Raw genomic sequence first — 243,793 nt, 5'->3', positions numbered from 1 at the left:
GCAAACTATGTACTACAGTACACAGGAAGACAAAACAATTATTGTCCTGTCCCTTAACAATATGATCAGATTTAAAAGTTTTGCCTAACCCTGTGCATCAAAGGTGTATAATATGATAAAGAGCACGAATATCCTGACTGTGTAAAATGTTTGCTGCTTCAGGGAAAAGGCATCAATTTTTCCTCTCCCACCTCAAGTCCTAAAAAGTTGTATGTTAAAGGGAGAAATATATGCAACTTCCTAGCTTATTTTGGACAACAGGGGTACAGCACAGATATGGTGCCACAAACACAATCTCCTTAACATTAGAAGACCACATTTAAATCAGACAAGACTAAGCAGACCAGCCTTCCTCAGCCTCACACCTGGTCTCTTGTATTGACATTGGCTCATAACTCTGAATCTTCTATCCTTTCTCATATTTCCTGCTTGAATTAAGGTTATCAGAACTATGGTGATTTTTTTCAAGGTTTATACCAACAGAATATGCAGCAGGAATATGTCATCTCTGCTTTAGCCAGAGTTCCCACTTTGTGACCTGTGGATTGGGTGAATAATTTTGGCCATAGTGTTTCATGGGATGCTGCTTCCCCTGCAAAGGAGGGAACACCCCATCAAGGAGGGAGTTGTGGCCTGCAGTTTTCAGGCCAAAGGCAAAGATTTACCTCTAACTACTTTTAGTGCACACAGCCACTCTATCAATTGGTTTGTCTTGGAGCCCTGCTCTTGTTACAATTTGCCATTCTCAAATGGATGTGTCATCTGTGGATTTAATATCCAAACAGTTTGAATTTTTTTCCAGTTTATAGGTAAAAATACTAAAAAGCCTACTGTCAAGAACCAACCCTGTGCGATGACATTAAAAATACAGCTAATTAATGATGAGTCTCCATTGACAATTGTATTTGTGGAGCCATTGCTGAAGTGGTTGAAAGGACTGAACTCCAGCCAGGTTGGTTGCAGTGGCTGTTACTGCTGCAGCTGCACCATTGCTCTTTGCTTCTCGCTGGTGTGAAGAGCTTCCTGCTTGCTCCCAGCTGTGTTACCAAACTGTTTCTTCTTGGAATAAGGGCTTCGGCTCTAGCCCTCATTCAAACAGCAGGATGAGAAGGAGGACCCACTCTCTGTGAGGCTGACCCATCTCTACAGCCTCTCAACTGGGCTAAGGCCAAGGGAGCCAGTCTAGTGCATGTGCTGTGCCTGCCTTGGCCCCGTGAGGCACAGCCTGCTTGGTGCTTGGTGCTTGGGACAGCTTGCATTGGTTCTTTGCTGATTCCTGAGCACCGGCAAGGGACTGCTGTGGTCCTTTGGCTCGGGCTCTTCTCAGGGTCCTTAACAGGCCTGTGAAGTGTTTTCCCCCAGCCAGGTGACTCAGCCTGTGTTGTCAGTGTGTATTAGCACACTGCTGAAGAGCCTCCTCGATGTCAGGAAAGAGCTGTGGACTGATGATTGCACAGCAATGTGTGTCTGCTTGTTGATCGCCTTTAATGCACAAGAGACTTCAAGAGAATAAATGCTGGGTTCCTCCAGAGAGGTCTGTGCCCAAAATGCAGCTCTAGGTTGTGTAACTGAGGGGACTTATTCTGGACAATTCACTGACTTCCATAGAGAAGAGCAGCATCAGGTGCAGGGTCAAGGCTGGAATGCCCTAGAGATCCCAGCCATTAGGGGCCTGTGGTATCACCAGACTGAATTATTGCTCTCCTGCAGCCTATGATAAACTATTTAATTCCTCTATACTGTGTTTTGCCCTTGTGTTTCTATATGCTATAGAGCTGAAAGTAGATAGAAAAAATGATGGAATAATGTCATACCTAAAAAATGGACATATTAATTTCTCTGTTAGCCATTTATTGTAGTCGGTACTCTTTGGAGTTGAGGTTTTAACCTCATTCCTGCTGTACTATAATGAACAAGATGCCTAGAAGACAGGAAACTGAGCTAGAATGGATACTGGGGCTGAAGGCTGAGCTGCACATTTACATACATGCCATAGTCCTCAGATCTGTGGCTGTAACTATTTTTATATACTGTTATATGTAGTCCTGCCACATCTCTAAAACTTCTTAAGCAACTGCTGACCCGAGCCAAGGCCATTTTGCTATTGAAGCCATGTGAAGCTGAGAGTCTGAGTGGTGGCTGCTGCCTGACAAGGTGACAGCATTGTTGCTGTAGTGACTGCACATTAGTAAAGAAACAGAAATGTTTTTGGTGTAATTTTTGTCTGCAAAGCCCAGACAGCGCAGCACAGTTCAGTGACTGGCTTGGGATGTGCAGACCCCCTTGCTTGTCTTGGTTTTTTGGTGGTGGGGTTTTTTTCCAGCGATGCAGATTTCACTTTACATTGATGAAAACATGGGTTGCATTTGCTAACAGCAATTGAATAAAATGTAGCATGAAGTATGATGATAACTGATAAGCAGACAAATATTGTTGGTCCTTCTCTCTACTAAACATGCCTCATGAGAACAGAAATGTAACCTGCAACAGGCTTCATTCATTCAAAAGTGAGTGAAATCCCTAAAGTCCATTAGCTATAACATGGGAAATATGTAAGCCTAATACACCTGTTCTTTAATCTACAAAAATACCATTCTAATAATACTGCCTTGAAGACATAAAACTACCCCTTATGATGGTCCAATTTTTAGATATAATTTCACTAAGGGAATCAGTAGCTCATAACTGTGGACACGTCACAGTTCCTCTATATGTTGCTCAGGAAATAGTGTTTGTTTTGGTAGAACCCTTTGTAGTAACCTTGAGTTTGAAGATTTTTTCACTTGTTTTAATATATCGTAGTTTTTTCTGGTTTGCATTCCTTCTGATGCTGCCCTGGCTACCTTTATAAACATCTGAACAGTTACTCTGTTTTCAGATACAAAGAACAATAGCACCTCAAGTGCAGTGAAAATACCAAATATCGATCTGTCCCTTGAATGCCAGAAAAGCTCAGCAGGAGGCATACAAAATATTTCTGAAAAATGATAGCTTATCACCTGCAGACCTGGAGATTGCTGTCTATTATTACAAAGACTTGCTGGGGGGCTCCAGTGACCTCCAGCTTTCAGCTATTTGTGTCTCTTTCAAGGCAAAGAGAAAAAATCTCAACCCTCTCCACAATGTTTGCATTCACCTCATTTCCCATGTCTTTCACCTAAGTTATGGAGGTGCCCTGAAACACATCAGCCACAGTGATGCAGCAGCATCAAAATTTCACAACAGCGGTGGGAGCTGATGCATGAGCTGCTTTCAGAGTAAAGATTTGGCTGCCTTGTTTACACCCTTGCAATATCCCTATCACTTAATCAAGTGGGGTGGTTTTTGGAGATGTGACTCTTGCTACATACATGTTTAAAATCAAGCTGCACCTTAATGCTAATAGCACTCTGTGCTCTGATGTGGTAATTATTTCCCTGTTAAAAACATGCTTGTGTTAACCTGGGGATACCAGAAATGTTAATGCTGCTTTTCCAGTCAAATTTGGCCCTGTGGGGGCAGGGAGGGTTTCTGTTTGCTCTTCCTTCCTTGTTGGGTGGCTTGTTGGGTGGTAGTGGAAAAACACTGCTGCTGAGGGGCACTCACCAGCCGCCACAGGTTGCTCAGGGAGCTGGAAGAGTCACTGCAATCTCCAGAGTTATCCTTTTTGGAGAAACAGAGACTGTTTCTAGTTTGGCCTCCACTTTCTCTTTTGGACAGGTCTTGTGTGGTCCCAGCAGCCCATTTCCCCAGTTCTTGGTGTTCCCCTGGTATTTCCCAGAGGGACAGTGGGTTCTGGGCTACTGGTGTCAGACAATGGAAAGTGTGGTGTTTGAGCTAACAACTGAGGAGAATTTGAGCCCTGAGCTTGTGGTGGAAAGTGGAAGAAAAGATGATCTGTGAGCAGTGAACCTGCCACAAGATGAAGCATGCTTGAAAATACCCACGCCACACAGCCCCTTAGGATCGTGCTGCAGGACTCCAGTGTGAAGTGCAGTGTCCCTATGTGTTCTGGAAATGGATGGTACAGCATGGAGGTGGCAGTGCCACTCTTTGGTGTCACACAGCTTTTCTGCCTGCCTTCATTTTTCTTTTATTGTGGTCATGAGGTAGTAGTGAGATATTATCCCCCTTTTAGTGTCATAACTCTGGGTGATAACTGTTATAACAATTCCACAGACATTAAATTCAGCTGGAAGAGCTGACCTGAAGGTTTGTATGGATAGATGGTGGTATGCAGTTGGTGTCTGTGCTGGGTTGGAGAATGCAGTGAAAAAAACCCAAACCTTCAGTTTACAGCTGTAAATGGAAGTGTGCCTGTCCCTGCTTCCACTCATAGGAAAGGTGCTGATACTCTTAGGTCTTCCTTATTTTCTGGAGAGAAAATGGGTGGAAGGCAGTATTTGGGATGGGATAGGTTCAGCTCTCAGCTTGGTAGGGAAGCCTGCCTGACGAGCAGAGGGAGAAACAAGAGCCGAGCACAGTTGAATTGGGTTTCCTTATGTGCTTGTGAAGCTTAAAGAAATCAACACAGAAGGTAGGTTTGCCTGAGTAAAATGAATAATCTCCATGTATGGCATAAATCCACTTAAAATTACTACTTTTTAAAAATTCACAGTTAAAAATATCATATCAATGTATGTTATGTAGTAAATCTCCTGCAACCCAGTTGATTTTTTAATGCTCTACGGCCAGGTATGCTCCAACTACTTTCACAGTCAAGGTGGTATCTCTTTTTGCTTGTCTTAAACACAAAATTAAGTACCTTGTGGTCCCTTTCAAAATGTCACATCAGTTACTGTCACAGCTGGGCCTTCTTCATGTCCTTTTGGTTTAGCTTACTCAGTCATTTCAGTACACTCATTGTGTATACCTGTAGTGTTCTCAGGACTTTGCTAACATTTCACTCAAATTGTTGGTCTGAATTAGCCATCCGTGTCAAACACAGGGTCATATGCACCCCTACTGTGATCCACAAATAATGAATGGAACACTAAAGCTGAGTTTATCCCAGTATGGTCAGAGTCTGCCACTGAAAAAAGTTTTTTTGAAAACTGTGGAAATAAAACCCAAACAAAGCAATACTGAGAGCTTCAAATCTCTTTCTCTCTCTTCTCTTTTCATGACACAAAACCTACATATTCTCCTATGGTTACTAACACCTGAGATAATTTAATTTTTTATATCTTCTAACTTGTTTTCCTCTCCTGTATAAAAATGGTCAATCCTTGTAGAAATTGCTGTGAGAACTAAAATTTAGGTTTTTTCCCTCTGGTTTTCAACAGAGGGAGCTCTAAAGAAGCTTATCTTTCCATTGAAAGAGTAAACTGACTGCATCTTCAAAAGTGCTTGAGGAAACAGCAACTCCAACGTGCATGCCTTGCATGATCATGTTTCTAAGTGAATTCAGGCCAGCCTTGAATTCTCTAACAAAGAAAGAGTTTTCGTTGATTGCTGTATTGAGGCTGGTCTGTAGCTTTTCCTTGCTTGGTGAGAGTCACTCTGGAAAACTTATCTTACAGACCTTCTTCCCTGGGAACACCTATGGGCTCTGTTGCTGCTGCCCCAGGCAGCAAGGTGATCTTTGTTAAAGAGATTTACAGAGAGCAGGGATGTCAGGGTGGGTGTTTTCCTATGGGTGAGTGCTGGACTCGCAGCTCTAATGGAAAGGTTAATTCACATGGACTGGTTAGAAATCACACCCTGTGAGGCTGGCAGGGCCCAGGGGACCTGTCCTAGTGACCTTGGTGATGGTGATGCTCAGGTGTTCTGTGTGCAAGAGCAGAGCCATGGGGTGGTTATGGAGCCAGCTGGAATGTGGGGTCACAGCCAATGAGGTTTTGGATGCCTCATGCAGCCATGTGCTCCCCTGTGTACAAAATGCACACCAAAGGGCCTTCAGACTTTAAAGACAAATATGTATTAGGAGCCAGGCTGGTACTGAGTGAGGAAGTGTGTGTGCAGGGACTGGGGCTGCTTTTATCAAAACCATCTGTTGACAATATATACTTAATATCTGGCAGGGACCTATGGAGTTCTTAAACTGTATTTGTATATACAGCACCTGGAAACACAAGGCCAAGTTCTTCCAAAAATCATTTTGATTTACACTTTTGGGAGGAAAAATGCATACCATTGTAAAAAACAAGGTTTTTACTGTTACAATGCAAATATACACTTGGTTATGTTATTAATGCTTTTCCAAAGGGTTCCTTTTACCAAACATACAGGAAAATAGATCTGAGAAAAATGACAAATGCCATCCAGCCTTGCTGCAGCTTCAGCATTTAGCAGCAGGATGTGGTTTATGGACTTGGTATACCTTTGTTCTTGTAAGATCATCTTTGCTCTAGTCCTTGAACCAAAGCTTTTTTTTAACAATCACATATTCATTGTCTTTCAGAGACTGTTGTACTAAAATGAGATTACTCTTTCAAAAAAATAAAAACCTAAAACCCTCCTGGTCCTTCTCCAAATACTCTTTAAAGTATAACAAGGTGCAGCATCTGTGGATCCTGCTGACATACTAGAAATTATGTTCATACTAGAAATCTTTCTCAGTAGTAAAATGGCAAAGACTAAATACTAAATTTTTGTTTGTGTAAGTCTTCACCTCTGGGTTAGTGTGATGCTTATTTTCTGGTTTTCTGTAGTCAGCCAGCTCCTGACATGGCTAACAGTGATGGTAGATGTTTGTCAGCTGGGAGGTGTCCATACATCAACATAAAGGATTTCAGATGTGACCAATTTAGCTTTCTGGTTTTGCTCGTTACAATTCTGTAGCATTTTAAAATACAGTCTGCTTTGTATATTGAATCATATGATTAAGGAATGCAAACTCCTATACTATTCCACTGAATTGGAGTTCTGCCCCCCACAATGGTGACTGTAGAAGGCTTTTATTGTTTTCTTCAAGTCAGGCCCTATGCAAGCAAAGGTCAGGCTGCAGACATAACTGTATGAACAAAAACACTTGCTAGTAGAGGTTGTTTTGCTTGTAAACTGATACAAGGTAGGTTGGTTTAAAAGCAAACAAACAGTATTTTTTTACTCAGGATGGACTGCATGTATTCTTAGATGTTTTGTTCACTGTACATGCAAACTGCAGGAATGAGGCTTGTTTCGGAAAAAGGTATTTCATGAGTGCCTGCCTGGAAGTTTCAGGAGTGTGTGTACTTGTGCAGCAGCAGCTCCGGAGCTGTGCTGAACCTGACACCTCACCGGGCGGAAACAGCAGGAAGGCTCTCTGTGATCCTTATCTGGCTGGCTGTAATTATGAAAGCTTAGTGTGAGAGAAAACTTTTATCACCGCTGTTGGAACTCTGTGGAAATTGTCTTAAGTAATTCAATACATTTTGTCCTTAAAATCTTGGTGGGCTCTTTAGTTCTCATGCACAATCAAAAACCCCCAAACTGTTACTGGAAGAGAGGCTCTAGTTAAACAACATAAAATGTGCAGTGCAAGTGGAGCAACGTCTGCGAACAGCATGAACAGTTCAGAAAAAAGCAAGTCCTGGCCCAGGAACCCCCATCCAGGCAGGAGGAGGAAATGTCAATGAAAGAAGTGGGTTCAGGGCAGAAGGGGCATCACAGTCTCTCGTGCCACTCTCATCCTCTGTACTGCTTGCAGGAAAGCTCTGACTGCAAGATGTACTGAGGGGGGAACTTAAACTCAGTTTATCGTGAGGAAAGGCTTAGCCAGGAGAGGTTTTTTGACTGCCAGCTAATAAGTTGTTGACTGTGACACATGACATCCACTGCATATTTTTAATTCACTCCTTTATTGTGCTCAACTGAATTTCAGTTTAACAATACAGAGCTGTTAAGAAAAGAACAGCAGTACAAAACCTTTGAAGAGGGAATAATATGAAATAGATCTAGAGACGTCAGTCTGACTGTGAAAACTGGTCACTGTCGTGGAGCAGTGTACTCCCTATACAGTCATTTGTATAATTTATAGTAACTATTCAGTTCTCATAGCCACAAGAATATCAGCATTCTTTGAGGCAATATTTTTGAAAACACATAATAATAAATCCCAGCTGGCCAGAAATCTCTTCTTTTAACTTTTAAAAGTATTCCTTTTCAAGACCACAACAATGTAGAGCCTTACAGAAATGTCAGGTTTGAACAAAGTCTGTGTTCTTTGAACAAAAAAACTCCTTCAATACTAGAAAATAGGAGTAGGCAGAAATATCTTCCAAGAAGCGTGTTTCAAATTTCAATTTGCTGCCAAGGCCAAATGGAGATATGAGGCTGGTGCCTGTGCCCTGGTTTTGGCTGGTTTGCATAACCTGAGAGCTGCCTTGCTCTCTCACAGCTGTGCTCAGACAGTGCCAACCTGGAGGAGACACCTCCCTCTGCCAAGTTAGCATGACCCAAGAATAAATCCTGGCTTGTTCTCCACATTGCTTTTCTTCTAGAAGGTGTTTGAGAGTATGGTTGTGCTATTTGTAAAAGTCAAGCATGTAACCACCAGCTTTTTCAGATACTGCCATGTATTTGTGGAGCACAGGCCCTTGCAAATGGCAATTACACGGGAGAATTCAACTGAATTTTGTATATATGAACTAGTTTTGGGGTTGGGTTTTTTCTGTTGTTTGTTTCTTTTTTTAACTGAGGCTGATATTTAGAATATGTCTTTCATATTTAAACATTAATGCTGTCTTTATTTTTTTTTTAAATGTTAGTAGCTAATCCTATTTATATTTACCCATGATACCCATGAATGTCAGTGGGCCAAATTCTTTCACATTCATATTTGTTGCACCAGTCACATTGTTTTCAAAAAATCAGCCAGTTGGTATGCAATACAAATGCAAAAGCTATCCTGCTTAAAAATTTGAGAAGCAGAGTTCATTTGGGAGAACAGTTGAGGTGATGATGGGAACAAGAGAGAAGGATGAGAGGGCTGTGGGACTCTGGGCTCCAGGAGGTGCATTTCAGGTGTTGAGTGTTGGAGGGTCAGCAGCCTCTTCCCCATCCCCCAGCTGGGATCAAGGCCAGCTCTGATATAGGGCAGCTGTGTTACTGTGGGTCAGGCTGGTGTTAAAAAAAGCTGTGAGAAAGCTTCTTGGGGCCTTTCTCTCTTTAGGAGTCCCACTTAAACTCAGTTCCTGGCTGGAGTTCCACTCTGTGTGTGTCTGTACCTGGCTGTGTGCCTGGATGACCCTGACTGTGGCTTGGCTTCCTGGTCTGAGCTTGGCCCTGCCTCATCGCTGCAGACTTGTCTGGTGAGTGCAGGACTGTGGCTGATCCCAGGTAGTGCCACGGGACCTGCTCAGAAGCTGTGGGACTGTGTTGCTTGTTTGGGAGGTCCCTGCCTGCCTTGCTTTGCCCCTGGCCTCCCACTTATCTCTGCCTCTGCCTCCCCTGGGCAGAGGTCTTGCTGCTCCCAGGTATGTGTTGGGGACTTTTCCCCTCAGTTTGTCAAGAAAAAATTGCTGTCTAGTTGGTCTGAGTGTCTGTGAGAATGAGTGTGTTTGCTTGGGAAGATGGACTTGTGGAAACATGCGAGCGGAATTATTCTGATGTGGTATTTATTTGATCATTAAATTTGGAAATTAATTGTACTGATCTGTGTTCACAAATGGTGCTTTTTGTCAAAAGAGTAAGTAGTGTATGTTTTGGTGATGTTAAAAATTAAAAAGGCATGTAATTATTGGTTACACTGTAAATTCTACAGACAAACAGTTTTATCTGTCTTATGATGTAAGAGAAGGAAACTAAATCAGATTTAGTATTTTTTGTTGATTTAGTGAATTGAAAATCAGAGCTGATAAAGGGACACGGTAAATATTTTTGCTGTGGGTTTCCTAGCTGAGACATTTTACTCTTCTTAGATTGTTTTCTGTGATGCCCAGAGCAAGTCATCCTCAGCTGTGCGAGTCAATGAGCTAATGTTGCCTGTGCCCATGGGAGGCCTTAACCAGGTTCACGTGTGTGAAGCATCCAATTTTAAGAAGAATAAAAAAATATTAAGATGGCAATCAGAATTTTGTGTAAGTCCAAAAATAATTCGTTAAATCATGAGGAATAACATAATGCTTACTGTCCCCTAAAATAAAGCTCATGGCTGCATAGCAGGTAACTAGTTCTTTCATAAGACAGAATTCTGAAATAAAAAGGGTACTTTGAGGGTAAAAACCCTCACACCTTGGGACAAAGCTCTTTCTCTGGCTTGCTGCTTGTGGTAGCTTTGTTGGCAGAGTAGGGTAGAGGAAGAACAAATTCCCTGCTGTGTGCCAGGCTGAAGCCTGGCAGAGCTGCTCTGTGCTGCCCTGCCTGGAGGGCTGCCTGCTGCCGAGGGGGATGGGGCAGTGTTCTCCTCACCCACAGTCCCGGGTGGAGGGTCCCAGGTCCCACCTCATTTACCAGCTGACCCTTTCTTGAAGCAAATGCTGCTCCTGCTCTGTGCTTGGCATTCCCCCTTCCCGGCTGGCCCAGAGCCACTCTTGCCCACCCCCACCTACCCTCCCCTGTTGGAGACCTTTTCTCCAGGACTGCTCTGGTGCTCTCTGATGACTCCTCTGCTCTCTCCCTGCAGCTCTGAGGGTTTGGGTCTGGGACTAAACCGGTGGAGGACTTTGAGAACCTCTGAGGTGCTGCTGTGACACACCACTGGTTGTGGCCATGGGGCCAGCCTGGGTGCAGCCTCTCCCGGCAGTGGCTGGGCCTTTCCTGAGGAAACCCTCTTCCTCTGCAGTTGGGAAGCAGCCAGCATGGAGGGACAACTACAGGAACTAAGGAAATAGCTGCAGTATGCATAGCAATTAATAATAATTGATCTACTGTATTGGTTGTTGCTCTTAATTTTCAGCTTTGACAGGTTGTTATTAAAGGACCAGACATGTTTTAGAAATGGTGAGTGTAAACATTACTTCATCTCTTTGCTATGAGTACCTGGTAGAGTTCTGCTCCCTCTTCTTTTTATTTTTTCTTCTTCCGTAAGAAAAGAGGAATGTTTTCCCTTTGTGAATAGGTGTAAAGTACTAGCTTGTGCCAAGATGCCTGGTATTTGGCGTCCTCACATGCTTGCAGGACATGGACTGCATGTAAAGCAGGAGAAGTGTAGAGGGTTGGAACAATAGATATTGGGGAGTAATTGAAAGATTAGAAAGAAATCTCAGACGTAGCAGGGAGACAAAAATTATAATGAAACTAAAGGGAAGGAATAAGGGCAAAACTTTGCAGGGCAAAAGAAGCATTCCTTTTTTTTTGAGGGACAAACACAGTCATTCAGCTTTTCTTTTTTTCTTGACATTTATGTACTTTTAGTATAACAGGAGCATTGCAGTGCAGTTTTTTGGTAAGAACCTAGGTTAAAATAAAAATCTGTAGTGCTACTGTCCCCTTGTTCAATTCTGCACAGGCAGAGTGACGGAGAGAAAAAGATAATGACACCCAAAATGTTTTCCATTCTTCTGTATGAATCTCCTCTCTTCTGTACAAATTATTATTTGAAACCCAGTGAACTCTTTTCTAAAAAGCTCAGACTTAAGACCAGTTCAAAACTTCACATTAAGCAGCAAAAGTGACCAAAATCTCCTCTTTCTTGCAGCTTAGTTGAGTAAATAGGGGTTCCAGTTTGCCTGTTGCCCTGTGATGTGCTGGGTTCCTTGAGCAGGCTGCACAACTGCTGCCTGGCAGGTTGTCAGATTAGCTGGAGCTCAGGCGTTCCACCCTCCTGGGGCAGGAATGGGAGGCAGGAGAAGGTCAGTGCCCTCACTGAGGATCAGAGTAGTTCAAGCCTTGCTCTGGAGTAGCTTGAATCCACCCCCCCTGATTCGTTTGGTGGAAGGGTGCCTGCTTGCCTAAGGAGTCAGAAACAACTGAGCTGATGCTGGCCCCACTGGTTCTTCCTTTCCTGCAGAATATGGTGTGGGTTTGGTTGCATCACTGCTCACAGCCCTGTGGGCCGGGGCTGGACCTTTGTCTCCAAGGCAGAACAGCATGGCCCATTCTGTGCTCGGGGGCTGTCACAGAGGATGAGTGCAGTGCCTGGAGCTCCTGGGGGCTCTCGCTACAGGCTGGGGAAGGCCAACCCAGTGGCTTAAATGGTTAAAATACTCAGAACCTGAAAAAGATTGGAGGTAGGGAATTCATCAATCCACAGAGGAAGCGCTGATGTTAAGGGACCTTTGTCTGCCTCTGACACTACAAAGGTACTTTGAAATAAATTTAGGTGAATTACCATTTCCTAAAGAGAAAAAATTTTCAGAATTCTTAAATTCTGTAATAATTTCTTAATAGGATTTTCCCCCCATAAATGAGCATTAGTAAAACTTCTCAGGAGAATAAATGATCTTCCGAAGTCTATAACTTTAGAAACACAAATTATTGTTTGGAATACCGCAATCTAAAAGATCTCTTTCTATTGTTGAACACTCTATTTCTTCTTAGAAGGAATGTGTAAAAATATGTCATATCAGATTCTGTCATAATGAATAGACTTCACAACTATTTTATTTAAAAATTAGTTCTAATATGAACAAATAAATATACTCCCAATTATGTTTGAACAAGACTTAATGTTTATACTTTATTTTGCATAACAATTCTGGGGCTTCTAAAACCTCAGGAATTTTTTCCAGAGTAACTGTATGTCTAACCTTGGAACCTAAAAGAAATAATTTTTGAACTACTGTAATGTAACACATGTTGTGCTATACCACTGGCACTTAGTGCTGCATTAGGTTTTTCCTGTAACACAGAAATCCCAAATTTTCACCCAAAACATTTGTAGGAACTTCGAAAATAATTTTTATTTCCTACTGAAAACAACCATCAAGATTTTATTTACAAAATAGAAACTCAGGTTTTATGTAGCTACATTAACAAGTTCAACAAAAATGTTTTAAAAGGAAATTTCTGCCTTGTATGTGGGCTTAAAGAAGACCCCAGGAAGATCTTATTGTGTCCTTGCACTACTTGAAGGGGACTTATAAGAAAGATGGGAACAGACATTTTAGAGGATCTGTAGTGAGTGGACAAGGAATAATTGTTTTAAACTAAAACTTCAGCCTAGATGCAAGGCAGAAATTTTTCATGAGGAAGGTGGTGAAACAGCAGAACAGGTTGCCTGGGGAGGGGGTGGATGCCCCATCCCTGGAACCATTCAAGGTCAAGTTGGACAGGGCTCTGAGAAGCCTGAACTCGTTGAAGATGTTCCTGCCTCTTGAAGGACAGTTGGACTCGATGACCTTTAAAGGTGCCTTCCAAACCATCCTGTGATTCTAAGAATTACTTTTGGAAATTGGGATGAGTTTCCCAAAAGATCTTATTTTGTTTATCATATATGAATATTTGGTTGACCAAGGAATCAGCCTTTTGGGGACAGAAAATGAGGACTGGCTGGTCTCCAGGCGTCACTGAGATTTTTTATTTCTTGTTCAAAATCAGTCACTAATGGGATGCAGACCAGGACACACATTCACGCTAATGAAGGTTTATGAGGCTGCTGCTGTTCTCTCATTTCATTAACCCTGCTGGGGGCCAGTCACATGCTCTGAGTCAGGTGAGGCAGGGGCTGAGCACTTGGGCAAAATCCACCCCTCCCAAGGGCAGCAAGGTGGATGAGGAGGGGAACAAAGCATTTTCAGGAAGTGTTTCACCAGCATGGTCCTATTCAGAGCAGCTGCCTGCAGCCTCATGTGCACTGACACACTGCCTGCCCTCCCTGTGCAGGGACGCACCACCAGATTGACATCTGCTGGTGGGAATGTCCTAGCAATAGTTTTTTTGGAGGTCTGCTAATTTGACAGAGATCTCTCATTTTTCAGATGACTCAAAAAAGCCCAGCTTGGTTATGGAGGGCTGATACGGTGTCAGGATGTGGAGGTCACGGCTTGCTGCTTGGATGGAATTCTTTGAAGATATTGCTGCTCAGGAGATGTGACGGACAAACTATAAAGACACAACCTGATGCTTGCCAAAGTGTGTCTGAAAATGGTGTTGTGCTTGATCTGTGTGTCAAGCCTCTGCCCTTTGTAAATGCCTCTTTTAAAGCTATATGTGTAACCCTGCATTTACAAAGTACTGCCACAGCCGGTGCTGCGAGCATCATTGATGAGATCTCATAACAATTACTTAAATGGTGTGCCAAGAGCCAGTTTTTTCAGATTAACAGTGACAAATACAGCCAGAAAATTTGGCCTGATAGCAGACTACGAAGCTGCAACAGTAAATAGTCATTTGAAAACTTCACACAGTAGAAATAATTTTAATTCCTTTTCATATTTATATCAACAGTAAAGGAATTCAAGGACAAGAATGAGAGATTAAAATGCTGTTTGGAAGAATGAATGGCCCACTGCATGTTTGAGTAAACAGATCAGCTTCAGGTTGTTTTCAGGAAGACTTGTAACTGGAGAAGCTGTAACCTTCCTCCTCTGTGGAGTCTGTCAGCGACTGCTGCATGGGGCTTCACATTCTGCAAATGCAAAGGGGATCAGGCCCCAGGGGCAGCACCAGCCATGTGTGCTGTCCTTGTTGGAGTCACGCAGACTTGACTGATTTTACCTGGGAGGTTGAGGTGATTCTTTTTGCATATGAAGTTCCACCCTTACTGTCACTGAATGCTGAAGGGCAGCCCATTGAGTCCAGGAGGAGGAGGCAACGTCCCGCCTCTGCTTCCCAGAAGACTTGTTTCTAATTTCTCAGCTTCTCACATCTAGAGAAACTGCACCAAGTTTCAGTGCCTGGTGCATAGTAGGTCCTTTGCTCCTTACCAGGAAAAGGGGAAATGTGACCCCCAGTAGCCCTTTGTGCCAGTTTTGGCACTTTGTGAATATAATATTTACTATTAAGATTGTGCTGTTTTAGTCACATGGCAGATTTGGGGAATACCAGCATGCAGAACAGCTTGTGATCTTAAGATGTCATTGTGTCTGTGATGGAATGAGCTATGGGAAGCCTCCTGTGGGTTCAGGACCTCAAGAGCTCTAGAGGTAGCTATGAAGACTGCTTGGCAGATGGACCCATCAAAATGTGTGTTTTCTCCAGAAAAAAATGTGCAAACCTCTAGGACATAATAATAGGAGAGAGGAAAGAGTTAAATTAACGAAACTGCCTCATCATCACATGTCAGAAGAGAGAAAAAAATGGTGGAGGAAATGAGGATAGGGATTTAAATTTCAGGTTTTCACCTGCCAATTCCATTCATATAGACTAGACACCCCTTTTACAGCTGTGGGTTTGATAAGGTCTAACACAGGTGTTCTGTTGGGTTTTTTTCCATGGCATTAATAAGGTTTTTCCTAAGGAAATCATGCCAGAGACAGGATTTTTGACATTGCTTTATCAATCCCTGTATAACTTCTGAATTTTGGGCCAACTTCTAACCAAATTTGGTTGCTCTTAAAAGTGATGTGAAAATAGCTGGAGAGAAAGAGGAAAGAACTTTAACTTTTACTGAGGGAAAAACTATATTCATTAGAGAATCCTCTGAGGATTTCAATCTTGGGACATAAAATCTATGAGAAATAGTATTTTATTTTGCTGCTCAAAGAACTATTTGTCTTAACATCTTAACAAGATCTTTTAAAAGTTACATTTAAAGAGAACTCTCTCTCTAATTTTGAGGCTATTAATCCCTTGTGCTACAAATGTTTATGTGCAAGACTAGTCTTGGCAGATCATTAGGCTTTAGAGCTATTCCCCATTAAGCCCGTGTATAAATACTTGCAATATCAGGTCTTTGCTGAAACTAAATAAATGCTAGCAAGAGCTTTTGACTGTGGCTGGAATTAGTTGTCTTCAGTGATGGTGTATCATGCCCTCCAAGTCCTTAATGAAAGGAAAAATGGCAACGTTCAGCTTGCTCACCATACAGAGATCTGAAGTGATATCCTTTGTAAGGAGACTTACTGACCCTCTGCTCCAGCACAGTATAGCTGGGAAAAACAAACTGGGTAAATTAGATAAAGAAATTTGATTTTATGAATTATGGTGGTAGGAAAATGCCTGCAAAGTGCAATTCTGTTTATATAGTTAAAAAATTGATTAATGTTCTATGGCTATTTACACAAGGGAATGGAAGCTGAATCAAATGTTTAAAAAAACCCCAAAAAACAACAGAGTTTCTCTTGATTATTTAGAAAACACGAAAAAATACCACACTGATGTCAGACTGGCACTGTTTTTCAAGATTTAAAATTAGCATTGAACAGTCTGTTCTGGGAGCCCATGGTTTTGGTACATTTTTTTTCCACCGCAGTCAGCCTGGATTGACTTGCACTGCTCTCCTTGCTTCACGTACAGTGGCTGCTCAGTCAGGAATGCAAAACTACAACGAACAACAGGGAGGAGGAATTATTAGGATTGTTTACAAATTTTGATTTGCATGAGGGAGCAGAGATGTTGACAGTTATACTTTGAGAATCAAACTACCACAGCTGGATAAACATGTGCTGGATATCTCAAGGCCTTGCTTTCTCCCACTCCCATGGCAGAGAATGAACCAAATGCAAGTCCAACCTAATCTGAAAAATAATAGAACAGCTTTCAACAAAACCTATTTATCTGTGAGGTCAAAAAGCCTCAGCCTAGTTACACTCCTAGACAGGCTCTTCTTGACAACATGGTCATACTATCTCAGGGGCTGGGAGCTGTAGTGTTACAGACCACCCAGAATTATTGCTCCCACAAGGCAATGATAATGGTGCTGTGATTTCACTGCCTACAGACCTGAACTAACATTTAATAGCTTGGGTAGCCATGGGAAACCTACTGAATTGTTGTGTTTTATGGATCACTTTTCCTGGGTACTTTTTAGGCACTGATAAAACTATGTAGCTTGGAAAAGTAAAGAAGAGTTGTAAGAAAAGAAATGAATAAACAAATTGGTACTGGCTTGCAGGGCTTAAGCAAAGGTAGCTGTGATTAATGTTATTAATGGACAGGTTTCATCTTCTTGGGCTTTGGTGTGTTTGACACACCAGAATTCTGTCAAACTCCTTAGAAGTAGAATACCTGATGGTTTTTAAGGTAAAAATAAAACAGGGTATTCTCTGGAATGAAAATGTGAATGAATCCCAAATGCAAAGGGCTCTCAGTTTTCTCAATCTGTAGACAAACCTTCTGGGGCTTTTGGGTGCACCAGCAATGTAAGTATGAGTGCAGGCTACAGGAAATAAGCGCTTGTCAAAGCTGTGCTAACCTTGTGTTGAGAGAAGTTTGTAGAAATAAATTTCTGTAAATCTATTCCTATTGGTGAATGATCTTCAAGTTGATGGACCATTCCCTATGTAGGTCTGTTTGAAAGAAAACAGCAAAAACAAAATAAACACAAACACAAACCCCAAACAAACTTAAGAATGTTTTTGTAGAGGTTGGGTTCCTCTGAAGTCAAAAGAAATTCTGCCATAGGTTTAAATGGGAGCAGATTTGACTTAAGAAAGGAGCAGTTTTCATGGGAAAATATTTGTACACATGGAGATCTGTTTGGGTAAGAGCTGATTTATATGTTCAAGTGTCTGTTTGCATAAAGAAGTTTATTTGGGCCCAGCTGTTCATAAATACTGCAAGGTGCATGTAAGACTCCTTTTCTCTATTACTGTTTGAAAAAGTCTGTTACCATCCAGCTGGAGCTGCAAAGTAATATGATCTCTTTTGTCTTTTTCTTCTTGCCCTCCAAGCTCCTTCACATCCCAAATCCAATGAGATACCTATGAATTATGGGAGCTATCATGTTGATTTCCAGGTAAATCTTTCATATCTACAAATAGCTTTTTGTTACAGTCATGCAGGCATGAGTTATGTTACCTAGTAGGTTGAGATGAATCTTTTTATATCATGTTCCATTCTGGGTAATTAATAGCACATACTTCAATCAACATTCTTTCTCTTTTTGTGGGTTGTTATGTTGGGTTTTGGGTATTTAGATGGTTATGGTTGATGTTTGGGATTTTTTTTTTTTAGTGCATTAGGACATAGTGACTCATATCTGTATGTTTGTGGTGGGTTTTGAGTGAGTGTTTTGTTTGTTTCATTGGACACATTTTCAATTCTGAATACTGAAGTCACGTCTAGCACCAAACGGGAATGGTGCCATCATTGTCTTCCCAAGAAGCTCCCAGATTTTTGACTGCAATTCTACTCTCTGAATTGCAGTTTAATATAAGCACAAACACTGCCATAAATATCAGATAGAACTGAATTCCCAGTGGGTCCTCCATGGCCACACCTGGTGTTATGATCCCCAGTGTGTGAGTACTTCCTTTAAAATCTGCTTTCCAGTGATGATTAGCTCTGGTGTCGGGGAAAGCACACATGGAGGAGGAAGAGGAGGCAGGAAGTGCTCTGATGTTTCCCTCCCAGCTCCTTCAAGTGACTTTGATCCCAAACAGTCTCAGAATTCAAAGCCTTTCATAATCCTCAGTGGTTGTAAAGATGAGTATTGGACATCATAGTTTGTTTTTAGTTTTTAGTTTGTTTTTAGTTTTGTTTTTAGTTTGAACTAATCTCTTAGAAAAAGAGAATGTTAGCTGCAGATTGTCAATAATGCTTCTATATGGCTAGAAATGTTTAATTTTCGTTGCAGTCTGTGATCTACTTTGAATGCTGCAGCTCTTGTTTACTATTTTCTTATGTATAAACCTTGTCATGGATACAGAGATTTCTGTGTGATTTTCTCTTTTGAATATATCTTATTAGTCATAGATTTCTTTGGGGTTGGGGTTTTTTCCCTCCTTGTTTTGTAAACCACAGAGAAATATCCCACTCCTTGTGTTGTTGTTAAGTTCTTGAGCAGCATGCCAGAAGAATGTGGTGTCATAGAAACATCTCTTCCCATCGGAGCAGATAGATTCCACAGCCAGAAGTGTGTGGGTTTGGTGTGCTGTTCTCGGCAGCCTGACTCATGTAGCCCAGGAACAGGGCTCCTCTGCAGCATTGATCTGGCAGTGTGTGGCCCTCCTAATATCTATACAAATTGGAATAAACTTTGGTGTTCTTCCAAAGATGGATGGTTTGGGCTGTGATGCACTCCTTGGTCTGATCTTCAGAGAGAACTGTAAAGTCTTTCCCTGTTTCTTTTTCTGGATGAAGAAGTCTTGCTGTTGAAAGACCCAGATACTTGGTCTTGTTTGAAAATTGGCCCAAGTGCTTTCATTTGAGACAGTGCAGGATGGGATATGTGGCATCGGCCCCCCACTGATGTGATCCCCCGGTATCAGACAGGGCATTGTCTCCAGTTCCTGTTCTTTGTCACCTTCCTCATCTCAGCCAAGTCCTGGGTGAAGTGTCCTGCTCTGCTCTCCTGGGCACAGCCACTGGCTGGAGGCACTCGAAACATCCCCTGTTTCCTCTGAACCCTTTAGGTCTAACCTCACCACAGCTGAGTCTCCCTGTGCAATTTGGGAATGCCCAGTACAGCTGAATCCAGCAAACCACCTGTGAATTATTCTCTGTGTGTTGTATTATCTCTTTTGATGGGTTGCTTGGAAAGCCTTAAGAAGAAGCTTGTATGTTTTCCAGCTATCTGGTATTGCCCTGGATGTGGGTATTCTCTTCTAAGGGGAGAGACTGATCTTCCCATGCTCCAAAAGACCAAGAAAATGTTCCTGTCTGAGATCTCCTAGTAATCTGAGCGCAGCTTTTGCTCAGAGAGTGGAGTATTAAAAATACTCCAAGATGTGAGAGGAATTAAATCATTACTGTGAAAAGAATCCCTTTTTGTTTGCTCTGGATAAGCCTAGGTTTTATTACCTTTCCCCCCTGATTTTGGAATGGGGCAAAACTGGTAGAAAAGTCAGTTGTTCCATGGGAAATACCCATTTTGAACTTGCAAAAAGATGTTCATTTGTGATCCTAGGAAAGTCTTTGATAAATTCAGTCGATTTTTAAAAAGATTACTGTATTCTTATTGCACTGACTGACAGCTATATTTGATGTTTTCAAAGACACTCTATTGCTTTGTTGAAAGCTCAAAGTCTGTTTTTCACTTGGGAGTTACTCATGGGTAAAGTTCTCTACTGAGAGAAGAATCATGTGTGTGCCTTGAACATCATCAAGGAATCAGCTGCATCTTTCCCCCTTGCACATGAAGGTTTCCCACCCCTGGAAGAGCAGCTTATATGCCTCACATCCCGAAGCTGTACAAACACAATGTGTTCAAGTTTGGGGTTTGTTTATTTGTTTGGTTGGTTTTTTTCCAATGGGGATGATAGAGCCCTTCATTACAATTATCTGCTCCTGTTGATTTCCCACTTGTCAAAGCAGTCCCTGGCTCTTACCTTGGAGATGAATCTCAGCCCTGTGGCAGCAGAAACTAAAGAGTTTGAAGGGGCAGAGGGAATCTCTGTGCAATCATTGCAAACAATGTAATGCTGGGCAAGAAACACTGATGTGTGACAGCACATGGCAATGCAGCAGACACGTGTGCTGTCCTCTGCTTTTTGAGAAGCATCAGTTTGTGTCCAAGGAAGAGAATATACTGCCCTGCTCAGGTATTCAAGTATTCAAGGATAACAAAGTCCTAACCATAGGTCCACAGGGGATATTGTACTTCTACCAGACATCCAAACATGGACATTGGCCTTTTTTAATGTTCTAGAAGTTGAGTTTTGATTTAAATAATATATTGGATATTAAATTAAGCCACAGTGTAACTGTAATTTACATGAAGGACTTACTTAAAGAAAAGGAATAGATGCATCTAATCCTCTGAATAATTTTAGTGTTTTTCCCTCTGAAAACCAGGTTTGGCCTTGGGAAGGAGATCTATTTTTATCTTCAGAAATCTGCTATTTATCTTGTAACCATAAGAGATGCAAGCATGGATCTCAGTCGACTTTCAAGTCACATGAAAGTGTCCAAAATATTTGCAGTGAAATGTTCTGCTAGGAAACAGCTTTCAAAATTTCATCTAATGATGGAAAACAATCTGTCTTGCCAAAAGTTTCCCTACATGTCTAACAAGATTTTAGTTTAAAAAGTCTATTTCCTACACAATAGCAGAACAGCTGCATTTGGAATGCAAGGTGTTTTCAGATTTTGCCGTGTGGGAAACCTGTATTCAAACACTCCTGCAGTTAATGTAACTGTTTGTTATGCTTCTCTGTTTGCCAAATGTAATATTTTTTCTCTACTAGTATTCATCTGTTGGTGGTTTCATTGTTTCTTCTCAGTTATATCAATACCTGAGAAATGGCCACATACACATGAAATTTGAAATTTAGTTTTGATGCAAGATAGTAACATCATCTTCAGAATATTTTTGAAAGCATGGAGGGGTGGGGGTGCATGTGTGTTTATCAGCTTTTTAAACACAATGTGATTTTTTTCTCCTGAATAAAAGTATAAATTGTACTAAATACATGGTGGGTCTGTGTCAGGCACTGTCTCTCAAGTGCAAGGAATACACTTGCCAGGAATTCACTGATCCAAAGGTTACTGCTAGTTAATTTTAATAAACATGGTAAAAGGCTCTTCCTGACTTTAATATTTTTGCCCCAGTTTTTCTTGTACATGTGGATTTTATCCAGTGATTCTTCATGACCAGCAACACAGAAATTTGCTGGTCTCCTAAGTATTACAAATATTCTATCTGTGCTTTTGTATCCAAGACAATAACTTTTCACACAGCACAATTCAAAGTGATGCGACCACAGGGAATAAGGAGAGGAGATAAATGCTAAGATTAGAGATCGTCAGACTATTTGGGGCTGAAAAAAATGTAATTGAAATGCATCACTTTACTGGAGCATCTCTGGGACCAGGAGATGGAGGAGGAAACATTGGGAGAAGAAAGATTGCTTACACTTGGGACATGGGAAAACAAATGCCTGCTGTGTTTGAGATAAAGCAGATTTTCAGTCCAGGTCTCTGGAATATGGCAAGAGAAATCTTGAATACGGGGATCCCACATCCCAGTGAAGTCCCCAGCATGTTCTCTTGTGGTTTTGATGGCCATTTCTGTTCATTGAGAGGAATTGTGCCAAAATATCCATGTTTCTTTTCCTATGCAGTGTGGTACCATGGAAAAAGTAAAAAAGAGTGCATGATACAGATCTTTCTGGTTACCACAGAAGATTCCCCTTGTCCTTGATCTATCTGTTCCAGTGAGGATTGAGTCAAGCTACTCATTAGGTCTGGAGCTGGCTTGTTCTTTGAGTGTGATTTCTGTGGGAGATAACAGTGCTCAGCTGCTCTTTGGGACCTTCTGGCTGGAGTCACCTTGGTCATCCCTCTCTGTACCAGTGCATTTCTCTCCCGCAAGCCTTGTGTTCCTCACAGGCTCCACCACTGGAAATGTTAAAAAAGAGATTTTGTTCTGCTCTGCTGTCATTTTTGGGAAATGAGTGACATTAGAACTACTGACTGGACTGGCTTCCAAAAGAGTGAATCTGAAGCTATGAAAGGAGCTAGAATTGAGGCAAGAAAAGCAGTAAGGAAAATAGATGTGAAATAATAGCACCAAATTTTGTACCTCAGAAAATTTTGTGATATTTGTCAAACGTGTCTTTCCAAAAGGTGTTAGCTGTCCTTAACTGAGCTAAAAAGTGGTGTGGGATGATAAAAGGAGTGTACTGGTAACTAATCATAACTAAAACCTGCTGCGTCTGAGCTCAGAAGTGCTTGCCCCCAGGCACTCTTCTTCTTTCTTTTTTTTTTTTTTTTGGTTCACTGAAATGAATGGCTCGTGATGCTCTTAAATTGTGCCTCCCTTGGAACTTAGAGTAAATACACGTCACCCAGCCAGTTTCAAGCCTTGATTAAGGTTTTAAGTGGGACAACATTATTTTTTTCTGGTGTTGAAGAGCCAGCTTGCAGGTTACTGTGGTGTCATTTGACTTCAGCAAGACACCACTCTGAATACTACCATTTGGGCATGGAGCAGCAGGGATGTGCTGGTGTCCAAGGCCAGCAGCCCTGTGGAAGCTCCGATCAAGGCTTTGTCAGATACAGAAACTTCATGTCAGTCTCACTTCTAACATTTGCTGATAATATCATACTTTATTGATTTATAACAGAAATCCTTCATCCTTAAGTACCAGCAGCATGATTCTCACACATGGTTTGTGAGGGTCTTTGCTTGGTTAATCTTCACACAAAGTTTGCTTGCTGAAGTGCAGTCCTTATGTCCACTTGAATGGTTCCCTTTTAACCTCATCACTGTTCTTAAGAGGGGAATAAATGTGCAGTGAAAAATATCCTCTCCCTTATCTCACAAGCATTGGTGAGGATACTGCCATGGGAAGCATAGTCCTTGGTTGGGATTCTGTCAGGAAAAGCCACAGAGATCTTGTGTTGTAGTTCAATTCATTCAGAAACCCTCATTCTGATACCTTTATTAAGAAGTTCTATGTTAGACAGAGTTGGATTTACATAAGTAGTAAATATTATATGTTTGCCCATCTAGAGTTGTATTTTCTCTCTCTCTACAGACATGTGTTTCTAAATCTTACCTGGTGTCTATCACCACAGAGTCAATCAGCATACTGACAGCAACAAATTATTTCTTGTGATAGCACTGGGAAGTAGATATTGCTGCTTCAGCTCCATGGACGGGTTACTGGGACTTAAGCAAATTGCTCGAAGACAGACAGTGAGAGAAGGCAGGAGCAGATGTGCTAAGTATTGTCCCTGTACCCACTCCTCAGGCAGTGCTGCATGAGGGAGCTGCTCTCTGTTCAGCTGACAGGAGCCCACACTGCCTCCCTTCAAAACTTTATGATAGCAGACTTGGAAGCAAATGTCTCTTTGTGCTTTGAGCCCTATTCCTTTTGGAAATCTCAGCTTTGGAAATTTGTTCTGTGCAGGATTGGAGGGAAGCTCAAGTGTCAGAATGCAGTTCTCATCATTGTTATCATTTTGTTGACTCTTCAGCACTGAGGTTTGGTGTTGGCTTGCTTGTAGCCATAAAAAGACTGCAGAGAATTCTTTTCAGTATGTGTGTAGGCCTGGGCAAAATGTCCTGCAAGATTATGAGAGGCTTTAACTGTGAGAAAGAGTTCTTGCTGCTCGTCATATAAAACTTATTAGCAGTTCTTAGGAATGAAGCTATTTCATCTATTTAATTCCTTTCAGAATATCCACTTGATGTGTTTATTTGTGGAGCTGCAGTGCTTTCTTGGTCCTGTGTATAAATACTGTCCACTCATTCTCTTTCCCAGTGTAACTATGTGATCATGGTTGTAAGCTGTTGTTCAGCTACTTAGGATGAATGCCAGTGTAACTACAAATGATGCACTTCTGTGCTGATAACAGCCCTGTTACCTGTGTTTTGCTTTGCTTGTGAGAGGTACCTGTTTAGTGTTACCTGGTTAAGTCCCAAACCAACGGCTTTACTGCTGCCTGGATTCCATCAAGTCTCTGTTTTCACAGTGGGAAATCAGGAGGACTAGATCCTGCAAGAATCTATTCATTTAGTTGAAATTAGCAGTCAGGATTCTGCTCAGAAATTATTTACCCACTGTCAAATACTTGCCAAGGGATGCTTTGATCCATGAACGGGATATCCTTGTGACCTTTGTGAAACTCCTTTCTATAAAAACAATTTTTTTTAACTTCATAAAAGCATATGAACTAGTTTCAATTTCTAGAGTGAGACTTCAGAAGGTAGAGCATGCAGAAACAAATAAAAACCAGTATGGGAGGGGTATGTGTGTATTTGGAAATTACTGATTGTACCCTTCCATTTTGTCTCCAGGATTTTTTACTCAGTCACAGGGATTTATCTTGTGATGGGGCACACCAGTGATTCCTGCACAGGAAGCCACGATATGTACATATGGTCTGTGCCTGCACTCTTAGAGAAAACCAGAAGATGTGGGAGGCTTTTTCTTAGAGTGCTCTGCCAGATTGCCAGAAATGTCCCATCTCCAAAAAGTCACAGTAGATAATACAAGCTTTTGCTGTTTTGGCAATATTATCATAGTGCTGTGCCACAGGCAAAGCAAGAAAGCACAGATGCATGGTTCAGGTCAGTGAAGGTTTGTGTATGGACAGAGAAACTCTTCTGGATGGAAACAAGGTTCAGCATTGCTGACCTTGCTGGTGAGGCCAGCTGTGGTGCTCCCTGGTTGCCCACAGGAGGGACAATATGCAAAGATCTGAAAGGAAGGGAAGAGAAGGACTGGGACTGGGGTGGGCCCCTGTAAATGAGCCATGATGACAGTTGTCAGCCGGGAACTCAGGCAAAGCCAGGCGTGCACACAGCAGAGCTGCCAGCCCATCTGGCTGTCAGGGCTTGGCACCCCTGGCGTGCTAACTGCCACAGGCATGCTCCCAGGGCTGAGCTCCTCCTGCAGAAAGGCAGATGTGCTGGGAGAGGTGCAACAAGCTTCCTTCACAGCAGACATGTGTCAGGTCATCTTGGTCCCTTTCTCCTGCAGAAAGGTACCTGTGTTAGTGCAAGGCTGTTTGGTTCGGCTGGAGTGTGCATGGCAAAGTGATAACAAACAAAGTACCTGGAAAATAAAGGAGGCAGGTACCTGAGCACAAATCCTTGAAGCTCTTAAAACCTCACCTGGAATGTGATTTAGCAACTGAAATCTTTTTACATGCAACTGACTTCTTGGGCCTGCAGTCAGTATAGTCACGGGCTATGCTTTCAGGTATTTAAGCTGTAGCCATATAAGCTTCTATATATCTTAATTCCTTTTCCCATCCTTGTATCATTTCAGAGCTTGTGGCTATAGCAAGAAATGAATGTGGAAGAGGGAGTGTTCCTTAGGTTCTATTTATTTATTTATTTATTTACTACTCCTCATGAGCCCTATGAAACATTCACAACTATGGAAAGACTGTCGGTAATTGGTGGGGGAGAGGGAGGGATGGAAAAGAGGCTTTCTGATCTATTTTAGTCCTCCAAGATAGCAAAAAATACCCTAAAAACTGCAAGAGTAATCCGGGAGTAGGACATTTACTATTTCCCCATTGTATGCCGCCACTGCTGCTCTGGAGATTTTAAAAGCCCCCAGTGGCTTGAAAGGTAGATGTGACATTGAGCAGGGAGTTCTGATGGGAGACTCTCCCAGGCCCGTGGAAGTAAGTAAACGTTCTGGGGCAGCTGTTCTGTGTCACTGCTGTCATGCTGTTGTTTAACTGGAGGCAGGAGCACCGGGAGGGATGGTGCTGCACAGAGCTGCTCCCTGCCAGTCCTGTGGGGAGCCTCACCTTCCTCTGGTGGATAAGGAGAGTTTGACAAATACAAAGGGAATCCTTAATAAGGCATTAATTCAGGACTCTGCTTGTTTCACACCACAGTGCTCCGCTGTGGGAGTGTTTTAGATGGAGTGAGTTATAAACGGCAAACTCCAAACCTCCTGATGGTCTACTGAACACCATCACCCCTGTGAGCTCTCTGCTGCTCAGGAGATACTGTCAGGACTTGGTGTTGGAAATGGTGATTGTTCTGCTTGCTTATGGCATGATTCATAGGCTTAAAGTTAAGCTGATACTTTAGGACTCTACTCAGTATCCTTTTTTGGAGAAAGAGGGTTTTGGGGGAAACCCAAAATATTCTGCTGTCTTGAGTTGATTGTCACTGTCTTTCAGCAGTAAGGTGCAATTTAAGACATCTTTGATAACTTAATTCTCTGTTTCATAGATATACACAAGCAAAGAGCAAGAAAACATACAGGCTTTCTCATTAGTAAATTTGCCTGAAGTTTAACAGGTTTGTTGGAAAAGCAGGGCATAAAAGGGGGGTTGCTGCTGTCATGACAAACGGCTTTACTGGAATGACATCTATAAATGAAGATTTGAGATGAATTTTACTCTTTGTGTTAGAGTTGCTGTTTCTTATTTTTCAGTTCATTGTAGACTTAATCATGAAACAGAATAACTAATAGACTGTCTGACTCTTAATTACAAGTGAAGAGCAGAGATGAAGGAACTTTTGTGGGTTTGGCTGAAAGGAACATTTGCCTTTAATGTTCAGCATTAAAAATGACACTTCAGGGAATTTTTTCATTTTTGCTGGTTTGAGAAACAAGACAAGCTGAGAAAAAGTCTCCAGCAAGTCAACAAAAAATAAAGTGACCAGGGATTAAATTAATATTTTTATATGGTACAGGAAAACTAACCTTCCAAAAGCCATTTTTTAAAACATCTCTCCTATTCAAGGCAGAGCTGTATTCGTTGTGGTTATACTTTATTATACAATGTTATCTAGGAAATTGAGATTTGGGGGGATTTGAGAATGGGTTCCCATTGAAATAAGTGTTCCACATACATTAGAAAACACCACGGTTGCTCTGGAAGAGCACTTGCAGGTGTCTCTCCCTGCTAACCAGCTGGAGCAAGAGCACTGGTGCCGACACTTTCATTTAAACACCCTAAGATTTTATTTTCCCTTGATGTCCTTCTGATCCTTTCTCTTGAGGAACTGAATGAAGTGAAACCATTACTGTAAACATAGAAGATATTCAGTGATGTTCCTAAGAGCACATTTTTGGCAGCAGTAAGCTTTTCCGGATAGCTGCCGAAGAATTTACAAATCTGTCACATCTGAATCCATTTTGTGAACCTTTCTTGAGGCTGCACCTGCCTCCCAGGGACAGGGAAAAGGGAGAGGCTCTAGATATGTTATCCATTTGCTGATGCTCCATTAGAGCTGAAAGGGAACAGCCACGTGTTATGGTCTGATTACAACACCTTGGGTGGCAAAACATCGTGCTGCTTGTGAGGGAGCACTCAGTGAGTCAGTTCTGCTTTCTGCTGTGTTTTCCCCAACCCGGACTACAGGGATGGGGTTTTTTTTTCTGAGTGAAGTGTAACTTTCTCCAAGTTATTCTTGCTGAGAAGAGAGAACAAATAGTCAAGTAGTGAAGATTGAGTCACCGAATGGGAGAAAGATTCTGGCACTGCTGTATTTATCCTGCACTGGAGCTGCTACTGGAATAAAGAGGGCAGCAGCGAGTCACGATCGTGCGGCATCGCAAGGGGTGGGAGTGGGCATGCAGGTAACCCAGCAGAGACTTTGGAAAGCCTGGAATGTGAATTGTGCTAATTCATGTTCATGAAGTGCATATTTGCTGGTCAATTGTGGGTCATAGTAACTCTTAACTGCAAAATTTTCCAAGTGTTTGTCTATAAAATGTGGAAGTTTTTTTATTATTAGGATTTGATAGATTGTCTGTTGTCCTGTTAGATTCAGGTATAGAAAATTAATTTAAAGCTTTCAAAGTGAATTGATCATTGCTCCAGCTCAGCAGCTCTGGAAATGAATGGAAGTTCTTTTAAGAACAACACAGACTTCTTGGTTTGTTCCTGTCTGCTGGACAGTTTTGCCCCGCAGCACTCCTGACACTCGCTGGATGATGTGACTGTCACAGGAAGACTGCAGCTCACTTGGTTTTAATGTTTCTCCAGTCCCAGGTACAACCAGTTTGATGTGAGCAGCCACTTACTGGTGGAACTGAATGCTCTGAAATGGCAGAGGGGATCATTTCTTGGTAACAGCTTTTGGTCAGCCAGAAAAACAAAACCAGACTGGTGGAGTCTGGATTTAGATTTTTAGATGCAGATGCTTTATAGCCCCTTTGGCTTCAGTCAGACCTACCAGAGAGGTATAGATCTGTGAGGAATCAACTACCCATGTTCTTCTCTTTTCCACAGTTTTGGGAGGGATCTCCTAACCCACTGTGTCCCTAGGGACTTTATTAAAAAAACACATGGACATAGGTATTTACATACATACAAACACAAATGTATTCTCTAAAGCATAAATGCTTTCTAATTCTTTTTGAAGGCCTCATTTCAAGGCTGGCAGTGACTTGAAGACAGAGCAACTACTATTTTTTACTAATTGTAATATCTGTTTTTAAACACCTGTTTCTAGTGGGAATGGAATAGAGAAAGCCCAGAAAGACTTTAAGGTAAGTCCTGAACAGTTCCAAATGTAATTCATGATGTAGCCTCATAGAGGCTAATGTGGCTTTACAGATACAGAAGGCATCTGTACAAATGCAAGGCATTTCTTTACTAACAAAGTAGTTATTTGCAAGTAACTGTTGGGTTTTATTAGCTCTTCCCCCTTTTTCATGGCATGAACATTTCGCTAAAATAGTTTGAAGCAGCCTAAAGCTTTACCCACAAGTAGTGGTGACACTCTGCAGTGCAATCTATCTTCACAGTAATGCGTAACAATACATTTTGTTCCTTCTCCTGCTTGTTCCTGCTCATTCCTGTGCAAATCTCCTGATAAAAGCCTGTGTTTATCTAGGAAGGTAGCAATATATATCTCTCTCACACCTAGCTAAATAATTTTTCACATGGCAGCTTTAAAAGCCTCTGGGCTTATCAGTGGAAAAAATGCTTGGAAACAGAGATTTAGTACTTAAATTAGTTCTATCAGCACTCCTTTTTTTTTTTTGTTGGCTGGGACTTGTTCTCACAGAACTTCAAGCTGGATTATTTGTGTTAAACTTCCTGACTGAATTCCGAACAAGTCATCTCTCCCCACAACGCTGACCTTTAGTACGAGGCCAGTATAATTTTAATTTGTTTCAAGTTTCCCTTGTAAGCAAGAGAACAAGAAATCATATCCCTCTAAGACCTGGTTAGCTAGCTGCATGGCAGAATATTTTCAAATTCTAAGGGGAAAAAACCCCAATAAAGTTGGATATTCCAAACTGGCATTCAAATGGCATGCATCCTGAGTGGAGTTAGCTCTACCATCTTCCAGGGAACTAGTCTACAAGCTATGGAAAAACACAGGCTTTAAAGAAAGGTTTAAGTAACTAAAATGACTTTAATCAGGGTTATGCCTTAGTGGAGGCATCACAGGGCATATTCCAGACTTCTGCTGGCTGTTTCTGGCCGTGATGGGGGCAGAGATGATGACTGGGGCTGTAGTTTGCCAAACACATCAGGTGCCGGTGCTGCCCCAGTCTCCTGCTGGCACGAGCATCTGTTCCCCCATGTGGTGAACAGGACCCAGGTAACAGATCTGGCTGGATGAAAACTTTTTTTCCTGTCTTTCTTTGTTCCTTTGCTGGAAGAGTTTTAACCCAGATTGGTTCCCTGATCTGCTCCACTGCACAGCTGCATGACTGCCTGTGCCACCCCATGGGAGGAGGTGAACATAGGAGCAAGTAACTTGGAAGGAGCATATTGTGCTTTCATTTTTTAGCCATCATTAAATATGAGGACAGGAAGTCTTGGCCATATCATGGCAAGGAATTTCTGTGAAATTAGATGGGTTTGACCAAAGCAAATCTTGGTAGTTCCCTGTTAGGAAGAGAAGAGATCAACATGTTTGGTGAGACAGAGCTGGGAGGGCCAGCAGTGGGGTGGGCAGCTTAGGTACCCTTGAAAATAAGCAGATCTGCCTGCTACTCAGCCTAACCCAGAGTACTGAGGAGATGTGCTGCAGATAACAGCCACTGGAGAAGCCACAGTCATGTTGTCTGTGGGATGTCTTTCCTTGTCTTTATCGGGATAAAAGCATGCTTCCTGTGTGCAGTTCATCGGCCGTTTCGTTCTCAGACTTGCTGCTGCCCATAACTGGAAGTGCAGTCATGACTTTTGCAGAGACTTGGCTTTTGTTCCTCCTTGCTGGACACTTGGTCTCAACTGCACTTGTGGGACTGCAGAGGACAGTCCCAGATGTGGAGAAGTGATTTTTTTCCAGCACTAGGTGGCTGTATGACATTCTGCAGTGTCCTGTACACAAGTACTTTAAAAGTTGGGAAGTTGGCCATTCTCAACTGGAAAGGCTTCTCTGTTTTCACACCTCTTCTTCAGTATCATCTTTTTGAAAGTTAAGAAATCAAGAAACGAAGGCATTTTAATTGTATAAGCTTGTCACTGGCTGCAGACACTTTTATCTGTGGAGCTGAGGTAGGCATGCAGCTCACCACACAAGTGTTGCTGGTGACTGGGCTGTGATTGCTACAGTTGTGTGGCATTGCTGCTTTTTGTTTAGAGGCCCAGATATGAACATTAAAGGGAGAGTCTGCATGTGTAATACCTGGTCCAGATCTCTCCAAATGCTCCTGCTATTTGGAGGCCACACGGTGCTCCTCATGGGACACGAGGACAGTCAGGAGGGGGGTGTCCACTCTACCAGGAGACATTGGGCGGTGGGTCTGCCCCTGACTTCTTGGGATCCTCAGGCGTCCTGAGAGGTGGGGAGCTGCACCAAGCTTTACTCTTGGACCAAGCTTTGGGAGGATGAAGTTGTTCCAAGACCTGTGCCCCCAGGCTGAGTAGCTTTGCCAAGGCCAACACATTCCCCCAGGAGCCATGCTCAGCGGCTGTTTTTCATGAAGCCCAGCCCAGAGAAAAAATTTGTCTCCGAATGGAAGGCAGGCAGTTGTTTTCCTTGCAGCACTGTCTTCTCTCCTTGCTCTTTTCTCTGCCATGCTCTAGTCTCTGTACATTTCCCTGCCCATGCCCTTCCCCTCTCATTAGCAAAGAACAAGAACTAGGTTTTGGCTTAAACATGAGTATAAAATCCCAGTGTAGTGGTTTGTGGAATCCTACATGCATAAAGGCTGATGCAGCAGGGGTTTGATGAGGCTCAGTGGTGCCTCTGGTTATTTCTTCACAGTGAACAGCAGTGAAAAACCTTTCACAACTGGAATCCTTTATGTGTTTGAGCTTCACCTTCTGAATATTTTGCAGTGATTGAAGCTACTGTAATTTTCTTATTTTCCAGAGCTCTCTGGGATGAAATTTGTGCAACTCCACACCAAAAAAATGTGATGATACAGAACATTTCTTTTGCATTTCCTTGGTGGCACTTCCAGTGTGATGATACATATTTTTGAGGGAAGAGGCCTAGATGAGGATTAAAGGTCTTGGGATGTTCAAAGCTGATGTAAATGCATAAGGTGAGACACCTACTGAATTAGCAGGTCTGCTGAAATTTTTTATTAAGCCACTAAGTCTAGGGCCACAATAATACACTAGGTCTCCATTGTGCTGGGTGCTATATGTGGGTAGCAAAAGGTTGGTTTAGGCCCCCAGATGTTTTTTGTAACTCTGCTGAAATTCTTAAATGATGTCACTTCACAGCCTTGTTTCATGCTTGTTTTCTCTGAATGGTTTTGAATGAAGATCCCCAGGACATAAGAGTAATGTGCAGGAGTATTTGTCCCCAGGATTTTGCACAGTTGATCAGACGTGAAAAGGAGACGCTGCAGTGACTCATCTGACCTTGTAGACCCAAGACTCAGAGTGCCGACAGTGGTCTCTGCTAAGGTCCCCATCACAAGAATGCAAAGCATTCCAGAAGCTTTCGTCAACAATTCTAGATAGCACCAGCAGTTTTCTCACCAATGTTACATAAAATGGACAGGGAAAACAAAAGACTAATTGAGTAAATTATTGCAAACTGCTTATGGAATCTCTTTAATTTATACGTAGCAACATAAACCCACTGCGGGAATGGTACTGCTAAGGTTGGCTGTGATAGATTATTTTTTCATTTTATTTTTTGTTTTTGATAAGGCCAGCTTTCAGTGCTAGATATACAAATTCTTCCTATAGAAGAATTGCTATTACATTAGGCCAAAATTTTGGCAATACTGAAAGATTTGCTGGCGTTTACATGTAAACTTGTAGCATTTCAAGACTGTCTTTCTTGTAATTAAAAACAGTTTTTTTCCCTCAGAAACTTACTGTCCAAATTTGGGCAGGATAGATAGATACAGGTCATAGCCATAGCACGTTACCATCTCTAATTGGCAAAATTCATTTAACCATAACAGCAGATGAAGGTATTAGGGAGGGATTTAAAGGAGGATAATGAGGTAAATAACTGCAGTTCCTTCTAAATGCCAATCCTCTATAATCAGGAAGGGCCTTTTAGGGGCAAGCCAGTAAGCACAAGCAGGCAGTGGGAGAGGGCACCCTGGAAGCTGAGAGCTGGGCTGAGCTGGGTCACCACTGCTCACAGAGGGCTGGGAGCTCCCGGCTCTGGCTAGGGAACACCAGCCAGCACTGAGAGCGGAGCAGAGCGAGGAGAGAACCTCTGTGCTGCCTTATCCAGCCCAAGCACTCATATACATCTAAATTACTGTCCTGGAATATCCTCAATGGAGAAGTAGCTGGGCTAGAGCTCGGGGCTTTTTTTAGGGGGAGGAAAAAAGTCAGTTTGTTTCAGTGTCTAATTTTATACTGGAAGTAAACTCTCTTGTTTGCCCTCTGAAGGCAGCAGCTGAGCCTGATGTGTCTCTGGGGGGGCAGCAGTGCCGGCCGGAAGTGGCCTGCCAGGGCTGCTCTGGGATTTGTTTTCTTTTGATTATGGGAAAAATAACCCGAGATATTTCTGTGCATACAGAGCATTCTTAATGACTGACAAATCTGTTGTCAAGCAGGCGCAATGGGGAAGGGCCATCCTGAAAGATGACACAAATCTGAATCAGGCTTAAAAACCCAAACAAACTTATTTTTAGTGACTTCCAGAAGCTTCTATTATCAAAAAATGAAAAAACCAGAGAGTTAGCTGAACAGTTAAACCTGGCCTTGCTGCAGTGGGACTCAGTGGAGTTCACTGCAGTTTACAGTAGCAGGCACGGCAGGAGGGTCTCCTCCACGGTGTCCCAGATAACCATTGCTGATCTCTTCCAGGCAGGAACACAGAAGAGTTGTTAGGACTCTGGGGGTTCCTTACACAGCATGGGGGGCTTGATGAGTTCTTCTGCTGGTCCTCAGCTTCCAGCAGCCACTTTGCCAGAGGAGGAGAGGAACTGGAGGTGCTGTTCTAGTGCTTGCCTTTCTAGGGCTCACTTGTTAGCTGGCTCTGCTGGGCACACCAGGAAGCACTGGGGAGGACAGAGGATGCTCCTCAAGAGTATCTGCTTTGAAATAACTTTGGTATTTCTGCTGGAAAAGGTCCTCTGGTGACATTCCCATGTCCTTTAAAGTTGGTGCACTTGGCACCATGCAGGAGGCTGACCAACAACCAACTGCTCTTCAAACCAGCCCCTGGCTGGGTCACCTCTGGCTCTCCCAGCCTTTGTTCACCTTTACTTTAGTTCTACATGCTGCAGCTTTTTTCTTCCACCTGGGACTCAAACACAGCAAACCCCAGGAAGGTTCATCTTGCTGTGCTCGCAGGCCTGCGCTTTGTTGGGGGAGGCTGTGTGTCGCTGTTGTCCGCAGGGACGGCGCGAAGAACAACACGAATTCAGGTCAGAGAAGACAGTTGAGGCCGACCCTTTAATGCCAAAAACCTGTCCTTTTATAGCATGATTCGCAATAGAGAAATGACATGATTGGCCTATTGATTAACCTCCCACCAAAATGGTTGGTTGAGAGAAATAGTTCTCATTCTCAAAATATTATTCTCACAACACCCAGCACCTGCAAATAGTTTACAAAATAGCAAACCATCTCTCAGCTAGTTTGCACGAGAACGGAGACTTTCACAGGAGACTGCAAAAGGTGGGAAATTTCTCTGCTAGCCTCTTCAGCATCTACAGCTGTGGGGCAGCATCAAGACACAACCCCCAAAGCAGGACCGCAGCCTGGTCCCCATCTTTGGCCACAGCCTGGCTGCAGGCCATGCCCTGCCACGGGCACAGTGACCATTGCTTCTGCTGCCTGTCCTTGGGTGTGGATCTGCAACTCAGGGAGAATTTCCTCCCAGTAAAACAGGACATTTGATACGCTTCAGCTGGAGAGGGAGTGAGGAGTAACTACTGTCACATAATGAGAGGAAATGTGCTTGTGTACATGTAAGTGGTGTTACCTCCTGCCTCTAATGAGTAATATTGGGAAACGTAAAATACTCTGTAACACTTCGTCAGTGAATCTGATGTGACCTGCTTCCCTCTAAAAGGAGAACTTTGCACACAACAGCCCTTCAGCCCACTTACACCTCTACATGTGGATTTTTTAGTGGTATATATTGAGTACAGTATTTACAGTGAGTTCATATATATGAGATTGGGGCTTTTTTGAGGTGGGAGGTGCTGTAAGGACAAACAAAACCTTTGCCCTCTTCATGAGCAGATACAAAGGACAACATGCAGTGATAGTAAACTGCCGAGATTTTGGATAAAGCACGCAGAGACTGCTCATGCACCTCAGCAGGAGAGCTTTGCTGTTCCTCACAAACAGGGGGGCAGCTGGCACATTACCCACAGCTGGGCTCACCTCGTCCCCCCTGTGTCACATGGGAGCACTGCTGAGTCTCTGCAGCAACCTCTCTACAAAGAGTGCTGCTCTCTTTGGGGCTGCACATTCAGACACCAGGCTGCAATTGAAGATCCAGCTCAAGGGAAACAACAGCCTTTGGTACCTCCTCCTTTGTCCTCCCTAACTGTGCCTGCTATGCCTCCAAGCAAATTCCTGCTGCAGGAGATCCTTGGACCTGGGTGCCAATAATGCAATAAAACTTTTGGGAAAGGTGATATGGAAATTACTGACTGCAGTGCAGTAGGTGCCTAACTTCACACTATCTTTTGGCTCATCAGCAAACCAAAATATTTCACCTTTGAAGATATAGCGATATATGCAAAAAAAAAAAAAAAAAATTAGTTAAATGATACCCTGAAATCCATCATGCTTTATCAAAGCACTGTCTGGTAGCTGCCAGAGCCATTGGTTTAGCAGGCAGAATAAAATGAGAGTCAGAGAATGTATGGGGTTGGAATAGACCCTAAAGGTCATCAAGTCCCAAACCCCCTGCCCTATGCAGGGACACCTCCTACTACATCAGGTTGCTCAAGGCCTTATCCAAGAAACATCAAAACTTTGTCTTGCTCCACCTTCCTTCTTTTCTGATTGTTTGAATGGCACATTCTTTAAGGACTTCTGCTCCATTTCAGAGGCATTCATGGACTCTTCCATACAGACATTCTTGTTAATTTTTCCCCATTCTGATGGGGCTTCTGGAAAATGACTGGCCAGTTATGTATTAACTGGCAGTACATGTATTAATTTTAAAAATAGGATTTCTGGCTTTAAAAAATAAGTTTTGATCTAGAGATTTGAAAATATGCTGTGGGTAGGAGAGCAGCTAGCAGCTGATTGCAAGGAGAGTAAGTAATTTTGAAAAAAAATGGTTACAAATATTTTCTTTTAAAGAGAGAATGAAATAACATTTATAGCAAAGTAAAGGCAAATCTAAATACAGCTGCATGGTCTGTCACTTTCACCATTAACTGCAGTATATTGGGGTGATAAAAGAACAATGAGCCAAGTAAACTGCAGCCATAGCTTTTATGGGTGAGCAATGTAGGTAGCAAATGAACTATTCCAAAAGATGAGATGTCACTAGAAGCAGCAGAATGTGTCTAAAGTGACCATATTGTTTGTTGGACCAAGACTTGCCATTTTTACAAAAGGATTCACATGTGACAGTGACACCGTGCTGAGAGCCCCACCTTTGTGCCCAGCCAGCTTCCTCTTCTCCCTTGCTGGGAAATGCCCAGATAAGGAATGGAAAATAAGTGGTGTAGAAAGCTGTGGTGCTTGCTTTCTTTTCTATTCTTTTTCTGATACAGGAAGAAGTGAGAAAAAGGATGAACTCCCAGGTGAGCCCAGGTACAGGCATGTGTGGACAAGCATCAGCACCATCCTTTTGGAAGACAGGCAGCAATGCCTGATGCAGGACACCGGTCCCTTTTTTTGCCTCATCAAAGAAGCTCTGTGGAAAAAATTTTAGGGAGCCATCTCCACTGGCACAGGTAAGTGCAGTTAAACATGTAGCTTGCAGGCACTGCAGATAAGTATTGTTATTCTCTCCTTGGCACTGCACTCTGCCACACAGGCTGCTTTAATTTTCTGCCCTACTCCATTGTGTATCCATCCAGTGTGTGAGCTTTGAAACTTCAGGTCAAGACACTGAGGTGAGACCAGAGCCCCACAATACCCGACCCTCACACAGCAGAATTTATCACTGCTCTATTTCCCTTGTTGCATTTGACTCACAAAGCTTTCAGCCGCAGGACTGAGATGGTAAAAGTCACTGGCTGACACCGTGATTTTCTCTCCTGTCCCAGTGCCCTTAGAGCACGAGCCAGCACAGTGCCAGGGTCAGCAGTGCCAGGCCCACGGGCACCGTTTGGGAACCGTGTGTGTCACTGTTCCCTTCCTGTGCTGGAAGCACTGAGGGTGTCTGGCTTTCATTTGCCTTGTCAGAGCAGCCAGTAATTAACTGATCAGTTGGCAATAGTTTAAATGTGCCAAATTTTTAATGAACATGTTGTTTTTGGATAGTCCACTTAACCACTTGAATTACTGTGACTAACCAAAGCAGACCTTGTTCTTCGAGGCAATGACTTCCCAGACATGTACATACAAATGAGGGGGTTTGAGGATTTCTTTTTTCAGCTGTGATGCAAACCTTTAAGAATTTGTTCTTAAATGTGTTGCTGGATACTTCATCACTTCTGGCAAACCAGATCTCCTCATGGTTTCTTACTTTTTGTACAGTTTTCAGTCTATACTTCTCCTATGCTCTTTGTGTGAGCACAGTGATTTATGCTTTCTAATGTTGTGTATTGTCTTCAGATGGGACAGAAACTGACAGCACAGGGACAGTGCAGGTACTGCAGACATGAGCTAGTTGTTAATATGTGTTCTTAAACAACATGGGAACTTAGGTTTGTTGTCTCAAAGTGTTAAGAGATGGTGGGAATTGTATCGAGCACTTGGATAGGATCTCAAATGAATTTTGAACAGGAAGAAAATATTTTTTGTCTTCTGGAGTTTTATTAGAAGTTATGGTGAACTCCATAGCTTTTAAAATACATAAATCAGCTGCTGATGAGCCCAGTGGTGGTGACCAAGGAGTGACCTGCAATTTATTCCAGAAACCAATGCCCTCTGTTTAGAGGGTGACATTTTCATGGCCAGCTTAGACACCCAGTGAAGACTGATGTCTCCTACTCCATGTCCAGTAGCTCTTGCTCACTATTTTCAGACCTCGCTTAGTAGGTCCTCCTTCAAATTTCCTTATCTGCAAGTTGCCCCAAGCATGAGGCCTGTTGCACCAACTGGGATCATAGTTTTAGCAAATTCAGCTAAATTCAACGATGACATCAAGTTGGGTGGGAGTGTTGATCTACTGGAGAGTAGAACACTCTGCGGAGGGCTCAAGACAGCGTGGATGGATGGGCTGAGGTCATCGGTGTGAGGGTCAACAAGGTAAAATGCTGGGTCCTGTCCTTGGGTCACAACCACCCCTGCAGTGCAACAGGGGGAGCAGAGGGGCTGGAAATCTGCACACAGGGAAAGGCCTGGGGATGCTGGTGACTGTGGCTGAACATGAGCCCAGGTGGGCATCAGGGCCAGGGAAGTGATTGTCACCCTATACTTGGCACTGGTGAGGCCACACGCTGAGTGCTGTGCCCAGTTGTGGGCCCCTCACTACAGGAAAGACATGGAGGGGCTGGAGGGTGTCCAGGGAAGGGAATGGAGCTGGGGAAGGGGCTGGAGCACCAGTAGTGGCTGAGGGAGCTGGGAAAGGGGCTCAGCCTGGAGCAAAGGAGGCTCAGGGGGGACCTTGTGGCTCTGCACAACTCCCTGACAGGAGGGGGCAGCTGGGGGGTGTTGGGCTCTGCTCCCAGGGAACAGGGACAGGACAAGAGGAAACGGCCTCAAGTTGTGCCAAGCGAGGTTTAGGCAGGATATTACGGAAAATGTCTTCACAGAACAGGTAGTCAAGCATTGGCATAGCTCTCCCTGGGCGGATATAAAGGATGTGTGGATGTGGCATTCGGGGACATGGGTCAGTGGTGGCCTTGGCTGTGTTAATGGTTGGACTCAAATGATCTTAGAGTTCTTTGCCAACCTAAACAATTCTATGACTTATGTACACACACATATTTGCTTTGAGCATGTGTGTGTTGATGGTGAGGTGTTGCATCAAACAATATCTTGTCCAGCCTCATTTATTCTGAGTCTATGAACTGTGGGGAACTAAAAGCTGAATAAAGAGTTTGAGCTGAAGACAGCCTCACCAGCCTAGTTCACACATTCCTAATAGTTACCATAACTATCCAAATGTCTCTGGCTCAGTCCTGGGATGACCTGGCAGAATCCTGGTTCTGTGCAGTAGCTGCAAGCACTGGGGACGTCTGGTAAGGTGGAAGGGCAGGGCTTGCAAAGCCCCAAAACATCTGCATGCCAGGTTTAGCAGCCATGGGATTCAACAGTGTTAGAACACACAGGCCGTGGCTTGGCTGCCATGCCAGGGACCCAGCACAGTGCCAGGGACCCCAGCACAGTGCAGCCTTTGGTGGTGCTCCCCTGGGAGCCAGGGCCCAACTCACACCCATCCTGCCATGAATGAATGTTCATTTGTCCAGTACGTGCTTTCTGCTCGGAGACCCACATGGAACAGTTAAGATTTTTAAGTACTCTGTTCTTTTCAGTCAGGCTGATTATGAGATGGTGTAAATTCTTGCTGCATTAAGATGTCCTAGATTTTTATTAAGTACATTTGTGTCACCCATGTAGTAAGGCCCTGTTAAAATGCTTTGAGTTGGCCAGTCTTTGTGCCTATTTTTTTCTTCAAGGAGGGCATGAATTGCTCATTTTGAATGAATTTTTAAAAATAATGAGTGAGAAAACAGCATGTATGTGGAGGCCCTACAGGAGTATGGTACATCTGTTTCAAAGCACCAAAGTGCAGACTATGTCCCTAAAACAATTGTGGCATTTGTAACTCTTTCCATTCTGACTGTGCAGAAGAAAAATTTGCCAAAACAGCCATTGTGGGAAAACCTCCAGGAAGTTTCTCTTCCAGCTGTGAAGTCATTTGGGCTTTGCCAGGCCAGGGTGGCAGAGCTGCAGAGGCCCCTCCAACGGGAGGGTGGCCGCACACCCAAATAGCAGCTTGTGAGTGCTTGATGCCTGCCAGTCACTGGAGGGAAGAACATTCACCAGGAGAGCAGATGACCAGCCTAATGGAAAGCAAGGCCACTGAATGTGAGGAAACAAGGAAGAAACTGGCTGTTGTCCTCTCTCCCTATGCCAGCTGGAGACAAGACACCAGTGCACATTCTGCCCAGCAGACACAGCTGCTCTTGAGGGACCACGGGGTGAGGAAGGTAAATGTGACCAAGCTCCCATCTGTGCCATGAAACTGGAGACAGGAAAGTGGCAAAAAGCTTCAAGAAAGGCAAAATAGATAAACATGCATCCCTTTGATCCTATCAGAGCTCTGGCCACAGTTTCTGGATTACTGTGACTTAGCAAGAATACAGAGAAAATTCCCCAATCCAAGGTCCAAGTGCTTCAAGCTGTCTAAGTTCATAGCCCAGGCAAATACTTCTGTTGTGGAACACTCCAAAAAATAATGGGAGTTTTGAAAAGGAAGTGTTCCTCAATACTGACTGTCCGACATGTGAGCTAGCCAGACTGGTTAAAGCTTAATTAAAAAGTGCCAGAGTGACTAAATTCTTTTCTAAGTGCAGCTGCAGAACGTTAGCTGTGGGCATATTTTAGACCTTAATTAGTAACACTTGCACTAGAGGACCAAAATCTTTCATGAATGCAGCTGTAATCAATTAATATCAGTTAGGCATTTCTGTAGGCAATACAAGAGTTCCTGAAAATTGCTTTAGTGCCCACCTAGTTTAAAAAAAATAAAATACTTATGTGCAACAAACTACAAAACCAAAGGTAACTACAAAATGTCTTTATTGAAAAAAGCAGATTATAGCATCTAAGGTTAAATGAAACTTCTGACTTTAATATTAAATAACTTAAGATGATAGCAAGTAGCTTCTTCTTTAGATAAATAAATCTACATTTCCCAATTTTTTTCTTCAACAATCAAGGGAATCAAACACTGAAACACAAAACCACAAGTAATTCTAAAGACTAAAAGACAGAAGCACATTGAAAGGTTTTACAAGGATATATATACACAAAAATAGTTAACTAATGTATATTTTCAGCATGTAAACTAGTTACATGATATACAAACTGGGAATTCATATATTTCCTACAAAATAAAAATCAACGTTGGTCCAAGTTCTTGGAAGAAAACTATATTCTTTTAAAGAAAATGAAAATATATCTCAAATGAAAACTTAATTTAAGTCAAATTATATACTCTAGTTACGGCATTAGTTACAGGATGAATCACAAACTTTTAAACTTTTCTTGAAACACAAGAAAGCAGCTTTTGTCTCCTTTAGAGCTTTGGTTTACTTTACTACTCTGGAATTTCTGGTCTTAAAGAGCTCCTCTAACCATGTTTTCCTTTTGAAGCTCCACCTTACAAAATATATACACGCACGTGCACACATGTGAAAGGAAAAGGAAAGAAACCCAAACAAACCCTCTCTGTAAGCTCAATTCTCTGAGTGCATTCTTTTGTTTTCAAATGATTATTTTGGTCCTTTCTTTGGAACACATCCTCCCGTGGGTGAGGGATCCTGCACCGCCCACAGCAGCTTGTGCTGGAGGGGCTTGGGAAGATTCCCTGCCTGCACAGCAAGGTGTAGGCCTGATGCAAATGAGAACTGATGTAACTTGATGGAAATATTCTGAAAGTACAGTAAAGGCTTCGGAAGAACAATTGCACTGTAAGATGAACTTAGGAAGTTTTCATCGGTGTTGAACTGATTTAACATAAGAATATTCCAGAAGAAAATAATTAAAACAAGATTTCTCATTTACATAATTGCCCAGGCAGGAGGTAAAATGCACAGAAACTGTCACTAGCACTAAAGAGTACAGCACATAATTATTTTGATTTTATTTTTCTCTTTGATTTGAAAAAAAACCCAACCCAGCCTGGCAAATTTCACTCAAGCCCCAGTTTTTATAGTAAATGCTGGAAAAGCAAAGCTGTACTTCATAATACAGTAATGGAATGCATCTGTCTATAGAAAATACTAGAACAACAACTGCTGCTTTCTGGTTTTAAACAAATTGCTTATTCTATATTGACATACTACCTTTCAGAATTTTTGCCATGATGACACTTAATAGATCAGAACTGCACAGAACTACAAGAGACTGAAAAATCAGCATGTGAAATGAAATTAAATATTATTCTGTTCTACAGGATGATCATTTTCAAAAAAAAGAAGAAAAGGTTTGGTATGTACGTTTGAAAGTGTGCTGTCCCTTGGAAGTATGTTGGAAACTTAAACCTGCCCCTGATAGAGGCAAAGTGTTCAGGAAGGTGCTAGCAGAGGACTGGGCTGAATGCCAGAGTAAGTCACCTCCAGCTCTGTCCACTGTCAGTGTCAAGGTTTTGCTTCTCCACTGGTAGAGCAAAGCATTTTTCCAGTTCAGCAAGTAACTGTTATTTGTTCCCAGGAACAGACCCAAACCTTCTCTGTGTATTTTAATGATCTTTTCTTAATTTGGGGCCCTCAACATATATTGTAAATACACGCAAGTGAAAATGCCTCAAACCAAAATGTGTTCCAAAGCACCCTCCTGCAATGGAAAAAGCATTCCATTGCAGCTGATGCTAGAAGTTTATCCTGAAGCTCTGGCACCTTCCATGTTTGTAATAACCTAAAGGAATCGACCTAGTCATACAAGCCAGTTTAAGACGTTTTTTTCCCCTTTCTCCAAGATTTGCTGGCACATGTAGTTCCACTTCCTCCTGAGGCTGGACTGCTGACTATGGACACAGAGGGAGAGTCTGCAAATGCAGAAGTGCATGTGCACTCCCAGCCTCTTATTTGCAGGCCAGGCCTCCTGGACCACAGTGTAGAAATGGGGCACTGATTGCACTGTAGTTCCTTCAAATCCTGGTATTCACACTAAAAATGTTAATTATAACCTGATATATATTAACTACAAAATTACTTTGCCCAGGAGCATTCAGTACGACAGGTTAATCTAGGCCAATGGAAGTCTGGCAGAAGCTCAGGAAGCGTCCCTTTTGTTCCTTACTAACAGAAAAAAATAGTTCTCAGGAATTTTTCCTGTTCTCCCACCCCCCCACCTTTCCCCATAATGAAATTCCAGACTATCAAAAAGTTCTGTTAAGGGAGTTAATTATTCCACTTACGAATTAGTGGCCATTGGATGCTCTTTGTGCTTTTCAAGAGCACCACAAATGGCTTTCAAAAAGTCAATGGAGCATAAGAAACTAAACTGCAATGGTGTTGCCAAATAAGTCATTCCATCAGTCTGCATGCTGAATTTAACACGGGATCATTTCCGAATGGATCGGGCAGATTCTCAAGTGCTGAGAACTGGCATGGAAATGTCCCAGTTTACACATGCCAAGAAGTTGGTCTGGTATTTCTACTTTCTCTGGAGCTGAAGAATTTTATTTTATTGTAACTTTGAATACAGTTAAAGACAGCAATGATAAATTGCAGCTTCAGGAAGGCTGGGTCAATTCTCATGAGAGTGCAAGGAATTTTTTTGACATACAGATGTGTGATTTGCATGTAAAACATCAGCACATGGTAGAAAACAAACCATAAAAAGATTCATCTAACTTCCTATATGGAAGACATATATTTCTCCCCAGAGGTCTGAGGGTACTGTAAAAGCTTATGCAAAACATGAAAGCATGTACATTCTATGTACAGCCAATACTTGTAAATACTGATGTTTCAATGGTCTGACTCTCTAAATTACTGTTCCTGCTAAACTGCACTTTGTTTTCCAATGAAGACAACCACCATAATCAGTTCAAAAGTAACCTCGAAAAGAACACAAAGCTGAAAAGGTAATACCAAACCACTGTGCCTCTCTTTAATAATGTCTCAACATACAATCATAAAGCAGTTGGTAACAAATGAAGTCTTGGATACAACAAGCAGTATAAAGACAAGTGTACCTTTGCATAGACCCCTATTAAACAAAAAACAGGTTTGAAAGACGAATTCTTTAGTAAGTGCCAAATGGTCCAGTTGATAGGAATGCATTTTGAAGCCATGGCTACACACCCAGCAGTTACAGAGGGCTGCAACTGCTGACCCTGCACGTGCCAATCTCTTGGATACAATCTTCTGTACCGTGGGTTTTACATCAAACGCTTGCCATATTTCTTGAACAAGCTAAATAATTAGTCTTTGGATGACTGTGGGATCCTGTAGGAGGGAGAGCTGGCCTGACGCTTCTTCACAGAACACCCTTCTTTTTAAGCTCGCTGAAAACTGCCTTGGCTAAAACACCTGCTTGCTGCCTATTCCCTACTTCTGGAATCTAAGTATTCTCTAAGACCAGAATTCAACAAAACTAGCTAAAATGCTAGCATTTATCTTATCATGCTTGTTGCAATATGATAAGGTGCTAACTTTTGGAAAGTAATTCTACACTCCTTACTTGGGTGAAATCTCCACTAAAGGAAGTGAGTAGGGAGTGCAGAACAGCCCTTTGTACCATTGTTTTTAGAAATGCTGCCATTTACAGTTACAGTTTAGTGGTGAATTATTTGTTCAAGTAGATGGTGTCTCAGTGAAAATGTCTAGATAAAAGAATGCATATGTACAAGATCAGAAAAGGACCCCTCACCTCTGATTCAAAAAATAAATAGGTGGTTTAGATGGTTGTTACTGGAACCTCATCTTTAAAGGAACATGGAAGTAATTTTTAGATTTTTGTGTTCTCTTTCAAACTACTTATTGATCATGAAAATGTCTTTCAGAGTTCTGTGACATGCATGGGGTAGCTTGGAGGTGGATGTGATGGCAGTTTGATATTAAGGCGCCTGATATGACAGCTGTGGCAGAGCAAGTGGCCCTCTAGGGGGTAACAACGATGGCCTTCTTCATCATTGAGCTGCAAGCCACAGTCCTGGAAGAAAGAGAGACATCCCAGGTCAGTGAGTGGCCCAGGCAGGCCTCTCACAGCGCTGCTGGTCTATCCTGCACAACCCCAAGAGCTCCCTCCCCGCCGCCAAAGCCAGCAGCCGCCACAGCTCCTGGGAGGTGCACCCTGACCATCTCATGCTGCCATTACTGAAGTCAAACAGCACAGTCTACAGTAGTGCCCAGCCTTTTTTTCACCTCTGTTTCCCATTCTGGTCTCTTCTTCATCTAATAAATGCTGATGCAAATCAGCCAAAAAGCAGGCCAGGGGCTGACCCTGGCAAATACAACCTGGAAGAGGCTCGAACAGAGAAGGAGCTAATTCTGCAGCAATGCAGTGAGCAAGATGTGGGGGAGCATAAGTAGAGAATAAGAGGAGAGGGAAAAAGGGGGGAGAGGTGACATATCTTCCTTCTGGAGCAGGGCTACACTGTCTTTAATTTGGGATTAGCTGAATTTAAAGACTTCAAGGCCCAGTGGTCCATCTTTAGTGGAAATGCTGGTACCTCTGGGACTGACACATAACTAGAGAGACAAACAGAAAAGCAGCTAACAGCAATCCTGCTTGCTGACCGTTATGTATACTGCAATACAGAGCATCCTGATTTCCAGCTGCCATCACTGTAATTCTGAGGGCATTTGGAAATCATTGAAGTTTGGTGCTCAGATTTAATGTTTCAAGTATGTTAAATACTTAGAAATTATTACTGTGATCAGTTCTGAGAAACCAGAGATTCTAAATATGTATCTGTGCACATAATAGAAAGAAAAAAAAACCTGATCAAACTGGGCATTTAGGTTATTTTAGTACTAAAAACAAATGCAAAGCTTTTAACTGAACACAGAGTATAATTTTTCAGCTTTCACAGCTCAAGTGTAAATCCTTGAATTTTACAATACTGAAATAAGACTGAAAATGGGTTTTAAAGTAAGCTTTAAAACTGGAGTGTTAGTTTAGAGAGGTCTTGATCAAAGTATCTGCCAAGGCAATTTTCTGTGTGTTGTTACATATTATATAATGATTTTATAGCAATTTATACAAGATTTAAAATAAGAATTTACCAATTTCAGATGCCCTACAGATGTGCCAAGTGTTTGTATCTTTTTCCATCTCCAAACCTGAATTCCCTTTCTGCAAGGAGAAAGCCTGCCTTGTCAGTGGATTCCAGTTTCAGAATGGGGCTCCAGTGATCTGTAAAAGGGCTTGAACTCTTCCACAGAAGTCAAATGGTTGTACATGAAAGAGATGACACAGAAAAGCAGCAAAGTTTCCAACCTGACCACTGACTGTGTATGGCCAGCAGGTGAGGTGACATCAACAGCAGATGAGAAGTGGCTGCCTAAGTCATGGCAGCCTTTGCTAAGGTCTGCATGCACCTCAAAACACTGGCACTCACTTTTGAGCAGCATTTGGGGACAGCAGTGTACACAGAGAGCCTGATCTGAGACCATCAGGCAGTAACCCAGCCCTGCTGACACATGGCTAACTCCTGATTTCTGTACGTAAATGCCCTCTGCCTTTCTGGGCAGATGTGGAGGCAGCTTGATTTGCCTCAAATGGGAAGGGGAATGGGGAAATGAATAATGAAACAGAACGGAAAATAAACCCCCAGTGGGACATTCCAGAATAAAGTCAATAGCCTGAGAGAGCAGGGGAGGGAGCTGTCATCTTACGTGAAGCCTGCACAAAGCAATAGTTGGGGGGAGGAGGAGGGAAGTTCAGCTCTCCAAAATATTGCGGTTTCCTGTGCCAATTTCTCTTGAAAAATTAATAGAAATGGATGGAGTATCAGGTGTCTCTGTTGAAAGGAGATAGCTGAGGGGATGGGACCTTCCTTACATTTAGGTACATAGCATTTCAAGATGCCCTGAATTTTGTTACTTTCTCTCTTAGTCAGAAGATTCTTTGTAAAACCTTTGTGCAACAGTGCATGAAGGCAGCACTGCTGCATTATTGCCCCTGGTGCTAACAGGTAAGATCTGTTTGGATATTTGTGTGCTATGTCAGAGTGCCAAATCTATGGCAAAAGGGAAGTTTTTGGTTGATCCCAACTTAGTGAGTTTGTTTCCCTTCTCATGTTCCTGGATGCAGGACTAAGGATGAACTCAGGTCTCCTCTCTGAAGCAAGAGCATTAATTCCACAACTTGATCTGTGGCAATAAATGTTTAAATGTTCTGCACAATAAGAAACTACTCCCAAAAGAGCAACAGAAAGTCTGCGGTATCCTTGTCTATTTCCTAGTAAAGAATCAATATTCATCCAGCATGGAAAATCCAGATCCCCTAGAAAAGCCTTCCAGTGAGACTCCTTCCCTGCACAGCCTATGCAAATTCAAGTCTCCTCAGATCAGAGCCCTACAGACTGTACCTAGAGATGAGGAAAAAGAGAACTGGCACCTACTCTTTGCTCTCTGCCCATCCAGAAGTATTGAGAAAATTCAACCCAACAAACCTAGCCCAGCTTTGAAGTTAATATACTGGGGAAAAAACCCTCCTAAAGTAATTTAGTACTGGTAATGGCAGCACCACTTCCAGCCCGGGCAGCATTCACCCTTTTGCCTTCCTCCAAAAGCTGTGGGGCACAGCCCTACCTGCCCAGGTGTGCAAGAGCCAGCGAGTGCAGACCATGGGGTGAGTCAGGGTCCCCCCAGAGGCAGAGCCTACCGAGGGCGGGCGGGCAGAGCCCGGGGCTCACCTCGCAGTGGTAGCACTCCACGTGGTAGTCCTTGTCCATCGACACCACCCGGATGGTCTCCTCGGAGCCCTGGGGGGGAGCAAAGAGAAAACAAGAGTGGTGTCTAAGCAGCATTTTTTCAGTCTTCACTCAGTGCCCAGCCTGTTGCTTTGGAGAGCTGTTTCCCTGGGGGATCCCTCTTCCCTGACACAGCAGAGCTCTGTGACCGCTCAGGGTCTTGGCCCAGGGACACAGCACTGCACCACTCCTTGACTGTGTAGCAGCAGTGTGAGTGTCTGGCACATCTAAAGCTGCACGGGTCATTTGGGAAGTGTAGCCAAAACCTCATCCTCAAGAAACAAATCAGTCTTGAAATCAAATAATCTTCAATCTTCCAAGGGCACCCAGGATCTGAACAAATTACCAGTCAAAAACCTGCTCATTGGATAACTTTTCCTTGTATACATCCTGCTCTGTTTTCCAGGGCTTGTATTCCCCTCAGACCATCTGCTGCACAGCTCTTTTGCACATGCACATGTCGCTGTGTCCCCACAGGGACTGACATACCAGTCTGGCAGGTAATTATGTGCACAGGCCAAACCTCAGCGTGAGGGTGGGTGCAGAGGAGTTGTGCAATTCCTGGCTGAGCCCCAGGCCCTGCAGAGCAGGCCATACCCTTCTAGTAACCTCAGAGGCTCTTTTCCTGATCCACTCTGAAGACAGAGCTCATTAAATTGGTTGCCTTGCATTGTTTCCAGTTCCAGGTGTGGTTAGAGCACCAGATATGACGTGGATGATGTCTGAGAGAAGCTGTGGGCAAGTTAGTACCTGCATTGCTAGACTTGAACTAACCTAAGAAATCTCCCTGGGAAAGAATATGGAGTCTGTCCTGCTAGTCATCATGTGAGTCAGCACTATGACTACCTTTTATTTCTTTGTCTTTCTTTCTTAAAAGGAAAAAAGAATTAATTTTAAGACCCAAATTCGGTGAAATTTACATAGAGGTTTTCTCCTCACAACCCATCACCAGGACAAGCAGTTCTGGTTCAGTCTTTATGGGTTTTTTTTTTATGTATGACTTGGCCAATTAACAGAAATACTAATGACAAATGAGAGTAATGTGCAGAGTGATGGAGGTGGGCCTGTGAGAGGCTCTAGCCTCAGCCTTTACTGGGGAACAGCAGCTTACAGGAGGGAGCTCTGGCTCTATAAACATGACCGGAGGAAAAGCAGGGAGATGCTGAGGCCCTTGTTTACAAATGAGCTGGTCAGTGACCTCAGCAAAGGGAACCCGGAGGGTCCTGCACGCACCAGAGCATGAGGGAGCCCCACTCTGCAGCTAATTGTGCCAACAGTACTGTCAGCACAGGCTGAGCTTGCAAGCAGGTTTCACCTGGTTCCATTTTTGTTGTTGCCTTTTCAACCCCTTTAAGAACTCTCATTCCATTGCCACCTCAGGACAACAGACTGTGTGGCCTTCTCACAGGGTCAGGGTAACCATCAGATGTCTTTTCAAAGCTTTACTCTCTGGGTTGTTTTTGGAGCCCCAGCCAGTATTTTCAATTAAATAAAGTTTCTAACAGATTAATGAAGACCTGGAAAGCACCCTAAAGATATAAAGTACTATGCTGTAGAAGTAGTATGACTATTACAGCCTCTGGGAATGTTTGGGAGTGCCTTTAACTGCTGAATTGCGTTTAATTTAGTATCTCACATAGTATAGGTTCTGAGAGAGGAAGGAAAAGCATTTAGTGTGTTTTCAGGAAGTGCCCATATGCCAACAGCTGTTTTCCCTAAGAGTCAGTGCATATTAACACCTACCTGTGCTGGGAGGATCGGCTGGTTACAGGAAGCACATTTTGGTGCAAAAACCCTAGGGTGCAAAAAGAAAGTGTTCCAATCACATTTAAAGCTTCTTCAAAAACTAGAACCAAGAGAGTCATTCTAATCATGCCTTGTTTTTAGAAAAATGGAGATCCACAGGATTTGAAACACCTCTAATTGTTAGATGATATTCAATGAAAAGGAGATTTGGGAAAGGCTGATCTACCCCAGCTTTATTGTTTAGGTCTTCCCAACCTTGAGGCATAGTGAATCCACCCCTCTTCCTGCATACGCCCTTTTTCTTTCCTTCCTTTATTTATAAAACCATTCAAATTATTCCAGAGCCTTGATGCTTGACTGCAAAGCAGCTCCTTATTTAAGATGATTGACTGCAAAGCAGCTTCCTGACTGTCACTCTCTGACATCAGGAAGACATAACCATGCTGAACAGGAGAGGGGCTGATTGTGGCCAGGATCTACAGCTAAATACACAACTGGGCTTATGGTCCACAGCTGCATTTAATGAAAATCACTGGGCCAACACTCACTGTGTCCTTGTAACACGGTCAGATTGGCACCAACAGGGTTGAATTCAGGGTGATTTACTCTTGCTGCATAACTGAGTTATTGGTTTATTTGAGCTAAGAGCAGGATCCCGTTGCCTTTGAGCAGTCTCTTAAACCTCTGCCTTTTGCCAGGTAAGGCTAAAATTGTTTTAACGCTAACTGTTAATTACACATCTTCTGTCAGTTAACAAAACTTACACCCATGTCTAGCACTGCCAGAACCTCCACTCATGGAAACAGCCAGCAGAGCCTACCAACACTTGCAGAAGTGGCCTGGTATAATTGGTATTGATAGTCCTGAAAGAAGTAGAGGAACAGCCCCCAAGAAACACACCCTCTGACACATTTTGATTTTCAGCCTCGCTTGGCCCACTGTATGCCATACTGGGCCCATGAAGTACTAGTTAATACTTAATAAACCTTAAAGTACTCTACAAATGCAACACATGAAAGAAGCAGCTGAGGGACATCTGAGCAAGTAGGAGTGACCTTTTTATCTATTAGAAGGCTGTAACTACATCAATGATTTAACTACTGTAATTTTTCTGAGCATGCAGTGGATTTGTGTACTCACGTATGGTAGTCTTTGACACAGTAAATATTGTTCTCCACATCTACAGTGAAGGGGACTCCATCCAAACACTCGTTACAGACCACACAGCGGAAGCAGCCAGGATGGTAGGACTTTCCAAGGGCCTGTAAGATCTTATGAGGCAAACAACAAAATAAGTGGATGCATGATTACATGAGATATTCTCTCCCCATAAACTACTGTGTCTCCCTCATTCTTAATAATGACAGTGAGAAAAGCACTTCAGGATGAAATTAACACTCCGCAGATCTGTCAGCAAGGGGCCTCTTGAAACAATCAACCATATTTTTAGTGGGTTTCAATATGCTCCCAATGAAGATCAAGAACTGAAAATCAGGCTAAACCCATCAGTTTTAGCTCTACAGGGCCAGTACTGCCAATGGGAATTAAAAATGGCTTCACAGACCACTTCCAGGGAAATCCCAAATAAAAGTTACTGGGATACAGAGTTACTTTATAAAACTTAACAGGCTGTGACAGACAGAATCCAAACTGGTCATTACTCAAGGAGTTAAATAACAAAACAAACAAATAAAGAGGTGCTTCTTTATTAACTAAGGATCCTAATCCCCCAGAGGTACTGACTCAGTCACAGGGGCCCATCGGTTTCTGATAAAATTCCATCACTATCCATGTGTTTGGATACTGATCCATGCACCTGCACAGGCTTTTCCCATGCTGACCTTCCCTACCGCATTTTAAAGGTTTCAAGGAAAGGTCTGATGCAGCCTTGGCTGCACTATGACAGAACAGATCCCCTCCCTCCTGACATCCTTGTATGTAACACTCAGTGTGGCACTGGGACATCGAGGAGGATGCCGCAAGCCCATGAACAAGCCCCTGGGAAGAGCGAGACACAGCGTCATCTTCAGGCAGCTCTCAACAGGTTAGAAGACCAATGCCATACGTTTTGGGTGTAAGAAGTAACTTTGGAAGGTAATTTCAAAAAGCAGCTGCTAGCACAGTGCTCAGCTTGGAGCTGCTGGGAAGCTTGAGATGAAAAATCTCCCCCAGACCAAGCTCCCATGGCCCTATAGTGATTCTGTGAATAAAGATCAAACCAACAGGAAAAAAGTATAGGAAAAAAAGGCAAATTTAATTTAACCTTTTTTTTCCCTCTCTGATGAAGCCCTGTAGTTCAGTGAGTGGTATCGGACTCTGTTTGACTGGCAAGGCCGTTCCCAGCCAGAGCCAACGGGTCCCTGTGCTGGGGTTGGTACTGCGGCAGGAGTGCGTTGTGGTGCCAGCCTGGCACAGCTGTGCAGCCACAGGCACTGAGCACAGGGCAGCTCCTCACCCAGCCCTGCACAGCCCCAGCCCTGCCCCAGGCCAGCACACGGCACAGCCGGGCCGTGCTCCCAGGCAGGAACCCACTGGAATTAGCCAAACAGGAGTGCTGAATTCCTGGAGCTCCCAGAGCTGTTTCCTTTTGTCAGAGCACACTTGCTGATGGGAGAGAGGCAGACAAGCACCTGCCAAGCTTCCAGCTACTGAGCTCCACCAGCGAGATATTATGGACACTTGCCTGGGATTCTGCAATTAAGGGCCAGCTCAAAGCATTCAAGTCAGGATACCCCTCCCCCTCCCAGCATGACACAACTCTAGAAATTTGCTCTTGGGCTAAAACGAACAATATCCTTGTCCAACCAGTGGTGCCAGGATATGAGCCAGAATCCTCATTAGTGAAGTCTCCCTTCCAGCTCCAACTGAACCTCTGTGTGTGCAACACAACAGCTACTTCTCTTAGGCACACTGAGGTTCATGCACACTTAAAAGCAAGAGGAAAATAGATAAACTACAGATGTACAGATGAAGGGATCTGCCCTTCTTCGTTGTGCAAACCACTTCATTTTGTTTGAGAATTTCTGCTTAGGAAGAGCACACAAAACTTTTCCTACTTTCACCCACTGAAATGATGCCAGTAGTATCTGGCCAACCCAAAGCCCTTCGATTTTTATTACAAAAGTTACTCTGACTACTGGCTCCCTACAAATCCCAGTGGCAATAATGCATTTGAAATTACATGGAGCAAGCAACAGAGGGTAAATAAAGCAAGTCACAGAGCGGGTGACAAACCTGAGGACTACTGATAGTGTCCCTCTCAGCTCTAGCCGAGATTCCACCCACTTGACTGAGCTCTTGTTATCCACTGTCTCACAGAGCACACCTGCCATGTTCCTTTACCATGTTCTCATACGAAGTTGTGCTGTACTTTCCCCCTCTAGTACTAAAATTCTATTTTATTTTAACTCACAAATGGCAGAATAACAGCCTCCCACATTCTTAGGTAGCAAAGAAGCCCAGCTTTCTGTACTTAATAGAAGTAATAGAGCATGAAGGTATTTTTATTTTCTGCCTCGGGTTCAAAAACTACATTGACAGCAGTGAAGACACAATGCCAGCCTGGGTAGGGAAAAGCACATCTCACAGTGCACTTCCCAAAGTAGAGGGAAGCCAAGTTACCCGTCATTAGGAGTTTAGGTCTCTTACCATTTCCATTATGAGGTGTCCACAAACAAAGCACTTGTCTGCTGTTTGCTGAAAACCTGAATACTGTTAAAATGACAGAAAAGAAAGGATCATTAGTAGACACTCCTCTAGCCATAGAAATACCTTTTAGGTGAAAGCTGTGCTGTTTTCCAGCCTGTGCTGTATATGACACAGGTTTGGGAGACAGTGACTCAGAAGTCTTTGCTCGGCTCTTGCAGCATGTTTAGATACCAGTTTGGCCTTCTGATCCACTGCAATATTTCCACTGAGATTCCCAGTGTAGCAGTATTACTGTAAGTTTGATTTTTTATTTTTAAAGTCTATTTGGAAAGTTTGTGTTTGATGTTTGGAAATTAGCTTGAATTGACTCTTTTGGTGGTTGTTTTAAATAACATAGGACTCACCTCCCAAACCCTCAAATTAGCAACCTCAGACTTTGGACCTACATTTCACTCAGTGCTATTTGCAAGCTAGAAAAATGAAGACAGGCCCAAGAAGGATTTAGCTGCCCTGTTGATACCAAGCTTTCCAGCCAGGAGAGAATCCAGCAGTGCACTCACAGGAGCTTGGGCTCGCTGCACAATGTGGGCAGCAGTAAGGTACCTCAGCAAGATGGTCCAAACCCCAGCTGCCAGCCCACGCTGCAGTGCCAAGGGCACAGCTGTGGGGAGATGCTTTGCCTGCTTGGGACCAAAGCTCTGTGTTCCCTGCCTGAGTGGTCCTGACCTTAACTTTGTGCTCCTGTCCCCAAAGCAGATCCTGTTTCAGATGCCAAGGTCTGCTTTTAGTCCTCTGTTTAGAGGTATAGAAAAACCATCCAGGTTATCAGACTGACCTACCAAACCACCCCCTACAAACAAGAGACATCTTTGTGAGCAACTCCAGCCATGTACATTTGAAACTTGGTGTTTGCAGTGGCTTGAACTCTCCCTCACCCTCTGCAGCCCCATCTCAGCTGAGAGCTGTGTGTGCACCGTCCTGCCAGAAGGAAGGGGTGCTCACCTTTCTGGGGGTGTTGCACAGTGATGCTCTTTTAGCAGAGCTCACCTGAAATGTGCTTTAGTTGCACAAGATAAAAGATGAGGAGGGGAGGATGAATGTAAACCAGACTCTTCTCCTAGAACACAGGTTAATTGGCTCAGGCACCTAATGCATCCTCTAAGCCCCAACAGAGCTTATATCTTGCTCCATTCCCCCCTGGTTTAGTGGGGATTAACTGTCCCCTCACATCAAAAGCCTGTGGTTCCCAGCCTGGAGCTGCCATATGTTTTCCTTTTCACTGGAGTGAGGGGATTACACGTTATGTTGGATCAATAGGTTGGAGACAAAATTATTGTTGCTATGCAACAAAGTGACTATGAAGAAAAAGGTCTTGTAGACACTTTGATGGGCCCAGAAGTCAGTAAACGATGGAATAGCAACTGACACAGGCCAAAACTTACTGTGCCCTAAGAAACACAGCTCATGCGGTCTCAAGAAACTTTGAAACTTTCCTAGAAGAGATGAGGGTGTTGAGGAACAAATACAGATGCAGGCAGTGTTAGCTGGCTGTTTCTGTAAGATACTGCTTTCATTTGCTTTTTTGTTCTTCTTACTAATGCAGAAAAAGGTCTCATTGCTAGGGATGTTTCTTGGCTGCACTGTGGCTGAGCAACCCTCTGGCTAGACTGCTTCCTAGGGCTGGGAACTCCAGGCTTACTGGAAACAGGTGGGCAGGTCCTAGTGACACAGACAGCAGAGGATTAACAACAGCACAAACCCACCTAATTCTAAAATCCTGCTGGAATGAATTTACCAGCACCATCTGGCTGTCATTTGATAAGGAATGCAAAGGAGCATTCACCCAGCTATTGATTAAGAGGGGACATTATTCCCCAGGAACAGAATGGGACAGTGGTCAGATTAATGGCATTTATTGCTAACTAGATTGTCATAAATTATAGTGTTTGTCAGAAAGAAAGGCTTTGCTGACACAAAATCACTCTTTATATAACTAACCCTATTAAATTAAAACCATGATTTGTTTTTAACAAGAGAATTGTTATTAGTCAAACACATCCAGAACTAGATTACCCAATTAAGAAGACTTTGCTAAATGGCAGTAAGTCTAACAGCAGTGACAAAATATTTCATGGGCTCAGGGAGCTGTCCTTTACCACTACACTCTTCTCTCTCCTGGTCACAGGGTCAGTCCCAAACACACTGAAGGCCTGGTTCAGTGAGATCAGGGTTTTGGATTCAGGTCTGCTTGTGTTTTAAACCTATTTGGACTGAAAAAGAAAACAGCCTCAGAGCCCAGCAGCACTGTTTTCTACAGGATGGCAGTACTGTGGACACTGCTGCTAAAAACAATAAATTACTTTCTCAACATTTCTGGAGCTTACTGTAAACTGCTTCTTTGCACTGTTTGATCTTAATTTGGAGTGTTCAAACAGGGCTACTGTACTAAGCTTTGAATTTTAGAAGCAGAGCTTGAAAGTCTTAAAATACTAATTAAAATTGTCAATGTCTGTCTTTGAAGCACTCGATTATTAACAACGTTCACAGATCTTGTGTGTGCAATGGGAGAGGAGTTGTGACTTGCTCCAGACTGCAGACAAAGCAGAACAGCCTCTTTATTGTCTCTCAGCACACCAAGAGCCTCCCAGGGTGGGCTCCCAGCATGGCTGGCTGGGAGAAGCACTGGTCCCCCAGAGCTTGTGAACAGGTAACTGCAGGAGAGGAAAAGGTTTCACTACACAGACTTAGAGCCTTTTTTATTCCTGACAGAGTTGGAGGGGTAAAAAGAGCTTTTGAGCACACCAGCCCCCATTCACAGAAAGGCATGAAAAAGAGATGGAGGTAAAGCAGTGAAGTGACACAGGCTGATAGGCAAGACCCTCATGGAGAAGCCCAATCTCGGCTCTGGTTCTTGTTCCCATGGTATTCATAGGTACAATTTCATTCAGGATCTAAGCACTGTGGGGCTCAATTCTAGCCTTACTCTATAAGGGTTCCCTCTGTGCCAGGTTCTTGAAGTATTTTGTTGGCAGAGCAGTAAAGTTATGTAAATACAGACCAATCTCAGTGTGGACGGGAACAGTCCGAAGTCTATGGACACTCTGTATCCACAACAAATGGGAAGCGTAGTTTTGAACTCTCCCTAATATTCATTACAGATACTCCTTAAGCATATATAAAAACAATGAAAGAAGTTGTTATTAAAAGACCAGCTCTGAAATTCTAAGCTGAAAATGAAGTGTTACCCTTTACTCTCCCTTCTGTGACTCAGGAGTACAGTACTGGATACAACAGGATGCAAAGAAAACAAAGTGCAAGTTGAAGAGCTGGCATATTATTTTTCCTGATTTCTTAGTCTGGTCTCAACTGTTTTCTCATTTCCTTCCTTATTTACCTTGTCCTTGTCTTCTCTAGCAGGATAATAAAATCTCATTTTATATGCACAAATCAAGACTTTGTAATTCAGCTCCCCAATGATACTTATATAAAATAAGATTCTGGGAAACTAAATAAACCTTGAGAAATATGTTAATTATATTAGAATAGAGGAGTAAAAATAAAGTAGAAGACTTGGCTGACTGAACTTTTCTTTTGTTTGCTGTCCAATATACTTTGATTATCAAACAGACAAAAAAAAGAGAAATCTCTAATGATCCTGTCCAAGAGTCTTTGTTTCAATGTAAGAGGAAAACAAGTCCCCTTCTGTCCTGAATATTTAGGCCGGTTAGTATCCTCCTGTGATAATCTTGGGGTTTATAACTCTTCTGTCTAATATGCAATATATCTAAAAGAAATTAACAATGAATTTGGAGCATATAATGAACAATTATGCATGGAGGATAATCCCACCAAGTACTATGTGAAACAATCTCTCCTGCCTGCTCTCAGTCCTGTAGCAAATCTTGGTTGTCTACCAGGGTCTTTCAAAGTTTGATGTTCCCATCATGATTTTCAAAAGAAAAACATTCAGAAAATAGTTTGCCTGAAAAAGGCTTCAGGACCCAAACTTTCTACCTTGGGCAATGTCAGGCCTCTGAAAAGACATGTCACTGCTCCTCCCTCACATGCCTAACCGTGCCCAAGGAGGGGCTGGTGCTCTTCCCTGCTGTTATGCACTCAACAAAACAAAACCTTCCTCCTGGAAACAGACCCTGGAATCTCATTCAGGCCCATTTGCCTCTTTGATGAGGATGTTCAAAACCTGCTGAAGGTTTGTGCAAGCAGAGCGAGTGGGTTACATTTCAGTGGGTGTGGCAGCTGCTGCCCCGGTAATGGTATGAAGCTGTAAAATCTCCATTTCACTGCTGCAGCACTGCAAAGTCACCGAACGTGGCTGCTCAGCCTAGGCTTGAGATTCCTACTCTTTTATGCTTTAAGAGCTTTTGAGCGGGATGATAAGGAGTTTTTGCCAAAATGCTTCAGGCATTTAATTTCTGAATTGGGTGCTATGCTAATAACGTATTCCTACCCCAGGCTGCCTGTAATCCCTCACAGACTCTCTGCTCCTTGGTTTCCCATTAGCAGAGCATCTGTCTTCTCACTGCTGTATTGTTTGCTCTCTGCATGGGACCCTTACTACATGGGACACAACAATGTAAGAAATTCATGGGATCACATTAAGAGAGGGAGCAAATATGAAATTTGGATTCATGAAGATGGGGTTTTGTTGTTTTTTACACACATATTTAAATACAGTGCTTAAAATGAACTGGACAAAATGGGGCCTTCTCAGGCTCAAAGATAAAGGAGCCTCGTGGCAGGTGACAGATTAACTGAAGGAAAACAGTCCACAACTTTACTCTTCATCCTGCTGAAACCCTTTCATAAATCCTATTGCTTCACTCTGTCTTGCTGTCCATGAGGAAACACTACACAGCAGTTTGCCTTCTTGCTTCTGTCTTTCCACTTTGTTATGTTTGAAGGACAAGGACAGGGCAAGGAGGGACTCCACACTCTGCACAGAGGTAGGAGGTAGTCTGGCCATGCACAAAACTCTGCCAAGACCCAGGAATTCAGCTGGTCCTGAACTCTGCCTCTGGCAGTCAGGCATTTTATAGCCCTGAGAAGGGACCAGCCATTTACATCCTACAGCACCTGCAGGGACCCTGGGTGAGCACTCATCAAGGCTACTTTGCTGTGTGATTAATTAAGAGCCACTAATGATTTTCTTACCTAGATCTTCCTTAAACAAACTCCTGTGGGAGATTCACAGTGACAATGATCAAGAAAAAAGGCTGAACAAACAGCTTTAGCTCTGCATCATATTACAGAGCCCAACATTTATTGACTTGATTCACACTGTAAAGCACTTCACACTGCACAGAGCTATACTCTTGCTTCAGGTTATTTACCATCACAGCTACCATCTACTGCATACACGGAAAGAAACTGTTTACACAAGCACCTATCTTCCTGGAAAAAAAATTATCTGGATTTTATTCAAAACAGTTGTTGAGAGATTTCAATTCAGAACATAACAGCATCTAATACTGACGTTTATTACCAAAGTGGAAACATGCCACTTTCTCACATGGGTCTTTTTTTAACTCTCCCATAGGAAAAAATTAATGCTGTCTGCTTACAAGTGTGTGGCAGGAGTTAGGACATAATTAGAAAGAGCTCTAGGTCTTTTAAGTGTGCTTCAGTTATTGTAATTTACTTTTCAGTGTAATATTAAGAAAAATGGATAGTCTGACTATTTGGATCACCATCTCAAGAGGAAATAGGGGAGTGATTATGTGGCGTGAAACCAACTGGCCTTCGTAACACACTTCCAAACATTCCACCAGCAACTGTACCATACAGGATAGCTAAAAATGGTAGTCAATAGTGATACATCTCAGAAAAAACCTGTCTTGGCCTTTCCTTGTCTCTTTTGCCATGTCCCAGAAGGTGATTCCTGCGACTCATTTAACAATCTGCAAGCCAGTTCAGGAAATGCTGAGCGCCCTTTTAGTGAACGCAGATCTTACTCACACATGGAAATTTCATCGCATTATGTTTATCTACATTATCACCTGGGCCTAGGTACCACCTGTGTACTGCTCTTTTATAAAACCAAGATGTCTCAGGACTCCAGCTGGTTTCCTCTTGTGGCCCCCAGTGTTGCCCAGTGAGGCCTGCGGTGTGTCCTGCACGCTGTGCTCACAAGCCTTCACCCTCAGCTTCTCTCATTGTTTATGGGCCCCAGCTTTAAAACTTTGTCCTCTGGGATGAATCCTTGGGACAAAACCCAGACACCCCTCTGAAGACAACGGGAGTTCTGCCACCAGTTTCAGTGGACTTGTAACTTCTTGATCCAGGATACAGCACTCTGGAATTGTGTTGCAATGAGAGGTGAACCCAAACTGCCAGCTCTACACACTCTTCATGCTGATTCACATCCAAGTCCAAAGTGCAGAGGCAGACCAATATTTGACTATCCCTAGATAATTATGAAACTTGAATTTTAAGCTCATCTGTAGGTTTGACCCAATGCTTCAATTCAGAATACCCCAATTAATCATCATTACTGTCAAATTCATTTATAAAATAAATCTGGGACCACTGGCACACCACAAACCTTAGGGAAAACTAAGGAAGGAAAGTATTCAAATTTTTTTGGCAGGCAGGGGCTGGAGCAAGACACACACAAGCAGCAACATGACTGCACTCCCTCGTGCCCCGATTAGGAACAAACACGCTATTAACTGTTTGCCTTTGTTTTCAGTGACAGCATCTGGGAGCACAGCAACACTTAGGATTCATGATGCCTCTGGAACCTGAAAGCACCTCCTGTCCCAACCTAGAGCCATCAGCACCTTGAAAACCCTCACAGACTTCCTTATGCTTGTGTATATCAGGAGTATTGCAGCAAATCCCTTTCCATGCTTTGATTCCATCATTCTTTGAACATATCAATAAACACCCGTGTCTGTCTGCTCTCTGACTGGAGTATGGCTCCTAATAGCAAGTCTCCTAAATACAACATCCTCCCAGTTATCTAGAACTCCATTTGCTCTGTGATTCCCATTAGATACGAAATGGACACAAGCTGCAACTTCAATCATTCACCTTTTCAACTAAGTCTATTTTTTTCTAAAAGAGTCTCAGCAGAAATGGGCTCTCTGACTAATGCACCAGTCCCAGGGCTCCCTCCCAAGGGGGACTTCCAAACATTTATAGTCGCTGAGATGGAAAATCAAACCTCTGACTCCAGCTGACACCAGCCTCCACTACACTAAATAAAAACTATCTTCTGAGGGCCCCAGCAAGTGGGACAGGCCATTTCCCACACTGCCAGGCTTGGAAAACAGCATGTGCACAAACTGAGAAGAAAAGCCTCATTAGTATTAATATTTACACTGCAGCCATGCTCAGGGGCCCTGGTTGGGGTAAGGGTCTTGCTGTGTTTGGTGCTACAGGAGATGAAGGTGCAAGCCCTGCTCTGATGAGCTGCCCATCACTCAGCTACTCCTCAGTTGATATCCTGTCCCTTCCACCATGAAAGGCTGAGCATTTCCATTTCCCACCTGCCTACTAGTTTTGCACACCCTGATACTTTTGCATTTCTGAAATCATTGTCAATTTTACGGTTGTGGGTGTAAGACAAAGCCCCGTATGTCCTCTGTAGCCAACTTCCATTGCAGTGACCAGCCAAGAGAAGTGTCCTGGCTGGGAACCTGTGGCTGGTGTAGGGGAGAAGGGATCCAGAATCCCACCAGACTGGATGGAGAGGAGAAAGAAGGCTGGAGAGAGACAGAGAGGCTGCAGGGCTGCAAGGGGCTCTGCTGGGGCCGTGGGCTGCTTGCCCTCCTCCTGCCACAGCCCTCACAGGGGCTGGGCACTCTCCTGGGAAGGGCAGGAAGGGGACTCCTAAAGGCTCCTGCAGGTTTGCAATGCACAGAGTCTCTTTATGGTCACCATTTGCAAAACCAAGTTTTTAGAGCCTTTCTCTTTGAGGATTTATGGGCAGAGTTCCTCCAGTTTTACTCAATGAAATGCATGAACAGCTCTAGATGAAACTTCCAACAACTAATGACAGCAAAGTTAGCCAGAGGCAAAAACCTAGCATGAAGAAGTTCAGCCTAAATGATTAAATTTGGCAAAGTTTTAAGACAGTGGAAGAGAAAATCTTAAAAGGGGAAGTTTTGGATGACCTTAATGCTATGCACTGCAGCCTGTGGTGTCTGTAATAGGTTATTTCCAGAGCATCTGAGCGTCTTCCAGTAGTGCATTAAGCAATGTAACTAACATCTGTCACGAGGTTCATTTTCCCTCTCATCTCCTCCCTCGAGGGAAATTCTCTCATTTCTTAACCTCAGCTGGACCCCCACTCAATAATGTTCATTACCTCAAGAGAAAAAGGAAAAGCCTATCAAAAAGAGGGGAAAAAAAAAAAGAGAGAGATAATAGATCTAAGATTCAGGCTGCTTTGGTGACATTTTTAAAGTGTTTTTTGCCAAGCAAAACAGTATTTTTTAAAGAATTTCTTAACATGATATTTAAGCATTGAAAAGGAAAGACAAATTAAAATTATTGAGCTATTTTTCCTTTACCTATGATTATGCAGCAATTTATCAACAAAATGAAACAAGAACATCTGACTGGGATTATTTATTATACAGTAAGGCATTTATTTTTTGTTCACTTCACCAGGAACAGTGTCTCTGTTATGGCTAGTTAGCCATCTGTGTCCGAAGAGCTTTCAGGAAAGGATTAAACTGTCATTTGTTTTATTTCCTTTCATGAAATAACTCTCCTAACAGGGCTGGGGCAAGACTTGGCTATTGCTGGACTTATTACCTTAAGGTGGCATTTAAAGGAGTAACTGGATCTTCCCCTGAGCTAAAGCAAAGCAATGTAAAGTTTGGGGGGCTGTTTTCGTTCTTTCTGCTCCTCACACATGTGGTATCCTACTGGAGATGGCACAGATCAGGCAATGTCTGTGCCATGCTTAGGCAGAAGTAGAATTATCTGTGGATTTATTTTTTTAATCTGATTCATTCTCTACATTCAGCCAATATGGCTTGGGTTTAAGCACTGAGGGAATGTGCAGCTAATCAGGGCTGGAAGCAGGAGGCTGACAAAAATAACCCCAGAAGGCAGAGGTATTCCATTTCCTCCAGGTGCAGGGTATTCCCAGCCCCAGCCATCCATTCCCAGCCCCACAGAAGGCAGCACTGTGGCATCCCTATCCCATCCACAGCTCCACAGTGGGGCTAAACACTTCTAACACTTCTTCCCTGCAAAGAATGAGCAAAATAAGCTAAAAATAACCTGGTACTGAGACTGTGCCCTCAGTAAGAGCAAACATGGGAGAACTATTTGCCAGAAGGATGTACCTTGTGGCTTTTGCAGGGGCAGTGTGGGGTGTCCTGGGGCAGCCTCACAGTGCTCACCAGGAGCACCAGCAACAGCTCACTCATGACCTGTGTCTCCAAATCAAAAGCACTTTTGCAAGAAAGGGGCAGATTTGGGAAGTTTGATGCCAGCAGCTCCTCATGCCACACTTTTACCGACTGATTTTTTGGAAGCAGTTGGTAGCCAAAGCTCTCGGTGCTCGCTATGCTTGAAGTGACAACTGCGCTCTGTTCAAATGTGACCTGCACAGGAGCTCACAGCCAGAGTGCAAACGGAAGACACCCCCTGGAGCAGCTGGCCCCGGCACTGGCTGAACCTCCTGGAGGACACTTTAGCCAAGGAGGGCTCTTACAAGAGTCAAACATTTGAAAGGACTGGAAAATGGGTCTTCTCAAGGTCTTGGCTTCAGGGACCATACATGACACTGCAGTGAATTCCATGTACCACCTTTGATTGAGAGGAAGAGCTGATTTGTCGTGAGTGAGTGGTAGTTAAAGAACCAAGTATCCCATGTGAGCCATTAACTGCAGCTCTGGAGAGAGCTCCAGCAGGAGCTGGTCTGGCACAGCAAACTGCAGTATTGCAGGAGGAATAAAATAGTGACATCTATAGGATGTTAAATATTTCTAGCAGCTACAGTAGGAAGAAACCCATAAACAATATCCGTTCTTCACTAAAATTTTCTGCATTCATTCATATCAAAAGCCAGTTCACCTTTTCTGCCCATCATTGCTCATGTGCTACTTGTTGCAGCCCCAAAGTCGCTGTGTCCTGCCCGGACTGGCCTGCAGGACATACCCAGTGAGACTCCAGGGATAGGGAAGAAGCACCTGCAACAAATGAATGGGATAAAGAGATGCAGCAGTCGGGACTGCCAGAGCTCTGCAGGAATGACAGCCCTCCCAGGGAAGTGGACGGGCTCTCCTCCAGGTACCAGGGAGGCTCCTCTGTCCCCCATTGACAGCACAGCAGCTTCCCCTCGGGATGCCTCTTGCTGGGAAGCACACGAGGGGCTCATTCAGGCCACTGCTGCCTCGGTGGGACTGTGAGCAAGGAAACACCAACCTCTCAGTCTGTCCCTGGGAAGCCGTGGTACGATCATGTGGCTGGTGCAAACCCAGCCAGGTACACACGGCCCGTTCTCACCTGGGTGTCACCAGTGCCCCCAGTGGGACAGCACTGCACCTCCTGCCCACATTTTCTGAAGCTGCTGTGCTTTCTAATCCCTGCTGGTTGAAATAACTTGGTCACAAGCGGGGTTGCAAATCCACAGAGCTGTGACCCCGCCCCCAAACCTAGAGGAGCATCTGATTCTCCTGATCAATTCCCAGGCAAAAAAAAGCCAAGAAAGAGGAAGGATACCCATGGCAGGCAGCATTTTCGTAGCAGCCATACAATTATAATGCAGTTAGACTGTATCTGTTTACATTCCCAAACTGAAATAATCTTTTTCTTATCCCCCTGCCTTAACTTCCCTAACATTCCACTTCCACAGTGTCAGCAGGGAATCCTGCTGCACTGTAATGAAGCTGCACTAAAGAACTGGACTCACAGTAGAGACTGAAATTCTCAGTTATACAGAAAAAGCATTGGGTTTTCTGCTTTGGACTGAAAATGCCTCTTAGAGAGGATTGGGGTTTCGAAGTGTTCAGGAGGAAGACCTGGGAAGATGAAGCAGTTAAAATAATTTCCTTTTTAATGGTGACTTTGCAGCCTCTTTCCTTTCAACTTTGAGAAAAGCTTTGAGCTTTCCCTGTTCACAGAACTCTAAAATAGGCAAGGTTGTTTGATTTCGTTAGTGAAACAATACAATTCCTAGGATTCTTGCTATGACATTTGCTCAGGGGAGCTGAGAGAAGATGCTATTACTTCCTGAGAAGCAGCAAGATTACCACAAGCAGGGACAATGTCAGAATTTGGTTTCTTGCTGACTTACACAGCGTCCCTTGGTCTGCTTCTCCCCCATTCCTCTGTGCTCCTGGGAATCTGCTAAAACACACCTGTGGGAAGTTTGGGCTTTTAAATCTGTGCCTTAAATGTCCCAACAGTTCCCTAACTTGCAGAAAGTTTATTCCTATCAAGTCCTTAATCTCAGTTTTCCTTGGAAAATCTCTGCAAGTATCTTCCTTCAGAAACCCACTACAGAACATGCCTGAGATAAAGAGCTTTCCCCCCCACCCCATGAAAACTGAATGTTCTCCAAAAGATTACGATTTTTAGATTTAAAATTCTTGTGTATAGGCTGAAATGACAAGCTAATAACAACAATCATGTCATTAAGTCTGGATGAAAGGTTTTGATCATGGGGAAAGTACATTCCAACACAGTTCAAACGAAAAATCTCAAGGGTTTGAGCCCCTCCCTCTCACACTCCACCTCTTCCCCTCCTCGCTGTGCTTCTGCAGAAACACAGGAAAGAAAGCTGAAAAAAGCAAGGAAGAGAAAAAAAAAAATTCTCTCCAGAATGCAAGCAAAACAGTAACAAGTTTCGATTATAACAAGATACTTATTTTCTGCACAAAACACATTTTGGGTTTTTTTTCCAACAGGCTCCAGCTCACAGCAAAGGTGTAACACATGAAGGCAAAGATGGCTTATATTTTAGGAATTTCCATGATTTTTATGGATTGTATTGATGAGAAATGCATTTGAACTGCCAGTAACAATTTTGTTGGGAGATATAGTTTGAATAATTCCTTTGCAAAAAGCATGATTATATTTCCATTAGAAATGAAAAGTTGTTCTGGAAGATCCAAGCTTCTAAATTAATGGTTTTTCAGTAAATAAGGTGGCATAAATTCAGCTTCCTCTAAGCCAAAATATATCACTGCTCTCTAATTGCAATTCCCAGCTATGCCATCCTCTTCTTCTTAATTCTAAATGGTCTGTACTTATCGAATCATTTGCTGTGCACTGCACAATCCTCACCCTTAATTGCACAAATATTTTATTTTTGGAACAACGCAGCTCAGCAACAGGCTTCATTTGTTTTTTCCTGAGTCTCTATTAAAGTAAAGCACTTACAAAATCTGTGAGCAGGGAGAGAACTTGACTTGCCCCTCCATGGCCAACAGTTCCCAGCTAATCACAACTCAGCCCCACAGCCTGGTGAGCAGAGCAGTGATTAAACTGTGCCTCAACAAAGCAACTTTGTGCACAGCCCTGACGTGCTCCCGGCACAAACGTCTCCCTCCTGTTATGATTGGTATTCCCCAGATGTTTGACTTCGAGCTCAGGCTTGGCAGGCAAGGCTCTGTGGCTGCTATTCAAGTCCCAAGCTTGAGCAGCTCCAGTGTTTATTCTCATAATTTACACTTTGTGATGGCTTATGGACAGTTATGTACTTGGTTTTACAGCCACCACTTCAAACCAAGGGGCTGATCGTGCTCTTGTGGAGTCAGTGGTAAATGATTCCCAATTCCACCCCTGGCAGGAGGCCCTGCATCATCAAACTGTCTCTCAGAGCAAACAAGCCAATATAAAACAACAATTTGCTTTAGAAATAAGAAAAAAAAAGCCTGAAATCTTACTTACTAGGAAGTCTTCTTCACAGTACACCTTGCCATTGACATTGTAGAATGCTTTTCCTCGTAGTCTTCTCCCTGTTAAAACACAGGACCATCAGAATTTTGTTCTCTATCCCCAAACCCAGTCGTTCAGGATGCAAAGTGAAAAGCACACCCCCTGTACCTGTCTGTGGGGTCTGTTCCTGGCCCCTCTCTTCCCTGGAGGGCCCATCCAGAGCCAGGGCTGAGGGTCAGGCTCTTTGCTCTATCTGGCCTTACCCAATCAGATACCAAACCTTGCCTTAGGTACCAACTAAATGTTATCTTTAAGTGCAGGTTATGGAACCCAGTTGATACCGGTTCCTGAAAAACTTGCAATCTCAACTCAAAAATTATTTGGGGGAAAAGGCTCCTTTGCAAATTGAGACAATTTTCTTGGCAGATAAAATCCCAGCAGGCTCACATCCACTGCAATCAACAGCAGCAGCATTTGTCTCCAAAGGACTACCCAAGGGATACTGCATACGGATGCCCCTGCCACGCTCAAGAATATTAATAATCAATGTCACAGCAGCTCCCTGCAGTACAAGGCACACATGATGGAGGGAAGGGCAGGAAAATCACACAGAAAACAAGAAATTTTGCATTCAAGCTTTGACATTTGCCATTTCATTAGCCCATGCAGAACTTGAGTGACAAAGCCTGTGATAGTCATTAACTGATGGCTCCCTTTACAGTGAAGAAATGCACAGCAGACTCCAGAGAGTCCCAACAGAAAGGATGCAAACCAGGAATTCAAGAACCACCAACCCCGGTCAGTTTGTAGATCCAGCAGATCAGAGCTCTGCAGAAAGCAGTGCCATTTCACCAGTGTAAAACCAGAGAGGGAAAAGGGAAACCACACTGATCCCAACTCACCTCATTCCCACTCTGCCAGGTCCCACTGGCCAAGCCTCCCAGGCATGTGGGAGCTCTCAGCAGCCCTCGGCAGCCCCAGATGGACAAGGGCTGCCTCGGGCTGTGCCAGCAGCGGCACAGGGAAAGGGAGAGGGGGCAAGAGGAACTCGGGTCAACAGATCCCAGGTCACTACCGGAGCTTCGCTCCATGGAATCAGCCCGGCTGTCTCCTCCAACTCCAGCAGAAACACCACCGATCTCCGTGGAGGGCTTGACACCGAGGGCTGGCGAGCTGAGCAGCACAGAGGGGCAGGAGTACTCTCCATGGTTTCCATAAACAATGTTGAGGAAAATATGATTAATTTTGAGTGCTTGAAAGCGCCTTTTACACGTTGCCACTGTGATCTGATCCTGGGAAACTGTGTGGCACAAAGAGTTGGGATCTGGGCTGATGCTTTTGGGAAATCACATGCTGCATGCGGTTGTCTGGTGGTTTTACTGTCGTGGCTGAGGGAAATGCTTCTTTTGTGTGCACATTCTTGGGCCGTCGATCTCACGGGCTGCTGTCTCCATACTGCTGGTAGGTGGAGTCAGCTCTTGTTTGTCTTTCCAGCTGCCCGGTGGCTCTGGTGGGGACCAGGACCCTGGTGACGTGAGCAATGTGCTCATCCCTCTGAGAGTCTTAGGTAAAACTGGGCCATCCCCTGAACAAGGCACAGGGCTGGGACAGCAATCAGGGGACCATGGGGCCTCTCTCAACTCATGCAAGAGCAACCAAATCTAGATCTTCCCTCCTGCTTATCAAAGATGTTTTTTAACCTCTCCAGTGAAAGATAAAGTACACAGAAAGAAAGGAAGAAAGGAAAGAGGCCAGAATGGCTTTGTAAAGGACAGGTTGTCTCTGCAGGTCCAGCCTACAACTGGATCTGACATACAACTTGTCTTTAGCTGGTGGACATGAAGTGGCTGCACCCAGAACAGGGACCTGCCTTGGATATGCTGATGCAGCACTTCCCCTGTGCTTACCCACAGAGCCGGGCGTGTGTTTCAGGAGAAGGAGCGCTGGCCACCACCTCAGCCCACAGCCGCTGTGGTGAGAAGCAGCAGAGGTGATTAGGGACAAATCCCAGAGCCGGTTGCTGGAAGGATCTCTGCAGGAGAGCAACGCGCCAGGGCGGGGAGGTGCCAGCATCTCGGAGGCACTGCAGGAGGTGCAGGAGGACCCTGACATCCCACTCTGTACCCCAGCCTGCCAGTGCTGAGCTTGATGGGAACGGCACAAATTCTGCTCTGGTTCTTTCCTTAGCACAGCATCACCAGTGGGATCAGCGCTCTCCTGGACCGGGATGGAGTGGGAAGCCTCTGACCCAAAGCCAGTGTTCTGGAGTGGCTCTCACACACAGCAGGTCTCAAATGCATTTGGCAGCTGGCTGCCCTGTGCCCAGCCCCACTGTGAGTCTCCACATCAGCCCTGCACTGGTGGGATCCCTGCTCCCAGCCTGCCCCACGAGCCCCCACCTGCCCAGCATTGAGAGCTGTTCTCCCTGCCCTACACCTGCCACCTCTACGCTGCACTCCCAGAACAACACCTTTCAAAACTCAGGGAAAATACCATTTCTCTCATTTTCCAGCTGAAAGAAACAAGACGCCTGTTAGGGAACTGACTTGCCTAAACTCATAAAGCAGGCAAGCAGCTTGCTCACATGATAATGACTATTATTAACAATGATTAATAAGATTGACAGGCCTTTTACCTTAGAAGAATTTCATTCAGGGACCATACAATAGTTACCTCGCAAACAAGAAACAGCAAGTTATCACTCAAACAACCATGGATGCCTATATTGGCTTCTACATCCTGCATTTTAGAAATAAAGGCAAAAGTGTACATTCCACTGCCCTCCAGAAGGGTTTACTAAATGACAGCACTGAACATGGTCAAACACCACCCTCTGAGTGTCTGGGCATCATGTGCAAACTACAGTCAAGAGGGAAGTGCAGGCAGTTGCAGCCAGGGAGACAGGAATCCTGAGGAGAGGCAGTGGCGGTGGCCCCAGCCCCAGGGCAGCGGTGCAGCAGGGTGGGTGCAACACCTTGATGTTGGGATGCCTGCCCTGAGCTCCTGGTACTGGACAAAGTGGCTTCATCTTTCAAGGTCCTGGAGCAGCTTGGGAACCTGCACAGCACCAGCCTGTTCTGTGTAGCTGTAACCTGTTACTGTCAATTAGGCAGAAATTCAAGTTAAAAACCCCCTGATGTTCCTTTAGCCAGCTGAGCTGAGCACCTGGCCAGCCAGAGAAGGTAATATCACCCTGCCCACTGGCACACAGGCCCTGCTGCTTGGCTTTCCTTTGAATGACTGAGTCTAGCCAAGCCTGGTTACTATTTGCTTTCATAATATTGAAACAAAAAAAGTCAAGAGTTTCTGACAAAACTTGATGCAACTTGCTGATGGCTCATTACAATAATAATGAGCAGCCTAGCAGAGTTCTCGAATGTGGGGTTTCACAAACACTGCACTTGGTTCCTCCTCCTGCTGGATACCCACCTTGGCATGCCTGCCCTGTCAGACCAGTTTGCAGCAGCAGCGAGGAAGAGGCTCCGTTTCACACCCGACAGAGCAGCAGGAACAGGGACTGTGCAGGGGGACCGGGCCCGGGGCGGGAGCCACCCGCCTGTGCACAGGCTCCTGACACCAGCAGCAGCTTTTAGGGGGAAGCCTCTTCTCCCCCGAGTGCTCTTCAGCCTTGTTTTCCCATAGAAAACAAAGCTTATGCACTCCCAGAGACAAACAAGTAACTCCCATTTCCTGACTGACACCCCAGGCCAAGGGAGTTCCGCCACCTCGGGTGGGAGACACAGACCTCAGGAACACTCCAGCAAACAGTGCAAACACTCATGAGATAATCTAGCAGATAATAAAATGAAAGCTAGAAATGACTCTATCCCAAGGACTGATAGCAACTGGTGATAGCAACCAACATGACAAACATCCAAAAGAATGCAGGTTTGTGGAACTCTTAAAAAAAATTAAAAGCAGAATCATCTCTAGGTTTTTAACACTGGTTTGGACGTTTAACCAGTTTATAAGTCTCTGTTATTTAAATGTGTCTATCAATTACTTCCTGCACAACTTTTATCTCCTACATGTTGCAAACCAAAAGGAATGGGAGAGCTGTTGCTTTATCAAAGGATTCAACTCAAAGACAGCTTGCAAAAGGAAAAATGACCCCCAGTTGACATAGGCTGTCCACAAGTATTCTCCCCAGTCTCCAGAACACTTTGCTGGGTGGTGAAAACACACCAGCCAGGAAGCCAAGATGGAGTAAAACTTTTTTCCCATGCTGTTTCAAATGCTGTTCCAGGCCCCCATGGAACGAAATGTGAATCAGCCCAAGTTTTACAGTGTGGAGGACATGGCCCGAAAGTTCACTGCAGGTGTCCTGCCCCCTTCCCTCTAGACTGGAAAGCATATTCCAAGCCCTCCCTGCTGCTGCTGGCCGTGAGTATTTGCCTGTGGGGAGGTAAGTTTATCAATCACAGCCTTCAGTGGAAGATCTCCTGTCTCACACAGGATGGATGCAACCGGATCAGGGGCTGACATCCCCCTCACCGCTGTAAGACAGGAGATAGGAATGTCTCACTGTCACAGCAGGGTTATTAGACCTAATTACTGTTTGCAGCATGCTTTGAAGTTGAAAAGTGCCAAGCATTATTATAATATTTTAAGTACTTTGATGATTAAAAACACACAACCCTTTGGAAATCATGATTTAGTAGTACGGTAGAGTAAGCAAGTTCATGTGAGAAGCCTGCATTGTCTCCATGCCTGACGCTACTCAAACACAAACAGCTCCCCTCTGACATCATGGGAATGCTGCAGCCCCAGCCCTGCCTCCCAGATAACGCCTGGCGCATCCCAGAGACTACCAGCGTGCTGAAAAACCCACAGCAGAGCACCTCCTCACCATCAGGATCCCTCTCGAGGTATTCTCAACAGATGTGCCTCTTCTACCTCCATGTGTGAAAGTTTCAGTGTTAGCGGGGACAAAGAGTGAAATGACTAATAATGTCCTCTTATTTCTAATGTCACAGCTGTGTGGAACAAGTATCCTATTTTAGCCACAAAATGTAATTAAACCCTCCCAAATGGAGTGCAATCCAAGAGTTCAGTTGTAGGTATCACTGCTAAAGATGAGAAATTCGTTAAAGCAGAGCTAATTAACAGTCTGAACAGCCCAAGTTAATGCCACAGAGTATCACTCCAGTGGCTGCCATTCCTGTTGGCTGGGGACATGGCTGTGCAGCACAGAGAAGGTGCAGGCAGTGGCCAAGGCACAGGCAGCTGCAGGACCAGGCAGGGTGGCTGTCCCTGCCCTGCACAGCACCACAGCCTTGCCTGAGCCCCCAGAGCAGCCATGCCCTGCTCCTGCTGGCCAAGTGGCACCCAGGAGCTCCTGACTTGTCTCACAGCAGCAAGACAGATCCACAGCATCCTCCTTTAACAGCTCTTTCTGGAGGGAAAAAAAAAATCTCACATTGCTTCTCTCCTTGGGATTCTTCCCCCTTCTTATTTAATGAACTGTCAGTGCTAAGGGTGATCGGGACACTCAGTGAGAATCTCCGTGCTCTGGAAGCTCTGGTCCATGACTTGTTCAGCTTCCTGAGTGTGGCAGCCTGAGCTTTTCATGCCTGGCTGACCAAAGAATTGTGCCTGTTTTAGTTAGCAATATCAAACATGGACCTAATTGCTTGTTAACTGCTTCAGATGCCATCTCTGCAGTGACTGATGTGACACCAGCACCAGTACTCGTCTCATCCCAGCACCTTACGTGACAGTCTCCCAAAGCCATCAGACTGCAGTGATGAGTAAACACACACAGAGAGGATTAATACACAACAACATTTGCTCAAATATTTCCCAGCTACCATAACAGTGAAGGAAAATTCCCACATATTGCCCCAAAGCCCTGTGCAAGTGCAATGAGATACAAGGTAGCTTGAGCTGAGCAGACACTTCTGCCTGCCCACCTCTGCCACACTCTCCATCACTCAATGCAATGTAAACTTTTACCAGGCCAAACCTGGTCATTTTGTTTTGCAAAATGCCCTGGCTCTTGGTCTGGGGCTGCTCTGATTCTGAGCTGGTTGTTGGTGCACCCATGGGCTGCCCACACTCCCAAAGGCACTTTTCCAGCCCAGGGTCCTCCTGAAGGTCCCGCCCACAGCAGCAGCACAATGGGCATGACTGCCCACCAACCTCTGGCACATGCTGCAGCTTCTCTTGGCATGCAAGGACTGACTGTCCCTCTCACCTGTGCGACACCACCTGATGATTGAGGAACTGGGACACACAGAACTCAAAAGCTGAAGGGCAAGTGAAACCTCCAGAACCCAAACCAGTTCTCCACAACCCCCCAGGTCTGACAGCTACTATTTCTGAACAGTGGAAGCTAAATTTTAAGTTACCAGATGAGTCCAGGAGCTGAAACTTCAAGAGGAATACCAAATTTTACAAACACAAATAATAATTGAAAACATTAAGTAATAACAAGCCACTGCTGCTACCTCCTCTGCCCCGTCACCTCTGGCTAAAATGGGTGCAGAATTTCACCCAGGAGAGCTGTTTCCTTTCAAGCAGTAGAGGAGGTTTGCCTGCCCAGGAACTGAAAATGTGCCAAAAGAAAACAAAAGCTTCCAATACTTTTTCTTTATTTGTTACCATTCCTCCTTTACTCACATGTGAGTTTGGGCCGGCAGTTCCCCATCCCTCCCTCTGGCTTACACTGCCTCTCTGCACAGAGGTTTTCTTTCCACAGGGTTTCTGCCACTCCACCCATTGCGAGCCGGGGTGAACCAAGGCTGCTTTAACCTCTCAATAAGTGCTAATTAAATTTTTCTCCTTGGTCTCCTACAGTGGACTCACACAAAGCCACCAAGCACAAGCTCTCGGTGCCGGGGTCCTGCGATGAAGCTGCCACCACAGTCAGGGTGCCAGGAGGGGACTGAGCTCCAGCCCAGCCCCTGGCTTGGAGAAACTTCCATCCCCCAACCGCCACGGCCCCCTCCCCTCCTCATAATGCTCAGCCTTTGTGAAAGAAGAGGTGAATTTCCAGGGCTTTCAGGGGGTTTAAGATAGGGGAAGAAAAAAAAAATCAATGCCAAATTCCTTTGAATAGAAGATACTGCATGTTGGCAGAAGCCACTTTTCACAGACCCCAGCCGTTTGAAATCTGAAACACTAAAAAGTGGCTACTGTGGATGTGCTGTATTCTTCTTTTCAAAACAATCTGGCACACAATTTTGCTCCCCTGTTCCAGGACCCAATCCTGCATTCCTTTCACGCTCAGACTCCCATTGACTTTAAGGAATGCAGGATTGGATCCTAAATGTGTGCTTTACTCACACAATAGCTCCTCATGGTTACGATCTATTGAGAAAGGCACACTTTAAAAACCATTTGGAATTGCAGGCTCATCCACCAGCCCAGAATGCCTGTAAAGATCTCCCATTATTTCAGGAAAAATGCTCAGTGTCTGAATTGCACACACACACACTCACATGTTTTCCTGGTTTCAAGCTGCAGGCACAGCTTAGCTTGAGATGCATCAAAATATTTTGAGCACTGACCTGATAGCTCCTAAAGAAACCACGTGTAATTTTAGGTTTTGAAAAAAAAAAACCAAACTCTGGGGAAAGGAAAAAAAAAAAGCCACCAAAGCAAACATATAAGCAGCTGAATCCTAAGGTCGGTTTTTCAGAGAACTTTTGTAAAAGCCTCTAAAAGACCTGCACCGGCTAAGACAAAACAGAGCCTTGCACTGCTATTTTTGAGGATGCTGTATACTGAGTTACGAGGCTATTACGATGCAAATCTCAAATGTACAAGCTTTTTACTCGGCCATAAACACAAAACAGTATACATTGTCCTTTCAGAAGAAAAGGTTTGCTGCTAAAATAGCAGAAGCCCTACGTAAATAACCAACATTCTTTCTGCCTGAGGTCACTGACTTGGCCTATTCAATTCCGGGCTAGTCTGGGATTTGACAATCTAAGCAGGGGAGAGGCCCTTTCCTTTTTTTCAAAAGAATGCTGGGATTTTATTTGAAATTTAAACTCTTGCAAACAAAAGGTGGCATCGTATGTTGGAGGCCTACTAAGGTGGAGTACAGGATGTGTATTGTTTTCTCCCTTTACATAGGTTCTTTCAGGAAAGAGTATTCAGAGTCTGTGAACAAATTCTAATAAAATATTATCATCAGGTATCATCAGACATAGCAAGATATGAACAAACACTTTAAAGAAATTAGAAGATTCAATTTCAAGAAATACTTATGTGGGAAAAGTGTAAAAATGGTTTAAAACCATTTAATTTAAATTAGAATTTTCAAGTTAATTATTTTCAAATTAATAATTGGAAATCATTCTCTAGTTTAAGTTCCTATACTAATTCATATTTGTACACCAAACCCGAGCTTTTCAGTGCAAATTAACCGTGGCTACAAAGTCAGCATTCATTCTCACTCTCCATCTCGTCGCTCTGCCCTGGGGAGGCAGATGGTAGTTAACTATTTTTCCTCCCAATTACCATCGCCCAGCTCTCACTCGGACTCTGACAAAAGCACACTCTTGTCTGACACAATTATCACCTCCCTTCTGGGCTGTTGTCCAGGCTCGGCACCGCCCCGTGCCACCTCTCGGGCGGGAGCAGCCGCTGCCCCGCCCGCGGCTCCCGCGGCAGCTGCCGGCACCGAGCGGCCCCGGGCCGGCTGCGGAGCTGCCAGGGCGACAGAAGCACGGCTCTCTCTGCTGTGCGCTCACCAACGTGCGCTAAAACCCACATGAAAACACAGCACTTTATCATTCTGACATGTTTGTAGCCTTAGGTAAACTCTAGACTTTCCTCTGCAGTTTACCTTAACCTGCCATGATGTCAAAGTGAAAAACTTCATTACCTTCCCTGGGATTTTGCCCCGTGCCAGCCATGGCACCGAAGGGAACACGTCTGTGCTCAGTAGGTGCTCCTTTGCTGCATCCAACCCCCCTGCATCCCGCATCCCGCATCCCTGCACCACAGACCTCCGCAGGACTCCACCACAGCCCCGAGCGGGTGCTGAGGACACGGAGGGCACATTTCTGAGGTGTGGAGGGCACATTTCTGCCCCAGCCTCCCTGCATGACTCCAGCTGTCAGCCTCCAGCAGGATTATGTAGATAGATAGCTAATATCTTTTGTTACCTTGCTGGAAAACCCCACCTTTCTTGGCAGGGTATCCATAATCTCTGTGCCATGTTTACTCTAGTGTGGAATTCTCTCTTCCTTTCTGTCTCCTCCTACTCTTCAGTCAGGTTATTTGACAAAAAGGTTGCTTAAAGCTGCAGGGACAAGAAGCTCTCTGACCTCTGGCACTCTGGCAAGGCGTTCCTGTGCAGACTGTATTATAAACCTAGCAGATACTTTCAAGCTTCCATATAATTTGCCAAAGTTTAAATTGGCAGATGTTTCCTTTCTCTCCTACTTATGTATTTATTCTATCCCATACCACCCATCAATTTCAGGGTTAACACATAAATTATTTCCATGGAGCTCTAACAGAAAAACTTATGCTGAAAAAGGGTTTGCAAAAACATAAACCAAGTATATATTTTAAAACAGAAATACAACTGCCTGCATTGATCTAATAGCTACTTTGGGTCTATATATTAACGCACATCTTAAAAGTATATTACTTAACAAGCCAGCAAGTGGCAACACTAAGAAAACGTAAAATAAAGCTCCAAGTGTACTTCAATTTAACTTTTCCCCCCCAGGGCTGGGTTTACAAATGCAAAAAAAACCCCACCAAACCACGAGAGGCCTCCCCCACCACTTGACAAGCTGGGAGGGCAGGGGGTATAGCTCTTCCCCCAAGGTAGTTTCCACTGTGGGAAGCTTTCACCATTCCATCACAGGCTCTTGTTCGTTATCAGCAAAGAATTCCAATTTTCCAGCTGCTGCCTGCAAGCCAGGACTTAAAAGAGTACTTGTCTTATCACACTGTCCCAGGGTCCAAGTGCCAGCCCATTCTATGGCAGAATAAATCCATCACCAAAGTGCAGCCCAACCCTTCCTGGTGCTCCAGGCAGGACACAGCCTCCCCAGCTGCCCTGCTGGCCCCTACCCTTGTGTTGTGGTGGGTGACCCTCATTCAGCCTCCAGTAAGAACCACCACAATGTCAGCAACAAGGATCCATCTACCCTGGCATCCTGTCTCCAGATCTGGTCAAGACTGGAAGTTCCCTGGGAAAGAGCACTACAGGCTCACACAGGCTGCAGTGTTCCCAAGAATAACCTCTCAGCTTCCAGCAGCCAGCACTTAAGGCCTTCCTGCACCACAGGTTGCATCATAACTATTATGTTTAATAGCCTCACTGGACCAATCCTTCTCTAATTTGTCTAATTTCTCTATGAGATCATTTATATTTTTGGCCTCCATGCTGTCGCTATGGCAGAGTCCCAGTTTCACTGTGCATTGTATGAAACATTCTCTTTTGTTTGTTTTGAACCTCTGCTGATCTCAAGCTTCTGCTGCATCCTAGAGAACAAGGTGGCCTCTGCAGTCATCACCACCAGATTAAAGAGCTCTGTAAGTCTGAAACTTCAGCTGCACCTGGATGTGACTGGGATGCACACTTCTAGCACACACAACTGGTCTATCTAGCAGCATTCTGAGAATCTGCCCAGGTCTTCTTTGTACAACACAAGCACGGACACACACATGTGGAACAGAGCCCCTGGCTCAAAGTTCACACAGCCTGTGTGAGATCCCTGAGGGAGACAGGACCAACCTCCCGAGTTCTGCACTGCCCCAAGTTCCTGAGCAGCCTTTGTGAGGGGTGAGCTGCTGAGAAACACAACGGGAGGCAATTCCTATGGGAATACATCCAAAAGAAGATGCTACTGTATTCCAGTAAGACTAAAGGAAGAAAAGAAGGAAGAAGGAAAAAAGATGTTTGGTCCTCAGTGTCCAGATGTTCAGAGCAGAACCCACTGGAGGCTCCAGCTGACAACCAGCAAACGTTGGGTGAGGCTGTTGGACCTCTCCTAACATACAAAAAGGTTGAACAAAAGGAGTGGACACAGCGCAGTCCTGTGGCAACACGCAAGAGAGCCTCAAGGGAGATGAGCAATTTCCCTAAACTCTCTCCCCGTTGTCTCAGAGAAACAAGAATGGATTTGCAGAGTTCCCTGTCCCTCGCAGTAGCACTGTGTGAGTCAGCACCCCAGCGTGAGCAGCATCAAAGGGCGCTGCCGCTGAACCTCCACACGCTGCTTGGTTTGAGTCACATCCACAAAGCGCTCACAGCCAGCACCAACAGCACCCCATGTTGGTACAACCAAGCTCACAGTGCACAATCTCCTTCCCCTGAGATAAATCTTTGCAATAAAGTGAGATTGTTAGGATCCACAGTGCTAGAAATGGCATCTTGAGCAACAGCTCTAACTCTTTTCTTCAAGGGATAATGGAAGAATGTGTCAGGGAGTGGTCCTTGGGTCCAGGGGCACGAAGAAAACTTAGAAAGGATAGTACACAGTGTAAAAAAGTATTTTCAGAATGACAAAGTATTAAAGCGTCTGCTAGTTTTGAAGGACATTCTTTAGGTTTAGATTACTCAGCTGTAAATTTGAAAGACCAGCACAGAGAACAACTCTCCTGTTGCCCACACTGGTGAACAATCCCACTGATGTTAATAACATTACTTCAGATTTATCCTGGGTAACTTGGGACAAAACCTCGCTAGTACCTTAGATATGTGTTTTTGACAATATTCCTGTATACTCTGCTGTAAACAAAACAAAACTGAAAATTATAGTTGTTCTCAATTACTGAAAAGAACTGGGGCTCACTCAGCCAATTTGAAATCTAGTCAAAGATCAGCCCTCCTTGGGCTGCCCTTGATATTTTGTGGTGGGCTGACCACAGCTTCCTGCAACAGGTCACATTAGTACTAAACCCACAAGCAGCTCCCAAGCCAGAGGGCTGAATAGGTACAGCTCCTGACAGTACACTCACTTCCTTTGGCACTCAGGTACAATAAGGATATTGTTCCTTTAATGCTTAGCTTTCCTTTTAAGAACTATGTGAGATTTCAGCCAATTCTCCACAACGATTAGTTCAGGATGAATGTACTTAACTCAGGATTCAGCTGGAAAGAGCCCAAGTAGATGCAATCAATTTTCTGCTAAATCTACTTCCTTCCTCTCTTCTCTACCCAGCATGAGACATCAGCTCTCCACTACAGCCAGGGGTGACCAAGACCCTGCAAACCTCTGCCTTTAGCCATGCTCCTATCAAGACTGGTTACTCCTTCTGATTTCCCCTGGTTTTTGGGTTTTGCATATCCTGTTCACTTGCCCAACATTTGGGCTAGGGGGAAAAGGTTCTAGAAGCAAATATGAAAAAGCAGCTATACAGCAAACCACAAACATCAAATGCATTGGCTCCCATGACCCCCGAAGCTGATCACTCCCAACTGCACAGGATCAGAACTTCACTGATAAAGGAAGACTTTCCCCTTTGCACGAACTTTGAAACCTCCTCGAGGTTTCAATGTGCAGGTACCATATGATCTGCCAGCTTCTGTGCTGCCATCTCTGTGTGTGAACCAAATTATCTTCAGCATCATCATCTGAACCCCACAGGATTTCAGAGAGAGCAGCCACCGGCCCCTTTCCATGAACCAGCCTCTTGCAGCAGGGCCTGAAATAGCACATTGTAACAACAGGGATGATTTGCTATTTGAATCTAAACAGGGTAATAAAAAAACCCATCCCTTCAAAAACAAGGCTTAGAAAACATCTCTGGCTCTCACCTACACACTTTCTTAAGAGATTAAGTAGATGATTTCCAGCCTTATTTTCCCAAGTGCACCCATTCTGCTTTGTTAAATAATTCATGGAATCAGCAGAACAATTCCTGGTGTCTGTGTGTTCTTTAGGCTTTCTTTCTCTAGTCCAAACTTTTGATCGTGCTCCCCTACCAGTAAAAAATGTTTGCACATGCATCCCAATACACGTATGTTTATATATTTATGAATTAGATATATCCACTAGTGAAGTATTTTCTTCCTGTGCCCTAAAGGACCATCTTGAACACTGTCTGGGGTGCCTGCACCCCACTTCGGAGACTGCTGCTCTAGAGACCACTGCAGTGTTAATACTGATTCAGCAAATTGTTTCCATGGGTCTGAATTTACACTGCTGTGGTTCCTAAGGTCAGTAATCCACTGACTCACTCAATAAAGTTATTTGCATTACTTCCAGGAAAAATTTTGCAGGCAGTGCAGTTGGAAGAGTGACAGTGCAGAGTACCCAGGCAGCCAGAGGAGTTGTGTGACTGAGGTTCTGTGACTATAGCTAATTTAATATCAGGACATAGCATGCTTGTGTTTCAGAACACACTGACTGACATCTCCTGAGATATAACAGTGAGTGATCAAAAACGACTGCTAAATTCATTCCTGCTTTTAAATATGCAGAAAATCAGACGCCTTTCACTCTGCACAGGCAGGTACAGCTAAAAGAGATGGCAGGTATAGGTGGCCGTGTTCTGCACGTGTGCTGGCAGAGTCACCACACCAGCACAGCCAGCCCTGCTGGCTGGAGCCAGAGCCCCTGCTGGTATTCTTCTTACAGCAGATACCTCAAAAGTGTCTCTCCTCCAGTTCCCTGCCTGTTTCTTGCCTGGCTCATCGTTCATTTTTATTACCACTACTCCAAACACAGTGCAAGTTCGCAGGAGTCTGGCAAACAAATAGTTAATTCTGGAAGGTTTTAGGCAAGAAGAAATCAGGTTGGGGGCAGGCAGAGAGGAGAAAGCACCAAGCCTAAGGGGGCAGGCAGAGCAGGGAGCACTGCTGGAAGCCCTTCCCCAGCCCCGGTGGGCTGCAGGAGGCAGACACGGGGAGCGGGCAGGGCATTGCAGTGCCAGGGCCAGAGCTGAGCCACAGCAGAGCAGCAGTAACAGCGGATAAGGAGGGGCAGGGGGCCCTGAACAGGAAGGAACACAGGGTTCTGTGCATCCATAAAGGGAGCCTGTGCAGACAACAAGAGCAGGACAGTGCACAAAGCAGCGAAGGACCCCGTCACCAAGCAGCAAAAGCGGCTGTGCCACCGGCACTCCATGGGATGAACGGGCAGAGGAAAGGGAGGGTCTCCATGGGACCTGAAAACTGCTTCTCCAGCCCTGCCCCTAACACCAAAAGGCAGAAAAGCACTCTTGGGGGATTTTGGGAATGGTTTTACAGGGCCCCAGTAACCTCAAAAACAATGGCGTTTACCTTGGGGTTTAAACCCCACGACTGTTAACAGCCTCCCTGGCACCCTCCTGCCCGAAAGTGCACCAGGTGACCAGAGCACCCGAAAAACCACTGAGCAGAAGACACTTTGAGAGGATGAGCAACACTTACTGCCCTACAGGCTGCCAGGCCTCTCCAGTCAATGTCACACACAAACACAAAAACACACTGAGCTACATCTTCACCTGTCACTTGGCTTTGTGGCACATGGCACAGAGACTGAAATGCTCTTTGCCACTTCAGCTCCAAGGGTGGGCTGTTCCTTGCCCAGAAGCAGCCATTTTGTGGGTGAAATGCTGAAGCCCCTGAGCATCCACTACCACAAAACAATGGTAGGAGGTTACTCTGGCCCATGACCCCAAGACACAGGACCTGTTCTGAAGTACTCAGTGTCCATGAGAAACGGAGTGAGAGGCCCAAGTGTCCAGCAAACACTCAACACCATTCCCTCCTCACTCCTTGAATGCCCTGAGCCTGCAGGGATGTTTGGGGCAGGTGAGGAACACAGAACTACACCTGAAGTTATTACATTCCTCCTCTCTCCACTACTTGAAGAAAACAATCCTCACTAACTTGAAGCCAGGAGAGCAGGTAAGCCCTTGCAAGAGGGTGGATCAGCAAGAGGGCATTGTTTAGGGGACAGCCCAGCACTGATTTCCAGCCCAGCACCAAGAGCACAGCACACAATCTCCACTTCATCAGACACCAGTCCTGCGAATTGCCAGAAGCAGCCACTGATCCTATAAAAGGAGGAGTACTGGATATGGATGGACTGGACGCTGGCCACCAGGGAGGCCACAGCGGGGTTTGCTTCAGGTTTCCTTTCAGAAAGCATTTATGTACCTAATTCAAGACTGTGGGATCAAGTCTGCAAGCATGATGGTTGCCTATTTTTACCTGTGTCAGTTCAGTGCAGGGCACACACATGTAGGGTTCATGCTGGTAAGATAATAGGAATTTCACAACAAAACCATAAAATAATTCCTTACTGTTTCTGGCATGGTGTTCATAATCAAAGACATATTGCAAAATCACCTGGTTTTTATACAGCTACAGGGAAGAGGCTCACCTGGCGCAAACCACAGCATTAATGTCGGTGTGAGGGGGGCAAGCTCCTGCTGCCCCGCTCGGAGCTCACACTGCCCTCCATGAACTCAAGGGTACCCCGACACTAACTGAAACTGGATTTGGCCATGAGTGATGATAAATCTAGAAAGTCCCAAAAGTTTTGGTCAAAGTCAGGATTTTCAGGAAATGAGATATTTATTGGAAGCAAGGGAAAAAAACAGCTTTCTGGCCAAGACTGAATTTACTGAGTTTCTTCCTGTTCTGTGTTCTAAGGGAGTGAGGCAGAGAGGGGTGGTTGGAAACAAGAGCTCTTCATTACCTGGGTTAAAAGCAAGCTAAAATTTCCTGAGAAGTCCAAGGAGAGGAGAAAACATCCACAAATAACTCTGACCTGTAGAAGTGAATTTACCAGAACCAAGCTGGTCAGTCTATAACAGTAAGTTTATAAGCAGGCAAAACATTCAGGTCATGTCAAATACCAGGGGTTACCAAAGCACTTTCCTTGGTGCCCAAGGCCAGCCCACTGCAGCTATAATCGGCCAATCCTCCCGAGTCCTCTCATTTAAATGAGAAAAATTTATGGTTGTTTGTGTAGGCTTCACGCCAAGCCTGTTTCTCTGATAAGCTTCTCTGGTGTATTTGTGTCTCACATCCGATTTAGAGTCCTCTGAATACTGGAGACAGCATTCCTGGGATACTGAAAATAAATTAAAAACACAACGCTGGGCTTGGACAGAGGAATGGGAACGCTTTTGACGTGGCCCAGGCACTAAGGGCTCTTGGGAGCAGTGCTGGGAAAGCAGGCTTTTTAAAATCTTGCATTAGTCCATTTATTTAATGATATATAATCCTCAAACTGGTCCCCCATAAACTGTAAATACGCATTATTTGAGCAAGTAATTAGTTTCAGTAGCACGCGGTAGCAGCTGTATGGTTTGGCTGCCAGACACTGCAAGTGTTTCCTCCAGCAAGTGCATCTCTTTGTGATATAACATTAATTACCAAAAGATTTACAAAACCTCTCACTTCTCCGGTACTTTGACCTCAAGATCTCCACATAATTTCAAAATACTGAAAGCAGCACAATATCACCCAGGTGAGGGAGGTGAGAAGGATTATGTCCACATGGGCCAAGCCAGACAGGTGAAGTGATCTGCCCAAGAGGACAAGGAAGCCTTAGCAAGTGGAGCAAAACCCTGTCCTCTGCCTCACGGGGCTGATGCACCCCTTGGTGACCACCAACCTACCAATCCTCTCAGCTAAGAATTTTTCCTCTGTTGCTCGCCAGTACTCTCTGCCAGAAGAAAGCCTCAAAGACAGACTGCTGAGGTTTGCTGCAACTGCATGTTTTATAAGCATGAAGACAAACTTTAACAAAAAAAAATCCTTTTTTTTTTGTACATGGCAAGATTCTTATGGGAAAGAGCTTTTCTAGACCCACAAGAAATCAAAGCATCCTTAAGATGAAGAGTGGCAGTGGAAACCCTTGATCTGTAAAATGAATTTGCAAGGTAAACCCAGGCTGCTTTCTGGTGAGAACTTTATTGTGTTTTCAGGCCATACAGACGACTCTCCCTGGAAACAAGCAGTTAACAAGAATTTGGGATGAGATTGTCACCCAGCCTGGACAAGGGGGCATGGGTGAGGAGCAAAGCCAGAGCTCTCCTGTCAGACAGCATGGGAGGTGAAGGTCACAGAAGCAGCAAAACCAGATTTCCTCTTCATGCCATGTCCTCTGCTAAGAGCTCCAGTCCTCGTTAGGCTGGGCTTGCAGAGCGGGACTGAGAGCTGGCCTGGCAGGAGGGGAGAGGTCCTGTCCCTGCACTGGCCCCAGGGAACCAACAGCAACAAGTCCAAGACTGGAAACAGCAGGAACACAGGTAACAGGAATAAGAATAGAAAACTATTTTGAAGTTTGGAGGAGGAGCTTTGCTGGTGAGGCAGGACAGACTGAAGTTTCCATGGCTGGAAAGTGGTATAATCCTGCCTCCTTGATATGGGGATGATGAGCTGCCAGCAGTCCTTAGATGCTGGGAATTCCAGGAAAAGACTAAGATATGCATAACAAATCAAAATGGGAAATTACCAGGGTACAGTAAGACTTCAAACAGTGCCAAAGGCAAGAGGAGCTAACCATTTTCTGGAGAAAAAGGTACTGACATGCAGTTAAGATCTTGACTAAAGTCATCCATTGTGCCTGTTTGAGATGGAAAACAAAAGATGCCCACACAGAAATAATAAGAAAGTTTGAATTCTTCAGTAGCAGAGCAGACACATCAGAGCAAATGCAGGCAGAAAGAAGGAGAAAGACAACAACGTAGGGGATGGAAAACTTCCCACAAGATGCATCAGAGACAAAAACTGAAGTTCAATCCTTCCAACACACCAGGAGAACAATCAGGTAATGGTGGCCCATAGACCCTACTTTGGTCAGTCCAGAGCAGCAACAATGAGATCAGCTCCAGGGCAAAGGAAAGGTGCAGAGTCCCCCAGTGACAGAGAGGATCCAGGTGATACGGGGCTTTAGGGTAGGCTAAACACAGAGAGCCTGAACGTGTTTGTGTGCATGGGTAAGTTTTGTATGAGGACAAAGTATACTGAGACAGGCTCCAGGAAAGAAACCATCAGTCGGCTGTGGGCAGGACAACAGATTCCCTGAGTGCTGAAGGACAAAACTGATTAACTGCAGGTGTGGACACAGAACTGACTTATTGTTGAAGAAGGGATGATGACCTATCTTACATAAGAAATTATTTCAGAGTTTAGTTTGCAGGTTTAGTTTTCAGTTGAGCAAAGATCCAGGACATCACTAAAGCATTTTCCGCACTAGGGAACATACACAGGGACAACATACAGGAGAAACAGATCAATAGAGTTACAGGAAACCAGCCCTGTGTTTCTCCCTTAATTCATTCTCTTCTTCACTTTTTCCTTCCACCTGTTTTTTGGTAACACTTAAAAATTACAGAACCTGGAAATGGGAAACAGAAACATCTGTTGACAACGTCAGTGACTTGCCTGTGCTCTGTTCTGGATTATCTGGATTTCTTCCGTCTGAGAGATGAACTCAACAGCAGCCCAAGGGAGTCTCCTCTTGTGTAGGAACTGAGGTCTGTTCCAAGAAAACATTTTAAATGGGCAGAGGGGAAAGTAAAAAAGGAAAAAAAAAAAGAGAAGAAGGAAAGACTGAACACCCAGAAGATGTAGGTTTCAGAGAAGACAATCAAGACCTGCAGATAAAAGATGCCAATAAGGAAACAGGGAAATTTGTTACTCTAGACAAAGGTGACATTTCAGACCCACAAAACTATGTGAAGAAGTGATTAGGTTCTCTGGAGTTTCTACAGAAATAAAAAACAGAGACAGAAACCTTGTTAATTACAGCGTATTTTTTGTACTTTATGTGTTTTCCAACCCCTGAAACGATCACAGGTGCAATCAGGGATTGGTTCCACATTATGAACACAAAAATATTGTGGAAAGAATGCATCTCTGGTCAGTCAATCAAGTTTCCATCATGAGTTGCCAGGCAACCCCCACCAATTAAAATAACCATCAAAAGCCATCTATTTCATGCTGGAATCATTAATAGCAGAATGCACTGACAACCTTTCAAGCAAACAAGGAGACAGAGACAAACCACCAGCCAACTATTGATCCCATACCCTCTGATCATCAGAAGCAGGGAGTGCAAGCATTTCCCAGTTCCCTGTCAGCCAATACTGATCCCCACCACCTTTCCCTGGCACTGAGCCTCCAGCTCTACCAAGGCTGCCAAAGCAGCTCTCAGAGTGACACTGTACCAAGACATACACTCCCCCAACCAAAACAAGCTTTAAGCACATGCATCTTCAAGTGTCTGGGATGTCCCCATGGCACTAAGGCAATCAGATGAGACACCCCTAAAAAACCAGGTTCTCTCGTAGAGCTGAACTAAGTTTAAATTAGTCACAGAATTGAAAACATCTCATGACATAACATTTACAGCATAGTCTGTAGCAGGGACCCAGCAATGGACTGCTTTATTTCAAGCCCAGCACACAGATCAGTGCCCTGCTGGGCCAGAGTTACCTGGGACAACAGATAGCAAGGCAGAGAAATACAAAATGCCTCCTAAAATGTAAAACCCAACTACATAAATTTTAAATAAAGGACAGTTTCCTGTGTCTACCCCATCTCAAACATTTCTGATGACCCTTTTCCATCCCATTATTTTTGTTCTTCTGGGATATTACCAGACTAACCACAGATCAAGATAAAACATTTTTCTAGCACTCGGTACCCAAAGGTACTTGGGCTGTTACATGGGCTGGTATCCAAGTTTTACTTTTAATTAAATTTATTATTACATTCCTTTGCTGAGACTCAGTCATGGCTCAGAGTCTCGCACAGGGGAGCCCAAACCATGTGAAGCCAGCTGTCATCTCTGCCATCCACTGCCTCTTTCTACAGTGAGCACCTCCCTTTCCTGAGTCCTGCACTGGGGGTTGGCTGGGACTGCTACTACAGACAGACTTGAAATAGCTTTATCTGCCTGTCCTGATAGGTTTTAAATGGGAAATGTGGGGCTGAGCACAGGCTGTAACTCATCCCAGAGATGCAGACTGACTCAGGCAGAAGTCTGCCCTCCTGCAGCAGCAGCAGGAGTCATCTCAGTGACACATCTACACCAGCCACAGTCAGCAGCACAGACACCAAATCCTTCCTCATAGCCAACCTCACGCCTCCGCACAGCGCTCGGCTTTTCCTGGGAATCACATCTCCAGGTATCTGCCCCACACGCATCAGGACCTGCTGCCAGCTCCAGTTATGGCTTGGAAACCACCAAACACCCAGGTGGCCACAGACTCAATCCAACCACGGGCCGGAGTCGTGGATGAGCAACAATGGCAGGGTGTGAGCTGAGAGGGTCGGCAGGGAGGCACCCACAGCACAGCACTGAGTCACTGCTCAGCTACAGACCAAAAACCCCAACATTTCAGTCTGCTCCAGTCCAACAGCATGTGGTTAGAAAACTGAAGGGAAAAGTGCACAAGGACATGAGCTACCCAGCAGCCTGTCACTGCGTGGCCCCTCCAGCAATGCCCATGAGCCCCTCTTCCTTCAGGGCTCTTGCTGGGTTTCCTTGGTGCCCAGAGGAGTTGCACAAAGTGGCTGCAGAAAGATGAACAGATACTGAACCTGCAGCTAAGTCAGGGAACAGTCGGTCACGAGGGACCAAGGGTTAACCACTGACACTAACACATGCATTTGTACCACTGTGATTACCAACTCTAACACTGGTGGACACACACTGCAGAGCTCATAGATTTGACACTGAATTTTGTTTTATTTTATGTGAAAGTCACATTCACAGACAATTTAATTTGCAGCTACAAAGCACGTACTGGCAGCATGCAATTTCGATGAGGTGACTCATGCCAAACTTATAAATACACTGTGGGGACAGAAAAAATGTGAATTGAAAATGAACCTTCCACTGGGAATTTGGGTGTTTTAAAAACTCACCAACTGCTGTAAATATACACTGAAGGGACAGCTTCCTTAAAATGTTCTGTGCCCTACTACCACCAAGAGCAAACAAAGGTTCAACTTGGGGCAGCAAATACGCAAAAGACCATTTCCAGTGTCACAAGGAATTCTCCGGGACATGAGCAACCTCCTATTAATAGACATCTACATCTAGTAGTACTGAGTGGCCTCAGACAGAAGTGAAAAGGCAGGTTGTGACTGTGACCATGAACTGACTCCCTTTTCCCATCAGCTGGGGGCATGGGCTGGTGCAGAAGTGCCCTTCATAGCCTCGGGGTAGTAATAACAATACTCCCACTGTGGTTGTTCCACTTGGGCCTTTGAAACCAGCAGCTGTGTCAGCCCTCCCTGGCATCCCCCCCAGAGACCTCGATGAGCTTGTGAAGGCTGGACAAAGGCAGCAGCACTGCCCATCATCACCTAAACTGTGACACCCTTATGAGCTGTCCCTCAAAATTCAAAGTGCTGTCTGACCCCTGTGAGTGTTCCAGGTTGGCCAACAGCCACCAGGTGAGAGCTGCATCCCTTCAGATGCCACAGTTTGCTTTAAGCTTCTGGTTGATCTTGCCATGATTTCCCGTGCCTTAAAACCGCAGCAAAAGCTCCAATTAAAGATGAATGGCATGCTCAAGGATTTGCCTTCACACAGGAGAGCAGAACATGGTCCTGGTTTTTATGGTGAAATACATCTCAACTTTGAGAGTAGAGGCTTCAAACCCTTAGCTCTGCAAAGCTCATTCCCTGACCATCTCTTATACCCCATGAGTAACAAACAGAGAACTGACAGTCCTCACTGTAAAGATTTATCACTGCAGTTTCTGCCATCATTGCCACTGGATTAAAATTTTCAGCCTGAAAAGACGCTGTGAACAGCATTATGATCTGCAAACTGAAGGTGCCTGCCTGTTAAGTTATCTTCTTTAATGAGTATCAAACAGAATCCACTAATTCCTGCAACTGTTCACCTGCACTTAGATCACACAAGCTATCTGGCATTATAGCAATTACCCTTCAAGAAATCCTGTCATGCTCTGAAACACTATCAAGAGGAATTAGATGATGAGCTTTTCAGGCAGATATTTTTCAGCTCTTGTCTTCCATTAGCAAAATCTGCAACTGAACTCCTGCCAAAGCCAAGGTTTTATACTTAACAGAAGGCACAGAGTATGTTGTTGCCTGAATTCATGTCTGTTATTTAAGATTCAGCAAAACAATTTTACATACGAGTAATAGAACATATCTAAACACATTGAAGTGCTTTGCTGAATCAAGGCCTAAAAGAGATTCTGTTGGTGTCAGGGCTGAGAGAGAATTTGCATTTAAAAACCATCCTAACAAGCTTCAGTTGTTTCCTCTAAGAGATTGTGAATAAAGATCAACATTGAAATACCTGATCTCAGGAAATCAGATCACTTTGGCTTCTACCTTACCTGAAGAGAGTTATTTGACCTCTGGGAAAAAAAGCTATCTGAGGAGCATGGCTTTAGGCAGAAGGCTGTAGGGGTTTACAGAGATGTGGCAAAAGTCTACTGACAGAGGCAGGATGTGAGATGCTGAACTTGCTCAGTCATGGGAGCAAGGCTCAGCCATCCAGAGCCCACTGAACACAGGCAGAAAAGCAGCACATAAAACATGCCCAGCATGTCATCTACTCTTCCTTTGCATTTTAATTCTAATCTCACTTACTGGTGAAATCTCCTTTTTCTGAGGAGATCCTGTACACTCTGAATCAATACATTACTGAGTTGTCTTCCCAAAGTTGCCAGAACTAGGAAGACAATGAAGACATTTACCATCTGAGCATTTTACCAAAATGTCTAGAGGGGACAGAAGTCTCCTGTTTATTTACTGTGTACCTGAAATACTTCCTCTTCTTTTCTGCAGTCGTGTCCTCAAAGAGGGAACCACCATCACTGCAGGAGACCCCAATAACCCCCCTTCCATCCTTATACCCCTACAATGGCAAGCCTGGAGCCCTCCCAGAGGTGCCCATGGCTGAGAGTCTATTTTTGGGTCTCCACTTAATTACAAGCAACATAAACCCCCCAGCAACCATGTGATAAACAATGGTGGGAGTGGGAAAGGACAGCACTGGGAGCTCCTGGGAAGGCACAGGATGGCCTGGCTTGGCACACGCTGCCCACTTCAACCAGGACACCCTTACAGATGGCACCTGGCACAGAAACCGAAGGCAAACTCAAAGAAGTGCCTAAGAAAGGGCTCTGACTCAGGCAGAATTTCTACTTCTCTGCACAAGTGCACTTGTCTTTGCTGAGTTGAAAACACTCACTGCCAAGTGATGAAATGAGGCCTTGGAGGCTCCATCATTCATTATCACATTTCAGCCTGAGTGGTCTCCAAACCACAACTTTTCCCAAGGGTTTGAAATATTATTTTATTTATTTTTTAATTGTAGCTGGTTAAGTATTGAGCCCTTATCTAAATCAGATGTCTTCAGGTGCAGAATTATTGTTCTTTGGTCATTGCCTTTTATTTTCTACAGCCATTAGATTGAAAGTAAAACTGAAAACTGCTGGAGGTGAGCTCAGATCATTCTTGTTATTTGGGGGAAAAAAGACAGACTGAAAAAGGAAGGCAGTCTCGTACTCTTACTCTCACATTTCTGAGATGCATTCTGATGGCATGGCCAGGTTTTGGTGGTGGGGTGGCTTCTGTGAGAAGCTGCCAGAAGCTTCCCCTGTGCCCAGCAGAGCCAATTCCAGCCGGCTCCAGGACAGACCCACCCCTGGCCAAGGCTGGGCCAGCAGTGACAGTGGCAGCAGCTCTGGGGAACATCTGGGAAGGGGGAGGAAATCCCCGAGGAATTGCAGCTGGGTGACAGCAGTGGGAATTTGTGAGAGGAGCAGCTCTGCAAACCCCCAGGGCAGGGCAGGAGGGCCAGGAGCTGCTCCAGGAGCTGCAGCTGAGGTTCCCCTGAGCCCGGGTGCAGCCCAGGGAGAGGCAGCTGTGCCCCCGCAGCCCGTGGGGTCCAGGATGGATCAGAGATCCCCCTGCAGCCCCTGCAGGGCCCCACACGGCAGCAGGGGCTGCCTGAAGGAGGCTGTGACCCCGGGAACTCCACGCTGCAGCAGCTCCTGGCAGCACCTGTGGCCCTGTGGAGAGAGGAGCCCAAGCTGGAACAGGTTTGCTGGCACAGGGGACCCAGGCTGGAGCAGCTCCTGAAGGACTGACTGCACCCATGGCAAGGGACCAGGCTGGAGCAGCTCCTGAAGGACTGACTGCACCCATGGCAAGGGACCAGGCTGGAGCAGCTCCTGAAGGACTGACTGCACCCATGGCAAGGGACCAGGCTGGAGCAGCTCCTGAAGGACTGACTGCACCCATGGCAAGGGACCAGGCTGGAGCAGCTCATGGAGTTCGCTGTCTCCTGTGGGAAGGACCCCACACTGGAGCATGGGAAGAGTGTGAGGAGCCCTTCCCCTGAGGGGGAAGGAGCAGCAGAGACAACCTGGGATGAGCTGAGCACAGCCCCCATTTCCCATCCCCCTGCACCACTCAGGGGAGGAGATGGACAAAGCTGGGAGTAAAGTTACGCCCAGGAAGCAAGGAGGGGTGAGGAGAAGGTGTTTTAAGCTTTAGCTTTTATTTCTCGTTATCCAACTCTGATTTGGTTGTTAACAGATTTTTTTGTTTTGCTGTGTCAGTAACTGGTGAGGGATCTCTCCCTGCCCTTATCCTGACCCATGAGCCTTTCCTTACATTTCCTCTCCCCATCCAGCTGAGGAGGGCAGGGATGGAGTGGCTTTGGTGGGCACCTGGTGTCCAGCCAGGGTCAACCACTACATAAACATGCACAGGAACTACAGCATAGACACCAGTTTAGGCAGAGAGAACCAATGGACTTCTCTACTCTCCCATCAAAGACTCAGAACAAGCACCAGTGTTGTGATCCTCAGCCTAACAAAGATCGTTAATGACCACCCAATTACCTAAAGCTTGGCTCAACTTAAAACATTCTCCAAAGGGACATTTGGTCTTAATCTGAAAACAAAGAAGAATAGAGAATCTGCCACTTCTCTTGCTATTTTGTTCCAGGAGTTAATCATCTTCATTGTAGAAAAACTGTCTTTGATTTCCTATTTGAGTTGTGTAATTTCAGGCTCCAGGAAAGATCTCTCTCGTGTTTGTCTCTAGTACATATGAGACCACTTTCTAATGCTGTTTCATGGTCCAAGTCCTTACAACCTCCAGTCACATGTCCCTCCCATAACTTCAGATACCCAAGATACACTGGGCTCTTGTGATTACGTTTTCTCCTGCCTTTAATCATTTACTGAAGTTCTTCTGGGCCCTCTCTAGTTATTCTCATCCATCTAAAGGTGGGCACCAAACCTACAGCTCAGGATTCTCACATGGGTCCCAGCAACATCCCAAAATGAACTCCCAGTTCATAGAGTACAGTAGTGTAAGAAGTTCCCATTTGGTTGCTTGTCCAAGAGCTCCTGTAAAGCCTTTCCAGCATCATTCTCAAGGGTGCAGTTCCCACAGACAGGACTTGCATGCCTTGGTCCCAAGCTCTGGATCTACTGGCACTGGACTGAACCACTCTGGGTTTCCCATGGGTTGCACAGCCCAAAATATAGCGAGACACAAAAAGAGTTAATGCAACACCCTCTTCCCAGCTATGCTCACATTGATCCTATTTCAGAGCTGAGCTGAGAGGAAAAGCTCTGCTTTGGACTCACCCTTGAACACAGCTGAACCGAAGCTTTGATCAGGTGTTTGACCTGCCCCAGGCACTGCAGCCACAGCAGCAGCACAGCCCCTCTCCAGTGCCTAAAGAAGTGCCCAAACACTCCCCTTCCAACGGGGTTGTATTAGAGGTGAAATCCAAGCCCTTCTCACTTGTGAGCCATCCTGGTGGACGACAGCTGGGCCCTCCAGCCCAGGGCAGCACGGTGAGAGGCTGGAAGGACAACCTGGACATCTCCCTGTGCGTGTGGTGACTCACGGGGAGCTGCCTGAATCATCAAATTCCAGGGCATTGTGGGGTGGGGCAAACGATGCTCCAAGTGGACATGTCTCAAGCTGCACCACGGCCACACACATCTCTCCAGAACAGTCATAAAAGCTTGTTGTGTGTTTAAATAATTGAGTTTGTATTTTGCTGTTTAAATACACTTCTTGTCCCTTATACGTTTTCCTAAGGAACAGTGACCTGCACACAGAACCCCATGACAGCAAACATGCAGCCTGAGTACTGAAAACAACATTTCTGCCCCAGAGAGGAAGCTGGAATTCACCCATACAATTAGGTTAGGTTAATGCCGTGGACAGACATTATCTGATACACTGTTTTGTAATCCTTTGCTAAGCAGGATGCTGTTCACTTTGGGAGCCAACAAAACAGCTACTCACTTACTGTCAGACCTGAGCGAAGTCAGGAGCAATCCCTGAAGGTCTGAGATGAGTTCAACCCCACATCTGGTAATGGTCCAGAGTCATTTAGAAAGGTCACTAAATTCTACATTCAGGTTGAAGGTTTCTTTAAACCAATATTTATCAGTACAAATCTCAGGAGAAAAGACAACACTTCTCCTGTCAGAAGTGAACTTTACAATGTTCTTTTGATTATCAACTTATTTGGTTCTATGCCAATAATCCTCTACTCTTTTTCTAATCCTTAATTAATCCTTTTTATAAACAATCTGCGCTCAGCACGTTCTGCTCAGAATCAATCTTTTCCTGTGTATGTGTATCATAACAAGATCTTCAATATCCAGGCAAATATTTTCATATATAAGGAACCTCACTAGATGTGTATATAAAACAAGAAAAATCACCTGACTCCTGGAAATTGAGCTCTCACACTTCCCTTGAGCTTGGTGGGAATTTGTGAGCTCTCAGCAGTTACAGACAAGACACTGAGGAAGGAACTTAAGTTCGTAATGCCTGACTTAAGGCACACTTCTGAAACTGCTGCCCTGAATTTTCCATTTCCCCTGGCAAAGCCAGAACTTCCCCAAATCACACACAGAAACATCTCTTTCAGATTAAAAAGGAAACCTAAAAAGGTCCCAAGAATAGCAGGGAGCAAACAGTGATTTATCGTCTACTTTTCCCCTACAAAAATAAAATCTTGTAATAGCGTGAGACATTTCAACACACAGTTTCTATTTGTTCTTGTCACATTCAACCATAAGTGAACAATTTTTGAGCACTGCGCATACACAGAAATGACAAATACACATGCCTGACTAGACTTGCATTTGCAAATAGAAAGTGACAAAAATATGGTTTTCACTGCACAAATTTTACCCCTTTTTTCTATTAAAATGATACATGCACATTACAGTTCTATAAACACAAGCGATTTAAAGCATGTAGTGCTTCCAATAGACAGGTTGAAGCCATTTTGTAAATGCAGCCCTTCAAACAACCAAACACTACTTTTCTGGGCTGCTGCTTAGGAAAACACCATTGAACACTTACGGATGGCAAATAAAAAACAACTTTTGAAGCTGGAGCCCTGCGTGGGAATTTTTCCTAGGGAAGCAGGCAAGATGAGGTCTCACTTTGTACACTGTTTGCTAAAGGAATATATATTACAAAAGGAAGCCACATAGCAGGGGCATGGCAGATCTGACTTACCACAAGAGCAGCACGTGAAGCAGTTGGTATGATAGAGGTTACCCATTGCTTGGCAAGCCTGGCTCGCTCCATACACACCTTTTCCACATTTTATACAAATACCTACAAAGCAGAAAGAGAATCAAAGTTAAAATCCTCCACAGCTCCTAAAAACAGCTCCAGGCCATTGATTCACAGCACTCATGATGCCCCCCATCAGGCCTTAAATCAATGAGCTCCTCACCCTGAATAGATTCAAGTACCCAAGGGAGCAGTAGGCGGCTGCAGTGAAACAAATGCATGGAAATTAACCCAAAATTAAGGGGGGCCAAGCCTCTGCTGGTGTTCAGTGCAGAGAGACTGAGGCTGGCTACAGACAGAAACCCGGAGGAGGCAGGTGCCACCAGAAAGGACAGAGAAATCCACACACTCCCTGAAAACAACTCCACCAGCCCAAGAAATAATTCAGTGAGACCTTCACGACTAAATGATCCACCACATGACATTCAACCATCACTGATAAAACAATTCAGTCCAAACCCAAAAGACTTCTCCTTGGCCCTCTCCACAAAGGCAACATCAAGCGCGTTTGTCCGCAGTGAAGGCCACTGAAAAATGGATCTGTCAGTCACATTTAGTAATTAATTCCTCGTGAACAGAGGATGTAACCTCATAAACACAACCTGGCACCTTACCACACCAAACAGCAAAGCCTCTGCCTTCCTTATGATCTCAGGGCAGAAATTCTGGCTCACAGTTCTGCTTCAGTGGGGTCAGAAATTCAACTTCACTGCCCAGGCCTGCTCCTGGTGATGCCTGGGATGACTCCCATGGAGTCCTAAGGAGACCAAAGCACCAGGAGCCAACAAGTCAGTGGTTAGCTCTACACATGGCCGACTCACAGGAAGGTCATGCTTTCAGTAACTCTACAAAGAGGTTTTTTTGGGATGGTTTGGGTTTTGGGAGTATTTAAACCTATTTCCTCAAAGTTTTAAGAGTGGTTTGCCTGTGCGTTTCTTTCTACCTATGCATAACCCCTCTAAATTCAAACCCAGAAAGGGAGGTAATTCAAGGATCCCTTTGGGTCTGTATCCCTAAGAAGAAGAAATTAAACTCTGGGGAATCCATGTCCATCTGTCACACAATTGGGACTACTGATTCTTAAGTTCTTCTGAGATGGCCATAGGTCTCTATTCAATTCTAGCAGGACAGTCCATCAAGACAAGGCTGGTGATATTTTTTAAATACTACAATAGAAAATAAAAATGGAGACTTTTTTGCTTCAAACAACTCTACAGAAACTGCTGTGTTCCATGTGTTGTTTGAGGCTCTATTTCTACAAGTGCATGCACAAGCTGGGCATCAATCATTGGCACCAACAAAACTGCTAATACACCTAAGAACCTAGGAACTAGAGAACTACAAAACCAGGCTTTTATCTTGCAGAATTCTTCTTTACTGTGCTGTGAACATTCTAGGTAAGTACATGGAAAATAAAAATGCAAGTTCTTTGGGGGAAGATCAGCATATTATGAACAGGTGTCCCTCTCTTTTCCTGGGAGACATCCTCCCATGAACTTCTCCAGCCTGAGAGCCTCCCCAGGCTGCAGTCCTTTATCAGCTGCTCCAGCCTGGGTCCCCTGTGCCAGCAAACCTGTTCCAGCTTGGGCTCCTCTCTCCACAGGGCCACAGGTGCTGCCAGGAGCTGCTGCAGCGTGGAGTTCCCGGGGTCACAGCCTCCTTCAGGCAGCCCCTGCTGCCGTGTGGGGCCCTGCAGGGGCTGCAGGGGGATCTCTGATCCATCCTGGACCCCACGGGCTGCGGGGGCACAGCTGCCTCTCCCTGGGCTGCACCCGGGCTCAGGGGAACCTCAGCTGCAGCTCCTGGAGCAGCTCCTGGCCCTCCTGCCCTGCCCTGGGGGTTTGCAGAGCTGCTCCTCTCACAAATTCCCACTGCTGTCACCCAGCTGCAATTCCTCGGGGATTTCCTCCCCCTTCCCAGATGTTCCCCAGAGCTGCTGCCACTGTCACTGCTGGGCCCAGCCTTGGCCAGGGGTGGGTCTGTCCTGGAGCCGGCTGGAATTGGCTCTGCTGGGCACAGGGGAAGCTTCTGGCAGCTTCTCACAGAAGCCACCCCACCACCAAAACCTGGCCATGACAGCCCAGTACAACACCCTTTCTAGAACTGAACTGCTTCTCCTCAGAGCAGCATCAACCCACCATCAGTATGAGTTGAGGAGTGTGATCAGATTAATTGGGATACTGACAAGTTTTAAAAAAGTATTTTTCCTGTAGTACAAAGTCCAACACTGAAATGAAAAGACCATTCATTAAATTATGGGTTTTACTGGTGTTTATACCTTTAACTCCCCCATTTAATGTCATGAAGGGAGATTAGCCTTTCATTCAGCTAGCTCAACATCCTGGCACATTTTAGACTATTTGTCAAATAAAATGATAACTTTAAAACCCAATACATCTATTAAGATTTTTTAAAATCTTAAACCTGATTTCAGAAATTTAGGGAAGCAAAACCTGTAACTTTAACAGCTACCCAAGATAAACCTGTAAGACAAACTAAGTGCCATCCAGATCCATCAGGTTATTGCAAACATGTTAAGAAAATGCCAGTCCTCAAGCGAGCTCAGCCCTGACACAAGAAATGGGAATTTCAGAACATTTGTTGCCTTATTCAAGGCTGCCAAGTCTATTCATTTATTTGTAGCCAAATTTTATGGAAAATATCTGCTATTTGCCATGAGTTAAAGGTTAACTGATCAAAGATAGCTGTTGATTACTGTGGACACTGTGACTGGAAAAGGTGTCCTGTGAGCCAGCAGCTGCAGGAATTCCTCACTCCCAGCAGCAGCACAGAGCCCAGGAACCTGCTCGCTGTCCCAGCACACCCCAGGGGCTCTGCAGAGAACAGGGGGGCACAGCTGGAACAAGCCAATGTCACTTCAGCATCAGGCCCTGGCCCAATGTCTCAGTTCACTCTTGGCCCTGGGGACAGGGGAAGCCCCTTCAGAGCCCCCCAGCTCCCTGGGCACTCCTTGCCCACCTGTTCATGCCAACACTGGCAGCTACTGATAATGTGTCTGCCTGGGAGGTTATGCTGACAGAAGTACGTTTTCCTGTCTACATTTAATGCTATTCAAAGAAGAGCAGGTATCCAGTTTGTAACTCCGGCAGTTCTGTCTCTGAGCTCTTGTGCACAAATCTACTACAGTCCAAACTGCTTTGATAGATGAAAGTTATTACCTCATTTCTTTGCCATTGCTGCACTGAACCATCAGAAGCAAAAGAAGGATTTATTGTGGATGTTAAACATGCATTGGCCTCTCCAGGCAAGAGATTTCTTAGGAGCAGCTGTCAGTTTGTTAACTTGTTTTCTCCAAGAGAGCAGTCATTAACTCCAGGAATGAATGACCACAGAGATGATTAGCATACTAAAAAAGCGTATGTAAAATTCCAAAAGTGTATTTTGGAAAATATATATGCAGCTGCAGTGTGAGTTTAGTGTGAGCTCATAACTGCCTAGGAAAAGCCCTGATTACAGGGCTGCTCAGGTCTGCTTTTCCACTAGTCACAGTCCAGACTGCACACTGCAAGCTTCTAAAGCCCTGACATAACAGCTACATCACTTTTTCCCCCCCCAAATTTAATTCCAAGGCTTGTTAAACTGCCCATGAAGAATGTTCTGTTGCAGAGCAAGCATGTCTCGCTTCTGACACTTCCCTTGACATGACTTCAGATCAATTCCTGCCTTTATACGATTCCTTGTCCCCCTGACACCTTGATTCTGAGCAGTCAGTTGTACCCCAGCTCTTTAACACATCACCTGCTATGTTTCTGCCCAGGTTATCTGCTCTCCTACAGATCTGGTGTCTCTACCCAGAAAAAGACATTGCCAGATGTTGCATATACTCAAAGTCGCCAAGAAGGTTGGCTGAGCCAGGAGCACAGTGTCACAAGCAGTCTCTGGCTGTGGTGGACAGCTGTTCACACCCTCACAGAGTGTTTAACCAAACGGGACAGCAGAGACCGAACAAACACTCTGTGGATCAGAGCAAAAGAACACCAACAAAAATGGTACTAGAAAGAGAAGGAGCTCCCAGAGACTCCCTGCTGGACTCCAGCACATGGCCAGTGCTCCCCACACCTTTAACCAGTCCACTTCACTGAGCTTGACCACATCAGTGAGAACATCATCTCTGGACACAAGCCAGGCAAGCCTCCAGCACTGCATGGCAACAGAGCTGTCAGAGGCACGATGCTCTCTGGGTAACTCACACACCAGCAAACATGAGTATCAGCACCAGCAGAAGATCAGACAGGTATTTTCTGATGTGCTCAGTGACTTTGCTCAAGACTTGAGACCATTATAATTAGCAAAGGTATCAGCAACAACCTAGAGAAGACATTGAAACTATAGAATTTTTCAGCCTGCTTGTAAGAGTTCCTGGTAGTAGCCTTTGCATTACAAGAAGTTCAGTTTGGGACCTGTACATCAAATCCTGGAATGCTCTTTTGGCCATGCCAGTACAGGCTGCTGCTCCATACAGACTTCACCAGGCAGCCAGAATTAGGAAATCTGTACATCAAATCCTGGAATGCTCTTTTGGCCATGCCAGTACAGGCTGCTGCTCCATACAGACTTCACCAGGCAGCCAGAATTAGGAAAAGGGCTGTTAAGTGCAGTGCATATCATAGCAGATATTTAACCACCTTTTGGCCAAGCTTCGTCCTCAGACACATGTTGAATGCAGCCTCTGCCTAATGCCATCCTTTTGTAACCTGAAGGCAAAGGTTTAGCACAAATGCAAGGAAAATGGTACCATGTGGCCTCTCAACTCCAGCAGGCAGCAGCTGTGAGAGCTGGGAGAATCCAGCTACCACAGACAGAGCACCACAGCTCAGGGATGAGCTGCAGCTTTACTGCCTTACAGCCACACCGTATCTCCAGGATAACTGCTACATGCTGCCTACAGTAGGAAACAACCAAGCCCTGTCATCAAGAGTTATGGTAAAGCTAAAATTAACAACTAACACATGGCACAGATGACTCCCTCCCTGCCTCTGCAGTTCTGGGAAAAGGGCGGATGAACATCATGCTGGGCCACTGCAAAATCCCCTTTTCTTCTCAGACAGGAAAAGACCATCTCTACATAAGCCCCAAACAAAATCTTCCACACCTGCAGCCTTTCCATGGCACAGGGGCAGGGAAATGGAAACCTACTGCCACAGAGCAGGGAGAACAAATGAGGAGGGAAGCCTCAGCTCCAAACAAGAAGCCAAACTGCAGCAAGAGCTACAAGAGCAGAGGGCTGTGGAGGGGCTGCGTCAGACGCCTGCAGGTGCCCCTGGCCAGGGAAGGTGTTCCCACACTGCCTGCAGCCCGTGATCTCACACAGGGCATTGCTACTACCTGTAAAATGTGTTCTGCTAAGAAGCCAGGTAAACAGTGAAGCCCCAGAGCTGCCCTGAGCCCAGGCAGCTGTGCCACTGCTGCTGCAGTACCTGCTGAGCTCCCGGCAGCTCCCGTGCATGTCCTGGGCTGTGGCAGCTTGGGTCGCAGCGGTGACTTCAGGGGAGAAAAATGCTCCTCTCCTTCCAACAACCACAGGAGGAGGGATCTTCCAACACACACGTCATCCCTCAGTCAGGCGCAGATAGAAGACACGAGGCACCTGCACAGGGCAGAGCCAGGCAGGGCAGCCCAGGAACCCTCCCAGCCCTCGCCACCATGGGTAGCTCTCACTGCAGGGCTTTCACCTGTTACCTGGCAGACACCTTGCAAATATACCAAGGAGTCAATATCTAACACGAAACTAAATCTAGTACATACAAGTTATAAATAAATACAACCTGGACACGCCCAGCAGCAACATCCTGTGATGGGAATGATGGAGGGACTGCCTGGGTAAGCTACCAGCACTGCCTCTGCTCCAGGAAAGACACAAGGACTTAAATTAAGGTTGAAAATGACAGGCTAAGAAAAGTGAGAAAAGCTCAAGTAAATGTTTTAGGCTCCCCTGCCAAGCCCCAGCCCATCCATACCCGGCACCCCAACACCCAGGAGCCGGGAGGGGGCTGACTCCATCTGGCAACACAACTCCCAACTCCAGCCTGGAAGTCCCCATGTGCTCCCTGCACTGACTGTGCTGGAGAACACTAAACTGGAAGAACATGGGCCACAACACCTAACACAAATCCCAGCTTAGGCAAAGCAAGGCAAGAAGCAGCCTGTAGACCAGGAAACTTCTTGCTGTCACTGTTAAACCTTGTTGAGATTGCCCCCGACCTTGCTTTCCTCCTCAAGGAATAAACAATAAATGATTTAAGCCCTTGAGATACGCATCTGCTGACTTAAAAAGATCTCCATCACTTCAGGGCCTGCCTGCTACAGGAGGCTTTACTCAATTAACACACAGGAGGGATGCATGTGTAGAACTTTACTCAGAAAAATCAAAATTTGAGATTAATTTATGTTTGGTTACAAATGCAGCAAAGTTCACATTCACTGGAAGTTTTACAGAAGCAATGCTCTAGGTTCTGGAATGACTTTCATTACCTCCACTCTGCCTGTTACTTAACGAGGCTCGCATAGGACAAAGCTGCTGGGAGAGGTCATGGCCACAAAGGAAGGCACTGGGACCAGTTCCAGGAATGACAGTGCTGATCAGAGCACAGGAGCCAAGCTTTACCTGCCTGAGGGATTGGCGCTGCCAGCAGGACTCAGCCTAATCCTGCTTGCTCTGAAAGCAGCCATACATGCTGTCTGTTCTGCTTTGTCCTCAGCCTTCTGGGGTTTCAGATGTAGGGTGAGGTGATGGGCAAGTGTTTGGGAACAGAAGGCCACAGAAACAATTCACAAACACCACCCTCACCATCTCCCTATTTAGCAGCTCTGAGCCCAGGGCATGTCTGTGCTGGTGAATTAAACCAGCTCCAGGCCAGCACTGCCGAGTGGAGATGCCATGGGAGCCCATATCAGCTCTGATTAGCAGCTGCTGGAAACTGCAAGGCTTTTGTTACTGCTGCAGTAGATCCAGCCCATCGCACAGTGAAAGCCCAAAGCCAGCACAGCAAATGCTTATTGCTTCATATGAAATTACTGCTCTGAAGCATGAAATTACTGACACTATCTGCAGGATTCACCCCGCCCTGGCCGGGCTGGGCACCGCTGCAGAGCTGCCCTTTGTGTGGAGCCTCCCGACGGCACAAGGCCGAGCACGGCCCCATTGTTCCTGCACTGTTTTAGTTACACTGACGCTCGCTTTACAAATATCCATTCATCTCTCTGTCTTGATTTAGTGTGTGGCAGTTCCAGGGTGATTTATACTTCTTATTTGGCATTTAGAGAAAAATCTTTTGCTACTGAGGCAGTGAAGTGGAAGACAGAGGAGTTCTCGTGGCTGCTCCACGGGCTGTGCCACTGTGGGTTGCTTTGTCTGGGATTCTGAACTCAGCTGACTCCTCAAGGCTCATGCTCACACTGACAACCACAGCACAAAGGGGATTTGCAAATAACTTTAGCAACTAAAGTATTAAGCAAAAACAGTGAAAAAGATCCTGTTTCTAAAAGCACCTTGTGATGACTGAGATTATCAATGCCAGGAGACACACGCAGCTGGGGTGGTAAAGGAGAGCACCACTGGGAATGAATAACTTGGAGGGAAAAATCTGTAAATCCCTGTTCTACTGCCCCTCCACTGCTGAATACCTGAGTGTCTTGCTGTGGACATGAGCCCTCTTACAGCCCAGAAGGACCAGGTCAGCAAGGCCCTTCAGCTCAAACCACACTTATTCTGCCTGGAGCACAGTGAATGCAATCACATTCGTAACTCAGCCAATTGAGGAGTGTTGAATTTCTAGCAGAGTGCAGTAGCAATCCGGGGAGGATAGGCTAGGGCCAAAAACTGGAGCTTGTACAACTGCTGGCAGAGGAGGACACAGCTCCACAGCCAGAGACTCGGGTGAGCCCAGCACACACACAGACACAGGTAGGGCCCAGAGCCAGCAGAACTGAGCGATGCTCCTGCAGCTCCTGGTTTCAGTACAGACAGATCAAATACCAACACCCGAAGCTCCACAGTGCTCCTGGGCAAATGCCCACCTCGGGGAGCTAGTGTGAAGCACTAGGGGCATTCAGGCCAGCTCTGTACTCAAACTGACTGAGGAAGAGGGCAGACCTTCACACCGCACATCCCAATGTAATGGGCAACAGAAGAAGTGGCAGTTCACAGAGGGTGACAGAGGAGATTTTCCAAAAAAATTGACTTGGTTTTTAAATAGCATGAATACTGCAATTTATACCAGTTGCTGGTTATACCAGCTGGAGATCACCTGAGCTCTGGGGTGACATGTTTGCCCATGTCATTACTCCAGACTTTGGCACAAAGCAGGTCAAACAGTAGACCTTCTATGTTTTATTTAAGCTTTTATTAAGTTTTGTTTTCCAGTGACAGGTTTACAGACATTGAGACAGTTTTATTACAGCAAATAAACAATAAACTGAATATTTAAAGCTCATATCGCTATTGCCTTTCCTTTCTGCTGATGCCACACATTAACAATAGTGTATTTACCTACACAGCACAGATTTTTTTCTATGTAAGTGACAGTGTTCACAGTACAGAACCAGTCAGAAAACCTACTGTACCAGCCCTCTTTTCCAGTTTTGATGTTCTTAGTTACCTTTAGTCTCTGTCTTGGCCCTTTTCTATAGTGAATATGAGTCACTGACACCGCTGTGGTCTTCAGAGAAAAAACCTTCTGAGATGACACAGAAAAGACAGAATCAATTTAAATACTTCAGCTTACAAAAATCCGTGCAACCAGGTAACAACACTGATACTGAAAGCACCAATGATGCAGCCCAAATACCCTGAACTCCACAGCATGTCAGAGCTGCAAACAGAGCTGCACAGACATCAAGTTGGAGAGACTTTTCATTACATTCTCCTGACATTGCATGTATGAGTCATCACTCTAATATATGGCAGAAAAAGGTCATATACTACAGCTGCCTTCTTTGACATATTTAAAATGGGTTATGATTAAACACGGAGACTAGTCTAAAAGTTTCCAGGTGCACTTTCCTATTTTCTTAGATAACGGTCTATTTCCAGCACGAGCATGACAGTCTGGAAAAGGCATGGAATTACGTAACCACACTTGGTTATAAACTCAGCAGCTCCTTCCACAAGCAGTTCCCAGCCCTACATGGACACCACAGCCCCACAGTTCCAGCACCCACCCAGCAAAGGTGCTGACACCTCTCCATAGTTCTCACCTGCCCCAGGGAGGTTCTTCAGCATTCCCAGAAGCATAAATAGGTTTGCTTAAACACAAACATACATAAAGGCAGGTATTATACCAAGCTAATATTTAGAAAGACTGAACTATTCACTTAAGAAAAGCTGGAAGTGACTTAAAAATCTGTCACCTCAACCCTCTGAACGAGACTTTTTCAGTCACTTCAAGTCCAGCGACTCAAGGATGCTTTGAGAACATCAGGAGAAGGAATGTACCTTCCTGTAAGGCACAGGAACAACCATTTCAGAAAGTAATTTGCCATAGGTTTCTCCCACCTTTAGTCAGGAAGGACTTCAGTTCTGACGTACTGGCAGGCCTCAGCTTCCCCACCTTGGTGACAGTGAAAAGCTGTCTCCTCTGCAGCTGTAAGGCTCAGCCCAGGGAGGTGCTCAGTGCAAACACTCCTCCACTCCACTCAGACAGGAAGATGCTCAGACTGTAAGAAAAGCCTGTCCTGATCTAGCAAGTTAAAAACCCTTGGGACAGCTGGTCAAATACAGCTCAAACGACATGTAAACAGGATATTCTAATTTTGCCTCCTCTACCTTGGGGAAACAGCAACACTAAATGCTGTAGATGTAGGCTCATTTCCTGCCTCTGAATTCAACTGGGGGGAAAAAGGAAAAGTTAGAAAATCAACATGCTGCCCATGTGTTCAGCTGCTCTCCAGGGCAGACTTAAGGTGGGCATGGGGTTGCTCCAGGCTTTTGTCAGACTCCAGTCTACAATGATTCCTGCAAGAAGGCAACTCTGAGCTTCCCATAACCATGAGAGGACCTGAGCTCCATTCTCACCTTCAGGGACTTACTCCCCCCAGCACCACCCAGAGCTGCAGGAGTGGACAGGCCTCATTCTGACTGACACTGAACCTTCCACTGACACGGGCAGCAGCACAGGAGGCCATGTTCCAACATCTGAATAAATCCAGCTTTACAGCTCTTAGTACCATAAAAAGAGATGCCACACAGTGTAAAGTACTGATAGTTAACTTGATGTTGGCGGGATTTCTGCTAGGTCAGGTACCTTCTGTCTGGACTGCTTTGACTTTTTGCTGGATCAGGTATTGTCAGTCCTGGATCAGGTAACAGTCTGCTCTCCAGAAGCTGGAATGAACTCCAGGGTATGTGGTCTGTCTGGCTAATTCAACACAAATGTGAACACACACTTGATCCACATCCAAATAGTATCAATGAATGATCCAGAAAGGCACAAATACTACTCTCAGGACCATCCCTCTCCCCTAGTTTGACCTAGACTGTCATCTTGACACAAAACGGGAGCAAAGTGGGTACCAAAGGGCAGAAATTGGAGGGGAAAAAAAGAAAAACCCATAGTGCTAATTTTCTCCAATGAAAAAAGTGTGAAATGGGCATAGTCACAGCACCCAGCCAAGAAGCACATGTTGGCTCTGCTTATGCCCTCAGTTATGAGCTGTGTCCCAGACAGTGACAAACCACCAGCCAGAGCTGGCAGACTGAGTCTAAAAGCACCCTTTTCTTGCCTTTTTATTACCTTTTCTGTTCTCACAGACAGACCAGTGACACAAGTGTCTGGCTGCTCTGCAAAACCTGGGCACTGAGGGAACAATATCCAAGACACTGACTTAGCTTGGAAAGGACCTGGCACAGAAGGCAACCCCCACCTGTAACAGGGTTTTGGCATCATCAGCTCCTTTCACAACCTGCCCACTGCACCTGCAGCCAAAGCTTTGGCCCACAACCCCTACAGAGAAACCTGCAGCCGCTCAGCTGCAGGGCTGAGCTGCTGCTAGTAAAGAACACGTGTCCTGCAAGAGCACTTGGCACTGAGATGCAAACAGGGAAACACTCCTGGCCTCAACAGCTCCTGTCAAAGAGCAATTTGCTTGAGGGGGAAAGGATTTATCTTTGCTAATGATCACTGTGCACAGTGCTGGCACTGGTGCCCAACAAGAGCACTAAACAGCAGCCACCCAGCACTGCAGCACCCAGCCACACACCAGAGAGGCCTGTCCCCAGAACTACACTGGGTGCCTTCTCCACGCTCACCTCACTCACCATCTGCATGCCAAGATAGCCAGGCATCCTCTTTTTAGGATGATTTTTGGAAGATGGACTCTGTTTGGCATAAGCTGGATGCCAGACTCAAGTCAAAGTGAGGAACAAGACACGAGATGCTCTTCTCTCCCACTCCTGACACCTCACCACCCAAACATCTCTCATTTAGTGAGTAACTCATCAGCTCCACCACCCACAGTCATGAGACAGCAAAGGAGTTGTGGCTAAATTCCTAGCAACTCTTACAAAAATACAACTAAAGTACAGTTGAAGAGCAAACTCCCCTGGTGAAACTATTCTTTAAAAATCCCTCTAGAAACAGCAAAAAACACCACCTCAAGAACTGTATAACCAGGGAAAGAGTGAGCAGACAGAAAAGGGTTAGGAAGGTAATTTTTTACTTTATTAGTTACAGTCACCATCTTCAAATAAATGTCATCTTATGAACTTCATCAGCCAAACCTCCCTTTTCCATTTTGAAAGGTTACATGAAGTGGTGAAATGTTAGTTAATTCATGTGTTAGAGGACTGGCTAAAAAATAACAGAAACCTGTAATCTTTTCATAATTATAAGTCAACACTTAACTGATATGAGAAGCCCCTATTCATAGCCACTAAAAGGAGCATTCATTCCTCTTTACATCTTCCCTTTACTGTTGTCTTGATGCAATTTTCAAGAGCAGGTAAAGCCACTAAAAATTGGAAACAGTGTGAGTAATTTTCCTCTATTTGGTTTTAATTAAAACACTCAGCAAAACAGAGAGGTGATAAAGAGAGGCAACCCTTTCCACCTCGACTGCTGCCTGTGCACCCATCCTTGGAGATCCCAGTGGAAACCTCCCGTGCAATGTCACTGGTATTTTCCCTGCTGCTAAAGCAGTGGTTCAGATTAGGATCATGGCAAAAGCAATAAAAGATCATTCACATCTGATTATGAACTACATGGTAGTTGTCTGGTGCCCTTTTAGGTTTCAGGGGGTCCACCTGAGAAGTGGGCACCGGAGGGGCTGCCTTCAGGAAGCCTGGATAAGACCCGAGCTCCCCACAGGCCCCCAGCACACAGAGGGACCCTCCATCCGGGCACCGAGTGGGAGCTGGAGTGTCTCTCACCCAGGAGACCACTCCAGAAGCTGACACACCCCACTACCAGCCCCTGGTTCAGACATAGCTTTTGTGGGCAAACCGCCCAGACACTGAGGCTGGACCAAGCACGTGGGCTACCCGGGACACACATCCAGCTTCAGTGTCCCCATGATCCAGGACAGTCAACCTCAACTCCAGCTCACGTTGCTGTTGGTTTCCTTTGCCAAATGCACAACCCTGGACCCCAGAGGGCCTTTCTGAAGAGCTGCTTCCAGCCAGTGGGCTTGCAGCTCCCAGTACTGGGTGGAGGCTTTTCCCTGTGCTGAATTTCATCAGGTTCCCGCTCCCACATTTCTGCGGCCTGTCAGGGCCCTGCTGAGCACCACCACATCCATGCAGTCTATCAAGCAGTCCTCCCATGGTGGTACAATCCACAGGCTGGCTAGAGGGGTACTCTCTCCCACCACTCCAGTCATTAATGAAGATGTCAAACACTACTGACTCCAGAACTGGCTCCAGCACAGACTTCTGAGGTGCACCACTAGTGACTGGCTCCAACTCAGTCTCATCCTGCTGGTCACACTTGAGCTCAGCCAGTTTTCAGTCCATCTCACAGCCTGTACTTCACCAGTTTGGCCAGAGGGATGTTATGGGTGGCAGCATCAAAAGCTTTAGTAAAGCTGACATCAAGCAGCACTGCTGTCCCCTAATTCCCCAGGCTTTTCATCACACACGGCCAACCCAGCACCCCTGCTCCACGTTTTCCCTGGTCTTCCTTTCACTCACATATCTGCAGAAGCACTTCTTGACTTCTTGTCTTTCACCAGGGCCAGCTCCAGACCAGCCTTGTGTCTCCTGACCCCATCCATGTGTAATCTCTCTGGCAGGGCTTCTATATTCCCCCCAGGTCACCTGTCCCTGCCTCCACCCCTTTTAAATTACACATATCCTTTCCATTTCTTTCTTCAGAACCCCTTGCTCGTCCACACAGCCTCTTGCCACGTCCTGCATGTCAGGATGGACCATTCCTGAACCAAGAGACTGCAATCCTTGAAAAAAATCAATCAGCTTCCCTGACCCCTTTTCACTTCTCCCTACCTACTTTAGAACTCCTGTAAGCCAGTAAAGCACAGAACTTACACATGAAATATTCAAAGTCAGTTCAGTCTACAGAAATGCTCTCCCCTGTTGTAGGTACTGGTGGAGTCTGGACTTCAGCTTCCAAGTAAATCTCACCCTGTCTAAATTCACAGCAAAATCACACGTCTAAGTAAAGAGCTACCTGTGAATATTTACACATTAGGTGTCTATTTAGAGATTTAACTCCCCACTGGATTCTCTTTGGACTTAAAAATAAGCACAAATGCATTTCTGAGTCTGACTTTTGATCAAAACATTTGAGATCAGTGTGTAAATCACTTAGTTGGGATTTTTCCTTCTCATGTGTTAAATCACTGCAGCACAACCTAATGCAAACATTTCCTTAATTGCACAAAAACCCTTTTGGAATCTCTCCTTTCACTGTATTCACCAAGAAATAGGTTCCTCAATGCTCCCTTGGAAAAAAAACCAACAAAGCAACTAATGCAACCCCCAAAACTTATCTTTTGAAAACTAACTAAAAGAATTAGTTTAGTTGTTGGGGGGTTTTAAATTTATTTCTGCTTTCAAAAAAAAAATACTAGAGCCATTGTTTGCAGATGAATGTAACCTCTTCTGTAATTATATCCATGAAAATAAGGGTGGCTTTTACCAAATCAATGATTAAACTCTCTACTGTGCTTTCTCTGTAAGGTTAAGAGTGAAGTACAGAGTTGGTACTGAGCTGCACATCCCTTGCTTCTCCCACTGGTGCCTTTGACAGACAAAGGATTTTATCATTTCTGCAGAGGAGCTAATTGTCCCTTTTAGAGAAGGAATCATTGTTGATCCTCAGTTAAAACAGACTGTGCTTCACTCTAGCAGCAGTCACAAAACGCCTTCTCTGGTTGTCTTCCACCACAGCGAGAGAGATGTTTCTTCAAGCAAAGCAAAAAAAACCCTAAAACCCTAAGAGATCACTAAAAATGGTTGTTCCCCATTGGTTTTCAGCTGGTGGAGCCACAGCTTTTATCCTGCAGTGGAGTCAATGACTCAGGCTGGCAGGAATGGCTGTGCAAGGAGGAACATGCATCCCTTTCCCTGTCCTTCCCTGAACCAGCAGCCACACCGCCCAGGTGTGTGCTATGAGGCAGCTGAGCACCCTGCTCTGGGCCCTGACAGAGCCGTGCCCTCTGCAGGGCCAGGCTGAAATCCCAGCCAGCACCTCAGCCCTTCTTCACCTGCTGGAGAAGGCAATAGCTCAGCATCTGCTCACAGCAGCAGGACCTCCAGCTCAGACCTGAAATACCAGCTGTCCCCCAGGCTCCAAACTCTTCTTTCCCCTCCACGACACTTGCCACTGTTTCTTCATGACCTGATCATGGAGCTCTTTAAGAGAAGAAAATCTGAACTATTTTATTCCTATTTAGGACCAAACATGTGGACTTGTCACTTGTTCTGATCTCTACACTCCAGCCTGCACAGAACAACCTTATCTCACTTCTTCCCTCCCCCTTGTGCTTCCAAGTTTGTGCCCTGCCCTGGGCTGCAGGATGAGCACAAACATGCAACTGTTTGTTCCCCAGCGGTCACACTTGATCTTGAGTCAGTCCTACTCTAATTTAGACCCCGAGACAACACTTACTTTGTTGTCTTAAGTCAACTGCTTGGTGAGAAACTGCAAGCTGCATGGTCCAAAAAACTTAAACAATTTATTTGCAGGCTTATTGGGCACTTTCTGGCTGGTAGCTATTTTTTTGGGAACAGTAGTGTTCCAGCAGGAAACGATGCAAGCAGAACTGAACCTGCACCAGCAGCACACCCAGCTCCCAAATCTTCCTTCAAACCAGGAATTAATGTCCACTCTTTAGGGAGATTTTTTACACATCGTTGCCACCCGGGTGTGCAGCTCTTGTCCCTTGAGTAGGGCACATGCTCATTCATCTCACTGCATTTTGGTTGCATTCCCAATCAAATTTACAACGTGTACAAGCAAAACTGAAGTTGTGACCTAACAGTCCCCCACAGTGCCCCTATAATTTGGTTCCCTGGTCAAAATGAAAATGGCTCAAATTAAAAACAAAGTGAGTTTGTACCACTTTGAGCTCACCCCTGGTGCTGGCAGTTCTGGACCAGCAAACATTGCCTTGAAATGGCAAAAGCCCAGAAAACACTTAGGGGGATGCAAATACACAGGCATAAGCTTCATAATAGAGGTGAAATAATGTATTTCTCAGAAACTTAAGCAAATATTACCATATATCTGCCAGAACTCTCAGCAGCCTCCCTCCTTCTATTTTTTTTTTTTGTCAAAGTTCTCTCTTGCCTTTTCCACATGGCATGTGAACACTAAGCGAGAGCTCCCCAAATGCAGTCACTGGTGAGCCACCCAGTCGCAGTGGGCACTCCCAGAGTGACTGGCCCTCTGAAGAGATGTTCCCACACACACACTGCACATCTCTTCCTCTCTGCTTTTAAGTATCACAGCAAAATTCACAGCAACCTTGAGGACCAGAGCAGCCAAGTCCTTGAAGAAGCCGTGGCCTCTGAACAAGCCCACACAGACCTTGCACTTGAGTGTTGAGAGGGAACAGGAGTCAAAGCAGGCACAACCCCATTCAAAGGAGAAGAGAGGAACTCTGACCATTGGGATCAGCCAGTGCACATCACCCTTAACCAAGGATGTGGGCTGAGAGTTGGAGGCAGTGACACCTGGGGCAGGGCTAGAAACTCCCCATGCAGGCACTGACCCAGCTGGGAACAGAACAGCTCCAAGTCAATGCTCATTATTCAAGGGTACTTTGTCAGAAAAGTCCTTCCCCTCAACCCTGAAATGAGCTATTTCTCTGACCTTACAATAACCTAACACCGGAGCTCCCAATTCTGCCAGGCCAACCAAATGAAACACCCAGGAACTCCAAAGAAGTTCTGCCACAAAGGAGTCCAGGATTCATCCTTCAGCTCAGGAGCATGGGTGTTTTGTGGGCTTGTTTTTTCCCCTTTCACAAGCTGCAGAAGTAAATCAGACAGACCAAGCAAGATGTGGTGTCCAGCCAGAGCCAGGCCACTGCTGTGGCCACGTGGGTTTGAGCTGCTCCCTGCTCCTGCCTATCATCCCTCCTGGTCCCTCCTGCCACCCCTGTGGGGAAGCCAGGCAAAGCCCCTGGAGGTGGGAAGCAGGGAAAAGCAGAGCTTCACACACTTGGCACACCAGGAAGCTGATTTGCAAGTCTGCACTTGGCACAACTTCAAAGTGCTTTCTTTGGGGCAGCCTCAATCACCGCTTTCTGGGCTGGTTCTTCACTGGCCTGGATTCCTCCCAGGTGTTAAAGAGGGGCTGAGAAAGCCTTTTCCCAAAAGGCTTAACATCAGTTTGCTCCTACACAGCATGCAAGGCTGTTTCAGCCAAACCCAAGCTATCCCTTCTCTTTTTACATTTTCTTAATAGGTCAGGGAAGTTTTTTGGGTTTGCTTTTTAAAGAGGCATGGTCTGGTACTCCAGAGTCATTCTACCCCACGTGGAATGGCCTCATGGCTCTCAGGTAATGTGGGATTTGGTGAGTGAATTGCCACATCTCCACTCTGCCAGAAACTCCTGCAAGGGGCAAATCTTGTCCGTGCTGCATCCAAAGCCCCAGGCCCAAACCTGCAGTGGATTTCTTTCCTCTCTCTGAACTGGGCAGTGACCAGTTGCAGGTGTTGCTGGAGTGGCTGCCAGAAGTCCTACACCACTCTCCACGACCAGGCAACACCTCCCAGCGCCGTCACTATCACTACCCTCACACAGGAACGTCTCCCTCAAACCAACACACAGAAAGACTGGGAGATTCTTTTCCCAGGCAAAGCAAAACAAGCTTTTTTTCTAATTGTTTGTAAAACAGCATCTGAGACCAGCACCTGATGACTGCCAAAATTTCATAAAAAGACTTTAAGTATGTGTGTTAGTTTTTCACAGGCTGGTTTTTGGTAGCAGGGGTGCCACAGAGGTGGCTTCTCGGAGAAACTGCTGGAAGCTTCCACCTTGTCCAGCAGAGCCAATCCCCAATGGCTCTGAAGATGGACATGACACTGGCCAAGGCTGGGCCACTGAGAGAGGCTGGTAATGCCTCTGTGATAACAGATTTCAGAAGAAAATCAGAACAAAGAGGGGCACTGTTAATTCCAGCTAGAGAAGAGGAGGAGGTGAGAACATGTGAGGGAAACAACACGGAGACACCAAGGTCAGTGAAGGAGGGGGAGGGCGGTACTCCAGGCCCCAGAGCCAAGATTCCTCTGCAGGCCGTGGTGATAACCATGGTGAAGCAGCCCCTGGGGATCCACGGGGGATGCAGAGATCCACCCACAGCCCCTGGGGATCCACGGGGGATGCAGAGATCCACCCACAGCCCCTGGGGATCCACGGGGGATGCAGAGATCCACTCACAGCCCCTGGGGATCCACGGGGGATGCAGAGATCCACCCGCGGCCCCTGAGGATCCACGGGGGATGCAGAGATCCACCCACAGCTCCTGAGGATCCCCGGGGGATGCAGAGATCCACCCGCAGCCCCTGGGGATCCCCGGGGGATGCAGAGATCCACCCGCAGCCCCTGGGGATCCCCGGGGGATGCAGAGATCCACCCGCAGCCCCTGGGGGAGGTGCCCACGCCAGAGTGAGTGGATGCCTGGAGGAGGCTGTGGTCCAGTGAGAGACCCGGTGGAGAGACAAGAAGCTCCTGGCTTCTCAGCTGGAGCAGCCTGGCCTTGGAGGACTGCACCCCGTGGAAGAGTGACCCACAGTTTTGGGAGGACTGTCTGCCATGATGGAGAAGTTCACGGAGAATTGTCTCCTGTGGGAGGGACCCCACGGTGCAGCAGGGGAAGGATTCCTCTCCCTGAGCAGTGCAAGAACTCGGGTGATGAACTGACCAAACCCCCATGCCCTGTCCCCCTGCGCTGTCGGTGGGAAGGAGGGAGGGGTTGGGGGAAGAAAAGGTGTTTCAAGGACTTATTTTACTTCTCATTATCCTCCTCTGACTCTGTTAGTAATAAATTCACTTTGCAACTTTAAGTTGACCCTGTTTTGCCCTTGGAGTGTTTTCTCCCGGTCCTTATCTCAACTCATGAGCCCTTAGTTAATTTTTTTTCTCTCCTCTACCCAGCTGTGGCAGGGGAGGGTGAGCAAGTGACTCTTGTGGGTGCCTGGTGTTTGGCCAGTGTCAAACCAGGACAGCATGAACAAGCTGGACCTATTATTTTGCTGGGAGAAAAAAAAAAAAAAAAAAAAAAAGCAACCAAAGGAAGAAAATGACAAGAGTCCTCAGAGCTCCAGCACCTCAGGCAGCATCAGGGTGATCCCTAGAACCACCTGCAGGTCATGGGCATCACCCCTGTCTGTACCTGTAACCGTGCTGTACATCCCCTCCAGGCTTAGCTCTTGATACCTTTAAGGCCCCGTGCTCTGGGCAGAAGATAACAAGGAGAAGAAAAGCAGAGGATGCACAGCTCACATCTGGACACAGCCTCTATCCCATCACACTCATCTTCCAGCCCTGTCCTGCAAGCAAAGCAACTGGCAACTCTGTGCCCTGAAGCGACTTTGTACAAGCTGAAGGAGGACAGCAGGACACAGAGCATCACAGCCCTCTCCCACACCACTGACTCCCCCTGTTCATGGTTACTTGTATCACAATTTACAGGAAATTAGTGTTTCTCTGTCAGGATACCACGCTCCCAGGCAAACAGCACGTGGCTTTTACAGCCCCAGCACAAAGCAGTGACACACCTGCCCATTCCATGGTGGGCATGGCCTGGGAGGTGCAGCAGCTCATGGACAGACCAAGCAGAGAAACATGGCCAGGGAAAAACACTGGTGTGAATTTACTTACTCCCTGATCTCTGTGGTGTAATAAAAACAACCAGAGATGACTCCCAGCTGTCAGAAACAAGTCAATCATGGCCCCACAACCTAAACAGGACTGTCATTCATGAGGCACTGCTGGGTTTATCAGATGCGTTCCACCTTCTAAACAAAACTGCACTAGTAAATACCTTGCATGAATTTTATTTTGAGATATCTTGAGGGCTTTCACCCCCCTGAGCTGAGGCACTAAGGTCTGCACCCAAGTCATGGGGTTCCAACAGAGCAAGTGCATCACTTGCTCTGCACCACTGCAGCTTTGCAGGGCTGCACTGCAGAGGCCCAGCCCTGCTCTAGCCAGGAACAGGTACAACAAGCCAAGAGACTTTCCAAGACAACCAGCTACTGACCTACACTTCAAAAACTTACACGCTTATTTCTGAAACCAGCTCAGACTCTGGACTCTAACATGCTTGATTGGTGTGCAGGTCTGTTTTCTATTGAGTGTTTAGATCTGAAAAACACGGCTTTGATTAAAAACGGGCAACCCACCAACTGCAGAGAATTTTCACGTAACTGCCTGGCAAAAACCAAAAAAATAGAGCTGCAACAGTTATTACCATTCATCAAAACTTCTGCCTTGTTCCCTGAGGAATTGCCTGTTTTCCCCACCTACACCTGAGAATGCACCTACACCTGGGAGCTCAAGGTTAAGAGCAACTGCCACAACACAGAAAAACATGGAGAACCCAAGATTTTACCAATTCCAGCTCTTTCCATTGCCTACTATACAGTTGTTTTGTCTTAGCTGATGTTGCACTCCAGTATCTTTTGCCTCTTCTCTCCTTTTCCTTTAAACAAAACCAAAAATCAACATTCCCTTTTAACCAGCATAGTTATGGAGAGATGGAAACAGCGACAGGTGAGACATTCACAGACAAGAGGTCTGATCCTGCTGCATTTCGTGTCAATGACAAGAACAGGCAGGGCAGCAGAGAGCACCACATGGCCAGGTTAACACACTTGTGAGCAGGAGAAACCACAGGTAAGTGACAAAGTTGATTCACTATCCCCTTGCTCAGAACCACTCCACCAGTGATTATTTTCCAGTCATTCAGTATTTGACCCAAATAAATGGATTTATTAGGAATTTCACACCAGCAAAAGACAGAAAACCAAGATCCTGCTCTAATGCTCCTGAAGGCAATGTCATATCCACAAGGCCAAGAAAACAGAATCAAGCCACAGCAGCAGAGCCCTTGGTTCTCTCATTTCAGCCAAGTCCATGTTTGATTTATTACATTCACTATCTCACTTCTCCCACCCAGTTAGAAATCCCTTCCCACCAAAGGTTTCCAATCAACACGTGCACATGCAGCAGCTTGGCCCTTGCCAGAGAGGCACAAAAAAAGGAGCCTCAAATTACTCACATTTAAATTTGGGACATCCATGAATTGAGTTTCACCAACAGCTGACCCAACCACAGACCACACTCAGGACTGGCCTTACCTGATGCTCCCCAAAACCCCCGGGTGGCAGTGCCAGCACAGAGGGAGGCTGAGAAAGCGCAGCAGGACCACCCAGCTGCCACCCCAGGAGCTTCACCCCTGCATCCCTGTTCCCTGCACGCCTGGGGATGAGCTGCAGCACAGGGGACCATGACCACCAGAACAAAAGGGGATTTCCCATGCCTGGGAGAGGCCACAGGCTCTCCACCGACCACAGGAAATATGATCCAAGCCAGCTGAAGCATCTAAACATGCACAACTGTCAAACTGCATTTAGGAATGGCTTTTTGTTTCTCTTTATTTTAACTTTGAAATTTTCTAATTTTTTCAAGCAACCACATTAAAGTAAGAAAACATCTTGTTTTCTCTTTCCAGGAGTTCTGAGGTGTCAGAAGTGAAACAGTTCAGCAATTAAATAAATGTTTGGATGGCTGGGAAACAATGGAAGTCCCTAGCAGCTCTTCCACAATAGCCATCTATTTTTCACAAAAACTATAAATACGTTCTGAATTGAAACAAGCCTCGTTCAGCCAAATTCTTAGAAGAGCAATGTTACATATGAGACACAACCTTTTGTAACCTATTAAATGGCTCCTGGTTGTCCATTTGATCCACTCCCTATTTCATGACAACCTATGATATTAACATTCTTTACACTTGCACACTGCTTTCCCTGCACTTCTCCCAACATGCCCAAACACACACATTTAACCCTCACAGGACATCAGATGCATTTCACTGCTGCTACCTGCAATTAATAACTTTACAATTAAGGCTGGATTTGGGGGAGATGATTAAGTATTTGTGCTGCTATTCCAACCCAACCACATCCCTCTCTCAAAGTCGTTTGACTTCTCATCCCTGGCACCAGAGGAACTCTCTGCTGGGTAGCTCAGCCCCTAAGAGCTCACCAGGGCATCCCTGAGCCCACCTGCACGTGTGGCACCATCAGGGAGCCCAGGGCAGCTCAGCCCTGGTGGGCAGCACCAACCCCACCAGCCCAACATGGTTTTTTTACCAGGAGCTGCCACTGGTGCCCCTTCCCTCAGCAGCAGGAGGGTCAGACAGTGGCCTCTGTGCCCCACCCCAGCGACACAGAACAGAGGCTCAAACCCAGCTGCCTACAGGTTTTCATGCAAAACCTGTCAGTAAAAACTTTTCCAGCACCTCAAATTTGGAAATAGGCGTCACTAGCAATAAACCCTCACCCCCCAGCTGAGTCCCCCTGTGTAAGCCCTTCCATGTTTTATAGGCACAGTAGTTCTCAGCTGAGCAGTAAATGAGTGTTTGTGCTCTGGGGTGCTGGGATTTTTTTCCTTAATGAGTCATAGGTCTTTTCTTAAAAGTTTGCTGGAACACAAATTAGAGCTTTAGTAAAAACTGCTCCAAAAAACAAGGAACGAAGTTTCAGACAATGTGAAATACTCCAGCTGGAAGAGATACATGACTTGCTTGGCCACTTTTTTATGCTCCATCTCAGCACAGTAACGAGCAAGGCTGTGCTGATAGGGAGCTAAAACAACCCAGTGAGGTTAACAAGAAGCGTTAACACATACCACAGAAAGGAACTATCTGCTGCAATGTAGGAAAAAAAAAAAAAAGGGAGAAAATCTGCTTCCAGAGACAGCACCCACACAGGCACAGTGAAAAACTGCATAAAAATCCAGCCAAACACCACATTTATTGGTTGATCATTAGCACATTTGCTAATTTTGTTCAGAGCTGAAGGCTAATAAGCCAGCAGGAATCCTGCTGCCAGCCTCAGGAGCTGTCACACCCCTGGAGCAGCTCCAAGCAATGCCACATCACAACCCCAGGTACTGATGTCCTGTCGGGACTTGAACCTTTCAGGCAGCTGAACACAGCCCTCCAAAGAGAGCCTTCCTAAGCTCATAATAAAACTTACAGGCATCATGCACATTCCTGCATCTCACCCTTCTGGCTGCTTCACTTCTGCTTTATATCACACATCCCATCCCTGTCACAGAGGAGGCACTTTGTCCAGGATGGGCATAAAAATCAACCAGCACATCATACTCTAAGACACTCAGTTTCTCCAGCCACAGAATATGAAATTATTTTGGACACAACCTACCAGAATCTGCCAACGTGCTGTGAAGTGCTGTCCTGAGATATTTGGGACATATGATGTAGGTAGAAGGCCAAGACCAGAGCTTATTAAATGTATGCATAAATGTTCTGACTTTAGTAAAGCTATTTGGCTTTGTTAGCTTATTTTCTTTCCATTGCTGAACAACCCTACTATACACCTGACAATTACTTTGCCAAGTTTGGACTTTTTTAAAATAATTACTTGAGCGTTTTTTAAAAATAATCACTTAGGCAAATTCTCTTCCTTTGAGAGTGTTTTCTAAGCATCCAATATCCACACATCTTAAGAGACATTTACATCCTAATTTATTAACTGTGGATATTATGGATTTCAGCCTAGACCTGCTGCCATGAAGCCATCAGTGGTGGCACACAAACTTGTACCATTTACACACTTTAGATGTAAAAGTGATACAACTTCAGGGATGTTTTCCACTGGAAAAAATCAGCTTCAATCACATTATAACAACAGCTACTTTGACAGTTCACAGCAGGGCCACATTTCTGTTCTGCAAACTTCAGTGTCCACTGAACCCATTAAAGTCATTAAACTGGGATTTACTCGCACTTCACACACCACCATGTATGAATCTCCAGTGAATGACTGGACCTCAAACAGGACATTCACACCCAAAAAATCTTTGTGGAAGATCCAGCATGGAGGTGAGGGAAACAACTGCCAATACAAGTTCGACTCTGCTACAGAACCATTTCTGCCTTTCAGTCTTGCTCAGGATGTCTCCCTGACCCACCTGAGAGAGCAGAGCTGACTGGGTTGGGGTTTTTTTTTTGGGTGAGGGAGTAGGCAAAGGGGGAAGGGTATGTTTAAAAGCCTGGTGGTACTTCTGGGATTCTGAGGCCTTTATACTTGAGAAAAGCAACACGGCCTTGGCCTGGAGCTTGTGGCAGCCCTAAAAGCTGAGCAGAAGCAATTAATTGCTCAGTGTTTCTCATTCCTACTCCAAACCAAACTGCAACACAGGCTCCCCACAGCCCCTGCAAAACTTCCTACCCCCTGGCACACTGCTGCACAGCCTGGCTCAGAAGCTCGGGTGCAGCCTCGCTGGGTACACACAGGAACTCCTCCCAGACCGTGGGGCAGCAGAGGAGGGTCACCAAGCAGGCAACAGCACAGCAGGGCGCATGCCCACACCAGCTCTTGGACTGCAGACCCAAACCTCTGTACTGGAAACCTCACCTTGGTACCTCTAATCAAACACCTGGCAGTTCTTTGGAAGAATGGTTTTCTTCTTTCCCTTTTACAGGCAGTGCTTTTACAACTGACTACAAGCATACACAATACAGAGAAAAAGAAAAGTTTGCTTCCAAACAATGTCCCATCCACAGTCAAGCTTCCTGCAACTGAAGGTAAGAAAAGATTTGACCCCACTCATAACACAGGCTTCTGTCCAAGCCAGAGTCATCCAAATTCCCATGTCGTGTTAATTGTACGTGTTACATGCATCTACTACTCAATAAAAGAAAATACACATTTTCCACAGCTCTCCCCTGCTGTTATTATATCAATTCCCACCTTCAAGGAGAGTCATAAGGATGTGCATGGCTACCAGGGACTGCAAGAAGCCATCCCAAGAGCATCCCTCATAGCACAGACAAGGCTCCTTTTTCCCAGCTCTGAGGACTTGTGTTACCTCGTGCTTTTTTCATGTTAATTCCTTCTACTTTCTCTCCCCCCCGCCTTTCTATTCCTTCCTCCCTTTGGATGATGCTCCAGCTACCAACTGTATCCCTATTTACCATGATTTTCTTGCCTCATCCAGGGGACAGGCTCCTGGTAGCCGTGAGCCACAAGGATGCTGCTACTTCACACATACCCCAGCATCTCCCACTGCAGCTCCTCCTGAACACACACCTCCCTTGCCCCAACCCCTTTTTGAGGGCTTTCTTGCTTCTTGGCGAGAAAAGTCTGACCACTCACAAACCAGTTTCAGCAAGATATTTTCCAGCTATAAAAGGGAAGTTAGAGAAAACCAGAACTCTGAGGTGCACGGCCTGTTTGAACACTTCAGGAGACCCCACCACGTGAATTTATTTCTATTTAGATGTTTGCCTACTGAAGGCAAATTTTTCACAGGACAGCCTCAACTGCAAATGCTGGAGGATCTCAGCTGCTTACCAGCACCCAATTGATTTCTAAGCCGAGCTGAAGGGAAATAGAAAGTAATTACCAGAAAATAAATCTTTGCTTACCCCCCCAAACAATATGATGTATTAATCGTTACCTCTACTTCGATGCAAACAGGAAAGACCTAATATTTTACAAAGAAACCTTCAGGAACTCCTAAGACTGAAAACAACTCCACAGCAAATCTCTCAAGTGCTCTGGTCACCAACTGCAAGTTCATCTAAATTTCATTCAAATTTTCAAATTTCATCTCTAAGCAATAAAGCTTCTAGAGACTCACCACTACTACCTATCTTATTTTGATCTCACTTGCATAAACACCCTTCCATCGCATCAACCTGCACACCCAGAACAAGCACAAACATACAACTCTGAATTCACAAGCATATTGTGGGGCTCAAATCCAGATTTACACGGATGACTATGCACATAAAGGGCAGAGAGGGCCTGCATGGGTCTAGAGATCTTCTCTTCACCTGGTCTTCCCTCACCTACCAGGCCAAAGGCTTTTCAACACTGCATTATCAGCAGCATTTCTTGGTGGTGCTCCAAAAAACACGTGCTGGTACTGCTGGGTGGCTTTCTGGAAAGACAGGAGCTCTGAGAAGTCAAGGCTACTTGCCAGGGTAGGCACAGGCTGTGCTAGAGGACTGGAGCTATTAACAGAAACCAGACTTTGTGTCTCATTCTGAGACATCCCTGCTTCCCTTGGTAAACCTCACTCATGGCCCGATGAAGAGGCCTTTTTCTGCAGGGTGAAGATGAAGATGCCCATGGAAGACAGGGAAGGTGACAGCTCTGTGACAGGATCACTTGTTCTCGCTGAGGAGCACCACACATGGTGTGTGTTCTGCATCTCAGCTGTGAGAGAGGTGGGGATGAGGCGGCAGCAAGGGGTGGGGAAGGCTCTGGATGTGCAGAGATGGGGAAAGCACCTTCACAAAGGGCACTCCCTGCACAAAGGGAGCTAAAGGACAAGGGCAGAAATGCAGACTTGCTTGTCTCTCCAGACTCTGCACAGGCAGGAATCTGCACTCCCCACCTCCCCAGGACCAGATGCCTCTTGCATCTTTAGCTGAGGACAGTGAGACAATTAAGTCACTTCTTGTGCTGGATCCCACCACCCTGACCAGGATGAGCAGAACCCTTGTTGGGGGATGGCTGCAGCACAGCAGGGGCTGCCAGCAGCGTGTGACTGCTGCCTGCACCCCTCCATGCACCCTCCTGCCACTGCTGAGAGCACACCAGCAGAGAAATCTGCTTCAAAAATAACAGCATTATGTTCAACACAGACATTTCCCTGCCTGGCAGATGACAAGCCATAGGTTTACAGTCAGTCCCCAAGGATGCGTGACTTGCATGGGTGTGCCAAAGCCCAACTTTTGCCTTATACTTTTTTTCAACACCTAGACATCAGACTGAAGTATTCTGCAGAGAAAATAGAATTTAAGACAGCCCCTGAGCTTATGACTTTCCAACACCCACGAATGTCCTGTTGACAACTCAGGATGAACACTCAATTTAAAAAACATTCCTGAAACAACTTTCACCTCACCTTATATCAACGTTCAGCTCAAAAGAGTTATGAAAATGAGTGAAAGTAATTTTTATTACCTCACTTCTCAGCATCTGCCACTAAACCAAGCACGTTTACTGAACCGTGAGTACCTTGACAGGGAACAGACACGAGGTCTCACAGGGCTGAGGAGGAAGAGGTTTGGGCAGGGAATGCACAGGAAGCAGCTACAAGGGAACAGTCTCAGCTTTACCCAATTCAGCTGCTGCCAAAGGAAGGGTCTCAGCTTCCTGGAGCCCTCTGTCTGCACCCTCTGCCTTGGGTCAGCTCCAGCCATCTCTTTGACAAGGATGAATTGGAGCAGCTTACCAATCCAGCCCCAAACAACCCTCCCTCTTCTCCCTCTTTCTCTGCAGGCTTTGTTTTTGTCAAATCAGTGAGTGCAGGTGGCTGCAAGGTGTTGGTGGGAGCACTGGGGAGTGGAAGGGTGCCACCCCTCACCTGTGCAGATGCAGAACCTTCCTTTGGCAGCACTGGCATCTTTACTCAGATTAAACCAAGTGTAGGAGGGCATCTTCCTTCTCTCTACAGATGCACTGAAGCCTGGGAGAAGAAAGACGAGGATAGAGAAGGTGAAGCAGTAAAGCAAAGCTCCCAGCACAGCACTGCTCGGGCCCTGCAGACAAGCACGGGCAGACAGCTGTGACTCCACCAGACCTGAGGGCTTGCACCCTGCTCAGCCCTCTCTGGAGCTCAGACCCTGCACTTCTCCTCCATCTGGTATTTATCTGTCCCAGACTATGGGTCCCTCCTGAAGCAGAGCAGAGAGGTGTGGGAAAGCAGCCAGGGCCTGCCAGCACCAGCACCCTTAGGGGAACGTACACAAACTGACCCACAACCAGGATGAAGGCACAGTAGAGCTGCTTCTCCTCCAAGCAGAGCTGGCTGGTCCCTTGACCTCAGTTTCAAGAGAGCACACTGCTCAATTTTTAATTTTACTGGGGGTGTGGGGGCCAGACAACAACATGATGGCAGGACACAGAGCACAGTGAATACCTGGTGTCCTCATATCAGCATTCACTCACTAGACAATTGAACCCACCTAATTAAGAAGCAGTAAACCATCTCCTCTGTTCCCTCTATCTTGCTGGACCTATTGGCTCAACACTCCTGCTCTCCACAGGCATCACAGGACACCCACCGCTGCCTCTGGAGTGTGCCAGACACCAGTGCTAAGCAGAGACTTCACAGCTGCAGCATGTACAAACTACAATGAAAATCAAGGAATTTTCCTTGCTTCCTTTTATTAACTTGTTTAAGACACTCTCAGGTAAGTCAAACTAAAAACAGACTTCCCCTATTCTGTTCTCACTCTCCTTGACACTGACCCAACAGCTTGTGGTCAGCCCCACCAGCCTCTCGTGCAATGGCTCAGCCAAAACTCAGCATTCACCTACATAGATCATCTGAACCAAAATGTGGGATCAAATCCACCAGGATTTATCAAAACCTCAACAACTCACAGAAATCAACTTCCTCTTTCAAAGCACCCCAGTTTTCTGGGTTTTATCTGCTTCCAGGATGGAAGTCACAGCAGTGGTCCTTCGTGCTGCCATAGGAGCCTCCAGAGCAGCCCACAGGCACTGCAGGCACAGGCTCACTGCTCATCCTGCCCTGGGTGCATCTCCCGAGCTTTGGGGCCTGCTGCAGCACATTGCTAAGGAACACACATGCAAGCAGGGACACTTGCAACAGCCAAACTCCAATAAATAAGAAAATCTATCCTCAACACAGATTCCCCACATTTGCTCCCAGAGGCCCTGATCACACACCCAGCTTTCCCAGGCCACTGGAAACACCTCCCAGAGGCTCAGGACAGATAACCTGTTTCTTATTTTTACATGATTTTCCTCAGTCTCTCAGTGTATAACGTGGAAATTTCGAAGGTAGCATTTCCCGCAGTTCATGTGTTACAAGCCCCATCCAGCTTCTGCAGACCCTCAGAAGGGAGCCACAACTGTCCTCAGCGGGATCCCCTCAGCTGCTGAGGAGCATCCAGGTGCCAGCACCGCAAAAGATGCAGTAGGTGATCCATCAGCTTTCTTACCAGCCCTAAACAGATGAAGGAAGGCAGTAAGCACTGCATTCAGCCTCCTTTGTCTGGGCACAAAAGCTTGGAGAAACTCTGCCACTGCAGTTTACAGGAAGGTTTTCCTGGTAGAGAGGTTACTACTCACTTAGGGTGATCACTCCACTGATCGGCCCGGGTCTCTCTCCCAGACAAATGAAGGGAGCCCTGCAACTCCTTCCTTCCCTGCAGAGCACACCAGTGCTGCGCCACAAGCACGAGGAGCTTCGCGACCAAGGTAGCACACGTCTCCATCCTCAGGAAGGCACGCGGCCAGGCAGCCTCTCCCCACGCCCGGCAGCACACAAAGCACGGAGATAACCATTCCCTCAAAGGCCTCGGATAGGGCTGGCTCATCCACACCCCCTCACCTTCCTAGGCCTCATCCTCCCTCCCCTGCGGGAGCTCTGACATCCCCGCACGGGAGCCCTCGCTCCAGCAGGGAACGAGCGAGCTGCTCCCGAGGGCTGCCCAGGTCCGGCAGCTGCCGGCTCATCTGCAGTCCCCAGCGCAGGAGAGCCAGGGCAGTATTTGCACGCTCCAGGATCAACTTTTCACAGGTGTTTTTAACCTCTGCCATCCAATACAAAGTAAGAAAGACAGGGGAGGCCTAATCCTAACTAGTGTGGCTATAAAACACATGCACTCATCCGTATTTCAAGAAATTACTTTTCTTCCATAAAGAAGCAATAAAAATTCAGGAGATGACCAACAGGCTGATTTAACCTCAGCAAGGACCGAGGGCCCTCCTCTCCTCCAAACTCTGCCCTAGTCCCAGGGATGTCCCCGCGTGTGGAGCAGACCCTGCGAGGCCTCGCGGGGCAGGAACAATGCTGGGCTCCCACAGGTACTCTGAACCAACACAAAGATTTCATTGAACGAGGCACTATGGCTGGTGGAGCAGTTCTTACTCATCATCTACAAGTTACCACAGACTGAGCACGATCACAAACACCACAGCTTCTGAGATGCTGGAGGTTAACAGGGAAGCTTCAGCGGCCCGTGAGGAAGGGAAACAAACGAGAGTCCCTGCAAGCCCCGACCGCACAAACAGCTCTTGTCACACTTCAGACAAGTCTCCCATCCGCACGTGGAAAGGGAAGAATCACGAACCCCGGCAAACTGCATTAGGAAGAGACGGGAGAGACTTCACATACCGGGAGCGAACTATGGTGCAAGCGCTTCGGACACCAGACAGTGTCTGCGGCCATGTGAAACTTCAGCAGGCAGCTGGTCCAGAGCAGCCCCGGGCATCGCACACCCGCCTTCTCCACGGCCGAAGCCGCCCGGCTCGGAAGGCCCCGCACACCGCCGCCCTCCAGCCGCCCGCTCCCCCCGCCCCACTCACCGAAGTACTCCTTCTTCATGTGCATCTCCAGCTCCTTCTCCAGCTCCAGCGTCAGCGCCTCCAGCCGCCTCTCCGCCTGGCTGGGGCCGCTCTCCCGGCACGGCGTCACTTGGTAGGGGAGCTTGAATTTTGGAGCCGAAGCAGAGCCTTTGGTCGGGCTGTAGGCGTAGGGGGGCGGCGGCTCGGGGGCGCCGGCCGGGTGCTGCTGCTCGTGCCGCGGCGGGGACTGGGCATGGATCCGGTGGTACACGTCCCCCAGCTCGGGCACGGCGCCGTCCTCCTGCAGGCCGGGCCCCAGCAGGGACGAGCGGGGCGACGGCAGCTGCAGCTCGGGGTAGGCGCTCATGGAGCCGCGGGAGCTCCGCGAGCTCTGACTGGAGATGCTGGAGCGGGGCTGACCACGGCGGGGCCGGCCGAGCCGCGGCCCTCGGGGCCGCAGAGGCTGGAGCGGGGGCTAGCGAGGGCGAGCCCGGCGCCGCCCGCCCCCTCGGGCTCGGCGCTGCCCGGCGGGCCGTACCTGGAGTCCGAGTAGCTGGAGCGGGGGCTGGCGGTGCAGGAGTACTGGCTGGCGGTGCTGGAGCGGGGGCTGGCGTGGCGCTGGTCGTAGCCCATGCTGATGCCGCTGGTGCGGTTGCTGCTGGGCTTGCTGCCGCCGCCGTCGTAGCCGGTGAGGCTGGCGCGGGGGCTGGAGTGTTTGCTGGTGTCGCTGGCCGTGCTGGCGTAGCTGGAGCGGGGGCTGAGGGCGGCTCCGTCGTACTGCACCAGGCTAGCGCGGGGGCTGCCGTACTTGTCCTGCCCGGGCACCACCAGGCTGGAGCGGGGGCTGGAGAACTTCTCGTAGGGCAGCGCGACCGCGCCGCCCAGGCTGGAGCGCGGGCTGGAGAACTTGCCGTGCGAGGCGGCGGGGCCCGGCGAGGCGGCGGCCAGGCTGGCCCGCGGGCTGGCGGCGCCGAACTTGCCGTCCGGGCCGCCGGGCGCCCGCCCGCCGCCCTTGGCCACGTAGCCGCCCTCGTAGGCACTGCCCGCGGCGTAGCGGTAGCCCTCGGCCGAGTAGCGCTTGCCCTTGTCGGCGAAGCCGCTGTAGCAGGGCAGCGCCACCTCGGAGCGGGTGCACAGCCCCTCCTCGCAGCACGGCGGCCCCGCGCCCGGGGGCGGCTCGGCGGCGGCGCGGCCGTTGGCGCGGAGCGGGGCGGCTTTGCCGCAGGGGGCGGCGGCGGGGAAGCCTTCAGCGGGCGGCGGCGGCGCGGCGGTGCCGTTCATCTTCCGGCCCCGCTGCTCCGCCGTCATGTGGGCGGCGATGACCCGCTTGGTCTCCTCCAGGTCGGGGTGCAGCGCCAGGTCCCGGCGGCCGCCCCGGCTGTACGGACTCTCCGGGCAGGGGCTCGTACAGGGACAGGTCCTCCATGAACTTGGTGGCCTTCAGTGCCATGTCCTCCTCGTACTTCTCCATGCTCGGCCGGAGCCCGGCGGCGCGGGGCGGGGAGGGCGATGAACTCTCCGCGAAAACGCAGCCCGGAGGGGAGAAAGAAGAAGAGTGGAAAAAAAAAAAAATTAAAAAGCCAAAAAGGAAAAAAAAAAAAAAATCCCCAAATCCAGCAGCACAAAAAGCACCCCAGAAGAAAGCCCCTTCCCGCGGTCCTGGCGGAGCAGCGGCGGGACACGGCTCCTTGTCCGGAGAGCTGCGAGGCGGCGGCCGGGCGAGGGGCGGTCACCCGGGCGGCATCCTGCGCCGCGGCGCTGGGCTCGGTGCGGCCGGGCTGCCCGGCGGAGTGCGGCCGGCGCAGATGAGGCGCCCCTGTGTCACTTTCCAGCCTTAAATAAGTTGCTCGGTCCAGTCAATGGCGCGCTGCGCGGAGGAATTTGCGCTCGGCGGGTCCCTGCCCCCGCCACCCCCGGCGGCCGCCCCGCGGCGGGGCCGCGGCCCGCCCGCACCCCCGGGCGGGGGCGAAGGCGGCGGCCGGGCCGGAGGGGCTTTGCGGCGCGGCGAGCGCAGCGCGGGGCGCGGCGAGGCAGGGACTCCTTTGTGTGGGGCAGGAATGCGAGGAAGGAGACTGGGCGCTGCGTCCCGCTGGAATGTAGTTAATGCTGGAGCCAAACAATGATTTTCCCCGAGTCAGTCAGGGAGAGGGCGGCCGCGGCGCTGCTCGGCGGCGGGGTCGGCAGCTCCCTCCTCGGCTGGGGCCGGCCGAGCCCGGCCCAGGGCCGGCGGCGGGCGGTGCCGCGGAGGCGGCGGGGCTGTCACCGCGCCGGGGGTCCCCGCGCGGGGCTCGGGCAGCCCCGGGGAGCCGCGCACGGAGCTCCCGGGCAGGAGCGCTCGGGGTCCCGGCCCGGGGGGGCTCTGCCGCCCGTGCCCCTCACTGGAACTCTCCGGCAGGACCCGCGGCCTCGTCCCGCGTTGGAAAAGGGCTGGCTCTACCCCACCTCCGGCCGGGGCTTCCCCACACAAATGCCGGCATCGCTACGGGGTGGGGGGTCGGGAGTAGCCCCGCACCTGTGCGGAGATCCCAGTGCTGGCCAGGTGTTTCCGCTGAAAAGGCTTGTGTTTGTAGCACGGCAGCTGAGGGTTGTTGCCAGTTATTTATTAAGTCTTGGAAAAAAAAAAAAAAAAGGCAGCGCTGAGACATATGATAAACATATTGTGGCCTAAAGCAATCTGTGAGTTGACGGGAGTGTAAAAAAGCAGCTACTGTGTGTGTAACTGCAAGAGCTTCGTCTGTTGATCGGTGACGAACACCCCAGCGCCGCTTGCTATTTACATCTGTGTGCTCACGGGAAAGACTGGCGAAAAACAAACCCCCAAAACAGCTACTGAACCACGACCCCCGATACTAAACCGTGGCTTACCGTTCTTCTTCTTTTTTTTTTTTTTGGCAACTGAGCTGCATCTCCCTGACAATCATTTGTGTTGATGGCAGAAATGCTGACAAAGCCCTAACAACAGGTATCTGACAGGTGTCCTTACACTGCTGGGTGCTGAGCACCCTGTGAGGAGAGAAATATGGCTCAGGTTTGAGCTCTAGGCACTCTGCTGTGCCAAGAACATTTTATTCTGTTATCTGACCTAATTAAACATTAAAAGCAACTGTGTACTCAAAAATGTCCCCAGCTGTGGAGGGCAATTGATTGGCAATCTGTTTTCTTGCGTGTGCAGGAAAAAAAAAAAATCCAACAAACCATGTAAATGTGCAGAACAAGACCTGAAAAACAAATGTTAGGCATGGCAGAGGCAGTCCACATCCACGTAGACATACGTAAGCTAACACCACCACCCTTGGGAGTCAAGTGCTCTTTTCTGTGTTCACATCTTTCATTACACTTTTTGCCCATCTCCTAAACAAGTTGTTGTCACGTGTGGTGCTTGTGGAACAAGTTACATTTCACCTGTAGCCCGCAGGTGTGTGACGGTCGAAGGCACCGCTTGCAGCTGCGTGTCCTGGTGCAGCCCCTTGCTGCTCCCGCTCACACAGGGCCCTCGGCACCAGCAGCGAGCACTTCCCAGCAAATGTGCCCTGGCTCTGAGCGGGATCAAAGCAGCAGCTCAAGTCCCTGTCCCATTCAAGCCATGGCCTCTGGTAAAGTTGTCATACACAGACACAAACTGTGCCGTCAGCCATGTCACATGGACACATCCCTGCCAAGATCAAAGAGAGGTTCCTCCCACAGGGCACATGGAGACCACCTTTAACTTGAGGCTTCATCTGCCTCACCAGGGATGAAGTTTGTTTGTGGCAGTGGGCATCTTGTGACCTGCTGCCCTCAACTGTACTGGTGCAGAGCTCATTCAGTCGTTCCTGGGGCCTGTACGAGGCTGTTCTCTCCTGTTACTGCCGACTTTTGTAAGGTTGTCTTCCTGAGAAACTGGGAGCAATGCTCTGTGTGCTGTGTGCCACTGCAAGCAGGAGAAGCTCCTTGACAGCTTGGAAGGTAGGTCCATCAGAGCACATGTAAAGAAAATGTACTCTGGTTTAAGGGTGTCCTGTTTTGGTTTTCTTTTTTAATCGTACAACATTAGATAGCATTATCATTAATCTAACAGTGGCTAGGACATACTGGGAAGCCCTGCCTGTGTGCTCATGCAAGGAAGCATTTTGGGCAGGTATCCTTACAGCAGGAACTGCAGAGCTGAAGCTACAGCTCACACTTACAGCAACAGTGTCCTTCTGTAGCTCTGTCCTTCTGAGCCACAAATCTGCCCTTTTGAGGCGGCTCAGTTCTGTGCTGCTTCTTCTGCCAGCAGGTAGCAGGTTTCTGCACTAAGTCTATTGGTACAGAAGTCATGAAAGCATGTGCTTTGTTGAGTATGCACTCATGGGAAAAACATACTGCAGAGTCTAAGGAAACAGCCCATTTTAGTAAGCAGTGTGGATCAAATGATAAAAATCACTTACTGTTTGAAAGCTTATGCTTGATAAGTAACTCCTGGGCCAGAGCATCCTGGTACCGTGTTCCCATCTCAGACCTGCTGCAGGGGCAATGCTCCTGGCTCCCTCTTCACTAGGGAGTTGTACTTCTGTCACATGCATGAAGAACATCACATTTATCTGCAGTACAGCCCCAGGTGTGGACCATACAGGTGGAATAAATATGCTTGCAGTGGTACACGGCACACAGAGCATTGCTGCATTTCTCACAGAGGACCGTCTGTACCAGGCTGTGCAAACAAAAAGAGTGGAGTTAAAGCTGCTGTTGCTGTACTAAGTAGCCCCATCATTCTCCTCACTTTTAGATACATGAAAATCCAAAGTATTGGGTAGTTCCAGCTTGACAATCCTGATGTGGTTTTCTCCCCACATAATTTTCCATATACTTGCTTGATTATAACAACCATCAGTAACGTGTATATACTGCAAAAAGACTGACACTTCTGCAACTAAGAGCACAAGAGCTATGAGAGCGTTATAAAAGCTGAACTTCATTTCATGGTTTGGTGTGGTTATCCTTATGCCTGATTTTAAGTTATTTCAGTAAATCAGATATTAAGTAAAGCCAGCTGCTTCTGTTAAATAAAATCCATTGTCTAAGACTCAGAGGGAGCAAAATAGCCAGGTGGAGTTATTGATCTGTGAATATCAGCTGGCCAGGCCTCCCAAGAGCACTCCTGTTCCTTGTAATTGCCAGCGTCTACAAGGGAGCACTGCCCAGGCCAGCAGGCAGGGAGACCTGCTGCTCTGCTAGGCTTTGCTTCCCGAGCTGCAAACAGTTTATTACCAACAAAGCAGGGAATCTGTCAGTGTAAGAACTCCCCGTGGAAAAGTCAGCTCGGTTGAAGACAATGGCAAAAATCCCATTACTTGTGTTGTGGTGTGTGTGTGTTATATCAGACCTGACACAATGCAGGAGGGAGTTCTTTGTCTCACTTCATCAACTGAACAATTTGAAGCTGCTCCACAGATTTGCCTACTGAACTGGATGCTACCTGCTTTTTTGCAATTTCCTTCTTTGTCTCCAGCATTAAGAAATCAATGAAATTATATGACATCCACAAGGTAACTGTTTTCCGCTTTTAAAATGGATCGGTTTCTTGGTAAGGAACATAAATGATTATTCTTTTATCTCTGGTGTGTTTTAAACCTGATGAAAAAAACTCAAACCCAAACAAACACAAAACCCCCAAAAACTTTGTGAAATTAATTCAAAAAATTATGCTAAGAAGTGTTTTTATTTTGGGGTGGGAGACTGAAGCTTTGATTTTCTTTGAAGTGGTAGCTGTATTGGGTTTATATTGCTTTGTTTTGCATGTTTGGATCCTGTATGTTAATTTGTGTTGCAATACTTTTAAGTAGACGCAAAATTTTTGGAATATGAAGTTTGGATATTAATATGTATTTGGACTTGGGTGATTTGTTTGCAAATCTCTCTGCTCCGACCTGTTTTTTAAAATTCTCATTTGCAATTGATTGCAGCTTCTAAAAATTGTAATTCTAGAGTGTGTTTTAGGGCACCATCTTCTGGCAGACAGCACACACTGTATTTGAATGGCTGCCCTCGCTAGGCACAACTATTTAAAATATTTCTGACTAACACCACTCTGCAGGCTTACAGGTCATTTCTCCTTCTAAATCTGCAATAAAACACTATTTAACATTTTTTACATTCTTCTTATTCACTGCAACTGCAGCTATTCACTGTGCTGCACAAACATAGCTTGGGACAGACCCTGTAAAATTCCAGTCACAACAGGCGCTTTGTGAACGTGCTGGGGCAGACAGACAACATCTGTCCAAGCACTTATGATTAATGCACCATATATGTATCTTATTTCTTTTATAGCTTCATCTTCCACTTCTTACATATTTCAGATAACCACACTTCTGTCCAGTACAGTTTATAGGCTCATACTTTGGAGGCTGCACAGGGCACTGGCCATCATTCCTTGCACTCACAGGTCACAGTCACTGTATATTCCAATGCAATCAGTTAGCAAATACTACAGTTGCATAAATCCACATTTTATTTGGCCAGCTCAGTTAGCAGTGCACTCACTTAGTACTTTTAAGGAGGTCTGAAGTTACATAGCTTCTGATTTCAGAGGCTTGGAGGAGCTACAATTTCTCTTGATATGATAAAAAAGAAAGTCCTGATTACAGTACTGCAAATCTTCATCCAGCAGAGGAATCAGAGAGCCCTAGTGCACTGAATAAAGAATAGAAACACTGCATGAGGGTCAGGCTGCCAGACACATGCCCTGCTCTGCTCTGGTGGTGAAAAGTATCAGCCTGACTGTATGCGCCTCTTTATAGCCATTAAAGAAATGAGGCAGGCTACGAGCACTGACCTCCTGACCTGGCAACACAACGCACTTCAGCTGTGATGAGAAGGATCATTTCAGAAGGAAGAGGACATTGATTTGTTAAGAACACCACTTACATTTACATTTCATTGTATTTTCCATATAAAATGGTATTATAGAGGTATCACTTGTTAACTGAAAATAATGCAAAATTTGCAAGGATAGAGCTGTTCCATAAGCATGACTAGTGAAGCCTGGTCTCTGTGTTCCAGCATCCTCTGCACTCTCCAGCTTGTAGCTCCTCTCCAAATCCCCAATAATGCTTCAGTCCGATGAGCCCTGTGTCCCACAGAGCTCTGGCCCTGCACTTACCCAGCAGCAAAGGTGTCAGTCCCACACCTCCAAAGCCAAAGTGCTACCACAGAAGCTCCTGGGCGTCTGTCTCTTCTTATCTCCAGCCACTGCCTCAGTATTGCGGGGATGGAATTGCTTAACGTTTGCAGGTAGCTTCAAGTGCTGCTGAATAAGTATCTTTTCTTTTGGAAATTGTTCTGCAAACTTCTTCTTTTTGTGTGAGTGAAGGAGTCTGCTGATGAGAGAGATAAAGGTAACATGTATCTAAACAGCAACTTCCTTCTTTTAATATAACAGATATCAAGCTATATCTACAAGTACATGTATTTACTTCATCCTGTTCCTCCCTTACAAGCATCAAGGCCTCCAAATCAAAGCATTGCCTCTCCCTCACGTACATTTGTCTGCAGGTATAAGCTCCCTGTAGTCATTCTGCTTAGGCACTAGCCCAGAAATAATCTCAGGCAAGCAAAAACCAGATAACTGACTTGTGTACGATTTGCTGTATTATCCTGATCCTAGTTCCTGCTTTGTTGCACATTCTGTATTTTAGATGCACAAAATGGAGGGCTTCTTGTCCTTATAGCTGCAAAGAAAATGAACAAATATCCCTACCTATAGGCACAGAAACAGAACAACCCCAAATTTATTTTCCTTAATTCTGTGTTTATTCAGTTTTCTAATCAAAATTTAAAATTTGGGGGCAGTAGAAGTAAGCTTGAAGCAGATATCAATGGTATCTACAGACTGAACACAAGCTGATTTGATCTTCTGAAGTCTAATAAATGGTTAGCAAGAGGTCTTTGTTGTAAAGGTCAGAACTTGAAATGGCACATCAATCTGCTCCCAGCTGTCAGAGTCCAGAGGCCAGGAAAGGATGCACCTCTCTCTGTGGTTCAACTATGGAAGGGTTTCATAAAGTAAAGCTGAAATGTCACATAGAAACACTACAAACACTAAATGATCATCTACAAGTTACAGTGGCTCTTTAGAAAATGGGCATCTGTCACCAGGGCCCCTGAGTTCTTTCTCCTGAATGGTTATCATTTGCCTCATCAAGGTGATTCTCTAGATGCTTTGGGAATTCCTTCACCCTCCCTCAGAACAGCTTAATGAATCTCTGGTTAACTGCTGTCAGTCATAAATGGTCAATATTTCTTTCCATGCTCTGCTGCAGAAAAGGGATATTGAATTAAAAGCATGCAGACACTAGGTACACTCTGTAATAGTCTGTATTTTCTTGTCCATACATGGCACTCAAATTCACCAAGTAAATTAAAAATGCATCAAGAATTGTTTCTATAAAAGCCGCCAGAAAAGCTTATCTGCATTAGAGAATTTTGCTTGACTATAAACAAACAACTTGAGAACTGTGACAGCAGAGCCAATTTATATCACTGCAAATAGCAGTTTGTAGACTGATTTAATGAGCTGAGCTCAAAAACTGTAAGTGGAGACAGAGCCTGCATTAGGTTGCCAAGCCAAAGCCCTGGGAAGAATTTTTCCTCCATTTTAACATTTAGATCTTGTGCCTTCCAACTATATTCCTTCCATATGACCATTACTGCTATTAGGAGTTGAACAAATTGTCATTTGAAAAATTGAAGTTTAATTACTTGAGAGCTTAATTAATGCTTCAATTGATAATTTTTTCTAAAGAGCAAGAGAAAGTTTAAGTTGGAAATTCTACATTAATATAGTGTTGGTGACCAGTAGCCTCATACTCCACCAGTTCTGAAAAGCAGCTTTTCATTTCCCACAGCAGCAGCTTGCATTCAGTGGCTCATTCTGTATTACCAAACTTCAAAAGAACTGATTAGAACAGCCAAGAGCCTGTCCCATGTTCTGTGGGAGCAGCCCATGTAAAGGAAATACATTAAAAATCCTTCAAAGCATGTTACAAGAGGGATCCAGGAGCTTTCTCTGCCCCTCCAACTCCTCCCTACCCAGGGACGAGCAGCACAGCTGCACCTCCTAAATACCTCACCCTGTAGTTGCTTGTGCAGTTCCATTCTGGCCGTTCATGCTGTAAACCAAATTATGACACATGGTTAAGAACAAAAAACAAGTAATAACCTAAGGAGAAGCCAGGGGGACAGAACAGAACCACACCTCCCCCCCCCGGCCCCCATTTTTTTCACCCCTGAATCTCTCAGTGACATTTCAGTCCAGCTCATACAGCACTCAACTTCCAACTCACTAACACTTTCAACTTCAGTAAAACTACTGCAGTAAGTTACCAGAATTACACCCTCTACTGTTGTTTTTTAAAAAAAGTTAGAAATTAAATAAACCACTAATTTTATTTTTAATAAAGCTTAAAACCAAAATATGTCAGCCCTAATTTTTGGAAGGTGTCATTAGACATGAAATTCTAGTGCTTCAGCTGTTTATGGCAAGAGGTTTTCCACTGTAGCACTGAAATCCTTTCTGCACCACCTCTTATTTACGTCTTTACCTCTGCCTTCACTCCTGCCAGCCGAGCAGCAGCTAACTCAAAAGGATGTCACTGTGAACTATTATGCCTCCAAACAAGCCACTGCAATATGACTGTTACTACACTACCTAAAAGAAGAAATAAAACATTAATTGCGTCTGAGAAGCTGTTTTGTACAGCATTGGCAATTTTAACACAATGATGAGCTGGCCTTTGCTTTTTAACATTCTCCTTCTATAAAATTCACATTTGCTTTACAATTCACTCAATCTGCAAACTGTAACAGAATAAATCCTGCTGCTCAACTGCTGTGCTCTGTAAGGCTCACTGCACACTCACCTATGAATGGGAGCAGTTTTGGTTCCCTGGCATGAAAGTGGGAGATTATTTTGGTACAGTGACAGAAATGGCCAATTAATGCATTCTGAGAACCAACACTGACACTTCTGAGTTACCAACACAAATGCAGTAGGTTTTAAGACACTAGTTCTAAACATTACACTTTTGTCCTACACACAAAGTGTAATGTATAAAAATCAGAGCTTTCTTCATTCTGAAGGCATGAGGTGGTGAAAGCATGTGTGTGGTGGTGCAACTGCTGCAGCTCACGAGCCCAAGAACTGATTGTCCAAGAAGAAAAACATTCACAAAAGTTTTATTAAAAAAATTCCCCTTTCACCTCAAACAAGTGAAGCTTAAGTTCTGTACTACTAGGTTATGTTTAGAAAAATGGAAATAATACAGTAATTTTTGAAGGCTATACATTGTAAAATCCCATAAGTCAGCATAATCTTGGACTGTGCAAGCAAATATAGCAAGTACTTCAGATGTTATTTATTTGGTCCATCAGATGTACAGTATAGTAGTAGTATCTGAGTTTACAAAACATCAAATATAAATAACCTGAAACTGTAACAATACACAAAAATTTGCTTCTTACATTGACATACCAGGCAGTACGAGCTGAAAAACTGGAGTAAATTAACAGTTTTACAGTAATGTACATAGTGCCAGCTGATGTTTAAGAACACTGTTAAAACATGGCACTAATTTGCTTTGTTGGATTTTCTTCTTTACTTGTTCAGGGTGTGAAAAATGTTTAGGACTAGGCTAAAAATGTTTTTCTTCAAGCATCTGTGATTCTGTGAATGCTGGAGGTGAAGCAGTCACACTTAAAACAGCCTCAGAAAGGGATAAGCAAATGTGCAGGCAGGCCACTGCTGGGAAACTTCAAAAGTAATCACTGAAAAATAAAAAATGTAGTTGCTTAAAATCTGGGCATCTGATGATGGCCCTTTTCTGAACAAAAGTAGGGGTTTTTTTGTCCTGTTGGATGATACCTAAAAGGTATTTACACAAAAATACCATGCTGTTTTCGTGACTGTTTAGGTAAATACTTATCTGTAAGTATTCATAGACTATGTTTCTACTACATTTACTATATGGAGTACGGAAAAGACTTCTGAAAAGAGTCTACTGATACGACAGCTTTATCATCATGAGAAACAGACACAAATTATTTAAGCCAGTGATTTGGTATCCACTTTGAACCAAGGCCTTAGAGTTAGTCTAGTTCTGGACATTTTTCACATCCCACCACAATTTGCTGTTGCAGTATGACATTATGTGAATCACTTTGTCAAGGGGCATTTGGAGGTTCCCCCAAATGCTCTTCATCTTGCTCTTAGCTCAGCACACGCTCTTCGCCCCGACACACTCGCACCCTTTCTCCTCGAGTTTTCTCTTGAGGCTCCTGTTCTCCTCCTCCCCAACACTGCTGGAAGCACCTTCATCCTCAGACTCCACGATCATGAGGTCGTCTTGCTCCTGCTCAGCGCGCGCTCTCTTGGCCCCCACGCACTCACAGCCCTTCTCCGCTTTCCTCTTGCGGCTTTTGTTCTCCACATCGTCAGCATTGCTGGAAGTACCTTCGTCCTCAGAGTCAACAATCACCACATCATCCTGGTCTGGAGCTGCAAAAGAGGGGTTTGGAATTCAAATGGATACTGCAAAGACAGTCTACTCTCAAACCAGTTTTCACACATAAAATACTGGAGCATTCTTTATCCACATTCTTTACCATGCAACTGCAAGAGTATCTTAAATGTCCCTGAAATTACTATAAAATATGGTTTTCACACTGGTATTCCTTCTGCACCACAGGTGTGGAAAATACTGCAATAAGCCAAAAATATGGGAAATGCATTAGTTAGCAGGACTTTTTTTGCATGTACAAAACAGAAGAATTGCTGCTGTCTGCAGCAGTTGTTGGGAAAAGAAGTTTTACACACACCAAGCTGTAGAGCAGCCTCTCATTTCCCTACTGCACTCAGCACAACTCCCACAAGAGGCCACATTCCAGGAGAGAGAACTCACAAAGAGAGGGAGAAGTGGAAGGTTGAGCAGACTTACAGAGCTGAAGGATAACAGTGGATAGTATGTAAGGGAAAAGAGAACCCAATGTGAACTTTCAAGACATGTAATGGATTTTATTTGGGTTTAAACACAAATTCACTGTAAAAACTAACTTTATGCAGTTTTTAATATAATTTGAAGTAAATTTTAGCAATACTCTTAAAATTGAGTTTTCCCTCAAACAAGAGGCAAGGGACTACATACTTAGTGTCTTAAATCTGCACATATCTTACAGGCAAAGGAACACCAGGTAAATAATACAATTTCAAGGCATATGTACCATAAACTTTTGTGCCTTTTGTGCCTTCTGTAACAATTGTAAATGTGTATTTTTTTATTTAGTATGAGTTATACACAGAGGCAACTTAAATGCCTTTTATTTTGTATTGATGAAGCTAAATCATACAACTGAAGACAACTTTAATTGGACTGCACTAGTGAAAAACTGTTTTGTTTAATATTGATTACTGTTGATTACCTGTTGATGTTGAGGGTTGTGCTCCATCATCGCTACCATTGCTAATGTTCTTGGATGTTGGTTCTGATGGCTTAGGGCCAATTCTTTCAGGGGTATCACCAACAACTTCAAATTCTACATCTTTTTCTAGGTCTTCACTGCAGAAAAATACACATGCTTTTAAACAGCCAGAAAACAAACTCGTCTTTTACACAAAAAAAAAAAAAAATTCAAGTATTTGAGTACCCTGCAACTATGACAAAATGAGAAAAACATATTGAAAAAGAGGAAAATCTGTTCAGTCCTCTCTTGTAATTTATGCTTTGTCTATTCTTAAACACTATTCCACCCAGTGCTATGAACTCAAAATGCTTAGGAATCAGAAAATCATTAGCTGAACTTCCCTTTCTTCCTTAACATCACTGCCCTACTCCCACTGAATGTGCAGTGTGCTCAGTTTCTGTGTATAATATGTCTATTACTTACCCAGGGTTAAATACACACCCCAGCTATTTCAGAGTGACTTCTGAACACATGCAGTCAAGCAGAGGATCTATTATTCCAGCAGGCTGGGGTTTTCTTGCCTTTCTAAATTTTAGGGTTTTTTTAAAATGCCAGTTTCTTTCTTGTTGGTTGCCCCAAAAAATAATCTGTTTTTGCAATGTATTCTTATGTTGTGTAACAAAAAATTACTGAAATAAACCTCTTTCAGTTATTGTTGTAAAAAACAAAACCACAACAAAAGACTACAAAAAAGACACAAAACAAAACCAAATAAAACCCCTTAAACTATAATTTCTTAAAAAACAACAATTCCTCTTTTGCCTCTATATTTCCCTTCAGCAGCTTAATCTGTGAACTTCATTCATGTACTTAAATTGTGAGTGAAAAATTCCCTGTGGAACTGTTCTATGTATACACACAAAAAATCCTTATTTCAGAATCCTTACCTATGAAGCACATTGATTAACAGTGTATAGTCCTGGAGGAAATCATCTGCTTGTAGTCGAGTGCCATTTCGAATTCCAAAGTCTGATAATTTCCTGTGGTTATTTGCTACAAAAACAGTAAAAAGCCTGCAGTGTAGAGAGCTATTTATAAAGATCTTTACACCTGAATAAATACAGAGTACTCCAGAACTTTTATGTAGGAACATAAGATTAACACGTATTAGCTCTATTTAAATTAAAAGCTGACATTTAAGCCTACTAGGAGTTAAAGCTACTTATGTTTGATTTATTTACTCCTCATGCCATCGTGTTCAAGCACTTCACAATTACTGCATTTGAGAACGTTTTGGAGATGGTTTCTGGCATCATGAACAGAGCACCATCTAAGAAGCAGAAAATGAAGGGGGCTTGCAGGCAGATACCTGTTCCTGAAAGGAATCCTGACACGCCAGCTGAGAAGTGCTTTGTTCAGGAAAGCTGAGCTGGACAGCTTGCACACAATACCACTGGCTATCCTCAAGCCACTTGAAATACTTGCAAATCCAGTTCTCTTCAAATACTAGTCCACAGGGTGAACACAGCAATGTCTGCTATACATATATTCTGTATGGTGTCCTCCAAGGTTTTATGTACTCTTATCCCAAGACCCTCAGGAGGCATACCTACCTTCTGTTTCACCTTCTTCTGAAGAGATAAGGATAGTTCCCTTTCCATCATCTATTTGTACATCTGGTGCTACCATAGCAAATTTTTCTTTCAGTATCTGAAAATACAAATATATTAAAATATATTCAATCAATCTCTGACTTTGAAAGATTTATTTAAAAAAGAACCTTGAATTATGTTTATTATTCTGGCTCATTTTCAGACATTTACTGAAAGTCTATACTTTTTTGTTCATTTCCATGAACAAAATGACTGTATTTTTGAGGTCTGATATCTACAGGTTTATGTATGCTGGAAAGTTTTTTAGAATACTTCATAAAATGACAGAATTATGAATCAATAGTGACTACAACTGTAATGTAGCTACTGAACTTTCAACTGAAATACAAATTTAGTTTTTTGCTCTCAGATATTAACAGGCTTTAAAACCACCAAAATTTGCAAAATGCAAACATTCTTTCACAAGACATACAACACACATGGGCAAGAAGCATAGTGGCTATCAGCTCTTCTTGCAGCTGAGAGAAATGGAGAGTAAATAGGAGATGCTCAGTCAAAATATATTGAGCAAATACCTTATTTTAATAATTTACAGTATTAGGTTCAAAATGAAATGTAACTATAGCTCAAGATTTACCTTGTCCTGGAGTGTCAACACAGTAACTTTGTGTGTGTTAAGTTTCACAGTCACTTCTGGCTTACTTGCACATACATAACAATTAGGATTTGGTGGATCCAAAGCACAAGGAACCAGTAACTTCTTCCTGGGATTTGGCTGCTTGTTCAGAAAAATCTTGAGGACAGACAAGAAGAAACCAAGTTATTCTCTAAGTACCAGCAGGTCTAAAGCCTGTTTTCCTGCAGATTTCTTCTCCTGGTCTCACAAGCTGTCCTGTTCCCTAATCCTCTCTGCTTTGCCTGCTGAGCAGGAGTCTCACACAGCCAGTCCACCCCATGCTGACTGCCCAGCTCCTGCCCAACACCCATAACACCAAATAACCACAGTGCAAATTATGGCAGCCTGGTTCTCTCTCCTACCCAGCAGCAAATTTTTATTGTCATAGGAATTTAACGATCCTTAAGACCTGCACTTCTCTCTTTCCATTGTGACTGAAAGTTCCCAGCATATTCAGAATCTACTCAAGTGACAAGTGAGAGACAGCAAAACTACACAGAGTAGTCAATGAATGTTAAATGGAACTTTTAAACAAATAATAAACAGCAAGAAAGCAAAAGCGTTTTATTCCCACTTACCGTTCTACACTGATCTATCTTCCCCGATAAAATCTTCAAACCCTCCAGCACGATCAGCCCAGCTATCACTGCATTGGTAGTAGCTATAGCTGGGATAATATTTCCTGCCATTGCTGCAAAATAAACAAGAGTTGGCAGACTTTTAACAGCAAAAGAAAACAAGATTATAATTTAAATGAAACAATGTTACATTTTATCCTTACACTTGATATCAAATCTGCTCTTCATATTCATTCCAAAAACATGCATCCTGAGGTTTGCAGCAGAAGTGACGAAATCCATGGCAGAAGGGTCATCCTAACAAGAAGTTATTACAAAAAGCATTTAAAAATCAGATTACTCATTGGAAAGAGTTTGCAACACATGGTTCCTAAAACCTTAAAATCCGGAATTAAAAAGTAAAAAGTCTGTACAGTATTTAATTTTGAAGTCCATATACTTCCTCTTTCAGATGGTGTACTCAGAGCAGTAATACTTTAAATACTACCTACAATTTCTAAACATATGTATTTTAGTACCAAGTTAGTATATTATTCGTACTAATAAAATGCCTTGTGTGTTACAAAAATGTTTAAATCCTAAGTCTTACAATGTTTCAAACATTTTCAACATTGAATTTCAACACCGAATCAGCTGTTTCAAACATTGGGTGTTTCAGAGATAAGAATTTTTACTATTGGTCATAGTAATATTTTACTATTTTTCCCCCTCCCATATTTACAGACTACTTTTTTTCTTATGCCAAATGATAACTGACTGGAAGTGATCCTGTGTGTGGTGATAAAAGAGAAAATTCTTGTCTTCTTCAACAGAACTTGTATTGCACACCCATCATCAGCTGATTGCTCATAACCTCAGCAGAACCTCAGCTACTGACCACTGGCTTAGAGCATGTTTTGGAGAGAGGTAAGAAGGGAAAAATAAAGTTGCATTATTAAAATATTTTCAAAAATCAAAATATGACAAATACTTGTGAATTTGTGCTTTTATAAGCTGGAGAATTTGGTGAATTAAGTTATTTCACGCCACAGCAGTTAATCCTTGCCCTCAATGAGTCACACAAGACAGTGTTTAAAGAATGTATTTGTTGATGTATTGAAAGTGTTTCCATGAGGTGCCAGATAGTTTTGTTCTAAGTAGTACTATTTTGGAAGGAAACTGAATGAGCCCAACTAATATTTGTACTACACACGTAGAGTTTATATGCAGCAAACTAACCTTATCCCAAATAAGTGCTTCTCCATCAGCCTTCTCAGCCAGGTGAAGGCTCAGGGTTTTAACACTCTTTGAAAACAGGTCTGCATAGCTCCTGACATTGAGAACCTGCTGATCCTTCAACACTGCAGAGCTCTCATTCTGCTGGTCAGATATGTTTTGCTCTTTGGGAAAAAAAAGAAAAAAAACCCCTAAGATCAGGAATAATTGTAAGTTCCATAGAAGTTCTCTCAAATAACTTTCCAATTTCAGCAAAATTAAGTATTTTCTAAAGTGGAGAACAATATCCTTAACCTACAGTAGCCCTAACATATTACAACAAATCCACATTTAAAACTGCAACTACAGCTATGGCATCAGTCACCTAAACATGCACAAATTACAGCAAATGTAAATTTCAAACAAATTAAACTTTGAGAGATAAATCTATCAGTGCTTATGGCAAGGTGTCCTAGAATAAGCTGACATGTAATTTTGTTAAATGTGTATTTTCTACAGCCAATACTGAGTATCTAAAATAACAACTGAAAAACAGTCTTAAAAAAAAAAAGTTATCTTTACAGAGAAAAATTTGAAATCTTCAGGAACTGTAAAGAATTAATATATTCATTATCAGTACTCAACCGTGACAGTAAAAAAATGTACATATCACAGAGATGCCTTAATAAACAGCAGGTGTGATTTACAAATGTTCAGTAGGAGGAGGGATAGTTACCTTGCTTTTGTACCTCAGTCCAGTCCAGTGGCACTGGAGGCTTTCTTTTCCTCCACAGCTTATCCATTGTCAGCAGGTATCTAATGTCATCTTTGAAAAGCTAGGAAACATAAAAAAAAAATTTTAAGTGGAAGGGGAACAAAAAAAAAGACACTGAAAAATCAGCATTACATTGATGAGGTTTTGATTTTCTCTCTGACAGTATTTTCAACTACATAAAAACAGTCTAAAAACTTATTCCCCACTCTCTAACACCCATGTCATGAGCAGACACAGTTCTGATTAACCTGGGGAGGAGTAAAGTGAAAAATCAAGAAACAGTAATCTAAACAGTGGTTTCACCTGTCTACTGAAGCCATCCCTACCGCTCTTTGTATGCCCTCTCTGAGACACGTGAATGAACATGCCAATGAATTTCCAAAGAAAATTATTACTACCTATGAACATTACTCCTCTAATTATCCACTTTCAGTAACTATTTAGAACAAAAACTCCTAAATCAGTTTGTTTTCTCTTATGCCAGAGCCTGATGATGCACAGATGACTGATAGCTTTTAGATCCTCAGACTGGTTCTGATTATGCCCAGTGCAATTCCAGAGGTGACACAGACCCTCTCCCATTAAAAGTAATTGCAATGGAGTTTTGTCTGCAGAGGAGGCAAGCTGCTGCAGCCATCTGTGCAGATGCAGGTGGAATCCTGTAAAACAAGCAAGAGACCAACACAACAGCAAAACTGGTGGATATCATAACATGATCACATAATTGATAGCTAGCATTAAACATCCAAGCTGGGGTTTGATTTAACTTTACAGCACCTCATACATTTCAAATAAAGACATTTGGATAAAGAAGATACCTTAGTAAAAAGTTTGACAGGATCATAGCCAGTTGATTTAGCCCACTCCTTAGTTGAAACACGTTTAATCTCACCATCTTCATTGGATGCTAGTGCTCTGGCTTCTGCTTCTGCTGGCTCCCCTATTAATAAAGTGATAACCAGTATTTTAAATTAAAAAAAAAAAAAAAAAAAAAGAAATCCCATCCAAATATTACCCCGAGTCAATTGCCAAAATTATGCAGGGACCATAAAATGGCTTTATTGCACCCAACAAAAGCTGAATTAGGTACAGTGTCCCTGTTCCTCTTTGCCTCTGCAACTGCAACTCACTGATTTAAGTTAGTAGCACCCAACTCCTTTATTTGCAGAAACAATGAAAAACTGTTTCCCATTAATTTTCTCCACATTATGATGTGACTTCATAAATGTCTTACCACCCCTTTTTAGTTGTCTCTTTTTCTGGCAGAGTCTTAGTTTGGTTGGGATTTCAAAACAAACAAACAAAAATTTCCGTTTCTGACCTCTGATTCTTTTTATACAAAAAATTCTCTAGAAAGATGCTAATAATTTTCTTTCTTTCCCAGTCACATTCAACAATTGCTATCATGATTTCTAATAAGCAGGTTGATGTTTTCATAAAACTATCTATTAACATTTTGACTGAATGAGAAAGATCAACTCAGAGATCATAACATGATGCGTAAATTTGTGAATGTTTCCCACCTTTCACCAATGCATCATTTGCATTATTTCATATTTCTCTGCCTCATGTATCATTGCCCAGTCATTCTATATTGTGAAGCTTTCTACTACTTTTTGCAGCTATTCCTCACCTTTTTTATTTTGAGTGACTTTGTTCAATCATCCATGCTGAACAGCACACATCTCCCATCTGGGACTCCTCTCACCACCATTTATCATTCAAGTAGTTTAGCCACTTCAGGATCTTCAGCCTTTTTTGTCCCTGTGGTTGCTTATCTCCCTCAGGTTCCCCCTCAACAGTTTTTGAATCTCCCCCTGCACATTCAGAACAGTCTACACCAGATACACTTTCCAGAAGTTTGCTGATTCCTTCCAAGGACCCACAGAGCCGTGCAGGGCACGACTTCCCTTTATAAAGGTTGCCTTGACTCTTCCCTGGATATCCTGGTTTGGGCTGGGAGAGAGTTAATTTTTTTTCTAGCAGGTGGTCTGGTGCTGTGTTTTGGATTCTGCAAGAGAACAATGCTGGTAACATTGCTGATGTTTTAGCTGCTGCCAAGAGGTTACTCCAAGTCAAGGACTTTTCAGTTTCCTGTACTCTGCCAGTGAGCAGGAGCACAAGGAGCTGGGAGGGAGTAGAGCCAGGAGAGCTGACCTGAACTGGCCACTGAGCTGGGATATTCCAGACCTCAGAATGTCCTGCTCAGCACATAAACTGGGGGAGTTGGCGGGGAGGGGCTGATCTCTGCCTGGGGACTGGCTGAGCATCCATTGGCCAGTCTGCAACTGTGTCACTTGTTTGTCTTTATTCCCCCTCTCTGTTTACTCCAATTATAATAGCACTAGTATTACATATTTGTTTGTTTCCATTGTTAGCTTTTCTTACCCCAGCCTGTGAGGTTCACTTTTTGTGTGGCTCTCCCTGCTCTGGGCGGGGCAGGGAGCGAGGGCTGCGCAGTGCCCAGCTGCCAGCTGGGTCAAACCCGGCCACTGTGTGACCAAGGCACCCTGACCATGGGCAGTCTGGCACTGCAGACACCAGGCTACAGCTCACACCTCCTACAAGTGCCCTGGTGTCTTTACTTAAAGAAGTGGCATCGCACCTGCTACCTCTCGAGTACTTCAGCAGCCATTGTTTTAAGTGACTTTATATTGCCACTCTTTTTAAGACTCACCTATTTCATTCTGGATTTCCTGTAGAAACAACCTGTTCAGTGATCACTATCTGATGTTCAAAGAATTTGAAGAGTTGAAGGATCCTCTAAGCTCCCCCTCCCAAGTCCATTCATCTATCAAAGGATCCAAAAGAAGCAACCAACAATGATGCTTATTCACCTCATAGTAACTATGACTACTGTCCTTACAGAAAAATACTGAATAGCTATAAAAATATCACTCAAAATGGGCATATTTCTCATGTAGATTAATGCTGGAGTGCTGCAGGCTAGAAGAGTTCAAACATAATTTCTGCAGTTCCTTGCAAACCCTCAGCTAGGAGTGGAAAATGCAGAGAGACTACAAATATCACCCAGTGTTCTGTTCAAAATACAAGCCTCCCAGAGGCCAGAAACAGAATCTTCTTTAAAGAAAAGGAGCTGAACTCTCTAACTCTCTAAGAAATGTACAGAAAGGAGTCATAATCTCTGAAACAGAACATTTTGGTAACAGGGTAAACCACCAGCTTATATCACACTCACAGGCAGCTTCAGGATCAGCTCTGTCAGGTGAGACTTCTTGATCAGCATCTTCTTCTCCAAACAACTGGCTATGTAACAATGAAGAACAACAACAAGACTAGAATTTCAGCATATCTGGTTAAAGACTCAAATATTTGCTAATGGATACATATTCATTTGAGGATTTTGCTGTCAGACTGCCACATCATACATTGTTTTTAAACTGCTGGGATTCATCACACGTGGACTTAACACTGACAACACAAAATGCCCAATACAAGAATGAATTTAGCAAAACATTTTTCTGTATAATTCACTCAACAGTTCACCCAATATTTAGTCTAATATTTACACTGCAGTACTAAATGCATTTTTAGAACCTGGGGGATATCCAAGATTCCAACAAACTTTATACTTGTTAAAACATGCATTAAACTGAAAAATGTGCTTACTTCATATGAAGATGACGAATAAAGCAACCTCAACCTACACTGCTGTGCCAAACTACTCTGCCAGATTTTTTGTGCTATTAGAGCAAGGCCTAAATACTAATCAACCTTCCATCTTTATAACAACCCCAGAACCCAGGTCAAGGAACTTGGGGTTTTCACCATAATCTCTTTAAATTAATTTAAAATTAATTTAAAATATACATTATAATAAATATAGAAGTGTGTCAATTTTATTTCTCTCTCTGTAGGTTTAGAAACCAGAAGAATGAACCATAGTACCTATTAAAAAAAAAAATCACTTACTTGAACAAATACTTAGCCCACACAATGCAGTGGATAGGCTCCGAGGGTGTATTTCGGATTGTGCAGCCTGGGAACGTTTTCTGAGTTGGTTTAGGCTGACATTCATAACATTCTGTCACTCCCTGGTGAAAAATGAAGCATTTACTTGTCACTCTGAGATGGCTACTGATAGTTTAGGCTACTAAGAGATGAACTGTAACTCTATCTCCAAACACCCACTCCTTGTTGTCTAAAATAGCCAAGGACAAGAGTAACACCCCACCTAACCTTTTTGATAACTGTGACTTGTCCAAGGTAGCCTGCAGTTCCACTCTCTATAAGAGGAATATCAGCAGCCAGACACATCCTGTTCACATGGTTACGGGCAGCTGTAAATCAAGAGGGTTTTAAAGAAATAATTTGAATAGTTAAGAAAAAAAAAAGTTTTTACTTCTCCAAATTCAAACTAGCATCCTAGGCAAACATTTATCCTTAATCTGCCTTGTTTCTTTATAGAGCACTACACCATTTTCACAAAGTCCAGTTTCCCATTCTCACAAGATGTAGTGACATTAATAAACACAGCAAACTCAACTGACTAAAGCTACACTGAACCCACAATACCCATCAGTTCCCATGAAGCAGAAATTAGCAGTTAACATTTACTTTCAAAACACCTGCAGAAACATCAGCCACCCTTTCAAGTTTCTAGCAAAGCACACAAGGCTTAGTCCAACTGCAGAGGGGTTAAGAGGATACTTGTTACTCATATGACACTGCAGCAAGGAACAAGCAACATCTGCAATATAAAATCATAGTGAAAACTTCACCTCTGTTATCCAGAGCATTCATAACCAACGTAAACTGGCGGAAGAACTCTACGTTATAGTCAGGGCTACAGAAAACAAAAACAACATTTCAAATGGCACAAAGTTGTTGGTTATATCTGCACAAGAGAAACTCTACACATGCAACCGATGTTCGTGTGATAAATTACACATATTATAAATTTAGCTACCCTTTAACTGCCCCATTTGTCTTCTGCCCATTTTAAAGCTGGGTGAAAGCATGAATTTATGCTGCTGGAAGGAAGCTACTGCAATTAGTACTAATTTGACCAATGAAACAGGCAGACAAGGAAAAGTGATTAAACTACTCTGACCTAATGAGTAAATTGGCTGAGCTGTGGTAACTGACCTTAAAAACCATCAGCTGTGGCTAAAACATGCACACTGTAATTACCACAGCTCATCAGACTGTGCATAATTCATTGTACTGTGATAGCTCCATTGGTTTGACTGTGTGTCCATACCCTGAGGAGCCAACACATGGGACCTTAAATCTCAATACTTCAGTTATCTTCACATTGCATTTTTCTGACTTAAAGAAGAAGGTGGAAAAGAAGAGAGAGTAAAGAGGAAACAGGATTAGCAGTTTCAGGAAAAGGATGCAGTGAGTCAGTGTTTCACTGGCTAATGGCAACGTCAGAGTTCAAATCTTCATGATACAGAATATCCATTTTTTAGACATTGGGGCAAATATAAATGAAAACACGGGTAACAGCTAATGGAACCCTACATAATCTTGTACTCTACTCACTGGTTGCAGATCATAAAGACTAAATTTTAACAGCTTGGGGCATATATAAATAACAGTTACCTACACACACACAAAGGACTTAATTTTTTAAATCACAGACTTAACATTCGCATGTCTTTTAATTTAGTTATTGCTCAAGACATCGGGGCATCCTTACAGAGTAGAAACTTACATGGCAAATATAGCCAATAAAATGAAAAACAGACATAAACAAATGACTACAGCTTACTACCAGAGCTTAAAACCCATGCAAAAGCCACACTCCCACTCAGGTGTGTGGTAGTTCACATTTACAGCTATTTCTCCTTACTGAGGACGCTTTGTAAAATATCTTAAAGCACACCATTGTAGCATTTAAATAACACAGTACTTGCAAATCAAACATGTAATTAGAGCTTAAAACCAAACATACTTCATGATGCTATCATGGTAAGCTATAATATTAGCTTCTGGACAAAACTGTAACACGCTTTCCTTGGCAACCTAGAAACAAAACAAAAAAAAAGAAAACAAAAAAAACTTATTATTTCTTCCTTCCTTCTAAAAGACAGACTTGATACCAGCTGTGTATCGACTAAGTTGACTACCTTAAGAGATTTAAATACTTTAATAATGAAATGCTGTGGACAGCCACATTCAACCAACCAACACTTACCTCTTCCCAGCAGAAACTAAATTGTGACATGTTTCTAACACTATCCATAAAATAATACTGAGTAATGAGACTTGGGCTTTGACTTTTTCCTCACCTGTGATTTTGATCTTCCAACATGTTTCTTTTGAAACAGAAACTGTCTGTTGAGATTGCTGACATCAATAGTATCCAAATCAATCTATAAACACACAAGAGAGGCATTTCACTTTCACAGAAAGAGAAGGAACAAAACCATTAACGCAGTTTGAAGAAAAGACAATTGGCCAAAATGCAGAAACTTTGCAGACCCCTTTTCAGACCTTTTGGGTGTTACATCAGCACCACAGCAACTGAAAAGACACAAGTGGTCACCTAATTATCTTCAGGAATCCATACGTGATCAATCATTGCTGACAGGGGACCATGACAAAAGTGCAGGGCTACCACAACAAGCTTTCTGAAGAGAGTCCCTGCCAAAAACGCACGTGACTCTTGAGAGAGCTCCTCACAGCAGTGAGCAGAACGTCAACACCACCTGTCCTGCTTACACAGGATAAAGATTTTAGTGGCAGTTCCTGAGGAGCAAACTCAGGAGGGAAACTGCAGAAATCCATCTGCATGGGTCCAGCCAGCCTCTCCCTGCACTGCCCACCCTGAACACTGGCTCTGTGCTTCCCCAAGGCCCAGGAAAGGCTGCTCCAAATCAACTGGTCCTTCCACTTTATACGAGCATGGCTTTAAGCACCTGAATCAGTAAAACAAGGGCTGCACAGCCATCTTACACACACACTGCAGGGCAAAAGCTTTTACTGCCTGTGCCCAGCAGTAACTGCCTAAGTGCATGTTAACAAATTGTGAAGTCTACTTATAAAAAAAGAAACCAAATCACACAATCAAAATGTTTAAAAACACACAGCACCAAACACCCCAAGGTGCAGCCTCAAAAGATGCCATGACTGCAACTCCCCTAACAGCTATGCTTCTATTTATTAATATATACACAGCAAGAGCATAAATTCAAGTATCTTTAGCCCCCACAAGAATTTAAAAGATTCAACTACAACTTTGACATTTTTTCCTAGCTTTGTTACCACTACTTTTTGTGCAATTAAAGTTTCTTTGATCAACAATTCTTTTTAGAAGCCTTCTCCAGAGTTTTTCTGAGCATTAGAGAGATTTCTCCCAAATTCCCACAGGTAATGCTGACATACTCAACACAATAACACCTTCAGCTACCCAGAGAGCACTCTCAGACTGACTGTGCAGTGTGAAGTTAAATTATGACCTACTCAGGGTGTTCTCACACACTTCTAACTTCATTAACCCAACCTGAATTATGAAAAAAGCACGGCATACACTCACTGAACATCCTTTGTGTGACAGATCCAAACTCCAATATTAACCTTCCTGTTTTCTGAAGGGAATATTTTTAATTGAAGGACTAAGTTTTAACATACTAAGAACTGCAATAGCTAGAGAGTTTCATTTTAACAGTTAATAAAAGCATGTGTGGATACAGAGCAAACAGAAAAGATACATTTTAAAAATGTATTATAGAGCTGAGACTGTTAAACAGTACTAACATGGTATCATAGTAACTACCCACGGCCTTGTCTCTTTTCAGGAAAATGGTATTTGCATGATTTACATTTCTACCTCCTTTTCTTCCTCATAAGACACACAGAAAGCTTGCTTAGTCCAAAACCAAAAAGCCCTAGAACCTCAAGGGAAAACAGTAAAGTGCAAAACTTTGTTAAAACCTTCACTACCCAGAAAGCTTTGAATATTTCAACTGGAGACGATGACAAGTGACATCAGCTCCTGCTAAAAGCAGGAATTAGAGCACTAAAGGGAGCAAAGGGAGTTCTTCTCCAGAGAGAAAACTTGAGACCATTAGACCTCAACAGAAGCTTCACTCTAGCTAAGAATGATCAGAATTTAACAGCTCACTTATAACACAACTACACTGTTCCCATTTTTGTAACCTGGAAGAAAAGGCATCATAACAACATTTACTCATGTTCTTAATTCAGACCTGGATATTGAAAAACATTCATTTTGTTCTTCATTCATAGGACAAGGATATGCCTCTCAACATACTAAAGCCATGTATTTGTCAGCTGTCTGGTACTCAAAATGACTAATTTTTTTTAGTATTAATATTCTTTTTTTAAAAAATCACAACTTATGTATAAAAAGCATTTTCAGATGTTCAAGTTTGTTAATATTTAAGAACTGAGGAAAACCCTCAACAATATCACAAATGTTGACAAAAGCAATTTATTCTGCTAATAGCAAATTCCCTCTTTATGTAATAATTCTTTTTTTGCTCTCACCTTGTCTTGTACCCACCTGTTTCCTATGTTCTTAAAACATTACTCTCTTGCATAAAACACTGCCCGTGATACTGTCATATGAAGATAGCCCTGATCCAACAGGTACTTAAGCTAATGGAGTCCCACCAAGTCAGCCTTGAAAGGCAACACCAAACCCCAAACTATAATAAGTGAAACAATAAGCACACCCCAGTGAGATTTGTGCATAATGACTAACTGGAAAATCAGGAGCTTTAAGCTCTATTATAATGGGCTGCAGGAGTATATAACTGACACAGTAGAGCAGGGGGGAAAAAAAGAGGAGAACAGTGCAGAGAATGCCTCCACTCCTCTGCAGTTATCTATATCCCTGGTGCAATGTTCAAACTGGACAGGCTCTCAAACCAAAGGGACAATTTGGAATTAAACATATTCTATAAGTTTCAAAAGCATTCCAGTAGGAAAGCCCAAGCCGTAAGAATAACAAGGCAAGCCAGTAACTATTTTTTTCTACAAGCGGATATGGTTTTAGGTATGCGCTGCTCTGCTCAACAAGTCTGCCTGCAAACCCAAACTCCTCACAAGCTGTCACACAAAACTCTCAGATGTGACTCCTGGGCACGTTAGTAAACCGGTATTCAAGGAAACAGACCTATGCTCTGTCTGGATTTAAAACCGTATGTTCTTTCTTACTACAGTAAGAAACCAGTAAAGGTCTGGACACCAGGCAATCAGTTTCACCAGCAGTATTTGTCTCTATCCCGTTTTCGTTACTACCCTCTCACATCTGCCCTTCCTGTACGCATTCACAGATTAATATCTGGAAGCAAAAGTGAAAGCACGAGCCCGCGGGAAGCGCCAGCACTGAGGGAGTTTGCAGCCCGCGATCCAAAAGCACAGTTCACCTCTGCCGGGGGGTTTCTCGCTGCAATTCATCACGGGACCATCACCCCCAGCACCGGCAAAGGCGGCACTGGGCTAAACTAAAGATTTTCAAGGTATCGCCGGGCAGCAAACACGGCACAGCGCGGTACCCCCGGCGGTTCCATCCCCGGGCTCCGGAGATATACGGCCTTCCCGAGGAAGGCGGCCGGACCTCGGCGGGGGAAGGAGGAGCTCCCGCGCCCGGCGGGAGCCCGGGCTGAGGGGGGGCGGCGATGGCGCGCAGGCCGCGGCCCCTTTGTGGCGCTCCGGCCCGGCGGTCCCGCGGCGGCTTTGGCGGGCCGGGACGCTTTGAAACCGCGCACACACAGCGGCGGGCGGAGCGGCCGCGCCCACACCGCGCCCCCGCCGAGCGGCACCCGCGGCCCCGGGCCCGGCCTCCCCCGCCCGCCAGCCCCGGAGCGCCCCAGCCCCCGCCCCGGCCTCGACCCGCACCACGTAAATGCTGCTGAAGCCGGTGAGCACCAGGTTCTTGAGCAGCTCGCAGCCGATGCCGCCGGCCCCCACCACCAGGACCCGCGCCTGGGACACGGCCTGGGCCAGCTCGGGGCGCAGCGGCCCCGACAGCGGCGCCGCCATGACGGACACGGCGGCGGCTCCGCGCGCCTCCTCACGGGCCCGCCGGGACAGAGCGCCGCCCGCGCGCGCACAGCGCCCCCCGCCGCCCCGGAGGGCCGGGCACCGCGCACTGCCCGGGGAAGCCGCGGCGGGGCAGGAGAGCCGCGAGTTCGAGCCCCGCTCCAGCCGGGCAGCCCCAGGGACGCATTCCTGGTGCACCAGGAGATTTTTATTTGTTATAGTCATTTTTAGTATATTTGTAGTTCAAATATACATATATAATATATTTATATGTTTAATATTTTTATATCTGATATTAATATAAACAGAGTTCAAGAAGTTTTTGGACAATGCTCCCAAGCACATGGTGGGATTCATGGGGTGACCTGAGCAGGGCCAGGAGTTGGACTTGGTGAGCCTGATGGGTCCCCTCCAACTCACCGTATTCTATGATATTTTTAATATATTTATATTTATTTCTAATGTATTTTTATTTTTTATATTTATTTTTATGATTTCACCTAAGTTAACTAACTTGCCTCTAGAAGTTGACATGGTAAGCTACAATTCTTCCTTACAAAGTTTTGCAAACATTCCATCACCCTTGTGTGTCATTTCCTCTCCTCCCCACCTCCCCTTATTTTAAACCCACACCTTTAGTGCATTAATTTCTGTTGCAGCATTAAACCTGTACAGAATGCTCTAAGGACACTTAAACTACTTTTCCTTCAGTCAGATAAGACACTGCAGTTCAGCCTAAGCCAACAGGGAAGGCACAGGAGAATGCAGACGGTTTTAACTGAAGCTGCACCACCACACTGTGGTACCAAGGCAGGTGCTCAGCCCGCCCCAGTTCTGTACCTGTGAGAACACAAGAGTTAACTCACCCCTCCGCCTCCTCCCCACCCAAACCCACGGCACTGTCACAGCTCATTTAACCACACAAATGGAACTTTTCCTTCGCTGGAAAAACACAGAAAAGCTTCATGCTGGAAGGCTGCAGGGACAGCAAGGCCCTTCAGCCACTCCCCACTGAATTTCCAATCTGTGGTCAAATCAAAGCAGAATTGCTTTTTAAAATCAAGCTGGCATTAAGTTCTCCACTTCTAGTATGGATGAATACTTCCAATATATGAGAAAGGTTTTCTCATTGCAGTTTTCTCCTTTACTTCTTTCCCCAAATGCTGGGAGTAACTAGAACTGTGAAACAATCTCTACACCTCAACTTCCATGTGTAACTGAAGTACGCAAGTTTTGTCACCACATTTTAGAGGCATGCTAATAGATTTCAATCAGTTATTCCTGGAAATAAGCACAATGCCATCAAACAAATTTAATTTTTCATCACATCTGAGGAAAATTCTGTTACCTAATTAGACACTTGTAGTAAAAAAATCCCCAAAACACACCAACAGACTTTTCATCTACGCAGAGAAATACAATTTATTTAAATAATCTCTGATCTGGGTCTTCTTGTACAAAAATAAATTCTTCAAGAGGGGTTTGATGATTTGTTGGCCAACAGCTTCTCTCACATGTGTAAACTATAACAGTTCCAAATTCCACTGACAGATCTAAAAACAAAGCAACAAAGGTACATAAGGGTAAGAAAAATGACATAATCAGGGGCTATTGCTTACCACTACACTTCAGTCTTTGCACAGATTATTAATTCAGAAAATATTTCTCATATTCAGTCTCCTCTGTAAATACCATTTTCCAATGTTAACCACGTTAAAGGTAGCCAAATCGGAATTTTCCAAGAGATTTTTAAGTGTCTGCAGTCTTACCTCACAGCATTTATTATTTTCCACGGCCTCCTTTAAGAGACAATACAGACAAATTATTCCCAAGGCCATGGAATTATCCCTGATTCAGTTATTAAAGTTCACTAGTGAGCGAGCCAAGCTGCAATCAGAGCCTCCATAAAGCAGAGTTCTCTCTTAGTTCAGTGAAACCCATAATGGAGACAGCAGACCCTCTGGAACACCACCACTGTGGTAAGCACATGTGGGAAACAACCCAAACTGCAGTTCACTACACTTTCCCACAAAGAACACTGTTAGAAATATTGATTCAAGTAAGTCAAGCACCTGAGTCACTCTGGAGCATGCTGACCAGTGTGGGCATCAGCTGGAACTCAAACACTCTGCTGCTTCCACAGTTACTGCAAGCTGGGATATCCTGGTCCAGGTTGGCTGGAGGACACGTTATGAATAAAGGTTGGCCACCCCAAGAGTATCTGAGAGAAGACAGGGAAGAAAAAAATCATTATTTTTTTAATATCTAAATTTGATAGGAAAACTTGTATGTTGGCAACAGTGTCCAGGATTTGCTGAGATCTCTGAACCTGCTTCAAGTAAAATATAGTTGTGAGTCAGAATCATTGCCTCAGCTACAAAGGAGTCACTAAACAAAGAATAAAGATGGGGAGGGGGAAATAGCTGGTAGGTTAATGCTTGGAAAATCTTAAGGAAAGAGCTGGATTTAAAGGAGACAAATGCTCTGAATGGACACCTCCAAAATATGCTGTACCAGAACCATTTCATTAAGCAAACCACACTTTCCTGAAAAATGGAATCCTAAACAGACAAAAGACATAAAAGATAACATTCAATAAGCCTTAATGCAGAATAGGTCTCAAAACCACGGTAGCCATGTCTCAGAAGTGATGGTTTATTTGTAAGAGCTCTCAGAGCTTCACAACTAACAGGAAACAGACCAAGGATGGTTTCCACTGAATGCCAAGCAGGAGATTTGGTGCTCTGTTGAAGGGCAACAGGGACCCTGCAGCCAGGAGAAATGGGAGTCTAAGAGCACACTGACAGTGCCCAGGGAGGGCAAAGGGAGGCTACGGAAAGATTGTAACCAGGGACAGCCCCCGGGAGCACCAGAGCTGATCTCTTAGAGGAAGGGCAAATTCAAGGAGCACAATACTGCAAAGTGACAGATCCAGTGAAAAGCTGTCTGAAAATGCTACTTGCACTCTGCATTAGAAAATCTCCAGTATAATCTTTGACAGTTAATAAAAGTGTCTCATGTTCTTTTCTGTCTACGCAGCCACTCAGACTTTTAACTCCTCATCAAAAAGGGACCAGTTAGTTCCACCTGGTACTGGAAAGTTGGTAAACAAAAGCCCTGCCACTACACTTAGGCAGCCTTACCAGACAGGCAGCACTGGACTCCCTGGAACACTTGGTATGATCCATTAAAACCTGTATTTTCTGGTACTATGAATGACTTAGGATTTACTCTTTGCTATACTCCCAAACAGAATTAACTCCTCTCCCAGGAAGAGCAACTACTCTAAGGTTACACCTGCTTCTGTTCTAGGAAAAGCAACAGATTTACAAGACCTGAAGACTGCTGGGGGCTGAGAGGTGTCCACAACAAGCTGCAGAACTGGGGCTTTAAAACAAGCAATTCCTTGCTTCAGTCAAGGACAGACATTAGAAATTCCAAATAGGTCACAAAATTTCAGAGGTGCAGATAGCCTTGTCAATCTATCACAACAGCACACCACTGTGTGTTAGACTTCCACCTCAACACTGTCTCTTGAAAACCTCTGTGCCTGGATTTCAGTGAGGCTTCAAAGACAGTCGGGGTCTTCTCATCAGGTCTGATGATCAGAGAGCTACGGTCTCTGATCCTGTTTGCTTCTCATGTACTTAAACTCTGTATAAAGAAAGCCCAGCCAGGGACTGAAGTCTGACCAGAGACATGGCAACAGCCTCCACAGCAGGTTTTTTTAATTAAGAAATTAAAACATACACATATTTCCAATTAAAGAATTCATTTTGATGTACCAACCATCCATGCCAATGACTTGTATCTCCCTGTTACAACCAGATTATCAACATACCTTAGAATCTGTTCAGGACACACAGATATTCTTTTCATGAATTTATGGAATGTGTGGTCCCAGCTTTTGACTTCACTCTTCTCATATTTTTCATTACCATCTTCACCTGCAAAGCTGTAAGAAAACAAGAAACAAACTGTCCAGCAAGACTTTCAGTATGACATGAATGTTTTAAATAAGGAATGGCTAATATACACTCACATTAAATTATACTAAATACATTGAGAAAAGATATACATGTTAAGAGACAATTCTTGTTAGAGGTTGTAAGTGCACATTTTCCTTCTAGTTCTTTGGTTTCTGGTGGCTTAATTACACAATTACTAGCAGTGTTTCAAACTATCACATGTGACTCAAATCCACCATGTACCTGCTTTATTCCATCAAAAACCCCTTCCTTTAATAACATCTCAATTTTTTTTGTGGTTTTAAATTATGATGTTGTCTTTTTCAATTTTGAATCAAGCATAATTAAAGTTCTGTGATTCTATAAAGGTCAACAAAACTCAACAGGAACATCACTGCTGAAAAGTTTCCTATGCAGATTCTGGGACTGACAGCAACTTTAGCTATAGACAAATTCAATGTTGTCCACAATTCAGGCACAAGTGGCTGAAATATAAGTGCTCACTGTGACCACCTAAGTTAAATACTTCACTAAGAAATTATTTTCGGTAACTGCTCAACAATTGTTTTTCAGGCAACCCTTACTAAACCTTCAGGTGTCTTACCATCATCCCAGTCTCTAGCCAAAATCCCTAAATAATCAAACTCTTAAAAATGCAACTGAAATACAAGAAAAGCTTTAGCCCTGTAAAGAAAAAGCCATGAAATGTCATGATATAAAGTCATGCCATTCAGCATATATATTGTGTCAGAGATGAACCATCTGTTGCCCCACCTGGAGCCCACGAACACTCCAAGTGCTCAGTCACTCAGAAATAGCTGCATCTTTGAGTAACTCCAGATTTGACAGCACTGGGTGCACTGTTCTGTTCCTCCAGCACAGCTCTACACAGCAATGGTTTCTGAAGGAGCTTCCAGACAAAATCATTCACGTTCAGTGAGAGTCCCATTTAGATTATCAGTAAGCATACAGGAAACTACACAATTCCTTCAGTTTCACCATGAAATCCAGACCTGTTCTCACCTTTCTGACATCATCTGTTCCAAATCAACACACTCTCTCTGCTGATACTCCTTCAGTAGCTTATCTGCATGATGTGTATCAAGGAAACCCATGTAGTCTTCCTCATCCACAACATTAATGTAGAAGGGCTGGAACACAGGAGCTGAACCAGCCGTTGCCATCACCATGTCCTCACTGGCTGCAGGGTGTGTGTCCTGGGGACCTGGGCCATCCATGCCCTCACTGGCTGCAGGATGTGTGTCCTGGGGACCTGGGCCATCCATGCCCTCACTGGCTGCAGGATGTGTGTCCTGGGGACCTGGGCCATCGGCAGCCTCAGACAGGTGGAGCTGTTGGAACTGGGATGTAAACTCCACCTTGCTGCTCACAGCTTCGTTTAGCCCAAGCAGCTGAAGGGAGGCACGTGCAGGAAACTCTGCTCCATCACAGGCTCCCCAGTCATCTGCATCCTCACACCAATCCTTTGCAGCAAAGTTTGATTCTTGCTTCTGAGAACCAAAAAAAAAGAGAAGACAACACTGCCAAGGTTTGCCATCCTACTGCACTTCAAATTCAGCTCCTAACAGATGAGAGAACTGAGACCTTAAACTAATGCTCAGTGTTATTGCACCCACTCTCCTCACAGTGGTACTTCCCAACACACCCACATTTACTTCTCACACCAGCACAGTTATGGCAAAACCATCTCACACTGGAGAATCAGAACAAGAATTCATCAGGCTTTTGAGTGGCCCTTGTGCCTCCCGCTGTCATGCCCTGGCTGTGGCTCAGCCCCTGCCAGCTGCCTGGGCAGCTCCAGCACCACAGGCAACCCAAAGGGCAGAATACAGAAGGAAATAATAATAACAACACCATCATTTTACCAGAGTAAAAGCTCATTTACCACAGGCCAAGATTTCACATTGCAAATGCATCAGCTGAATAAACCCTTCCTGCCTGCCTTCACCAGTGTGGTGCCACCCTACTCTTCCAATCTGCTTTAGCCAACATGCCGTTTTTCCTCACAAATATATTAACAATAATTGAGTCAGATTAATGTAAAAGCCTGTGTTAAATTTAAAGAGATCAATTTAAATTAGAAAACAAAGAAAACAGCTTAAAGATCCAAACCTAAATAGTATAGCCTTTATTCTTCAACTTCAAGCATCACTTGAAGTTGAAAATAAAATGTAGCTAGCTGAACTAACTAAAGTATTAAGTATCACTTTTGGCCATACAGCTGGACTGCAATCTCCACTTAAAAACCCGCCTGACATAGACACAAACAGGAGGTTAAACACTGTTTAACAGTCTTATAGTAAACAGTGTAGTGCAGTGACAGAAATTCCATGACTATGACTTCTCCACACAACCACAGAACACGACTGGAAACCATCGCAGAGTGCAGCTTCTGGAGGAAGGTTATGGTTCCTTAAACAAGGAGATGTAGGGTGTGAGCTCCTGCAGCTCAGCTGCGGCTCTGGTTCAGAGCGTCCTCCCTGCAGCCCCGGCGCAGCCCGCGCGGGCAGAGCTGAGCTGTACCTGTTTGCCGCTGAGATCTCGGCTTTGATTCTCCTGGGCCTGCGAGTAATGGGAGCGCAGCACCTTCCAGCTTCGATGTGCGGGGCAAAGAGAAACAGAGGGTGAGGGGGGGACCACTGACCAGCAGCGGGAACAACAATAACAATAACACTGGTAAGCACCCGCGGCCCCCGCGCTCACCTGCGGGCGGCTCCCCAGCAGCGCGGCGCGGCGCAGGCGAACACGTGGAGCGCGCGGTGCGCGGGGCCGCGCTCCAGCGGGCAGTACACCTGCGCCAGCAGCAGCAGCGCCCGCCCGCACCGCGCGCACCGCGGCGGGCCCGCCCGCACCGCCGGCATCCAGTCCTGCAACACCGACACCACCGCTCAGACCGGGCCGGGACACGCCCCGCCGCCCCGGCCGGGCCCGGCCCCGCCAGCCCAGCCTCGCCCCGGCCCTACCGCGCTGCCGCCCAGCTTGTTGGTGGCCCATGGAGGGAGCGGCCCCGCCGGGCCCGGCCCCACCATGGCGGCGTCGCGCAGCCCCAGCAGCACCGGCGGCCCGCCCGCCATGGCCCCGCCGGCGTGCGCGCGCCCGCGTGTCCGGCGTGCGCGTGTCCGCCTAACCCGCGGCGCGCGGGCCCGCCCGGGCCGGGAGCTCCCCTCACGAGAGCTCCGTCCCTGCGGCCGCTGCTGGCGCAGGGCAGGCACAGAGCCTGTGCCAGGGAACACGGTCCTGTCCCAAAACGGGCTCTGTCCTGCGACAGGCCGAGCCGCACAAGAGTCCTGGCATATGGTTTATTTACACTTCTGCGGAGAAGGGGGCACTGGGTGGCAAATCCACCGAGTCAGCAGCACGACTGGCAAACCTTTCCACTCTTTACAACTTTTAGCAAACAAAGATATTAATGTGCATTGGTTACAGGGTACATAGCTCTCTTATTAATTAGTATTCTATCTTCTATTAGTTAATGAGTCTCTTTGCCTCTCATGCTAATCAGCGCCACGATCTATCTATCTATGTGTCTGTCTATCTATCTATCTGTCTGTCTGTCTGTCTATCTATCTCTTCCTTTGGCTCGGCGGTTTCCTGTGTGGGTGGTCCGTGAGTTGGTGGTCCTGATCTGCCCCTGCCGGGATTCCCTTGCCCAGTCGGAGCTGATTTCAGTACAGTTGCTGAGTTGGCTTTATTGGTTTCTTCCTTGTCTTGGGGGTTCTGCCAAATGTCCTCGTGGCCCGTAAATTCTGCATTCTCTGTGTCCGCTCTCAGAAAAAGCTTCTTCCCAAGCTTTGTTAATCTCCCGCTGGGCTGAGATCAGTGAAACATGTCCAGCCCTAAACCTTAACAAGGCAACTGGGCTGACCAGGAATTTGTATTTCTAACACCTGGACATCACTTAGAGCTTGTTGGCTGCTCTGTTTCGTGGATTAAATCTCTCTCCTTGTTGATTAGGCCAGAAAATTACAAAGATCAAACAGCAAAGAACATCCTATCTTAATAAAATTGTACATATTTCACGTTTTGCAACATGATGACCTGAGAAGCAGGACTGGCACAGAACAAATATACTTGGTGACCAATTGGAAAGGCAATTATAGAAGTTATGGATAATTAATACATTTTAAAAAAAAGATTAAGGCTTTTACTGACAGAATGGGAAAAACAGAACAGCAGTAGTTCTTGCTGAATATTATCAGTAAATATACTGCTAAGAATTTCTTCAAATATAGGTGCAACTGGAAATCTATACCAAGTGGCCATTAATACTAAAGTTATGAAATAAAATGAGGTTTGGGACATAATGTAAGAATCTGCTACTTAAACATATCCTATACATTGTGGCCATGGTGTTATTCCTTTCTCAGCTGTTTGACAGCGTGCCAGTACTTATATTTGGGATTTAGAATGCACAGATGGACAGAACACTTCTTCTCACACAGTCAGAAACTATTTTGTTATCATCCGTGCCTAATAAAATACCTCCCTTTTACACAGGAGTTATTCTTATGGCTTTGCATTCCCAAACACACAGGATTTCTTCTGTCTTGGGCAAGATAATAATTTTGGTGAACCTACAAGGACAGACACATTGATTCAACAAACAAACATACCAATAATGGACATAAAGGCTGTGTCAGACCAAAACAAGGGAAGGGACCAGAAATGTGTGACACAAGCAGCAGTATGGTTGCTGCAGTCAGCTGTTACTAATTGTATCAAGTGGTGGTGTTCACAAGTCAGGGAAAATGCACAAAAGGGGGTGGCCAGGGAGTGTAGATCACGCTACTCAAGGTCCACAGGTGTGCAAAAGCAAGTGAAGCCAGAGGTGAGGAGGAAGAAGACACCTACAAAGGGTCAACATCTGCAGGCAGGAGCTTGGGCTGTGTCACTGTGAGAGCCCCTCCTGGGGTGCTGTAGGATGTGGGAGCTGGGCACCAGTTAAAGGGGTAGTTAGAGTATTGCTGATTGTTCATTGTCATGAGGAGAGCTCTCCAGGATTCCTGGATTCCCAGATTGTCTGTTTCTTTGTATCCTGCTTGTCATGTAACTTGGCAAAAAAGCCACTTCACTACCTGTGCGCCCTGACCCATTCCAGATGTGCTGAGAACGTGGTCGCAGCTGTGGGAGACTGGGGGTGCACACTCTGCATGTCAGCAGATCTTTGATGATACTGAGCCAACAACATGCAGCGAACACCACCAGCCTTTGCTCTCCCCTCTGCCTCCGTGGGCATCTGTCGTGCCAGCAGAGCTTCCTCCCTCCAGCCACTGGACTGGGGATTTGCCAGGAAGGGTGACGGGCTGCCCGCTAGCCAAAACAGAAGGAGCCCAGAGGTCCAGCTGCACCCTCTGGTACAAGGCAGCACTGAACACGAAAAAGGGTTCAAGAGTGAGCTGCTCACCTGATGGGAGCTACTCCTGGGCTGACTGGAGGGCACGCACAGGCAGAGGCGAAGAAGGAAGGAGGGGACTCCTCATACGGATTCCACAGACAAGATTTACTGTGAAGGTACCAGGAACGAAGAGCCCAGACCCCAACGTGTCCAGGGGTTTTATAGTGGGGATAGGAAAGGTGAGGATAAGGGACACAGCCAGTGAGATAAAGGGAAAGAGGCGGGGCTGAAGCTGAGGGAACTAATGGATTAACACATAGGCGGGACTTAGGGAAAGAACCAATGGGGTGTCGAGGAGTACAGAACTTTCTAGAACTAATACATAGTTAACTACGAGAAATAATATTTATAGCTTCATACATAAAACAAGATGGGGAAAACATTAACCAATCACATAAAAACATGTAGATTACAGAACTGGGGGGTTATGGGTTCTCACCCTAACTGTGAGTGAGTGGTTAAACTTCGGTGCCTGACCGCCAGATGTTGGTCTTAGTTGTACCTTCAGCGGTCGGGGTGGTTACAGCCACCTGCACTGCTGCAGAAGGCTTGAAGGACACACAGTTACACCCCATCTGCAAGAGCCTTAAGCCTCAGGTCCTGAACGATTGGTACTTGAAACCCTTTAGGTTGAACAAAGAAACTGGGTGTGTTTCTGGTTTCTTGGGTGTGACAACCTCTTGGAATTAGCTTCTGTCAGTTAAGTGAAAGAAAAGGAGGTTCCAAAAATCAAAGCAACATTCATTTATAACAATTCACAAAGCAATAAAACAACTAGAGATTTTCTGTCCTCTTTTGTGAGATGTCAAGTCCATCTCACAGACGTAGTTTGATGGATGCTCTGCTCCCTACAAGTTATATCCAGTTAGAGAAAGAAGAGGCTGTAGGAAGGACAACTGACCATGTTCTTCTGAAAGAAGAGAGGAATAAGCATGTAAGGTAGTCTGACACTTATGGTATATTCGGTATAGATAATTTCTTACAGATTTCAATTCATATGCCCATTCCCACCTCATTATTCAGTCTTGACATGCACTGAGTAGGTACTGTGGTCTGTTTGAACCTAAATGATTGTGGGAATTTTTTTCTGCTTCTTCATTAAATAGTGATTTTTAGTCAGACGAATATTCTGAATTCCCCTTGTTTCTCCCCTTTTGCTGTGATCAGGACAACAGATTACACGACAGTGAGTTAGAAGGTGATTATTACTCTGCATCCTGACAAACTCATTTTGTTTGACTTTTCTTTGGGGTTTAAAAGCAAACTGTGTCCTCCACAGCTCTTATAGATCTGTGTGTTTTCTTTCAGTCTGTGTTTGTTTCGTGAGTTGTGCCCAAAACTCCACTCTGTGTTCTTTCAGTTTTTCTGCTGCCTTTTGCTGCAGGTCTATTCCCAGGTATCTTTCCTCCAGGTCATACTGAGGCCAATGGACCAAGCCTTCTCCGTTGGGATTTCTGGAAATAATAGTACAAAAAGTTAGCTCTCCGTTTGCCAATCCATTGCTCTCTGACTGCTTGGGTTCAGAGCATTTCAGAAAACCAACATGAGCCCAGATTATGTGATTCTGGGACCTGAATAAACGGGTAGTTTTCTATGAAAATGCCCATCAGTGGAACAGCAAAAGTGTGGTAGCTGCCATTACTTTTAGATCTAAAACTCCATTGCAGATGGAGTAACAGCTCTTAGATTTTTTTTTCTCCTGTCTGCAGGTTCATTTAAAACACCATTAAGAAGATAAGTTGCTTCAATATTTATCTTAAATTCTGACAAATTTCTAGGAACCAGCTTCAGGCAGGTGAGTATATTCTAGGCAGCACAGCCAAAACTTGAGCTGTAATTAGCACTGTGATTCTCACCCATTTTTAGCAAAGTTGGTCCAGTATCTCATAACAGTTCTGCTAAGTGTATTTTCTTCTTTTGTAGCATCTCCTGCAAAGGGAGAGATGAAACAGCCACATTAGAAAGTAAATAATCGGTAGCGGCTATATGAAGTGCAGCAGGCTGTAGTCACTTCTACTTGTTGCCCTGAGCTATTGGAGTTTTTTCTAGGAGAGAACTGCAGATGAATGGTTTAATGAAAAGTATCTGCTACCAAAGACAGAAAATGTTTATGCCCATTACAATGCTTATAAGAGAGAAATTCTATTCTAAAGCCCTGCAGTAAGTAAAATGAGTAATAATGAGGTTCTAAAAGGAATATGGAGTAAGCCTGGATACATCACCAGCTAAGAATGGCTTTCCGAAGACAAAGGCAATCTCAGCTCCATGATCTGCTTTTACAAACGCTGGTATCACACCTTCCGCTGAACTTGGTCGATGTTGGAATTCATAGAAGTAGACTGGGTTGCCTGCATCTGGAGGATACAGAAAAGTGCTAGTTTGAGCTGAAAATACCTGCTCCAAAGATGATAAACTTTCATTAACAACTGTTTTGGTTAAATGAAACACTACCAGTTCTCTGGATAGTGAGGAGTGCTGCCTACTGTCCACATGACCCCCAGGAGAGAATTCTACTATTGCTCTAATGCTGCTGAGTTACCTCTGTGGTATCTGGCCACTTCCACAGCTGAGATGACAAAGAAGACATCTCCCATTGCCTCCAGGAGGCCATCTCGGACCTGAGCAGGGCTTTCTGCATCCCCCATGTACTCCTTGTACACTCTGTCAACAACTTCAGACGTAATACCCTGAAACAGCAATAAAAAGTACTTATCATGATGATGAATATTATAAGGAGTAAGAGCAGTAAATGAGTGTGGCATCTGCACATCCCTGGCTGAACCCCAAACATCACCTTTCAGAGAAAATCCTCAGCTGTGTCAGAGCTCAGGACTGGAGTTACACAGCTATGGATGTTGGTGTTCTCAGGGAAAAGAGGGATGCAAGATCAAGGGATCAAACACCTTTAGATAAACAGCAGTCAGTGATGCTGATTTTTCTCCCTTCTGAGGGAACAATCCTCATAACAGCAAAGAAATCCTGCTGGATTTCATAAAATCCATTGATTGTTGTAGATGACCATAATTTCTCCCTTTCAGAACAAGCCTGGGCTCTGCATTTCTAAGTTCATGGTGGATGTTTGTGTCACTGAATGACACCTTGCAAGTACTGGCCCTGTTCATAGAGTCCTTAATTCTTACCTTTTAATCAGTATTTTTCTATATAGTGGTTTCAGGAGAGCACAAAGGCACCACAAAGCCAAGAGATTTGTGAATTACAGGGAACCAAAAACTCGAGAAACCTGAACATAAGTGTCAGTTCACCCTAAACCTCTCAGGTTTTCCTTTCTAGTGCCCAGCTACTGCTTTAGGAGGTTGTGTCCCACAGGTCTCCTGTCATACCTGCTGGTACTCTGCATGTCTTGGATAACCTGGGAGTATCTCATATGTCCCAGAGACCTGTGTTTAGGTACCTGCATCACTCCTGGATTCCCACAGAACTCCTCCTTTTTAAGAAGAGGGGCATTTAGACTAGAAATTTAGAGAGTATTTTCAGTCACAAGAGGGAACAGGAGTGCAGTGCTTCTCTGCCCATTTCTGCCTGATGGCAGGGAGCTGTACAGTAGAATGGCATTTCCCTGTGAAATAGATCCTTCCAGGGGTACAAACAGAGCCAGAACAGCAAAGAAGCAGCACTGGGTTATTCAGGAAATAGTCTCTCACCTTAATGAATAGTGCTAAGCTGCTCTGTAAAATTCGACGTGCAACATCTTTATCCAGACCATCCACAAAAGGAGGAAATTTCATCATCTGCGTGATACAGAGAATCATACTTATTAAAACACTTTGTATTTACAAAGGGATGTTTAAATAACAACACTATAGGTCTCTTACCATTGGAATTCCCCATCCAAATTCACAGTTATTTACTCCTATTATGTAGGGGACTGCATTGATTGATTTTTCAGATAGTAATTCCATGGGACTCTTTGGAAAAAATACACCATCTACACATGAACTGATGAAAAAGGAATCCTAAACAATAAGGGAAAAAAGAAAAAAAAGCTTCATTAATACATTAATTTTGCTTCTAAAAGTTTAGATTTTTACTGCAGTTCCAAAGGGAAGCCTAATGAAAATAGAAGTAATAATGGTATCCAAGCCATCTTAAAATTTTCTCTGACGGATTTTCTGCACTAGGCAGAAGATTCTGTGAAGATTAACATTGTATTTCTAATGCTTGTGAAACAAAAGTCCAAAAGTCATTATACTGAATTTACATCTTTTTTTAGTTCAATATTGCCATCCATGTGTGGGACGGTGGGGGAAAAAATCAACTTCTGTATTGAAATGTCAAAGGCACGTGGAGTCCAGTATTGTGATAAGAGCTTTTAAGTAAGACATAATACATTATTTGATTTTCAGGTTCTCCAGAATAATCTGTGCCATTTTCTTTTCCTTGCCCTGGTAGAGCATGGCAGAAAACCACAGGTAGCTCCAAGTGCCTGCAGAATGGAAGGGCAGTAACCTGTTTGCACTTTTCAGGCAAGGCATCCCTGCACAGCTGCAGTGCTGTCATGTCCTGAAAAGGTCAAGAAAGTCAGATTTTACATTCACTTCAAGTTCTCCTAATATCACAGCACACAAATAGTATTCTCTGTTACGAAAAAGTCTGAGATGTCAGTTAAATGCAAGAAGTATCATTTCACCTACCATCTTCAGTGCTATCTGTACTAGCTCTTCTTCTGTTTTTTCTCTCAAGCATTCAACTATTGCAGCTGAACTGGATTTTTCACAGCCAGAGACAGCAGCAATTTTCTGCAAGCAGTAAAAACAAACAGTTTTGAACACATTTCCTATATCTGGCTCTATGAGATGCCGAGTCCAGCTGGAGGAGATGGAGCTCCTGCACAAGAGTTGCTGGAGCCTGGCATGTCCCAGCTCCAGAGGGAGGGATTTGGAAGCCCTCACAGCCCTTCACACCACAGGATGGGCAGAAGGACAAAACCTCTGCCTCCAGATTTTTCTTGATACAGAAGTATTCCAAGATAATAATTCTGGTAAATAATGTGCTAGGCTGAGAAGGCTGGGTGACATAAAGGAGTTAGAGAATAAACCATCTACAGGGTAACAGAGACCACATTCTACCACTCTTGGTGATGTCCTTTTGGCTGGAGTAACAAGCTGTCATTAGAGAGAGCTGTCTCTTTTATATCCCAGGTTCCAGGAAATTGTTTCTTTAGTTGAAGAGAAAAGAAAGGGGTTGAAGCCAGTACTTCTCAAATTAAAAAATTTAATAAAGTCTTGTTTATTTGCACACTACAGGCATCAAACAGGAGGGGAAGAGAAGAATATTCAGAATCTGATACCATTTTCCAGCCAAAAATTATAGGTTGACTTTTCTTGAAGACACTATATGTTATACTATTCCTTTACATTTAATTCTTCCCTGCCTTCTCTCTTCTTCTTTGTGGATATTTGGGTGTTTGAACATCATCATTAAACATGTACTATTTGCAACAGAAATACTGTCTTTAATGACTGTGTGTTTTGTTTCACAAGGAAAAAACCATGTTTCTATATTTTGGAATGAACAGTTTAAGATATGCAAAACTATCTGGAAAAAGTGATTAAAATTACCACAAATACTCACTTGTGCTTCCTCTTTAGGCTGGTCAGTGAACAAACCCAGGCCTGCAGTACCACTCTCTGAAATGGCCTTGTGGAACAAGCCCTTGGCCAGGGGAGATAAGACCTGTGGAAAAGCAAGAACGAGCGTGACGAGCGCTGCGCTCTAACTAGCAGCTTCGGATTTCAGTATCAGCAGTAGCCATTTGAAACATTTTGAACGCCCATGTCGTAAGAGTGTTACTGTGTAGCCGCTGACCATAGTCCAGCTGAGCAAAGTGCTCCGGCAGCGCTCTCAGGGATCAGGAGCTCAGCTGCCTGTCCCCTCCCCCGGCACTTTGCTTCCAGCGCTTCATGGCACTGCACCGCAAGCCAGGTACAGATTGAATGCGCCCAAAGCAGTCTGGCTATGCTGCAGAAGGGCAACAAAGAACTATTGGCCAGAGGAAACAGGAATTTGTATCCCATGTACAATGAACCCTGGTTCAACCGTGTGATCTGCACCAAATTGTGAGGGACTGCAGAAGGAGAGCGTCGTAGCCAATGTGCTCCATGTTGATACAAAGATTTTACACAATCACTGGGTCACAAACTGCAGGGCTAGTTCAGCTATCATGACTATTCACCTCGATTACTCTGCACAAGTGGCTGTCAAAGCAAACAGGGAATGGGCAAGGGTCCATAACTCCTTTTAAAGGACTTGTCTCATTAGGTTAGACTTTGAGGGAATTTTTACATTAAAAAAAAAACCCCAAACCAACCAGAATTTAATTCAGCAGATCAGTAATAACATTCTGGCACTTAACTACAACATTTGAGTATGAAAATTACACAATTTCATCAATCAAAATCTGTATTGTTTTGCTGTATTGTTGCCTTACTGCTGTATCAAAGACCCAGGTGATTTGTCACTGTAATACCATCCCTTTTCTCTCATTGATTTCTCATGGAGATACTGAAAATGGATGGTGGGGTTTTTTTCCCCTAAGTAATTAAAATTCAATATTACTGTGAACTTACAAGAGCAGAAACACTGATTCCTCCTGCAGATTCTCCAAAGATAGTGACAGATCCTGGATCTCCTCCAAAATGTATGATATTTTCCTGAATCCACTGAAGAGCCGCTACTTGATCTAAATATCCCCAGTTACCTCGGGCATGCTCATCACCAGTGCTGCAGGGAGAGAACAGATTTGTTTAAATGCTCAATGCAGGCAAAAAGGTGAAGGAAAATACAATCTGTGGTGTGAAAAATCATCTGCCATTCTCTACACAACTGACAAATGAATGGCTCGGAAAGCCCTGAGATTGGAGCAACCCCTCAAGAACAGGTCTGGAAGCTGCCTTGGGACTGGAAATTGTTCCCAACTCTTGCAGATGCAATTCAGAAATGTTTCTTTGCATAAGCAAGCCTTCTGCGCTTCACAAAGACTTTGCAGACATCATTTTGGAAGTCACTTAGGAAAAACTGAGATAAAACATCTTACCTAAGATATCCAGCAATACCTAATCGGTACTGAATTGTTACAACCACAACATTGTCAAAGGCTGCTAATGCTGAGCCGTCATAGGATGAAGCTGCTCCAAAAACTAATCCACCTCCATGGATCCATACCAACACCTGGAAAGAAAAAAAACAGGATCAACCCAGCACAGGTATGAGCTCCCAGTGATAAAAACTAAATACAACCCAAGATATATTATTTTGTGCTGTTTCACTCCTGATTCTTTCAGATTACATTTCACAAATGGTAGAAATCTTTCGAATCTAAGGCCTACAGGTCTACAAATTTGCATGATTTTGTTAAATACCTACACTGTCACAGTGCCCTGTGACTTTGGACAGATTATTTAGAGTCAATCAAGCACTGCTTAGCTAAAATGCCAATACAATTTTTCTTGTAAAATAGTATTTTTTGTCTCTTTAATTTCAGTTAATATTTGCTGGGGCAAAGCGTTGAAGTTTATCATCACTACAGAACTGCCCTGTGTGTCTGCTCATGGCACAGGCTGTAGGTTTGCTGTCAGATAATTTTGCTCACGGTGTTATAAGGATTTTGCTTACAGGCAGCTTCTCCTGTTTTCCTGTAGAAACGGGTGTGTACACATTCAGGTACAAGCAGTCCTCAGACACTTGGAGAAGAACTTTCTCTTTTCTATTGGTAATAATGTCTGAAAAATATTGTCCTTGTACTTTATCCTGTAGACACCTGAACAAGTGAAAAAGTAACAAGCAACAGAATTAACTAAAACCTGAAAGCTATGAAGTTTTTTTGTACTTCCACAAAAAAGTGCAAACCAGAAACTGATCTCTAGTACATTTCTGGATTGGTGGCAATTGAAAACTTCTTTTTTTTCTTTTAATATATTTTCTTCCTTTGACCTGTCATTAATGAGATCTGTAAAAATAAAGACACTGCAGTACACAGTGACATGCAGATACAATTTTGCATGTTTCAAAATATCACAGAAATATATCTGCAAATACATATGGCTATAAATGACTTCAATGAAAATATAAATTAATTATTTTACATCTCCAATAGCTTTTTATTTTGCAATGGTAGATATTAAGCTTGAGACACTAAACAAGGGCAGTAGGACAACTGGAGTGAGACAATTACAATGTCGATTAGAATTGCTCTGCATTTTTATGTGCCCTTTTAAGCACTTGACTCAGCATTTTTGCCTAATGTTGTACTCCAGCGTTTCCCCAGCTTCTTTCTGTATCTACTCCAAAGGTTTATAGTCAATGGTAAGGGATAGCCAAGTGCTCCTGAGCCAGAGCATTATCAGAAAAGTGCTGGTCCATCTCAGTTCATCACTGATGCCCATAAGATAGCAGCTTTTAGTAAAGAGAGCAGCTTATAAAGGTATCTTTAGAAATGCATCCACTGTAAGAGCTGCAGGTGCAACGAGATGGCACCAAGGAATTTATCTTTGTGGATTGTCCTGTGTATACATCAGTGTCATGGAGTTGCACAGAGTGTAACATCATTAAAAGTTCAGTGGTTTTGTCACTGCCTTACATTGGTGGGTAAGAAGTGGCGTCTCTGACACCTTCCCATGGCTCAGGTGGCTGGGGTTCAGTAAACCTCAGTGGTCCAACTGGAGGCTTAGCAAAAGGAAGTCCCAAAAAAACATTTACAGTCCTCTCAGCTGTGTCTACTTTGAATTGGTACCCTTGGACTCTCCCATATTTGGTCTCCACTTCTGGTTGTTCTTCTTTTTGTTCTGTGGGACAGGAGCACAAAATCACATAATCGGTCTATTTCTAAGCTATTGCCAGATTTGCTACTTAAATATACGCCTTTAATTTACTTAAACAAGTAATTTTTATACATAAAGCTTCAACAAACTCTGATCAGTTTTAACAGTACACTATTCTAATCCACTATTTCATTTTACTAATTTGATTACTAGTATTTACTCATTTAAATTTTAGATTTACTAATTTATTCTAACCAAGTTTTATTACACCTCTATTAAATCAGTATAGATGACATTGTTTCAGCCTTGATGTTTCATTTTGATTGGTCTGTATGTATAATCTCCCTCAGGTATATCATATATATTGTCTTGCCATACACGCATTAGTGGCTGCACATAGACCTTAATCTCTTTTGCCCTGGGTTGTTAGATAAAAACCCAATAGATTGCTCTCATTAAGAAAAGGCAATGAACAGAGAAAATATGTTCCAGACTCTTGATAGTATGTACAGCCAGGAGAAAAAGCTTCTAACATACCCAAAAATAGTCTGGCACAGACAAATACTGTTAACATTTAAGGAAGACTCATTTTAAGATCGGTGTGAAAGTTCTTAATATCAAATTGCAGATGTGGTGCTGCAGCTGCTCAGCCTCAGCAGGCAAGATTTTGGGACAGGGATTTGATTTTGCTATTTGCGAAAAAGGCAAATAAGAGAAATGACTGAAAGCAGATTAAAAACTGAAATGAGCTTTTTGCTACTGCAGCTCAGATTGTGGGTCCAGCTGTGCACGGAGTTGGTGCCCAGCTCAGCCCAAGGTTTCCATCCAGCTCTGCCCAGAGCTTGTGCCCAGCTCTGCCCAGGGTTTGTGCCCAGCTCTGCCCAGGGTTTGTGTCCAGCTCTACCCAGGGTCGGTGCCCAGCTCTGCCCAGGGTTTGTGTCCATCTCCGCCCAGGGTCGGTGCCCAGCTCTGCCCAGGGTTTGTGTCCAGCTCTACCCAGGGTCGGTGCCCAGCTCTGCCCAGGGTTTGTGTCCATCTCCGCCCAGGGTCGGTGCCCAGCTCTGCCCAGGGTTTGTGCCCATCTCCGCCCAGGGTCGGTGCCCAGCTCTGCCCAGGGTTTGTGTCCATCTCCGCCCAGGGTCGGTGCCCAGCTCTGCCCAGGGTTTGTGTCCATCTCCGCCCAGGGTCGGTGCCCAGCTCTGCCCAGGGTTTGTGCCCATCTCCGCCCAGGGTCGGTGCCCAGCTCTGCCCAGGGTTTGTGTCCATCTCCGCCCAGGGTAGGTGCCCAGCTCTCGGGAGGCACAGGGGCTGCCCCGGGAGGCAGCTGCAGGTGCCCTCTCGCCCTGCAGGGACCACAGAGCAGAACCCCCCGCGTTTACCTGTGGCCACCAGCGCCGTGCCCCCGATGAAGAGGATCCAGGCCAGCAGCGCCGCGTCCCTCGAGGCTGCCATGGTGCCACTGGCACGAACCCCGCAGGCCGAGGCTTTATAGGCTCGGCCAGGGCCACCTTACGCAAGGCAAACACGGATAAGGCGAGGGAGTGCTCGGGCTGCGAGCCAGGACCGGGACTGCCGGGCTGGGGTCGGGAGCAGGGAGCCCTCCTGCCCCACGGGGCTCCTGCTGCCTCCCCGCTGCTCCTCTTGAGTTTTCACAGAATCTCAGGCACACTGGGCTTCAAAATGCTTTGGAAACAGCCTTGCACTGCACCGGGAGCGGTGTCCTGCTGCTGCAGCACCACCGGCTGGGGCAAGGTGGGGAGGATTTCCTCACCCTGCACAGCAGAGAGACCTGGAAGGCACCTCGTTTCTACTTTATGATGTTTACTTCATTTTGGTACTAAGACCTCAATGTAAGAAACACAATATAGCCAAATCCAAACCAACACCTCTGAAGAGTGGGCTTTTACTGAAGTAAGAGTTGAGTGATTTTTATTGTCATAAAAGCGTATTTTCTGACAAAACCAACACTAGAAAAATTCCAGCTTTTCCTGCAGGATGCAGGAGACACCTGTCACTCAGTCCTGTGTGTTCAGGGATGTTTGGTATAGTGTTGCAGCACAGTTACAACAATAAAGAGATGAATTATCAGCTTTTGTAATGTGGGAACAATATTAAAGGGTAGTATTTGGGTGGTAACTAATCCAACGGTTTTATTTTCAGTCATTTCACATACATAATTGAAGGATGATTTGAAAAGGAGAGAATAGAATAGCTGAATAGACATTTTCTGCTCATATTAACTAAGAGCTTGTGTTGGTTTTACATAAGTATTAGGCTCTGCCTTTTTCTTTTTTTTTTCCCTGACTCAGTAGCTCTTGCCCCAGAAAGGTAGTTTTGCAATTTCAGATCATGGGAATTCTCAGTTGTCAGAAACAGCATTTCAAAGAATCTTATGATATGACCACAGAATGGTTTGGGTTGGAAGAAAACTCAAAGCTCTACTCATTCCACCCCCTGCCACGAGCAGGGACACCTTCTACTATCCCAGATTGTTCCAAGCCCCATCCAACCTGGCCTTGGACACTCCCGGGGAGGGGGCAGCCACAGCTTCTTTGGGCAGCCTGTGCCAGGGCCTCCCCACCCTCACGGGGAAGAACTTCTTCTGCATATCTGATTTAAACCTACATTTGTTGGTTTGAAGCTATTCCCCCTTGTCCTGTTACTACATGCCCTTGGCAAAAGTCCCTCTCCATTTTTCTTGTAGGCTCCCTTGGGGCACTGCAAGGGGCTCCAAGGTCTCCCCAGAGCCTTCTCTTGTCCAGGCTGAACAGCCCAACTCCCTCAGCCTGTCTCCACAGGAGAGGTGCTCCATTTCTACAGATCCCTTACTGCTCACACCTCTCTTCACAGCTGAGTGGGTTACAAGACCCAGAGTCTTTAAATTAGTTTAGCACACCTATTATACACCTGTTAATCCTGTGTGCTGTGGCTCTGCTTGAGCACTTTACTCCAGATGTTGCTTGTGTACTTTACTCCATATCTTCCTGTGTGTATCTGCACAGTTGTGATTTACAGCCCCTGGAGGTAAACCCCCGTCAGCTTTAACCTGGACTGCTCACAGAGCAAACCGTTGGAAGGTAACTGCAGGTGACCTCATCCAGTGCAGTGTCTCAAGCCTTTGCTGTGTTTTTGGTGGCTCCTGAGCTCTGCCCCAGTGCCCTGTGCACCCTACCAGGGCTGTGCTGGGGTGCAGCTCCTGAACCTGAGGGCAAGGCCAGTGCTCGCTGTACACTGGCACATGGATAACGCTGTAAATCTGAGCTGCTGAGAAAACAATGAGGACAAAAGCTTCAGTGCAGAATTACAATGAACTGTGGCTGTATAGGTGTTCCCTGGGAGACTTTTTTCCTTGTTTCTCAAGAGTGAAGTTCAGGACACTAAGGGTCAATAAAACTGCTCTGGGAGCAGTCTGTGCTGCTTGAATGTATAGTAATGATAGATATATGCATTGTTTAATGCAATTAATGGAACAGGGGCCTGGGGTACAAGGTATGGAGCTTAGAATAAGTTATCTTTTACCTTTATCTGAGTGATAAAGGTTTCTGAGACACCTCAGAAACACTGCACAGGAGTAAACTCTGCACTCCTGTTTGCCTGCTTGGGTGCCGTTGTAAATTCTCTCACTGTCTCCTTACCTTGGATTGCTTTGGTTCCTGGCAAGGAAAACTGTTTCCATGCAAGGTGGAACTACAAGGATGCCTCCTTGTGGGTCAGATCCTGCACTGGTGGGCATTCATGCCTCAGCTCACTCGTGACCCACAAGCTACAGGAGGGCTCCTTTGCTGCAAAGCCAAATACCCTGTACTCCACCTGCTGCTCTCTCCTTTCGCTGTAACAAACTTTAGTTCCAAAACCAATTTATTTTCAATCTCCTGGTCTTTACTAGACTCCATATTTTCCCACTTACTTTCCTTTTATTTTCCCCCTTCATTACTATTTTAATTTCCAAGCTTTTCTCTTCAATCTTTGTTCTACTCACTACTTCTCTTCCAAGTACCCACTCCGCAAAAAGTCTGAGCCCATATCCCATCCACAGACCTAGAGAAGCAGCCATTCTGAAAACATTATGTGTGCAAAACAGTTTCTGCAAATTCTGTCCTTCTTACTTACAGTAAGATAACAAAAAATGGGATTTTAGATCCCTACAGCCTTGTCTGTAGATACTTTGCAGGATCTGCAAGCATGGCCTATATGCTTTGCAAATGTAGAAACTCTTACCCTAGTGGCATGGACTAGACTTGTAGAATCTGGGGACAGTGCTACATACCTGGTGAGTACCATTCTTGAATCCTGTTTAATTTAAAGATATTTTGCAGCTTCCCCTCAGTCAGTGAATAATGCGTAAATCAAGGGTCAACCAAAAAATCCTGCCACATGGTGACCTTTGCCTCTTTGTAGTTTAACACACTGCTATCTTTCCTGATTTCAATAGCTGAAAAAAAATAGACAAATATCACAGCCCCTGGTGAGGATTCAATGAAGCTACAGTATATAGAAATAGGGGCTAGAGCCTGTGAAACTTGGACAGCTTTACCACATGCTAAAGAGCCAGTGTTAATCTCACCTCAGGATGTCTCTGGGATGAGACAGGAGTATCACAGTGCTTATCTCTACATAGAAATGAGTAAAATCTTCTGACATTTTCCATTGTGATTTATTTTTAGTGCTGGCCTGTGCTCAGGAGTCAATTCAACTGCACTTCTCTGCACACACAAGATGAGCATACATTCTGTGCACTGCCTGTTCATCTCCTTTTAAAGGAAGTGGCACAGTACCTCAAGGGTTTCTGCAATGAAGATTTAGCAAGACTATTTTGAAATTATATTCCCCTCACAACACAAAGGAGGTAAAAAAAGGAGTGGGGGCAGATGCTTAGGAGGAAGTTCTGCTTACCAGAACTGCAGTTGTCCTAACAGTCTCACCCTGCTCCTGAGTTCTGCCTGGCAACAGAACTTGGGCAAGAAGATGTAGGAAATCCCACCCTACTCCTTCCAGTAAAGCAATTTGGAAAGGAGGGTTGGGTAGCTAGTTGCTGTAGGACATTATTAGCCATGAACAGTTTAAAATTCTTCCAGAGATATAGAGGGGAGACGAAGGGAGGGGGAACTTATGTTCATTGCCCTGTAGGATCTGTGGAGCTGCATCACTCTGCTGTGAGGCACCAGTGTGACCAGGAATGTGGCTGGGATAGCTGGAGCAGCCTAGGAGCCAGGTACAGGAGAAAAAGACATGGCAGAGAAGTGATTGACAACTCTGCCATGAAGAGTCCAAGCCTTGCTCTTGGCAGCCCAAGTGCCAATCAGCCAGCGAGGGCCCTAGAGTGGCCCTGGGACAGACCCAGTGCTGGCAGTGAGGCTGTGAGCCAGTGCAAACAGGCACACTGGCACTGACTGGCACTGACTGGTGGCACAGGGAACAGCCTGAAGCACAGAGAGAAGCACTGGGGAAAAGACAGAAATGTTAATCCTTGTAGGGAAGTTACAGCCAAATTTAAAAGGAGAGAATTGTGGATACTGGAGGCATATTCTCCCTTTGGGAGAAGTCTTAATTCCAGCACTACTGTTACAGATTAGGTACCACAACATTCAGAACTATCCTGTCTCAGTTGTAAAACCAACTGATGAAGCAGAACATTCTGTAGCCTCATCTTCTTTCCACAGAGGACATTTTTGTATCTACACCACAACAAAACTTCTGTACCACCGATAAACTTGGCATCAAGAGACAGTTTTACTCACAAATTGGGTCTTCATTGATTTCACTTTATTTAAACAATGTTGCTGCTACATTCTGTCTTCAGTCATGGGGGAGTGACAGAAAAATCTGTGCACTGGGGAAATCAGGTAGCTGTATTTAACAAGTGAGGGATCAACTGGAATTATTACAGGGAATAATTGCAAGTATGAGAACTGTGAAGAAAAGGTGCAAAGAAGGGAAGTGTAATTTTATCCTCAAAATTACTTCAAGTAATTCCTTTTACTATCCTAACAGCTTGCATATTATGTGCATGTTTAAACTGTAAACTATAACTCTAATTTAACCTTCTTGTTTTCCATGCTTTTGTTCTTTGTCTTTTCAAGGATCACTTTTTTCCAGAATTCTACCTTCTTTTCTTTCAACTTTCTGTCTTTCTTTTGTTGTAGATTTATCTGCAAGTATTCTTCATTTTGGTTGTAAGATGGCCATTCAACCAGACCCTCTCCATTAGGATTTCTGTAAGCAAGAGGAAAGAAAGAGTGAGTGCCCTTTTCAGTTGCAGGGGAATTCAATCACAGAAGTTAAGACTGAACCAACAAAACAGCCAATTCCCCATGGAGTCAGTGCAAAGCAGCAATATCTGTCATTAATCTCATGATTCTTACCCATTTCGAGCAAAGTTAGCCCAGTACTTCATTAGAGTTCTGCTGAGGTTCTTCTCTTCCTCTGTAACTTCACCTGACAGACAAAATACAGAATAGTTCCTCTGTGTGGCAGAAATCAAGACATTGCTATTACACGAGCAGCATTTCTGTGTGTGAACATACTGTAACAACTTAGCAATTGGAACAGAGACACACCACCAGCAAAATATCAGCAATACAGCAAGCATCAAGGGATTTCAGCACTCCTCATGAACGACTTCTGCATAATTACCTTACTGCAGAAATCAGGGAATTAGGGTACAAGGAAATAAGGTGATGTGCCTGTAACCTTCCAGGAAATCAGAGCAGAACCAAAAAAACCCCATGTGTACTGCGTCCCAGTACAACTCCAGGAATGGGCCACATGGCTTTGTTTCCTGGATCCCATTCTAGTTTTGTGGGACTGAAATTCTCCCTATTACTCAGTGCATGACTAGGCAAAGATTTCTTCATTCTCACACAAGATGATGCCACTCCATTTCTGAGCACATAAGATCACTGTATCACTGGGTGAGAATTATTTCAGTTCCAGTGTGTTTTTAATTATAAATGCATCTCAATACACTAAGAAAAGTATTTGATATCTTAATGCCCTTGGTAAATTCAGGCAAAGAGGAGAAGAACTGTTCAGTGTTTTCTAGTGCCAAGATATGTAAGTAAAAAAAATAAATATAAAATATAAGCAAAAGGAAAAGGCTCTGGTAACAGATTAACAAAGGGCTTTATAACATAGCTGGATTGCTCCAAAGTTCAATGGAGTAAAAGGAAATACTTTCACTTATGTAGGCTTTGAACCAGACTTGAACTACGCGCAAATGAGAAAAATAAAACCAGAAAAACTGGTGAATTCACTTAAAATAAGCAGACATTTTGTGTCTCTTTGTCAAAATAAGAACTGTTCCTAATTTGTTCCATGGGAAAGCAAATACTCCATGTTGAGTATTACTGTTTTAGGCATATGTAATTAAAGAATGCTGCTGGATTCATAATGTTCCTTAGGAAGTGGCATCATGTATCTTAACTGTTCAGTGATTGGCAGATTCATCTGGAATGTAACAATGTGGGATTCTGCCAGAAGGAACTTCCGGAATCCCATGGAAATGTTGGGATTACACCCTTAATCCTCCCTCAATGGACTGGTTCCATTTGAATAAATGCTCAAGTATTAATTGAGTTGTGGAGCAAAACAGATCTAACCATTAGATCTTCACATAGAAAATGAAACACTGGAATTCCAAGCCTTGCTCTGAACACAGCTGGAATCACTTCCTGCAAAAAAGACCAAGTCCCTCAGTCTCTGGAGCCTGACAGCCCATGAGATTTCCTGGAAAGGAGGAGACACTGGCCTAAACTCCTCAGGAAAAGAAGAGATCCTGGATTTCCTGCTTCCCAAGCATTCTGCAAGTTTAATTGACCTTTCCTTCAATTTAATTTTCAGCCAAAGCTATTTGGCAAATTCATGCACAGTCCTGGGATAATGACAGTGAATTTTCTAGCAAATGTCCTATTTGCTGAATTGCTGACAAGATGTGGAACTTACTGTGCTTCAGAACAAGCAAACTGTACAGGAGAGAAGACAGAGAGGGTTAAATTTGTAAAACCAAATCTGTCAGGAGAAAGGGTTATGGTTTGATCTCACTGCCAATATATGCACTTCAGTCTGATAAAAATGAATAGAACACTGAATAGAAGAACACCAGTGCTACCAGATTAATTTATGAGTGAGCAGTGTCTGTTCCTTACTGCGGAGTTGGATGTCACCAGCCAGAAATGGCCCCCCAAAGACAAAGCCAACTTCATCCCCATGGTCAGCCTTCACATAGTCTGGTTTGCTATCCCAGTATGAACTGGGCCGGTGCTGGAATTCGAAGAAGTAGGTAGGAGCTCCAGACTCTGCAAGACATAACATTTAGAGTTAAAGAAGAGATACATAAACTACAGCTGTCTCAGCTGTTTAAAATATTACTTTAAACAAAGCTTTATACTGGGCACATTTTTAATGCAATTCTTACATTCAAGTATGTACTTCTATTTTTAATGCAAAATTAAGAATTCAGCACTTACCAAAAAAAAAAAAAAAAAGTTAAAAATTCAAAGATCCACCCTAGGAAAACTTACAGAAAACAAAATAACATCAGTCTATTTCCAGTTCTGGGTATCTTGGCATGGCTTGTCTACACTTTCAGACCAGAAAATCTCCAGACCACAGAGCTGACCTCCCAAGTAGCTGTGGGCCAAAGGACAAAGGTTGCTTTGATATGTTTTGATTTTTAAGCCTGCATACTTAAGTTAGCAAACATTCACCTGTGTTATCACGCTCTGCTCTCAATATATTGTGATTATGAGCACAGTGCAAGACACTTAATACAAAGATAAGGGACTACACACAACCCTGCAGACCGGTATCATTCCTCAAGTTCCCAAAGGCAACTTGCCTATATATGACAAGATTTGAGTCTACATCATTTGATCCAGCCTCCAGTCGGAGGTTTAAATGTCCCACTGCTGTTGATCAGCTTACCCCTGTGATAATTCAGTGCTTTGATGGCAGGCATAACAATTGCCATGTCCCCCAGCAGGTCCAGGAATCGGTCCCGTAGCTCTGCAGGATCCTCTGTGTCTCCCAGATATTCATCTATGATCATGGGCAGAAAATCTGAGGGTACATCCTAAGAGACAAGAAACAAACAGACAAATGATCACTGTCTAAATTAGCAGCTGAAATTGCCATCTTCTAAACTTCAGAGATTCTGCAAAGGCACAAAGGTCCATGACAGCACCCACGTTGATGCAGAACAAAACCTATTCACGATTTTTGTAGGGAAAAAATAGCAAACAAACCAGCCACCTCAGGTCAAATTTGCACTAGATTTATGTGGGTTAAAACTCTACAGGAATAAGTGTAGATCCAGCAATTTCTCCTGACAATATCTTTGGCTTCTGTTTTCTTCAGGAGAAGAGAGATGGGAATTTCAAAAGTAAATTCTCAGTCCTTGACAGATTTATGGACTATTAGACAAGAAGATAAGGCCAATGGGATTTCCAAAAACAGTGTAAGTTTTCAGGGTTAGAATTTGCTGCCTGAAAGATACTCCTCAAAACTAGGAGTGCAAAGTAACTACTTTAAAAGCTACAACTAATGTAAACATACTGAAAAATATGCCTTGAAGCCCCCCAAGCAGGAGACTAGCCATGAGATACTTTAACACTCAGGATACCATCACAGTAATCCTACAAATATGTAAGATTAAAGTATTGGTTGAGGTCTAGAATGAAAAAGGCATTTTCCCAAATCCCAGGCCTGACTCAATCCTATTTGTGTGCAACTCTGTACACCCTGGTCCTGTCAACTTTGCTGGGACTCTCCCCAAAGCATAACATGACCTCAGCCCTTAGTGACACTATGACTCAGGCAGTGAGACCAGGTCTGTTAGACACCTGAAAAAGAAAACTCACTTCTCAAATTAGATTAGTGCAGCAGTACTTACTATCATTGGTAGAAAAAACTCTAGAGTTGAGGCAATTGATTTTCTATCTCCTATTTCCCTCAAACTTGTCATTTTTGATGTCTGTACAGAGAAAAAAAACAATGTTATTAGCACCATTCAATGTCTCCATTATTTTCAACATTGTAACGACATTATTCCATTAGTTCTTACTACTGGTGTTTATTTTTGAACATCAAATCACATGCAAAAGCACAGCACAATGCAGCAGCTGTCTTGAAAAGCTTGTATTTACTGCAGTAAATGTTGCCTTGGTGAAGGTTTCTACATAGACCACTCATACTACATAGTTAATCCTTAAATCAACATTAAGAAAATTGTAGGACCAGAAAACATAAGGGCAGAGTTGAAGCAAAAAGCTGCCTCTGTCTCACAGGCAGATTTTCATTCTGCTGGGGGAGATCTTAAAAGCCCTGGCAGCCTGTCTCTAGTCCAATTGTTTGAGCCCTTTGAAATAAGGATAAGGCAGGGTTCCTCCTCTTTTACAGCATTACATAAAACAACTGTTCTGGCTGCAAAAAAAATTCAAACCGATTTCACTTTGCACTGGGAATTAAAACCAGCATGTTCCCAGAGACAGCTGCTACACAGATTCAGAACAAATGCTTTGTACTGCAGAAAGGAAACTGAATACTTAGGAAATGAAAAAAAAAGGGACAAGAAAGAGAGAGAACACAAATCCATCTCCTGCAGTTTTTGTGCACTGAGAGCATTTGCTCATGTTTTTGTGTTACCCATTGAGTTCCTATGAGAAAGGATTTCTGCAGAGTGGGCTGGACACCTGCATTGTCCCCACACTCTGCCCCAAGGTTTTCAAATGAAAGCTCTTTCTGCAGGGTGGTGATGACACACAAGGGAAGCTGGTCTAGGTGATCAGTGGCACACTTTTAAACACACTATGTATCAACCCTGACTACTGTGGGGGAAAGGATTGGCTTTAATTTTCTTTCTGTAATAAGCCCTTGATTGTTGCATTCTTTTTCCTCTCTCTGCCTGGGTGAGGGATTAAAATTCTAGGATAAGAAAATACTTTACAAAATTGATGTTCCAGCTGATGTGTCCATGTTTAACTTGCAGATGAAGCCTCTCACCCTCTTGTGACCAGGTGGTTCTGGGTCACTGCAGAGCCACGATGCAAACAAAGTTTACCTTGTATGTATTTCCAACAATGCAAAGACTTGTCCTAACACCTAACACAAACATTAAAAACACACTAAAAGTGAAGAATAGACATTAAATTACAGATCTAATATTCCAGCCAAATTCATTGTTGGTGACTCCTATCATAAATGGCACTACATTGAATTCTTTTCCAGCCAATATCTCTTCAGGTGGCTTATGAAGAAACACTTCATCCAAAACTAAGGGTAGAAATGAGATTTCCTAAAGGAAGAGAAAAAAAAAGATCAAATTAGTTGTTAATAGTATTTCCAAATTTCCCTTGAAGCCATGTAAGTTGTCCACATTCAATGTCCTGAGTGCAAAAAAGGGCTTTAAGAAATTCAAGTGTCTACATCCACTGTAACATAAATTTAGTTTGGCACAGGAGTATACAATGGCTGGGTCAAGGTGTAGAGGAATGTAATGGGTTCCTGATCCTGTGCTGCTTCTGACATTAAAACATAGGGATGCTCAAACCTCGCTCACAACTTTACAGGTGCTGCAACACTGCCGAAACTTCCAGAGAGAAATTCTGTGTGAAATGATTTCAACATTTAGGGAGTATTTTGACAAAAGATAAGAAAAATCAACTTTGGAACAGACCATCAATGAACTCTGATCAGAGGCTGAGCCAAAGTTTTGCAAGAGAGCCATTAAAAAATTCTGTTGCCATGAAGTCTCACCTACCTTGCTGTTAAAGACCAGGTGCTCTGCTTCCTGCTTCCTCAAGCAGCTCAGCAGGGACAGGGAACTGCTCGTCTCACACTTAAAGATACTGGCAATTTTCTGAAAATTACCAACAAAGACAAGCACTGTTAGAAAATCATTATACACACTGTTGTTAATAGCTGGATTTAGTGGCAGATTTAGGTGAGCTTGATAGATCTTTGAGTATTTTATTTTACTAGAAATGCTACAATTCGATCACAAAGTGAAATCATTCTGGTGTACCTCTCTTTCTTGCTGTATTTCCATTCACTGTTCTTCAAACTTTGCTGTAGAGATAATACAAGCTTGTAGCATAAACCAAATAAGGAAAGAAAATCCAGAAACATTTACATTATTACTGTCTGCCATTACAGGAAAAGAAATTAAAAGGCACTTATAGAAAAAATTTTAAGATTTTTTTTTTATTTTAAATTAATTTACTTCACATAAAATAAAAGACTCCCTTAAAAAACTGTAGGTCAATAAAAACCTGAATTCTTCTTCTGGATTCTTATTAAGTTTTCCATAATAAATGTCCCAGTTACTGTATAGGGTACAGTGGGTACAAAAATGGACATTTGCCTAGCTTGGCATGTGTATGACTGAATACACCTTTGACAGCCCACAGGTGTTACCATCATATAGCTGTACAATCTATTTCTAACACCAAATAGACTGAAATTAAACAGGTGTGCTGCAAGAATAAACTGGATCATCTTTGTTGCACAGCACACAATGAGATTTTCCCCTTTTCTCGTTTAAACAAATTATCACATATAAGCATCCTATTTTAGGTTATAAAGACTTTAAAATGCAAAAAAAATGAGCCTACCTCAAGATTTGTTGAAAGATGTAAGTCTTTATTGGGGGGAATTAGAATTCCACTCTCTGATATTGCTTTATGAAAGAGACCCTTGGATAAAGGAGATAACACCTGCCAAGAAGGGAAGAAGAGAAAGTATTTATTCTACATTAACACCCTTATTCATAACTCTATGCTTGACTAGGCTCCTGGATTCAGTGGGGAATTACACATCTTTATTTGCTTACAGGGGAAGTCTCCAGATTTAGCACAACATGCTGTTAAACTTCCTGTCAAAAACCAGATTAAGCATGAAAAGTTACACTAAGTGAGTTTTTGAAGACTTTTATTCCTATCTACTATATACCTACATGTGCAAAAACAGAGCAAGATCCTGCAGATACACCAAAGAGAGTGACAGAGCCTGGATCTCCACCAAAGTGCTCAATGTTTCCTTGGACCCACCGAAGAGCTGCGACTTGATCCAAGTATGCCCAGTTCCCGCGGGCGTGCTCATCACCAGTACTGAAAGGAAAGCAGCACAAGCCACTCTTCAGGAACACCAACAATCCCACAGTAAAGTCAATCTCAACATTTTATATATTGTCCAAAGTGTCATATTTGGCCCTGACCTCCAGCCCCGCACGGTCACACCTCAGCCCCTGACTCGCCTCCACTCTCTGCTCACCCCTGCATGGGCGGATCCCTGGCCTTTACTCTACATGAGTTTTTGCTCTACACACCAGAGGATGGAAGCAAAGGCCAGAACAAACAACCCATCCAAATAAGCCCAACTATGATTTGGTAGCAGGCTGCAATCACATGGGATGTACAGACATTTCTTGGTGTTCTGAAGCCCTGATGTCAGTGAATTATGTACATTTAAACCACTGTAACAGTGGGAAGCTGATATAGAAGTTCAGCAGATTTAGCAAACAGAACTACCCATGCTTTAAACATGACAGCAAGTACTTTGTAAAAAGTGAAATAGGTGATCTTACTTGAAGAATCCAAGGAGTCCCAGTCGGTACTGAATTATTACCACCACAACATTCTCGTAGGCTGACAGTGCAGAGCCATCATACCTAGCAGCACCACCAAATATAAAATTGCCTCCATGGATCCACACCATTACCTTCGAAACAAAAGGGTGAGACACACCTTTATGCACTGGTTTGCATATTTCATTTCAAAAAGGAAAGCAACCTCAGAGAATTAGGAACACCAAATCACTGAAGCACGATGGCAGCTGAATTTCAGACTGGTGGACTTTGAATTTTACACGCTATTATTTCTGCCTGTCCAGCATCACATTTTCAAAAGCAATTAAGTCTCTTAGGGGCAATCATTACTTGCAAGCTTTATAAAACACAAGTTTGTTCAATGGTTTACGTACAGGTAACTTGTCCTTCTTGCTTGAGCCAGCAGGGCTGTAAACACTGAGGTACAAACAATCCTCAGAAGTTTGGAATGCAATGTGCTTTTCTTTAAAGTTTTTTTCAGCTGCTTTCAACAGGGACAGATCTTGAGGACACCTTCACAAAAAAAAAGTACAATTATTAGTACAAAAACTGCAATTGCATCAATGTAGCAATGATTGAGAAAACACACTTTTTTTTGCCCCACAGGCTGAATCCCCACAGGGTGCTTGAATTTTGTGTTATTTAGAATCAGTGAGAGGTGCAGCCTGTAAAAGCACATCTCCACACCTGTACTTGAAATATTCCAGTACTGGCAATGTATCCACTACCAAACATAAAGTCCTCAGCAAAAATCAGGCCCCTGTATCCCAATAAACACAACCCTGACCAGCATGGGCAGGTTCTGTCTACAAATGAACTGAACAGCTCTCACAGTGGTGGGTAAGAAGTTGCATCTCTCAGACCAGTCCAGGGTTCAGGCGGTTCAGGTGGGGAAAACCTCAAAGATCCAAGAGGGGCTTTTGCAAAAGGAATTCCCAGGAAAACATTCACACGCTTGTCTGTCCCCTTCACTTTTGTCTGTGTTCCTTTGAGCCGTCCGAGTGCAATAGTCACTTCTGGCTCAGCAGCACTCTGTCCTAAGCAACACAAAAGGTAAAAAAGAAAAAAAATTAAATTGCATCTTCATAATTACCAGATAGACTTTTCTATTAAGTATTTTTAACTGACTGTTTAATTTAGAACATTTCAGCTTATTCCTTTCAATTTTGTCCAGGTTTCATTTTGCTTTGGTGCAGTGGCAGACACCCCATGCCAAACCCTCCTGCCAGTGACACCTGGAGCCAGGTAGGACAGAGTTTACCTGTTTCACTCTGCAAGAGCAAATTTCGGAGCAAACAGCAAAACCATTAACATTTCCTGAATTTATAATTTAACAAGATCTTAAAAATATTTTGTTTAGATAATTCAGAAATGTTGCTACTTTCTACCTTTTAAAAAAGACAGAAAGCTTTCTTTTCATTAAATCATCTCAAAAATAGCTTCATCCCACAAAACCAGTAATTTTAGCAATATGAAGGCATTTTTGCAAATTGGTAACCAAAGCATAAAAGATTTACTGCCTTTGAAAAAAAATTGCAACTTGTTGGTGCAGTGGCTTCCCCAGCAGCAACAACAACAGCTCGCGTGTCTCACCTTCTGCCCCGCACACGAGGAACACTACACTACAAAACAAAGTGCAAAGCACTGCAATCGGGCTTGGAAGAGCCATTTTTCACGCCCGAGTGGGCTCTCGATGACTCTCTCCGGTTTTATGCGGAAGAGAAGGGGACAAAGGTCCCAGCGAGGACACTCGGCGCAAGGGAGCGCGGCTGAATTGTGAGCGTGAACTGCAGCGACCGCCTCCAGAGCGCCAGCACAGTCCCTGAGCACCAGTACAGTCCTGAGCGCCAGTACAGTCCCTGAGCACCACCAGTACAGTCCCTGAGCACCAGCACAGTCCCTGAGCGCCACCAGTACAGTCCCTGAACATCACCAGTACAGTCCCTGAGCACCACCAGTACAGTCCCTGAGCACCAGTACAAACCCTGAGCACCAGTACAGTCCCTGAACATCACCAGTACAATCCCTGAGCACCAGTACAAACCCTGAGCACCAGTACAGTCCCTGAACATCACCAGTACAATCCCTGAGCACCAGTACAAACCCTGAGCACCAGTACAAACCCTGAGCACCAGTACAGTCCCTGAGCACCAGTACAAACCCTGAGCACCAGTACAGTCCCTGTGCACCAGTACAAGCCCCGGGCGCCACCAGCTCGCCTTACCTGCCCCCGGCAGCGGCCCAGCAGCGCTCGGGAGCAGCAGCGGGAGCGCCAGTCGCAGTTCATCCGCTGTCAATGCCACAGGCAGGGTAAACAGGGCAAATGTGAACAGCCTCCAGAGCTTAAATTCTACAAAGTTCTCAAAAAACCCCCCTTAAAACAACAAAAACCTCACCGAAACACCACGACAAACAAAACAGAGCAACAAAACCCCCAAAACACCCCCCACCCCAAACAACCGGGATTAGAGATTACAAATAACTAGAAACTAACGATTAAAAAAGAAGAAAAATCAAAATAGTTAATTCTTGCCTTAATCCCCTTTTAAAGGAGTGTATGAAGCCAAAGCATGTCATGGCTATACTCTATCACTCCAGTTTAAGTTTGCGGGGGATTTTTTTGTTTGACTTTTCAAAGCAGGGAACAGATGAGATTAACAACTTTAATCGGAGCATCCTTGGCAGCACCGGGCCCAGCCCGGAGGCCCCTGACGGACACTGCGCCGCCAACCGCATTCGCTTCCAGCCTGGAGCTGCAGCCGAGCGCCTGATCCGGGGCTCGGGGGAACCGGGCCCGCTCCCGAGAGGCTCCCTCAGAACCGGGCCCGCCCCAATCCCGCCCCCGCTCCCGAGAGGCTCCCTCAGAACCGGGCCCGCCCCAATCCCGCCCCCGCTCCCGGGAGGCTCCCTCAGAGCCGGGCCCGCCCCAATCCCGCCCCCGCTCCCGGGAGGCTCCCTCAGAGCCGGGCCCGCCCCAATCCCGCCCCCGCTCCCGGGAGGCTCCCTCAGAGCCGGGCCCGCCCCAATCCCGCCCCCGCTCCCGGGAGGCCGCGCCCGCCCAGGGCCCCGCGCGGTGCGGCGCTGATCGCGGTCCGTGCTGGTTCCGGTCCGGGCTGGTTCCGGCGCTGATCGCGGTCCGTGCTGGTTCCGGTCCGGGCTGGTTCCGGCGCTGATCGCGGTCCGTGCTGGTTCCGGTCCGGGCTGGTTCCGGTGCCGCTGCCGCCATGGTGGGCCCGGGCCCAGGCGCGGCGCCGCTGGAGAATGCAAACCCCCTCATCTACCGCCGCTCCGGGGAGCGCCCCGTGACGGCGCGGGAGGAGGACGACGAGCTGCCCGACGCCATCGACGACCGGGAGATCTTTGATATCCTGCGGGAGCGGAGGGCAGGGTCGGGCGGGCCGGGCCGGGCCGGGCAGCTCCGCTTTCCTTAACCCGCACATCTCATCCGCTCCATCAATGACCCCGAGCACCCCCTCACCCTGGAGGAGCTGAACGTCGTCGAGCAAGTGCGAGTGAAAGTGAGATCCCGCCGGGATGTGCTGCCTCAGCCGTCCGATAGCTAATTGTTTTTGAAAAATATTTAAATATATTCATCGTAGTACCTAAACATAGTACTGAAAAATGCCAATGAACAAATCTGTGAGCGGGTCGAATTTGACCTGCAAGGCCTCGGGGTAGGCTGGGGTGAGAGCAGCGGGTTTGTTGGTGTGTTTTCCCGCAGGTGAACGATGCCGAGAGCACGGTGTCGGTGGAGTTCACTCCCACCATCCCGCACTGCAGCATGGCCACCCTCATCGGCCTCTCCATAAAGGTCAAACTGATCCGCTCTCTGCCCGAGAGGTTCAAGGTAAGGGGTCAAATCAATGGGGAAAGCAAAAGGGGGGGATTGTGTTCGGAAAAATTTAAAAAAAAAAAGGCGAAAAAAAAAAAGTGCTAACTATCTTATAGTGAAAAATAACTGCTTTTTTTCATTTTTTGTGTGAGGGAGACTGCAGGAACCAGAGAGGGCAGTGGGCTGAAATATCAGTGCACAGTTGTGGCTCTGGGGCTGTTGTCATGGGCCACTGGGGTTCTGAGGGGAATCACTGCAGTGCTCTGTGGCACGGCAGGAGGAGAGGTCTCACCTTGGCTGAAGCAGGCTTAAGCAGATGCAAATGCAGAATACTCTGCGATTTCAGACTTTTATTCTGTTATATAGAGTAACTGATAGTGGCAAGAATGTCCTTTCCCCCCTCTTTTTGTTACTATCCTATTTTTATTAGTTTGAACTTAACCTTCCAGTGTTCTGTTGAACTCATCCTCTGTTTCTTTTGTGATGCTATTTCAGCTGGATGTTCATATAACACCAGGAACACATGCCTCTGAGCACGCAGGTAAGGCTTTTAGTCCTCTCTTGGGTGGTTTTTATATCTGTTTTAATCTTGAAAATTAGAGAGGAGAGAGATTCCCACAGCTGCAGAGCAGCTGCTCGGTGTCTGGGACTTCCCGTGCGTCGGATTCTGGGGGATGTTCCAGAACAGGAACATGGAGTGTCACTTAGATTGTTCTGTGGTGTTCTTTAAACATCTCCTCAGGCAATCTGTGCTCTCAGAGAGTCACTGATTTGCCTGAGCACTCGGAAGAGGGGAGGAAGATGGGGATTTCTTGCGTTACACCTCCGGAGCAGCTCCCTGCTGCTGAATCACGGCCAGCTCGCTGGATAACTGTGATGACAGACAGGCTCTGCCTTTAGACAGCAGCTCTGGGGTGCACTTGGCATCCTCAGAACTGCCTTCAGTACCATGGCAACTGCAATTATGTGTCTCAAGGTAAAATGCTTTCAAGAAGACTTCGAGTCCCAGTGCCCTGACTGGTTTCTTGTGGGTTTTGTCTGCACAGTTAATAAACAGCTCGCTGATAAAGAACGTGTGGCAGCTGCTTTGGAAAACTCTCACCTGCTGGAAGTGGTGAATCAGTGTTTGTCTGCTCGGTCATAATTGCCTGGTGAGGAAGTCATTGGTATTCTGATCTGTTAAACTAATTTTGTATAGAAGTGGTGATGTTACATTATACATAAATCTCTGAGCAAAATAAAATCACTTAAATTCCCTTGAAGAAATGTTTCTTTGCTCTTTCAGAAAATGCTATGTGGGGAGTTAGCTTACAAACAGCTACAAAAATATAATGAAAATTGGCTTTTTAATTGTGTGAGTCATTACATAGGTACAATTTTTCATTAAAAATTTTTTTTTCAACCTGTTTTTAACTTATTTCTCACTACTAAAATTAAGTTATAAGCTGCATTTTAGAAGTGGATTTTGCACACTGGACTAAGCAAGTACACCAAGATAATTTTAAAATCTTTGCATTCCTATGACAGTTTCAGACTGCTGATATAGTTTTGGCTTCAGACATCACAAATTGTACAAGATGGTGTGTGCAAAGTTGGAGGACATTTAGCAGTAAGTGTCCACCCTTCCAAATCATGTATCTGGTTTTAATTATCTTACCTTGGATTAGCCAAAAATGGAAGGCTCTCTAGACCTGTATAAATCATGATTTATTTTTAATTACTACTTCATTAAAGTAGGAAATACAGTACCTTTGAGAGAGGTTTTATTTGTGCACCTGCACAGGAGTCATTAACAGTTCTCAGTATGAACAGCCCAGCAGGCTCTGCTGAAAGACTGTCCTGGCAGTGTTTGACAGCTGAAGGACAAGTTTTGCTTTAAATATCTTGAGATTTAATGCTAAAACCCAGCCTATGCTTCTGCTTTGGGAGCTGTGGCATTCACTAAACTGTTGTCTTTGACAGACACTGACAATAGAAAAAATCATTAAGAATTAATTTGAATTTTTGTAGAAGATGTCTTTAGTCCTGAACCACATGGAAAAATAGCAGCCTGTTGAGAAATCCTGTTGGGTATTTTGGTGCATGCACACATGACAATGTTGCTTTCATTGCCATCAGTTATCTGGAAAATAAGATATGCACTTTCTAAAATAGAGGTTGTGCTCACCAGTTTGGTGGTAGTGCTTTGTATTCCAGTAGCATTTTCTCTGGGAGGGTCTGAGAAGCTGTTCAAAAAGGGTGAAGCTTATGGACATTGTGTAAAGCACAGCCTGGCAGTCCAGTCCAGTGCTCCAAGTGTGACATCTGAAGTCACACAGCAAAATAGGAGAGAAACAAAGCCAGACCTTCCCATTCCAGAATTGAGCCTCCCTGTTTGCACAGGGCTTCTACAGAAAGCCGACTCTGCAGCAGCCTCACCTGCTCATTTGGCATCCTTTGAATGGGCAGCACTGCTGGGATGTATGAATGAAACTGGAAATAAAGACAGTATTTATGTAATATTAATATTGGGCAAGGAACAGAATGACCCAGCTTTCCTCTCTGCCTCTTGTTGAATCACTGAGCTGATTAGTTCTGACATTGCCAACGTTTGCACCACAGATGAAACTTCAGCCATGGTAATGCATGCAGGCAGCTCCCAGGCACCACGCTTGGTTGGTTTGATTTTGTTTTCTGGTTTTTGGTGGCTTTTTTAAAAGAAAATAAATTTTGCCTCCTAGATTTTGGGGAAGAAAGAAATGCCAGTATGTGCCAGGGGGAAAACAGAAGGATGATTAAGCTGCCAACAGATTGCTTCAACCTGCACTTCAAATGGAGAAGGAATCAGTAAATGGTGCTTTGCTGAAGCTCTCTGCTTGGCTTTCACAACTACATAGTACTAGTATTAAATTATTTGTTGGGGTGTTGGCACTTGCCTCATGAAGCACACTGTACACAGCAACCCTGGGGATGCACTTTGTACCATTTACCTTCTCAGGGAAGCAACAGGTTGTGTTTGATGGTTTACATTTGTAGTTAATAGTTGGGGGATGACTTTTCAGTAAGGGGAATTTGCTGTGGGTTTTCAAGGAAGAGGTCTGACTTCTGCTGTTTAGGGTCGGAGAATTTGATTACTTTAGATCTGACATGTCTGTTTAAGTGATGTGGATGTTGTATTTATGATAGAAACAGCCACGGTGACTTTTCTGAAGGCCCCAGGCCCTTCTGTCCAGGCTCCCTCAGCTCTGTACTTGCTGATAATGTACCAGCCAGTGCTGGTGAAAGTCTTCCATCCTGCTTTTAATGATCATTAGCTGGTTCCTGTTGTATGGAGACAAAGTGGGAGAAGAAAACACTAATTTGTTAGAAATATTTCTTTTCAGATGTTTATTTTTCCAAAACTAGCCCTAAATTTAGCCTCTGGAATGCTTTGTAATTGGACACATTCCATGAGAAACTATGACCCTTTGGAGCAGCTGTGTTGCATACAAACAGCCTCATTCAAGTCCAGGAAAAATGCCAGGAGCAGACATCTGCTTTGCATTCCTGGGCTCTGGGCAGAGCCTTCTGAGGGTGGCTGGATGGCATTCCCCACTCCCACTGTGGCCAGGGGCTCCCTGATGGCATTCCCTGCTCCCAGGGCGCTCCCAGGGCAGTTGTCTGTGCTGTCCCTGCTCTAGAGGGTGTTTGAGCCCACACACCAAGGCAGCTCCTGCACCTCGGGGCGGGGGCAGGATCCCTCCCACTGCTGCCACAGTGTCCCAGCAGCCTGAACCTGCTGCGGCCCGTGCTTGGCCCAGGATAACCAGTGGCAGGGAAGCAGCTCAGCAGCTTTGTATCCAAACCTGTCCATGGAAGAGCTTCACCCTTGCACGGCACTCTTTCCTGTGGCCCTTGGGTGGAGCAGCGTGTGCCACACGCTGGAAATGTTAATTAATAAAAGCTATTTCGGTATTCTGGCTGTGCTCAAGAGTGCTGTGTCTGCGTCAATAGAGGGCTTTGATAAAGATCTCCCTCTGGAGCTTTGATTTATAAACTCTGTGTTTTACAATTTTTTTTTTTTTTAATAGATGTTAAAAGCATTTCACTTCAGCCTGTCAAGCAGAGAACTGGACCACTTTCCCTTCCTTTACCAAATGCACTGTTTGGCGTCAATACAGACTGAAGAAGTGGAAGAGGCGACGTTTTTCCATAGGCAAAAGAAAAGTTTATAGCAAAATCTCTCTGATGTTACTAAGTAACAGCAAAGAGAACCAAACTAGGGAAAGCTGAGGTGTGTTTGAGTTTGCTGGTATGTCTCACAGCCATTTGCCAGCAGCATTTAATAGCGCATAAAATTTTCATTCCACAAAATGCTAAAAATACAGGGCATTTTTACAAAATGCACAAATAGCAGAGAGCCCTGATTTTGTCCAACAGACTTCACTAGCTGCACAAGACATTCTGTCACACTCTGTGACCTCTTCACCTTTCTCTTACTATCAACTCATACATTTATTATTTTATGTCCTACCTGTAAAGAGCTTTTGCATCCTGCCACACACAGGGTGTCTCCATTCCTTAACTTTCCTTTGTGGAAAGGAGTAGCACTGTCTGCAGTGATAAAAACCTCCTGGTTCTTTGAATGGATGGATGGATGAAACCCTGCTCTCCTACTTTCATCCTACCGCTCCTCAAGGTCTCTTGCCAGTTGTCTCATCAGTTTGTTGCCTTGCAGCATCTCATTGCAGCACTGGCACCCTTCAGACACCAAGGTTCTTGAACAGGAGCTACAACAGGCTCTGGTTCCTGCCATAGCTCAGCTTCCAGAGCACGACAGGAGGGAGAGAACAGGCCAGAAGTTAATTTCCACTAAGTGTGTGGAAAAAATATGACCTGGGAATGAGGAGCAGCTTGCTGCCTGGGACCTTTGGGAAGAGAAAGAGAAATGGCAGGGATGTGCCACACCTCCCTGTGCTGCCACTGCCCTCGCATGGAGCTTCTGCTCTGCTGGAGGCTTTGTCCTTCAGATGGCAGGGAAGTAAGTGAGCTCCCATCACCTGATGCTAAACACCTCCCTCCCCTCTGCTTTCCTCCTTCCCTACAAGCTGCCTGCCTGGAGGGGAGGTTCCCAGTGGGGCCTGTAGCCCAGGCACGGCCGCAGCCTGGCCGCCTGTGCCCTCCCTGGCTGGGCTGTGACACATGCCAGGAGTGCCCTGTGCTGCTGCCGGGCACTGCTGTCCCCCTGTAGGTGGGTCACACACAGCAGGAGACAGGAGGATCAGGAGAACCAGTATCCCCATAAACCCCATGTTTTAAGCTGACAAAGGGAGATCTGGCCCACTTGCCAGCTCTAAGTGCAGTGGCCAAAGGGTTTGGGCACAGCTGTGTCCCTGCTGAGCCGAGCAGGACCCAAGTGGCTGGCAAGGCATCGCTGCCAAACTCTGCTGGACCTGATCCTCCCTGTTGTTTTGATGTAACTTGGAGATGATGGTTTATCATAGCACTTTTTTTCCTAATTGGCCCAGATTAGTTCCTTCTGGGTTCCCATCAGGTGTGCCACACATGGCTTTGACTGAAATAACCTCAGGAGGTCGTCAGGAGCTTGCTTAATCCTGGGATCCCTGGTAGCTTGATTTCTCCACTTGGCTAATGGGAGAGCTGGCACATGCTCTGCCTAAGGATTATGAAGGTATCTAAGCAGTAAAATACTTCTTATTTCTCCTGCAAAGTAACAAATAAATCATCCACGTAGTCTGAAATGCTTGCAGAGAAAAACAATAAATGCCACCAGATTTCATTTTTTTTCCCTAGTTTTTATTACTGAAAATCATAAAATGGTTTCACTAACACTGCAGCCAACCTTTAAAAGAAACCCCAAACGGTTGCTTTTTAGGCAGAAATAATTAGGAATGAGTCACATAAATTCTTTCTGTTCAAATTTGTACTGACTTATTTTCATAAAAACGTTTATTCAATGGGTTTTTTGAAACATAAGTCAACATTGTAAAGAGCCTGTCAAATGCTACTTTATTAATGTTTCTTACTAATGACAAAATTGACTAGGAGCCTGAAACAGGAGCTGTTGTTTAAAAAATTTCTTCCCCTTTCCACTCACCTTTTTGGGTCTGATACTGAACATTTAAGACCTTTAACTGAGGTTATACTCTGGATTATATTCTTAGCATAGAAGTGATGAAGTTTTGTCACATTTATCTTTGTTTATAAGGACAGTATGGGGCCGTTCCTAGTAAAACAAGAGAGTAAATTTATTTTTTCAAACAAAACATAAACATTGTATCAACTTTAATTTCAGTCATATCTGCCTTCCTTTAAATGCATATGTCGTTTGGGTGCACACAGGTCAGTTCATCTGTAGTTTAAACAGTTGGCTGCACAGGAGAAGTACTTACGCACCTACCAAGACACACAATTAACTGGTTTTCTGCATTTTATGGCTGAATAAATAAACACTGTAGCTTAGATGCAAATGCTATACACATCAGTTAATGCATCACGTTAGATTAGCCCTTGCAATATATTCTGCTAATCCTTAAAATGGCAGGAATTTGAATTTTGCTGGGAGCGTTATGGAGCCGATGCATCTTCCTCTGACATTCTGCCGCCCTGCGGGCTGCAGCCTCTCAAAAGCTGCTTGAGTCTTCCCCTGACTACAAGGGAATTGTGTCTTCTCCTGGCTTGCGTGGCTAACTGGGCAATCCCTGCTTCGACAGGATGCGAGAGACACGAATCGTGCCTTGGTCCAGCTGGGAAGAATGAAAGCCAGCCCCCAGAGCGGGCTCTGGAATACACAAATAAAACAAGGTGCCAAGGAGAGGAAACACACGAGAGCTGCCGAGGCTGTGATGTAATGTCCCTGAGCAGCCGCAGTCAGGTCTGGGCCAGCAAAACCTCTCGCCGCAGGAGCGCCGCGCACTGAGCCCGAGCTGGCACGGCCAGGACACCTCGGGAAGCTCCGGGATGGGATTTTTCCCTGCTTCTCGCAGCTCTGCCAGCGCCGAGCACGGCCCGGGCCAGCCCAGCCTGGGAAACACCGCTCGGCAGCGCTGCGGGTCCGGTGTGTGACGGCACGGACAGACACACCCGGCGAGCCGGAGAACAGGGAACGGCGGGGAAATGGGAACGGGGATGGATCGGCAGCCGGGCCGGGGTCCCCGCGGGCCGGGGTCCCCGCAGATGGAGCTGCGCTCTCGGCCGGGAGCGGCCGCACAGCCCCGCGGGCACGGGCAGCGGCTGCCCGGGGCTCCTGCCGGGCGCGGCACCGCCCGGAGCGCACACACTGCCCGGGCGCCTGCCTCTGCCGGCCCCGGTGTGCCGGCCTCACCGTCCTCATCCCGGGCTCCAAGGCATGGTCCCGCTGCCCGGATCATCTCGGTTTTTCTGATATGCACTTGACCAAATCCCTTCACGAGCAAAAAATCAGTGTACACCATCCACAGCAGCTCCGTCCCTACATATAGTGATGGACTGTTCTTACAACAGGATGTCTTGTCCATTCATAATTTTTTTTTTTTTTTTTAAAAGCTGACACAGTTTCAGCTGAAATAAGATACAATTTATTTCGGCCGACTTGGTAATTATTGAAGCATTCAATTTTAATCTGGGTGATGGTTAATGAAATCTGCCAAAAATCGTTTGTGGTTTTAGTCTTTGTAAAAAAACTCACAAATATGTAATAGATACAGAGAAATAAATAGGAACAATATAGAATACACTGTTGTTTTCTGTCACAGCTCATCAAGGGAAGCCTATGCATCAACATGACTTGATGGTGCCAGGATGACAGACTCATTTCTCCAATGAACCATTTTCTTCTTATATGGCAAAAAAGCACTGCATCTGTATGAGATCATCTAGAAAAATCCTTCTTCCTGTAAAATACTATATTCTTTTTCGTTGCCTAGCTACATGCTGCTGTTACCCTAGAAGGCTGTAGATTCATTTGAATGATTCTGGTGGAGCTGGTGTGCTTGAAGAGAGGACTGATGCAAATTTATAACCCTTGTAAAGATATGAAAGAAAGGGGGGTGTGTGAAAGAAAGGCTTTGCAGCAAAGCAATTTACTGTATTTGTCATATTCTTTTATGACATTAATAGTTGAATAAAGACCATTTCACCCCTCAGCCCGGGGTGCACGAGCAGGCAGTGAGTGACTGACACAGACTCGATGTTTTTCTTGTGAGAGTGTTTTTCTTGTGAGAGTGTTTTTCTTGTGAGAGTCTGATGCCAAGAAATATTTGCCTGGTTCATGTTAATTGCTGCTGTGAGTAAGTGTAGAGAAGGGAAAAGAATGCCGAGGCCTGATTCTGATCTCATTTCCAAAACTGTGACATGGAAAAATGCCATGAAAAGCAACCAATGGGCTGAATTCCATTAGCACCAGAGAATGGGATGATCACTGAGTCTTTCACTGAATATAAGTAGCTTTGATGACTTGGAAAATGAAGTGCCTGAAGCCCAAAGGTTTACATTGTAATGTGCCTGTCAAAAATACCTCTGACTGGAAACTCCTCATGCATGAGACATGCAGAGATTGAGAGCTGAGCAATAACTCCCTTTCACTTTCCCAACGTGATTGGCAGCTCAGGATGCCCGAGTGAAGTAAAGTGAGGTGAGGTGACAGCCTCACTGAAGACTCCAGTATGCTGCTGTTCACTAGATGTGGGGAATTTGCCTGTGGGAAGACGAACAGGGAAATAAAGTTATTTCTTACCTGCTTCACTGTAACTGGTTTGGGTGTAGGATGTCCTTGATATGCATCATGATTTTGTAGTTTTGCCTTTAGGACTGACAGACTTTTGGCACTGGAGTTTTGATTCAGATTTTTCTAGTTAGGGCTGGCTTTCAAATTAAGATCTGCATTTGCTTTCACAAAATAGCGTTTTTCAAGTGTACTGCCTATAAACCCCTTTAGATAAGACACACATTTCATACCATTCTCTTACCTCAGTCTAGGCTTGTGCTTGCTCTCTGTATTTAATAATGAGCATAAATACTGACCATTTTATATTTTTTTGATAGAAGGTGGTAGAAAATGAAGCATATTATGATTGTAATAATTACATAATTTCTCAAGAATAGAATCAGAGAGAACTTTGACAATTTAAAATGAGGGAAAAAAAGAGAATTCTTTTCATTCTAGTATACTTCCACAATAAGAATTTTGAAGGTTTTCACCAGAATGTCTTGTATAGCAGCAGAGGCAAAGCAGGAAATGTGACATTCAAGAGAGGGAGAGATGCCTTTTACTGCTGTGGTGCAAATTTGGCATTTGCCAAACTGAGCACATTCCAACTGGACAAATTCTCAGTTTTTCCTGGAAGAGATGATAATATCCCTCACATCCAAATACCCACATGCTTTACATGGGTGATTCCACTCAGCAGAGGAAAAGACACCATAAATTCTGCACTTGCTTATAAAGAAGTACAAAGCTTTTCCAATTCAAACTCTTAAGTCTCCCCTATGATTGTGAGGTTTTGTCCCTTCTTCAAGGGTTTTGTCCCTTTGTTTATTGAAAGATAAGGAAAATGGAGTTTCCCCACAAGGGAGACAGGAACAGACTTTGTCACCTAAAGCAGAAGGGCAGATATGTTTGATTCTGTCCCCACCAGGAGCCTCACGTAACATGCAGTGATTCTCAGCATTGCAAATGCACATTTGGACACAGGACAGAAGGCATCTGTGTAAGAAAAGACACATTAAACATTCCTTGTCCTTTTTTTCTTATCTGGTACACAGAAGAGGGCAGCACAGCTGAAGTTTCACTTTATATTGCCATAAACATTTAAAGTTGTGTTTCTGTCCTGTGTCCTTCCCTCAGCAAGGCATCGATGTGGCTCTGAATGCTGGAAGCCTGTTGGGTGTTTCCTCTGAGGATCACAAGGCTGCTTCTATTGTGGGTTTTCAATCCAGGGAGACTTTTCCTTCTTCACCTGTCATTTTCATGGAAGTACCTACAATATGACAACTCTATCCAGATATTCAGAGCTGTTAACACGCAACTTTTGAAGACTCTGTCCTGCAGGTGTATGGAGAAATGAGCTTGTGGGTTAGCAAGGGTCGCTTTAGGCTGTTTTCTGCCCTATTTCCTGCCTAGTAAATGCTTAGTTCCTCAATAAAATAGAAGCAGGTCTGCAAAAATGTTACTTGTAAACAGATGCTAGGAATTCTTGGGATTAACAAAGAAAGCAGAAAGCCTCATTATCCACAGTGAGAGTCCATGGGAACATGCAGTTTGAATAATCCATGTTTCCAATCTGTGTACTTTCTGTCCCCTAATGTCTAAAAAGATGTATTAGTACAGATAGAGAAGGGCAAGTAAGGGTTCCTGTTTATACACGGAGTGAGGAACTCCAGGTTCCTAAGCCACAAGAGAAAACTCCTGCAGAAAGCTATAAAACCACTGCATGTGTGGAGAAAATGAGCGAAATCTTATTTTCTGCTTCACCATACAGTAAATGGGGGTCTTAACAGGGCATTGAAAATCTTTGTGTGCTAAAAAACAGTTAGAAAAATATGCAGAAAAATCCTTCATCTAGAGCCTCTGGTGGTTGTGTGTGTGGAGTTTTAATTGTGTTTATCATGTTCTTATTGTGCACTCTTCCTTAGATATCTGCTACTGACAGCTGCTGGAAACTGGCTGTAAGCTGAGTCTGACCCAGGATGGCTCCTTTAATTTGTTATTGTAAATAGACTCATTCCTCTCGCCAAGAGCTATTGCTGGTAAACAATAAATCTTACATTCTCAGTTTGCTTCCTTAGCACTACGTAATTCTTAGTAAGACTGAAAGCCACTTACTTTGCCCACTCCTTAAACCAACTGTCTGTAAATTCAGAAACCTTTTCATGGTCTCTGAATTCCAGATATTTCTCTTAAAGGAGTTCTGAAATCCCCACTAAGGAGAATAGATCCCGCAGGAACCGTAACAGGATATTTAGCATTCCAGTCGTGGAGGGATGATGTATGTCACACACATTGGCTATGACAGATTTACTTCTGAAAAAGAGGAATTAGGGGTGATTAAAGAAAATAATTATGGAAGTATCTTAGGTCATGTTCTGCTTTTACTCCAAACTTGAAATGCAATAGGGGCAAACAGCTGACCACATACAGTACGTGCTGGGACTCCAAGGGGGATCCAAGCACCCAAGCTCTGCCTCCCGCAGCCGGGGCAGCACGAGCAGCTGCCGTCCCAGTGAGGAGGAAACTCGCAACTGAAAAACTGAAATGAAGTGGAAATTTGAAGTTAAACTAAGACAGAATGTTTTCCCCAAGTGTACCCCAATATATATATATTAGTATTTTACTAACAGTCTGTGAAAAAGAAGCTGAGGAACTCCACAGGCAGAATGAAATTGGATCTGCCTCTTGTGCAACTCCTCCTTTTCGGGGCAGTGATTCACCTGGTTCCATTGGTCATGAGCTTATCTAGTACTGGAAGTTTTGTAGCTTACTCAAAGCAGTGAGAAATTCAGAGCAGCTGAAAGATGAACCACATTTCCAGTTATTCTTGTCTCTAGTTATTTTTTGCACTCCTTTGCAAGAGTTTCAGAAAGACAGGCCTTCGCTTTACGTTATGAGCCATGGACTTGAAATGTACCTATTTTATCAGTCTCTGCCTGAAAATGCATTCTTTTGCAGTGGTCTTTGGAATTTCTGGTCTGGAGCTGAGAGGAAGCACAGTGGCCATGAAAGGCTGATTTGTTTTGTAGCTATAACAATGGTTTTAGCTGGGTTTTGCTTGCATTTCTCCCTTGGCCCTCTGTGTGAGCTTTCTAAGCTGTATCGATTTCTATTGACTCCAGAGCTCATATTTCTCACATTATTGTTTCAGCCCAAATTCATGGCTACCACTGCTCAATCAAAAATATTACCTGCCATTAAATCCAAGAGTAAGTATGAGGGAAAGCATGGCCCCTTGGCTGGAGGGGTGCCTTCCCTTGGCAACACCCAAAGGCAGGGTCAGTGTGGATGTGACATTTGTCACCTTCCCACAAAGGAGTTCCTGCAGGGCTGAGAGCTCCACCACTGCTGCTTGTTGTACACTTCAAAGAGTCCCCTGCTTTTACCCCACGTATTAACAGCAAGACAATGGAATGCAATATGCCTTACGTGAAAAGGTCTGATACAAACTGAACCAGTCAGCCCAGGGCTGTTCAGTTCACACTAATCTGTGATTTTAAGGGTGATGGTGAGGAAAACTTGACACTGTGTTTGTACTATATCCTACTTTTTGTAGGATAAGGAAAAAAATGTTGTTTTTCATTTCCCTTTACCTCTGTCTCTCTTGCTTAGGTTTAAAACCCCAACATATTTCATACTGCTGCCTCTGTCTCTTCTCCCAGTGGCCTGAGTGTGTCAGTTCTGTAATAAAAATAATAATAAATGCTGCTATTTCTTTCTCAGTCCAGGTATTTGGGAGGTAGCCAGGCTCCTGCTTCTGCAGGAGTAATGCTTCATATAACTTGGCAAGAACAGACCCCTGTGGATATCTCCACTGTTTGTATAGAAATAACTTCACCCACATAATGGCTGATTAATTAGACTTGAGCAGTGCAGATGAGTTGAAAAGTAAGGAGGAGAGAACCCCCAACTTCAGTGCAGAGCCACACTGAGAACAGTGCTGACTCCCCAACCTCGCTGCTGCTAATCCAGCCTTTGGACTGTTCAAAATATTCCTATTGTTCCTAATCAGTTGTGAAACTGTTCTGATGTAAGGCAGCAGCAACCCCTCAAACTGGAAATAATATTAATTTGATGTAAAAAATATAAATTCTATTTCTAGTACGGCATTTGACCTTGAATGAACACTGATGAGGAAGAATCACAAAGAGTTAATGCAACCCCCCCAAATTTTCCTTTTTAACCTGAAAATTCAAAGGGGAGGGAGTTAGGTGTTAGGTATTACATGCTTAGTTTTGTTTAGTTTAACTTAGTTTAGCACTGCACCCCCTGCGAAGTCTGTGCTCGTCATTTAGGCCATGAAATGCACTTTGCACCTAGTACAGAATAAGGGAACCCCTTTGGCTCTGTTGCCCCAGGAATACATAACTGGAAAACCAGGATCAAACTGCATGTTTTACATTTTCCAGATGATGAAATGTACTCAGGCCAAGAGAGTGCACTCGAAATGAACACTTGAGGAAATGTGAGTGGGAAAAGAGACAGAGGAAGAATAAAACAGGAATGAGATAACAGAAAAAAAGAAACTGGATGTACTACAACAGTGAAATGCAAAGAAAGGCACCTTAAGTGGAAAGTAAATGAAATGAGGAAAATGAAAAACACACAAAGAGGAAATTAAACTGAAAAAAAAAGGTAATCCCTTTTTAGAAGCTAGAACAATAGAAAATAAGAGTAGAAAAGCAAAGCATGAAAATCTCTTTTAAATAGAAATAAATTACATTTAATGTATCTTTTAGAAACATGGTCACACAGAAGTGGAAATGGAGGGCAGGTGAGAAAGAGATGATCCTAAAGTCCTTCAAAGAAATGGAAAGATCACCAGTTGAAGCCTGTGGACTCATGCACCCCACTGAAATCAGTGGGTGCCACAGTAATATATACACAAAGATACAGCAATAATTACCAGCAAATAGGAAAAATACAGCAATAACTACCAGCAAACAGAATTACATGCTATGTGAAGAGATGTGTTACGTTTCTCAAGTGATTAACCCGAATTATCAGCTAATTCCTTCCAGCTTCACAAAATAGCTGGACCTTTTAAGATCAAAGGAGACGACCCAGCTCCGCAACCCCTGTGATCCCCGCAGGCAGAGGGGAGCAGGAACAGCCTTGGCACGGCGCTGCTCATCCCTCCAGGAACGAGTGAAACCCCGGGGACACAATCCAAGGCCGTCTCACTTTCCATTGAAAGACAGTCAAGGCACCCAGTGCCACCCAGTGCCACCCTGAGCAGCATCCTGTAACCATGGTGGTGTTTTATGACCATTAATTCATTACTTGTACCTGGGTGCTGGCAAAATACCCCGGTATTTGCCACAGAATACTGAATTTTCTCTATGATTTCTACTGGGTATAATTTTTTTTCAATTCCTTTTCCTGCTGAAACACTGTTCTCTCAAAGTTTTTATTCATCACTTTTACATATGCCTTTCCTGATAGTTTTTGGCTAGCAAGGGGTCTATGTCGCATTTACATCATTAAAATATTCATAATTCTCATCAGCAAAAGGCTTGGAATAAAATACAGTGTCTTTAAGTTCTGTCAATGAAATTCCCATTTTTAGTGTGTTTCCAGTCAATAGTGCTCTATGTGGTACAGAAGTGGCACTGTCTCTTTGGTTCTGTTGCTTCTCAGATTTCCCTTTTTTCACACAGAAAAGAATTAAAAATACCCCCACTTCATATGTCAATGTCTGAAGTGTGACCCTGACACACAGTATAGGTATGCAACAAAGTGGTGCAAAAGACTTGAAGACTCCCTGGGAATAGTTTCAGTCGACAATTTTAAGCAGAAAAATCCAAAGTTTTTTAATAAAAAAGTCAACTGAAGACCGACCATATCTAAAAATGTATTTACATAATAAAGTGTCTATGAACTCAGAATGATCAAGGTGGTTTGGCAGATTGCAGTTTATCCAAATACCCACAGTGTACTTCCAATAGTAACCATAATTGATGTAATAAATGATTCCAAATGCCACCAGAGGTTTCTAACTCAGTTCAATCAGCTGAAACACACATGTTTTGCCACCAAACTCTGACTATTTAAACTGACAAGGCTATTTCGGTTGCTGTTTTGTGAGACAGGCAGGGAGAACTTGCTGCAAGCACTTGGTGATCTTTAACTACCACGTTAACACCCCCAACTGCAGTTTATCAGTGTGAAGAGGCCAAAACCACTGCAAAAGCGTGGACGGGAGAATTACAATTGGCTCCTGAAAATAACAGAATATTCAGCCCAATCCCACAAATTTTTTCTTTCCCTCACTTTATTCCCTACATCTCTAACTCCGTTTCCATCACCTCCCTATCTCTTGCCTTCTTTAACCTTGTTTCTGCCGCTCATTTGGAAACCTCTTGAACTGACAGGAGTTTGATGGCAACTGTCCCTGTCCAGAGTCACAGGGATTTTCCCGCTCTGCTCGGGCTGTAATCTTTCGGGAGCAGGGGCCAGGGCTATTTTGGCTGTACAATGTCTAACATGTTTCGGTTGCTAGGTAAACAACAAACTGTATACACGGCGCTGGGTGAGCCATTCAGGAGACAAGTATAGTTATCTGGTGAGTTCTTTCTTCACCCGATCACATGGGAATGACCGTGCCACTGATGAGATAAGACTTTCACTGCCTCGCTTTGCTGCTCAGGTGAAAGCAAGAGGAGAATTTGACCCTTATGTTTGATGTTGGCCTCCCAAACCGTTCACCCCGCACGTGGGGGCAGCGGCGCGCCCGTGTGTGCGTGTGACCCCCGGCACGGGCGCTGCTCGGAACCCCCTCCGAGCGCCGCGGACAGCAAGCACAAGGAACGCAAAGAGTGCAAACATTGTCCCTAACACTGCTGTACACGCCAGGAGTGCACCCCAGCTCCCGCGCCGTGGCAGAGCCGAGGGAAGCTCCCTGCGCGCTCCCTGCGCTCTCACGCGGGCTGGGAGGGGAAACAAGCGACACACAGAGCAAGTACTGCGGGCATTGCACCGGGGGCATCGAGAGGGCAGCGCCGGGCGGTGGGGCCGAGCCCGCCAGCCCCACTGTTTCCACAGCCGCGCTCCGGGGCCAGCCCTCGCCGCCCCCCGGCGCTCGCTGCCGGCCGAGCCGCGCCGACGGGCGGGACTCCCGCGCTGACAGCGGAGCGGAGCGGAGCGGATCGTGCCTCCCCCCACCCCCGGGGGGCTCCCGCCTCCTCCCGGGCTCCCCGCGCCGCTGCCACCCCCGCGCAGCGCCGCGGAGCCCGCGGGGGCGGAGGCGCTGCCGGCGGATGCGCTGGCGGAGCGCCCGCCGCGCGTCACGGCGGGGAGGGCCCCGCGCCTCGGCCGGGACATAAAAAGCGGCGCGGGGAGCGGTGGCGGCAGCAGCGCTCGGGGAGCTCCCGCGGCGGCCATCGGGGAATCCCTCACTGAGCCCTCACTGCGGCCCTCGCTCCGCGCAGCACTCCGAGGTAAGCGCGGCTCCGGGGCGGCTCTGCGGGGCTGGGGCTGTGCGGGGCAGCGGGTGCTGACGGCTCCGCTGTGCCCGCAGCCCGTGCTGTGCCCGCAGCCCGTGCTGACGGCCGTGCTCTGCCCGCAGCCCGATGACTCTGAACCGCGGCGACAAGCGGCGCGGCAGCACGCCGTTCGCGGCGCAGCAGCACCTGCACCGCCGCAGCATGCCCGTGGATGAGCGCGATCTGCGGCCGCTGCCGCCCGACGAGCTGTCGGGCTTGGTGCGCTGCACCTCGTACAGCCCCGGCGGCGCGCACCGCCAGAGCTGGGCCTCCGACTCCTCCGACTCCGTCACCTCCTCGGGCAGCGACTCCGACGGCAGCCTCTACAAGGTGATCCTGCTGGCGAGCACGGCGTCGGCAAGACCAGCCTGGCGCGCATCTTCGGCGGCGTGGAGGACTGCGCGGACGCGGAAGAGGCCGGTGAGGGCGCGGGGCACAGCGCGGCTCGGAGGTGCCGGGGACCCCCGCCTCGGAGCCTCCCCTGAGGCCACCCCCTCCCAGACCACCGGCAGGGATGGAGGACAATAACTTCTTTTTCTGAACTTTTTTTTTTCTTAATTTTCCGTAGGCAATACATACGACAGATCAATTATAGTTGATGGAGAAGAAGCGTCTCTCGTGGTGTTTGATATATGGGAGCAGGTACTTACAGCTTTTTCCTTATGCTTTTGCTTTATGGCTTGGTCTGTAGTTCTCTTTAAAAAAAAAGTAGAAATGGAACAACTGTGCCTATTTCTTCAATCAGACAGGTGACATAAAAAAATTAGAATTCGTACTGCCTTTTGTTCTCTCTGCAATTAATTTCTTGTAGCTAGGCAGGCAGTCTAAAACCCTGCATAGCGCTGAGCGAGACTCTCTTAACGCTTTGGATAATCAGCATCTTACATGAGCAGCCAAGGGAATTACTGTAAAATTAGAGGTGGTCAATCTGATCAGTGCAGACTTGATACTCTTTCTGGAAATGAGAGGTTTCTTTTGTTTTGTATTTTAAATAACAGAATCTTTGAAATTTTGGGGAGGTTGACTTACTTTTACTGACTTTCTATAAAAAAGCTAAGAAAAGTATCTTTAAGGTGCTTACAGTAATAAATCATTACCCAGCGTGGAATAGATTTTTCGGCACAATAAATCTATTTCTTGTCTGTTGTTTCAGGATGACAGCCAATGGCTCCAGAACCACTGCATGAAAATGGGAGATGCCTATATTATTGTATACTCAGTGACAGACAAAGTTAGTTTTGAAAAGGCTTCTGAGCTAAGAATCCAGCTGAGAAGAGCAAGGCAGACAGAAGACATTCCTATTATCCTTGTGGGAAATAAAAGTGACCTGGTCAGGTCCCGAGAAGTCTCAGTCGATGGTAAGAAACACTATGAATTTTGCAAGTGCTGCCTAAAGTAGTAGGAAAGGCTATGCAGGATCATGGCCAATAGGAATGGTCTGGGTTTGATGTAGAAAAGTGTATGATTTGAGGTACACTGGGGAAATGGAGCCAGCTGGTTCATGCTGAAGGACTTGGTACCACAGAAAACACTGGAGATGGTGGTGGGGGAAGATGTGTGGCTGCACAGAGCTCTGAGCTGCAGCAGGAGAGAAAAATGCATCACAGCTGCAGCTTTAGCACAGGGCTTCGTGTAGGACTATTAAAGCCGGCCTTTATTTGCATGGTACATGTGCAGCAGCCCTTGCTAGGCTCAGGATGTGACAGTCTGAGCTGTGCCATGTCACAGAGCCCAGGCAGCCGTAGGAAAGGGGATCCCACACAGCCTGTGCAACCCTTTCTTCTGGAGGTGACTTTGAGTCGAGCTGGTGGGACCAGGCTCACACTACTCAAAAGTCTTTTTGTATATCTTCTCCAGCTGTGATCAGTGAGAATCCTTTCAGTCAGTTCCAGCTGCCATTTAGGTACTTAGAGCACAGGAACCACTGCCAACACCACAGTATTGATTCTGCTTGTTTAAACATTTTGTGAGGCTTTTTGTTTGGTTGGGTTTTGTTTTGGGGTAGATTTTTTTTTTTTTTTTTTGTTCACCACTGGAGAAAATACTCTGAAATATTGGTGCCTTGATGATGAACCATCTCTCCCTATCTGTTTTGCCATGCTCCCAGTGTTAAATTCCTGCACAGAAAATTTCCGGGAGTTCATCAGGAGAATATTACTTTTTTTCAGGCTGGGGCAGGGCAGGGCTGACCTGTTCTGACATCTGTACTTTCCTCAGGTTTACAACTCTGCCTTTATTTACCACAGCTGACTGTGGAACTTCATGCTGCAGCAATGTTTCAGGGTTAAATGCTTATGTCCAGAACACTGAACACTGTGTATTTCAAAAGCCCTGGTCAGATCCAGTGGTGCACAACCTTGTGACCTCTACCAGTGTTTTCAGTGACTTGACCTTGTGGCCTGTATCAGGTCCATTTCTGTTGGTGTGGAAAATTCACTTGTTACAGCAAGGCAGAGGCGCAGAATTGCTCAACAGCTTCCAGAATAAACCCCATTTCTTCCTGTACCTCACACTGTTCCATATCAAGCAGCAAGCATGCTTCCGAGGGTCTCTCCTAAATCAGCTTTAGCTTTTAAACGGTACAGGGACAGCCTGGCTGAAGGACTTTGCTGCCATGTGTTCATTCCATTGATCAAATGAGATTTCTGACCATACCACAACAAAACCAAGAAGAGTAAGGGGGTGAAGCTGTGAGAGCAAATTTGGGTTTTCCTATTTTGCAGTAAAGCTGTTTCATGGCATTGAAGCCACTCCCCTAACTTAAAGCAAATTTTTGTTTTGTTTTTCTGCCAGTATATATGAAGACAATACGTCCATCTCCACTCACCTTCTTTTTTGTCTTTCCATGCAGAGGGCCGGGCCTGTGCTGTTGTGTTTGACTGCAAGTTCATCGAGACCTCAGCTGCTCTGCACCACAACGTGAAGGACCTGTTTGAAGGGATCGTGCGGCAGATCCGGCTGCGCAAGGACAGCAAAGAGGACAATGCCCGCAGGATGGCCAACACCAAGAGGAGAGAGAGCATCAGCAAAAAGGCCAAGCGATTCCTTGGCAGAATTGTGGCAAAGAACAATAAGAAGATGGCTTTCAAAGCAAAATCGAAGTCTTGCCACGACTTATCTGTGCTATAGGAGCTTTCAGCAAGGCCAGGTGTTGCACATGGGATGAACAAGCACCTGACTGTTCAGAGAAGTGTGTAGATGATCCTCGTGGTGGTAACAGCAATGACTTTTCCTTTGAGTCTCTCGTTAATGCCTTAAGGTGCTCAAGCAAGTCTGGAAGTTACACTACAGTGCTTCATTGATAGATGGTTTAAGTTTCAATGTGTGCAAGTAGATGAACTGACTTGAAATATGAGGCTTGACATGCCCACTGTGTACATATGTTCTATATCTTCTTGTCTTGTGGATACCAGAGATGCAAAGATAAGAAAGGATGGTAACTATCACCACAGACTTGTCTCGTTTGCAGAGCAAAACTTAAACTTGTACGCAGGCTCGTACACTCCTTTTAGTATAAAGCAAGCAATGATAAATCTTTTTAAATTTAAATGTGGGGAGGGGGGGTAGAACCACAGTAGAATGGGAGAAAACAAATTATATATATATATTTAAATACAGAACAGATATCATTTTATGAAGTTAATTTGCACTTCCATTAACTGTTATTCAATTAATTGGTTACTTGTTTACATGCAGATTTTATAATAAAATATTATTTCCTGTTATAATAAACTGTGCTTTTCTCATAATGTGGATAAAGAATGAGAGAGCAGTATTTTTATACTGACTTTTTTCCACTGTACAAAATGTTATACACAGACTGAAGATTTACATGTGATAAAGTTCTGGAACAAGATGAATCAGGAAAATCCTGTGTCCTTTTCTTTAACAGAGAGTTTCTTTAAGAAGTAAACCCTGCTTTTATGAGCACTCTACTTCAACAGCTCTTCTTTCAAGGGGAGGCCCTGACCCTTCATATTATTTTTCATCCTCAACCTGGTTCTCATCAGCTCTGGCAGGAACAGGGCTTTATATACTCCCTTTAGTTAGATTGATGTCTTGTGTTTATACTGATAAGTTGAGCCCTGTAATGTTTGAAGTCCTCTCCTGGCTTGAAGGTCTTGTGTTGCAGCCCATAAGCAAATGCAGGAGGTTGGAGTTTTCCTTTTTGGCAGCAGTATAACTGTCCAGCCTATTCCCACTCCTGTAGATACCGTCCAGTGGGTTCAAGAAGTTCAAAGCAGCCTAGGAAGGGTGTTTGAAGGAGTTGTAGGATTCAGTTGTGTACAGTGGCCTTCAGTGCTGTCAAAGTTTTCATGGCAATTTAGTTATAATCCTCATTTTTCCAAGATTTTCCCCTATTTGCTATTAATGAAGTTCAAACAGGTTGCAGTGCAAGAGCTGGGACTTACGACATTTTCTTTATAAATTCTTCTTCATAGAATGTATTCTCTTAAAGGTAATCCATAAACTCAGTTCTCAAAACCCATAAAACACACAGTTCTCTGCCCCGTTCCACTTTCCCTGCCTGATTCCAGTTCATTAGAGATTGTTCCAGCTGCCTGAGAGCCCAGTTTGTCCATGGTTTTGAGGGGCTGAGCTTTCCCAAAGCTCTGGGAGGCTGCCTCAGGTCTCACACCTTACACTGGGCTTCCAGAGCTCAGGCAAACAACTCTCCATGGAGTTACCTCAGTGCTCAGGCACTTACCACGGAGCAGTGCAGGAATTCACATAGGGAGTGCCAAAATTTGCAAATTAGCATCTCCTGCTGCGCTGCTGGTGGGCCTGGCTGCTTACATGCCCACTTTAGCTTGTGTTGCTGCTAACAGGTCACATTTCTTATGACAAGAAGTGTTGCCTTTGTGTTCTGAGTGGTCTAAAGTGAATGGTTCTGTCCTGCAGTCAAAGCTCACATTTACCTGAGCAGACATTTTAATTGGATTTGGCTTTTTTCCCCACTAGCCTTGCTTTCTGGCAAGCTATTTTCTGTTATATATCTATTATTATCTGTTGTATATCTCTTATTATCCATTATGGGACATCTGACCACTGTCAGAGTATGGCACCAGGCATCTCTGTACATGGAAGCTTTTAATGTCAACACCAAAGCAATTGCTCTAATCCTGAAAATTCAACAGCAAGAGTGTCCAAATGTGGATAAATGTGGCACATGCCTATTCAGGTACATACCAAGGTTAATGACAAAACTGCATCGTTGTTGGCACAGCCTCGGACTTCTGGTTGCCCTTTGCTTTCACAATGGCCAGGAGAGGACTGACCTGTCTGATTGATTTACAAGATGAAATGCTGTCCATAATAAATACAAGGAATGGGATGCACACCCAGAGTGCAAGATTGGGCATTTCACAGAGCAGCAATGATGTGTTGCATCACTGTGGCTTCCAAGACTCTCCAAGGTAGTGGTTACCAGCTGTGATTTTTGCACACTGACATATGAATCAGACTTTTTACTGTTCATGAACTCAAAGGTCAGTTTTGGGCAGTTCTTAAGCCTGAGCTATTTCTGAGGAGCTCTAGCACATTCCTAGTGGCTCATTTAAACTGTAGAAAAGAATTTGTGTTTTGCAAGTATGTCATACAGGACACTGTGAGACAATAAACTGTGGGTCACTCTAAAGGAACGTGGGCTAATCTAGAATGTTTTTTATCGGGTAATATTGTACAATAAATTACTTATTCAAATCCTCATGATATAATTTTTTTTCATTGATTTGTTTGTACAGGTATTAGCATAATTCAGCCATGGCTCTTGAGAAGAGGAAGGTTTGTTATTGCACCTCTGACAATAATCTGCTCTAGAGCAAGATCATATTCTATGCTGTAGAAGTATTATTATGAATACTGTTTTGCAAAGATCTTGAAAATCCTGGATGATATTCTACACAGAAAAAAAAAAATTGGGTATAATTTAGTGGAATTTCCAAGCAGACTTTTTGGAAGCACATATGCAGCACTAGATAAAAACCAGTAACAGGCTGACAAATGTCTCTAAAAATCAACTTTCTTCAAAAGGTTATCTGTATCCTCAAACATTTGAAAGTCATCTATAAGTTTTTGTAATTTGAGATGTTTTACTGGTGTGGTTACTCAGATTCTTGTCACTAATGCAGTGAATCTATCGTGTGAAAATAGTGAGTCCCAGACAGCAACATTGTCTCTAATTGTTGCCAAAGTAGAACAGAGTATAAGGGGTAATGTGTGAATTTTCATATTTTTTGCCATTGCACATCAGTTTTAATTTGGAGAGACAGTTCACACAGTCATTTAATCTTTACTGCTTTCTCTGCTGCTGCCAGCTGAAGTTCCTACTACTGCTAATTGTGGTGGTGGATTCTGTGTTGGCACAAATCCATTTGGAGCAGCCAGTTATTAACAACCACAGCACAAGGACATTGCCTTTTATATGTGACACGTGCTAGGAAAACAAATCAAACCCTCTGTACTTGCTGTGATAAACCAGACTGCACATTCTTCACCATATGAAAAATCTAAAAAATATAATTCCTCCACCTGCCAAAACCACGAAGCATAAAATCATGTCACATAAATATAGACGAAATGTTATCTGCTGGGGAAGACTTGACATCACCAAAAATGAAGTTTTACTCAGATGCATTTTCTCAAAATAGGACTAGAAAAACCAGAGCATGATCTACATAGTAACATTGCATAACATCACCATTCCTCACCAAGAAGGAAAATACAGTGAGCTGACAGTGATTAAGACTGCAGTGTATGACAGAAAACTGGTAAGATGTAGTCTAAAAAAAGTGAGTTAATGCTCACTTATATTTACTTCAGTGCTCTTAGTTTTATTAAAAGACAATACAGGTTTAATTTCAAGTACATCACAGAGACCTGAAGGAATCTACAGTTGCAATCAAACGTGATGCCTGTGCATTCTAGGAGGGTCCTTTAACTTATAATTACCCACAAGACCTTTGGCATTGTAATGGACACCTTGACTCCCTCTTTGCAAAAAGGAGCATCTGAACACCAATACTACTGAAGATACAAATCTCTAAAAATTGAATTAGCAAATGACATCAACTGTCCTTGTGCTCTATGCCATGGTTATTGAACAGAGAAGTAAAAGATAAAAGAAAGAACAAATTCCAATTGCATGTCTGCAAATATCTCTGTAGCCCACTGTTCAGAATTCAAGGGGGAACAACACTGTTTAACTAAAAAATGTACTGAAGATTCTAGCACTAGAAGGTATGAAGCAGGCTGAAGAATTTACCTCACCAGCAAAATAGTATCAGTTATGTACCACAAAAATGTTCTGCCCACTGGGTAAAATGGCAGTTGTATGTCTTAAAGACTTTCCTCTCTCTTGCTGACTTCTCCCCCTCCCCTTTTTCCTATTTATAAATATGCTGCTGGATGAATCGTTGGAAACCAATTAGGAGCCTACAGATCTCTTTTTTTTTCTAATAATACTCATATTTATCACAGGAAATGAAGAAAATATTAATCTGAACTACAGTTTAGTGCTCAGGGACAGAGATAAATATGTTTGAAAATATTAATTCTTCACCCTCCTAAAAAAGCTTCACCAAGTTCTTGAACTTAGGGGCTGGAGAATGGAAAGGATTTGGACCACAAGTGCTCCTGCTCAGAATAGTTTAGTCAGACCCAGGAAAATCTCCTCATCTTGTTCCTGGCAGTCCCACTTCCATCAGCCTCATTATATTAACATAAATAATTATGGCACTGTTAAGCTTGCAGCCCCACTGAAGGCTGTGACCCTTTCTCTGGGAATGACAGCTTTCAGTTCAGTAGGTGCCTTGGCAGAGGAACAGTAATTTTTGTCACATCTAAATTGGATTGTTGTAATGCCTTGTGCTTAACAAAGAGCTTCCAGGAGCTGTGGGTAGGAGGAAATACAGCCCTGTAGATGGAACTGGCTGTGGCAGAGGAGCACAGCACTTCTGTGTGCAGGTCTGGGCTCCCACACTTCTCAGCTGAAGTGATGACCTTAGAAGGGCTGTAAATGCCATTGGACAGCACCAACGTCCAAAATGCCTCCCTTTGTTGCACGTCTCTTGGCTGGCTACAAAGCCTGTGGGACACCCTACAGAGTCAGAGGCATTGCTTGGATTTGGAGCGCTCCACAAGAGCAAACTCTGCATTTCTAATGGCAGCGACTCAGGTAGCTCATTACAGGTGTTGGGGCCACCACAGCTGAGAGCATTTGATGCTGCACTGGGACCTGCAGGAGGACCTGCCCTGTTCATTCCTCCTGCAGGTCAGGGACCCCTGACTGGACTCACACAAGGAGCCTTAAATCCGTGCAGTTCCTTCCAGGCCTGGCACAGGAATTCGGAGAGGAGAGTCCACCACTGCCCTCAACGAAAACAATAATGGGCTGTGGGTATCAGCCAGGTGCTGAACAACTTTCTCAGAGATTTTTCAGCTTTGGGTATCTCAGTTGTGGAGCACCTTTGTCCCATGCTTTTCATGTCAGCTGCAGCTTTATTTCTGCAGCCTCCATGGTAACGCATTGTCACCCTTGCACTGCTCTGCTGCTGCACGACTTACTGGGAATCATCAGCTGTAACACGAACCTGGGCCCCCAGCTCACTGCTTTACATAATATTGTCTGGGTAAAAATGTCAGATTTTGCTGCACTTAAGTCCCTGGTTAAGACAGCATAGCAAATTAAATTACTCTCTTCCTGAATGTCAGGGCTATGGTTGCATTTGCAAGGCAGAGGGAATGTGAGATTTTCAGCTAATCTGTGTATGGAGAATACAAAGAAAAACTTATGGAATCCAATTGCCATTTTACCCTATAGCCAGTTTTTCAATGGAAATAGTTTTGACTATTGAATATTGTTGTGTATGCTCTTCTGCCGTCTCACTACTCATGGATCTCTATCCTTCCTGCCCAGTTCCATATGGAAAATGTTCTTAGAAGTCTGACATACGAGATCTCAGGGAAAAAAGTAAGGTGAAAGACATGAGCAGTTGGAAAGTTTCCATGATTTTGAAAGGCACTAATAGAAGCATTTTATTCAACAAACCAACACTTCTGTGCAGGGTTTACAACTTGCAGTCTACAGCACTTTGGTAGCCCATTAAAGTAAAAAAACCTCTATGTTATAGAAAACACAGAACTCATTAGTCTTCATCAATAATAAGTATTTTCAGTGTCTGTCTCGATATCCTGCAGCAGATCTGTCTGTAAAAAGCCACACAAAAGTAGAGAAAATGAAAACTACAAGACCAGGCTCTTCCAATCAACTTTTTTGTCACTACTGATAACAGGCTTTCACTTGTGCAAATAAAGACCCTCAATTCATATGTATGATAAACACACAACAAATGCATCTACATATGGTCCTTACTGCTGAACTGTTTTTCTTCCTTTTTTTCTTCTTAGGTAGTAATCAAAAAAATAACACTGGAGGTCTAAGTTATAGCATAGAAGTAAATAAGTGTGAAAATAAGGCAGCAGACAGCACTGAGTAAGCAAATAATGCCTCCTGCACATCTGTCTCATATTCAGTGTCAGGTTTTCAAGACGCTGCAGAGCTGAGGGATCCCTGCATTCTGCACAACATTTATCCAAAGGCTGAGCTGGTCGAGTACCACAGCAAAACTCCTGAACAGCCGAGTCCTCAAGTACAAAGATTTAGGCCGCAAATAAACACCACTGTACCTCCTACCTTCCCAGGGATTTCATTAGCAGAATATTCAGCTCTGTTTAGAAAGGTTTCAGGGGTTCTAGAAAACAGTACATTATCTTCTATAAACATAGTCAAAACCAAAATGGTGTTAGGAGATTTTTAATGAACAGTTTTATACTCAGCCTTCAGAAAATTAGTAGCAAATTAGATTAATAGTTAAAATTTAAAGATCCTGGCTTGGTTAGCAATCGGTTCATTTTTGATTACAGAGTAAATAATTAACGAACAAATCTTTATTATTTCAGTCCCCAGGTAATGTTCTTCCCTTCAAGGGTAAGATGGATTAAGAGCATTACATTTTAACCACAGAAATTGTGAATTGGTTGACTTTCTCTTTTTTGCTGGCTTGGATTGTGACCCCTTTAAACTCACCCTGCTCTCACCTGTCCCCCCTCCAGTGTGAGTGAGGAGATCTCCAGACTCTGAAGTGAGACCTGCAGTTGAGTGTTTTCCCTGCTTTTCTGCTTTTGCTTTTCTTTTTGAATGACTACTGCTACTACAGTATTCGTCTGAGGAGTCCGATGTAGAGCAGATGTCAAGTACAAAAGAACAAACCGCAGGCAAATTCTGACAGGAGTTTGGATGTTGTGAATATTGTAAAGGCAAATTAGTATTTTGGGTGGTACCTTCAGGTCATCCTCGACTTTTAATACTCTCCTCATTAAAAAATGTATTGTCAGTACAAAAAACATGTCAGTGTTTTGTAGGTTTGTTTTAATTTAAGAGCTTTTAAGCATTCAGGTACTCTCAACTTTCAGTTTTGTGCTGAGTGGGGTAAGTTTGGCGGCAAGTATCAAAACCAAAGTTATTTCTATAAAATCACATCCATTTTACACTGAGTTTTCCAGGATTTTTTAATTTGGGTATCACGGTCAGACTGACTCTGTTGGCAGCCACTGGTGTCACACAGAAAACAGACTGAAAAGGAAAGCGTTGACACGAACTCTGTGTGCAGCTCGATGTTCCATTCAAGGGAAGGGCTGGAGGGTTCGTGATGCAAAGCACCCCTGAGTTCCCTGCTGGAACTGCAGCTGGAGGATGGAACGGATGAACAGGCCACAGGAATCCTGCAGGTCCAGCTGCGTTGGGCACTCTGGGTCACCCCTGCTGCCAGCTGTTCCCTGCCCACACTCCACAGCCAAATCCAGGGGTTCTTGGGCTGAAGCAGAAAAAGGAAGGACAACCAGAGGAGGAATGAAAGCATCACTTGCACTAATTCCTGGTCTCTGAGCTGCTTCAAGAGGAAGCACAAGGATTGCTGACTTCAACAAGGAGCTGTGCCTGGAGAAGACCAAGTGAAAATCTCCAAAGTGCTCAAGGAGGAGTTTGCTCTTCCGTGCCGTGGTGGGAAACTTCCTGCATCTCAAAGCCTCACCTCCACCCTTCCTACTCTCCCCTCCCTGTTTCCCCCCAGAAAGCTATTTTTAATTCACTGATTGTAAAGCTTTGTTTCCCAACAGCAGGATAGAGGTTTAATTAAAACTCCACCTGGTACTAACATAATCCAGCAAAATCCATCCATTTCAGGAAATAAATCCTTGATGAGGCTGGTTAACCCAAGCAATGCAGTTTTCTCCACTCTCCCTTGAATTGTGCTGTGAGAAATTTCTGTGAGAAAAACTGCAAAAACCATTCAAATCTCTGAAACATTTTACATGACATTGGAAATGCTTATTAAGGTCACTTGGTGAACAACGGACAAAACCCATTTACTGCATTTTAATGCTTTTTGTAATTCCCACAAGGATGAACAGCAAGGAAACCCCAGGCTGAAATTCCCAATACTCCTGTCCCTATCTGGATGGCAGAGAAGGCACAGCACCTCTGTTGTTAAATGTACACACAGCTTTGTAATTCCTTATTCAACTCAGTACTATTTATGCAAATAATGTTATTAGGATCACAGGACAAATCCTGCTCTCTTCTGGAAAGTCAGCAGATTCAGGCCCTGCTTTTGGAAACACCAACTCCTGCGTCCTGTCAGCAGGGTACACTGTATGTGTACAATGAAAATTGAATGAGTGTTCCCAAGGCTGTTGGTTTAGAGTTGTGTTATTGCTACACTATGAGAAAAACAAAAATAGAATTGGGCATTGTGAGAGTGTCTGCTTCACCTTGTGAAAATGAGTGGTACATTTGCCTTTTGAAAAGAGAATAATGGCAGGGCAACTTCTGTGAGACATGAGCACACGGGGGCAAAGACATGAGCAAGCAAAGAGAGTTCTCCAAATGGATCAAAACCAAAGACAAACAGTTCTTCCACTGATGAGGAACATTGTGAGCTTAAAGGTGAATATTACATTTTTTCCCTTGCCTTTCACAATTCAGACTCATTCCAATTTAGTTGAACAAGGGCATCTTGGAAAATAGATGGCTCTGGATCCAGCTGCTTTAGCTTCCAGAATCACTGCCTGATGAGATTCCTCCACTTCTCTAATGCCAGCAGAGAATATCCTGGGGGGTTGTCCGGAGACTGGGAATAAGAAACAAGCTGAATGGCTCCAAGGATTGAATGGGAGGACAAGGGTTTCCTGCTGTGCCCAGCAAACACGGTGTGTTAAACACCACCCCGGATGAAGTCCCTGTGCTTTCTTTCCCTCAGACCTGACTGCAGCTGCATTTCCTGTCAGTAAAGAGGCAGTACCTTGAAAAAGCACAAACAGGAAAAATACTTATATTTTCAAGTGTATTTTGGACAAAATGGCAAACTATGCAGAGAAAGAATTTGAAACCTGTACCTCATGTTACGTGTTTCACACAGGAATGTTTTGACAGATGGATGCATTCAGACAGTGAAATTAAGAAAATGAACCCAGTAAAGTTTTCCTGATTATTCTTGTTTCCAGCATCTCGAATATTTGAATGACTAAATGCAAAAGTATGTTTCTATGTCTGGGAGGCAATTAACAACAACAAAACTGTGGACAAGTCTTTCATTTTATTTGATTAAAAATAGAGCAGAGGTCAGAGTCCTACAAATGCTTCCACCACACTTTCTGCTGCAGAAGAGCTTTGTTGAGTTCAGAGGAACAGCTTTAATTTAAGAAATTAAACATCTGCTGGGGTTTTTGAGGAGCTGACCTGCTCCAGCTCTCTCTCCCCCACCTCTTTGCCAGCAGGAGCATGTCCTGCTCCCCAGACCCCTGGCTGACCTAGCTCAAGGCACAGGACTAAAAGTAGGGCTGAAATACCACCTGGATGCTCCTCAGCTGAGACTTCCCCTCCTTATTTGTTAACAACATTTTAAAGATCCACAGCAGTGTCCCAAAGCTCTCCCATCACAGCTTTCACTGCTGAGAGTTCTCCTGTACAGGCACGTGTGTGTTAAAGAATGGATCAGAATTGAAACTGATGGGCAGCTTTACCAAAGGTAACTTTACTACTGCTCCTTTCCTGATTTGCTGACATTTGGCCTTGTGCTTGATGCTACTTGAACAAAATTCAAAGTAATTTGTGCACAAGTATTTGCAGAGCTGCTGCTCTAATGACTGACCAGGACATCCGGTGTGCTATTGGTCTTCTTTTTGTGCAAGCCAATATTTTTATCTCAGAATAATTTATTTAAAAGACATCAGGATAATACTGACAAATTAAAATAGTGCCCAATATTTACATGAAAGCAGGAGAAATCAGAAGCATTCATCCACTGTTGGATTTCGTGGCTTTATATCATGGGAATAGTCATTTAAATTTAGTCAATTCTTTTAATTTAGTTTATACCAGGGATGCAATTAAGCCAGTTTTCTGACACTGAGCCAGACAGTAGGCACAGCTGGCTTTAAAAATTATTTTTCCACATATTTTTCTTTTACTTTCATTCACTTTCAGTAAACACAAGCTTTTCCACACAACTCTAAAAATCATCCATTTAATTTTAATGAATATTATTCACAATAAATATTCTTCTTTAATGTCCCACTGTGATCAAATTTCTACTTCCAATTTTCTGGTATAAATGAGCTCTTATTTCACCCAGAATCCCTCTCCCTTTCACAGGGCTATTTAAATATCAGGCTCCGGGTGTGTGCCTGGACAGAACCATCATCAGCCTCACTTATGGAAAAATGTTTCAGTGAGGTCTCAGCACAGCACCAAGGACACCAGTGAGCTCAGCCCCTTTCTAATGAGCAGGTGTCAGCTGAGATCCCTGATAAATGGCTCCCCTGGCAGACACCTCTCTTTAAGGCTGAAGGGTGATTGCTTTTTTTAAGTTAAAACTCCGAGTCTTAAAAAGAAACAACATTTTATTTGCAGCTGTAAATGAAGAAGTAATCCAGAGCCATGATAGGTTAGAGTTAGGCCTTTTAGAAAGAAGGCAGTGTTTCTTTCCTTTACTCTTTCTTTTGACTGAAGGGTCCAAGAGTAAATTTATATGAGCATAGTTTCCACTGGAGATGTGTGCACAGTAGGATACCTACTGCCAGGAAACTAAGCAGGAATCCTCCCTGCTTCTTGTTTAGGTGCTGTATATTCCTAGTTAATTTTTTATTTCATAGGGGTTACTGTATGTATATAAATAACATTTTAACATATTATTTGCCTCTTACTCCATTAATTTATTTTGAATTTTTTTCCAGTTATTTCTAAGTGAATCAGAAGATTAAAATAGGACAATAAAGTTTTCTAGCTATGTTCTTTTGCTTCATTTCAGGGTGTCTAAAGTAACATTTGCTGCCCCCTTACTGATAATTTCCTTTCCATACCTGAAAATAGAAGCAGTTTGCTCCTATTAATAACTTTGCTGTGACACAAACCTTAGGTCTCCATAGAGTAGATATTGTAGGATTCCACATGCAACATAAAATCAAACAATCCCAGAATCCCAGAAAGGTTTGGGTTGGGAGGCACCTTAAAGCCCATCCAGTGCCACCCCTGCCATGGCAGGGACACCTTCCACTGTCCCAGGCTGCTCCCAGCCCCAGTGTCCAGCCTGGCCTTGGGCACTGCCAGGGATCCAGGGGCAGCCCCAGCTGCTCTGGGCACCCTGTGCCAGGGCCTGCCCATCCTCCCAGGGAACAATTCCAACAGAAGTCCCTGTTAAGAGAAGTAGTAGAATATTGTAACAGGTGTGGTCTGGTCACTGACAAAAATTAAACCAGCATTCATTTCTACAACTTATTTTATCAGCATTAAAATAAGGAAATAAGCTTTTAGTGCTAAGTACAGATTTATGATCCCAGCTATTCTCCATTCTAAAGATGGAAAGCCCCTTCCTTCCAATAAAAAAATCTCCTACAGGGCTGTCATCCTCCTATGAGTAGTTGCCTTATTCATGTGCCTAAAACTGGATGTCTACTCAAGAAAGTGGGTGAATCATGGCTTAAATCAAGAGTTATTCTACTGAATTGAACTCACACTGCTGTGAGATCAGAATAGAATATAGAGAGAACCCTTCTGTACTTATTTTTTATATTTTTATGCAAAGTGAGTCTCAAGCAGCAAGGAGAGCAGAGGACTGGAATGAGGTGCCAGCTGCCTGTAAATAAATGAGGTGCAGTGGAAGGGAAGGCCTGGGTGTGTTGTGCCTCATCTGGAGGCAATCTCTGTGGGAAACCCCATCCGTGCAGGTTGCCCATCTCTCTTCTCACCCCACTGCCAGCCAGACTCACACATGGCAAGGCTGTGGTTTCCCAGCACTGCCACGTAATGCTGACTGATCCACATCAGTGACAGCAGGGAAAGAGCAGGGACAAGTTTAGTTCCAGGCTCTCTGAACAAACTGAGGTCTCAGCAAGGGCCAGCTAAATCCAAACGTTCAGAAATTTAGGGTGAGCAGACAAGACACATCTTCACAGTAATAGCAATAACGGGATATTTGGATCATAACACTGTATCTAAGAGGAACAGGGGACCAAAAGAGTCGTTTGTACCACAGATACTGTTCCTGGATCATAAAAAGTGTGAGTTTTGTCCCTAAAGTACACAATGAACCTGCTCTGGGAGTTTGAACCATGAACAGAAACCTGACTATGATTAGGATTGTTGTAATCTTGTAACACATTTATCCACAGCCCATTTATTATTGCATTTGTTCCATAATTAGATATAAAAGGGTGCAGGATGACAAAGGCAATGACCCAGTAAAGCAGAAAAGTATGAAAATAAGGTGATAACACTGTAGGAGAGCATAACAAAGACTTACAAAGACTCAGATAAATCTCACAGCCGTGCACTGACAGAATATTGAGCCACAGCCACTCTCCTCGTTTGCAGGAGTGAGTTTGTGCTTTGTCTCACTTGGATACCACGCTTCCCAACAGAGGGAGATTCATCCCAGGAAACGTCACTGGTATTTCTCGCAGCACTGACGTCTGTCTGAGTGGTGACATCAGCACCAAAGGAGCAGAGTCTCCATTTCCTTGCTCTTCACACCTTCTAGATATTACAGAAAGATTTCCAACACTCCTGTGAGGTCTCTCCATCCTCGCAAAGAGCAGCCCATAGTTATTCATATTCTTTTTCCCTCTCTGTGGTGGTTCACAATACAGCAAATAGACACAAGTCACATTTTTCCTTCTGAGCAGTGAAACATCTGTACTGTTTTGACCCATTTTTCGTGGGACTGGTGTCATACAAAAAGGTACAATGTAGAGTTTTATCCAAGTTTGGTTAAACCTAAGTTTCCTTTACTCAGAGGAGTGGAAATGGCTCAAGCTTTTCTCTCACTGCTTACTATGCACAGAATTGTTAGCTCAGCTGGGGAGTAAATAAAAGGAGGTAACTTAATTACAGTTCATGTGGGATATTCTATCTTTCCCGTGGGTCGCTTTAATACAGAACATAAATAGAGACCCCATATCTGAGAAATACCTTTTATATTGGTACAGTACTATACCAGTAAAGTTATAGCAGTGTGTAAGTAATGGCATTTGCATCAAGGAGTCCTGATGACTTTATATTATTAAATGGGCTGATACATTCGTGACACCTTTCAGAGTCTTCCTTTATGCTTTTTGCCTTTTTTTAATCTGTGGAAAACATCAGTAACCAAATCATGGAAATGCAACACCTATCAGTCTCCCAAGTGCTCTCTGCTTCTTCATGTCATCTGATGGTCAGTGATTTTACAAACAAATGTTTCTGCAGTGATGGGAATAAGGTGGATTTCTTCCACATGACCTTTACAAGAGCAGAATGCTGTCACCTGAGCAGCCACCTGTGTAATCTGCCCATCTGTTTAATTACCCTAAAACTTTATTCAGACCTGATTCAAGGTCGATGGTGATTATTCAGATGATCATGAACCATAAACTTATCCTGGGGTAAAATTTTTCAGAAGTGCAGGGGCATCTATTGCTCAGATTTTGTTCTGACCATCTGTAACTATAATAACCTGCCAGGTGGAGATTATTAAAGAACAAGAAACTTGACTGTACCAGGTACTGAGGTGAGCTGAGGAGCTCAGCCCAAACCCATATGCATGATTACAGGTTGGTTCAGAGCTCATTCCTGAGCACTAAAAGCTGCTCAAGATCAGGCAGGTGAGTTCAGATAACTGTGGTTAGAAACCTGACACGAAGACATTCTGGATTCCAGATGATTCAGTGGACGTGGTCAATGTCCAGCACTACTCAAGATTAAATCCTCTATGATAGTTAGAGCTTATCCTTTCTACTGCCAGGAACAGTCTGGACATTTCCTTGAAGTACAGCCAGATTTCAGCCATGGGGGTCACATTTAAAGGGAAGATTAAACACAGAATGTTGTGTTTAATTTCTTAACCTATGCAAACATTTCTGTTGTGTAGGAGCATTTCTGTTCTGTGCTTAGGGGCGCTGTACAAACAAGCAATTATTCTGATTAACAAGAGGAGAAAGGAGGACTAAGGTCTGCTCTAATGCCTACCAATCAACTTCAGAAGAACAGGACTAATTATCAGGGAGTCATGGCTCTGAATGAGTTTGGTATTGGTCTCATTGCCGAGAGGAAAGGCATCATCCTGGTTATTTGCAATTGATTTCATCTGAATTAAGAAGATAATTTATCTTTTGGGTTTTTATGCTGTTTTTAACAATATATCTCATTAGCAGAAAAGAATATGTAGAGGAAGCTGAAAGGTATGGGGGCTCAATCCCACTGTGTTCCTTATGCTGCCATAAACCCACCCAGGACTCCACAATTGTTGCTCTCCCTTCATTTCCACGACTTAGTAACACCACCAAAGTCCATGAAAGGCACCACTGCAAACCAAGAATGAGCCAAACAGACTAAGCTGGCTCACCTGCACTCCCACAATCTGGTGCTGCAGACAGGAAACCTTTCAAACACATAAAGAAAACTTTCAATCTCAGCTTGCTGTGAACTTTCCAATCCCTTCTACTCTTCCAGGTCCCTGTGGCTGGTATCCAGGAAATACATGAAAAATCCACTAGTAAATACATGAAAAATCCACTAGTATCAAATAAAAATATATTGATTTTAATATCTCTGTCTTGAGCAGCCTCTTGTTTGCTTTGTATCTCAAGAAACTTTTATACCAATAATGTTTTTGAAACAGACCAAGAATAGAATTTCAATGTAAATAAGGGACTATAAAAGTTTTGTCTGGCCTTTATTTACTTAAAAGAATTATCTCAATGCTTAAAAGAAGTATTCGGAAAATCTTTTTCCTCCAAAAAAAATTATCAACAGAAACACATAAGCATGTAAAAAAAAATCATAGAATAATTTTAAAAAACCTCCTGAAAACTTGAGCCTGAAATTTTTGCTGTGGTAGCTCCAAGAAATCACAGTTCATACTCTATTCTGCTGCACGAGCTGGGTCCTTAACAGGCAACAGGCACTCATAAAGCACCAAAGTGTTCCTGCTTCTTCCGTGTGTAAAGAGTTCCTGATCATTCTGCATGAAAAACCCCAGCTTGGATAATAGGTAAAGTCCAGAGAGGAGAGAAGAGCTGTAAGAGAATAGACCAAATATATTCTTTACTATATATATTCTTTACTACTTAAAGCCTTAATTTTTCAGTTTTCAGTCAGCAGCTACATTTTCAATGAAGATTTTTACATACCCAGCCTGTCTTTAGGTCTCCAATTACCATGTTACATCACCTTTGCACAATCAATGGTGGAAAACAAACAAAACACAATATCCTACATTTGTAAGGACAGATGCTGTTGACTGGAGTCACACACTTAAAATACATTTTGAAACAATGTATAGTGGGTACTTGGGGTCTCATAAGGCATGGGGAGATTTTGGAGAAGGCATCATAATTATTCAAAAAACCTGAGTCCCCTTAACTTAAATATTCTCTTCCTGCTCAGTCTTCTCATGGAGCCTGCAACCAAAACAAAACAATTGCCGTTGATTCTGTTTGCCTTTTAATTCCTAACAGCCAGTTTGACTTCAGTAACTGCCCTCTGCTAGAACAACAAATGGAAATTCTCCTTCCCAGCCATAAGACCATCTGCCATTTCATAGGTGCTTCAGTGACTCATTAATCTGTGCTTAAACTGACTTTGCACAGAGCACTGCCATTTTATTGCTGCTGTGCTTTGCAGCACCTCCTTGAATCCTTAAAGTCAATGCTGAGAGTGTCAATATCCCTGAAAACTCATTCCAGGTTTGTGTAACCTGTGCTGGAACTTTGTTCTTATATTATTTTCCCTACCTGTCCTCTTCTGAATTCTGAGCAGCAATATCATCCAAATAAAACCATGCTATTTTTCATAGAGTGAAGCTAAAGAATATATATTTTTAAGGGGATGTAAAAATGTTTTGTATGAGCTAAAAGTGTGTTTGGATTGCATAACTGTCCAAGTGTGAGTACAGAGTTGATTTTTGTGCACTGAAATAGATATTAAATGCATATGGAGAAGTATTTCTAGAGATATTTTGGATCTTTTTTGAAAGGCTACTCAGAAAATATTAATCGAACCTCTTTAAATAACAAATTTATACCAGTTTGCCTTCTCCTTAAAATCATTTTCAGATGCATCTGTTTCTGTATACTTTATAGCTATTGAATACAGACTAAATCCTTAAGGTCATATTGCTTAAAAAAACCCTTAAAAATTCTTATTACAACCAATGTATGCTTTGCCCATGTCTATCAAAAATGTGGTTTTATACACATCCCTTTTCTCTTGTGTTTGTCACGTCCCTACTTGTTATGGCAGGCCTGAAGCACTGCACCTGGAGGTCACTGGCTGGAAAAACCAAGTAGCCCCATGTAAGTCCAGATTTCTGTCCCTGAGACTTTGCTACCAGCAGTGGCAGGACTTGGAGATCTCAACAGGAGCCAGATTTTGTGTTCCCATCACATTTTTCTGAGGGTGATATGAGGGACAAATTCAGACAGGTTAGAGAAATTTTATCTCCACACCTCATTCCGTTGCTTTTGCCTGTATTTTGAATATTTTAAAAATTGGATTTAAACATCATGTGCCGTTTATTAGTAGCAGCTAATAGAAGTTTTCCTATGGCTCTAGTACCAACATGTGCATTATAAAACATGTTTTAAAAATTGGCATGAGGAAAAGATGAAGGTGAACAGCCAGAATTGAATTCCCTGGCCATAACCACAGCAGCAAAAGATGAGAAAAAGCAATATGACCAAAGGTGTCTTTCTCCTCTGCAGCTCTTAACAAAACTTAGCAAGGTAACACCAACCTCCCAGCTCCTTTCTGAAAAGGCACATTCCCCTGTCTTCTCCTACTTTCAAAGTCAAAGTTTTTGCACAGCACACATCTCAATCTTTGTAAATTTAGTCAAATGTTTCATTATAATAATTCACTTTATATAAATTACATAGTTTTTATACTAATAAGTTCAGACATTATTTGCATTCCCAGAGAGAAGACTAGAACCGAATATCAGAAAAAAACCCGAATATAAAATGCCTTCCCTCCCCAAAGACAACCACAACCATCCATGTGGGAAGGAGAAATACCATGCCTTACTCTTTGGGATTAAGGCATTCTTTTAATTTGCCATTTGGCATTAAGAACGCAGTAAACAAAGAGAGAAAATATAGAAACCATGTGACTGCTTGTTCCATAGCCCTTTGCATACTGCTGCTGGAGCCTTGCCTTCAGATGTCAGTACAAAGCTGCCTGCTCACTGATGCTCAGTAAGAAATGTCAGGGAAGAGATAAGCAGGCTAAAAGGAGACTATTTTAGAAACATGGTCTGTTCTATCATTAGTTCTATAGATAAACTTCCCAACATATTTTTGAAGAGCAAATGTTTTTCCTTAGCCAAATGTAAAGTCAAAAGGAGAGAGTGTTTTAATATGGAAGTGGGGGTGGTTTCAGGACCTTCATTTAGGGGAGACACTTTAACCTTGCTAGGCTGGTGGTTTAAGCTGCTACTGTACTTAAGCCTTTATGTTAAAATGATTCTACTTGTCAGAAAAATGGGGAAAATATAAGTCTAAATTTTCAGGACATAAATCAGAAGTAGAAAGAAGATTATCTGTCTTCATGTTAGCATTAAGATGATGTGGAATAATAAATAAGGGCCAAATTCTTGATAAGTCTCAGTTTTGCAATAAAAGGAATTCATAGAATCATAGAATGATTTGAGTTGGAAGGGACTTTTAAAAGCTGTTGAGTCCTGCAGAGAGCAGGGACATCTTCAGTGAGATCAGACTTCTCAGAGCCCTGTCCAACCTGACCTTGAATGTTTCCAGGGATGGGGCATCCCCCACCTCTCTGGGCAACCTGTTCTGCTGTTTCACCACCTTCACTGTGAAAAATTCCCCCCTCCTTTTAGTTTGAAACCACTGCCCTTTGTCCTGTCACCATGGGCCCTACTAGAGTCTGTCCCCATCTTTCTACACGCTCTCTTTAGGTACTGAAAGGTCACTCTAAGGTCTTCCCAGAGCTTTTTCTTCTCCAAGCCAAACAAGCCAAATGTCCTCAGCCTTTCTGCACCAGAGAGGTGCTCCAGCCCTCTAAACATTTTTGTAACCTTCTTCTGGAGCCAATCCATCAGCTCCAGGTCCTTCCTGTGCTGGCCCCAGGGCTGGGGCAGCTCTGCAGGTGGGGTCTCACTTGAGGGGGCAGAGGGGCAGAATCCCCCCTCCCCTGCTGCCCACGCTGGGGCTCAGCCCAGCACAGGCTTGGCTCTCCAGGTTCTCACCAGGACACATTGAGCTTTCACTCAGCAGCACTCCAAGCCCTTCTCCCCAGGGCTGCTCTCCATCCTTTCATCCCCATCACTGTTCTGACACTGGGTCTTGCCCCGAGCCAGGTGTAGGACCCTGCACTTGATTCTCATGCACGCATTTCCTGAGCTGGCCCATTGCTCTGAGCCACCTCATCTCTGGGACCTGCGGTACCTGATGGGCCCCTGGTGTTCTCTGTCCTGGCATGTGAGCTCTAATGTTCCAAATAGCAAGCAAAGGGCATGTCACTCATCTCCTGGAAACGTTCCAGGAAGTTAAACTGGAGGGATTTGTCAGCTTCCCAGCAAAAAGATCCACTAAATTAACTCTGTATCTGCTTGTGGTCTACTCTTGTCAGAAAGCAGTAAATTCGGGTGCCTCACGTTTTACTTTTCAATGTTTACAAGACAGAAGAATGTGTCTGGAGCACAAAGGACAAGAGGTGGTTTTACACCACCTTAGGCAGCACATTATGGACATTGTCAAAAACTGGAGAGGTGACAGACTAGATAATACTCTAATTTCTTGAGCTGATCAAATAAAGGCACACTCAATCTGTATATCACCTTTACCTGCAAGCATATATTAAAAATGTTCTTTTTTTTCCCAATAAAGCATGTTGGTTAACATATTTTTAGAAGTCCTCTTAGTCACATCTAAATGCATGCCAAAGGGATTTAATTTAGACTGCAATTAATTTTCCTCTCCCCTACACAGCAAGTACAAGTGGTATAAAAACTCCTACATGAAACAGAAAGTATTTTAAAGCCATCAGAGATGTCAAGCAGTCATGATGTGAGGTAGAAATCAGCAGAGAGTATGACCTATTTGGTACTTACTCTAGTCCTCCAGCTTTGTTATAAATGAGGAGTAACTCCACTGAGCTCTGGTTTATTATAGTGATGGAAATAAGGTGTAAGCCAGAGAATAAATTCCTTGATTAATCACAAGAAATTTCCTTCTGTCTGAAATACTTAGCTGTCTTCAGTGTGAAGGTTTCCTCAATATATTCTTTTGGCTTGCACTGCTCATGCTGTTTTGCATTATTTTGCCTCAGAAGGTGGCTTTTAACAGCAATATATGTTATATTGTGGACCTTGTAAAGGGTTTGCTGTGCATTTCCATATGTTTGCAAGAGAGGAAAAAGTCACTTCCTGCCACAGCAGCAGAGGGATTCATAGTGTGAAGGCTAAAGAGTTTTAATGGGTACTTGTCATTTGCTCCAATCTGGAACAAAAAGTCTTGAGAACAAAGGGAAAATAGTAGAGAAATGAAGTGCTCCAATCCACAGTGTATTATAAAACATGTTTTAAAAATTGACATGAGGAAAAGATGAAGGTGAACAGCCAGAATTGAATTCCCTGGCCATAACCACAGCAGCAAAAGATGAGAAAAAGCAATATGACCAAAGGTGTCTTTCTCCTCTGCAGCTCTTAACAAAACTTAGCAAGGTAACACCAACCTCCCAGCTCCTTTCTGAAAAGGCACATTCCCCTGTCTTCTCCTACTTTCAAAGTGAAAGTACATTACTGATATTTCATGTAACAGTGGTTTTTTATAGCTATTTGTTAGTATTGCTGCTGTTCCCAACACTGACCCTCCCATGGGCTGTCTCCCCTTTAATTTCAGTGCAAATTCACTGTGCTGGGTGAGGTGATTTATCAGTGCTGACTCCCCAGAGCAATTCTGCAGAACTTCATCAGGCCTGCACTATCCCTCACAAGAGGAAGAGACACATTTTTGTCCTGGCAGACCCTTTGGGATTCCCTGTGAATGTCAAACCACATGATTCCAACAACACCATTCAATTTGCATTTAGCAAATGCTACCTGGTTGCATAAGCCACAAACACATGGAAATTCTGCACAACGCCCAGAAAATCCCACTTACACTGGCACATAGGCAAGGGCAGAGTTTGGCTAGGTTTTGACCATGGAAACAGCTGCCTCTAGTGTGGAACACAAAAGCCATTTAGCAGCTGTTTAATGCACACACAAAGGTAAAAATGAAAGGTATAAGTGCTTCAAGGTATGTTTCATTTGGAAAAAGTAAGCAGCACGGTGTTGAAATATAGAAAGAAGAGAATGGACATTGTTCACATCAGGGGAACTCCCTGAGTCAAACCAACACTCCAAGCAGAACATCTGTTTGGTGGCTGCTTCTCACCTTTGCTAGAGAAATGGGAGAATTGTGTTTCACTCGCAGCAGAAGATGAATGTTTTTTACATATTGCCATCCCTGAGTGAGAGGCCTAGACCTGAACTTACATCTGAGCTATTGCTGGGCTTCTTGTGCCGCAACGGATCTCAGTGAAGGCAAAAGGAAACCCCATGGATCCAGGAGGAAATACTCCACCCCAGCTGGAGTGGTACTGATGAAGATGAGCCTCGCCAATATTTGTGCCCTGCTTTTCCATCATTTGTACAAAGCACTTTAATTTGTTTCGATTTTGTACCTTTGGCACAAGGAGACACACACAGGTGCCTGAAGAGTCGTTCTCTTTACTGCTGTGTTCCTTCCACACATCACACACACAGATGTAACAGAGACCATAGGAAGTTCTTTGAGCTCAAATTCCCAGGTTAAGTTTTCTGTCTGACAGTTTAAGAACAAAACCAGCAAGGAGCAGTCTGTACCTTCTTCACATGTTTCCAAGGCACAAGACACAGCCTGTGAGAAACATCTCCAGCTGAACTGAAGGGTTTAAAGAGCAATAACTGGGAAGAACCTCCTGTGCCCAAAGCCTCGGGCTACACTTTAAAGGTTTCTGTGCAATCAGGAAAACTTGCTGTTGCACAACAGCCTCATCAAAACTGTCAGCAGATGGGTTAGTGAGAAAGACAACAAATCCTGTAAGAGGTAGTAGGAAAGACAGCAAATACTGTAAGAGCTGGAAACTTTGAGCCTCCAAGATGGGGCTGGTAAGGAATATAGTAAGACCCTTGGATGCCTCAGAGAAAAGGTGCTATCAATTTGCTCTTGCTGGAGTCTCTCATTTACAGAAGGTATCCAAGGCAGCCCTAAGATTTAAGAACTGAAAGGACATAAGTTTAAAAAAAGAAACCATTAAACAGGCAAAGAATGCAGGATCAGCTTGAACACAGTAATGATGAGAAGGAACACACTGCTCTGTCTTTTCCACCTGGAAAAACCAGCAAAGTGCCACACAAAATGCCTATAAATACAATGCTTTTAATGTTTTCAGGGTAGGCAGATGCTCACCAGGAATACAAGTGTGTCTTTAAAAGGATTTGTCAAGTTGAACCCTGCTGGGTTTTAGACAGATTGCTATGCCACCAGTGCCAACCTGCAGCCCTTCAGCCTGGAGCATCCTTTTGGCCTGGCTGTGCCGCTGACCCCCATCACCCTTTGTCCTGGTTTGGGCTGGGACAGAGTTAATTTTCCTCCTAGTACCTGGTCTGGTGCTGTGTTTTGGATTCTGCAAGAGAACAATGTTGGTAACACGCTGGTGTTTTAGCTGTGCCGGGTAGTTCTTATGCTAAGTCAAGGACTTTTCAGTTTCCTGTACTCTGCCAGTGAGCAGGAGCACAAGGAGCTGGGAAGGAGCAGAGCCAGGAGAGCTGACCTGAACTGGCCACAGGGATATTCCAGACCTCAGAACGTCCTGCTCAGCACATAAACTGGGGGAGTTGGCCATAGGGCAGGAATCACTGCCTGGGGACTGACTGGGCATTGGTGGTGAGCAATTGTGTTACACATCGCTCATTTTGGATGCAGTTTTTTTATTATTTTCCCTTCACTTCCTGGCCTATTTATCTGTCCTTATCTCAGCCCACTTTTTTCCTGGCTCCATTCCCCATCCCACTGAGGGTGAGGGGAGCAGTGAGCAGGCAGCTGTGTGGTGCCAGCTGGGGTTAAACCACCACACTTCACACCAAACACTGAGTTACGGTACAAAACCCTCCCACAGGCTCCAAGTCACCCTTCAGAGCATATGTTCCAGAGAGATTCAAGGACATGAGCAATTTCTTTATCTGTAGAAGGTAAGATACAGCTGGGTAATTCTCTCTTGGTTTGTATTGAAGTGTTGGAACAATTACAGACCTTAAGCCTTAGGAAGCAGGAGTCAATTTTCTATTTTGAAACCATGTAGAAGACAGACAAGCATGTGAACTAAACAAAGGAATGTCTTTAGAGGCTCGAGGATGTACTGTCTCTTTTAGAGTAAGGAATAAGCTCTAGGTTTGGAGAGCTGTTTGGGTGCTGTTACCACATAAAGAAAAAGTTCCTGAGCTCCCTGCACTGCTCCAGTGACAAAACCCTGAATAACCAAATTAACACAGAGCAGGGAAACAAAAGCACCCAACAAAGCAGCTGTCACATCACAGAACTCCTTGGATTTGTATGAAAACAAGGTCTTTTAGTCATATGTGATGTAAAATTTTCCATCAGGTTTTCGGTTCTGATTTTAAGTTACTGAAGCTGCAGAAACACAATACCTTGGCATTACTCACTGAGTGGAGCTTCACAATGATCTCAGTAATACCAAGATTTTCGTGACTCCAGGCACAAAGCTTTACAGCAGCTTGCATCCCAATGCACCTCCCACGAGATGATGCTGCCCTGATGAGTCCTACCCTCACTTCTTTTGTGAATAAAATCCAGGAAGTTGTGCTTTATAGTAGATTATTTTTCTGAATCTGCAGATCATAAAGTACGGCTGAGAATGTGCAGATTGTTGTCCTTGAAAAACACTGCCTGATGCTTTGTGTACACCCACACAGTGCCCCACCACCAGTGACTGGGTTCTTCTGTTGTGCAGTGAGAAGTCTTTTTGAAGTTCATTTTGTGTGCTTCCAGTAATTTTGTGCTGTATGAGAGTCTTCAAAGACTAAATCCATACTAACATAACAGCCACAAAAACTTTGGGAAAGTGCAGCTAAAAGATAGATGTATGGGATGGGGATTAAATAAATCTATCTGGGTTTTTTTAAAACCAAAACTTGGAATTGTGTCAACAAACTGCATATTATTTTGCATCAGTGGGAAAGAAAAGAGGAAGGGAAAGGGAGTTACAACACTTAAAGAAAAATTACTTTCCTTTAAAAAAATCCTACAAAATAATAAATGTCAAACATTTCGAATGAGAACTACAAAGGTCAAATGTCTGCTCCCCCAAAACAGGACATCCAGCCTGAGAAGCCTTTAATTACATGCTGTATTGCCCAAAGAATTAATGTTTTGGCTCGAGCTGCAAGGGCCTGGCTCTGTAGGAGATTCACCTTCCTTGGACACTCTGTAAATGACTTTTTTTACAGAGAAAAGCAGCTTGAAGATACCACAGTCAAACATGACAACAAAGAGACAATAATGGAAAGAACCAGGAAGGTGGAATAATCCCAGTGTTTGAGAAGCTAACCCAGGTCACAATGCCCTGTTTAAGCATACTTCACTGCATTTTGTTACAACAGCACACAGAGGTGCATTCCTGGTCATCTCTCCATGTTCTTTATGCAAGAGAGTGGAAAACTTCTATTAATTAATTACAAAATTAAAAGTGCCAGTCTGTGAAGTGCTCCTCAATGTATTTTTCACTTATTTTTACATTTCCATATGCTATGTAAGGCTCACCACCACAACGGGAAGAACACTTGAAAAAAATCCCAATGCTGAGACAGTAATTTAAGTGTTTTCATGGAACTGGGAAAAGAGATTTTCTGATGGAAAAACAGCTGATGGCCATCACTTGAGATCCTTGTTCATGTTTTAGATAAAGGCTGAGGTCAGAGTAACACTCAGGAGCAATGACCAATCTGACAGCCAGTTTCTTACGTTATGGGGAGGCTGTTCTAACCAAATTATCACCGAACATGTGTGTCAAATTAAGCAACAAACACTAAAAAGAAATCTTCAAATGAAAGAGATATTTTTCCAGTTTTCTAATCTAATATTGCTCCTCTAATATCTAAAATACTAGAGCTGTCCTTCAATTGATTTCCTTTGTTCCAGGAGCAGTTTAACAGTGAAACATATCATCCACGTAACTCTGTTTTGGGTAAACAGATGGAAAAACACCAGGCTCTAAAAACTTCTCCCTCCTGGCTGCTATAACTTTTGTACTGACACAGTAACCTGATACAAATCTCACCTCTGGTACAAAAGCAAAAGCATCCTCTGCCTCCCTCGTGATAACAGAAGAGCACATCTTCCCTCATTCAAGAGTTCAGAGAAATTTCCGTGGCTTTCAGGTATTAGTCACTACAGAATCATTACAGAAAGCTGCATCACCAGCTCGACAGAAATGTAGGAGGGAGGAACATTCGAAGATAAATCACTGTCCCCCCTTCAGGCTCCTTCAAGATAAGCTTAAGCCCTCCATCCCCTCCCACACCTGACATTCCTGACTCCAGTCAGAGATTACTTGTACAGAGGAGGCATGAAGGTAACCTAGCAAAGTCCTGAGCTAGAGCAGAACTACAGAGCACTTGGGGAAGGGAAGGGCTACCTTCTGCTGGAAGGGCAGGGGGGCAGGTAGGAGGCAACAGTGACAAATTGCTGAAGCTCAAGGTCTGAGACTGCCCTCCCTGGGGAAACACTGGTCCCCTTGAGTCAGCCTGACATCATCCCTGCCCAGCCTTACTCACACCCTCCACGCTGGCACACCAGGAGCATCAGGCTGCCTCGTGCAGGAGGATTAAGGAGCTGGTGTTAGCTTGTCTAAATGGATCCCTCCACTGGGAATGGGAAGGGGCACTTCCCTAAATCCAGCTTCTGAAAGCTCTTCTGCCTGCAATAGCAAAGCAGTGTTCCATGCTGCAGGGTGTGCAGTCCTACTGTCACAAGAGCACTCAGGAAAGGGATGGTGAGCACAGGCTACATCATGGCCCAGAATGACATCAGTTTGATATCGAGGTGGCTGTCCCTCATTTGCCTGCAGACCCCTTCATCTGCCCCTCAGCAGAGCAGCTTTCTCCTCAGAACCCAGAGCTGTGCTTCTCTCTGCCAGCACTTCTTGTTCAGGGCTGCTTGCAGACCTTCTCCTGACAGGGCTTCATTCCCTTTCCAGCAGCAAAGGCTGCAGGTACCTAAAAGTGAAGACTGAGCTTCAGTAACCTGGGACTGTCAGCAGTGAGTGATCAGTACAATCTTTACAAGACCCTGAAAGACTAATAATGACACAGAGGTGTCATGGAAAATACGGTACAGGTCTGTCCCAGAAGACCCCCAAATTCTTCCTTGCTTCCTTGCTGCCTCAGGACCTTGCTGCCACTGGCAGTAACAAAAGCAGAGTGGACTGTAAGTACAGAAATACAGAAAAATACACAAATCCAAGAGTACAGAAACATCCCCGTGGCAAATAGCTGCTGTAATTATTAAGCAGCAATTAACAAGAAAGGCAGCTTAATTCCATGTTCCTGGACCAGCTGTCATGCATTTGCAAAAGAATTATAAATGTCTTTGCTAAGTTTCCCTTATTTGTAGACAGCTCTGTGCTAGACACATCTCGGGTCAGCAATTGTCATCTAATTGTGCAAGTCAAAGATTTGGGGAATCAGTCTCCAGGAAATTGTGCCTTAGCAACACTGGAAATCGCAATTACGGAAAACACTCGGGTGCCATTTTCCTTCCAGTACTTCTGAACATGAGTTATCTTCAGATCATTTCCAAGGTAATTCAGGAGACCCTGATTTCCAAGATCATTAAACTCAGATGAGCTGAGATTGTCCCGCAATCCTAAATCTACTCTGTGCAACCTTAAATCTACCCTGGGTAAATCCTTTGGATTAGGAACATTGGCTTTGATGCTGCAAACCTGTGATTAATTTAGGCTTATGAATAATCCCATTAAATTCAGCCTTTTTTGTACATTTGCAGAAATGCTGCTGCGTGCACAGGTTTGTTATGAAAGGTTTGTTATTTGCTGTGTGCTGCACGCTGGAAAACAAAAGGGAAACGTGGCAGCAGGGGAACGTGGCCCATTTTAATGAGGGGGCCAGGAAACAGCTCTCAGGTGTACGACCTTCAAGGGACAACTGACAAGCCTGGTTCACCTACGAATGGTTTAAAGTCACCTACATGCCTGTGTTTTGGACTGACAGTCTTGTGTTTCTCCTTGCCTAAAGGAGAAATGCTAAACTCCACACTTTTGCATCCTGCCCCTGATGTTCTTGGGAATAACTAAATTCACTGCTGCGCTTTCCCAGGATCTTGCTCCAGTCCTCACTGCCCATTCAGCAGTGGCAGAAACACGGGGCTGCCCAATGCAGAGTAAAGTCTGCTGTTGTTTTATTTATTGGGACTCCAAAGGGAATCCCTCAGGCATGCAAAGATTCAAAAGGGGTAGGAAAAGGTTGCTTAAAATAACAATCTTATTTTAAACATGGGTTAGAGACTGCCCTATCTTTCCTTGTAGCACAGCAAGTAATGCAGTGAGGGGAGCGAGCTGTAGGACTGTATCCACATACCTTGGGAGGGCAGTCAGAGGGGTTAAGGGGCACAAAATTGAAACAAAATAACCCAAGAAACACATGAATGCATAAACAAATAGATGTTTAAATTAGAATGAGGCCTCCGTCACGGCCTTGCCCTGGTGTTTTGAGGACTGATGTGGACCTGCACACATCCCATGTGTAACAGTCCCTTTCTCCTCTCTCCTTCTTAGGAGCTGTTCTGCATCCATGGAGTTGAAAGGGTTTATGGCTTATAAAAAGAACTGACAAGCTGTATTTCATGAAGACTGTACAGTCCAAACACAAGAGTTTGTAGCTACATTGCCATGGTAACGGCAAAAAATTGGGTTATCATTTTCTCAGAGGTTGCTGTCCATTCTTCCTTAGACTCTCTGGCATAAAAGAGTTTATTGCTTTTCACCAGTGCAGTACTGCAGTAATATTTTTAGCTCCACTAACTCAATTTCATATTCAAATCAATCTGAAAATGAGTTACCTTTCAGTCTGCCAAAGGATGTCAGGCAAAGCTTTCACTGATTTGGTTTTGCTTTGGCTTGTGATGATGGAAAGTTCATACCATGTAAATTCATGTTTATACATGTAAACATGTAATACATGTTTATTCCCATGTATACATGGGAATGTGTCCCAAAGTTCTAGAATTCCATTATTTCATTATTTCATTTCAATTTCATTATTACCCATTTGAATTTAACATAAAATGTTGTTGTTTGGAGAACTGTGGAGGCTTGCACTATCTCATCAGAAGTCTGAAAAATAACATAAATACATATTCAAAAGTATCTCAAAGCAGAGTAATAAAATTACACATAAAAGTCCTGCAATATTGCAGGAGAGAAACACAAATTGTTATATTTTACAATAACTGATGCAGGGTATTTAAATGTTCATTCACAAATCCGGTAAAAGCCAATAGAAACCAGTTAACTTCAGAGTCGTAACTCCCCTGCTTTCTGATACACAGAATGAGCCAAGCCCAGCAGTTCTCGATTCCCAGATGCCTTCTGTAGCCACTAGACCATATCTCAACATTTTTGATAGAACAAACTGCTTAGGAAGCCAATTCTGGCAAAAGCCCTTGGCACAGGCTCCATCACAGCTGCTCTGGGAGCAGACCCTGCACTGCAGGGACATTCCAGAGCTCTGCTGTCCCCAGCTTCATTCTGAGGCCTGCTGCCTCTCTAAAAACAATAACCAAAAAAAAGGATTAAGTTCTTTTGATAAGAACAAACTCGGGGCTGCTAACACCAGAGACAAGGCTGGTTCATAGTACAGGGCAGTGCTCTGAGTAGATGATTTCTGCAGGGCAGTTTCATTTCTGTGCCTGCTTATTCTGAACAGCAGCTTCCTGCAGCTGCCAGCAAAATTTTAATGCTGTTTCTGAGGGACCCTTTGTCCTTGAGATTTAAACATTCCAATATTTTTCTTTTTATGAAACTTGGAATACTTCCATCTACATTAATGCTTTACCCATGAACCCAGGTTTAGTGGCAAAGTAAAGAGGTCCATTACAGTTTGAAGGGGGCCTCCCTCAGGGCTTTTTTTTTCAGTTGATTCAGCTGGAAATATTTGTGTAGCACCAGAGAGAGTTAGTGACAGAGAAATCAGGCAGAGGTAAGGAAAAATATAAGGAGCAGTCTGAAGTTGTAGTATGACTTCTTCAAGTACTGCTCGGAACATCTGAGTACAGAGAGGATTTTCTTAATATGGATTAAGGAAACTTCACATTTGTGAAACAATAGGATTCGGAAAGATAAGGCCGGGAAAACAATCTTTTGTTTGCTATTAACTCCTTGTCTCAGCACTAGGATTTCTGTCCCTGCCACCCTAATGCTCACCTTGACAGAGAGCCCTTCAGCATTTCTGGGCAGTGGGGAAATGCAATTGTCTCATCCTACAGAGGGCAGGACACAAGGTAGAGCCACTCACTCCTACAGGCAGCCTGTGACTCACCTAGGAATCATACCCTGGTCAGTGCCCTACCCGCTGAACTCCTCCCCAGAGGAATAAGCTCCTGAAACCATCTGCAGAAAGCAGATCTACTTTCCAGTACAGGCAGACTGGATTAAGAGAGGGATTTGACCCTCAGCTATAAACCCAGTGATTTCTCACATATAACTCAGATTTTTAATTTCCATTTGAGTTGAAGCATTAACTCTGTTTAGATTTTTACAGCAGTATTGCACTCCTTTATACTTCTTCCATAATTATTTTAATGGGATTATATCTTGTGATCTTTCACTATGTAATTAGTTACAATTCCCCCAAAACACCAGGGATATCAACTGTAATTTACCTGAAAACAGAATGAAAGCCCCAGCCCCTGGCCCACTGAGGACAGAAACAGATTCTGGGTTAAAGGTACTGCCTGGGGCCCTCTGAGGGAAAGGAGAGCACAGAAAGCAGTTTGGACACTGCTGCAGCAACACAGGTCTGGCAGCAACACCAAATCTGGGTTAAAATACTCTTTCATGTCCTCCTAAACTTGACTCCAGAATCAATCAGCCCATAACAAGCATTATTAAGCAAGAATACTGATCCAAATGTTGAGCTGGGTAGACACAGAATAGATATTACTGTCCAAACCATCTTGTGTTGGATTTTCTGATGTCCTTACTGTGATGCTCCTGTCCCAGTTTTCCAAAAGGATGTAAGGGCAAGGAGTTTACTGATGTTTCAGTGATGCAGGAACATATGGTCCTAGATATTTATAGAAAGAGCCCTGGGACTTCCAGGCATTGGGAAGGCCTGCAAGCTGCCATCTGGGACTCTGCAGCTATTTTCTGTCAGTGTAGTGGCCAAAGGCTCAGAGTCCTGGTGGACATCAGTGACCAGAGGTGTCCCTCAGGGATCTGTACTGGGCCCAGTGTTATTTAATGTCTGCATCAATGACACAGACAGAGGCATCGAGGGCACCCTCAGCACACTTGCAGGTGACACCAAGCTGAGGGTGCAGGGACACCCCTGAGGGACAGGGGCACCCAGAGGGCTTTAGGTTTTTCTCTGGAATCTGTAAAACTGAGAATAGTGCATGTAATGAAGTCCTTTTTGAAGATCTACTGGCAAACTTTCATTTTTAAGCTCCCACACTGTCATTTGACATGGGAATAAATGCTCGTCACAGAAACTTGCAAATAGAAAGTAATTTTAGCGCTTTGTATTCCAGCTCATGGCAGAAACTCTGAGCTTCTGGACAAGACTGAGCACTCAGCTTGTTTTGGTGATGCATCACTTCCAGAGTAGAGAGGCTCCGAGGTTTGGAGCATCTACGAGCACAGCCCACATGCTGCATGGAGTAGCTGAAGAGTGAATTTTTATACCTCCCTCTCAGACACAAATGACAGAGGCAAAAAAGGAGGACTTTTAGAATTTTTTCTTTTTTGAGCACACTGGCTGTCCCCTATTGTATTCTCCTCTCCTGTTCTTATTTCCATTAATTCTGCTAATACAGGACTAGGCTTTGAGCAATCTAAAAAAAAAACTCCTTGAAAAGTTTTATATAACACCAGGGTTTTTTTAATATTTATATAAAACACAAGCTGCCTGTGCAGCTTAACACAGAACTTGAACAATTTTAACCTCTTTCACATCCTTATAACTTTTCCAAATATTTTTTTAGTATTAAAAGTCAGATGAATGTTACGTCTATCTATACTGCAGATCACAGCAGAGTTTAATGCAAACGGAATTATTCATGCCAAATTCTACTAAGATTAAAAAAGAACACTTTAAACATATAACTTAAATGGTTTTTTCACCAATCTGAGCTGTATCAGCCTGAGTTTCGGGTTCTTGCTGGGAGCAGTGACAGGCTGCTGTACAGTGACCCCCCCTGAGGCGCTGATAACAGTGGTGGATGGGAATGACAACCTGCCAGCATCCACCCAGGAGTTTTATCAGGCAGCACTCAAGGAGCACAGCCAAACGTGAGAATGGTTCTTAAGCAGTAGCTCAGGCTGTGAAATTAGGATGGGCCCACCACAGCTCTGAGAAAGAGCAATAATTTCCTTAGGACTCAGCTGTGCAGTCTTTGCTTCAGTGAGAATCTTCCCCTTGAAGTGGCTAAATGAGAGAAACCAGTGAATCCCATTGGTTTTGCACAGGACTTGCAAGAGCACTTGAAGTTTCATTGATTTTAATCTACAAGAGGCATGATCACCCATGAAGTAACAAAAAACCTTTGATGGAATGCTTAGAGATAAGCAGTGGGGAAAAAACTTACTAAAAATTAAGGCCTCATTAATCTAATTGGAGATGAATCTACAATACCTGAATATTCACCATTTATTTCTCAAGTCTGTTTGTTTTAACATCTTGTTTAATTTGTATTTTTACAAGGAAACTCATTATCACATTCTTTACAAAATATATATTACAAAAACTCTCAAACCACTCTAAACAACTTTTTCCCAAGCAGTGATCAAAGGACATACATAATTAAAACAACCTTTTTACCTGCTGTATTTATGTTTGGGTTTTTTTAATTCACTCTCAGCTCAGTGTTCCTGTTTGCAGGAAGTGAGATCATCCCAGTGAAAGCAGAGAATATTAATGACTCAAAGACTAATAGGCTAATTGCTTATGGCATACTGAGCCAGACGCCTCAGGTATCAAATGGCTTTTCATTAAATACTGGCAGAGACAGCTGCATGATAAGCAAGGAAATTGGAGTGATAACCTTGCAGGATGACAACGTGGGTGCCAGTGCTGTGTTCCCCTCCCTGCTCAGCAGCAGCCCTGGCCAGAGGCTCCGAGCACAGCAGGTTCCTGCAGTGTCTGGAGGGATAAATGCTCACTGCAGGTCCCTGCACTGGGCACCACGGTGGCTCCTGAGGTGATGCAGCAATACAGCACTGCTGCAGCTCCAGTGACGCAGGCATTGCTACAGGAACCTTCTGAATACTAATGGCAGTCCCTGTCTGAAGTGACCAGCCTGGCACACAGATCCTTTTTGCACAGAGTATCCACATGCACATGTCACAATGCACACAATTTTACAACTAACACTGCCCTGACTGAACAGATCACTCAGACTTTGCTATTCTTTCTTGAAATCATTTAGAACAGACCTTGAATCAGAAGAGCAGATTCTTTCTTGTCAAACTTACAGCATCACAGACCATGTGGCAGACAGAACAGCTAAAGAACCTCTCCTTCTGCAAAAAATATTTACTTCGGGCCAAGGAGTTCATTTGTGTTTCCTTGCCAGATCTCAGCAGCTCTTGTAATCCATAATAAGGTGGAGGTAAACAACTCTCCCCCATTCTTGCAGAGGGCTGCTCTATTCTGCTGTTGGCAAATCCTGCTCTGTAGTGCATGCTGAGTACTGCTACAGTGCTGCATCAGTGACTAGGAGATGTTCTCTGTAGCAAAGGCTTCTCAGAAGCATCTCCCACAGTGATCCCCGTTGCAGCCTTGGGCTTGTCTCCTGTGTGTTCTACACATGAAGCAAGCCCAGAAACACTGCTGGACAGTCAGTAAACTGGGAAAGACATGGGGACTCAGATTCGTAGTGTATTTATCAACCATGAACAGCAAGCCAATGTTTCAATGAGTGAATAGGCACGCACCTGTTGGCCAATGCATGGGTGGTTGCCCTACCTGTGATAGTACAGAGGCACATTTTGGGGGCTGGGGGGACTGGAAATACGCTCATATGTCTGCTTCTGCACCTTTAAGCGTGTATTTGAGTACATGTTTCTGTGACTAGCAGTCCATGTAGTTGCTGCTTTGGGAGGTGTGTGTGAATCCTCCATGCAGGTGTGCAGGAAGATTTACCTGCTCTAGCATGGGCCTGTATTTGATGTACAGTCAAGAATCTGTTTGTACAGATTGTGCACCCAGTAACTGAGTTACATGATGGATAACCATCTCTGGATGTTAAAAAAGTCAGAGTGAAGGCTCCCAGATCATGACATTGCTCTAAGTCCAACAGCCACAGAAAGAGATACATTTACACACAAATTGTGAAGGGGAGAAGGGAAAAAAAAATTGCCTTTTGTTTTTAAAACCTCTGAATTTCAATCAATTTGCATTTCTACCCTGCCTGTGGGAGCTAAAGTTTTGTTAAAGTACCAGTTTTCAGAAGATTTTAGCAGCACAAGCCCTGGGCGTACTAACTTGAATATCTACATACCTGTACCTACTTGACAAAATATCAAGTGTATCTTGAGGCTTTTACTGCAGCTCAGAGCTTTAACCTGCACATCCAGGTTTGACAAGGTCTCCTTTCCATTGGGTTCTGAGGACATGGCCTGCTTAGGTTCAGAAAAATCCTCTGAAAACTAAGAGCACTTCAATAAGATTGACAGCTCTTTCTCGCAATCTCAGTATTTCTCAGTTGTTTTTAGAAGAGCCTGTGAGGGCTCATGGCCAAGATAAACACAGCTCAAAACAGAGCAGTGACTCCAAGCATCCCTGATAAGTATCTGACTCGTTAAGATGTTGTCAGGCTTATTATAGAAGGTGCAGTGTTTGATCTCAGAGGGGCCAGATTAACACACCAGACGTGGAAACTTTCCTCTGACAGGCAGCTGTGGCAGGAGTGCTGACATCCCAGAGGGCTCACCCTGCAGCAGCCCACAGTGTTCAGCTACTTGCCAGCTCAAGTGTTTCTCCATGTAGACAGCTGTGACACAGGGTAAGGGTAGACCTGACTTTGTTCCCACTAAGGTCAGTGATAAAATCTTCATTAATTCTGCTGGCAGAAGATCAGGCTGATTGCAGTCTGATGCTGTGTCCCAGAGATGATTTCAGTGCTGGAAATCTGATTACACTGGCACAAACCTTCCCCAGTGTGAGACAGATGACTCATTTCTGTGAAGACACCGGAGCAGGAGCTGACAACAACCACAAGCACAGCAGGTTAAGCTGATATCCAAGTTCATTCACTCTTCGGATGGTGGAACCTTCTAAAGTGTAAATGACCCCCAGACAGGCACAGTGAGACCTGGGCTGAGAAGGTGCCACAGGGTTTTAGCCAGCGACAAAACAATTTGAATCTTGTGAACCAACGGGTTCAAAGTGGTTCCTGTTAAGAGGTTACGACACCCTAAAACCACAGCCTGGATTCAGCCAGTAGGTGTTTATACACTTGGTCCTTAAGAAGAGTCCCTCAGAGAGCGTGTGTTGTGATACATAAAAGGTTGGGAGTTACATTGCAAAGTTGGTATTTTTGGATTGGATAATTCACAGGTCAAAGTGTCTAGCAGAAGAGATTTACCAGTATAAACTAACTTCTACATTTAAACCTCTGGGCTAGATAGTAAATTCCAGTATACAAATAACACAAGGTGTCATTAAGAACCCCAATCCAGGGTAACTGTGTGTTTTGTAGAGTAAGTCTGGGTTTTGCTTGGAATGGAAAACAGAATTTCACTATTTGTGTTTTCACCTCAGACATTAGACTAATTCAGCTAATAAATACTAGAATAGTGGCAGCTCCTAATATGAACTGTAGAACTAGAAATACTATTTCTAACAGTGGATGCAGGAAAACCAATAGAAATACCTGCATGATAATTTTTTTAAAATTACATTTTTATTCAGTCAGCTCTGTCCATAGTTTGCTCTTACTGTGGTGCCATATGACAAGGGAAGTGTTATTAGTACTGAACTGCCTGAATGTGATGCTATCTGACAAACAAAGTTATTATTCCCAGATATTTACCAGCCTGAGGACTGATCCTGTAGAGCACTCCTGCCTTTTTGTAGCATAAGGTCTAATAAGGATTATTTAGAAGCAGTTCAGTCTGGTCTCTAAACCTGAACATCTTCTCTTCTGAAGATTTAAGGTAACCAGGGTTTGTGAAAATGACTTAATGACCCTTTTGGGCCTCGCTTTCACTGTTATAAATGTGTTTTTCTCTCCTGTGTGTAGGGCAAAGAACACAAGACTTTCTGAGGAGAAAAAAACCAAACCCAACAATAAAAAACCATCAAAAAAGAAAAAACAAACCAAAAAAAACCAAAAAAAACAAAAAAACAACCAACAATGGAGAAAAGGCACTTTAGTCTTAAAATATATTAACCAGGGTCACCTCTATGCCCTCAACCAGGGTGTGTATTAAGCTCACCTCTCCTACAACTAACCTCTAATTAATTTTCTACCTCCTATTTAGCTCACATATAATTATTTACAACAAAGGCCACAAGTGCATAGGTGTGAAAGCAAAGCCCTGGAGATTTTTTAACCTGTCCCCTGTTTTAAAAGGGATATTTGACATGCCTGGTGTCTCATGAAGAATATCTGAGAAACAAATTCTAAAACAGCTTTATCGCTATGTTCTTTTTCCTGTGGTTTTCTACCTGAGATGAGGATCTACACAAACCCAAAGCAAATGGACAGTAGCCTGCTGCCAAAAAGAGCAGGCAGAGCTCTGCTCAAACTTTCCCTATCCATTCTTCTGCAATTAATTATGTACTGAAACATCTCTCTGCTCTTACTATTGCAGTACCATTTTCACTAATTGTTTGTGACACAGGAATCTACTCCTCAGACAGGACATTGTGATACTGATACTCTGCAAAGACAGAGCAGGACAAAAGCCCCCCATTCCCCACAATTTACTGTACTGGTATTTCTGCTTGAGCGGGGTAAATCAAACAGCAGAATTGAATAGATCCTTACAATGTGGAGATAAGGACTGGATGAAGCTCAGGCTGGAACTCTGCATGTACCAACAGTCCTTACAAAATGCCTGCACATCACCAAGAGTCTGCTGGAACCACTGCCAGCCATTATCCCTCTCCCTGGAGCTGAAACATTATTAAAATAAAATGGACAAAACAAAACAACAATCCTTCAGTTTGCTGTAATCTAGTTTCCAGGTAACTCCACTTCTCTATGAAAACCAGACTGCTCCCTCTTTTCCTGCCTGGAAAAGCTCGGCACAATGTCATATAAAGCTACAAAAGGAAAAAGGGAGATACAAATATTTTTTATTATTATTAAAATTAAATTATCTCTTTCCTAAAATATAGCCTTAAGCTCCTGGAAATCAGTGTTTAGTTCTTCCTCTACTTTAATCAAGCAATTTGGCTGTAATTGAAGTGGCAAGTGATGCTACAGAATAAGTAAACAAATGGGACATTGCACTTGTAAAAACAACCTGAATTATTTCTGCAGTCATCTCCATGAGTAGATGGGGCTGTGAATACCTGGCCTTACACTCCTTGTGTAACCTCTGCCCCATTGGAGGGAATCCTGCAGGGTGAGGGGTTTGAACTGAGTTCTGGGGATCCAGTTTCCTTCGGGTTTAGGTGGCAATGACAGAAGCCATTAAACCACAGTGTCTATTCTGTCCTGGGACCACATGAGTCACTAACAAAGGCAGTGAAAAAAAGAGATTATCTTTTAGTAATTGTGTAATGCAGTACATCCTTATTGGTTTACTTCTGTGTAAATCAGCCTTGCCTTGCTGCTGACGTCAGTGAAAGGGTAAAACCTGGGATTTTTGATGTCATCACTGAAAGTGCTAACGCTCCCAAGCAGCCAGCTGGGTAAGTGATAGCATCCTGTCAGTGAGGTCAGCTGGAACAGGATGTCTTTAGTCCCTGCATGTCACCTTCAAGGAAATTTGACTTCTGACAAAAGTGGCATAAGGTAAAACAGAATATTCAAACCCAGCAAGTTCTCAGTCAATAACTTAGTAAGCACAGACTGGCAGCTATCAAGTACCAATTTTAGTACAAACTGTTCAAAACACAAGGTGTTCATTCAGAACTGAGCTTTCAAATGGTTTGTTTAAAACTGAAAATTTAAAATAGTGTTTTACCCAATCTGCAGATTACAAAATACGGGGTTTGGTGTTGCCAACTAAAAAGACACTTTGTCCTTAACATGTAACACAAGGTATTGAATCCCAACAGATTCCAGGAAATACTCTGCAGCAAAACAAGAATATGGCAACATTATATCCGATGGACATGGCTTTAATTATGAAAGCCTGTTTTTATCGAGTGGTTCTGCTGCCTCAGGAGCCAGTACTTTCAATTACCTTAAAAATGAGGGCTACCTGTGTTCCATGGGTTTCTCCAGACTTTAATCTCTCTGTTCAGATGCCACTCCTGGCTGCCTTCCTCCCTTGGGTCTCTCTCTCACAGGATGAGCATAATCTGGGGAGCAGGAAAGCACTAGCTCTCAATTCCACTCCCCACAAGAATGTGGGGAAAACCCTGCTGGAGCTCTCTATCAGATTGTGTTTTCATGCACTGCAAGCCTGGAAACACGGAATCTGAATGGGCTTAACATAGTGCCAGTGGGAAATGCGTGGCCAGAGCCTGAAAGCTCGGAAACAAAGGGAAAAGAGTAACGTGCTTTAAAAAAAAAATACCCCAGCACACTTATAAATAACATACCAGTGGTCCACAAAATGCGGGGTTTGAATCAGGCAAATTCCTGAATGGAGTTTAGAGAGTTAGATTGCAAAGTCTGAGGAAGAAATCCATAGTACTCTCCTAAACTAAATTAAATTGGTTTTACTCTCCCGAGAGCTTTATTACTCTGATTTCAATGAGCTTGGCTAAGATTTCTGAAGTGTAGGAATTGAAGGGTAAATTCTTAACTTCCTAAGAAGGAGACAGTCAGTTTTCTCTCTCTGGTCAACATGTCAGTCACATTTCTGTAAAGCAAGGTCCAAGGGGAAAAAGCATTCAGATCATCCTGCCAGTGAAAGCTCCAGAGAGGAATTCCTGTCTCTGGATGACAGGTGGAGAGATGCAAGCAGCAAAGAAGGATGAGCTGAGGTCTCACAGTGCCTGGAACCCAGCACCACACTGCCTGTCCTCCTGAAGTCTCTGTACCCATCACTGTTATCTTGCAAGATTGAAGAGATTGTTTTAAACAGGGGCACACAGAAACACAAGTACTCATGTAATTGCTATTAAAACTAGAGATAAGTTTCCTGCCCATGGCAGAGGAGTTGGAATTAGATAACCTTTAAGATCCCCTCCAACCCAAACCGTCCTGTTATTCTGTGTTTCTATGTAACGGCTATTAAAACTGTGGCTAAACTAACTGGGGAAGTAAACAATAATTGTTTTCCACTTTTTCATAAATCACACAAAACCAGAGATGATCACAGGTAACCCCAAACATGGTCCCTCAGCAGAGACCCAGTGCAGCACAGGGTACTGCTTCAGAGCACACATGACTTTATATGAGCCGTGTTTACAGAGCAGCCCTTAAAGAGTGATAATTATTGTATTACCAAAATCTCATTTAACATCTCTGAGACAAATGCTGACTTTGTTTCAGTGTTTGGCAAGCCAACATGATTCTGCTCTATCTCTACAATTTTACTCTGGTTTGTGCACTGCCCTGATGCAAGCCAGGCTTGTCTGAATGTAAATCACCACATCCAAGACAGATGGAAATTTAAGTGTCCATCAAAACATTGTGGTATTCGGAGAAATT

At 44.4% G+C, this 243,793-nt stretch overlaps 7 protein-coding genes and 1 long non-coding RNA gene across 16 annotated transcripts; 3 read left to right on the top strand and 5 right to left on the bottom strand.

Annotated features, from left to right (window-relative positions):
- The first annotated feature begins 8,718 nt into the window (after positions 1-8,718).
- LOC104687400 lies at positions 8,719-59,705 on the top strand. 7 transcript variants are annotated; one of them, XR_005602872.1, is made up of 6 exons: positions 8,719-9,377; positions 17,616-17,680; positions 31,592-31,766; positions 36,390-36,572; positions 44,468-48,208; positions 59,487-59,705. It is a non-coding gene; the product is annotated as an uncharacterized LOC104687400 (long non-coding RNA). The 7 variants fall into 7 exon arrangements; XR_005602874.1 differs by lacking the exon at positions 8,719-9,377 and adding an exon at positions 10,232-10,842; XR_005602873.1 differs by lacking the exons at positions 8,719-9,377; positions 17,616-17,680 and adding exons at positions 23,633-28,305; positions 28,769-28,805.
- On the bottom strand, positions 40,516-125,050 carry LOC104687399 (WT1 interacting protein). The gene is given in 10 exon segments (XM_039558146.1): positions 40,516-44,616; positions 47,327-47,395; positions 49,127-49,178; positions 50,270-50,400; positions 52,778-52,840; positions 65,654-65,721; positions 93,072-93,173; positions 123,166-123,561; positions 123,564-124,545; positions 124,547-125,050. Coding segments are annotated over 10 exon segments (2,085 nt in total). The 5' UTR covers positions 124,616-125,050; the 3' UTR covers positions 40,516-44,463.
- An 8,274-nt stretch (positions 125,051-133,324) lies between these two features.
- Positions 133,325-150,406, bottom strand: UBA2 (ubiquitin like modifier activating enzyme 2). Its single transcript, XM_039558208.1, has 17 exons — positions 150,235-150,406; positions 146,658-146,741; positions 146,321-146,391; positions 145,140-145,204; positions 144,598-144,698; positions 144,331-144,452; positions 143,597-143,664; positions 141,216-141,337; positions 140,359-140,458; positions 139,647-139,807; positions 138,632-138,725; positions 138,429-138,541; positions 137,812-137,967; positions 137,175-137,271; positions 136,509-136,614; positions 135,580-135,716; positions 133,325-134,659 (listed from the first exon to the last, which is right to left on the bottom strand). Exons 1-17 carry the CDS (start codon positions 150,376-150,378, stop codon positions 134,376-134,378), a joined length of 2,025 nt encoding a protein of 674 aa, XP_039414142.1. The 5' UTR covers positions 150,379-150,406; the 3' UTR covers positions 133,325-134,375.
- Positions 150,407-151,771: 1,365 nt separating this feature from the next.
- PDCD2L (programmed cell death 2 like) lies at positions 151,772-157,455 on the bottom strand. Of its 2 annotated transcripts, XM_039558207.1 has the most exons (8): positions 157,331-157,442; positions 157,071-157,234; positions 156,891-156,960; positions 155,668-155,857; positions 155,370-155,619; positions 154,220-154,333; positions 152,451-152,599; positions 151,772-151,931 (listed from the first exon to the last, which is right to left on the bottom strand). In XM_039558207.1, the coding sequence occupies exons 1-8, from the start codon at positions 157,439-157,441 to the stop codon at positions 151,801-151,803; spliced, it is 1,179 nt and encodes a 392-aa protein (XP_039414141.1). In that variant the 5' UTR covers position 157,442; the 3' UTR covers positions 151,772-151,800. The 2 variants fall into 2 exon arrangements, with proteins under 2 accessions (XP_039414141.1, XP_039414140.1); XM_039558206.1 differs by having other exon boundaries at positions 155,370-155,857; positions 157,331-157,455.
- A 2,391-nt stretch (positions 157,456-159,846) lies between these two features.
- On the bottom strand, positions 159,847-170,014 carry LOC104687533 (fatty acyl-CoA hydrolase precursor, medium chain-like). Its single transcript, XM_039558602.1, has 13 exons — positions 169,919-170,014; positions 168,359-168,563; positions 167,395-167,539; positions 166,817-166,950; positions 166,350-166,503; positions 165,355-165,456; positions 164,415-164,519; positions 163,596-163,736; positions 163,425-163,511; positions 162,302-162,449; positions 161,985-162,116; positions 161,619-161,691; positions 159,847-161,216 (listed from the first exon to the last, which is right to left on the bottom strand). The coding sequence occupies exons 1-13, from the start codon at positions 169,989-169,991 to the stop codon at positions 161,045-161,047; spliced, it is 1,671 nt and encodes a 556-aa protein (XP_039414536.1). The 5' UTR covers positions 169,992-170,014; the 3' UTR covers positions 159,847-161,044.
- Positions 170,015-174,280: 4,266 nt separating this feature from the next.
- Positions 174,281-183,948, bottom strand: CES2 (carboxylesterase 2). The gene is made up of 13 exons (XM_010396493.3): positions 183,733-183,948; positions 182,972-183,176; positions 182,514-182,652; positions 182,119-182,252; positions 181,489-181,642; positions 181,148-181,249; positions 180,295-180,393; positions 179,689-179,829; positions 178,429-178,509; positions 177,462-177,609; positions 176,684-176,833; positions 174,902-174,974; positions 174,281-174,752 (listed from the first exon to the last, which is right to left on the bottom strand). Exons 1-13 carry the CDS (start codon positions 183,806-183,808, stop codon positions 174,563-174,565), a joined length of 1,692 nt encoding a protein of 563 aa, XP_010394795.1. The 5' UTR covers positions 183,809-183,948; the 3' UTR covers positions 174,281-174,562.
- A 1,286-nt stretch (positions 183,949-185,234) lies between these two features.
- CIAO2B (cytosolic iron-sulfur assembly component 2B) lies at positions 185,235-187,377 on the top strand. 2 transcript variants are annotated; one of them, XM_039558526.1, is made up of 5 exons: positions 185,235-185,502; positions 185,578-185,657; positions 185,861-185,986; positions 186,467-186,512; positions 186,714-187,011. In XM_039558526.1, exons 1-5 carry the CDS (start codon positions 185,364-185,366, stop codon positions 186,869-186,871), a joined length of 549 nt encoding a protein of 182 aa, XP_039414460.1. In that variant the 5' UTR covers positions 185,235-185,363; the 3' UTR covers positions 186,872-187,011. The 2 variants fall into 2 exon arrangements, with proteins under 2 accessions (XP_039414460.1, XP_039414461.1); XM_039558527.1 differs by lacking the exon at positions 186,714-187,011 and adding an exon at positions 187,018-187,377 and having other exon boundaries at positions 185,257-185,502.
- Positions 187,378-201,964: 14,587 nt separating this feature from the next.
- RRAD (RRAD, Ras related glycolysis inhibitor and calcium channel regulator) lies at positions 201,965-205,989 on the top strand. Its single transcript, XM_039558567.1, is given in 6 exon segments — positions 201,965-202,075; positions 202,204-202,466; positions 202,469-202,540; positions 202,689-202,762; positions 203,274-203,478; positions 204,972-205,989. Coding segments are annotated over 5 exon segments (888 nt in total). The 5' UTR covers positions 201,965-202,075; positions 202,204-202,207; the 3' UTR covers positions 205,250-205,989.
- Positions 205,990-243,793: the final 37,804 nt, after the last annotated feature.

Source organism: Corvus cornix, chromosome 11 (genome assembly GCF_000738735.6).
Source record: "Corvus cornix cornix isolate S_Up_H32 chromosome 11, ASM73873v5, whole genome shotgun sequence".
NCBI lineage: Eukaryota > Metazoa > Chordata > Aves > Passeriformes > Corvidae > Corvus > Corvus cornix.
Note: the sequence above shows the minus strand (reverse complement) of the source record. Positions and strands in the feature narration are given on the sequence as shown.

Bases quoted from the DNA above. Each gene is read 5' to 3' on its own strand.
- PDCD2L (XM_039558206.1), bottom strand. From the start codon at position 157,441: ATGGCGGGCGGGCCGCCGGTGCTGCTGGGGCTGCGCGACGCCGCCATG. The intron at 154,334-155,369 runs GTGAGAACAGGT...GTTTTCTTACAG, and splicing joins GAACAGATGATGTCAGAAAG to CTTTGCAGGTGAAGATGGTA. The intron at 151,932-152,450 runs GTGCTTGACTTA...CTTTGTTTTTAG, and splicing joins CATGCTCCAGAGTGACTCAG to ATCTGTCAGTGGAATTTGGA.
- UBA2 (XM_039558208.1), bottom strand. From the start codon at position 150,378: ATGGCGGCGCCGCTGTCGGGGCCGCTGCGCCCCGAGCTGGCCCAGGCC. The intron at 144,699-145,139 runs GTGAAGTTTTCA...CTTGATTTACAG, and splicing joins GAATGCTCTGGATAACAGAG to CTGCCCGTAACCATGTGAAC. The intron at 140,459-141,215 runs GTATCTTCTTTA...TATGTTTCCTAG, and splicing joins CTGTCAAACTTTTTACTAAG to CTTTTCAAAGATGACATTAG.
- CES2 (XM_010396493.3), bottom strand. From the start codon at position 183,808: ATGGCTCTTCCAAGCCCGATTGCAGTGCTTTGCACTTTGTTTTGTAGT. The intron at 183,177-183,732 runs GTGAGACACGCG...TGTGTTGCTTAG, and splicing joins CCTCGTGTGCGGGGCAGAAG to GACAGAGTGCTGCTGAGCCA. The intron at 182,253-182,513 runs GTACGTAAACCA...TTTGTTTCGAAG, and splicing joins GCAAGAAGGACAAGTTACCT to GTAATGGTGTGGATCCATGG.
- CIAO2B (XM_039558526.1), top strand. From the start codon at position 185,364: ATGGTGGGCCCGGGCCCAGGCGCGGCGCCGCTGGAGAATGCAAACCCC. The intron at 185,503-185,577 runs ATATCCTGCGGG...CTTAACCCGCAC, and splicing joins CGACGACCGGGAGATCTTTG to ATCTCATCCGCTCCATCAAT. The intron at 186,513-186,713 runs GTAAGGCTTTTA...ACATCTCCTCAG, and splicing joins ACATGCCTCTGAGCACGCAG to GCAATCTGTGCTCTCAGAGA.
- LOC104687533 (XM_039558602.1), bottom strand. From the start codon at position 169,991: ATGGCAGCCTCGAGGGACGCGGCGCTGCTGGCCTGGATCCTCTTCATC. The intron at 167,540-168,358 runs GTAAGGCAGTGA...TCACTTGTTCAG, and splicing joins GCCACTTCTTACCCACCAAT to GTGTCTACAGGATAAAGTAC. The intron at 162,450-163,424 runs GTGAGAGACTAT...TTGCTGTTTCAG, and splicing joins GCTTAGCACTATTCATTAAG to GGTATTACGTCTGAAGTTGT.